This window comes from Felis catus, chromosome X, assembly GCF_018350175.1.
Source record: "Felis catus isolate Fca126 chromosome X, F.catus_Fca126_mat1.0, whole genome shotgun sequence".
In the NCBI taxonomy this organism is placed as follows: Eukaryota; Metazoa; Chordata; class Mammalia; order Carnivora; family Felidae; genus Felis; species Felis catus.
Window position 1 is genome coordinate 88902910 of NC_058386.1, and position 247976 is coordinate 89150885.

The 247976-nt window shown below is 41.3% G+C and overlaps 4 protein-coding genes and 2 pseudogenes across 9 annotated transcripts; 4 read left to right on the top strand and 2 right to left on the bottom strand.

Annotated features, from left to right (window-relative positions):
- Positions 1-16286: 16286 nt before the first annotated feature.
- GUCY2F (guanylate cyclase 2F, retinal) lies at positions 16287-128823 on the bottom strand. 3 transcript variants are annotated; one of them, XM_006943916.4, is made up of 20 exons: positions 128597-128823; positions 117647-118462; positions 107036-107337; positions 92865-93219; positions 91386-91470; positions 87407-87503; positions 81873-82004; positions 74865-74954; positions 59464-59640; positions 57083-57239; positions 51542-51691; positions 48443-48591; positions 46034-46197; positions 45059-45251; positions 41633-41807; positions 37204-37302; positions 34234-34328; positions 28598-28686; positions 28421-28509; positions 16287-16590 (listed from the first exon to the last, which is right to left on the bottom strand). In XM_006943916.4, exons 2-19 carry the CDS (start codon positions 118374-118376, stop codon positions 28422-28424), a joined length of 3327 nt encoding a protein of 1108 aa, XP_006943978.1. In that variant the 5' UTR covers positions 118377-118462; positions 128597-128823; the 3' UTR covers positions 16287-16590; position 28421. The 3 variants fall into 3 exon arrangements, with proteins under 3 accessions (XP_006943978.1, XP_019679712.1, XP_019679711.1); XM_019824153.3 differs by lacking the exon at positions 16287-16590 and adding an exon at positions 20107-25486; XM_019824152.3 differs by lacking the exon at positions 16287-16590 and having other exon boundaries at positions 20107-28509.
- On the top strand, positions 85602-85696 carry LOC111558885 (annotated as a pseudogene).
- Positions 128824-136395: 7572 nt separating the features above from the next.
- Positions 136396-137302, top strand: LOC101094244 (mitochondrial intermembrane space import and assembly protein 40-like). Its single transcript, XM_045050867.1, has one exon. The coding sequence runs from the start codon at positions 136543-136545 to the stop codon at positions 136984-136986; it is 444 nt and encodes a 147-aa protein (XP_044906802.1). The 5' UTR covers positions 136396-136542; the 3' UTR covers positions 136987-137302.
- A 22346-nt stretch (positions 137303-159648) lies between these two features.
- Positions 159649-166467, top strand: NXT2 (nuclear transport factor 2 like export factor 2). 4 transcript variants are annotated; one of them, XM_004000788.6, is made up of 5 exons: positions 159649-159828; positions 160817-160901; positions 161852-161938; positions 163477-163621; positions 164305-166467. In XM_004000788.6, exons 1-5 carry the CDS (start codon positions 159731-159733, stop codon positions 164484-164486), a joined length of 597 nt encoding a protein of 198 aa, XP_004000837.1. In that variant the 5' UTR covers positions 159649-159730; the 3' UTR covers positions 164487-166467. The 4 variants fall into 4 exon arrangements, with proteins under 4 accessions (XP_004000837.1, XP_019679713.1, XP_044906863.1 ...); XM_019824154.3 differs by lacking the exon at positions 159649-159828 and adding an exon at positions 160522-160663; XM_045050928.1 differs by lacking the exon at positions 159649-159828 and adding an exon at positions 160678-160696.
- Positions 166468-218502: 52035 nt separating this feature from the next.
- On the top strand, positions 218503-224496 carry LOC101094486 (annotated as a pseudogene).
- KCNE5 (potassium voltage-gated channel subfamily E regulatory subunit 5) lies at positions 223973-225432 on the bottom strand. The gene has a single exon (XM_023249332.1). The coding sequence runs from the start codon at positions 225294-225296 to the stop codon at positions 224883-224885; it is 414 nt and encodes a 137-aa protein (XP_023105100.1). The 5' UTR covers positions 225297-225432; the 3' UTR covers positions 223973-224882.
- Positions 225433-247976: the final 22544 nt, after the last annotated feature.

Consider the following 247976-nt stretch of genomic DNA (forward strand, 5'->3'; position numbering starts at 1 on the left):
CCCCTTAGTGGGGACAGAGTAAGAGATACAGAATATCTCAGAGTAAGACTAAGGAGTGCTTGGAAGAATGAATTATTCTGCTTCAACTGCATTTTTTCTTCCTCTGCTCCAACTCCAGTTTAAACTCCCTCTTTCTCCACTTTTCTTTGTCTTGATAGCACAGCTCCAGCAATTACTAATGTAGAGAGCAACTTGGTTTAGAAGAAGTCTCCAGACCATAGGGATATCCACCAGAAAGGGGTTTTGGACCAAAGGTAATTTTGTCTATCATAAATGAACAAATTAGTTTATTTGAGAAATAGCATATAGCTAGAGAGCCATGGGCAATTAGTGAAGTGACTTTCAGTTGTCAGCTAGCAGACCCCATCAGGGAAATGTAGGGGAAATGCAGTCCTGAGTTGACCTTGCCAAACTTGTAAAGGGGCAGAAGAGTAAGAAAAGGATAAGGAAGTTTCTGCCACCAATCCGGAGGCGACCAGATAGGAAACTTGCTGGTAAACAAGAAGTGAGCTACCAGGGAAGTCTCCATTGGCTCCACATGAAGCCAGGGAATGAACTGAAGCCAGTTTGGGTGAGGGATGGAGTAGTGTAGGGAGGATGTCAAAATTACAGGAGCCTGCACTTATGTCTAGTCTAACTCCCTCATTATCCCAGTGAAGAAACCATGGCTTAAAGGGAAGGGGTGGGGGACTTGCCAGAAATCACACAGCTGACTAGTGTCAGAACCAGGACTAAAACTTGGGTGTTTGGACTCTAACTAAAAGGCCCTTTCACCCTGCCAATACATATTGCAAGCAACCAGTATTGGAAAAGATGGGTCATCCTAAGCGCACATTCAGAAAGGTAGGAAAGAGATTATACTTTTGGAGGACTACTTGTGCTAGCTTGCTTTGCACAGGGACTGTACCAGATTATTTCTGGAAAACCTGCTATTTTTCTGCCCATTGAACATCCCTGCTTTTAGCATACCCTCATGCCTCAGAAGGATAATGGGAAGAACCATCCTTCCATCTTCTTACCCTCTTGCTCTAGAACTTTCTCACTCTTGCTCTGGAACTACATCCTCACTCTTGACTGTTCTTCTGGAAAACTAACCAGTGTCACCCAGACCAGTCAGTAAATTGCCTCCAAAAGGCTGAGATTGTTCGCTTTCATATAGACCAGAATTTTCCAAAAGCCATTATGTGGACAAGTTCCAGTCTGTGACCATGTTTCCAGCAGCCTGTGTTGAAATTAGATGAATCAGAACAAAGCAGTGAGGTTTTTTTATGAATTAAATTTACTCTAAATTTATTCTGTCCTTCCTACCTTTTTGGCATTAAAGTATCATTTTTATTTTTAAATCAAATAATAGAAATTTTTGCTTGTAGAGGTTTTTGTTTGACAAAATAAAAAACAACCAACTTATGCCATTCCAAAATAAATGATTTCTACTCATCTACAAAATTCTGCATGCTGAGGAGCACTGATGCAAGCTACCCAGTCTGTTTCCAACAACACATATTTCCCCTCTGGCCCTTTTCTCTGCTTTCTGCTTATTTTCTCAACTTTGTTTCCTGCTCTGAAAAGTAAATCTTCAGATGCAAGGAACACAGCCAGCATCAGGTATTAGTGATGCTAATGCTAATCACTGCTGTATCAAATGCTTAATAAGATGCCTAGGGAAAGGCATACATGTCATGCCTGTTTGTTAATGGAACTGAGGGTAGCCACAGAATTATTAATATATTAATTGCCCCATGATGTGAACCTCACACACCCCTCAGGCTCATCCTCTTAGCTATTGGCAAGATTAAAAGAAATAATTTGTTCTACGGAGGACATCTAAAAAGGAAATTTGATAATGGCAAATGGTGGGATTAGAAAGTTGCTTAGGGTTCTTATGACCATTGTCATATTCCCACCTCAGTGTTCTAGTCTGTCTAAAAGTAATTTCTTCTCATGGTTAGAGCTGGGAAGCAAGACAAATATAAAGCCAATAGAGGAGTAGAAACACAAAAGCTGCAAGGCAAAAAGACACTTTCTCATAACCCAAAGCCATCTGATCTCTAATAGACCATTGGTAACCATAGAAGAGGATGAATGTCATGCCCATGGTCTGATGAGACTACGTGCACTGGTGTTCCTTGGTGTTCCCAGGGCTAGAGCAGAATTAGGGAGATCGACTATACGATTTGTTACCCATCCCAGTTCTGCCATTCTGTGGGCCTATACATTATAGGCTGCCAACTACAGTGATCTTTAGACCTGATTAGACTAGTAACTCCTTGAACAAGGCAACATATTTATTAAACCAGTGAGTTTTGTAATCTTCTAAATTGTACAAACCCTAAGCACAACCCTACTGGGCTGCTTGGTGGTTATCCACTTTGGAGACAGAGGTGTAATTCCCATTCTGTGGCAGTTTTAAAGTAGGATAGAACAGCTGAGATTCTTAACTCCCTTAAGTTCTTGGTAAAATGAGGTGAGGAATGAGTAAGTAAATGTTTGCAAGCAGGCTAAAAATCTGACTCTGTTGAACCTGTTTCTGAAAAGCAGACATCAGGGTGCAACTTGGCTTCCACTAGTTTTTTGGTTCTTTTTCCCATTGCTGGAGTTTCCATAATCCTTATTCCACTCCAAATATATGACTTCCATCTTGCACTGCTTCTTCACTGGTGATCCAAGAAGGACAATAGTTTATAAAATCTGCGAGTGGATGGAAAGAAAGATACTTGAATTTGCAAGACTGGAGGGTTCTCGAATGAAGAACTAAATGTAAGGATGTTCTCTGTTCCAAAATTTTCTGACTCCCAGATCATCCCTTCCAAAGCAAACTGGCTTGCATCAAAATCTTCGAGGAGAAAGCAAGCAAAAACCTCTTTGACCTTGGCTGCAGTAACTTTTTACTCCACACGTCTCCAGAGGCAAGGGAAACAAAAGCAAAAATGAACTATTGAGACCTCATCAAAATGAAAACCTTCTGCACAGTAAAGGAAACAATCAACAAAACTAAAAGGCAACTGACGGAATGGGAGAAGGTATTTGCAAACGACATATCAGGTAAAGGGTTAGCATCCAAAATCTATAAAGAACTTATCAAACTCAACACCCAAAAAAACAAATAATCCAGTGAAGAAATGGGCAAAAGACATGAACAGACACTTCTCTGAAGAAGACACCCAAATGGCCAACAGACACATGAAAAAAAATGCTCAACATTACTCATTATCAGGGAAATACAAATCAAAACCACAATGTGATACCACCTCACACCTGCCAGAATGGCTAACATTAATAACTTCAGGCAACAACAGATATTGGCGAGGATGCAGAGAAAGAGGATCTCTTTTGCACTGCTGGTGGCAATGCAAACTTATGCAGCCACTCTGGAAAACAGAATGGAAGTTCCTCAAAAAATTAAAAATAGAACTACCCTATGACCCAGCAATTGCACTACTAAGTATTTATCCAAGGGATAAAGGTATGCTGTTTTGAAGGGGCACATGCACCCCAATGTTTGAGGCAGTGCTATCAACAATAGCCAAAGTATGGAAAGAGCCCAAATGTCCATTGATGGATGAATGGATAAAGAAGATGTGGTATACATATACAATGGAGTATTACTCAGCAATCAAAAATAATGAAATCTTGCCGTTTGCAACTACATGGATAGAACTAGAGAGTATTGTGCTAAGCAAAATTAGTCAGAGAAAGACAAATATCATATGACTTCACTCATATGAGGACTTTAAGATACAAAACAGATGAACATAAGAGAAGGGAAGCAAAAATAAAATAGGGAGGGGGACAAAACATAAGAGACTCTTAAATATGGAGAACAAACAGAGGGTTACTGGAGGGGTTGTTTGAGTGGGGATGGGCTAAATGGGTAAGGGGCATTAAGGAATCTACTCCTGAAATCATTGTTGCACTATATGCCAACTAACTTGGATGTAAATTAAAAAAAAATTAATTAGGATCCACATAAGAGTGAAAACATATGGTATCTGTCTTTGTCTGTATGACTTACTTCACTTAGCATAACACTCTCCAGTTCCATCTACGATGCTACAGAAGGCCGTATTTCATTCTTTCTCATTGCCACGTAGTATTCTATTGTGTATACAAACCACAATTCCTTTACCCATTCATCAGTTGATGGACATTTAGGCTCTTTCCATAGTTTGGCTATTGTTGAAAGTGCTGCTATAAACATTGGGGTACAAGTGCCCCTATGCATCAATACTCCTGTATCCCTTGAGTAAATTCCTAGCAGTGCTATTGCTGGGTCATAGGGGAGACTATAGATGCTGGAGAGGATGTGGAGAAACGGGAACCCTCTTGCACTGTTGGTGGGAATGCAAACTGGTGCAGCCACTCTGGAAAGCAGTGTGGAAGTTCCTCAAAAATTAAAAATAGATCTACCCTAGGACTCAGCAATAGCACTGCTAGGAATTTACCCAAGGGATACAGGAGTGCTGATCCATAGGGGCACTTGTACCCCAATGTTTATAGCAGCACTCTCAACAATAGCCAAATTGTGGAAAGAGCCTAAATGTCCATCAACTGATGAATGGATAAAGAAATTGTGGTTTATATACACAATGGAATACTACGTGGCAATGAGAAAGAATGAAATACGGCCTTCTGTAGCAATGTGGATGGAACTGGAGAGTGTTATGCTAAGTGAAATAAGTCATACAGAGAAAGACAGATACAATATGTTTTCACTCTTATGTGGATTCTGAGAAACTTAACAGAAGACCATGAGGGAGGGGAAGGAAAAAAAAAAAAGGTTAGAGATGGAGGGAGCCAAAACATAAGAGACTCTTAAAAACTGAGAACTGAGGGTTGATGGGGGTTGGGAGGGAGGGGAGGGTGGGTGATGGGTATTGAGGAGGGCACCTTTTGGGATAAGCACTGGGTGTTGTATGGAAACCAATTTGACAATAACTTTCATATTTAAAAAAAATAAAAATAAAAAATATGTCCAGTGAAAAAAATTAATTAAATAAAAATGCAAAAAATAAAAACACACACACAAAAAAGTAAACTGGCTCGGATATCCCCTAACCATGAGCCCACCATATATGTATGTCACTTTTCTCAGGTGCATCTGGGGCTCATCCACTAAGAGCTTTTTTTTTTTTTAATTGAAGTAGAGTTGACACACAATACTACATTATTTTCAAGTGTACAACATTGTGATTCAACAACTCTATATGTTATTCTATGTTCACTACAAGTGTAGCTACCATCTGTCACAATACAATTCCATTATAATTCTATTGACTATATTTCCTATTCTGTACCTCTTGTCTTCATGATACATACATTCCATAATTGGAAGCCTGTATCTCCTACTCCCCTGTACCCATTTTGCCCATCTCCCCACCCCCACACCCCCAGCAGCCATCAGTTTATCTTTTGTATTTTATTTTATATTTTATTTTATTTTATTTTATTTTATTTTATTTTATTTATTTTATTTCCTCTGGATTTATAGGTCTTTTTCTGCTTTACTTGGTTGTTCATTTGTTTTGCTTTTTAGATTCCATATGCATATGAAATCATATGGTATTTGTCTTTCTCTGTCTTTCTTTGTCTCTACATCATTTGATATAATACTAGGTCCACCATATTGTTGCAAATGACAAGATCTCATTTTTTTACGGCTCATTAATATTCCATTGTGTATATATACTACATCCTCTTTATTTATCTATCAGTGGACACTTAGGTTGCTTCCATATCTTGGCTGTTGTAAATAAGGCTGCAATAAGCATGGGTTGCACATAACTTTTTGGATTAGTGTCTTAATTTTGTTTGTAGATACCCAGTGGTGGAATTATTTGATCATTTGGTATTTCTATTTTTAATTTTTTGAGGAATCTCCACACTGTTTTTCACACTGACTGCACCAATTTACATTTTCACCAACAGTGCACAAAGAAAGGTTGGTTTTTCTCCACATCCTTGCCAACACTTGTTATTTTTTGTGTTTTTTATTTTAGCCATTCCAACAGGTGTAAAGTAATATCTCACTGTGGTTTGGATTTGCATCTCCCTAGTGATTAGTGATGTTGAGCATCTTTTCATGTGTCTCTTGGACATCTGTATATCTTTTTAGGGAAAATGTCTATTCAAGTCCTCTGACCATTTTTAATCATATTTTTGTGTGTGTTTAGCTGCATAAGTTTTTTAAAATATATTTTGGATATTAACCCCTTATTGTATATATCATTTGTAAATATCTTCTCCAATTCAGGAGGTTGCCTTTTCATTTTGTAGTTTCCTTCACCTTGCAAAAGCTTGTTATTTTGCTTTAGTCCCAATACTTTACTTTTGCTTTTGTTTCTTTTGCCTATAGATACATACCTAAAAGAATGTTGCTAAGGTCAATGTCAAACAAGTTACTGCGGGGGCATCTGGGTGGCTCAGTCAGTTAAGTGTCCGACTTCAACGTTGGCTTAGGTCATGATCTCACGGTTCATAAGTTTGAGCCCCACACTGGGCTCTATGCTGGTGACTGGGAGCCTGGAGCCTGCTTTGGATTCTGTCTCCCTCTCTCTCTGCCCCTCCCCTGCTCATGCTCTGTCCTTCTCTCTCAAAAATAAACATTTTTTAAAAAGAGGTTACTGCTATGTTTTTTCTAGGAGCTTTGTGGTTCCTCGTCTCACATTTAGGTCTTTAATTCATTTTAAGCTTATTTTTATGTATGGTGAAAGAGAGTGATCTACTTTAATTCTTTTGCATGTAGCTGTGCAATTATTGAAGAGACTGTCTTTTCCCTATTGTATATATTTTTGCCTTCTTTGTCATAGATTAATTGAAGATCTAAGCATGGGTTTATTTCTGGGTTCTCTATGTTGTTCTATTGATCTATGTGCTTATTTTTTTAAGTTTATTTATTTATTTAGAGGGGGGAGGGGGCAGAGAGAGAGACAGAGAGAAAATCCCAAGCAGGCTCTGCACTGTCAGCACAGAGCCTGATGCAAGACTTGAACCCAAGAACTGTGAGATCATAACCTGAGCCAATATCAAGAGCCAAATGCTTACCAGACTGAGCCCCCCCAGGCATCCCTCTATATGTCTATTTTTGTACCAGTATCATGCTGTTTTGATTATTTTAGCTTTGTAGTGTATCTTGAAATCTGGAATTGTGATACCTCCAGCTTTGTTCTTCTTTCTCAAGATTGCTTTGGCTATTCAGGATCTTTTGTAGTACCATACAAATTCTAGTATTATTTGTTCTAGTTCTGTGAAAACTGCTATTGGTATTTGATAAGGATTGTGTTGAATATGCCAATTGCTTTAGGTAGTATGGACATTTTAACAATATTCTTCCAGTCCATAAGCATGGAATATCTTCATTTGTATCATCTTCAGTTTCTTCCATCAATGTTTTATAGTCCTCAGAGCATAAGTCTTTCATCTTCTTGGTTAAGTTTATTTCTAGGTATTTTATTCTTTTTGGTACAATTGTAAGTGGAATTGTTTTCTTCTTTTCTCTTTCTGCTACTTCATTATTAGTGTATAGAAATGCAAGAGATTTCTTCTTTTCAAATACTAACACTTACTTTACAAATATTTCTTTTTGAGAGAGAGAGAGTGCATGAGTGGGGGGAGGGCAGAGAGAAAGAGTAACAGAGGATCTGAAGCAGCCTCTGTGCTGACAGCATCAAGCCCAATGTGGGGCTCAAACTCATGAACCATGAGTTCATGACCTGAGCTGAAGTTGGATACTCAACCGACTGAGACACCCAGGTGCCCTGCAAGATATTTCTGTATATTAATTTAGTATCCTGCAACTTTACTGACTTTATTTATTATTTCAAATATTTTCTATGGTGGAGTCCTTAGGGTTTTCTATGTATAGTATCATGTCTTATGCAAATAGTGACAGTTTTATTTCTTCCTTACCAATTTGAATGCCTTTTATTTATTTTCCTTGTCTGATTGATACAGCTAAGACTTCTAGATTATGTTGAATAAAGGTGGCAAGAGTAGACACCCTTATCTTGTTCCTGATCTTAGAGGAAAAGCTCTCGGTTTTTCACCATTGAGTATGATAGCAGCTGTGGGTTTTCAATATAAGGCCTTTATTATGTTGATGTATGTTCCCTCTAAACCCATTTTGTTGAGAGTTTTTATTACAAATGGATGTTGAATTTTGTTGAATGCTTTTTCTGCATCTATGGAGATGATCATTTGATTTTTATTCTTCATTTTGTTTATGTGGTGCATCACAGTGATTGATTTATGGAGATTGAACCATTCTTGCATTCCCAGAATGAGTCCCATTGATTATGGTGAATGATACTTTTAATGTATTGTTCAATGCAATTTGCTAATATTTTGTTGAGGGTTTTTACATCTATGGTCATCAGGGATATTCACCTGTAGTTTTCTATTTTTATAGTGTGTTAGATTTGAGTAGTAGGGTAATGTTGGCCTTAAAGAATGCTTTGGAAGCTTTCCTTCCTCTTCTACATTTTTGGAATAATTTGAGGAGAATCAGTGTTAACTCTTCCTTGTATGTTTCATAGAATCCACCTGCAAATCCTTCTGGTCCTGGGCTTTTGTTTGTTGAGAGTTTTTTGATTACCAATTTTGTTACCAGCAATCAGTCTGTTCAAATTTTCTATTTCTTCCTTATTAGGTTTTAAAAGATTCTATGTTTCTAGAAATTTATCCATTTCTTCTAGGTTGTCCAATTTGTTGGCATGTAATTTTTCATAGTACTTTCATAATCTTTTGTATTTCTGTGGTGTCTGTCGGTTGTTACTTCTCTTTCATTTCTGATTGTATTTATTTGGGTTCACTCTAACTAAGCTTTCCATTGACTAAATTAACTAATTTGACTAAGGATTTTTGTTTTGGGAAGAGAGACCAGAGCAGAGCAAGTAGAAACATGTAAAGTCACCCACAAAAAGTCATGTCACCAAAGATGTTGGCCTTTTACCTTCACCAAGACATCTATCAAGCTGGCATGGATGTTTGGCTTTAGCCACAACCCATGTAAGCTAAAAATATTCAGCCTGTGTTCTAGCCTGCATCAGTAACTACTTGCTGACATATAAGGGTCCCAAATATGTCTCATCAAGCATCTTATTAATGGACATCCAACCAGTTATCCAGCACATGCATTGCCATCAAACAGCAGTGGTCTCAAAGTGCCATGCCATACTAGCCAAGGCTTTTTTAGCTTTCCTAATTGTCCTGTTGTCTGTAGCACCTGGCATTACCAGAATTCAAAACTGAATTTCCCTGGTTCAATTGCCTGAACTTACAATACATAGAAATATTTCTGGAGCTATAAATACCAAACTGCTTATAGTATTATCTCATGAGGTAGAGATTGGGAGCTTAAAAGGGATCTTTCCCATTTTAGTTTATACTATGTTTGTACTGTTGAAAATTTGACAACAAGTATGCATGTCTTTTGTAATTTAAAATAACTTACTCTGTGAATGTAGATTTGGTTCCAGTTTAAACTGTTGAAGAAGGAAGATAGGCTTAGGCCATAAGACATCTGAGAGGGAGAGCTGCCAAGAGCACTTAAATTTCTGAACTAGGGATTCGTGTGGTCAGCCTGAAGCAAAGCAATGAGGACTCCTCCCAGGTTGGGCTGGGTCTAGGAGTTGCAGCTGACTCCTAGGAGCACTGATGGACTTGTTTCACCATCTGTTTCACCATCACCAACATACTCCCACCATCTCCAGAAACAAGAAAATCAAAGTAATGAGTGGTTGAGACAGAGTTGCAATGGGTTGAACTGTAAGCAAAGAGAATGAGGAAATCTATCTCCCGCCCCTTTTCCCCTAGCTCAAAACCTACACTTAAAGCTATTTTATACTCAGAGGACTTAAGGGGCAGAGGACTCTTTAAATGTTCTTTTTTTCTCTCTTATTTATTCAAAAGGCAGCCTCAGCTACTACCCACCACCCACCCTCTCTGCCACCCACTCCCCACTGCCTTTAAAAGCTCAGGATCCTTCTGGCAGCATGGACTGGTCAGTCTCATCTGAAGCATTAGCCAATGACTGTGCAGTCAATTCATTTGAAACTTTGGGGGAAAGCAGATTTGTTTTCATATTTCACCAAAGTAACCATGCCAGCTTGCGATCCCTAAAGGCATGCCCAGGTGATGAATGGAAAATGAATAAGAATCTTTGTATATACAGACTATAGCACCTTTCACATAAATTTAATTCAGGGACTTCATCAACAGCTTGTTGTTTAGCTGTATTGGATTTGGGTTTGGGTGGGTAGACACCCACCTGGAGGACACTGAGATATCTAGTGACTTCTGATGACTTGTTCAGTGTATGCCCATGGCAAGCCACAGGAGGGTGGAACAAGATGCCAGGAAAGAGTTGAACTGCTTACTTCCTTGAGTCTAGTCATTATAGGCCATCTAAAAGACTGATGACTGACCAAATTCCGAAGGATTAAGGGGTGTCTAGCCTGGTTCATGAGATGGCTGAACTGAATATGTCCTTGCTTTCAATACCTGTTTCAAATATGCAACTCACTCTAAGGGCCAGTGAAAGTTTTGGCAAAGAGAATCAATTTGGATTCTGACTTCAGTTAGACTGGTCTTTTGGCCTTTGGGCATGCTCTTCTAAGGATTAAGGCCAACTAGCCCCATTAACTAGTAGCTTATTTGCCCCAGGGGCTTATCTTCATTTAGAAATATGAGAAGACAACATGATGTTTGCATGAGATTGAACCAGTGAAAATGGCTTCTGCTGTAGAATACCTGACCTCGATAGTCTGGAAAGAACATTATGCACATATCTCATAGCTTCTATTTTTCCAAGGACTTCCATATATATTATTTCTTTTGAATCTCATAACATCTCCATTAATGAGATAAAGAAGAAACAAATAATCTCATTTGTCTAGTGAGTAAACTAAAGTCCAGAAAGGTAACATGATTTGTCCCAGACTGCAACAAGCTAATAACAGAGTTTAGACTAAATCTGAAGTTTTCTAAGTCTAGAGTTATATTCTTTGGACTGTGCCATATTATCTTACGTAATGTTTCCTTTTTTTCCAAATATTTATTAAACACCTACCACATGCCAGGCACTATATTAAGAACTAGGGATAAGGCAGTGAGCAAAACAGTCTTTGCTCTCATGGAACTGACATTCCAGTGGGGGAAAACAATCAGTAAACAATTAAACAAAGGTATAACTTGTCAAATGGTGTTGGACGTTATAAAAATTTTAAAAGATGTTTAAAGTGTTATGGGTGATGTTTTTGATAAGATAATCATGGAAAACATTCTCCATTAAGGTGATATTTGAGCAGACACCTGAAAAAGGGAAGAGCAAATTATGTGAAGGCAATGTATTCCAGGCAGAGGGAATGGCATGTGTCATAGCTAAAACTGAGGCAAGAATATACATGGTGTGTTTGAAGAACAGTAAGAAGGTCAGTGCATATTTTATAATAACATCCATAGACATTCTATTGTGTATGAAAGCAGACAACAGTCTTCCACCTTAGTCTATTGCTTATGCTCTCAGAATTTGGGTGGGTTTATGGGTAATATGACCCAGGAAGCAACACAGGAGTTACTCAGTTAAGACAAAGCTGAGCTCTCCAAACAGAGCAGGGCTCTAACTCTGGAAGCTCAGTGGCATCATCAATCAAGAACGGAAATTGACTGGACTACAAATATATCAATTCAATTCAAATTTAATATTAAGATTATTTTGAAGTTCTGTGTTATTTTGGGTTAAATCACTTTAGAAAATGCCCAACATTGGGTCTAGTTGGAATCAATTCATCATATGTTAGGAAAACAACAATAACACAGTTTGTTTTTTTAAGTTTTAATTTTTACTCCAATTAGTTAACATACCATGCTATATTAGTTTCAGGTACCATATAGTAATTTAACACTTCTATTCATCACCTTGTACTCATTGCAACAATTGCACTCCTTAATCCCTGTCACCTATTTAACCCATCCCCCCACCCACTTCCCTTCTGGTAACCATAAGTTTGTTCTCTATAGTTGAGTCTGTTTCTTGGTTTGACTCTTTTTTTTCACCCATGTTCATTTGTTTAGTTTCTTAAATTCCACATATAAGTGAAATGATATGGTATTTGTCTTTTGCTGACTTATTTCGCTTAGCATAATACTCTCTAGCTCCATCTACGTCATTGCAAATGGCAAAAATTCATTCTTTTTGATGCTGAGTAATATTCCATTGCATATCTCTATATACCACATCTTCCTTATCCATTCATCAGTCAATGGACACTTAGGTTGTTTCCATAGTTGGGCTATTGTAGATAATGTTACTATAAAGATCAGGGTGGATGCACCCCTTTGAATTTGTATTTTTGTATTCTTTGGGTAGATACCTAGCAGTGCAATTGCTAGATCATAGGGTAGTTCTATTTTTAACTTTTTGAGGAACCTCCATACTGTTTTCTAGAGTGGCTACACCAGTTAGCATTCCCAATGACAGTGCAAGAGGATTCCCCTTTCTCCACATCCTTGCCAACACCTGTTGTTTCTTGTGCTGTTGATTTTAGCCATTGTGACTGGTGTGAGGTGATATCTCGTAGTTTTTATTTGTATTTCCCTACTGATCAGTGATGTTGAGAATTTTTTCATGTGTTTATTGGCCACCTGTATGTCTTCTTTGGAAAAAAGTCTATTGATGTCTTCTTCCCATTTTTTAATTGGATCATTCATTTTTTGGGTGTTGAGTTTTATAAGTTCTTTATAGATTTTGCATACTAACCCTTTGTCAGATATGTCATTTGCAAATATCTTCTCCCATTCAGTAGGTTACCTTTTACTTTTGTTGATTGTTTCCTTCTCTGTGCAGCAGCTTTTTATTTTGATGAAGTCTAGTAGTTTATTTTTGCTTTTATTTCCCTTGTCTAAAGAGACATATATAGATAGAAGCTGCTATAGCCTATGTCAAAGAGATTACTGCCTATGCTCTTCTCTAGGGTTTTGATGGTTTAGGTCTTTAATCCATTTTGAATTTATTTTTGTGTTTGGTGTAAGAAAGTGGTCCAGTTTCATTCTTTTGGATAAACAACACACCTCAGTTCAGATTACAGTTCAGTGAGAATATTTGGCTTCAATTGGTAAAGTGCAGCTTAGCAAATGGGTATGGCTAGTCCTAGCATTTTGTTTTTGGTTTGGTTCCGTCCAAATTCCAGTATTCAATATCCATCAGAGACCCCTTCTGTAAGCAGAGGTAGAGCTTCTTGAAGCTTCTTGAAGCTTCTATACCCAACATGGGGCTCACAACCCCAAGATCAAAGAGCACATGCTTTACTGTCTGAGCTAGCCAGGCACCTCTATATGACAGGGTTTTTTTTAATGGTTCAGTAAACAGTTTTTCCTAGGTTAAATGTTTTGAAACAATACATTTACAAGGCTGGAACTTCAGTTAACAACAATGTGATTTAATGGTTTGTATTTGCCTTTTTCATTTCACACTTTGGGGAAAATTATTTGCACTTACCTGGCCAGACAGAACCCAGGGAGCACACACTCTGACTCTGGTTTGCCTAATATACTTGCTCCCCCCCCCCCAATGTTCTCCAGTATCTGCCTCATCCATCAAGTGTCTGTTGAATTAAGCCTCAAAGCTAGGAAACTGTTCCCTCAAGTGGGGGTAAAAATTCCCAGAATTTAGAATTCCGAGTAGTTTAGTGCCTTGCAAAGTCTGCAGTGAAAATGTTATTTTGGTCTCCTTGGATAATTTCACATCATGTGAGTACAATAGAATGTGAATGGGCTTTGGAATCCAGATGAACTGGTTTTGATTTTGCTTGCCACTTATGTTTGTGGCCTTGGGTAATATGCTTAACACTTCTGAGCCTCAGTTTCTTCATTTGTAAATAATAGTTAATTTGTTAATAATAGTACCTGCTTCCCAGGACCATTGTGAGGACCAGAAAAGATCATGTGTATACAGTTTCTAGCACACAGTAGGTACATAGTGATAGTGCTAATGACAGTGATAAGATTTTCTGCTAAAAGGAATAGATTAGCAATTTCTGGATTTGAAAATGGTATGTTGTTAACTGGCTCTTCAGTAAACTAATGATGCCTGGAATTAATAGCCACAGTTGATGTTTACTCCAAGGATGATGAGCTTGAAAATTCCATAGTGACTCTATTTCTCATAAATAGACAGCCCAGATCATTTCAGCATACCTACCATAAACAAAAATCCACTTTGGAGACCATTTATCTGGTTTGGCTGCTTCTGTGGTTCTGATTAAAAGGTTATTTGCCAGATTTATTTTCCATATTTGTCAAGCGTACCTTGATTCTTTGGCTCAGAAATGGATTGGAAGAGAAGCAGAAAAGACACTACAACTATTACCCTTTTGGCACTACCTCTTTGACACTGTAATAAAAAATGACTAGAGGAACTTCCAAGCACATGCCCAGGATTGCCAGGCTGTATGAATACCCAGCTGATGTCACAAGATGTAGATTAACCAATGAGTTACTTTAATGAAGACGACCTTGGACAGACTCTAGAAGACAGCTTATTCCAAATTGTTCCATGGTAATCAGGTATATGGATAGTATATGAGACTTCTCAGTAATAGTCTGTTTCACTAGTTAACATTCAACATATTAAATTGTCCTTTGGAAACTAAGTTTATCTCTATGTCACTGACCAGAGAGAGGGACAGGGAGGACAAGCCAGAATTGCAGTTCCACTGAACTTAATGTTACCACTGCCTACAACTGATTTTGAATAAATTCAATTCTCTTTTTCCCAAAATAGAGAATATCACTCTAGTGAGTGTCATAAATAGCTGAATTAGCATTCACTAGCATACGTACAAGACAGAATTTTAAAATCAGTTAACTTACCATCACGAAAGCATTATTTTAAGAAGTTAGTCTGAAAAACTGTTACCTAGATCTGGCAGTTAGCAGATTCTTATTCTAGTTGTATCTTTTCACAGAAGATTTGGGTGAGAGGACTTGGAAACTAACCAGTTGACATGTGATCCTAAATTGATCCATAGATTGGCAATTTCAAATCTTTCTCCCATGGTGGAGAAAAAAGCTGAATAAATGTATTATTCACATAAGCATGATTTACTTCCTTGTAAAGTCTAAAGACTAAGTCCATTTAGAAAGTATAAGTCAGGAAATTCTTACGAGTGTAGACTAAATAATCAAAAGTTGAGGCTTTTCCTTTCTACTGATGTGATATAACTAACCAACTGAGCTCGTCCAAAAAATAGTTTGTGTAGCTTTTTCAGTCAGTGCCAAAGAGGAAGACAGAAAATGCAAGATCATGGAGCATACTAGAAATTATATTGTAACACAAAGACCTAATCAATTGCTAATGATTCATTGGTTTCATAATGAAAGGGATCAGAATTAATTTATTTTTAAATATAATTTATTGTCAAATTGGTTTCCATACAACACCCTGTACTCATCCCAACAAGTGCCCTCCTCAATGCCCATCACCCACTTTCACCTCTCCCCCACCCCCCATCTACCCTTAGTTTACTGCCAGTCCTTAAGAGTCTCTTATGGCTTGCTTCCCTCCCTCTGTGTAACCATTTTTCCCCCTTACCCTCTCCCATGGTCTTCTGTTAAGTTTCTCAAGATCCACGTGTGAATGAAAACATATGGTATTTGTCTTTCTCTGACTGACTTATTTCACTTAGCATAATCCCCCCCAGTTCCATCCACGTTGCTGCAAATGGCATGATTTCATTCTTTCTCGTTGCCAAGTAGTATTCCATTGTTTATATAAACCACATCTTCTTTATCCATTCATCAGTTGATGGACATTTAGGCTCTTTCCATAATTTGGCTATTGTTGAAAATGCTGCTATAAACATTGGGGTACAAGTGCCCATATGCATCAGCCCTCCTGTATCCCTTGAGTAAATTCCTAGCAGTACTATTGCTGGGTTGTAGGGTAGTTCTATTTTTAATTTTCTGAGGAATCTCCACTCTGTTTTTCAGAGTGGCTGTACCAGTTTGCGTTCCCACCAGCAGTCCAAGAGGTTCCCGTTTCTCCACATCCTCCCAGCATCTATAGTCTCCTGATTTGTTCATTTTAGCCACTCTGACCGGCGTGAGGTGGTATCTCATTGTGGTTTTGATTTGTATTTCCCTGATGATGAGTGACGCTGAGCATCTTTTCATGTGTCTGTTGGCCATCTGGATGTCTTCTTTGGAAAAGTGTCTATTCATGTCTTCTGCCCATTTCTTCACTGGATTATTTGCTTTTCTGGTGTGGAGTTTGGTGAGTTCTTTATAGATTTTGGATACTAGTCCTTTATCCTATATGTCTTTTGCAAATATCTTTTCCCATTACATCGGTTGCCTTTCAGTTTTGTTGCTGTTTCCTTTGCAGTGCAGAAGCTCAGAATTTATTGAACTGAAGCACAGAAGTTATTATGGACACTTAGTGCCTTTCAATAGCATATACTCTGCTGATAGCCAATGTTTGAATTTAATAGTAACTATGCACCTGAAGCAGAAAGGAAGTTCTAGTCCCAGCTTTGCCACTAACCAGCTGTGCAAATTTGGAGAAGATAATTTCTTCTCTGGAATTAGTTTTCCAGTCTGTGAAATAAGAAAGTTGAACTAAATGATATTTGAGGTCCCTTTACAGCTTTAAAATTCTATAAATCTATTTATTGGGAACACAAAAAGGAATAAGAAGATGCAAAAACTGTCTATTTGGGGTCCTGTAGGTGGTATATTTAGGTAGATGATAAAGAATGTATATCATTGTCACCAACCATCAAGCTTGACCTGCATTTTTATTAATGCATGTGAAAGCCTTTGCTAGGCTCTTGAGACATTGTGTCAACACTGCCATGAATCATTGAGTTATTCTTGTTGCTATGTTTATGCCAACTACTACTCTTCATATGTATAATCAGACTGCAAATCCTATCTGGTATCAAAATCCCATGACTTACATGAGATAGTAAGGTTAGAAAGACCACTGAAATGATTTACCTTGTTAATCTGTGAGAATCTTGGAGAGATCTAGAAATTTAGACACACTAAATTTAGCCTTTACCTTTTCTATAATCTATAGAAACTGGCATTTCTTTTTTTAAGCTTATTTATTTTGAGAGAGACAGATAGGGCGAGTGGGGGAGGGGCAGAGAGAGAGGGAGAGAAAGAATTCAATGCAGGCTCCATGCTGCCAGCACAGAGCCTGATGTGGGGCTTGAACTCACAAACTGTGAGATCATGACCTGAGCCAAAACCAAGAGTCAGATGCTCAACCAACTGAGCCACCCAAGCACCCCAGAAGCTGACATTTCTTTACTTCTACAGCTGGTGTTAGGGCCATAAATGAGAGGATAAAGATGTTTTCTTCATGCCTTTAAAGTGTTTTTATTTCAATTTTCTATCTCTTAGCCAAAATTTGTGTCAATAGAGAAGAATGGTAAGATTGGTTACTGAAATATTTACATTTGGCTTTAGAATTTGGGGTTGGATTTTGTTTTAAGAGATATTCCTCATGCTTAGGGACTTCATACCACAAGCCAAATATTGAAGCTGCATTGCAAAGGGCAGATGTAGAAAGCACTGGGAAGTTTAGCCAGCCCCTCTTTGCTCCTATGTATGCTGAAGATGGCATCTCTCAGAATGATGTATAGAACTAGTCCAAGAAGGGCTTCAGCCTTTCTGCCAGCCTTACTGCCTTTCCTGACCACATCCACCAGCAGGTTTTGCTATAACTATTGTTTCCAAATGTTGTTTTCCAACTCTTGTGGGAAAGTCTATTCTATAAGTTGGAGTAGAAAGGAGAGAGATTGGCTTAATAACAAAAGGGAGTGAAATTGAGTGATTCTGGTAATCTATTTGTCTGTAATGGAGAATTGACTAAACTTCCATATCATGGTGTAATGGGATGAAAATATTGACTTAAAAAATTAAGGAAAATTAATTAGTTAATTAGTTAATAATTATATATGTTAACAACTTTCTCCATGTCTCAGTGCATCAAGGAGAGGTTGGTTTTTGTTTTCTTAGATTTTTACCACTCCAAACTCTTCTTCCTGTGTTTGGAAAATTGATTTTTGGCCTTTTGTGATGAAGAATCAAGAAGAGAGACAGCAGGAATACAGGAGAGCCAGGAGGAAAGGATTTAGGCTGACTTCTAAGTCAATGTACGGAATAAAGTGCTTGGAGGAAGGGGAATATTGAGAAAAGATAATTGTTCTGCCTGAAGGTCCAGAAAAAGTTGGAGGGGGTGATGAATTAAAGAGAAAGACCCTAGATACCTGTGGAATATGATGGAAAAAAAAACACAGGAGAAAAAGTGGGATTTCAATGAGTTTCTCTGAATCCCCTTCGTGGTTTTTGATTAGTGTGAGAATATGAATTATTCTGAAATTACTGTTGTTTGCTAGACTCTGTCTTTGACCAAGACACTACTCTGACACTGATCAACAAGGGTCTTTACTCCATAAAAGTTTCATTAATTTCATAAAATCATCTTTCTCTGACGTTGAATGCCTTGCCCCTGTAGATATGCAATGACACTTCATAGCAGATCTGACAAATTGGCTTTTCCCAGTAGGTAACCATCAAAGCCCTCCCTGAGGCCTAGGCCCTCGTGAGATGCAGTCTGATAGCAATAGCATTATCCCTCATCCCTGACATTTGGTTAGAAATTGTAACTTTCCACAGTGCTTTGACATCAATTTTCTCTTCTTCCATCTTCACGGCATCCCTATGAGGTAGGTAGGACCAGGATGCATATCTCTACTGTCCTTTGCCAGCAAGTAACTGGCAGAGACCACAAATCCTTAGGCTCCTAGTCTCTATTTTTTTTATACCTTCCTCAGGGAATTTAACAATAAATTGTCTGCAATCCAAAGGATAACTTGATACAGGAGATACTTGAGAGCAGATAATGATCATGTTAACTGTCCATTCTTTTAGGTTCTCTGTGCCAGGTCTCTATATTAAGCCTAATCAACAGAAAGCAATTTATCTTAACTATAACATCTTAGCTTTCTGAGGGAAAAAGACTCCTACTGGCTTAAGAAGTGACATTTTACGGTCTTTTTTTTCCTTTTTCTTTTTTTTTTTTTTTTTTGAAGGGGAAGGAAAGACATTTTCATTTGAAGATTATACCTATATCTTTTGTAAAACCACATTGCCCATTATAATAAACACTACCTATTATACAAGGAATTACATGATAAATTCCTTCTAGAATTCAGTGGCAGGGAAAAAATCTGTCTAGGCAGATGAACTCATAGGTGATTTTCTTTTTTGCTTAATAGGCAATCATGTGACTCAATTTTGTTGTTTTCCTCCCTTTTTACCTTAACTGCCAAGAAACTCAGGAGTAAAATTTCATGGTCAAATACAGTGATTTATCATGGGGCTATCTCAAGCTTCTAATTCTGTTTTTTTTTAAGTTTATTTATTTATTTTGAGAGAGAGACAGTGTGCATGCACGAGCGGGTGAGGGGCAGACAGAGGAGGGAGAGAATCCCAAGGAGGCTCCACACTGTAGCCCAATGCCGAGCTCAATCCCACGACCATGAAATCATGACCTAAGCTGATATCAAGAGTCAGATACTTAACTGACTGAGTCACCCAGGCGCCCCTCTAATTCTGTTTATTATAACTCCTTGTCTACTTTTAACTTGAATTAATCTGATCTGTTTTTATGTGTTCTTAACATTTGAAAATTGCTTAAGTCTATCTTAAGGAGGCATGTTACAAAATCATAGAACCAAAGACTTGAGTGGGAAGGAATCTCAAAAGATAATTTATCCCAATCCTCCATACAATGGTAGAAATATCAGCTACTCTTCCCCAGAACATGACCATTCAGCCTCTGTTTGAATACCCCCAGTAACAGAGAACTCACTATCTTTGAGATCCAAACATTCATTTTTGAACATTTCTGATTACTAGAGAGTTGTTCCTTATGTTGACCTTAGGCTTCCAGCTTCCATCACTTGATCCAGATTCTATCTCCGGAGGCCACATAAAACAAAGTGAAACCCTGCTCCCCATGGTATCTTTTCACAGATATCAAGAAAACGATCATGGCCCCTCTTAGTCCCTTAGTCTTAGTATGCAGAGAGGCATAGAAACATTCATTTATTTATTCAACAAATATTGAGTGCCTTCTATATGTGTCAAGCATTTTTCAGGGTACAAAGATGACTCAAACATGATTCCTGCTCTCAAGAGGCTTGTAACATGTATTATTTTCTCTAGACCAAAGTATAACAGAGACAAGTACACAAACGGCTATAAAACAAATTAATATTATATAAACATTAAAGAAGTATAGGTAAAATTATTATAGAAATTCAGAAATATGGACATATCACTAGAGAGAACAAGGAAATCTTTATGGAAGAAGCAGTATTTGACTAGAGTTTCAAGGAAGGGTTGAATTTGGGCCTCTGGTGGTGGGAAGCAGGGGAGCAATTTCAGGTAGAGGGAAAAGTACAAAAAAGGCATGGCATCAGGAAAGGTCAGGAGAAAGAACAAATAATAGGCTTGGGCTAGAGCATAAACTGTAAGAAGGATAGAGAAAGTTAGATTGGAACCTAACTAAGGAATTTATAAAAGTGTAGAAACATTAAAACTTTTAGAACAGGAAAATTATAAGTCCTGAACTTTAATCACAGAAAAGTGCACTGCAATACAGAGATACAAACAGGGGGAAAAATTACTTCCCAGAAGTAACAAAACCATCTTATCACACTCTTTTGGAATACTATCACTATAAACCATTCAAATAATATTGTATGTTCAAATTATAGGCATAAATGAGGATATTCCATATTAATGTTTGTCCTGTGAGGTCAGTACCTAAGCCAACCCAAATCTGACCAATGGGGCAGGTTCTACAGACTCACAATCATCTCAAGAAATTGACTCTAGATTGCTCCTGACCAAGGAATACCCAAAAGAACAAGTATGTCTTGCTTCTTAACCACACTAAAAATGTCCCCATGAAGTTAATATACTGCCATTTATAAAGAACTTAACTCCATCAGCTAGCCCCCTATACGGCTCCCAGAAATTGCTTGGAGCAACTGCTTTTCCTTTGATTTCTCATTCCCGGAAGGCATGGTCATGGGAAGTTTACCTTGGACTATTCCACATGATGGGCTCAGTCACCCCTGAAAACAGCTGAAGTCAGTGAACACAGGAGCAAAGTACCTATCTAGCTATCCTATACTCACTGGGTATACAACTGTCCCCACAACTCAGATTTCATGGCTCTGGAGGATAAAGGTGGTGTCAACAATAGTAATCTGAATTAGTTCTAAATTCTAATCTTGCTTTGAAGTTTGTGAGCTTAGTTCTCCTCTGACTTCTCTCACTATATACTGGAGCTCTTATTTGGATGATGGGCAACAGTGAAAATATTCTTAAGATATCCTCTGAAGTTAGGCCTCTTCTCAGGTATTTCTGAGACTAAATTGATAAATGGAACTAAGACCATGTGTTATAAACTATAAGTGAATCCATAAGCCTGGGAATAATTGGAGGTTTGTTTTCCATACATTTGGGCTAAATCAACTTGGGAATATTTATAGCTATGGATAAGATCCTGTTTAGTAGAGGTGATCTAGTGACCAAGGAACCTGCAATCTTTTCTCTCTCTCTCTCTGGATTGTGATGTCACAGAGTCACAAACTCAAAACACTGTAAACCAAAATATGCCTGCCAAGCTTGTGCCCACATGCATGGTTAGAGGTCTTATCCCAGGATCTCTAAGAAGTGTTCCAAAGTGTCAGGGGTTGTCCTTGATAACTCAGATCTCTTTTTGACTTTGGTAAGAGCAGTTCCTCTTCTAACTAGATGGTGATCATAAGAAGATGACTTCTCTTCTCTGGACCCCAATACCCTACCTTTCAACAGGGTTGATGATTTCCAAGCCCTTCCAGCTCTATGATTCTATGTGCAGATTTATTTGCTTGGAATTAGATCACCTTTGAAAAATTCTTAATGGCATCTGGAGCCACTCTAATTTGCAGTGAGGCAAAGTGAGAATATAAATTAATGGCCACCTCTATTCTCAATGCCACTTTGGAAAAGGTCCACTACTGCTTGCTTGCAGTAAATCTGAACTGGAAAAGAGGTGAGATAGCAGGGTTTTTTACAAACCACTCCAGAGAAACCCAAGCAATACACAAACAACAGATATATGATGTATTATTTAAGGTAACTTATGTCTGTGTCTGTGGTCTACTTATGAATTTTCTTGACCTGAAAAGATGGCACAGACCAGAGAAGGGGTAAGAGAGAATTCTATTACAGAGTTTCCACTATTTTAATGGGCCAGAAGCAACCAACCAGATGGGAAATGTGCTTGATTAGGTCAACCAGCTTTAACTGGAAAATAAAATGGTCAATCCATTGTGGCCTTTCATCTAATTAATGCTTACTTGATTCAACCAGGTTTTTAAGTTACATCCAATTGTTTGATGTCACAAAGATGTGACCTCCCAGTGCACGAAGTATTACCATTTGGCTGTTTGCCACATCCCACAACTTGCAAGTTGATTCCACTTGGATTAGAGACAGGAATGTGGTGAGATGAGTAGCTTGGTAATAAAGTTGTTTGTACTAAGACTAAGACAAGGTAGACAGAATGGGAGTCCTTGGAACAACACTTTTTGGTAGAGTAGCTTTATGTAGTAAACCAAGTTATGGCTCTCTGATGAGGTATAACCATCTGCTATCTCCTCCTACTTACCTATGCCAAGTGAAATCAGGAACAAGTGGATCACTGAAAGCTGCCCAAATTTGAAACTGATTCAGCCTCTACACCAAAAGTATGGATTAACAAGGCCAGCAATAAAAGTATAATGGACTAATTTGAGAATCAGCTGACTTAAGGTATCATTTGGCTGAGTGGATGTTATAACATGCAGTAATGTATGAAGTTGAGCCCAAACAAGGAAAAATTAGAATAAAAGATCTAAAGAGAATTTGAGCAATTTAAATTTCCTATAAACCTTTCTGTGTTTTCTAAATTTTCTACAATGAACCTGTATTGCCATTGAGATCAGGAAGAAAAAAATCTAAAGGGACTTAAACAATGCCTCATGGGATGATCAAATTGTTAAATTACATGGTAAAGTACAGAAAAACCTCAAATAAGCACAACCCAGTTTGCAATTCATTAACATTTGTCTTTCTTTTTCCAATAATCTATTTTGAAAAGCGGAAAATCACAAGAAAACAAGGAGATATAATGAAACAAATTCAAATCTGTTTCAAAAAATACATTGTTTAAATTGTTTTCTAAATATTTTGTTTTGTACAAGGAATATAAGCTAGAAAAGAGCTGTGAGGGAAAAAATCATTTAGGTCCCTCTTAACCACCAACTCAAGCCATTGTGCTAGTAGCAACAGGTGAAAAGAGAAATAATCAGTAGTATATAAGAAGTAGGCTTGACTCCACTAAGTCAAATGGATCATGGGAGTAGAGAGTGTTTATCTTCTCCACAGATAATTAAAATGCTAAGGCAGATTAAAGGAAGCTTAGTTTTGGTCAATGCAGAAGGCTTTAATGAAACAGAATCTGGGAAAGGATGGAGTGGTTTTAGATAGGGGTTCATGACAGAATCAAACAAAGGAAGACGTGATTGTGCATGAGACAGGATTAGTAGGCTATAAAAGGTAGGTTTGGTTGACACACTGGACTTGTGAAATACCAAAGAGGGAAATAGGGGACAGGATCAGACAGAGAGCTAATGGATCACCTTCAGTGGGTCTTGTTGCTCAATATTTTGCAGGCCTAGGCCTGGGACTATAGTTCCTGGGCTAAAGGATTGGACTGTGGGAGAATCCTGATCCTTGAAGCCTATAGGTGCAGCCCCATTCCCCTCCCTCATCCTCAATGATCCTTCTATTCATACTAGAGGGCAGTGCCACCTCCTCTAAGAGAAGTGAAGTCCTGTTTTTGACTTGGTATTTTTCTTGGAAACTTCCCTTAGACCTTGTCTCTCTAAAATCCTTAAATGCTCAGCTTTTGACTGAGACCTTTGCCACAGGTAGAGGATGATATTTCATGTCTCCCTCTGCCATATCTAGAAAAAGGAATTAGAAACTCTGATCAAGGAAGCTGAAAGGCACCTTCAGCCTTTTCTGCATCCTTTTGAACAGCTTTAGCATAGTAAATAGACTACCTTAGGGTGAGAGAGGTTAAGCTCCTGTGAAGAGTCCAAGGGTGCTTTGACTGAAAGTGGAGGGAAAACTGCTGGGAAGAACTTTTGACTTTAAGCCTAGATTCAGGGTGAGTTGATAATGGAAAAAATTAAATATGAGTGAGAAAGGTATCAAATTATACCTGAGGCATTTCTTAAAAAAAGGCTTGTTCTAAAAGAATTAACTGCTTTACTGGCTGATATGTTTGAGTTCAGCTGTTTTAATAGATTATTTTTTACAATAAAAGGGAGGAAAAGTTTGCTTAACTATTTTAAACATGCCTGTGACTTAAGTCTTATTGCTTTGGTCCATGTGATTGTGGCAAGCCATTGCCAATAACCCCTTGAAAGTAGAATTTGGAAAACTAAAAGCACAAAGTAAAAACAAATGTTCAAAGGGATTTATTTTAGGGGCCAGCGTAGGGGCTTGAAAGGCAGGGTGGACAGGGGAAGGGAGAAAAAGAACAAAACAAACGGAATTGCTCAGTTCAATCCACTACTTCTATATCTTTCATCCTGACAATATCTCCTACATCTCTTCCTTTCACGTTCAGAATATAACCCTGAGGCCCAGTAAGATGCTCACCTATCTAGCAAGGACAATTCAATTATGTTCCTTAAACTTCCCTTACTTAGACAGGAAAAGAGACCATGACAATTGTGGAAAGAGTTTGAATAATAAGCAATAAGAAAACAAAAGAACTTCTTCTTAGCCCTGAATTATTCAAACAACACAATTAACCAGACTCTTCTCCTCCCCCCTATTCCCTAGGCATTCCAGTCAACTGAGGTCACAGTAGACTGTGGATTCAGATGTATGTTTGCTGGAAGATTTTTTTTCCTGGCACTAATCTCATAGTATCCGAGTTATAAATTATGCTCATTAAATACTTTCTAGAGATTCAAATGAAATGAAAAAGAAAACAAAGTGCCTCCTACTTTTTTCTGTGAAAATAGAGACCTTCTTATCTTAGTCCAAGTTGGGCCTGTTATTTTGGAATTACTAAACTTGGAGGTAGGTGGTTCTCTCCCCTTCCTTAAGGTTCACATCCATTGCAGTTTACATTCAAGTGGCCTTTTTGGTGATTAGCTGTGTAATGAACAAAACTTATTAAATTTACTTCCCAGGAGCCCCCCTCACACTGGAATTAGGCTTAAATAACCCTGTAGACTGGTCATCCTCAGAGATATAGTCATTCACTAATTTCTTGCCCAGGAAGAACAATTTGTTGAACTGGAGTGAGCTCTTCCATTGCCTCACCAAGAGAAGATTCTAATCTTGCAGCCCTTCACTTCTGGGTGGGAGAAAGAGAAAACAGTAAGTATACCTTCTCCATCCTAGGCCTTTCACAGGATTTCAATATGAATGATTCTAAGCCACACAACGCCACTCTACAAGAAGAGCTTACAAATTGCTAAAATTTCCTGGATCACTGAAAAAATAAACATTATTATATTTGTCAGGTTTGCCTAACTAGATGTTGCTATTTATAAGGGTTTTTTTTTTTTTACAAATTTAACAAAAAAAGGGGGCATGTTAATATATAAGTAATCTTCAACTTACTGATGAGATGTGTCCTGAACATTTATAAGTCAATGATTTGGAACTTGGAATGCCTTGCTCCATAGAAACTGTGTTATATATGTGGTGGTCAAGTTTCTGGGCCAGTCTACAAAGGCTGATTTAACCCACATGGAGCAGTTACATTAGAGCTCTGGCAGAGGTCCTAGGTCCTGAGAGCAGAAGGAAAAGCATGCTTTCTTCCTATTATTTGGGTCCAAAGAAAACCCAGAGCAAAGGTTTAAAAGTGGGGTAATCTAAACTGACTTTTCCACTCTCATACTTGTTTTCACTCTTCTCCCATCTCCCAGGGATCCATTGCTCTTGTCCCAAAACCTCCACTATGACCTTCCTTCTTTTTTTCATAACTGCCAAACTTCCTCATTTCTCCTGGTCCCAACCAAAATGAAAGTTACAAGTTCTCCTGAACATCCAGCTCAGTTCACTTCCACTCTGATATGAGTGATTAGTCCTCCCTTGCCCTCCAAAAGGTACATCTATGATTGAAAGGCTCATTAACCCCAAATGAAGCCCAGTTGGTGAAATTTTAGGGAAAGTAACCAGATGAAGTGATAACCTTTAGGAAGGTTTGGAAAGTGGTGGATATTTGGGGACATGAGGAAGGAGATACTGGGTAGACATCAGGGCCTTGCCTGAGAGGCAGCCACTGCAGTCAGTTCACCAAAGCTGTGTCCCTGTCACAGCATCTCTTTTTCCTTCCTGTATGACCCCAGAGGGCTCTCTAAAGGTTTCAAATTTTCCCCTAACAGCTCCCATGACAGCAACAGCATATGAGAGATAGTCATTGGTGTTGTGGGTCTTTTGCAAGTTGGATCTGTCTCATTATGAGTCAGCCTAAAAATTCATAGAACATTAGCAACATTGTGGAATAGGTGATGTTACTGGATGACATCAACATAGGACATTTAATGAGAGATGTGAGATGTCTGAGAGCTCTTGGAATTAGGGCAAGCCTTCTGATATTTGTCAAGGGTACTCTTCTTGAGGATTTTTGTGATTTGCAAAGCCTGCCAAGGCCACTGTGGTCAATTAATATGTTGATTAAAGTATAAGTGCTAATGAGGCTAAGACCAGAGGTCAAATCCACTTTGGGGCCAATTGGCTTCAATCTGTTCCATATACTCACAGTCCACAGAAGCTTGCCCTCTGTCAAGGGGGTCCAGATGAGTGTGTATAAATTGCCTAAGTCACATCCATCTGCAGTGCTGGGGAATCATTAGAAAGCACACAGCCAATGATGGTGAGTCAGCTGCAGTGTCTTCTGCAAATTCCAACACATTCTTAGGAATGGATAGGTTCTTACACAGTACTTGCAATACTTATGCCACCCTACCAAAGGGGAAACCCTTCAAGAGCTTCCAAAAACTCGCCTGCTGTGAGAGAAAGATAGAGAGACAGAGAAAGAGACTGTGTGTCTATGTGTATTTGTGTGTTTCCTTCCCTACAGGAAAGAACGTTCCTGGAAATTAGGTGAATGTGTGTCCCAGCTGCCTATCTACTTGTATTTACCAATAGGAAAAAACAGAGCCAAGCTCCAGGATTGCAGGATTGCAGGATCCTCCATTTTGCAGGATTGCAAGGGGTGTTACAGGGAGCTTCAGGGAGCTTCAGGGGAGCCACAAACTCAGTACAGAAGCCTTTATGGAGCATTATGACTTATAGAGGGTACCTGTGATAGTTGCAGAAATGAAGATGCACTGGGTTTCCTTGGGAGAGAAAGAGTTATAGAGATCTGACAAAGTCAATAGAGGCTAATGGGAAAATAGGAGGTATGTGGATGCATTTGGTAGTTGCTGCTACAATTGTGATTATTCTGAAACATGCTAAGAAACAAGGGAGCAGGAATGTGTGGAGGTGCCTTAATGTTTACTTTAGAAGCTTGTGATTTCCAAAAATATGTGGAGGGAGAAATGAGTACTAGGGTCAAAGTCTCCATAAAAGAGAAAATAAGAAAGAACGATAGAGAAGGGATGCTGATAGGAGCCCCAGAAGGCAACAGATTCCTCAAAGATAAATATATGGGGATAATTCTTGATAATTAGTCTGTTGTTGCTACTGGAATCATACCGTTCTAGTAGGGGAGGAGGGATGGGGGAAATGGTCCTGAATTCAAGCCAGGCAGTCAAGGTGTAACCAGTCTTATTTTGGTTGGCAATGCCAACCTCAGAAGCGCTCAAGCATGCCACCAGAGGAAATGACATAACATCCCCTCAAAGATGGTCTCGCCAATGGATCCTGGGGAAATAAGATCATCATAATATTGCTGTGTTGCTTAGATAGATGTGAATCTACAAAGACCTGAAGTGGCTCATCATGTGGTCCAGGTACTCAACAATGAAACAGACAGGTGCACCTGCCTGATTAACTGGATAACGAGGCCAGCCTTGTTTGACATTCAAATATGTTATCAGTGCGGGAGGCAAAGGTCTCTCTCAGGAACAGGGCAGCTGACCTCCCTCAGATGCAGCTTGCTCTGCAACAGGCCTCCCGAGTAGGTTTTTGCTCAACTCAGTGGAGCTTGGAAATTCACCAACTCCATCACACTCTGCCAATCGAGTGTAGGCTGAGACTGGCACCCATGCCAAAGGGAGCCCCAGCATTGAAAATTTGGCAAGCTCCCGTGCTCTGTTTTCCTGCTGGCCATTACCTTATGGCTTGTTTCTCACCAGCTGCCTTTCTGCTTTTCTTCTTTGGAAGGCTGCAATCTCCACTGGTTGCAGGCCATGGCCTACTTGCCTGTGGGGCAGGAAAGACACAAAAATAGTGAAGAGAGTGAAGCAGAGCCAACATGGGAAGACTCTAATTAAGCCAAAACTCTACTTACCCATCTTTGCCTACTGGTGGGGGCACAGGAAGAGGTTTTGTGAAGCCTTTTTTTCCAACCAGCCAGAAGGTCTCTTCTGTGCCTTTGCCCTTATTATAGAAAATACACAAAATCTTAAACACACTATAACTGATTTTCCTAAAGATGTCCTTATGGTCAATGGGGTAGAAGCACTTAGTTTGGTTCAGAAATTGCCTCTGCTTTCCCCTGTCACCACTCCCTGGAGTCTTCCTTCCTACACAGCTTCCTTGCTATTTATACCTGAGGCTCAGGCATGCTCCATAAGCTGACAGAGCATGCAGGTGAAAAGTGAACACCACTACAAGCTGCCATCCAGATGTTTTGTCTACCCACTGCCACATAGCTTCATCTTTGGGATGTGTGGCTCTTTGGCTTCATAGTAACCAAACTTCTGAATGCTGAATTCACGATTTTGTTTCTCATTTCTGCCATTATGTTTTAGCATTAGTCATCCTGTTGTCTTTCATATCTAGAGTACATATATTCAGAGTCTACCTCCCCAAAGTACTCGCCATCCAAAGGCTCTCACAATACCCTAAAAATGGAATAGAAATGGAAAGCAGGATGTGCAACTTTAAAGACCAGGGCATCCTGGCTGCTATGAGATGTCTACATTTCTGTAGTGTTCTTTTCTTCTTGCGAAGGCATTCTTACAGGTAGAGAGAGACCCCAGGGAGGCTTCCATCTACAGCCCAATTCCTTGGTTGTCAAGAACCATGGGTCTGAGAAGAGAAAGAGGGTGTAAACTCCAGCTGATCACCCGAGAGCCTATGTGATGACCTCAGAGGAGCCAAATTTTCTGCCTCTGCTTTGCCCTCTCCTCTTTCCAATAAACCCTCCTCTCTGTGTTTCACTCTCCTCCTTTCAGTTCTCTTTTGTCTTTTTTCTCATTGCCTCCAATCCATAAGAAAAAAAATGTGTTTACTAAGACTGAGAAAAGTAATGGGATGTGTTTCCAACTCATTAATCTGAAATATGGTCTCACTCTTGGCTGATCTCATTTGGCACAGTTCTAAATTATTTAACTTAGAAATTCCAATTAAGTTTTCCCCCCTTTAAATATCAAATCCATTGTTTTCTATTTTACATCACATATATTCATTCCTTAACAATAATGACAACAACCATAATAATAATAAGCATGTTTAATGGGAGACTCTCAAAGCATTTTGGAGATATTTGGTTCAAGGCTCTGAACAAGGTCAGTATAGGAAAGTAGGAAGAGAATACCACAACAGTCCAAGTTGGCAACCAACTCACCCTAAACCTCAAACAATTGGGCTGTTTGGAGCCACTCTGTTTTCAGAAGAAGTGAACAACTTTAAAATATACTCATATCACTCATTCTTACATTTATTCCATCCTTACTGTACCAGGTCTGGAAATACAGAGATGGGTCTGTCCTTCAGGAGCTCACAGTATAGTTAAAAACACTGTCAGGTCATGCTGTGGGCTCTAAATACAAGCCCAACTCTTCTGCCTCCTAAGCTGTCTTCCTCACAGTACCTAGTACAGTGTCTCATACAGAATAGTTGCTCAGTAAATAGACTGTTCAATTAACTAAAAAACTCAACCCTTGAGCACTTGGAATACTCAAGGTGTCATTTGACCTCTTTGAGCTAAAGCATGCTTTTAAAGCTCAAACTTGAGGATCCCAACCCCCAGGCATATTTGGCTGTTTTTCTTGAGATCTAGAGGCTATCAGGACAGCATGCCAATCCCCAAGGGAGCTTTGTAGATGCCAGGATCGTCCAGATATTTGGGTGAGTCCTGCGACACACTGGGATGCCAAAACTAATGCTTGCAAAAGAGAATGGGAGTGTTATGGACTCAGGCAAGCTTCCAAATGAAAGAGTATGCAGTGGAGCCCCAGGGGATCTCTGAGGTTTTGGAGCCCATCCAGGAAAATTCTTAGAATCCTAGCTCTGTTTACCCACCCTACTTCCAAAATTCTGCTGAAGAGAGAGAAAGGTGGGGGACAGGGGACAAGTATGCAACAACCAAAACCTAAAGAAAACCCTTTGATTTGGTATCAATCCCTAGGCAGTCACAGAGACCCTCTCTCCTAAATAATAGCATCTTATTTTTGGCCTGACACCTTTAAGACACTGTGACATCTCCTGTGTTTTTTTAATTCTCACAAAAACTCTGGAAGGTGGGTTTATTATTAACCTCATTCTGCAAATAAGGACACTAAGTTTTGTGGAAATTGAATGACTTGTCAATAAGTAAACATAGGTAGAACTTGAAACCAATTTTACTAGACTCCAAGTTTTATTTATTTTCTTTTTACTATTACTTAGCTATTTTTTATTGAGGTATAAATGACACATAACATTATTTTAGTTTCAGGTGCACAATATGATTCAATATTATAAAATGATCATCGCAGTAAGTCTAGTTAACGTCTTAGACTCCAAATTTTAAGTGCTCTTCCTTCTATACCATAGAGCTTTTCCAACACACTGGAGTCAAGGGACAGGTCTAGAGGCCAAAAAGCAACCGTTAGGAATTTTAAACCTTGTGATTAATGAGCTTCCTGATAATCACACACAAAAAAGAGGCCTCTATGTGAAGAAATGAAAGCACAGAGAAGATAAAGTCCAATGTCACACATTGAGTCATTGATGGGACAAGAATTACAGCCCAGACCTTCTGACCTTTGTGACTATGTCAATACAATCTCATTACTTCTTAGCTTGATGGCTGGTGTGTGTGTGTGTGTGTGTGTGTGTGTGTACGTATATGTGTGCATGTGCTTACACATGTGTATACTTGTGTATGTGTGTGTAAGGGGTTGAGGGTAGGGGTGAAAGAGGTTGGGGGAAAAAAAGAAATCACAAGTAAAACAAGACTACTGCTTAGGGGTCTGCGAATCAAATACTATTTAGCCCCAGAATTCGGAGACAAGGTCACAGGTGTCCACCTCCAGCAAGGACAAACTGGCTGAGAACAACCATTTGGGAAAGTCTTTTTAGAATGTAAATCTACTTAAGAAGCCCTAGTAAAAACATCTGATAAGTCTAGATATATACAAGGTCTCAGCAAGAAGCTTCCAACTTGTCAGAAAAATGGTAACTGAAACAGGAATCATGTAAGAAAAGAGGTAATAAGATGACATATCACCAGGCCATTAGGAGAGAAATACTGAAAAAGCAGAATTGGCCAGTTAAGCACTCATGATTTGTTGCCAGTACAGGACTAGAGGGAGTTGGAGTGGGCAGTAAGACAACTCCCCAGAGAGGCTGAGCTTGTCACCTCTAAATGAGTCCTCCCCCAATCTACCTCAGTTTCCTCATTCTGACAGCTTTCTTTGTAACCCCCACCCACCGAATTGCTCAACTATACTATGTTTTCTTCTCTCACCCAATCCAATCTACACCTTTGATTCTACTAAGGGAAACAACTTAAAGTGTCATCACTCCAATGAAGGAGATGGAATGGGAAAAGAGTGTTGTTGATCCAATCCTTGAGCCCAAGAGAAGAGGCTCTGATGGAAGAATTTCAAACTTCAACCAGCTGGAAGGAGAGGATGCTTTCAGCCATCATCTTTGCCATCACACCTGGTGGTCTATCAAGTGTGGTCCTTCTGACCCATGTACTAAAGCATTCCTTGCTTTCCAGCAACACAGACTGAATGAGGGATGGAAATATTGGCTCAGAATTTGGGAAGTGTGCTGGTGATATGGTCTTATTGTGGATATATTGCATGCCCCCAAGGGACAAGGAATCTCCTGTCCCCCAGTCCCTACTATGTAATGTCCAATACCCGCCTCTGGTGGGGGACCGGGGTACAGAGGCAGAAAGGAGCTCCCATTTTCTCCCTTCCTTCTTTGGGTCTTACTTCCTATTCTCTTCCTTCTTCTCATTGTTCCTTCCTTTCCCCTGGGGCCCTCTCTCTTCTCTCTTAGTATCTCCCTCTCAATCAGGAAGCCTCTACCACCTTAATAAGCAAGACCTGACATGGCCTTAGGGGAAGTCTCTCCCTGCCTCTTCCTCCAACTTGCTGTGTAGTACATTCCCAAATTCCCTGGGCTAAGGGAAAATGTGAAGCTAGAAAGGGCCCTTTTGACGTAGTCTTGGTTTTGTACTCAAAACACCCAGTGATGCAATTATTTCTGACTGGAATTTGGGGTACAATAAAAACCATAAAGGTGGGGGTATATTTTTTTCTTTTCAGTTGCAAAAGTGTTACCTCTTCAGCTCTTCAGCTTTTAAATGAGGGAATCTGTTCCCAGCAATACAGAGAGGAAAGTGCCACAGGAGATAAAGCTGCCTTTGTCCTCCTCTACTGAGAAATGACAATATATAGAGGGATCACAAAAGCCTTGGGTGATTTGATTCACTGTTCAAGTAATATTGCCACTCCTATCCTCTCACTGAGTTCTCTGCAGAAGTGGGAAAGGAACCTCTGTCCCCTCATAAATGACCTGCTAGAAGATATTAGGATCTATTGGAGGAGACAAACTAGAACTAGCCAGAAAAGGAATTGATCAACTAGAATCAAGCCTTCCAACCTTTAACTTCTGAAATCCTTTCACATGTAAATCGCTGCCATTTGAGGAAGGCATGCCAATGACAGAAACAAATTGTGCCCAAATATAATCACTGAGAAAATAATTTTCCTGTGCAGAGGTATCATAGAAAGGGTACTGAGTGGGAATTCAGGCTTCCTGGGTTTTGGCCTGATTCTGCCATCAAATGACTGTGTGACCCTGATCAAATTACTTCACCTCTCTGGGCCTTGATTCTTCAGCTCAAAATGAAGAAGTTAGATGATCAGATATATAGAGTCTCTTATAAATGGGGCAGCCAGGGGCTCCGGGGTTATCCAGAGGAAGATGAAAAGAATCCAGTGGAGATGGGATGGGAAAGAAAGAAAGAAAGAAAGAAAGAAAGAAAGAAAGAAAGAGGAAGGAAGGAAGGAAGGAAGGAAGGAAGGAAGGAAGGAAGGAAGGAAAATGGAGGGAGGGAGGGAAGGAAAATGGGAGGGAAGGTGGATGGAAGAAAGGGAGGAAGGAGGGGGGAAATTATTCTAATCCTGAATCCCAGATCAATTGATAGTCCTAACAGAGAGAAAATGTGCTACAAAATGTTTGTCTTTCATAGGAACTGACTTTATTCCTCCTGGTCCTTGGGGAAAGTCATAAAGCCTCTCTGTAAATGGAAGGTTAATGGTGTGAATGAAAAATTAGAAAGGGTGGCCACTGAGAAGGCAAATAGAAAGCCCAAACTCACTAATAACTTTAGCTTATTGAACAGTGTCTAGAACTGCCAAAGAATAAACAAAATGGAAGTTAGAAAATGTAAATAATAGTGCAGATCATTGAAAAACCAAATTCAGGGCAATTCTTTAAGAGAGAAAGATACAGCTCATAGTCTGAAAAATTCAGGAGTCTTAATCCCCATTATTGTAGCCATACTTAAAGAGAAGAAAACCGAGGAAAAAAGGAACAATCTCTTGGGAACTGAAAATAGGGCTGGATATTCTACCCAAATTATAGCTCTAAGTCTCAGACATCCAGGTAAACTCTTTCAGCAGACCATGACCTCTCCAGAAGCAGGTGTGTCCAAGTGGTTTGATTTAAAAAAAAAAAAACAAAAGGACATTATACCCTGAGCTCTGTCCTTCCTCGAAGCTCCACTTCATAGCCCTCACTTAGAGCTTGAAGAATTGTCACGGTGCTGTGACTGACATGAATGCGATAAGCTGTAAAAAGAAAGACAGAAATGACTCTGGATCCTTTCAGGTAAAATCAATGAAAAAAATATTAATGTAATAAATACCCCTGCTTCTAAATGAATGAGACCCTAAGAAAAGTGCCTGAGAGAGAGCTTCAGTTAGGGTTTCACAGGAGGAGGAACAAGGAGTGATGGCCTTCCTCAACAGACCCAAATAAGGTGTTAGGTGTAGCACCTATCAGCTTCCTGGACACTATCTGAGATGAAAGGTCATGCAATAGAAAGGTGTTAATTTAATTCGAGGGTTGTGATTGAGAAACCAGTTACCACTACTGTGCTCCCAGCTGAAACGTGATCTCCTCAGAGGGAAGTTCGGCTTCAGCAGCTTCTTTCACAGGCTGCTGCTAAAGCAGAGCTCCCAAGGTCTACATATCCTACTTAAGAGACAAAAAGGTGTCTTTCTTCATACACATCTATACAACTATCTTTCAGTATTGCTGCACTTAAAATAAAACATCACTGAAAAATGTCCCAAGACCTCTGTCAACATTCTGTGGCAATTGTGCATTTATAGCTTTCCTTTGGATGGATACATCTAGCTGTGTATACACACAAATGTATTATTTTCCAATTAATGAGTCCAACCTGGGATAAGAGTGTTCTACATGGAGAATTACAACTAAAAATTTTATGTAGAAACCAAGTATAATTCTTTGGTGATGAACAATCATTTATAAACTGAGGTAGAATCCTTGACTTTCCTGAAAACTATTATCCTATGAAGTAAAACCTTGTTCAAGTTGGGTCTTAAATAAAAGTTCAAGACATTCACAAACACACTTGAGAAAATAATTCATTTAGAAGCTGAGAGCAATCAAAGCCGGAAGGCATGGCTAGAAAGAACTGCAAGAAATTTCTGCTTTGTGTACTTAAAATAATTTTCCTTCTTTTGACAGTTCAGTATTGTTTGTGTCTTCCTCACTAACTCATGGTCACCCAAAATCTCTGCTCAAAAAGGGTCCCTAAAAGCCACATGTTCATCTGGGTGTCCCTAGCCAGTACTATGTGTGCCATTCAACTAGCATCTGGTCGTCAGTCATAATCCTACTAGTGGGGAATACCCAGGTCAAAAGAGAGAGATAGCTCATTCCAACAAGCATCCAGTTGTGTGGCAAGGAGAATCACGCCATGACTGGGTCACTAGTTACTTCCATTCCAGAACCAGTTAATTCAACTGGGCATAAAGGAGACGTTGATGAAATTAATTTTTCAATAGATCTATGACATGTCCTGATCTCATATCCAACATGAAGCTACCTCTTTATAAATCTTCAATCAGGTGTGGAGCTTACTGCCATATTTCACAGCTCCTTTAATGCTGTGACTACATGTGTATGTTTCTTTGTATCCCTCACAATGTCTTCCTTGCACAGTCAGTGCTTAATAAACACCTGCTGTGCATGATTCACTCCATTTTCTTCTTTCTAGCTGATCACTGGACAAGGTGCTGCTTAAATCTGAAAATTCAATTTCTTCTCTCAGCTCTGTATTTCCCATGTGTAATGAGTGGAGTCTCCCTGGTGCAGACCAGAATATGACTTCAGTCTTCTAGAAGCTTACATCAGTCCAGAATACCGTGCCAAATCTGCATTGAGGTTCCATGATCAATTTCACTTCATCTTGGGTTGCACTTCAAGAACAAAGTCATATGCATGCTGCGTTTCCTGGATGACTACTTCCATGGCTCCTGCCATGTCTGTGGAGTTCGAAGACTTTCCCAGATGCCAGAAAATTTATTCTGACAACAGCTTCTAAGTTCCGTGCTGCCTCCTTAATCATGGCCGCACAGACTAGATTGACTAAGACTGGACCCATTGTGCAAACCTGTTTCTGAACATGAGTGATGAGGAGTGGGGTCAGACAGGGCACCACCCACTGTGATATAGGCCACCATATCATCAGGGACTAGTTTGTGTATACTGCTGGAGTTTGGGAAGAGCTTGTCTTGCCCAGTAGCAGCCAGAGCCAGGGTTGCTAAGAGCTTAAGTGTTTTTAAAACATATAATCCATGTAAACTGTATATAGAACCTATTATTGTTTTCTACACTTTTCCTATATTAGCATAAACAAATTGCTTTGCTCAACCATGATAAAGTTAAAAGCACATTGTGATTCTGACATTGCCTTAGTAGTGGCAGTAAATAACCAATAAAGAGGCACCAGCAACAGACAGATGACATAATGGTTTGTACAGTTTTATTCCCAAAGAAGGGGGGAAGAAATGGTATCTTTGATACCATGCCTGTTTTAATAGAAACTAAAGGTTTCATATATAGGCAAATTGGAATTAATTATTTCAGATTTCCATGCTCCTTAGGTTGAGGGATTATTGCTAGCTCAATTCAAGGGGGGGGGGGCGCTATTTGATAAAATCAGAACTCCTGGGATCTTGACTAGTTCAGAAAGAGGACTAGAGCAGCAAACAACGGCACTGTAGGAGGCAGCTTACTCTGGGTATGTCTCCACAAACTAGTTGAAAAACTAAACATCCCAGTCCCTTACTTATTTCTCTTTTCAACATGACTTCCCCAAACCCACCCGGCTGGCCAATTTTTTTCTTTACCCAAAGGACACTTTTAGTTGCTTTGAGAAAATTGACTATTTCAGTGTCACTTAGCTACAGCTTCATTTCTAGAACAAGAAAGGTACATGTTTAATCCAACATCACCCCCTACTGGCTTGCGATTAGAGACCAGGAAATATGTGTATAGAATCTCCTTAATCTTCTCAAATTATGTTTTATTAAAAAAAAAAAAACATTAAAATCCCAAGTACCCTGCTCTCCTTCCCCCTCTCAAAGAATACTCACTTTTCCAATCCGATCCCATCACTTAGGTACTCACGTAACCCTGTTGATTCCATCCGAGAAGCTGTGTTCACAGTGTCTCCAAACAGGCAGTATCTGGGCATGGTGAGACCCACCACTCCTGCAACAACGGGCCCTGTAGAGTAGCAGTCGGTTGGGGTTACAGTCAACAGGTATACATCCAGTGTTAATAGAGGAACACCGCCAAGGGAAGGAATGCTGCTGCATAAAAGAACAAAGTTGCTGCCAAATAGCTCTGGGAATCTGAAGGAAGTGCTATAATGAGTACTAAACCCTTTGCCCTACAAGAAAGCACATTTATAATGATGCAAACATGACTAGCTTTCTGATTTACGCTCTTGTTCCAAATAACAGTTACACCCAAGGTGCTTGTATCTGTCAACAGGGACAAAAAAGCATAAAACCCAAGCCAGAAAGGCCTGGGCAGGGACTTGGGATCCAAGCATGTTTGTTACAATGAAAAAATGTAACCCTTTCATATGTCTTAGGATTAGAAGGAGGGATCTCATGGGGCTTATTTCCCAAGAGAATTATTGTTAAGACAATTGGAAAATCTAAAAAGAAGTAGAATTGACTTTCAGTCATTTGTATTAGGGGCATAGACAAGCAGTATATATAGATAATCTAAGAATATTTTCTATTTGTCCTTAGAATTTTTTTATTTTTACCTCTCAATATACCCATATTAGGTGTTCAGATAGTGAACATTACGTGAAAAAAAGCCCAGCCACCATACTGAAGTCCTAATTCAGGAGTATCTAAAAAGTTCTCCACACTTACTTTTCGGGCCTATGCTCTGTTTCTATTTAAAATTGTTCAGTATAGGGGTGCCTGGGTGCCTGAGTTGTTGGGTGACCAACTGTTGGTTTTGGCTCATGTCATGATCTCATGGTTTGTGAGATCAAGCCCTGTGTTGGGCTCAGCACTGACAGCACAGAGTCTGCTTGGGATTCTCTCTCTCTCTCTCTCTCTCCCTCTCTCCCTCAAAATAAATAAATAAATAAACTTTAAAAATAAAATAAAATTATTCAGCATTACCTTTTTGCTATTTCCTTAATTAAATAAAGTAATTGTTTTTGCTTCAAAGAGTTCTTTCTTTAATTTATAAGGATAAAAATCAGTAAGAACTACAAGACTTACATCTTTCATTTTAATTCATTTCTCACCCATTCATATACATTCACTGAGCACTGAGCTAGGCACCAAGGGGAATAAAAAAATAAATGTTAACACATGGTCTCTGTTCTTTAGGAGTTTATATCTAATTGAAGAGAAAAAGCTACTGAACAGGAAGGAATTAAGCAACAACCCAAAACAATGTATGGTTGAGGTAAGATAAATGGTACAGGCAAAAATACTATAATAGTTTATAAAATGGGAGGGGGGATGCTTTGGGGGACATGGTTCAGTCAAGAAGGGTCTAATGGAGAAGGTAGGATTTTATTTGGCTCTTGATGGGTAGGTAGGATTTGAATAGGAAAAAAGGGACATGAATCACTGGTCTGTGGTTTGGATTGAGCATGGAATTTTGGGAAGTTCTTTGAGAAAACAATCTGCCTAGTTCAGGGGGTAGGGAAAAATTGGAGACAAGATTGAATATTGGGTTGTTCAAGATGGAGGAACTTGAACCACTAGAAAATTTTGAGCAGAGTATTACATGATGAAAATGATTTTTCTTTTTTCTTCTCAGATCAGTGTACAGAATGCACTGAAAGGGGAAAAATCATGAAAACCTGTTAGGCTGCTATTGCTGTAATGCAAGCAAAAGGTTATGAGTACTGGAAAGGAGGACATGATGGGGAGGCAGAAAGGGGAGATAAAAGAGAGACGTTATGAAAGGAGAACCAACAGATTTGCTGGCTGTCTGACAACCATGAGGAAATTGGCATGGGCTTATGGTTTGTGGAAAAAGATAACTTGAGGGGCGCCTGGGTGGCTCAGTCGGTTAAGCATCAACTTTGGCTCAGGTCATGATCTCGTGGTTCATGAGTTCAAGCTCCATGTCAGGCTTTGTGCTGTCAGCTCGGAGCCTGGAGCCTGCTTCGGATTCTGTGTCTCCCTCTCCCTCTGCCCTTCCCCCACTTGCACTCTGTCTCTCTCTTAAAAATGAATAAAACAGTAAAAAATTTTTAAAAAAATAAAAAAAGATGACTTAAAGCTTTAGATATGTTGAATTCAAAATAATGGTGAATCATCTAAGAAGAGATGTGCTAAGGAGGGTTGGAGATATGAAACTGAAGCACAGATGAGAGATGAGGGCTTTTCTTTAAAAGAAAAATACTGAACACTTGCTGTGTGCTAAGCATTCAGGATGCAAACATGAGTAAGATATGGTTCCTGCCATCAAAAAGCTTATAGCGTAGGGGCACCTGGTTGGCTCCATCAGTAGAGCATGTGATCTCAGGGTCATGAGTTCAGGCCCCATATTGGGTGTAGAGATTAATGTAAAAATATTTTTTAAAGAAATGAATAGTCTAATGGAAGGTGAGACAAGTCAACACAGATTATGCTGATGACTACGAGAAGGATGGATAGAAAGAAGCAAGAGTACAAGCAAGGAAATGTTACTGCAGTGACCCAGATAAGAGATGCTTGTGGCCTAGACTTGAGCAGTGAGAGTTGAGTAGAGACAAGACAGATTCAAGAAATATTTAAAAGGTAAATTGCACTAGTAGGTATTTATCCAAGGGATACAGGTATGCTGTTTCAAAGGGGCACATGCACCCCAATGTCTATAGCAGCACTAACTACAATAACCAAAGTATGGAAAGAGCCCAAATGTCCATCAGTGGATGAATGAATAAAGAATATGTGGCATATATATACAATGGAGTATTACTCGGCAATCAAAAAGGATGAAATCTTGCCATTTGCAATTATATGGATGGAACTAGAGGGTATCATGCTAACCTTAATCAGCCAGAGAAAGACAAATATCATATGACTTCACTCATATGAGGACTTTAAGAGACAAAACAGATGAACATAAGGGAAGGGAAACAAAAATAATATAAAAACAGGGAGGGGGACAAAGCATAAGAGACTCTTAATTTTTTTTTTAACGTTTATTTATTTTTGGGACAGAGAGAGACAGAGCATGAACGGGGGAGGGGCAGAGAGAGAGAGAGGGAGACACAGAATCGGAAACAGGCTCCAGGCTCCGAGCCATGAGCCCAGAGCCTGATGCGGGGCTCAAACTCCCGGACCGCGAGATCGTGACCTGGCTGAAGTCGGACGCTTAACTGACTGCGCCACCCAGGCGCCCCTGCATAAGAGACTCTTAAATATGGAGAACAGAGGGTTACTGGAGGGGTTGTGGGAGGGGGGATGGGTAAGAGGCATTAAGGAATCTACTCCTGAAATCATTGTTGCACTATATGCTAACTAACTTGGATGTAAATTTAAAAATAAATTAAATAAAAATTTTTTAATACACACACACACACACACACACACACACATACATAAAAATAAAAGGTAAACTGCCCAAGACTTGGTAAATGGTTGAATGGTGAAAGTCAGGGTGAGGGAGGAGTCAAGGAGGATCACTCCCAAGGCTAACTGGAATAACTAGGTGAGTGATAGTACCACCAACTGAAATAGAGAATAAATACCAGAAGAGGAGGAAGCTTATGTAGGAAGAAAGCAATTCTGTTTTGGATTTGAGTCTAATGTCCGTGGAAAGGATTTCCATGGGACATTCAGGAGGAGATTTCAGCAGCAAGCTTGAAAGACAAAACTGAAGCTTAAGAGGGAACACTTGTGCTGAAGGTGTGGGGCCAGAAGCCATCAGTGTACAAGTGGTAAAGTCATAGACATGAATGAGAGAAGAGTACGTGAGGAGAGAAAAACAGTGGATGAAAGACCGAACCTTGAGGAATATCAACATTTAAGGAACAGAAAGAGACAGAAGAGATTATCAGACAATGGTAGGAAATGAAAGCCAGGTTGGAGTGGGTTGCAAAACCGAAATCAAGATGTTCAGAGAGCAAGGAGACCGCAACTCAGAACACTGCAGAAAATGGGGGAGCAGCCACAATTAGAGAGCAGGAATTCCTAAAAGAACCAGTAAATCACAAGGAGAAAAGGCATTCAGAGAGTGAGGAGTATGTCATAAAAGTGAGTTGAGGGAAGTGTTAGGCATAAAGTAATCAGGGGTGTACTACCCTTTTTCTAATCTTCCCTTGTGGTACATAGGAAATGTTGGCTCTAACAAGAAAGGTAGACTGAAAGGGTTTGGGACCTAGGACAAGGACTGCTGCCCACTGGGGTAGTGCAGGTGCTGGCGAGAGAGTAAAATTTGGGTAGGCATAAAGAAACTACGCAGCGCTAGATACATGGGTAAACCAGCTGCTAGTAATCAAGGAAGCAATACCCTCCCCCACCTTTCTACCCTTCTCTTGAAGCACATGGGAATGTCTTTTCTTACTTTAGCTGGCTGTTACCTGAATGCAGGCCTATTCGAATCCGGACTGGGACCTCTGGCATGTGTCGCATCTTGAAGGTACCAACGGAGCTCAGGATATCTAGGGACATGTTTGCAATCTCAGCTGCATGCCTACTGCCATTCCTCTTTGGGAGGCCTGAGGCCACCATGTAAGCATCTCCAATGGTCTCTACCTGGGAATTATGAGAAATAGAATTAGCAGGTAAATAACGTGTGTGTTGTATGCATGTGTGTGTGCACACATGTGGATGTGTCTATGTTTCACAGAGCTTAAGGAATATGATGGAGGCCTACTTCTTGTAAAGGGAGGAAGACAGAGCAAGGCTCTCAGTGGTTCAAGGTCTGGCTGCACATTAGAATCATTTAAGGAGCTTTATGGAAAAAAAGTACTAATGTATAGGTCCCACACCCAGAGATTCTAAAATAGGTGCAGCTACTTTGCAGATTCCTGCCATTCCTAGAGAACTATCAGTCTTCAGGTAATTCCTGGAGAAAGGGGAAGGGAAGATTTCTGGGACCTCCCATGGGTTTCCATGGAAGAGCCCCCTAGCTGCAAGTGAATATGGCACTCTTCTAACAAAGCATTTCTCTAGATGATTTCAGGTAAATGAGCTGGGGCAGCCTTAAGGCAAATATAGAGAAAGGGAGAGGAAGGAGGTAGAAGAGATTGTCCCTTCTGCTTTGCCTTGGGTCTGAGAACTGGGTCTTTTTCCACCAGCTACCTCCTCCTCTCCTGGTGCTACCTATCTAAGGAGGAGCAGTACGTGCCCTCAACTGCTTTGCAGGGGGCAGTTAGAGCTGGATACTTGTAAAGAAAGGCAATCTATGTTCCTCATCTTCCCAACAGAACTGTCCTCACTCTTAGGTGACTAGTAAATTGAAGCTTTTCAAGTAAATCCAAAAGATAAGTAAGCTGAAAGGATTTCCATGAAATGTGCCAGTCAGGCTCTGCTAGGATAAGTTTGGATCAAGTTAAAATCCATGTTATTCTAGACAACTGCACTCACAGAGTGCAATAGTTAAGACCATGAAATTCTGATGTCATACCACCTTGGTTAGAATCCCAGATACACCATTTACAGACTGCATGGCTTTGGGAAGCCACTTAACTTCTCTGTGCTTTAGTATCCTTATTTGTAAAATAGGATAATGACAGTACCTACCTTATAGAGTTTTCTAAGGACTAAATAACTTAATATATGCCAAAGCACTTAAAACCTGTCTGGTAGATGATAAGGGCAAGCTATCAGCAGCAGCAGCCATCATCATCATCATCATCATCACCAAACTGATATGTCTTGACATAAACCATGGGATGGTGGCTATGACTCAGCTTCAGAGAAAGTTTAGTAATCAGCAATAGGCCCCTCATCATGCCTTTCTATATAGCCAATAACAATAATGCTTTGAATCCATGGGACTTTGTACCTCACCATCCAGGGCCTCCCTTACCTGGTGCAATTTGAGAAGAGGATCCCTGCCCTCAAATATGTATGCCTGCCTGCACAGAGGAAGGCAATGGTTATGATGCAAATGTTACATGGGAGGGAGAGACTCACTGGCTGGCCATTATCAAAGAATAGTGGTTGACTCTTCCCCCAAATGATTCAGTCACCCAGGGGTCCCCACCAGTATGGATGAAGATATTAGAAGGCAGGGAGCATGGGCACTGCCTAGTCTTGGTGTGAGACTGCTGTGGGGAATTGTGGGTGGCGTATGCCAGCATAAGGACACAAAAAAAGCAGAGGATGTATAGAAGGAGGTCTGGTTGAGATTGGGTGGTGGCAGGATAATTGAAACTGTAAACAAAGCACCAACTTCATAATTCTGAAGTAACCTTCTTACTTTCATTTCAGATTATCAAGTGCCAGGGGAGGTGATTCCAATTTTATAGGTAAAGAAAATGAAAACACAAACAGGTTTGGTGAGTCACTTCTGGTTTAATTTTTATTTCCTTCGCACTGTTGCTTTTAATAAACAGCAGTGAAAAGTTAGATTTCATTTTTGTATTTGTATAGCCCTGTTTTTTCCTGGAAACAGCCTACTAACTCCCTTCTGCAGCCATAAAGTACCAAAAGATCTTATGGCCTCAGCCCTAAGACTTCCAACAATTGTCTGAACAGTATCAGCTTCATTGATTAAACCAGTGGCTGTGTTACTGCCCATGCTGAATTATCTTTGATTTTAGTTTCAATTGAATTAGCTTTTGGTGATTTGGTTTTCTCTTCAAGCTGCTTGAACTGAACAAGTTAAGACAGGTAGTCTGATTCCATGGATTTTTCCTACACTGTGGTTTCCATGTGTGCTTCTTGATTAGTTTGTACTCCTGCTGATTGACAGGTATGATGTCTATTTCTGAGCCCTATTTAGGTAGATTGGCCTACCCCTCAGGCTCCGTACCTGACCTGAAAGGGCCCTGCCTAATCTGAGATAAACACACTGCCCTGTGTGTGATTTGAGAGTTGGAACATTTCAGACTAATGTGAAGGATCCAATGAATGGAGGTACTCATTCCACAGCTCTACCTTGGTTCCTGGGACAGAGGAGCTGTCTGAAGTTTGGGATGCCTGGGGCATATTTCTCCAATAAGACAAGTATCCATGTTGCAGACAACATGGAAATGGCATTGCACAGCTGTAAGATTTTTAGTCATTTTCTGCCTCAATAAAGACAACACATAAAATCAAGGGTAAGGAAGCATGGCACCTGAAATGAGTGAATGTAGTCATCTGTTCTCTGCTCATCTTCTGAAACCTTGATAGGAAGAGTGGAAATTGACAGCTGGAGGGGCGGGGGGAAGGTGGGGGCAGGTGTTTGCAACCTCACAATTAATGACTTCCCTAGACCTCAGACTACTAAATAGGCTCTTGGTTACCCAGTAGCAATCCCAAAGAGCCTCACGTCTAATAGTTCTTTGACATATGTAATGCCAGAGTTCCCCCCTGTATAAAAACATTACCTAAGGGAGGAAACCAAATTTTAGCAGCATGTATTAGATCTACACAAGCTTTACCAAGAGGAACTCTGTAGCAGTCATCAACTAGGGGCAAAACATCAATGCTTCTTCCCCTTCCCCTTCAGTACCTAGCATGATAGTGCCTACAGTGTGGTTACTTAGCCACTGAAACACAATAAGCCTTTTTTGCTCTTCTTAGTCTCAGTTCTAGAAAACAGCTCAAAGGAAATCTAACTAGCAATCTCTTGCTGGGTTCATACTGTTACTTTGTAAAGTGTGAAATTGTATGCATTCTATCCGGCCTTCATTTCTAATAAGGTACCAATGGAAGTGGTATACTATTTAAATTTTACTTCCTAACTAACCACATTCAGTAAAATCCTACCTTTTAGTTTTGGAATGCATACCAATAAGCCTCATACAAAAATTTTCTCTCTAGAATATATATGTCTCTGCTAAGTAACTTACCTTGTAGACATCATGACTGCCAATGATGGCATCAAAGAGTGTGTACAGGTCATTGAGAAGATCCACCACCTCAATGGGCTCACTCATGGCAGAAATGGTGGTGAAGCCCACAATGTCACTGAAGTACAAGGTGACCAAGTCAAAGCCCTCAGGTTCAACCGTGCAGCCCTTTTTGAGGGATTCAGCAACTGACCTGTAAAGCAGACACAACTATTCCTCAGAGAATATAGGCCTCCCTGCATGTCACACACACATCTGCTAGAGCACAGTTTCTCCAAAAATCACTGCCAAGTAAATGATGAGTAAGTAGATGTCATCTGGATGAAAACATTAATTATTTAATTTATTCTATAAATATATATTGAGTGTTTATGATGTGCCAGGCACTGTTCCAGATGCTGGAATACAGCACTGAACAGACAGCCTTTGTCTGTGTTTTTGTGGAGTTTTTTCAGCAAGCTATCCTTCTTCCTCAGCTGTCCCTTCACTCGGGGAATGTTCCTAGGTGGCTGCTTTGCATGAGACTAGTTTCCCCTATTGTCTCCTAGAAGATTACCTTATGACATGATAAGGTGCCTTGGAAATTTTGGAAACTGTATCAACAGATAAGGCTTTGAACTAAGGAAGAAAAAAACCTAGAAGAACAACTCTGCTACTTTCTTCTAGGAGCTCAAAGAACTGCCTCCTTTTAATTGGTCAACTTCCAGGCAAAGTCATGAAGTGACACATAGAAAAACTGAAGCACCAAAAACTTAAATGACCAGCATGATCCACAGGTAGTGGGAAATTAGGAAGTGTGCTCTTCTCCCTTGGTTTCCAATTCATCTTTGATTTGAAGGTGTGACTCAAACCTACTGGGAGTAAAGAGGGTACAGGACAGGGGGAGGGAGCAGTTAGTTGATGGGTAATTTTTTTTCTATTTTTAATAGAACACACTGTTACAAGGATTTACACTCCTCAGGTGTTCACACATACGGTGGTAGCATCTGTGTTAGAAGCTTTTCCGTTTTCTGTTTTTCAATTTCCAGCTCTTCAGTCCGTTCCCGGATCAAATCTTCCAAGTTGCTAGAATATTGTTCCAACATCCGAAGCATGGAATCAATGATATTGGTCTTCTTCCCTTTATTGAAAGTTTTAAACTGGAGGTAAAACAGAAAAAGGAGCCAGGGAATTCTTAACCCACAAACTCAGAGATGATGGCTAGGACACCTCATCAAAAATCCCTTCCTCCAAAATGCCAGGGCATGAGAAGTAAACCTAGGTATAAGTAGGAAAAGTCACCACTCAACTTCATTGTTACCTGGCCCATTCACAAGACTCTTTTCCCCTGAGCACTTCTTCCCCTACCCTTCTGGTTCTTTGAAATCTGAGCAAAGGTGTTCTGGGAAGGATTCTTCAGTTCCCAGATGCTGTCACATGAATAGTAGCCACTTCAAAGACAATAGGATCTGGTCTTGAGCTCTGGCCATTTGTGAGTGGGATAAGAGGAAAGAGAGAAGGAAGCACAGTTTTACCCTTCTAGATAATCAGCCTATGAAATCATCCTTACTTCTAATGCCACTGTGTTATCAGTTCTTGGACAGAGGGAGGTTCCTTGACCTCTTAAATATGACCCAAGAGCTACATGGTAAAATCTACCCCTATTTCTTACCATGGGGTCCAGGAATAATGATGTGCCCTACCACCTGCCCTTCATGTCAGTCAGGGTCATGTAGAAATTCAACTGGTCTTGAGCCATTCTATGCCCTGATCCTTTAGAGGTGGGTGCATGCCGCAGCTTTTTCATGAGCCCTCCTGAGACTCTGTCCATCTACAGAGACAGGGAGAACGGCATAGCATTGGAATCACAAGAGTGTAGCCCCTCCTTGCTGGTGTGGTCAGCATGCACAAGGCTGTGTTTACAATAAAAGACTGGTGGTAGTTTTGCTGAGCAGACGTCTAGGAACCTATCCCAATGAGCCCTTTTTATGCAGCTGGGCCACACATGCTCCCCTTAGCACTCAGTGTCCCAAGGCTGATACTAGGAGTCCCTTTCTGAGCCTGGTCCACGTCTACATGTCTACCAAAGTCCTACAGGTAATCTCAGTAGCCAGTTCAATTGTTTAAGCCCCCCCCCCCATTGCCTAACCCAGGGAGCCTCCCTCTCTTCCTCTTTCCATTTAAGTTTTATTAGCTGCAGGAAGTTGGCAGGCTATCCTTGTCTTTCAGTACCGAAGCATTTCAGTAAAGGCAGTCCCACCAATGTCTTGTTTGAAGGCCGTATGATGTGCACTCCTTCTGTCTATCACCAGCTTCTCTGCTGCCTTCTGAAATAACATCTGTAGCATCAACACAAGAGCAAATGCTTTTCTCTTGCCTCATGGTAAGTTTTCAGAAATGTGACCTTCATGGTCCTTTGCCTTTTCCATACTATTGAACACATGTTTGAGTGTCCTCAAGAAACCCAGCCAGGCTAATGGAGGCACTGTTAGCTGGGGACATGGATGACTTCATATGCAGGGCCCCTCAGGCTTTCCATCCAACTCTTTCTTTTTTCTGCCTCAGATACCTGCCACTCACAAAGCATCTCAGTGCTGTACTCCAGCCAGGCTCAAAAGCTTCTCCACCAGAGCTGACACAGCACTCACAGAAAGCACCCTCAGTTTCGGTATCCTGTAGTTTCAACAAAGCCCTAAGCAGCATGTTCCTACATAGGAACTGCACTTTAGCTCCCTTAGCAGGGCTCTCTCTGTCCTTACCTCATTTCCCCTTTTTCATCCCCAACTATAGGGAAAGAATCAAACTCTTTAGAAATTCAATATCTTAAGGAGAGAAGTTATCATTTTCCGTGCACTCTATTGCCTCAAGGAGTTCCCTAGGAACCTAAAAAGGCTTTACTACTCCCCATTTGCACTTTCTTCCATCATGAGCACACTTTCAAACACCATTTATCTTTCCTGACCCTCCAAAACCATCTGGCATCACTTAAATGGTATACTCAGCAGAGTTCTCTGGGATCTCCAAAGCAAACATAGCTCTATGAAGGTCCACATCTCTTCCATGATACCCATCTTTTAACAGTCTCAATGCCATTGCCTTGCAAATGCCCAGTGGTTCAATTTTATTTCTGAAAGCTTGGTTAGGTCAGATTGTGGATGGTCTGGAACAGAGGTTCATATACCAAAGAACATTAAAACCAACCATTGCTCTCTTGGAGGATGTGCTAGGAATGCTCCAGGATTAAAAGCCTCCAACTAGCCACCCCATGCTACTTCCCCAAGAGGAGTGATTTTCTCTCTTGCAAGAGATTCCTTTCACAATATCATGAGAACCCAAATACTTAGTTTTGGGTAGGCCAGCTTTGGGATGACTTCTGGGCAATGCTAAGATTCAGAGAGTACTTACCTGATTAAATATTTCATCAAAAGTTGGTCGCTGTTCTGCAGCTTCAGCCCAGCACTGCTTCATTAGCTGGAGACATTCTGCAGGGGCATACTCAGGAGGAACCACTGGTCTGTACACAGGAGGAGGCTTCTTAAGTCTGTCTATGATTTCTGTCCAGAAACAAGAACAAAAAGTCTTAGAAATCGTAGAAAAAGCACTAGGATTTGGCAAAGATCATAGAGTTTTAGCCAAGAAAGAGGTTAATCAGGAAAAATCACAGAAAGCCATCTCCTTTGCTTTCTCCTTAGGTGGCTTGAATATAAATTGTATCTGAGCAAAGGATGTGTCATTCAATTGATGAGGGGACAAGAAAATAACCAGTTGGGCTATTAGTATCATTTAGGTACAGCTTTATCCTGCTTCTACTAGGTTTTAGATGTGGCCTATCTGACATTGATTCTAACACTACACACCTCCAATGATCTGGCTCCCTTCACTGACCACCAAATCATCTAAACTTTTCAGTCTCCACAGTAGACCCACTTAGCCCTCCCTGAAGGCCCAGGCCCAGCCCAGATCCATGCTGTGAGCCCTGCCTGGCCCCTAGGGAAAGAGGATTAAGAACTCCAGTCAATAGTTCAAGACCTCATCTGGATCCTTCTGACTGCTTGTCCTTAAACTTCACTTTCAGTGGAAAATTTACTACGTATCAGACTATGGACTAACCACACTGAATGCATTCTTTCATTAGATTCTGACTACAAACAGATGAGGTAGGAATCCTTATTTTTATTTTACAGAAGGAGAAAATGAGGGACAGAAAGAAATTGCTCAAAGTCACAAGGCTAGTAAGTAACAGAATTTGAATTTGACCCCAGGCAGTCTTGCTTCCAAATGCCTCAGACTTCAAGTAGGAGTTCCAAAACTCCCTGTTCAAGACCCAAAAACCATTAGTGAGCAAAGATCTAGATCAGGGAGACTGAGAGAACTCCCTGGAAGTAGGAGAAAATAGTTAGCCTCCAATGTCCTCAGCAACCCACACTCAAACTGGACCAGCCTAGCCTTCTGCCAAACATTCTTAAAACACGAATCTGGCCATGTCACTTTCTTGCTTAAAACCCTTTCACGACTTCTCATAACGTAGAGGGTAAAATCCAAGCCCTATCTCTTGAGCTCATTTCTTATCCCTAAACACCTCCCAACACCCCCAACTCCAATTCTTATCATGAACCAAACCTTGCTTGCCCCACCAGTGTGCCCTCCCCACCCTTACATTGGCTATAACACTCCAACAGTGTCCCCTTGTTTCTATGAAAGAATTTCAGCTGTTGCCTCTGACTTCTCAGTGCCTTGTCACATCACACTTCTGCTCCTTTAGCCCAGGTTGGCCTATACCAGGAATAGTTTCTCTACTGCAGCACCCTGCCCTCAGTGTAATAGATTCCATGTGAACCAATCCCTTGGGGTGTGACTGCCCTCATCTGCTCTCTGGTAAAGGGAGTCCTTATCCTTTTACCAGAATACCACTGAGTTGAATGGGTTACCTCTCTGCTGAGGTTCAGCATAATTCATACCCTTCAGGACTTAATAGTCCAATTGAGGAAATAAACAATGACCAACAATATAAGCCTTCTAGCAGACATATACACAGGGATGCACAGAGGGGGCACCTCGCCCACGCGAAAGAAGTTATAAAAGGTTTTCCAGGGCAGATGGTAAAAATTGGATGATGCAAAGTGGGGAGGTGAGGGCATTCCAGGAACTGTGAACAGCACTCTTGAAGGCACAAAGATAAGAGACCAAGGTGCATCCAGTCATGTGGTTTCGCTGGTGTGCAGGGGGTGACAGAAGACAAGCTTAGATACGTGGCTAGGGGCCAGATTATGAAGAGCCTTGTATGTCATGTGAGGAATCTGGGCTTCATTTGACAAATGATGGGAAATACTTAGAGAGTTTTGAGTAGAGGAATGATATGGGACTCTGAGTAGGGCAAAGGATAGTTAAGTACTTAGGGCTTCTTTGTTTTGTTTTATTTGCATTTTTTAATTTTTATCTTGAAATGAATTTAGACTTCCAGGAAAGTTGTAAAAGTAGTATAATAATTCCCTGTATACCCTTCACTCAGCTTCCCTAATGTTAATAGCTTATATAACCATAGTACAAAGGAAATGAACATTTGGTACAATACTAATACTACTGTTCTAGTTTTATTTGAATTTCATCGATTTTATTCCTAATATCCCTTCTCTATCCCACAATCTTGAATCCAATTCAAGATCCCAATCTGCAGTTAATTATTGTGTCTCAGTCTCCTTCAATCCATGATGGTTCCTTATTCTGTCACTGTGTTTCATGACTTTTGATGAGTATTGGACAGTTATTTTGCAGAATGTCTCTCACTTAGGGGTGTGTCTGATGTTTTCTCATGGTTAGATTCAGGTTATGCATTTTTTGCAAAAATTCCACAAGGGTGATATTGTGCCCTTCTTGGTGTATCACTTCAAGGGGTACATGAGGTTAACATGCCTTGATCACTTGGTTAAGGTAGTGTCTGCAGGATCCTCTGTTAGTAAACGTATTATTTTTCCACCTGTAATTAGTAAGTATCTAGAGGGTTTACACTCTTAGAATATGCAAATATCCTGTTTCCCCTCAAACTTTTGCCCACTGATTTTACCATTCATTGATGGATTGTGCCAGGTAGTCAAACATTTTCATGAAAGATGAGGATGAAAGCCTATGGTATGAAAATATGGAAGGACCTTGCCATTCACCAGCATCTTGAGGGGTACTGAAATACCTGGCATGGAGTGTCTCAAAGTAGAGGAGGCTCCTAAAAAGAAAGAAAAAAAAAAGGACCAACATAGGTCCTGTAGGTCCTTGGCTTGCATCACAGTTTGGGAAAAGCCAGCTTCTTGGGTTACGGAATTTCTTCCAAATGCCTAAATCTGTTTGGCTCCAAGTCCCACCTGTACACAACTCGAGTTATTTGCAGACTAGCAGGCAGTTAGCACAGACAGATAAGAGTGTTCACTCTTGTGGCAAATTACAACAGCCTGGGTTAGGCTGATGATCTGGGTCATGGTGGCCCCCAGTGCCCTTTTCTCACCTCCTGCTTACCTTTGGCAGGCAGATCCACCATGCAGAATGGGGTGCCCCGGACCATCACTTCTTGCATGATGATGGCAAAGCTATAGACATCTCCTGCAAAAGAACCTAACCTGCTGCCCTTTGGAGCTCTCAACAGTTCAGGGGCCGTCCATAGCAACTCTGAAAAGAAAGCATTGTGTAATAAATGCAGGAAGGATTAACTGACAGCATCTGCAATGCCCTCAAGGGTTCCAAGGGTGCTGTTTCATTGACTGCTTTATATTTTTATTAGATAGAATGGCATGCTAGTGCCCCCCAGGGTCCAAATCTATGAATCTAAGAAATAACGCACAGAGAAAGCATACTACTCTCCCCACTCCAGGACCATGCAGGCAGACACAGCATAGGTGTGGGGAAGGGCAGAGAAGCTCAAAGTAGCAAAACTATCTGGCACTTTCTTTCTTGCTCTCTTGAACCTGCAAGTAGCAATTGGCAGGCTGCCAGGGAAAGGCAAGTGCACAACCACTCTAGTTGCCATGGATTTGCTGTTTGCTGAGATCTATATGTGCCTGGTAATTTGATTGTGTTGGAGCTCAGGGATTCACAAGTTGCTTTCTCCAGGTCTTCTCTAAGAGGATTAGAGGATCTCCAGGCTCCCTCTATTCCTCACAGAGCAAAAAGGTGCAACAGTCCCTTCAAGTCAGTTCTACAACTATTTATTAAGGGTCTACTATGTACGAGGCACTATGCTAGGTACAGGGATGGTGCCAGAGATGAATTTGACCTTGCCTCTGCCCTCGTAGAGTTCACAGACCAGTGGGCAAGACAGACCTGTGAACCCCTGACTGCAATACACGGCAGGGCCACTTAAGTAATGTAGAAAGAAATACACATTAATAATATAAATGGACTAGTCAAAAGCTGGAGGCAGCCTTTTACATTGAATCATATGAAATTGCCATTTCTGTGGGTCAAAAATGGTTGAATATTGGCAATTCCATGAAGTTCAAACTAGAAAAAGAGAAAACAGCTGGTCAAATTAATCCAGGAAGGCTTCCTGGAAAAAGTTAAATCTTAAAGGAGTTTGTTCAAAAGGTCAAGGATGCAGTTTCCTAGAGCTGAGAGGGTAAGGGCTTTGCAGGGAGAAAGAACAGTACGTGCAAAAGAACGAGAAGTAGAAAGGAGCAAATTGCAGATGGGGGTGGTGGTAAGCAGATTAGCTTGGCTGAAGAGAAGGGCTCTGTTAAGGAATAATGAGAAATGAGAAATGGGCTTGATGAAGTGGGGGAGGGAGAGTGGCTGGAAGAATGAGGGCAGAAGGTGAGAGGCCCTGAGAGCCAAATGAAGGCATTTGGAGTGAATACAAAAGGCAGTAGGGGTGCGGGAGCTGGAAAGGGATTTGATGAAAGCTGTGTTTGGAAGATTAATCTGGCAACCTGCACAAACTGGATTGAAGAAGGAGAGAGGCTGGAGTCAGGGAGACCAGCTAGGAAGTTATTACAGTAAGAGCCGGAGGCGGAGGCGAGGGGAAGGGGGCCAGAATGGGGGATGGGGGATGGGGGCAGCAGCAGCAGGACAGGGAACCAGATACACAGGAAGGCTATAATGAAGGTAGTGACTGGGCTGGGGATGGGATTCATGTGCTCCTTGGAGGGGAGATGTTTGGAGTAAACAAGGGGTTGAAGTCCAGGAAGGCAGTCTGGAGAAGAGTGTCTGCTGAGGGTGAGGGTGAGTGCAGGGGGAAAGTGCTGGCTAACTTTTCATCTCTATAAATTTGGGGTATTGAGAAGGGATCCCACGGGACTAGCCCATGGGAAGCAGGCCGGAGGATGGAAAGGTCAGAGGTTATTTTGATTTGTTAGTGAAACTTGGGAAAGAGAAACTCGCCCTGGAAATTCCTATTTTGAGCCAATCCTGATCAAAATGGTGGAACAAGGAATTCTAGCCTCACCCCCCAATCATGTACTCACTTTCTCCCTTTGTCTCCCAGATGTCCCCAGCCTTTGTCCCACACCCCTACATTCTCCCACCCTCATGACATTCTCTGATATTTTTACTATAATGATTTTGCCATTATATCTTCTTGTCTAGGAGGATTTGTATTTGCAAATAACCAAAAGATTGAACATTACTTTGGTGAAAAGAATACATTTCTGACTGTGGGATTTCAGGAATACATTTCTGATATGGTTTGGAGGGGCGGGGGGGTGTATCTTGGAGCAAGAAAAACGCAGCTGCTTCTTCTGTTACCCTCTCTCCTGCACATTTAAAAGCACAAGAAGGGAAAAGAGGGCAAAACTCTCTGGTAAAAAGCGAGGTGATTAAATACAATCATTACCAAATAGTATTTTCAAAGAGCACTTACATGTATGTTGTTAATGGCTAAAATGAGGCTTTATCTGCACTATACTTACATAATTGAAAGTGGACAGTAATGAATACACTTACAACCTACCCCCATTTCCCCATCCCCACTCCAGAGCCAAGTAAGAGCCACTACCTGCCATTAGACTTGAACTCTCAGGAAAACTAGAAAAATTACTTTGGCTTGTTTTGTATCTGCTGATGCCAGTACTAACTCTGAGCCTTGCTATGGTGATAAAAATCAACTGTGGAGAGCCAGCGTGGTGAAGTGCAAAAGAAAGTAGAGCTGAAAGTCAAGAGACAGGGGTTCACAATCTTAGCTTGGTCACCTTACCAAACCTCAGCTTCCTCATCTGTAAAATGGAAGTTGAGCCAGATGATTTGCAAGGGCCTCCTAATTATAAGATTCTATTAGCCCTGTCATCTAAGAGGGAAGCAGTAAGGTTCATTATTTCATTTTATTCGATCAATTCACTGATTCAACAAACATTTGTTTTGCCAGATGCTGTGAAAGGCACTGAGGGAGGCAAGCCTGTTTCTTGCCTTTGCAGAGCTTATAGGTTGGGAAGGGAGAGAAGACAGCATGCCATATCAACAAAGTATGATATTACAACTGGAGCGCCTGGGTGGCTCAGTCAGTTGAGCGTCCGACTTTGGCTCAGGTCAGGATCTCACAGTTTGTGAGTTCGAGCCCCGTGTTGGGTTCTGTGCTGACAGCTCAGAGCCTGGAGCCTGTTTCAGATTCTGTGTCTCCCTCTCTCTGCCCCTTCCCTGCTCATGCTGTGTCTCTCAAAAATGAATAAACATTTTTAAAAAATGTTTTTAAAGTATGGTATTACAACAAAGTTCAGGGGCACCTGCTTGGTTCAGGGTTAAGCATCTGACTTCGGTTCAGGTCATGATCTCACGGTTCACAAGTTGGAGCCCCACGATGGACTCTATACTGACAGCTCAGAGCCTGGAGCCTGCTTCAGATTGAGTGTCTCCCTCTCTCTTTGCTCCTCCCCTGCTTGCGTTCTGTCTCTCTCCCTCTCAAAAAATAAATAAACATTTTTAAATGTTTAATATAAAAAAACAACAAAGTTTAAAGCCCTAAGGATCATAAAGAGAGGAGCTTAGCTGAGCAAAGGGGGTCATGGAAAGTCTCTTAAATCAGTGGTATTAAAGTTAAGCCCTGAAGAAAGAGTAGAATTTAGCCAGACTCAGAGGAGTGTATAACAGACTGGGAAGGGAAGAGTATCCCAAGGAATGGGCACAGCATGTGTGAAGACCTGCAAGTAAGAGAGAGCCTGGGGTAAACAACTGGAAGGAGCTCAGTACTGCTAGAGCACAGATGTGGAGAGGGAGTGATTAAGCACGAGAGGTCCACAAGGCCCAAACCACACAGGGCTCATAAGCCATGTAAAGGAATTTGAACTTTATCCTAGGAGCAATGGGAAGCCATTCAGTGAGTTTTGGCACAGCTGTAACATGATCAGATTTGCAGTTGAGAAAACTCCCCTCTGGCTGCAGTGCGTGAAGAGTGGATTTGAGCATCCAGACTGCCATTGCAATTTGGAGAGTGAAATGAAGCAGTAAGAGGGAGAGACAGCAAGAGACAGGCCAGATCCATACACACACACACACACACACACACGCACTATCTTTTCCCCACTCTAATACCAGAGCTTCTTAAGTTTGCAAGTTGCCAACCTGTGAATTAAGTGGAACTCTGGGTGGCTGGTCATTGTGTTTTATCTTTTATAGATGACTCATAGTGACAGGAAGCTAAGTACTTGCCAATCTACAGCCGTTGTCCTCAACATCCTCAGCATTAACACCAGGCAACTATTCAAGATTTCAAATTGGAATTAGCCAAACAATAACCATAAGACTAAGTTGGCAACAAGAACAGGTCCACAGAAAGGGGGTGGGGGGCGGAGAGAGAAAGAGAGAATATCACATGGTTTTTACTGTGATTACCAGGAGCTTCAAGTCCTCCAAAGTATGGATGGGCAGAGAAAGGAAAATGTTATTATAAGCCATAATTTAGCTAGATGTAGGGGCCAGTCTTCCAAAAACCTGAATTGAATTCCTGGCACTGCTGCTATGTAGCTGCAGGACTTGGGCAAACCTTGAGTCTCAGTGATCTCATCTGTAAAATGAGAAAGTTGGACTAGATGCCTCCCTAAAGTTCAGTATTCCATAAGTTTTATAGAGCACGAAGATGATGCCACTGATGGCTGAGCTGTCTGTCTGTCTGTATGCATGTGTCCTCCCTGTGTCTTTCAGTTTTCGTTTCTCTTATGTAGTAAAGTCTGCAGTGTGAAAAGTTCCAATGCCACAGACTCTTAAGAATATGAGTATATGTTGCTATCTTGATATGTCCCTCTGTCTGCCTTTTTGGGGTTGTCGGTTTCTCTGTGTTTTTATGTCACTCTCTTCTTCACCCTTGCAGTGCTGGTCAAAACCTTTAATGCCCAAGTTTCCTATATGTATTTAACTCAGTTCATTCTCTCCTTCTCTACTCTTTCTCTTTCTTCCTTCTTCTCTTCCATCAGTACATTCCCTCCTATTTTTCACTCACCCACTCCCAATTCCCCATCTCAGATTTCTCCTTTTTCTTTGATCTGTTATGACCCCTACAGGCATTGTTTGGTGCTGCCACCGGGGCCCTAAACAGAAGACAAAAACACAAAACGGGAGTTTACAGGCATGCCTACTTATTTACTAGAAGGCCATACTTCTGTCTGAAGCCATCCCACACAACCCACAGAGTATTTACTTGTTAGGAGCCCCCTCCTTGCTTCTTTCTCTCAGACTGAGAGAGTGAGGGTAGGCTCTAGTGACATCCCATTCCAGCATGTGCTTCGTGGGGGTCCAGCTACCAAATTACCTTCCATTCAACTTGACAGGTATTTATTGAGCACCTACTGTGTGCCTATAGCTCAGCAAGTTCCTCCAGAGACTCCTGGGGTCTCCAAACAATACCGCCTAATCCTGCCACAGCAGGAACTCAACATTATTGCACTGGCTTTGTTCTGAAGGGTAGGCTGTGCTGAGATTACAGCCTGCAGACTTCATTCAACTCCTTTGGCTTGGAAATGAGGCTGAATTTTCAACAAAAGTAGGTAGTTGAATCGGCCTGAGGCTTTAATTCAGTGCGTATTCTCATTTGAATTTTGGAGTTACCTTGTATGCATCAGAAGGGCATAATACATTGCTTACCTTCTGCAGAAGGTTCCTCTTGGGAGAGTCTTAGTGTTTCCAAGATATCATTAAAGCCGTAATCTGTCACTTTTAGTACAAAACGCCCATCAACCACACAGTTCCGAGACTTCAGCCTCCCATGAGCAAACTCTCTGTGGTGTAAGTACTTCATGCCCTGCAGATGATACAAACAGGATTTATTTAGTAACTAATTTAACTATTTTGTGCTTTTAGAAGCCAGTGTCTGAGCTTGTTAATGGTATGAGCTATTATAGTCAAGAATTCAGCCCTTTTTTCTTATATGCAGGCAAAGCAAAATTTTGACAAGAATTATTTCCAGGTCCCTTCCAGCTCTAAAATTTTATGCTTTGATGAATAAATGTATCTTGTATGTATAGAGAAGTGTCTGTTATTGGGAGATTTATTGACATTTCAAACATAGGATAGATCCATGCATACATAATTTCCAAGAATTGAAAGATTCTGATTTCCCCCCAAAAGGTCTAGCCCAACTTTCATCCACCATTGGCAGGAATGAAAATTGGTTCACCTTTTTGGTGGGCAATTTGGCAACAGGTATCAAAATTGAAAGCATGCATACCCTGTGACCTAAGGATTCTGCTTCTCCTCTAAAGAAATGCTTGTACATCTGCACAAGGAGACATACACCAGAATGCTCAAGGCAGCTCTGCTTTATAATATTATATCATTAAAACTATAGTAAGTATGTATCAAGAAGGAACTGTCCAAATTGTGGTGCATCCCAACTGTGGAATATTCTCCAGCAGTTAACAGCAATAAAATAGATCTGTATGTATGAACAGGGAATCATCTCTAAGCCATAAAGTAAGTGAAAAATACTAAGATGCAAAACTATGTGACAGCATATATTTTTAAAAACAACCAAATCTATAATGTATGTAAATACACATGAAATGAATTGCAAGGTTAATCATCAAATTGTCATCAGTGGTTAACTTTGGGGGAAGATGTGAAAGAGGGTTGAGTAAATGTCAATGTATTCCCATATATATTTATATCATGTGATTTTAAATTTCATTTAATACGGTATTTTTGTAATTAAAAATAGAACATGAAAGCTGAATACTGCTGATCTTTGCAGCTTGCTGGGCAACTTTATATGACATTCAAATGTAATCCACCAGGACTCTATCAGATGGGTTTATTCATTCACATATAAATGCAATTCATATTCTAGTGCAATCATCTCAGAACTGTTTATGCTGAGCCCTTTTAAGTACATTGCTCTATTTTGTGGCCTGACACTCCTTTGTATTTGTATGCTTTACATCCTGTGCCCTCAGAAAATCTGCAGTCCCCAGTACTTCCAAGCCAAGTCTGCAGTGGGTGAGATTTCCCCCAGGGTTGTCTAATGCTTGGCTTTCATTTATCATGGGCCTGAGAGGACTGTCATTTAGAAGATTCTCCCTTAACTCACGGGACCTTGCTTATAGGATGAGTGGAAAGAGTACTAGAATTGAAATCAGGAGATTTGGATTCTATTATCAGCTCTGCCACTTAATAGTAGGCTGATAAATATTTATTGAGCACTTACTATGTATGGCAGACACTATATAACAAAGTATACCTCATTTAGCTTCTCTGAACCTCCGTAAAAGGAGGCTAATCACACTTATTTTATGGACAATTGGAATGCGATAATGTCTATAAAACTACCTTGAAAAAGGTTAGGCCACAATAGAAAGGTCAAGACTGGTCAATATGCAGGAAGCTCAACAAATCATTGATTAAGCAGTTCAGCTCCATAAAAATGCATGTAGATAAAATTTGCATATTATTCCAAGGAGTTCAAGGACTGCACTAAAGCCAATGCATAGACCCATCCATGAACCCCCTTAGCTGTCAATAGTCCTTGCCTCAGAGAATGGAGTTGCTGCCCAATAGACCCTATGGTCTTTTGGCTTTCTGGTCATGCTGAGTTTTATATTTACACCAATGGTATGTAAAGACCTGTCACCTACTTCTAGACTGAAGCACCTTTTAGAAGGCGAACCAGGAGATGAAGCTAAGCAGCACCAAAGGATCTGGGAATGAGTACTTTTCCACATCCAGAACGCAGAGAAACAGGATGGAAGAAAGTATTGCTTAAGGTAAAGAGTGCTCAATGGCAACAGGAAGTAAAGACAAATCTGGCCCTCAAATTGAGGAACAGGGGTGGGAAGAGTAAACCTTTTCTATATCAGTACCTTATAATAGATATGGACAAAGGGACTATGAGAAGGGATGGGGGTAGACCATGGGTAGGAAGGTGGAAGAGTGAGATCATCACAATGACCCAAGGAAAATAAAACATCCCAAAAACATTTAAATTCTAATCTCTAGGGAAAATCTAAAATTTCCTCAGTCTTTCCATTAACCTTGATGAGATCCAACAGAAGTGATGATTTAAACATCCAGTCAAGTTTCACATCCTGATTTGTCAATATGTCTTCTAGGCTCCTTCTGGAACAGAATTCTGTCACAATGGCAAACATTCCTGAATCATAGAAGAAGCCCAATAAAGGGTTAATATTTTCATGACGTAGGTCCTTCATCTGGAAACAGAGGGAGAGAGAAAAGTCACAACTGTCCTGTCACAACTGGGGACTAGAGTTTAGAGCACATACCCTTCTCTTCATTCTTCCTATGACTGGTTGCTGTGATAAGCTGAATTTTGGCCCCCATTATCTCCAATCTCTGATTTTAGTCCTGTGATTGTTATGTTATATTGCAAAAAGTAGGCCTAATCTGATTATATGAGTCCTTCAAACCAAAAGAGGAGGGAGGAGCAAGAGTCAGAGAGATTCAAAGTGTGAGAACTCAACACTCCATTGTTGACTTTGAAAATGGAGGAAGGAGGCTACAAGTCAGGGAATATGGGCAGCCTCTGGAAGCTGCAGACAGCTCTCAGCTGACACCCAGCAAGGAAATAGGGACTTCAGTCTTACAACTGTACAGAACTAAATTCTGCTGACAATCTGACTGAGCCTAGAAGTGATTTACCCCCAGAGACTCCAAATAAGGGTCCAGCGTGACTGACACCTTAACTTCAGCCTTGTGTGATACTAAGTGGAGCACCCAGCTGAGTACACATAGACTTCTGATCTACAGAACACTGAGATAATAAATGGGTGTTGTATTAAGCCACAAAGTCTGTGCTATTTTGGTATGGCCATAAAGGTTCTGCTCGCCAATTCCACTGTGTCTGTTGGGGAAAGGGGCTTCCCATATAACCAAGCAATTATTCAACACCAGCTGGGTGTCCTATAATTCAATTCTGACAATACCTGCCTGGAGATAGCATCAGATACCACAAGCTAAGGGTTCAGTTCTACAAGATTGCTCCCATACACACACACTTCAGACACCAGTGACAAATCCAGGTCACCTGGGCTGCTGACAAACCAGGAATAGATTGGAGGTTCCAATAATTTGCTAGAGTGATTCGCAAAATTCACAGAAACATTTTACTTACTAGGTTACCAGTTTATTATAAAAGGATATAATTCAGGAACAGCTAGATGGAAGAGATGCATAGGGCAAGGTATAGGGGAAAGGTGTGGAACTTTCATGCCCTCTCCAAGCATGTGCCACTCTCCCCAAATCTGCACATGTTCACCAACCTAGAAGCTCTCCAAACCCTGTCCCTTGAAGTTTTTATGAAGGCTTCATTACATAGACATGATTGATTAAATCATGGGCCATTCATGATTCATTCAACCTTCAGCCCCTCTCCCTTCCCCAATTGTCAAGGGGGTGGGACTGAAAGCCTCAACCTTCTAATCACGTGGTTGGTTCCCCTGGCAACCAGCTACCATCTTTAGATGTACTCCAAACATCTCGTTAACATAATAAAATACACCTTTACCATTCTCCTCACTTAGGGAATTCCAAATGTTTTAGGAGCTGTGTGCTAGAAATAAGGATGAAAACAATATATATATATTATAAATATATATATATACAGTATCATAGGCAGTGATAGAAAATTAACGCAATGGTCAGAGGGAGATTTTAGAGAGAGATCTATCTTAGCATATTCTAAGTGAATATTAGGTCTGTGGCCTTCTTCCTGATTCGTTGAGGACTCTGGAATGGAGCTCAGTGAGCCAGGAGAACTAAAGAAGTTTAATACAATAACAGATTGTCTATTTGTGGATATTCATCTCTCCAGTGTCTATTAAAATAGATAGCCTACATAAACATCAGGCCAAACTCTATAAAACTTGTTTCAGAAGAAACATCTAGAATTTTTACCACATTTTCCCTTTGCATCATTAATTTTTTCACTAATGCAAAAAGCATTCAGTGTGTGCCCACATGTCCAAGGCACTGGACTACATACATGCTAGAGATGCAGAGATACACAAAATGAAAAGAGCTCACATTCAAAGAGGGGTGATAGACAAATAAGCTGACAGCTGTATTTTACTGTGAAATGTATTCTTACGGAAGGTTGCATGGCATGCTGGGGGAGCTCAGATGTTAATTCAGCCTGAAGGATCAGAGAAGCCTTCCGTGAGGAGGTAATGTCTTGACTGCCAGGAAGGACAAATACGGGTTGACCAGATGAAGGTGACAGGGTGGGAGGGGCTGAGAGTAGGAGCATGTTATGTTGAGGAAATTGAAACAGGTTTAGGGTGGCCAGAACAGAGTGTAAGGGAAAGAATATGAGACAAAAGACTGGAAAGAGAGAGACAGGAACAACATTCCATGGGTCTTTGACAACCTTGATACGGTATTTGAAATTTATATTATGGGCACTCAATAATTGCTATCTACTATTCTTACTATTTAAAGGGGATGAGAGGGAAAAGGGCTCCATGATCACTTCCAGATTTCTACCTGGATTCCTGGGCAGATAGCAGTTCTATATATTGATATAGGAGACTCAGGGATGGTGTAGTAATGGATATGTTGGTGTCCCACCCATTTCCCCTTTACTGTGCATCACTCAGCTGCTGTGAATGTTGGCTGATAACTCACAGCTGTTCATTCTCAGGAAAATTGTCCTAGGGTCCAAGCCAAATGGAAGCCAACTTACCTTAAAGGTTTTGTCCCACCCACAGACCTTAGCCAATGATTGACTCCCTGGGAATGGTACAAAAGTCCAACTCCCTGGCCTCAAGGTGGGACTCCTGATATAACTTGCAATCCAGCATTTTCCCCATGAGATCACACTGAAGCTAGTCTCCAGCTGAGATCACATACTTGCTGAACTATTACTTCTGCCCTATGCTGCTTCCCTCACTCCCTTTCTCTTGAAGCAATGAGTAATTTGAACAAGAATCTCCTCTCAGGCTCAACTTTTAGAGAATCTGACCTAAAATAGATGCAAAAACAAAATTTTGGTGATGAGGAAGGCCAATTAATTCAGCTTGGGAATTGTTAAGAATGAGGTGCCTGTGGGACATCAAGGTGGAACTATTCCAAAGACAGTTGGATATTCAGGGTTTGGAGCTCAGGAAAGAAGTCTGATCTAGATGGATAAATAAACTCAGGAACTGTAAACATGCAAAGCATGGTATACAAAATTAATGGGAGTGGCTAAGATAGCCCAAGGAAAGCCTACAGAACAAAAAGAGAACAGGAAAATATCAACATTTAAAAAATGGTAAAAGGAAGAACATCCTACATAGACTTAGAAATAAGGCCAGGGAAGTGGAGAAAAGACTGTTTAGAACAATATTATGAACACCACAGAAAGAGTTTCAGGAAACTGAGGTAAATGACAGAAAGAATTTCAGAAAAATGTTATCAATACCAGAGAAGTCAGATGAAGATGAAGACAGAAAAGTAGCTGATGAATTTGACCATCAATAAATTATTAATAATAGAAACTTACCCTATTAATATGTTTACACAGATATACAAAGATATATATATTCTACATATATTTCACAAATTGTACCTACATTTCATGTGGGAAATAAGGAAAAGGATTAAATCACAAATTATTCTATGTTGAGCATTGAGACTACAGTGGGACATTTATTGAGATGGAGTACACTGGCTTAGAATACGAGTCTACTTCTCCAACAGGGTGATGTAAGCTGAGGTTAAATTATCCCTAGTGGAATTGGCAGCTATTAACCATTAAAGGTGCCTTTTAAGCATAAAAGCCTGGCACCCATGACAAGTCATTTAGTACAAATGCAGCTTAAACCAGCTAAGACAGACATGGAAATTCAGCCCACACTAGTAAAGTGGGCACTTTCTATTAAAGTTTTATTGTACCATCTCTTATGGAGCAAGCAGCCAATACTATAGGTTCTAAACCTCTTTTAGAAGACAGAATACAAAGTGTCTGTGTCTGCCAGCTATTCAACACAAATCTATTTCCTTTTCTTATTCAAAAAACATCTAGTCCACATTTTATAGCCTCCCCTGGAGCCAACTGTAGCCATATGACTGAATTCTAAGGAGTGAAATGTAAGAGGAAGTGACATGTGCCATTTCTAGGCTAAGGCTTTTAAGAAGTAAATATATGCCTTTCATGTTATTTTTCACTTGTATAGATGAATGCAGATGATGGCAGTGTCCTAGAAGAAGACAGAGGCATAAGATGGTCATATCTTATGATATGGGTCCTCAAATCCCTATATTGGAAAGAAGTCACCTGCCAACAAAGAACACCTGCATTGTACTGTTATTTGGATGAGAATTAAACTTCTTCTATGTTTGAGACATTAAATATTTGGGGGTCTATTTGTCACAGCATCTAGCTTTACACTAGGAGCCTTAGCATGGAAAAAGTTTAGGCCTGGGTTTTCCCTAGATCTTTACAGTCATATGTCCTCAGCTACAACCAATAGAGAAGAGCCCACATAGGAACCAGGTAGATACTTACATGCAGTCATGTCCTACTGATATTCTGGACAGCCCAAGGAAGCAAAGAATCTTTGGAACACCTTTTTTTTTAGCAAGATGGTCATCTCAACATTTCCTGGGCAATCATGTACTTCACCCCTTCAATAATATGTCCCTAAGTGGTTGCCATCAAATGTTCAAGACTTCAATTGTCCTGTCTCCCAAGATGTTTGTTAGTACTGCACCTACATAAAAACTTTAAGCATTCAATCACCAGAAAAAAACTGGTCCTGAGTCAAGCATTAGCTTAAGTGGTCTTAAAGATAGCTTTAACTGCTTGAAAATGTTTCTGGGACATAGTAACATCAGCATAATTCCTACTTGCACTGCAGCTGCAATACCACATCAGTACCTGCCATTGCTATATCAGCCATTGCTACATGTTTTGGCAATAAGGTTTTCTACCTCCATGGACTAAATGGCTGCTTATGTCTGTTTCCTCTATTTCATTTTGCTTTGTTTTGATGTAGAGAGCTATTGTTCAAGACCTCCTACCCTTGTACCAACCTATTCACTCTTTACCAGCTAGAGGTCAATGGTTGTGTAGAACATATTAACCAGGTATTAGTAGATTTCTGATGCTATGTTTCCTGCTGGTAACACTTTATTAATTTAAAAAGCATGTGTTGAGTACCTTATTATATGCTAGGCACTGAGTTAGCCAGCTTAGGGATGGTGACAAATGGTGAACAAAATATTATATGGCCCCTGACCTCTTAATTAAATAGTTACATGAATAAATGTAAATGTGCAACTCTGACAAGTCCTATAAAGGGGAGATACATAATGTAAGTGTGCATAATTGGGGCTTTGACTAATCAGAGAGGTTGAGGGAGGGTTCCTGGAAAGTGACGATTGAGTTGGGAGTTAAAAGATCAGTGGAATTAACCAGACAAAGAAAAGAGAGAAAAGTGTTCCAGAGACTGAAATAGCATGTGAAAAGGCTCTGTGCTAGGAGCATATCAATCCAGGGACTGAAAAAAAGTCAGTGTGGCTGACACAGAGAGGACAAGGGAAATATTGTGGTATGAGATAAGGATGAAGAGGCAAGGCAGAACCAGACCATGGAGGATCTAATAGACCATTTTAAATAGCTTTTTCTTTATATTAATAGCAATTAGAGGGACTTCTATACCATGTAGGATGTAGTAAGTCATGTCAGACTACCATTCTTGATACCATAACATTAAAAAGCCAGATAAATTGCAAAAATATCATATTTTAAAAGACCATGAGGATATGTAGAAGCAAAAAAAAATAGGACCTAAAATTGAGGGGGGGCAGGAGCCCTTCTGAGATAAGGAGACTGCTGCCAGCCATTTTCTTCCTTGGGGACATTTGCTAATCCTTAACACAGGCTGAAGATCAGGTTTAGCCTACCAGAAGGGTTTTTCTGAGAAAAAGAAAATCAGCAAAGTTTCAGCAATTGTGGAGTACTGGCATGACAATTAATAAACTTCAGGACACCTAAATGTGAGCTGGCTCCCCCGCACACACAGTATATATTCTGAGTTTGGAGGCTATATAGAAGACTAGGAAGCTTCTATAAGGTGGGCTGAAACCTCCTTTAGTCTCCTAATATTTAAGACACAAAGTTGCCACAAAAACATGGCTGGTGTTTTCCTCAAGATATTTGCCAAACGTAGAAGCATCATGGGGTAAGGGTAGAGGCCAAAGAGTAAAGACCAAAGGATACGAAGCATAGTCTGAACATACTAATCTTTCAAAGTGAAGAATACAGAGCTCTGCAGGCTTTTCAAGGGACAGGCTTGGGGAACATAACAGGACTAGAGGTGTATTGAGTCTAATTAAAACTACAACACACCTTCAATTCAGCTCAGTCTCTGATTAAATTAATGTGATTACTCCCTCACCCTACCCACCTAACAGATGAAAAGAAAAAACCCTCATTGGTAGAACATATTACCTGGAGCCTCTACAGTGTCTTTATATAAAATATCTACCCACATAATAAAAAAAATTACTAGATATTTGAAGAGACAGCAACAATGGAAGACAGAAGACAATGGAACATGTCTTTAAATAATTCATAGACAAGAAAAACCTGATAAAATATGGAACAGTATTTTTAAAACCATGAAAGCAGTAGAGAGTGAACAAGAGCATAAATGGAGGTAAAATTAAACCTGAAAAGCACACTAAAATAGGTAAAATTGTGTTTGCATTTGTGTTTGTTTTGTTTTGTTTTGTTTTGTTTTTATGATTTTACATGCACCTCAAACTGCACATGAGTTAAGGGCAGAAACTGCATCCTGGCAGGTTTGAGGTGTAAGAAGGCAAAGTTTTGAGCCAACAGGACACCTAGAAAGTCAGGGAAGAATACCTGGAAGGTGATGTGCTGTAGAGCAAGTTCAATCCCAAAATATACATGTAAAATTTATTCAAAACTACATTTATCATTGTGAGCATTTAATAAAGTATATAATTGTGAATCTTTATGTTGTACACCTGAAATTAATATAATATTGTATGTCAACTCTACTTCAATGCAAGTTTTTTTTTTTAATCTTCCCAAATCTTTGGCTGAATGTTAATCTTTGCATGCTTAGGGAAAGTCCCAGGGACCCTATAAAAAGGCAACAACTGAACCTGCAAGTATGGACCAGAGATTTTAGTTACTGCATACCACATGGGAGAAGAAGTTGAAAACTGAGTCTAGCCAAGATAACTGCCTGCAAAAAAAAAAAAAAATCATTCTTCAGAGCAATATAACAGAATCCAGAGTTTCTAAAATGTATCATTCATTATATTCAGCCATCAACCAACAAGTCTTAGATATGCAAAGAAGCAGGGAAATGTGACCTATACTCAAAAAAATAAAAGCAATCAGTAGAAATCAACCCTGAGATGATAGAGATGTTGCAACTAGCATAAAAAAACTTTAAAGCAGATATTACAAAAATAGTTGAGGACTTAAAAGACAACATATGCAAAATAAATATATAGATAGGGAACATCACAGAGAAACAGAAACTATAAATATGAATCAAATGGAAATTCTATAGCTGGAAAATATAATAACTGAGGTTAAAAAAATTCACTAGATTGGCTTAGGAGATGACAGAAAAGTCAATAAACTTGAAGAGAGATCAATCAAAAATACACTAATCTGAAAAACAGAGAAAAAAGGATTGGGGATAAAATGAATAGAGTCGCAGGGATCTGTGTGATAATATCAAGCAGCCTAGCACATACGTAACTTCAGTTTCAGATGAATACAAGAGAGAATGAAAAAGAAAAGAAAAAAGAAATAGTAGCCCCAAATTTCTTGAATTTGTTGAAAGACTTCCATTTAAATATCCAAGAATATATCTTCATTGAACCCCAAACAGAAGAAATACAACCTAGGAACATCACACTCAAACTCCTGCCATTTGAAAATCAACTTAAACATCTAAGAAGCTCAGTGAACCCTAAACAGATTAAACACAAAGAAAACTACACGTATACCCATCATAGTCAAACTCTTGAAATCTAAAAATAAACTTTTAAAGACAGAGAATATATTTTTTAAAAATCTTCATGATTAAAAAAAAATTTCACAGAAAATCAGAAATAGGGACATGTGTGAAAAAACCTTCAGGTAACATCAAACCCAAGAGTAAAACATTAAATCATTTTCCTCTCGGGCAAAGACCAAGGCATGGATGTCTTTCTTCATCATTTCTACTCAATACAGTGTGAAAACATCAAAACACTGATGAGAAAAATTAAAGAAAATGTAAATAAATGAAGATCTATACCACGTTAATGGACTGGAAAATTCAATATTGTTAAGATGTCCATCATTCCTAAGTTGATTTACAGATTCATACACTTCCTATCAAAAGTTCCAGAAGGTTTTGCTTAAGTAATAGAAGCTGATTCTAGGATTTATTGAAAATTAAAATGAACTACACTATCCAAACAATCTTGAAAAAGAACAAGTTGGAGGAGTTTACACCACTTGACTTTAGGACTTACTCTAGAGCTCTGGTAATTAAGTAGTGTGATATTGGCAGTAGAGTACATTAATGAGTTAATATAACAGAGTAGAGAGTCCAAAAATATACCTACACATATATAGTCAGTTAATTTTTACCAAATTGAAAAGTTAACTCAATGGAGAAAGGAAAGCTTTTTTAAAGCAGTTGTTAAGGAACATTGGATATCTCTATGGAAAAGCAATGAACCTTGATCATTTTCTCAGTCCATACACAAAAAAGTAATTCAAGATGGGTCATTGTCCTAAATCTAGACTCTTGGAATAGGCAAGGATTTCTGGGCAATAAAATAAAATAATAAACTGAACTTCTTCAAAATTGAAAATTTTGCTCATCAAGAAATGCCACTAAGAAAACAAATAAGCCACAGACTTAGAAAAAATAGTGTAAAACATATATCTGACCAAAGGTTTATATCTAGGATACATGAAGAATGTCTCTGAATCAAAAATTAAAAGACCAAAAAAAAAAAAAAAAAAAACCCAGCAATTTTGTATTAAATGGCAAAAAGTTGAATGGGCAATTCACAAAAGAAGATACACAAATAAATTATAAACATATGAAAAGGTGTTTCACAACTTTAGCCACCAACAAAATGCAAATTAAAACCACAATAAGATACCACTTCACACACACCAGAAAGGCAAATATCAAAGACAGGTGCTGCTGAGAATTTAGAGCAAATGGAACATCCATATGCTTCTGCAAGGAGTGTAAAATATTATAACCAATTAATTAGAAGAACTGTTTGGATGTTTCATATAAAGTTACATTTGTCTCTGCTCTACAACTCATCTAGTCTATTTTTTTTAAGATTTTATTTTCATAAGTGATCTCTACCCCCAACATAGGGCTCACAGTCACAACCCTGAGATCAAGAGTCACATGCTCTACAGACTCAGCCAGGTGCCCCTCAGTTAGTCCATTCTTAAGTATTTACCCAAGAGGAATGAAAACATATGTTAACAAAAATACTTATAAAATATTTATAGTTGCCTATTAAAAGATGTTCAGTATCACTAATCATCAGAGAAGCAGAAATCAAAACAACAATGATATATCATATCAGGCCCACTAGGGTGGCTACTATTAAAAAAAAAGCAAAAAACAAACAAACAAACAAACAAACCAGAAAATAACAAGCATTGGCAAGGCAATGGAGAAATTGGAAGCCTTGTGTACTATTGATAGGATTGTAACTAAATGGTGCAACCACTATGGAAAATTGTATGAAGATTCCTCAAAAAATTAAAAATAGAGCTGCTATATGAATCAGTAATCCTACTTCTGGGTATATATCCAAAGAATTGAAAGCAGGGTGTCAGAGAGATATTTGTACACCCATATTCAGAGCAGCACTATTCACAGTAGCCAAGAAGGGGAGCCAACCAAAGTGTCCACCAAGAAATGAGTGAATAACATACAATGGTGTATTATTCAGCCCTAAGAAGGAAGGAAATCCAGTCACATATTACCACAAGGATGAATCTCGAACACATTATGCTGCATGGAATAAACCAGTCACAAAAAGACAAATGCTATGTGATTCCTCTTATATAAGGTTTCTAGAGTAGTCAGATTCACAGAAACAGAAAACAGAATGGTGGTCAGCAGGATTTGGGGGGAGGGGAAAAAGAGAGTTGTTGCTTAATGGGTACAGAGTTTCAGATTTGCAAGATTAAAAAGTTCTGGAGATCTATTTCACAACAATGTGAAAATACACTTAACAGGCCTGAACTGTGTATTTAAAAATATTTAAGGAGGCACTTGTAATGAGCACTGGGTGTTTTATGTAAGTGATGAATCACTAAATTCTATACCTGAAACTGAAACTAAAGTTGATTCATCATGAAAAAAGTTAAAATGGTAATTTTGCGTTTTTTCACAATTAAAAAGAGTATAGTTGCCTTATACATTACACCAAAAAAACTAGAAAGTAGCCAAATGTTCATCAACAGGAGAATGATAAACTGTGATACATTTATAAAATGAAATACTACTCAGCAATTTTAGAAAATGAACTACTATTACCTTCAAAAACATGAATTAATCTTAAAAGCCACTATGTTGAGAGAGAAAAACCAGGCACATAATAGTACGTGCTGTATTATCCTATTTATATGAAATCAAAGAACAGAAAAAAATACTAATTTATGATGATAGAAATCAGAAAAGTGGTTGCCTTTTCTGACAACCACTAGGTTGAGTAGGGGTAGGAGCAATGACTGACAAGGGAAACAAGGAAACTTTCTAGGATGATGGACACTCTACATTTTGTTTTGGGGAGTGGTTGCACAGATATATGCAACTGTCAAAATTCATTGAGTAGAACATCTAATTAAACCTGAATAAAAAATATATTTTAAAAACACAATGATACTATGTGAAATGAGCTGGCCACAAAAAGACAAAGGCTGTATGAATCCACTTACATGAGATAGCTAAATTCACAGAGACAGAAAATAGAATAGTGGTTACAAGGAGTTACAAGGAGGGAGTGGGTAAGGGAAGTTGTTTAATGGATACAGAGTTTCAGATTTGTGAGGTGAAAAAGTTGTGATAATCTGTTGCAAAGTAACGTAAACATACTTAACACTACTGAACTATATACTTAGAAATGGTACGCTGTGTTATGTTTTTATCATAATTAAAAATAAATATTAAAAAACAAAACAATGAGGGGGCACCTGGCTGGCTCAGTTGGTAGAACATGTTGACTCTTGATCTCAGGGTCATGAGCTTATAGCCCTACCTTCCACATAGAGATTACTTAATAAAATAAAATTAAAAAAAACAACATTGAGATACCCCTATAAATCCAGTAGAATGGCTAAAACTATGAAGACTGACAGTAACAAATATTGCTGATGATGTAGAGCAAAGGGAACTCTTACAACTTGCATGCAGGAAATCAAAATGGGAAAAGGTTTGATAGTGTCTTATAAACTTAACTGTACACTATACGTTAACATAGAAATTCCACTCCTAGGTGTTTAACCAAGAGAAATTAAAATGTGTCCATAAAAAGACTTGTAAAATAAAAGAGAGACGTGCGTAAAGCATATTTATAGCAGCTACATTCACAATAGTCAGAATTGGAATGTGCCAAAATGTCCACCAATAGGAAAATGCATAATTAAATTGTGCTATAATCATACAATTGAATACTACTCATCAATGAGAGGAACAAGCTATTTATACACACACAATAACGTTGTTAATATCAGTTGGTATGTTGTATGATACTACTTCTATGAGGTTACAGAATAAGCAAAATTAATGTAAGATAGGAAAAATACCTGGTCCCTCTTTGGGGGGGGGGTGGCACAAATTTACTGAAGAACACAAAGGAAATTTCTAGAGAAAAAAGAAATGTTTTTAAACTTTTTTTAAGTTTTATTTATTTATTTTTTAAAGAGAGAGAGACAGAGAGAGATTACTAAGTAGCCAGGGTATTAGATGGTACAGAGAATATGTCAATGGGGAAGAACATGAGCCTGGGAGACATGGCCTGATTTTTCTACATATACTTCTGCAGAAATCAGGGCCCTAAAAGGTGTTGAAAGTCATCAGTCCTTTGGCCTTCTGACTCCAGCTGTTTGTCTTTCAAGAACATCTGTCTCATTGTACATGACTCTTTTCTATAGCTGGCTCCCCAAGATCTGCTTTCAAGTCTGGTTCCTGGTATCCAGTCCCAAAATTTTAAGATCATGAAGGCACATAAGTAGTCAAGGTAGTGTTGGATGCATAGTGATAGCACAGTCAGATCTGCCTCCTGCCCCATAGAAGCACTAGAAAGTAATTAGGGCCTCTCACATGGTAAATTCTGGAAAACTGTGGCCTTCTCCCTAGAACTGAGTTGCTATCTGTACCTGACATGGCCACACAAGTCAGTAAGGGCACACATAAAAAGACGTCATGAGAATAATAGGAACCAGTTTTCTCATTATTAAAGAACAGAGTTACAATATGGAAAGGGGAAAGGACAAAATAAACTCTGTGGCATTCAATAATAATTAGAAGTATAAATATGAACTCATGGTTTTAGATAAATGATACATAGATAGGAATACAATTAAAACCCATACATGCACACTGATATAAATATATGAATAAATAAGTAAATGGTAGAGAAGGTAAGGCTCTTTCTTACAATACAATACCAACCAATAAACATAAAAAGAACATAGGAAACTAGTGGGCAAAAGTTTGAAGAAAAACAAGATATTTACACAAACTTAAAGTATCTGTTTACAGATTATGTATGAATTACAGTGGGGAAAAAAACCCAGTAACTCTATAGTGGAGAAATCTAGTAGATTTTGAAACCACCTAAACTAAGTAATCAAAATTAACATCACCAATAATGGGACAACTGATATTGTGTGCCTCCTAATAAAAAGCACTTTGAAAAGGACAATGCATCACTTCTGTAGTCTTCTGGTTGAAGATGCATAACCTAAATCAAACCATGAGGAACACGAGATAAACCCAAATTGAGGGACCACCTATCAAATAACTGACCTGAAGTCTTCAAAAATATCAAGGTGAAGGGGCACCTGGGTGGCTCAGTAGGTTAAGCATACAACTTTGGCTCAGGTCATCATCTCACAGTTTAGGAGGTTGAGCCCTGCAATGGGTGAGCTTGAGCCCCATTATGGGCTCTGTACTCTCTCTCTCTCCGTCTCAGAACCTCGTGGGATTCTCTCTGTCTCCCTTTCTCTCTCCCCTTCAGTCACTCGTGTGCTCTCTCTCAAAAATAAATAAAATGAAATAAATAATAAATATATATATATATATATTTTTTTTAAATAAAAAATATCAGGAGCCTGGGTGGCTCAGTCGGTTGAGCATCTGACTTTGGCCCAGGTCATGATCTCACGATCTGTGAGTTCGAGCCCCACATTGGGCTCTGTGCTGACAGCTCAGATCCTAGAGCCTGCTTCAGATTCTGTGTCTCCCTCTCTCTTGGCCCCTCTCCCACTAATGCTCTGTCTCTCTCTCTGTCAAAAATAAATAAACATTAAAAAAAATTAATAAAAATAGAATAAAAAATATCAAGGTGTAGACAAAAACAGAGAAAGGCTGAGAAACTGTTCCAGATAAAAGGCAACTAAAGAGGCATGACAACTAACCACAATATGTGAACCTGGATTGGAAACTGGTCTGGGAAAAATTAGCTATAATGTATTTATGACCATTGATAAAATTAAAATATGGATACTAGTTACATAACATTATTGTATCAATATTCAATTTTCTAATTTTGATAATTATACCATAGTTATGTACAAGAATGCCTTTTTTAAGGAAATACACACTGATATATTTACAAGTAGAAGGGCAGATGTCTACACCTTACTCTCAAATGATTCAGAAAAAATAATACATAAAAATATAAGTAGAGAATGAAAAACAATTAGGCAAAATGTAAACACTTGCTTAATCTGGATAGGGTATACAGGAATTCCTTTAATTATTCTTGCACCTTTTCTGTAGATTTGAAATTATATCAAAAGTAAAAATTACCCAAAAATCACAGACACACTGTACCTTGGGCCAATACCTATTGTTTTCTTTCCATACTTCTAGTTAATCAGCTCCCCCAAGTTTGGCCCTGTTTGGCTCCAGACTTTGAATGTAGCTCTCTATTTAGCATCCTGGATCATCAAATGAGTGTGGAATTTCCTATTCTAGCCTGACTTTGGTCCCCCTTCTAGATTTATCTCTCATTATTTTACCTTCAGCTCCAGACATCAAAACCACATGTAAGAGAAATACCAAACCATAACATCTCATCTGACCCCTGGGGTTCATTCCATCTACCATGGGCCACATATCTTCTATTTCCCCATTTTCTTTGTTTTTTTCACTTGTACAGTATTCTGGATGTGTATCATTCATACCTCTTGGATTGATTTGAACTTGCCTGCTTCATAAATGTGAAGAAATCTATCATTACTTTCTAAAACTCCCACTCTCATAAGTCTGAAGGAACCAGAAACAGTCTCTGTAAATCTTTATGGACTCACAGTTCAAGGAGGTGCCAAGATTTTAAATGGTTTGGGAGGAGCTGGGGTGCCTGGGTGGCTCAGTTGGTTGAGCATTGGACTCTTGATTTTGGCTCACATCATGATCCCAGGGTCATGAGATCAAGCCCCAAGTTGAGCTCCATGTTGAGTACAGAGCCTGCTTCAGATTCTCTCTCTTTCTGTCTCTCTCTTTCCCTCCTCCTCTCTCTCTCTCTCTCAAATAAATTTTTAAAAAATGTTTGGGAGGAATCATCATCACCCCTGATGTAGCTACACACTGCTTCCTTAAACAAACCATCTAAGGACTCTTTAAACATAATTAGTGGGACTGGGGAAATCATTTTTCTTATGCAAGAAATAATCACAAAATGACTTTTCCAGGCCTGGCAACTGAAGATTTTGAATAATTGTGGGTTGTCTACTTAATCATAATAGCTACTATCTTACAAAGAAGCTATATGTCAGGAAATGTGCAAGATTCTTTATGTGTATTCTCCCTTTTAATCCTCACGCCAACCCTTGGGAAGTAAACATTAATATATATATATATATATATATATATATATATATATTTTTTTTTTTTTTTTTTTTTTTTTTTTTTTTTACAAACAAGGAAAGTAAGGCCCAGGGAATGTAGGTGACTTGCCCAAGTTAAAACAGCTCTGAACTGGTAGAGCTGAGAATTGAATCCTTCATGTCCCTTTGACTTCAGAGTCCATACATTCTTCCTTCACAGCATCACCCAGTCATATCAAGCCAATAGCAATCCTGCAGTTTCCCTGCACTGATTTGTTAAGGGGACTTCCTAACAGCTGGTGTTTGTTGCTCTGGAAAAAGGATTGGTTTGAGTAGGTAAATGAGGGTTTCTCATACCATTTCAAACATATTACTTGCACGTGCTTTGATGGACTTAATGTCTCCAAAACCTCCAGAGGGGAACTTCTTCAGCCACACCCAATCACCCTGGAAAGAAAAGGAAGAGGGGGTGATAAGACTTAGTTGCCAACACCTTCAGAGCAAAGGCTCTTCCATACACAGGGTTTTTAATCTGACCATCAACTCAAACATGCTTTGTTCCTCCCCCATTACCCTCCACCACACGGACACTCTGTGTTTGAGGTAAAAATGAGGCCATGCAGAGAAGTTAAATGTAAGCTCCAACTAACTAAAGACAGGGAAACCACTGCAGGTATGCAGACCCCAGAAAAGCAATGATACCTCTCTCCACAATGCCTCCCTTCAATAACTGCAGGAAGCGCTAGGTCATTTCCTTTACTCATAGCTAAGTGATGTAGCACCAGGTTCTCTGCGATTAATGGTGATGGTTGTGATTCTTACTGCCTCGAGGCATCTGTGTTGGGAGATGTAGGGCAGGAGACAGAATGCAGCGAATGTTGTCTGCATTTACCTTGATCCATTTTTCTCTCATGGGACAGGCCATTTTGGGGGAACTCTCATGCTTCAATCATAAACCAGTTGGCTTAAATGTACCCTAAACATTTCTTATCTGGATGCACACATGTACCACCGTGGTAATAGGAGTAATCTAGACTCTTCCAGAAGTCCTTTTGACTTTTGAACCACAAAGCAGCTATTGCTAAGGCTGGGGTCAAGTCAAAAACCAACAATTATCTTATTGTCTTCACTTTAACACCAGGGCCTGATAGATAACTTTCCTCTACGTGCATAGCCTCAAGGATTCATCAGTCATCAAGCCCTATTTAGTTTCTGTCCGACCCAAATTTTTTGAAAAAGCAATACAAATATAGATCCCTTTTTCTCCATAATAATAATAATGCCTTACATTTGCACAGCGCTCTTTACTCTTCGAAGGGCTTTCACATCTATTACCTATAGCCTGGAGATTCCATTTCAGGCTGCACCAATTTGTCATCGAGTAGAGATAATAAAGCAGAGAGCTCTGTGCAGTCAAATTCCAAGAATAAGAGAGTGTAACCACTCTCTTATTAAGGAATATATCCAGCTGTGGTACTGCATCTGGAGACCTGCCAGAGGCAAAGGCTAATAATGGGAGCTGCAGGCATCTGAGTTACTCGCCCGCACTTTGTGTTACAGGGCATCTTTTAGCCAAGGAGCTTGAAACCCTTTAACTAGAGGCCTTCAGCCACTGGGCAAAACTGTGCCAGCCAGGCTCAGCACCCACAGAGTCTAGCAAGGCAGTCCAGGATCAGTGTCTGTCTGCGGCAGAATGGTCGAGCACGAAAGGCAGCCTTCCTAGACTCTTGCTCAGAAATTCCGTGAGTGCGGCCCCAGACCAGCTGCCTCGTGATCACCTGGAAACCGGTTAGAAAGGCCAATTCTCAAGCTCCACCCCACACTTAAAGTTTATTTATTTATTTTGAGAGAGAGAGAAAGAGAGTGCACAAGCAGGGGAAAGGCAGAGAGAGAGAATCCCAAGCAGGCTCTGCACCACCAGTGCAGAGCCCGACACAGGGTTCAAACTCACAAACCCTGAGATCATGACCTGAGCCGAAGTTGGATGCCTAACTGACTGAGCCACTCAGCACCACCATACTTACTTATTTAATCATAGAAGTCATGAGGGCCGACATGAGCTCTAAGTTGTAGCCTTCAGAGGACTTTGCCCTTTAGAAGGATCAAAGCCAAAGTTTAAGCTGAAAGAAAAAAATTCTAAGCTGAAAGAAAAAAAATTCTAATTGGGAATTCACAAAATCAGCAAATGTGTAGGATATACCAGTGGACAATAAAGCTTCCCACCATCTTTGCAACTATATTACTTGGGCCATGGTCACTATTAGTTGTTATTGCACCTTTGTGCTAATTAGAAAGGGTGCTTTCGGGGCACCTGGGTGACTCAGTCAGTTAAGTGTCTGACTTTGGCTCAGGTCATGATCTCACGGTTCATTGGTTCGAGCCCCACATCAGGCCTGTACGGACAGCTCTGAACCTGGAGCCTGCTTAGCTCAGAGTCTGCTTCGGATTCTGTCTCCCTCTCTCTCTCTGCCTCTCCCCCACTCACGCTCTGTCTCTCTTTCTCTCTCAAAAATAAAGATAAACAGTAAAAAAAAACAAAAAAGAAAGAAAGAAAGGGTGCTTTCCCTCAAGTAAAAAAATAGATATGTGAGAATATTCTTTTACAGCCTGTGGCAGCCCTGTGATGTTGGGCAGGAGCCCTGGCTGTATACATACATGCACGTGCCACACTCTTGTTTACTCATACATTCTCCAGATACCAGGCAACACATTCCACTAGCAGCATGGATACTCTGCATACCACCAAGCCCCAGAGCCTCTTTGTCAGGTTTGGAGTCAAGCTGTAAGGGTGGAGGTGAGAAGCTGAAATTGGACTTCCAAAGCTATTGGGCAGGAGACAGGAATGACCTCAAGAAACTCCTAGGGAATAGTCAAGATAGCATATAATCAGGTGCACATATGTTTACCAGTGATTACGTATGTTCATAGTCAAGTGTGCTAGTATAAATGTAGGTATAAGAAGTTCCCACCCCCCACCCACCTCGTTCCAGAGCTAGGCTAGGAGACCAGGGCCTCTTTGCCCATTCCTTCACCACTCTCATATAACTTAGTATACATCTATAATGTGAATAGCACCCTCTTAGACATGGTGCCCTTGTTCAGTGCACAACCTGAACATCAGTACTGAGACTCTGCCAAAACCCAGTACCTGATACCTTCTTCCTGGAGTCAGCCATATTATGACATGGGTTAGCCTTCTCTCTGACTTATTAGCTTTTAGAGAGAGTTAAGTAGAGCTTTTTTCCCAGCCAAATTACCAAATTTGAGAGCTGGAAAGGGTCTTGGATATCCCTATTCTAATCCATCCATATTTTGATAAAGAAACTAAAGTCCAAAGAGATTAAATGACTTGCCCAAGGTCAGAAGGCTAGGTAGTAACAGGACCAAGGTCTTCCACTTTCCACTTGATTGCTCTTTTCTCTCATGGGCTTTCTTTGGTTTGGGGGATTTGTGTGTGTTTGTTTTAAGATTTAAATAATTCTCACAAACTTTATAAGCAAATTTTTATTGAGACTCTGTGTGTCCTACCTCATGAATAATGAGGAAATGGAAGAAAATGGGCAGGTTTTATCTTCACCACACATACACTATTTGTTTTGTTTTGTTTTTGTTTTAAGAGAAAGAATGATAAAATAGTTCATTCATCATTCACTTTTTAATTAAGAAGAAGAAACATCAAACTCTACCCACTAAAGTTTTTAGAAGTAATTTAAAGTCCATCAGTTTTGCACTAAGGCCTTGGAGCATTAACTAAGAGTCAAGAGAACAAGGTCCTGGGACACCTGTGTGCTCAGTCGGTTAAGCACCTGACTTCAGCTCAGGTCATGATCTCATAGTTCATGGGTTTGAGCCTCGCATCAGGCTTTATGCTGACACCTGGAGCCTAGAACCTGTATCAGATTCTGTGTCTCCCTCTCTCTCTGCCCCTCCCCTGCTCGTGCTCTCTCTCCGTCTCTCAAAAATGAATAAATGTTAATAAAGAAAAAAGTTAAAAAAGAGAATGAGGTCCTAGACCTGGCTCTGCCTCAAACTCAGGGGTGACCTTAGGGCAGCCACTTAATCAGCCTGAGCCCCAGTTTTCTTATTGAAAGAGCTGGACAATTCTGTGATGAGAGAGATGGTTGGTGGAAAGGAGAGGGAGGTGGGAGAGAGAGGTATAAGCGATATAGAAGAAAGTGGGAAGGCCTCCTGGGTGGCTCAGTTGGTTAAGCATCCAGCTCTTGATTTAGGCTCAAGTCATGACCTCACAGTTTGTGGATTCAAGCCCCGAGTTGGGCTCTGTGCTAACAGTGTGGAGCCTGCTTGGGATTCTCTCTCTCTCTCTCTCTCTCTCTCTCTCTCTCTCTCTCTCTCTGCTTTCCTCTGATCTCTCTCTCTCTCTCTCTCTCAAAATGAATAAACTTTTAAAAGAAGGTGGGAAAATAGAAGAAAAGAGGCTCTGGGAAAGGAAGATGCATGGGGAGGGTATGCAGTGGAGAGACAGAAATGAGACAAGGAGAAAAACACAGGGAGAGGCTGAGAGGCAGAACGAGTTGGAGATGAACGGGGAGGATAAGTTCAATAGGTTCTCGCCTAGTGTATCAGGGTTGCATTAATGCCTGCCTCACCCCTCTCCCCTACACTGTGGGGGATATTAGAGCGGATCAGGACATGTTCCCACTGTATCTGCGATTCACATTCTCTCTCCCCAGCAGGCTGCTCATCTGGCTTTCCTCTCTTATCTCAAAGAGGATCTATGAAATAAGGGCTGATTTTCTGGTGCAGTTCCTAAGATTGTGCATCTCTGTGCGTAATCCAAGTGCAAATTTGTGTCAGTGTCGCACAGTGTTATGGCACATCCTAGAGAAGGCTGCCCTTTGCTAGTATTAGTTGTCTGCTACTCCAGGCACGTTATCCGGAATGTGCAGATCTTCCAATAATAATTCTTTTGAAAACCTGATTTATTTTAAATAGAAACTAGGTAACGAATCTTCTTTAAAATACTCCTAATAGAGAACCGTTTCAGAAGACACACTGAACCGCTTTGTTTGATCTGTTGATTCAATTAACTTACACTCCCTCCCAGAGTCCTCTTCAGCCTTTGCCAGGCAGTTTTCCAGCTTCCGCTGTCTTCCTTCGCACCCTGCCATCAGCCTAATCTTGACTGCATGGTGTGGTATTATTCTCACTAACAACCTCCTTTTGTGCAGATAAAGGCCCCCTTTGGCCTATACAGTTCAGAAATACTCATGATCTGACCGACCAACAGTCATTTATGGGAACTAACTCAACTTTCTGCCTCTTTCCGAAATGGGGAAATATCTGACAGATTCTTAAAGGCCAGTTACCTCCAGAGGTTTATTTTTTCCCTTCTCAATTCTACACTATAACCTTCCATCTCCACTAAATAAAACATACCACAATTCAACACATAAATTCTTCTACAGAATCAGGGAATCATAGCATATCTGAGCCAGAAGAGGCCTTAGAGATCTCTTAGTCCAGCAATTCCCAGCCCTGGCTGCACACAGGGAACCTTTAAAAATATACCAATGCCAGAGGTGCCTGGATGGCTCAGTTGGTTAAGCTTCCAACTTCTGCTCAGGTCATGATCTCACGGCTTGTGAGTTCAAGCCCCACATAAGACTTTGTGTTGACAGCTCAGAGCCTGGAGCCTGCTTTGGATTCTGTGTTTCCCTCTTTCTCTCCGCCCCTCCCCTGCTTGCACTCTGTCTCTCTCTCTCTCTCTCTCTCTCTCTCTCTCTCTCTCAAAAATAAACATTAAAGATTTTTAAAAAGAAAGAAAGAAAGAAAAATATACCAATGACTGAGCTTACCCCATAGAATCAGAGTCACTAAAGATGAAGCCTAGGCACAGGTACATTTTTCAGTTTCACATGGAGATTCTAATGAGTAGCCAAGATTAAGAATTTAGTTCCATCCCTCATTTTACAGATGAAAAACCTAGATACCACTTTAGATTATTGAGCATTATTTCAGAATGTTAGAGGTGTCAATATCTTCATAAAGCCATCAGCTCACTGAATTTGACATTCAAAAGCTATGTAGGGGTGCCAGGATGGCTCAGTCAGTTAGGCATCTGACTCTTGATTTTGGCTCAGGTCATGGTCTCATGGTTTATGAGATTGAGCCCGGCATCAGGCTCTGCACTGACAGCACGGAGCCTACTTGGTATTCTCCCTCTCCCTCTCTCTGCCTCTCTCTTTTTCTTTCTCTCTCTCTTTCTCTCTCTCAAAATAAATAAACATTTTTTTTAAATCTATGTAATTATCTTGGTTTTGGTCTTTGAGAGAGTAGAGCTATCAATTCCATAATACCGTAAGCTTACATCTGAAGCAAATCTCCTCTTTGATTAAATTAGCTTCAAGGCCAGATCCAGAGGATTCCTGCTACAAATTTAAGTCAAAGTACTCAGGTACACTGAGCAAATATACATCATGCCGATCTTGGTGTTTTAGGCCTCTGTCAATTATTTAGCCAATGGAGGGGAGCAGTCACTTGGAAATTTCAATATGTTGGACTATCTAAAAACTAATTCTGTCCTGTTTTGGACTTTCTTTGTAATTACTATTGAAGTTGAAAGTGTTTGCTGCTTTTGGGAGTATCTTCAAACAAAACAAGGAAACCACACTGGGAAGGCATCACTTAGGAGGGACTAGTTTCCCTTTTACCCCCTGCTTAACTCTTTCCTGCTGAGAAGAAACAGTTCATCTCTCCAACTGATGCAAGATATGTTCTGGTTGCCAAATTCCAGTATCTTAGAACAAGGGGTCAGGGGTGGCCTCTTAAAGCTTGAAAGACAGAAACTTAAGTGAAAATTTTCAAAAAAGATTTCCATTTCACACAGCAGAAGGTAACTCATTACTCCAGAAGGCAGCACAGGCTGAGAAAAATAAATAAATAAATGATTTTTAAAAGATTTCAGTAATAGCCAAAGATGACAGGCATCAGAAGAACAACTAGAATTTGAAGCGTAGGGTTTGCCCAAAACTCTACTCTACACAAACATGTTTCTAGACACTCTATTGCAAACCATTGACTGAGGAAGCCATTTCTTCTATTATTACACCCATATCTCCTAGAATGAGTGACATGGTTACGCATTTAAATCCACCATTTTTTCACACGCACAGTAAATAGATGGACTCGAAAGATTGATGAAGCTATATAAGTAACTAGATTAGTTGCTGAGGAAAATTGTTGTCCAAAATGTAAGCCAAACAAGTCCAAAAGTGGATAACAAACCAAACACTGGAAAGACTTACCAAAAGCCTCAATATTTTCACCCAAAGACTAAGTCGTAAATCACTGTCTCATTTTAAAACCGAAGAAGGCAGCAGATTAGATAGCTCTTGGATATCCTACCTCATAAATTGCTATGTTGGAGTTTTCATAGGTAGCTGGAGTTAGACTCCCTGAAGAAAAGGAGAGCCTTGGGGACCACCCACTTTGGACTTCTGAGGTGACCTGGAAGCTTACACTGGCACGACTTCCTCTCTGTGAAAGGAGTAGGAAAAAAAGGTTATATGATTTAGGACAAAACATTAAGCTATGGTATAGATACTGTGCTTATCTGGCATTTCCTTTTCTTTTTTATTCCTCAGAAAGTAACTATATGAGTTGAACTCTGTAAACATAAGATTAATTTTTCCTATCCCCCACACAAATTTTTTTTGGCTAGGATTGCTACCATGTTCACCTCCATATACCACAAAAGAAAGGTAAATGTTTACAGGCACTTCCATCTCCTAGAGAGGATTAGAATCATAGATTTAGGGGGCAAGAAAGAGTGGCAGACACAATTTAATCTGGGACCCTCATTTTATAGACAAAAATAAGAAGAAGATAAACATCTCACATTTTGAAAAAAAATCAGTAGCAGAACTAGGACATAATCCCATCCTTCTGGCTCTTAGGCCTGGCTCTTTTTGCTACACCATCTTGAATGGCATCCTTCTTTGTACAGGCAAGATTAATGGCAGAAGGTATCCCAGAAGGCAATAAGATGGTAGAGAGTGAGTAGATCATCTGCCCATGATTTATAAGTCTGATGCCTAAAGAGACCAGATTCCTTATTCCTTGATTTGTTAACTTGTCCGCATAAGTCTGGTAAGAGAGGACTAGGAAGTACACAGTCGAATGACATGAGGAAGAGTTATCTGCAATCTGTGTTAACCTTTAAAATTGAACATCTTTGTCCTCACCTAAACTGGCAGACTTATTTCACATGAAGAAATAATAAATTAACAGGTTCCTCCTTTTCTCCATGTGTCCAAATGTGCCTTCCTTAGAATGACAGCAATTCAGAGATAGCAGTTATATTTGGTATTGTCTAGGCTAGTGACCGCCTCCAACTCTAATACCCTCATTCTGCAAGGAAACAGAGACCTAGTGAGGGATATAGGGACTGGAAGAAGAATGTGATGTTATAATTCCTGATCTCGTGTTTTTTTCTAACACATCGTGCTTCACATCTAACACTCTTGCTTGCCAATACAAATTAATCTTAAGTACTTTCACATACTCTGCTCCTAATGGTCTTTGATTAACTGAAGATCACCGGTTGATTTAGCCCTGGTTTAAGTTAGTTCTATCAAGATGGGACTATCACAAAGGTCCAAGGTAATAGCAAACTATACCCAGCCCCTAATGTGTTGAAATCCCAACAGCTTGCGATTTAGACAAGATGTAAAACTTGACTCTTCACATAACCCTTGCATAGACCTGAACTCTCCTCAACAGAGCAAGGCCAGGGAGGAATCTACTTCTCTTTCATTCTTTATTTTCATATCTCAGCAGGAGCACCTAGATCTGTATATTGAGACGTAGACCTCTCCATGAAGGGGCAAAGGAGAAAGCAAGAGTATCTGCCAAAATCCACATACATTTGGGCTTCAGCGTTACTTTCTTCTAAAAACTTCCTTTCCTGACCTGACTTCTACTGACCTGCCAATTTTTCTAGACTGAATTAATTTTTTTTTAATTTTTTTTTCAACGTTTATTTATTTTTGGGACAGAGAGAGACAGAGCATGAACAGGGGAGGGGCAGAGAGAGAGGGAGACACAGAATCGGAAACAGGCTCCAGGCTCTGAGCCATCAACCCAGAGCCCGACGCGGGGCTCGAACTCACGGACTGCGAGATCGTGACCTGGCTGAAGTCGGACGCTTAACCGACTGCGCCACCCAGGCGCCCCTAGACTTAATTAATTTTATATTCACCAAGAGTTTACACTTTCAGACATTCCATTTGGATGGAATTTTTGGCTTGGCTTTGTGACTGATTAGACACAGCCAGCTGCAAGTTTGTGACTACACAGCAATTAAGGAAAATGTATGCTTCCCCTACCTTTTCCCACCAGAAACTCTGATACAAGCCAAATGCCAAAAGGGATCTGGAGGCCAAGAGCTGTGTTCTAGGATAATGCCATCCTTTTCCACTTGGACCAAAATAGTGTAAAATAAAAGAAGCATTCCCAGAGTGCCTGGGTGGCTCAGTCAGTCAAGCATCCGACTTCAGTTCAGGTCATAATCTCTTGGTTCCTGGGTTCAAACCCCTCCTCAGGCTCTGTGCTGACAGTGCAGAACCTTGTTGAGATTCTTTCTTTCTCCCTCTCTCTGTCTGCCCTCCCCCACTTGTGCTTTTTCTCTCTCAAAGTAAATAAATAAAACTTTTTAAAAAAGAATCTCTTAAAAAAAAGAAGAAGAAGCATTCCCTATGAGGCTATCAACCCCTGTTGCTATTCATTTTTCTCACTCATATGGTGAAAAGTGGTGATGATTGGGTGTGGGTTTTTTTTTACTCTCATTATATCAAAATTTATGCACAAGTAGAAAGAAAAGATCTATCATAATGAACAAAATTTTTAAAACTTAAGCATTTTGTTCATCTGAAGGTAGTACTATTCTGTTAATTATGGTGATTTTGTGAGAACCGGCATGAAACCCAAATATGTTTTGTGTCTCAGTAGGAAAGAGAGAAGGCACAAGTGGAGGTTTTATAGACTTTGCTGGACTACTGAAAGGCCTATACAAAGAGGAGGCTAATTCAGCCCAATTGATTTGTGTTTGTTTGTTCTAACACTTGAAAGCCAAAACATGTAGGCAATTGACATGAACTGTCATTCTGACATGGATACCACCAAAGAAGGAGGAATTTTAAAAATAGGTTTATTGCTTTTGACCATAACTTTGGTACATTGGCTACATTTGAACAATGACTTCTCATCATCTGCTTTTACTACTGATTTCCCACTTCTGGACAAAATATTTTGTCTTAGAATTGAATACTTGTTTCCTTAGTATGGGGCTATCTATTGGGATTGCTTCAGAACTGGCACTTTTGGCATCTACCCTTTCTAATTAAGGTGGGAAATTTCATACAAGGCATATTGAGAATGGCACATCCAGACAAATTTGAGTGTCATGAGTCCCAGGGTCCTCTGGTGGCTTCAAAAATAGAAACTAACATCAATGCATTTTTATGACATGAGGATGGAATATAGCTTTCAGCCACAGTGATAATGTTGGCTTTCAGTAATACATTTCCAGGAACATGATATCAACCTTACAAAAAAATTGGATGATTTAAACAAGTAAGAGTTAGGGTTGTAATTGAGAATTAAACTAAACAGCTGAATGTTTCATCTGATCCCAGCTACACAGCCAACTAGTTAGAGCACACCCTTCAGTGTCACATTTAGGCAAATGATCAGTTTGGTCACAGAAATAATTATTCTCTTATCTGGTACACTGGTTTAGCTAAAGTTAATAAATAGCACATGGGGACAATATGATGTGTTCACATTCTCTCCTCACATCCTGCTACCACAATACTAGAATTTGAGAAAACTAATGTCTTCATTTTAGCCACATAGACTGGGCACAAAGAGGCATACTCTACCATCACTAGATATAGTTGACAAAATTCTTCCCTACACATTCTCTTTTTCCAAGCTTTGGTTGATGCTGTTTTCTCTGCCTAGGATGCCTACAGGGGCCAGGAAGGTAACTATAAATTGATGAAATAGGCTGAGTAGAAGATCATAGACAGTGATGGGAACTGTGACAAGCTGCAGAGAGCATGCTTCTTCCAAAAAGGTCACTGGGCCTTTTGGCTAAGGTCAAGTGTAGTATCTGTTCTTATCAATTTAATGTCTGATACGTCTTCTAGTGAAAAAGGGCAACTACTACTGAGTTCCAGCTAATTGTCACAATGATACCCAAGGTTAACAGATCTTCCAACCTTTAAAACCACCCAGGGGCGCCTCGGAGGCTCAGTCAGTTGAGTGTCTGACTTCGGCTCAGATCATGATCTCACGGTTTGTGAGTTCAAGTCCTGCATCTAGCTCTGTGCTGACAGCTTGGAGCCTGGAGTCTGCTTCAGATCTGTGTCTCCCTCTCTCTCTGCTCCTACCACCCCCCTTCTCAAAAATAAATAAACATTTAAAAAACACCCAGAAATCCAGATTTTTATTCCTAATCCCACAATATCAAGATACTGGCTACTATTGTTTATGACTATAAGGGTCAAACAAAACTGGTTACTCATTTGTGACCTGTGACTTAGACAAGTCCTATCCATCCTTGTTGAAGATCCAGCACCAAAGCTGGTCTCTAAAACAACCTTCATCCATTGATATGTCTCCTCTGAAGTTTGCCATATTTCTAGTGTCTTTTTGTGCAATATGGCAGCTATCAACTCTCTTGTGAGGTGTAATTTGTCTCTCACTTAACAGTAATTTCTTTGAAGGCAGGGACCACATGCCATCTCTCACAAAGCCTAGCCCAGGGCCAGAACATAGTAATGGACATTCAGTGAAGAGGGCTAGTTAGAACACAATCCCGAACATAACAGAACCCTCCACGATTCTCCATTGTCTTTCGCTAGTTGATTCATTCACCAGACTTTTACAAGTACCTATTATACTATCAGCATATATGTCGGGTGCTATGGATGAACATTAAGAAAACATGTACCTCTGCCCTTGAGGAACTAGCAATCAAATGTTGAGCTCAGATATACAAAGAAGGGCTATACGAAATCAAAACTACACTATTGCTCAAAGTGCACTGCATCACTTCCACAAAACTGTTCTAAGATAGCACTATCCAGTAGAAATGTAACCTGAGCCACATATATAATTTTAAGCTTTCCAGTAGTCACATTTAAAAACATGGCAACGTGGGGCACCTGGGTGGCTCAATTGGTTAAGCATCCAACTTCAGCTCAGGTCATGATCTCATGGTTCGTAGGTTCGAGCCCTGTGTAGGGCTCAGTGCTGACGGTGCAGAGCCTGCTTAATATTCTCACTCTCTCCTCTCTCTCTTCCCCTCCCCCACTCACACTTTCTCTGTTTTTCATAATAAATAAAATAAACTTAAAAAAAGTAAAACAAGGGGCGCCTGGGTGGCGCAGTCGGTTGAGCGTCCGACTTCAGCCAGGTCACAATCTCGCGGTCCGTGAGTTCGAGCCCCGCGTCAGGCTCTGGGCTGATGGCTCGGAGCCTGGAGCCTGTTTCCGATTCTGTGTCTGCCTCTCTCTCTGCCCCTCCCCCATTCATGCTCTGTTTCTCTCTGTCCCAAAAATAAATGAAAACGTTGAAAAAAAAAATTAAAAAAAAAAAAAAAGAAAAAAGAAAAAAAAGTAAAACAAAACAGGTGAGATTAATTTTAATGATATGCTTTATTTAACCCAATATATCCTAAAGTATTATCATTCTGATGTGTAATTAATATATGCTTTTCATTTAATGAGATATTTCACAGGTTTTTGTACTAACTCTTCTAAATCCTCTTATAGCACATCTCAATTCAGACTAGCCACACATTCAGTGCTCCATAGTCATTTGTGGCTTGTGGATACCACATTAGTGCATCAAGAGAAAGGGATGCTCCTTACCTTACTGCCAAAGTGGGGATTGATAAATGTCACATCCTCCAAAGTCAGTAGAATTCTGTTGGGTCCTTTAATCAACTGGATTTTATTTATACGACGCCTGAAATAAGCATAAAATCAGAGGGTCAGAGGGGGCTGAATATTTTTTTGAAAACCCAGGATAAATTTGCCCCATGATAGAAATTTTAGAAATATACAAGATCATGGAGAGAATAACCACACGTAGATCTCTCCCTTACTACCCACAGGAAAGAGAAACTGCAACCCTGTTTCTCACAACTTGCGGAGTTACAAAGAGCGAAAGAGAGAAACGAAAATGGTATTGAAAAGGCATCAAAAGGGGAGGGTGAGGATGCTGCATGGAGATGGTAGGTCAGACTAATAAAATGGTGATCCCTCATCAAGAGCATATTCAAAACAATACCTCGTAATACTTGTATAGAGCCCAATACCCTTTCTCATCTGCCATAGTATATATCCTAATAATACCCAATCCAAGAAACATTCATCTCCATTTTATAGACGCAAAAACACATTAAGGAAACAAAACAAAATTAGGCAAATTGTGAGATCCCCTAGCCTGAGGCAGCACTGGGACTCACTCAAGTCCTTGGTCCCTGGCTGTGGGCCCAGATTTCTGCCCACAAGACCACTTGTCTTGCAAAGTTGCATCTATGCGTTGCCAAAGCAACAGGTTGAAAAGTGGAAAAATGCAATCAGTTGGTTGCTTTGTCTACATGATTCCAAACAAGTGGGCTGACTGGGTTTTTTTTCTCTTTTACTGAACTGGTCTCTTGTCTGAGCATTACACAGACACAGTTTAAACCTGATTCTCTTCAAACATGCCCATTAATTTGCAGCAAATGTAATCATTTCCTACAAATCAATTACTAGACACATAAGAGTTTATGATGCCTTACTCACACATCCAGGTAGGTCATCTCAGTTGAGCTGACCCGGCAACTCAAGGACCCAGAGGGTACCTTGGATTTAGTCTGTGTGGTTGTTTTCTTCTGTTTTGTCTTGGGGGCTCTGACAGCAACAGTTTGGCTTCGCTTTTTCCGCAACCCCTTAATGGTCACCCTGTGGAATGTTTTAAAGCTAGCTCCAGAGTGGGGAAAACAACCACTGAATCAAAATGCTTTGTCAAGTTGCTCTAAAGAACTCTGCAATGTCACTGTAGCTGTAAGCACCAGCAACGCGGTTTTTCTCAGCAATTCCACTGGTTTGTAAACAAACAATTAATGTGTTTCTAATTGCCTGCCAACAAATATGTCCCTTATCACTCTGGGAGCTTCTACCCTGCAGAGAAAATTAAAAGAGCCCTGTAGTGAATTCTTGGGTACAGCACATGAATCTTTTGGCAAAGTAAAACATCGCTCCCTAACTTATCTATTTCATATGTGTAGTGAATTGTCTTAAGGCAGGCACACCTGTAAAAATAACCATGCTCCAGAGCACACTCCAGTAGAAAGAGAACTGGACTCCCAGTCCACAGACCTGGTGTGTAGTGCAGATTCTGTCATTAATAAGCCAGATGACCTTAGATAAATAATTTAACCTCTTCATGCCCCTGTGTCTTCATCTGTCTAGCAGGATAATAGTTCTGCATTACCCGCTTTATAGAGTTGTTTTGAAAATCAAATGAGATAATGTATGTGAAAGTGCTCTGAAAAGCATGAAGCACCATGAAAGTAGAAGAGCTCATTATTATCATTATCATCATTAGTATTACAAAGCACTGGAGAGCTTTATAGAAAGGCGAGGCAATCTGGTTCAGAGCAGGGAGAAAGGAGAAGTTCAAAGAATGCTTTGTTTTGGGGTGGTTGGGTTCTTTGCATGTCTTTCCTTCTGAAAAAGAAAAAAACTTAAACAATCAAAACACACAGAAAGGGAAGGAACAGAGAGTCACTCTCCTGCAAGTAATCACCATCTATTACAGAAACTCATCAGACGCTCAGCTCTTCTGATTGCAGCCGTGGTGGGCAGAGAGAGGGAGGAAGGCAGCAAAGAGAGGGCATCTTTTGTCCTTTGTTAGCTGAAGAACCACCGACCAAGTGGCTCTGGCAAATGATGTGTCTCTCTCCCATCTCTGAGTTTTCTGTGACCACTTGAAGTACCAATTGTCTCAAACTCATTTTCCTCTCCAATCATGTCCCTCTCCAATCATGTCCCTCTCCAATCATTTTCCACTCTAGTCTTCTTGGCCCTTCAGCCCACAAGCTCCAAACAACACCCCTCATGGTTTTTAGACTTGTTTTTCTTGCTTTCCAAAGAATTGCAGATTGAGCTCATTATTCTAAGCCCAAAGAACCAGTTCATTCCATGGGAAAGACCAGGGAGACCAGTCATGGAGGGTAAGGTGGTAGGTTGACTGACAACATAAGCAACTGAGTGACTCCATTTTCCACCTTGCCATGGGATGTTTTGGCATTAGGTAACCAGAGCCCATTACTCTTCAAATCTCCCTAGAGAGAGGAGCTTTTAGATTGGGTGGCATTTATTTTCACTAAGCATCTAAGGATGTTCATTCAATCCTTTAGTCTTTGGCAGCAGCTAAATTCAATACATTAAATTTCTGTTCTGAGCAGGGATATTTCACAGTCACAGAAATTAAAAGAAAAACTTCCTTTGAACTAATGTCTTTATCAAATATGTTTTAACAATTCATAAGCTACATACCACTCTGTATGGTTTTATCGAGTTTCTAATATGAGGAGATTGAATAATGGTTTTTCACAGTGGTGCCAACATACTAAACACTAAGAGTTAACACCTGTTAGAGTTTCAGTCCAGGATTTCACAGAGTCATTAGAACATCAGAGCTGGAAGGGCTCTTAAAGATCACTTAATCCAATCCCTTCATTTTACAAATGAGAAAATTCTGGCCAAGAAAGGTTTAGTGTCTTGTCCAAATTTCCACAGCTTCTTAGTACACTCTAGACATTTTTTTTTTCTTGGAACCTGCTAAAATAGCTCCACTCTGTTCCCTACCAAATTCATGTCATATTTTTGTCAGGACCACTCTTGCAAAGAAAGACATAACAAAGGTGTGGTTAGTAGGATGGAAAGGGTAAAATGGGAGAGTTGTGGTTGATTTCATTTTTTACTTTCCCCAAATCATCTTAATATGGGGAGGGTTCATCTGTTAAAATGTGAAGGTTATAAGAAAGGAGTGATGTATGAAGCCATCTTCAACCATTTACCCCTGATCCAGAATTAGTTCATCAGAGTAGTTGCTCGCCTATCACGGGATCTCAGGGAGGAAGACAAAGACTTGATAATGATGGTGTTGATGATCCGCTAGGATAGCTTTTGTCCAAGGAAAAAGGACAGTACAAACCTGGAATGTGACACCCTGAGCAAAAGGCATGAGTGGCAAGGTGAGGATTCTGGGCTCCCAACAATCAGCAGGAGAATCCATGCACCTGGGAAGGAGGGGAGACTTGACCACTTGCTGAGCATCCACTATGAGTGAGGTATTATTCCAGGTGTTTTACTTGGGTTTATTGAATCTCTGCTACGATCCTGGGAGTTAGGACCATTATTCTGAACTCCTGGATTCTAGCCAAAGTCTGAGCAATTCTTAGAGCTGGTTAAAACATCCCAATTCTGTTTTCTATTTGTCCATACATTTGGGGGAAGGAGATGGGTATAGGAGACTCTGCCAGTGGAAAAGGAAGCACAGCTAGGTAGTAAACCAGCTCTAAAATACTAATTCTCTTATTTCACAATAGTGTTGAGAATTAGATCTCCTCACAGGCAACAACACTGACAACACAGCTGAGGAAGTTATTCTTGGCACCATGAAAACACTTCACTCTAAATGGGGCCAATAGGGATGGTAAATCACCATGGAGAAAAGGAAAATCAGTGGGTCATGTAATGAGGAAATTGTACTGAAACATGAATTCCAGGAAATAAATATTACCAAAGCCATTATGGTCTTGTACTTTCATATACAAAAAGAACAAAAATGTACCTTATAAAGTAAGCAAATCCATTAATAGACAACAGGGCTATAAGCAAAGCGAGACAGACCATCACGGCAAAGGCAGGGTCGATGCCTGTAGAGAACAAGAGGAAGAATGGCATTATCACAGAAAGGCTGTAAATAAAGGGCACCACGAAGCAACTCCTCATGCTTTCTGGTGACTCTAAAATCAAACCACATCTACCTAACTTAATTCCATTTTTCTACAGCACAGTATGTCTTGTTGACTTCATGGACACAGAAAGCAATTTCACTGTTCTGGAGCAAAACCACTCACCACTCTGACAATAAAAAATCACATGAATTAAGCCTGACCCGGGTGTTTCTTTGGAGGAAAAAGTCCACGAATGGAAAACTTTGAGTACCTTAATTTAAGTTGGATGGCAATAGAGTTATTGAGAATAAATATGTTATCTCACCTGTGAAGGGTAAGTATTATGTTGTCTTCATAAAATAAAAGAACTTTTAAATTCACGGGAGCCCATAGACCTCGTGAGTTATAGATGAAAAACGTAATAGCACTTGTCCTTCAAAGGTGAGTCTGTTTTCGATAATTAGTGTTTCATTGAGATGTAAATTGGCCTCTAGAAAACCTAAACATTTGGGAGGATTACTAAGATTTCAGAAGGAACTAGATGATGATGCTAATGAAAAGGTATTTGGGTGTGTCATGCTCAAGCAAAAGACAAATTGAAGCCCATTTCAAATAGATGCATTTGGTTTTAGAAGAGTGTGGTGTACACTCACATAGGAATAATATGGGTCCTTCTAAAGTTCCCCCCTGGCTCTCAGAGATTTGATGGACTTTCCACTCTTCCTCAAGCTAGAGGAGTTCCAACAGTCAATCAAAGTGCAAGTATTTATTGGATGCCGACTGTGTTGAGTGGTGGGAGAGGCTAAGAATTATTAGCTATGCCCTCCAGGAGCAGTATGTTTGGGAGGGGGAGACACAATCAATACACAAGAAACAATTGAAAAGCAATTTTGTGCTAAGCTGTGAGGTACAGACTTTTAGTTCAATGAGAGTTCAGAGAGGAGAGGGTATAGAAATAGGATTTCTGTGGAGGGACTTGACTGACAGGATTTGGATGCATCAGGGAAAGGGTAGATAATCTTTCTGGCAGTGGAAACAATCACAGGTCATAGTCAACAACAGACCAAGGAGAAGACTCATGCCTTCCTCCTATTAGAGTAACCTCTTTGGGAGTGCCGATCCTTTGAAAAGGAGTTGGGGGTGGGGTGGGGTGAGATTTTTAAATCGTGCATGATTATTTGAGGCTACAAAGTACCTCTCATTGTCCTCATTATTTTAAATTGACTACCTGGAATGCCAAGATGTTTATCTGACCTGAATACAAATGACTGATTCTATGAGTGTTCCAATATTAAAATGTGCCTTCACTTAAAGAGGTTCCCTGGTAACCCAAGCTGAGCCAAATTGACTATCAGTGATTTTCCATTCCTTACCTCCTTGACAGATCTTCCCTTCTGCAAACCAGCATTTTGCATCTGCTTGAGGGGGCCTGCCACCAGGGAAGTGAATGGGGGTCCCTCTGAACCGTAGCAGCTCCGTTTCCATGTCCACAGTGTAAGTGCTATACAGTTCCCATTCTTTCCAGTTGGTGTCCAGGATTACATATTCTGCAATTCCATTTCCGTTTGAATCTGTCCTTATCAACTGGTTGAATCCATAGAACTGCATGTTTCTGGAATGCTGAACCAGGCTGGCAGCACTAGCCTGTCCATTTTCTTTCATAGCATTATTCATGGCTTGTGCGATAAAGTAAATTGAATTGTAGATGGTTCCAAACAACGGTGAAACCTATTTTTAAAAATTACAATTATCTTGAGCTCTGGTCGCCCTAGAGCAATCTCAGAGTGTATTCCAAGCCTGTGTTCATTATTATGGGCTGCACATCTGAATGTAGAACTATGAAGACCCAGAGGAAAAAAAACAATTGTTTCAGAGGACTTGCTTGGTTTCTCCCCTGAATTTTTCTGTTATTTTCCCCCAGGCCTTTACATCTTTAAATATATCAAATATGACAATTTTATGAGCAAACCAAGTAATACACAATGTATTTTTATGCTCCTAAACTAAGAAAGTGATATAGAGTTATAAAGGGCACTTAAAAAAAAAAAAGAATGGAATCAGCAAGAGGCATGCACAGGAAATTTACCACATTAATTACCGGTGCATTATGCATGGTGAAATCATTTTACTGACACTACTAGAGTGGTAGGTGTGTGTGGGAAGACTGTAAATAATGTGTCTCCACAGTCCATGTCTGTGTCCTGTCTTAGTCCAAAGTGGCTATTCTCCTAGACACATGCTCCCCAAAGGAAGTGAACACTAGAATACAGTTTTAAGCACATACCCCCACACATACACATGCAAACATGCATCCTGACACATATGCACCCACAAACACAGAGCCAAATGTTGCAACATATGGAGAATGCGGGTTTTAATCAAGCAACCTTTTCTTCATGTTGGTGTCCAAAGTGGCAAAGCTTTGGTGAGAAGCCACTGTAAAGCATTAAGGCTTCCAAGGTGGACAACATGACTTTGCCTGCTATATAAACATAGTAAATGCAACAATACTCATGTACTATGCTCAATGCACTGATAATTAACCTAGTAAAAATTTTTTGGAACAAACTTGTATTTTTATTCCAAAAAGATAGGGAGAAAGAGAGAACAATCCCTCCCTCCTTCCTCCCCCCACCCCACCAGAACATGGATTCATGGTTTTCCATAACATTTCATTTCTAGGATGGAGTTCAATAAAGCTATGGTCATGCCATTTTACCAAGCTTCAGAGAAAGCTGATACTTGCTACTTTGGTTTCACAAGATCTAGAAAGCTATCCTCCTATAACAACCTTCATCTGAATAAAAGGGTTTAAAATTGAGTGAATCATTTTCATGTTGGAAATACAAGTCAAGATGCAGAGAGGTACAGCAACTAGCGAGACACTGCCGTGCCTCGTTAGTGTAGAGCAGAGGGTTTTCAGTTACCCAAGTAGTGTCAAAAACACCAATGCCAGACCCAACCCAGATCAACAAAATGAGACACGTTAGGTTTGGGACCCAGTAATCACTATTACTAAAAGCTCCGCAGGTATTCTAATATACACAAAGGACTTAAAACAACATAGAAGAAGACACACTGGCCTGTGGTTTCTTCCTAATGCCAGAATGTTGGGCAAGTCACTTATTATCCACTCTCTCTGGGCTTCAGTTTCTTCCTCCCTGAAATATCTAGAAGCATGAATGTCTAAACCTTGGACATCATTTGGTCTAGCTGTCTTTCTTTTTAGACAGGAAAGGGAGACCCAAGGTAGTTTAGTGATTTGTCCAAGTCACTCACCTGGACATGAAATCAGGACTAGAACCCAGGTTTTCTGTTTCTTAGTTTAGCATTTTTGATTGAAATAGGTGTTACCTGTGTTCTTTTATCGGCATGAACTTCTGTGAAATTTCCTAATACCTGGTCTAGTACAGGGACCAAATTTAGCTTGCAGACATTTTTGTTTGGACTGTACATGTTCTTTTTTTCTTCATCTTCTGATCTTTTAACATTAGAATGTTAAACAGTTCCGTCTTTAGTCCTCTTCCCTATCAACACTCATTCCTTTGGTGATCTCTTCTGGTCTCCTTGCTTTAAGTACCACATCTATACCATATATCTCAAATTTATACTTCCATCTCAGACCTGTTTCCTAAATTCCACACTCAAAAGTCAACTGCTTGCTCTGGTATTTCTACCTGGATGTCAAATTTCAATGTACCCACAATTGAGCTCCTGATTTTCACCTCAAATCTTCCTGCTTCCTCTAGGAGTCTTCCCCCATCTTTGTTAAAAGCTACTCCATTCTGGGGCACCTGGGTGGCTCAGTTGGTTAAGAGTCCGACTTCATTTCAGGTCATGATCTCATGGCTCATGGGTTTGAGCCCCGCATCAGGCTCTGTGCTGACAGCTCAGAGCTTGGAGCCTGCTTCAGATTCTGTCTGTCTCTCTCTCTCTCTCTCTCTCTCTCTGCCACTCCCCCACTCGTGTTCTGTCTCTCTCTCTCTCTCTCTCTGTCAAAAAACATTACAAAAAAATTTTTTAAATAAATAGGCATGGGAAATGGATGGCATGTGCTGCCACCAAGGAATCCACATTTAGTTGCCTAGCACACACTGAGGTCTCTTGAGGGGTTTCCACTAACTCTCCCTTTGACATTCTCAGATGCTCCATTTAATTGTCTTTAGGATTTCTGCAAGACCCACCTGTTTTCTAGGGCTTTGGTAGGTTATGACAATAAGTTCAAGTTGGAAGGTGGGGTATAAAATCAATACTAGTAAAATAAATGAGTAAAATACCACAGGGCAACAAGCCCCTGAAAGCAGAGAAAATGCTAGTATTCTGTTTTGAAAGGCACAGAACCTTCTGGGAAGGAGAGTGCATCTACCTACAGCCAAAAGCAAAGATTAAAACTATTAAAAATAACACCCTCACCTCTGAGTTGACCCATCTTACAGGATTTTGAGCTGGCCAGGCTATGCTGCCCTTTGTGTTCTTGGATTGACCCCTGTTAGAGCTGACTGACGTCAACTCTCCAAGATGACTGAAACCTGAAGCCTGTTTTTCAGGAGACTCTAGCCTCCATCATATCTCTCTCTCTCTCTCTCTCTCTCTCTCTCACACACACACACACACACACACACACATGCCCACACACCCACAGCCACAAAAGTATGGTAGAGGGAGCTGAAGCTAAAGGAAAGGGCATAGGTTAACAATAGCATAACAACAGCATTCAGTTGCAAAAGAACTGTCATGGGCGCCTGGGCGGCTCAGTGGGTTGAGCATCTGTCCGACTTGATTTCAGCTCAGGTCATGATCTCATGGTTCATGAGATCAAGCCCCAGGTCAGGTTCTGCACTGACAGTGTAGAGCTTGCTTGGGATTCCCTCTCTCCTTGTCTCTCTGGCCCTCTCTTGCTTTCTTGGCCCCTCTCTCCCTGCTTGTGTGCGCTCTCACTCTTTCTCTCTCTCTCAAAATAAATAAATAAAAACTTAAAAAAAAAAGAACAGTCACAATGGCCCACTCTCACTGTGAGGGCTTAGATTTGTGTTCCAGCTGGTCTGTGTTGCTGTTTGACCCACTGAGCCCTTCGGCAGTAGAAATGGCCCCTTCCCGTAAGTCAGACTCACAGTCTGTTAGCATTGGTCACAAAAGGTCTCCAGCTGCAGCTGCTGCAAATAATGAGAAAAAGAAGAGGTAGAAGGTGGGACAGGGGAAGAAAGGACACTACCCACAACCTCTGTCCTGGCTTCTGACTACAGCGCCAAAGAAGCAAGACAGGATTGACAGGAGCTTCTGTCAGGCACATGGCCTTGTTGACATCACAGCCCAGAATGGTGAAACAATTCATGACTCGGTCTATTGGTTTTGCCTGTTGTATGGACCTGAACCTGATTGAATTATGAATAAATGAAAGACAATAGAAACTTACCCTTGACTGTTTTTCACTGACATTAGCTAGCTCTACCCTAGGCTTTTTGGAGTGTAGTATCCCAGAGAACAAGGTCTGGGTCAGGAGCAGTGATTTTCAAATTTGTTCAATTTGTTCAATGCTGTTGTTGACTATCATCAGTTCAGATTTACTGTGCTTGAAAGACACAAAACTGGCTTCCAAGGCATTTTGTCCTTAGAAGCATACACTGAAACATACCTGGGTTGGAAAATATCATTTGAAGGACAAAATGGCAACATCACTTTTTTTTCTACATCACTTTTGAACAAAAATCCAGGCACATGCAGAGAGCAAGGAACAAAATGGTAATTGAGTTCCTGTTATTAAAGGTAGTACCTCCAACAATGAATGATTTCAATCCTTGGACTTTGCCAAGAGATGGCAAATAACCCAATCTGTTTGCTATGATACTCATGAACACATTACCTTTATTTTTTATTGAATGATGCACAAAGACGATTGTAGCCAATGTAAGCTGCAGGCAACAGTTTCTGACAGCTGTCTCGTGGGCCCTATCCTGGAATGCTTCATTCAGTCCTAACCACATCACCTTCAGCCAACCATCCCCATGCCAGGCACCTTTATTTAAGGTAATAGAAAACAATCAGTGCAGGAGTGTAAGGTCCCCCCCTGGGCTTGCTGAGAAATCCAGAGGATTTCCTTTGCTTAGTCAAATGAGGCCACATTTGGAAAAATTATCCAAAATGTGTGTTCCAGCAATATGTATTTATAGCCAATAGAAGTTTACTGAACACAAGCATGCAGCAAAATAAAGGATGCAGGCACTAAAACTATACTTCAGAAGTCTATTTTGTGCCGAAGCTTAAAGGTACAAAGTGACAATCCTTGCCCAATCATCCTGAGACTAATTTAGGAAATTTGTCACTGGCTTCCCACCCTCAATCTCTCCATTCTGATTTATTGTTCTGTTTCCATGAGTCCTGGTAGAGCCCTATCACCTCCTATGTTAGAGGAAAAGAATCTTAAAACCCCATTCAAATCAAAGTATTAGTCACTTAGTAATATTACTGTGAGTAAATCATTAGACATGGGACACGGTGAAAGGCTAACGTGTGGTTAAATGGTCAGGTTCCAGTAGCAGATTATTGTCGAAATCCCAGCTCTGCCACTTGCCAGTTGTATGACCTTGAGCAGGTTACCCTGAGCCTCAGTTTCATCATCCATAAAATAGAGATAATAATACCTAATTTGAAGGCTTGATCTGAGGATTTGATGAGACCTTTTTTGTTAACTAGCGGGTGCAGAGCAAGCATTGAATGCATGATCGCTGCTATTGTTTGCATTTCAGAAGAGGAGCACAGAACTCTGGTAATACCCCGGAAATGCAGTGTTCAAGTACGTCATCCCACTCTTGAATTGTGACCAATAAGTAAATGTCCCAATTTTATTTTTTTTTTAAGATTTTTTATTTGTAAGTAATCTCAATACCCAACGCAGGGCTCAAACGACCAAGATCAAGAGTCACATGCTTCACTGACAGAGCCAGCGAGGTGCACCTAAAAGTACCAATTTTATTTATTTTTTAAGTTAATTTATTTATTTTGAGAGAGAGAGAGAGTGCTTAAGCAGGGGAGGGAAGAGAGAGAGAGAGAGAGAGAGAGAGAGAGAATCCCAAGCAGGCTCTGCACTGTCAGTGTGGAGCCCAATGTGGGACTCGAACTCATGAACCATGAGACCATGATGGGAGCTCAAATCAAGAGTCTGACACTTAACCAACTGAGCCCCCCAGGCACCCCTAAAAATCCCAAATTTAGACCCAGTGTTCTTAGCAACCTGAAATGATAAAACTGTTCCCCTTTATTGGGGGAAGACCTTATTTCTGTTTTGTTCTCTATGATATCACCTGCAGAGTGCCTAGCCCACAATAATAATAAAAAGAGCAACATTCATACCGGTAATAATAAACACATTTATTGAGAGATTACTAGGTGCCAGGCAAGCTCTTTGTGTGTATTAACTCATTTAATCCTCACAACTCTATGAGGTAGCTACTATTATTATTTCCAATCTGAAATAATGAAAAGGTGGGCGCCTGGGTGGCTCAGTCGGTTGGGTGTCCAATTTCAGCTCAGGTCATGATGTCACAGTCCATGGGTTCGAGCCCCACATCAGGCTCTGTGCTAATAGCTTAGAGCCTGGAGCTTGCTTCGGATTCTGTGTCTCCCTCTCTCTTTGCCTTTCTTCTGCTCTCACTCTGTCTCTCAAAAATAAATAAATGTTAAAAAAAGAAATAAAATAAAATTATGAAAAAAAAATATAGAGAACTTATGTAAATGTACAGCACTCTGCCTTCAAAGCCCATGCTCCTAACTACCATGGCATATCTGAGCTTAATAAATACTTGCTAAATTAATGAATTGACTGTGGTAGATCCACCAGTAACGTTTTTGGGACTTCTTTTATCTTTCATGACTTCCTGATTACAGATACTGAAATCAAGATTTTTTTTCTTCACTCTCTTCCTCCTCCCAAATATCACTCCCAAACAAGGAGGACAAGGAACAGAAACAGTAACCCTCCATATTTGTTAGTAATAGGAGTCATCAGTAACTCCAAACCACAGAATATGAAGACAGAAAGTGGTAACTGATTTAGCAGAGTAGAGGGCGATTAAACCTGAGTACCTGAAGAGGGCAATATCGGTAAGCAACAAGCAGATTTTCCCCCTGAGAGTCCCAGAAAGGCTTAGGAATTAGAGGCACCAAGTACTATAGAATTGGGAGTGAGGCAGAACTCTAAAGGAGGGATAGCTGTGTGAATAGCTGTATAAGAAGTAGTTCGACATCCACCATCCCCACTTCTATTGAGGAAAGCCAGATTCCTGCAGAAAACATGTTAAATTGATTCAGAGCAGCTCCAGAACTGGGACATTTATTCCAAAGGAAGGTAGACATTACATGGGCCACCAAAAGGAATGATAAAGTTATGTCTTTATACTTAATAATGAGAGTCCCAGTCTCCTTCCCCTAACATGACTCCTAGAATAGAGACAGCCAGGATTATGACTCCCAAGGTGACTGGAGTATTCTTCTGTGAAAAAAAGTGTACCCCAAGAGGCAAGATCTACATATATTGACAAACAACCCCAGCTGGGTAGCCAATTTCCCTACGCTGAAGCCCATTGGCCAACAAACATGTAATGTACATACAACTTCAAATCTGTTGTTTAGAGCTTCAATATTTTTTTAATCTTTTTCAATGTTTATTAATTTTTGAGAGGGAGAGAGAGAGAAACAGAGCTTGAGCAGGGGAGGGTCAGAGAGAGAGGGAAACACAGAATCTGAAGCAGACTCCAGGCTCTGAGCTGTCAGCACAGAGCCCAACGTGGGGCTCAAACTCATGAAGCAAGATCATGACCTGAGCCGAAGTTGAACACTCGACCGACTGAGCCACCCAGGTGCCCCGAGCATGTTTTTAAAATATAAAAATTTAAGTATCACTGCTTTTAAAAATAATTATAAAAATCATTGCTTATTAAGAGTTTTGAAGATCTGAAGTGCTTCTGGAATTCTAAAGGATAATGTGACATTCAGGAGAAGTAGAGATCTCTTTCCAAGAACTGCCACCATGTGGAAAATAAGGATGAAGAGGCTAGAAGTAGACTCCATATCTTTGCTTAGAATTTGTTAAGAAGGCACTTAGCTTCATAACCAGATAAAGAGACTACTGTACTCCTGTTAGAGTTTTCTCCCAGTCTTCCATTTGTTGGTTTTTAGGTGGCAAAAAGCAAGCATTCAAGTAGAAATTTGTTGTCTTTCCCCTGCAGTGTTTGGAACACAATGTTACCCATCATATGGCCCAAAGGAAGCCCTTTCTGGTGCTAAAGCCTACTTGGGTAGGAAGGCTGAGTTTGACACTGGCAGTTTGCCTGCTGTCTGAGAGCACAACCCAGGCGCCCCTAGAGCTTCATTCTTAAATATGGACAGCCAAGATCGCCAGAGAATTAAGGAAAGCTTCCAACATGAAATAGAAAGACCAAAACAAAGAAGCATGAAAAATTAGAAGTGAAGAAAAACACAGAAAACAGGAAAAAAAAACTTCAAAGAAAGTACAATGAGTATCTGACAAGAAATAAGACAAAATACTATATTTACAAAACAAAAGCAGGATGCCATGAAAATAGAATAATCAATCAACAAGGATCAACGCTTGCAAATTAACAGTTTGATAGCAAAAAGTTTTTTTTTTAATCAGCAAAAGAGAACGCAAAGTTGAGGCACTCTTTTAAGAAGCATAACTAACAACAAAACAATGGATGATACAAGAGAAATAATCAGACAATTAAAAAATCAACCCAGACAATCTTATAAACAACTAATAGTGTTTCCAGAGAGAACAAAGACAATGTTGTTAAGGAAATTATCAAATAAATAATATACAAAAATTTCTCATGTGGAATGAGATTTAAAGGCCTCACAATAGATATTGCATAATATATGTCAAAGATCCAAATATCATCATGAAATTTCATAACATCAGGAATAAAGAGATAATCTTTAAAGCTTCTGGGGGAGATGAGGAGGAGCAAAAACAGGTTGCATCAAAGATTCAGTAATAACAATGGCATTGGAGTTATCAATGCCAACAACGGAAATTAGAAGACAAAGTGCCATGTCTTTAAAGTGCTAAGGAATAATGATTTATTTGATTTTATGTATTTATTTAAAGTAATCTCTACACCCAATGAGAGGCTCAAACTCATGACCCCAAGATCAAGAGTCACATGTTTCTCCAACTGAGCCAGCCAGGCACCCCAGGGAAAATGATTTTTTAACTAAATTTATATACTCAAACTATCAATCAATAATGAGGTTGGAATAATGACTTTCAGACATGCAAAATTTCAAAAATTTACCTTCTGTGTACCTTCCTCACTAGAGAATGTGCTCCACCAAAACAAGAGAGTAAACAAAAAAAAAAAAAAAAGGGAGTCCCGAGATTCATGAAATAGTGGTGCAGTACAGAAAAAAAAGGAGAAAGGGACCTTCCAGGGTGATGAAAAGGGAGATCTTAGCATAATAGTTGTGCAGAAGCTTTAGGGAACAGTAAGTTTAGATCGGAACAGGAAGACAGAGAGCCTCAGAAAAAAACAAATGAAATTGATAAGGGGTTTTACGATATATAAAATTTGTTCTGCAAGAATTCTACAGCTTTATCAGCCAGTGTGGAAAGACTTTCAAATTCAAATTAAGGTAAACAAATTTAAGAATAAAGCAATTATTGGGGCACCTGGGTGGCTCAGTCGGTTAAGCGTCGGACTTCGGCCCAGGTCATGATCTCATGTCCGTGAGTTCGAGCCCCGCGTCAGGTTCTGTGCTGACAGTGCAGAGCCTGGAGCCTGTTTCAGATTCTGTGTCTCCCTCTCTCTCTCTGACCCTCCCGCATTCATGCTCTGTGTCTCTCTGTCTCAAAAATAAATAAACGTTAAAAAAAATTAAAAAAAAAAGAATAAAGCAATTATTAACCTCAGTAAAAATCAAAAGTTACATGTGAAATGAATGGTTACCTAGCATACTACATGGATCAGCAACGAATGATACTTCGATAGGTATAATATTAGAAATACCAAATATGAATTTAACTAAAAATTGTGACAGAATTATATTGAAAGTTCGAAGGAGGGTAAGGAAGTATATAAGAGCTAAAACTCCTCAACTGTAACAGAAAGTCAACAACCCAGAGGTAAATACCAGAATAAAGAGCAAAAAGACAAGAAAGTGGTTGTTCCTGATGAAAGGTGGGAGGGAGGCCTAGGGACTGCTTCGTTGTTGACACAAACTTTTTAGGATTTCTTGACCTTTAAAACTATGTGCACATACCACTTTGACAGTCTTTGTTTTTACTTTTTAAAGAAGTAAGGGCATAAATTAAAGAGATTGCAAACCTGCTATAGGCAATATAGTCCATCCATAGAAATTTCAGTTCCACTGGAAGTTATTGGCAAGAGAGAAATACAGCCATGTTTTTCATATATTTGTTTATTCATTTCCTAACTGTCTTTTTCACAAGAATTTAAGCCCCCTAAGATCAGGAATAAGTGATGGACTAGTAAATGTTTAACTCTATGAGAAGTAAAAAAATATTCTTTTATCATTTACCTATTTCTGTGGTGTAAATATTCCCAGTGCCTGATTTCTAGCTATCAACATGATGTCACTTAAAAGAGAATTGGGAAAAGATGCACAAAGTCAGCTTTTGTAAACTGGCTCCAACACACCACGAACAAAAATCTTGCTTACTATTCTATCTCGGAGTTCAACATAGTGCATGACATGGCAGGTGCACAGTAAATAATTGTTGATCTGTTGAGTGAACACAGGAAAAATAACAGGAGCCAGGGACAAGCAAACAATGAACTACATAATTTGATCTAAGAAAATTGAAAGCAAAAATCATCTCGAAAGCTGAGAATATTGAGAAGGAGCTCAAGTCAGATTATAACTTGGATAATAAATCACCATGAATTAATAAGGTCATTCTGGCCCCAGGGAAGAAAAAGTGGAAAGGAAGGTAGCTGTGAGCCAGACATTTAGATAGTTACTTTACAAGTGTGACTTTGTTTAATCTTTGCAATAATCTTAGAAGATGTAGATCACTAACCCATTTTACAGATGGGAAAACTGAGACTCAAAAAAGTGTAAGTAATTTGCCCAAGGACACACAGCTAGCAGGAGTGAGAGCTGGGATTCAAACCCATGTTTGTCTAACTCCTTATCATATGCTCTTTCTGCTATACCAGCTGCCTTCAAAAATTTAGGAAAATAATTTAAGGAAAAGGAGATTTTGTTTATCAGAAATGTGAAGATAATTGTCTCATCCTTCTATCAATCTTTGGTTATGAAGGTATAGCATAGGCACCTGCAAGGTGGGGGTGGAAACGCATCCAAAACAATCTGTTAGATAAGATCTAGATTCAAAACAAGCTGTTTTGTAAGATCTAGATTCTTTGTTCTAGCTCTCTTTATTTTCTTGTCTAAAGCAGAGTAGAGGCTGCCTAGCAACCAAGATAATGGTGTCTCTTTTTTTTTTTGCCTTAATTATCTTATGCTTTCCACAACCCCAAAGATATTGGATCAAATATTAAGAGAAGAAGATCTGAGTTTTTGTATCAAAATATCTGTTCATATACATGTACAATGCACACACACACACACACACACACACCTTTCGCCTTCCCTCAATTTTGTGATTAAATTAAAAAGACAGTCTGTATCTATGTGGTGCCATACCATTGGTTAAAAAGTATAAAAATTCACCATTTCAGGGCACCTGGATGGCTCAGTCGGTTAAGCATCTGACTTTGGCCTAGGTCATGATCTCATAGTTCTTGAGTTCAAGCCCCACGTTGGGGTCTGTGCTGACAGCTCGGAGCCTGGAGCCTACTTCAGATTCTGTGTCTCCCTCTCTCTGCCCCCCTGCTTGCTCTCTCTCTCTCTCTCTCTCTCTTCTCTCTCAAACATATAGTCAGAGAAAGAAAAATATCATATGACTTCACTCATATGAGGACTTTAAGAAACAAAACAGATGAACATAAGGGAAGGGATACAAAAATAATATAAAAACAGGGAGGGGGACAAAACGTAAGAGACTCTTAAATATGGAGAACAAACAGAGGGTTACTGGAGGGGTTGTGGGAGGGGGAATGGGCTAAATAGGTAAGGGGCATTAAGGAATCTACTCCTGAAATCATTGTTGCACTATATGCTAACTAACTTGGATGTAAATTTTAAAAAAATAAAATTTTTAAAAAATGGGAATAAATAAATAAATAAATAAATAAATAAAACATTTTTAAAAATTAAGAAAAAAATTCACCATCTCGTTGCTTGTTGATAAATATACCAAACAAATGGTTTGGGCAACCATTCTTAGCAATTTGAGGGATTCTTGCAATTCTTGACCAAACTGACCATTTGTTTTTAAATACATGTGTCTCCTAAAAGAAATATTTATTATAAACATATCAGTAGCAATAAAGTTGAAAATCAGTACTGTTAATATCTCCACTACTTTATTTTATTAGAACAAAAATTGGCAACATCTTCGTTATCAATACTTAAACTAAACCTAAATTTTATCTAAATCATTTGTTCAGAGAGACAAGCAGTCCACAGGATAAAGAAAAGGGGTGGATAAAAAGGAGAATATCATGGAGAATGTGAGTGTTAGACACAATCAGATGCCTACCTGACAGCCTTCTTCCCTACTAACAGAATCTCAATTCTGTTCACATTTTTCTGGCAGCCATAGGGTCAATCATGATGGTCTTGTTCCTCTTTCTAAATTATTGACTTAGGTATGCATATGAGGCACGAATATGATCAGGAAAGTATGGAGAGGAGTCTGCATGAGGAGCTTCTGGGAAAGATTTCCTCACTCTTAGAGGCACAAGAAAGGAACATTCCCCATTTTTATCTGTAGACAGTTCCACCTATAATAAGTGATGCCTGGAACTGTGGCAGCCATCATGGGACCATGAGACCAACCAAATCATGGTGTCAAGATAGCACTCTATAGCTCATAAAGAGGAAGGATGAGTAGAGCCTGGTTCATTGATAACATCATTGAACTGATGAATTAACTGACTCTTGAGCTCCCATAGCTTCAAATTTTGAAAAAAAATATTACTGGCCATTTTGTGTTGAACAGTCTATTTCTTGCAGCCAGAAGCTTTGTAACTGATACAGTATACTAGCCAATGCTAGAACTTTTAATCCTACTTATGTTTTCTTCTAAATACTTCTGAAAATAACTACCTTCTCTTACATCTGGCCTCCAACCTATAACAACCCTCTGTATTTTTTCAAATCTAAGTGATAGCTTTGGCCTCCCCATCTTCTCATATTCCTTGTCTTCTTTGTATGTTTCTTCTTTGCTTTTGTTTTTGCTCCCCATTCCTTTCGCTTTCTTCCCCTGTGCACTTCCTTTTTTTTTTTTGAGATTTTAAGTTTATTTATTTATTTTGAGAGAGAGATCACACACAAGCAGTGGAGGGGCCGAGAGAGAGGGAGAGAGAGAGGGAGAGAGAGAGTATCTCAAGCAGGCTCTGTGCTGTCAGAACCCAATGAGGGGCTTGAGATCATGACCTGAGCCAAAAGCAAGAGTCGGATGCTTAACTGACTGAGCCACCCAGGCACCCCAGTCCCCTCTCCACTTCTTTACCTTCTTCTAGCTCTTAAGTGTTTGTGATTTGAACATGAAATATTTTTATACATATATTCATTTATACATGTGTAAATATTATGCCTTGCATATTAGAAAGGATGAATTCTTCCCCAATCCAAATAATTCCTTTCATACAGAGATAGCTCTGCTAGAAAAAAGAAAAAAAGAAAAAAAGAAAAAAAACACCTGACCTCTCTTTAACCCTTACTCATTCCTTCCCACAAAGGAGGAGTGACTTAATCTGACTGGTTAATTTGAAAGGAGAACTAAGCATGTGTAGCCCAGCCTGTCCTAGTTTCTGTCTCTTGGGAGCCAGCTACCTATAGGAAACACTCACCATGCTCCTCCAGGCTGTACATTTTACAGAAAGCATGCCCTCGTGGTGCAGGAATATGTGGTGGTCCTGCAATGCTGGTGACTAGATGGAAAAGTCTGGGTAATCCTCAGATTCTGTATTGGGAAGCTCAAATTCTTCCAAGAAGACAGAAGCCACATTCTCAAATACCAGTTCTATCAGTAATAAACTTAGTAGAGTCTGATTATACCAGCTGTCTTGTCTTACTTTGAATAGATTCAAAACTATTCAAAATAGTTGAACTTGGGTCAGAAATAAGACTTCTTCTCTCTAGCCCCCTTGAACAGCACTAGTATATATGAAAGCTTTGTTTCCCTGTTTTGAAGTATATTTTCTTTATTCTTCATAGTTGCATGCTGTCATTGTGGGCGGTGTGACAATAAAAAATATTCTCCAGCATTGTGTCTTTGTTTTATAAATGTTTTCTGCAAACAAAAGATGTTTTTACTTTGTGTGTGGCTGCTTGTTCTTGATGGAGCTTCCTATGGAATAGAGGCTCTTGATAGAAACAATATTTACCTTCCCGATTTTTAAGGGCCTCTGCTTATAACTTGTGAATCTGCACTTACTTGATCTGAGTCCAGCTTCTCAGGAACTTCATGTGTAGCTGCTGCCTCAGTATAGGCTTGGTAGAAGGTTTTTTCTTGGGACTCCACTGTAATGGTCAACACAGCATCATAGGCTTCCCGGAGTTTTGGGTTGTTCCTCAGGACCTGGTAGGGTGTATGCTTATAAGGTAAACTGTAGAGCAGGGCATCATAAGGAACAAAGACATAGGTTCCATCAGTCATTTTCAGATCATGAGCCCATTCCAAGAGATGCATCTGAGTCTCTCCCCCAATCAAGGCCGAATGCATACACATGATGATTACTGAAACCAACAAAGCAGGGAGGTTATGGCAGTAATAGGTTAGTAAAATACACTTCCAAAAACCACAGACCAGGGGAAATAAATAAATGTGTTACAACCAATTGCTAAATTATTTTTATCGTATGCCTCTAAGATGATCAAGATGTTGAAGCCCTGAGCTAAGGCTTTGTTCAGGGACTCTGGATTAGGCATAGGGACAATACAGATATGTCTACAGCCTGCAGAGCCCAATACTAGACAGGAACAAGAACAACTATAGCAAATGAGAGGTAGCATAATGAAGAGGCTATGGGATCGGAAGACTCAGGCTTATACCTTAACATCACTAGTTATTGTTAGCTGTCTACCCTTAGCTAAATCGCTTTACCTCTCTCCCTGCCTCATTTATAAAATGGAGATCAAAAATATGTACTTTATGGGGTGGTAGTGATGATTGAAGGGCAATTCGTATAATAGGCTTGGCACATGACACTCAAAAAATCGCAGCTATTATTATACCTAAGAATAAGAAGGCTAGAGGGAGAGGATAGGAGAGACTCTCATAGCCACTGTTGCTGTTTATTGCCCAGCTCTGGCAAACATACATTCCAATAGATTTCGCACAACTGTTTCCACCCTTACTATGACCAGTATAGGCAGTGAATGGCACTAACTCACACTCTCCTGTAAATGATAATAATATTGTGGGTGATAGGCTCAAGTTTTAAAAATCTAACTTCCCTATAATTGGAATTACTTTGCACTCTTCTTTAATTCTCCCCTGACTTATGAAGCTATGTTGTTTGGCAGAGCTATGCTAGAATAGAGTGGATTAGAGGCAGCCACGGTTGAAGAATGGCAAGCAAGATCATGAGACTGAAAGCCTTCTATCCAATTTCGCCCTTGGCATGCTAAATGAGTTTAGTTTAAGCCCACTTGTGCTTCAGTGCGCACATCTTTAAAATGCAGAGTCCAAAGCATTTCACAGGTGCGTTGAGTAGTTTAATTAGATAATGCCTGGCAAGTATTCAGAGCTCTTTGCAGAAAGGGCCAAGGTCCTATTGCTATTGGTAAATATTAATTATACGTGCTTACACGGAACCTTTAATCTCAGGAACTGAGTATGCTTAACTACATTCAGTGACTGGTTTTTGCATTTATATGTTTCATCATCTATTTTCAGAAATCTTTTTTACACTGGTTAAATACCCCCAGAAATTTTCCCATTTGACCTACAGCTGATACCTTTCAGTGTTTTAAGGTGTAACTAGCAAGTTCTGAAGATGATTTAAATCACACACACACACACACACACACACACACACACACACAGTAACCTGAGTTTTCAAATGAGCATTAGTTCCCTCAATACAATGTCCCTAAGAGGTTTTACATGTATTATGATGCTCACATCTTCCTTCCAATACTCTGGGATATCTTTGGAGCGAGTTCATGAGCCACACTAGGAATTCAGCCTCCTTCGTTCATAACCACACGTTGCATAATGGGGAAATGGAGTGCGAAAGAGGCTTGACAAGGCAAGAGCTGGATTTAGAAGGACAAACTAGAACCAAAGACATCTAACTCCCTAAATTTGGCTACACCGTTAAATGTGAATCCGTTTGGTCAGATTAGTCCACTAACAAACTCATTGAGGGGGGAAAATGAGTTAAGTGAGGCCCTTTAAGTAGTTGGCCAATTCATCCACCAGTATCCTTAGCAAGTTACTCAGTATTAGCATCTTTCTTCTACAAAAACAGAGATTAGGTGACTTGGCCAAGATTACCAAAAGAGATAAAATTTCATTTGCTGTATTTCAAAGAATAGTAGCATTACTTCACTAGATGGAATGTGTTAAATGGAATTAAGTGACTTGTTTTGGTTGAAATACAGCAAATACTATAACATACATCATGTGCATTGGGTGCTGTGGTGTACCACCCAGATGCACCCTTCATGACTGAAGCACTGGTTCTCCTAGCTGCTGGGGGTGGGGGTTAGAAGATGATAGCTAACATCTCTCTGAGAATTGCCCTTAGCTGATGAGAGCCACCTCTCACAAGGTCACACCTTCTCAGAAGTGTGCTAGAGCTGGCTTGTGCTAGTTCCCAAGAGCCTGTGGTTAAATTTTGGGGGGTTTTGTGCACCAGTTCGTTTCAGACTGGTAGCTTGAAATTGAGCATGGTGGGAGTGATTATTGAAATCACTCCATGGAAATCAGCAAATGTTACCAATCAGGACTACTTTCCCCCTGACAAGCTGGCTGTCAAACTATTATTATCACATTGTACCCCTCTCCCTGCATCAGCCTGTATCCAATAACTGGTCAACATGGGGGCATAGAGGCTAAAACTCCTTCCTCATCTCAATTCTGGACAACTCTGAAGGGCCATTCCAGCTCCAGAGTTCCCACTGGGACTGGCTGAGGCCTTTGTTGTGATGACATGACCATTCAGTTCCTCTCTCTGCCTCATTCTACTGCTTTCTCTCCCTCACAAATGTTGGTCTTGAAAGCATTCCCACAATAAGCTTCCTGCACACAAATCTCCATCTGACAGAATTTTTTTCCAGGACACTGACTTCTCACACTGGTGGAGAGCCCCGTCATACCCTGAACTGACTTCTACCATGGCACTTACAAGATTTATTGCCCTTATTTATTTATGTCAACCTCTACTATGAAACTGTGAGCTCCTTGAGGTCAAGGACTGTGTCTTATTTATCTCTGTATCCCGGTACATATGATGAACCCAAAGAACATTGTTTAAACGAACGCCTGAAAAATTCAGAAAGTTTGTACCCTTGGATATCATTTGTGGGTTCCTTGAGGTGTGAGGCATGGACATATTTGGATTGTTAGTATGGAGGAAGGATTTGAAGTGATATTTGCTGGGCAAGTAAATTCTACCATACTTGTCCTTAATGCTTAGAGTCATTAACTATGCTCAAGACCTTACCCTCTACCTTAATCTCTTGTTGTGATTTTTTTTTCCATTGGCACACTAAGGACACTTCAGACAAAGAGTCAGAATTTTTATAGCTGGAAAGACTCTTTGAGACCTACTACTTCCTCTTATTCCCCCATTATTCTCCAGAGGAGAAAATGGAATCCTTGAGAAGGTATGATCACAGACTCCTCCATTTGTTGCATGGCAAGACCTTGCCATTGAACATGACTAAAGTAGAAAGCATCAATACTGAATTCAAACAACAGCAATTTAATTTAATGGATTGAGTGCTTTGTGAAAGGGATTTGTGGATGCATCTGTTCTACATGATGGTTTTACTAAATAGTTTTATTATCTCAAAATTATATTCATTAAAATGGGGTTTTACCTGTAAGTTGTTGTCAGGAAAGGATTAGTAGACAGAAACCTTAAATCCTAGACAAGGCCTGGGCCAATGAGTGATCACTGAATAATGCTAATTTGTAAGTTTCCATCCTGATTGTTAACAGTCAGCCACTCGATAGCCAACACAAGGACCAGGAGATACATCCACCTGAGATACCATCTCACTAAGATATAATCTTAGCACTTTCTCTGAGCTTCCTGAGCCCCACTCAAGCCATCTAGCAGCTATGGGGCCCCTGTGTGGCTCAATTGGTTAAGCATCCAACTCTTGATTTTGGCTCAGGTCCTGATCTCACAACTTGTGAGATCAAGCCCTGCATCGGGCTCTGCACTGACAGCATGGAGCCTGCATGACATTTTCTCTCTCCCTGTCTCTCTGCCCCTCCCTCCCCCCCCCCGCCGTGTGAACATGCACTTGCTCTCTCGCTCTCTCTCCCTCTCTCCATCTCTGTCTTTGTCCCTCTCAAAATAAATACATAAACATTTTTTAGAAAGACATCCAGCAGCTATGTCTTCATACAGTAGTATCCATTATGGCAGGCTGTCCAGGATCAATCATCTCTTTCACCTTCAACAATAGCAGAAAGAAACATTATGAAACTCCAGGAAAAGCCAATTACTAAGTTGCTCAACTCTTCCTTTTGAGGAAGGAAATTGAAATTCTCATATTGAAATATTCTGTCTGATATTTCCTTGAGATAGAGGATCTATGTTTCTCAAAAGGCAACGTTCACTTTTTTTCTTTCTCACAGATTACTGGCTATAGAGTCCTTAGTGGAGGAAACTGGGTGCACTCTCATACCTTGTGAAATGGAAATAGTTCTACTAGCTAGCGTTGAAGAAGTCCTTAGGAGTCATATTCACATTGTGACCCTGCAGTATTGCTCCCAATCCACAGAAACACCCCACCACTTCAACGGTTCTTTATCTTCATTTTAGTCCTTTTGTGACATTTCCCATTACTGACATTTATTTTAACCTATTTCGTTTTAACAAATGTTGAGAGAGGGGGAAGCATACTCTGCAATTTATCCCAAGTCTCATATTCCCCCAGGAGTCAGCCATCTGGCCATACAGTGAGAGAAGTACATTCAGACCCTCTTCCTCTCCACTTTCTTCCAAGGCCAGTCTATAAAATGGATCCATAAGAAGAGCATAGGAGGCTCTGGAATCTGCAGGTTTCCCAGTTCTGCCCCCTCACCCAATGTGATTCAGTGCAGAAGGCCTTGAAAGCACAACTTAAGAACACTGCACTAGGCGATGTGTGACCGTTTGTATCAGCTGAGGACACCCACCGACACGCATTTTTGTCTCTAAGTCCACAGACCACTTAAGTACCTGCCACCAGTGTTGAACCAGTGCAAGAAGCTCTGCATGATGGGAGACACACATTACCTTTAATGGCCATTCCACCCACAACAGACCGTGTTTTCTCACACCCAATAAAACCCTGCAAATGGTCGCCCAGCTTGAGATAAGTTGTTATTTTTCCACACCTTGCAACATATGTTTTCTTCAACGTTTTCAAACTGCTGTCCAGATAAGGCCTCTTAAATGTTGGAAACCTCTTTAGAGATTTCCTCTTATACTGGGTCTTCAATCATTTTATCTGATATTAGGCCCATTCATGAAAGCAAGTTGTCCTTTTACCATTTACATTTACTTACATTTATCTATACCAAATCCTATACCAAATTCCCTAACAACAGTAAGGTTCTTGGCCATAGTATTATCAGCATCACTGTTGTTATTAGTGTAGGAAAATCAGGCCAACACCTGCTACCTTTGAGGCACTTTAAGGAATTTCATCAGTGAGCCCAAAAATTAAGAAAGAAAAATGGAAGAGCTGAATTATACACCCTCCATGGCACCCAGGATCTCAAGTGAGTATGCTTTAGGGACATACCTCAAGGAGACAGGAGGCAATAGAGTGTAAGTCTTTCATGAGACCAGTGTTTCTCAAAGAATGATCCCTGGACCAACAGCACCAGCACCACTGTGAACTGGCTAAAAATGCAAATTCTGGGGCCCTTCCCGAGCTCTCCTTCCTGAATCAGCAGCTCTGGAGAAGGAATCCTGCAATCCATGTTTTAACAAGCCCTCCAGGGGATTCTGGTAAACACCAAGGTTTGAGAGGTCTGCTTTAGACCAACCTGCTTGTATGTGGCCTGGCTTTCCCATTCACTAGCTGTGTGACATTAGGCAAGTTACTTAACCTCTTTTGCCCTCTGAAGAGTCATCCATAAAGAGTGTTCAATAATAGTTAGCCTTACTATATAGGGATGTTGCAAGAATTGAACGAGATGGTCTATACAAAGCTCTTGCAAAATGACTAGCACACAAGAAACTCTCAGTAAATATTAACTATTACCAAAGTTGCTATTCTTTTTTTGTCTTTTTTATGTACAATAATCTTCAATAGATGGGAAAAGGCTAGCCAGATCCCTGGCAGTAACATAGTAACAAGGTATTTCATTTTGGACAAAAAAAGGGAAGACCACTGGGTGTCCTATTTACTAAATATCATATTGTAATGAAGCATTCCCAATTTGAAAGGATTTAAATGAATCCCCAAGGGCTCGACAACCTGGTAAACCCAAATTGAAAGGATTTCACAATCAACCAGGCATTGATAGGCAAAAAGGTGAGGAGAGGAGAGGAGGGCTTGAAATAGCCATTTGAAAAGTTCTCTAAAGAGCTTTTTAGCGAGGCCTCCTGCTAGCCTTTGTGAGAATTAGCAAAAGCACCTCTTCTGGGAAATTGCCATCCAACAGGTGCTGTGCCCTGTTGAGTGAGTGGACGCTCTTTTATGCCATTGGATCAAAACTTCCACCAGGGCTCGTGGTTTCAGTAGAGAAGGAACTGGATTTGGGCCCTCATGCCCACTCAGCTAGATCTTCTTGTGCAGGGCACAACCTACCTAACCGCGTACAGAGCCCTGACTGTAAATCGAGGACTTAGTCTTTGATTACGATCGATCTCTCCTTTTTGACTTCGTCAGAAACAAAGGTTATTGGTAATTGCTTTTGAAGCTTAAAGGAAATGAGCTGAGAATCTGGGAGAGGCTGAATCCCCCCTTCCCTGGGCCTTCATTTACCCCATTCTTTGTTGTTAATAATGCCTACATCTACCTACTTGTTATGTGAGACCCACAGGTGTTGTAAAACTTGAAAGGAAATACCTATCTTCTGGGTAATCCTGAGGATGGAATGAGATTATCTATATGCAAATACCTTGTAAACTGTAGAGAGCTGTTCACATGTAAAGTAGTATTATGATTGCTTTCATTGTCTCTATGGCAGCATCTAATAACACCCCTGCTGTTTCTCCTCCAAAGGGCCCCTCAACTTTCATTATTGTTATTATCATCTTTACTAGTAAATTTTATCATTATCTCAGTCTTGTGTAAGCACAATTTAGACCTGTTTCTGAGAAAGACATTTCTTCTGACTCCAGTAAGGTGCCAGCAATACTTCTTAATTGGAAACATAAATTTACAAAAAACGAGAAGTGACATGCCAGCCAGTAGTAGACTAGCTTTCTCTCCCCTTCCACACACCTCCCCCCCCCCCCCAGCACAATTCCTCACTACCACCCCCACATGGGGTTGTGGTCACTGTTACTGTGAGCAGATCAGACAAAACCCACCTCTCAACTATTTTTTTTATCCCTGCCACCGTATTTTGTACATCACAAAAGGTCCTCTTCTGAAGGTTCACCAGGGGTCCACAGTGTAAGAAGTAGCCTCGTGTCCAGCAGAATAGGGAAGAGGTTCAGCTGAGGTCACACAAGAAAGCTCAGTGCCTTTCCAATCAAGACGGATCACAGCTACAAATACTTTAGCAGTCTCAGTCCGACCAGATGAGAGGGGCTAGAGAATCAGCCAGAGATTTGATCTGGTGTATTCTGTGCTTGGTGTGCTGTAAACTTCCTCACTGCCCTGCTGTCCCAGTCCATACTCACTGGCCTCTGGCTTGGTTTCTCACCAGATCTCCCACTTTTTTTGAGAGAGAGAGAGAAAGAGAGGGGGCACAAGTGACAGAGGGCAGAGAGAGAGAGACAATCCCACAAGGGGCAGAGAAAGAGAGAAGTGGGGCTCACCTGGACCCCGTGCTCACCCAATGTGGGACTCAAACTCACAAATTGTGAGATCACAACCTGAGCCGAAGTCAGATGCTTAACGACTGAGCCACCCAGGTGCCCCAGCTCTCCCACTTTCTGATGGGACAGGAGAGGTGCCCTGTACCCCAGGCAGCTTGCTTCAAGTCCTGATAGTCCATTTATGTTCATACCCTGGATCCTGCTTCTCATGTTTCTGCTGGCTGAGACACTTCTCTCACCAGGCAACAAGACTACCTTACTTTGAGTCACTGCCCTTCTGCAACTCCTGCTGTCATACCCCACCCGCTGCTGTGGCATGCCTCAGATGCCAACAGCTGGCTATACCAAACGTGAGTGCCACACACATCTTTGAATACTCCACACTGTCAGAGGTCATATGCAGCAGGCTCAGTTGCCGGGCCCTCCTCCCCCACTCGCATTCGGTCTCTTGTCACTGAGGTCCCAGCATGCCCCCTCTGAGTCTGCCCCTGTTTGCCCGAAACCAGAAGCAAAATCCTGCTGTGCAGAGCTTTGTCTTTGCTCCCTTTTATCTCCCTTTCTGAGTCCCTACTTCACTTCCTGTTGCTGTCCTGTCAGCCCAGGGTGGGCCTCTGCTCCACAACCACAAACCTTCCTCTCTAGGCTTCCCTGCCCACCACCCCCCCAACCCAGCAATCTTAAAATTTCCATTCCTTCAGTAGGCTGATCCATACTGTTACAAAGAAAACAATCTGATTAAACATAGCTATATTAAGACAAAAATGGCAATCTAAAGTAAGGAACATTTATTTGCAGTTTCATTAACTTAAAGCAGGTGGTTCTTAACCCTGGCTGCATTTTCCATGCATCTGGGAAGCTACTGAAAATGCCTTTACTGGTGCCCCACTGCAGACCTCCAGAACCTCTGGAAGTGGCTTTCTGGCACCAGTCATTTTGAAAAGACATCCAGGTAATTCTGGTGTGCAGTCAGAGTAAGAACCATCGACCTAAAGGAACACATCTCAAATAGCAGGGCAAGACGATGTACATTTGCTACCTCTCCACCTCAAAGGACTTGTGGGTGGTGAGCACTCAGTCCTAACTTCTCTCAGTCTGACAGCCTGAAGAGCTTCAGCGCCTGGATTTATTTAACATTTCATGGTAGAGGCCAAAATGTCATTTCAAAGAGCATACTATTTAGAAATGGGTGGGATGTGAAACACTCATGGAATGTAAACTTGCAGGAGACACTGGGCTTCCGTGAAGATTTGTAACATATTATAAAGTTATGATACTAAATATGTCAGCCTGTTACTGGCATGACTCCTCCCTGGAAATGGTTTTAGATCTTTAAAAAATAACTCTGTGCTCTGCTTTGAAAGTATCAAGCTCTATTATGAAGTAATCGGAGCCACGCTGATTGCTTAACATTATAGGATCTTGTAGAAGGGAGCTGGAGACAGACTACTGTAGTTCCTGGAACGAAAACTTCTTGCCCCTATCTTCCCATAATGACCATAATTACGGTCCAATCCAGGGGGACACTTAGAACTTAAAATGGGCTTCTGTTTACAGGCCGGGCTAATCTGGACCATTCTCTAACAAACCCATTGTTATGGTAAGGAAATGCCTGGGACTAGGACTAATCCTAGCAGTAATCAATTTAACAAGTAGTTGCTGAACTGTCCAATTTAAAGTGGCGGAGTGGCCGCAATAGAGAAATGAGCAGTATTCCCACAAATCGCTGCCACTTTCCAGAGAAAGGTAAAGTGGAGATTGGCAAGTTGGAATAGAAGAGCACCTGGCTGGCTCTGTCAGTGGAGCATGCGACTCTTGATCTGGGGGTTGTGTGTTTGAGCCACACACAGGTTGGGTGTAGAGATTACTTAAAAATAAAATCTTCAAGGGGCGCCTGGGTGGCTCAGTCGGTTAAGCGTTCAACTTTGGCTCAGGTCATGATCTCAGGGCTCGTTAGTTCAAGCTCTGCATCGGGGCTCCGTGCTGACAGCTCACACAGCTGGGAACCTGGAGCCTGTTTCAGATTCTGTCTCTGTCTCTCTGCCCCTCCAGTGCTCTTTCTCTCTCAAATATAAATAAGCATTAAAAAAATAAAATAATCTGCAAAAAAAGTTGGAATAGAAAATATCAAAACCAAGTGTCACAAGGGCTTGCCATCAGTATCAGTAAGAGACATCTGATTCAAGAGGACTAGGAAGGACTCCTCTTCCCCCAAATCTACCCAACTCGCTCTGCTGATGGCAGCTTCACTGGGTCATTCCTTTGCTTGACACTTTGTCCATTACCTCTGCAAGAATCACCTTTGAACATAAACCTTCTCTTGGAAGAGGAAAGGTGAAAATGTAGGCAGTCTCCTCATTTTAATATGTTCCTATTTATCAGCTAGGTCCCTCCAAATCAGCTAGTTGGGTGCTGCAAAGAGATAAGCCCTGGTTTTTTTTTTGGGGGGGGGGAAGCAGAGGATAGAAGGAAGATGCATATGTGAAATGTGATGAAATAGGTAACAAGATCAGACAAAAATGGAGCCATAAGAGCAACCCTCTTTGGCTGATCTGAAACTACTGGGGTTCTAAGGGCATAGAGGGTGTGCAGCTACAGTCACTCTTACAGTCTTCCCCCTACCCAGGTGCTGAGAGTAGGCACTGGAACCCAAGGGCATCTTAACCACCAAGTTCTCTGCACCTTTATTTAGTTCATAAGATGGACTCTGTTGAAACGGGACGGTCTTTGAGCCTGAGTGTGAGTAAAAGAGGGCAAATGCATGAAAAACTGGGGAGTGATGTGCTATCCCGGGGCGCGAGGGTAGAAAACCTTTTGGAGATGGTCGTATTTTTTTTCCTGGAGCCACGTTTAAACGTCAGCCAGGAGAAAGCACTCACTGCGAATTCTGTCAGCCTGGCGAATCTGCTGGAGAGCTTCCCGAATGCTTTGGCTGTCTCGTCCTGTGCTCAGGACGACCCCTACAGGTAGGCCCCGGCTCTGAAGAGCACTTGCTACTCGATTGGCTGTGTGCACCCAAATGTCTTCATCTGAGGAAATGACTCCAGCGTGAGCCAACTGGAAATATTTCATGACGGTTACCAGCACACGGATGGGAGAAGGGAGTGTCCGAGAAAAGGTCGGATAGCTATTTTTATTGTCTAATTCATAATTCACACAGGCCCAAGAGAAAATCCCTTTGTCCCAGCTGTTTCCCAAGAGCGAGGCTGCCTCGCAGTAGCCGGGATTGGCAGGTCCAATAAATCCTGAGGCCATCTGGTGGTGAGAAATGAAACTGGCAAGGGCTCCGGAAGTCTGGCAGTCTTCATTGAGAATCACGTATTCAAAAGAGTAACCCAGGTCAAATGATGGGTCCCTGTTGATCCGCTCAGTGGCTAATCGAGCAGCAACCTCAGGCAGAGCTTTTGAGAACAACGGATCACAAGCCCAAGGGCCCACCACCCCTATCTTGTAAGGGGGTCCGCACACCTGTTGCGGGATGGACGTGAGGGCCAGGAGGCACACACACCGCAGGAGCTTGAAAGTTACAAGGCCATGGTGTCTTCGCTGTCTTCTGGGAGCTGCAAACCAGAGCATAAGGTGAAAGAAAGGCCAAGGTCCCAAGAACATAGCCGCCCCGCTTCTAGCAAAGATAGTGAAGAGATGTTGGGAGGTTAGTCTGCTTTCCTGAGATGGACAGTGGTGTTCCCAAATGCCTGTCAATCAGAAAAAAAAATCATTGCATTATTCCTAAAGCTTCTGGAAATATTTGTTATAAAAGAATGGCAAAGGAATGGCAGTCCCCAAACTGAAAGGTTCTTTCCCCTACCCTGACCCAAACTCTTCTTCCAATACATCCTATATTCCTTATCTCAGTAGATGGCACCTCCATCCACTGTTTGCCCACTTGCTCCAATCAGAAACCTGGTAATCAGCTGTTATTCTTCCTTCTTCTCTGTCCTCACATTCAATCTATCACCGAGTCCCATTGATTGAACTTCAGCAATAGCTGCCCACCTCACAGTGTTGCAAGGATTGATTACATGGATTAACATCCAGCAAGTGCCTATAACAGGGTCTGGCATGTGGTTAGCATTATATTAGTGATATTATTACGATTATTATAGGTTTAAATATGCCCATTTTTCTCCATCATACTGCCTCTTGGAGAGAGACACAGAGGTAAACAAATAATGGCAACACAGAGTAAAAAAAAAAAAAAAGTATGATTGGAGTAGTTCAGCAGGGGAAGATAGAGAGGATCATCCTCCAAACTCAGATTTCATGGGAGGTGAGGAGGGAGGAGAAGGGACTGTGTCTCTCACTCAAGTATTAAAAGAAAAGTTAGCCAGGTAAATAGGGTTATGAGGGAATTGGTGCTAAGTGCCTTCCAGGCAGGAGGAACAACGTACAGTAAGACCCAGAGGTTTTTTTTCTTTTTTAATGTTGTTCAAGAAAAGGATATGTTAGATTCTCAGAATTCCAAGGCATTTGTTCTGCTTAGATCTATGATATCAGCCAAGGCAAGAGCCAGATCACCAACAGTCCTATATGCCATTCATAGGTTTTTAGATTTAATCCCGTAGACAATAGTTTTAATCAGAGAAATGGTATAATCAGATTTCCATTTTTAAAAGATTGCTCAAGTAGCCGTGTGGTGAGCAGGTTGGAAGGGGGTAAGGTAAGACTGGAAGTAGGGAAACCAGGTTGGAATCTGTTGTAGTAATTCCACCTGAGAAATGATGATAGACCAAGAGAGTGGTTGTGAAGTTGTAGAAGAATGGAGATGAAATCCACCAAGCTTTAAAAAAAAATCAAAGAGATTAAGAAAGTAGAGCCAACAACAACTTGGTGACTGACAAGATGGAGAAGGTAAGGAAAAAAAGGACTCCAAGATGATTTTGAGGCTTTCAGACCTAGGCAACTGGTTGGAAAATGATATAAGTCTCTTGAGATAGGGAACACGGAAGGAAGGGGTGGGCAATATAATGCATTCTATTAGACATGTTGAACTGGCAACGCCTGTAGAATATACAAGTGGCAATAACCAGTGGACAATTTGATACACTGGATCTCATAACAGAAAGCTGAGCCAAAGATATAAATTTGAGTGTAATCAATTGATACAGGATAATTGAAGACACGTGGAAGACTGACAAAAGAGAGTTGTGAAGTAACGAAAGAAGACAGAGGACAAAACCCTGAAAATCCACTTCACTTAAAGGTCAGGCAGAGGGAAAGGAGGTCATAATGAAAACTTACATGAGAAGTCCAGAGAAACAGCAAAATCCAAGAGATGGCATGATATCTTACAATCCAAGGAAGATGAAGCTTTGAGGATGAAATGTGTTTATCACATCTTACACTCCACTGAGAAGTCAAGTAAGCTAAACAGAGAAAAGAATCTGCCCATTGGGTTTGGACCCAGAGTAAAGCTGCAAGTTAAGGGACTACAGTGAGTCAAACATGAATGGGAACTATTGAAATGGAGTCAGTAAATGTAGAGAACTCTCAAGATGATGCATGCAAAGCCTTTCTCCATCTAGCCCTTGCCTTTATACCCCCATGTCCCACTATTTTCACCTGATGCTATAGTAAATTTCTTGCAGTTCTACAGACTTATATCATATAGCCTATCAAGCATAGGATTTGGAAAATGCCATTCCTTCTGCCTGGAATTCCCTCCTCCCACACTCTACTTCTGGCTTCTGATGAACTTTACCTTCAAGACCCAACTGAAGTGTTCCCTACTCTGTGCAGTCTTGATTAACACCCTCAGACCGAGTTTATTGGTTTTTCCATCTGTGTCTCATATTCATACTTCTACCCATTAGAGAAGGTGTCACTCTGATTTATAAACTATCCCTATTTTGGGTCTATATTATGACACAGATATTGTTCTATATCTCTTATATTTATAGGACCCCATACTTTCAACCACAAGGGATGAGCAACAATGAAAGCAACTCCATATGGGAAACAGAGCCCACTGGATTGGGAGCTCCTAGCGGTCTTCTTCATAGTTCTAATGCCTAAGCAAGTTCCCAGCATAGTAGCTATGAGATAAATGTTTGTGAAATGAATTAATAAAACATTAAGTTTGATCCAAGGTCAGAAATAACCTCAGCAGCCATAAGAAGAATCATTTCCTTGGGGGAGATATTAATGAGGAAATTTCTTAGCAAATTTTAATTCCATCCAAAGATCAAAACAATGGCATGGCTTTCTTCAGGGCTGATAATCAGTGCTGGTGTGTACCAGTCAAGCTCAACTGGTTGCTTGTTACCAGCAACAATTCTGCCTGTGCCAGGCCTGTTGGTTATGATTCTTGAGTCTCATTCCTAATTTTATGAGAAAGCCTGACTCCGTAAGAGACTGTCAGGGACACACTTGCAGGATCTTAAAGACCTACTGCAATAGTATACCCCAAAATTTGTAAATAGGTGAAAGTGCGTTAAAATGAGGGTCAAGAAAGACTTAGGAAGGAAATGTCTCCCCAAACACCATGAGCCAGAGATGAAAGGCATATATGATGGAGAGGCAAAACTTCCAACTTTGCTTCCAGGGTGGTGGAAAGGTTCTGGGCTGATTATATCCATAAGGACCTCAAATCTATTCCCTAGACCTTCAAAATAATCTAGCCCAATCTCCATCCCGCAAACAGATTTATTCTGTGTGCTATGTGGAAGGCATGAGGGTGAGATTCACAATGGACGGGGTATGAAATGTAGACTTGGCCTTCAAAGAACTCCCAGCCTGGCATGACAAGCTGGGCAATACTGTTCCCACCCTCCCTCAACTCCAATCTTTTATCTATCATGGCAAACCTTGGGAGCCAGGGCACTCTCTGGATAGCATGGGAGAGGTTGATATTTCTGGTCTGTATTGTGACAAGGATATTGAACTAGATGGTATCTTTGTCCTTAGAGCACCTCACTCTTTCAACCACTAGGAGTGGACAACAGAGAACGTAACTCTATATGGGGAAGAGAGTCCTGTTCACAGCAACAGAGCAACGAGGCCCAACCAACTGCCTCTTCTTCCCCAGACACACCCAGTTTGGTGAGTTCTCTCCCAGAAGTGGTACCTTTGAGCCAGAAATTAGCAACTGGATAGCAAAGCCTAAGATTTACTGAGTTCTTGCTATGTATCCAGCACTGGGCTAAACTCATATATTATCTTATTGTAAAAACTCAATCAAAAAAAAAAAATCACTACAGCCCTTTGAGGCAGGTATGATGATTGCATTTACAGATGATGAGAAAGAGGCTCAGAAATGGTAACTTTCCTGAGGGCACACTGCTGTAGAATGGGGATTTGCAACCCAGTTGATTAAGCACTACAGTAGAGAGACTGTTGACAGCCCCTCATCTGTGGAATCACTGAGACCACTATTATTATACCTTCTATGCTACCCATACTGAGTTTGAATAATTCCTTTGTGGTGTTAAAAAATTCCCTTGGTCCCCCATTACATAATGTGGGGCAGAGGCAGAGTAAACTGGAAGGAGAAAACACATTCATTATCCAGCCAGAAGGAATTTACCTGTACTGTTCAAGCCCAGTCTTGGGACAGCTCTCTTACCCCTCAGTCAGGGTTCAGTGTTGCACCACTGGGGGTGGAAGGCACCGGCCACACTGTATTGTATATATAGCTAATCTTAGTGTTTGAGAATGGAGGTCTTGGGAGTACAACCTTTGGAATGTTAGTTCTGATTCTCAATTTCCTCATCTGGAAAATGGAGGTAAATTTAATTTAATGCTTTTGAAGTAAAGGATTAAATAAGGTAGAATGCTGAGCACACAATTGTCTTTCTTTTTTTAAATTATTTTTGAGAGAGAGAGTGCAAGCAGGGGAGGGGCAGGAAGAGGGGGACAGAGGATCTGAAGTAGGCTCCAGGCTATGAGCTGACAGCAGCGAGCCTGATGCGGGTTGAGACTCACTAACTGTGAGATCATGACCTGAGCCAAACTGGGACACTCAACTGACCAAGCCACCCAGGCGCCCCACCAATTGTCTTTCAATACATACTAGTTCTTCCTTGCTGTTTAAAGACAGGACTGCACTGGGAATCAGAAGGCCTGGGTCCTGACCCCAGTTCTGCTACTGACTTGCCATGTGATATTGAACATATCATTCCTCCTTTCTAGATCTCTCTTTTTTCCCCTCAGCTGGACTAGAGGATCTGCAAGTCCCTTTCTTCTTAGATATACACTGATCCTGGGACTCTGTACTTCCAGGCAGTGACTTTATTAAACCTCTGCACTGTTAACCTACTTTGTGAATTCACTCAACATTCTCTAGCCTTTGCTGTACTAATTAGTTTTTTACTAGTGTCATATTCCCACAAGTGGTTTGTACTTACTTCTATCTGGCAGATCCAGTTCCTGATTGTTTTATAACTCTGGTCTAGAATCCTCTATCAAAATACCTACAATATGAAGTGTGACTGCCCCCTCCTCAATGTTGGAGTTATGCTACACTGAAAATCTGGGTTCCTAAAGCCATTCATTATCTTATTGTCATTATTAACAAGTGTACATCACGAACCTGGTTTGTGCCAAGCCTGAAACCACAAAATTGGGAAAATATATGGCCTGAAATTTCACTAAGAAATGCAACTGGGGGTGTTGCATTGGGGGGGGGGGGTGCCTGGGTGGCTCAGTCGGTTGAGTGTCCAACTTCAGCTCAGGTCATGATCTCGCGGTTTGTGAGTTTGAGTCCTGCATCAGGCTCTGTGCTGACAGCTCAAAGCCTAAAGCCTGCTTCAGATTCTGTGTCTCCCTCTCTCTCTGCACCTCCCTTGCTCATGCTCTGTCTTTCTCTGTCTCTCAAAAATGAATAAATGTTAAAAAAAAATTTAAGAAATACAGCTAGGTAGGTACATCAGAAGTAAGGGGGCAATAATGTTCACCAATGTGGCTCTCTCTCAAAAATAATTAAATCTTAAAAAAAAGAAAGACAACTGTGTGCTCAGAATTCTACCTTATTTAATCCCTTACTTCAAAAGCATTAAATTAAATTTACCCCCATTTTCCTGGTGAGGAAGAGAAATAGATTACAAATGAAATGTTTTATGTTCTTGAATAGGTTCTAATTTAGGCCTTGGTCAGGAACCACCTTTGGGAAAATTATCTAGTAGGTAAATTTTGTCTTCAGACTCCTAGTCCACCTCTCCAACCTGTCTATTAATGGAAAGAAAAATAACTCTGGAAAAAGAAGCTCTTTACATAATTTCTGCTAATATGTAAAAGATTAATAATATGTGAAAATTTCCCATATTCCTCCCCAACCAATGGTGTTTCTTTTTTTTTAAGTTTATTTATTTATTTTGAGACAGAGAAAGAGAGTGCGAGTAGGGGAGTGGCAGAAAGAAGGGAGAAAGAATCCCAAGCAGTCTCTATGCTGTCGGCACAGAGCCTGGTATGGGGCCTGAACCCATGAACTGTGAGATCATTACCTGAGCTAACATCAAGAGTCAGATACTTAACTGACTGAGCCACCCTGGTGCCCTGGTGTTTCTTTTTTAGTGGGGGAGTCAAGAAAAGTTTATGCCAAAGGAATTAATCTCTAATGTTATAACTTCAATTTCAAGCATCAGTTGCAGTTAGGCAAAGGGGAGAGACCACTCTGAGTAGAAAAATGAAGGGACTTTGGTGCTCCTCAGATCAAAGCGACTAGCCATCTATTCTAGGTGTAAGACTGGCATTTTTATGTTATAATCTAGGTCATTCCTCCTAAGCACAATGCCTACCCATCTCCAGTTCGAAAAAGTTTGATTTTCAACACCACATTAAAAGGATCATACACCATGATCAAGGGACATTTATCCCTGGGATGCAGGGATGGTTCAAAATACATAAATCAATAAATGTGACACACTACATTAATGATAAAAATGAATGAATGATAAAAATCACATGATCATCTCAATAGATTCAGAAAAGTCATTTGACAAAATTCAAAATCCTTTAATGATTAAAAACTCTCAACAAACTAGGTGTAGAAGGAATGTACTCAATATGATAAAGGCCATATATGACAAGCCCACAGCTAACAACAGACACAATCGTAAAAAACTGAAAGCTTTCCCTCTAAGATCAGGAACAAGACAGTGATGCCTGTCTTCACCCCTCCTATCCAACATAGTACTGGAACTCCTAGCCAGAGAGGTCAGGCAAGAAAAAGAAATAAAAGGCATCCAAATTGGAAAAGAAGAATTAAAATTATGTTGGCTTCGAGATTGTCTGACCTTATACGTAGAAAACTTGTAAAGACTTATAAAGACTACACACATACACACACACACACACTAGAACTGATCAGCAAACTTAATAAAGTTGCAGGAAAAAAATCAACATACAAAAATCAGTTGTATTTCTATATACTAATGATGAAATCCAAAATGAAATTAAGAAAATCCCATTTACAAAGCATCAAAAATAAAATACTTAGGAACAAATTTAACCAAAGAGGCAAAAGACTCATACACTGAAAGCCACAAAATTCCAATGAAAGAAAATAAGAAGACACAAATAAATGGAAAGACATCCCCAGCTCATGGATTTAAAGACTTAATATTGTCAAAATGTCCATCATGCTACCCGAAGAAATCTGTAGATTTGGTATTATCCTCATCAAAATCTCAATGGCATTTTTTTTACAGAAATAGAAAAAAATACTGAAATTCATATGGAACCACAGAAGACCCTGAATAGACAAACATCCCTGAGGAAGAAGGACAAGCTGGAGGTATCATACTTCCTGGTATCAAAGTATATCACAAAGCTACAGTAATCAAAAACACTCTGGTACTGGCATTAGAACAGACATATAAACCAATGGAACAGAATAAAGGACATAGAAATAAACACACACACCTACAGTCAACTGATCTTCAACAAGGGAGCCAAGAATACACAGTGGGGAAAAGACAGTCTCATCAAAAAATGGTGTTGGGAAAACTGGACATCCACAAGAAAAAGGATGAAATTGGACCTTTATCTTACACTATAAACAAAAATTAACTCAAAATGGATCAAAGATCTAAATGGGTAAGAGCTAAGACTATAAAATTCCTAGAAGACAATAGGGAAAAATCTTCTTGGCATTAGTCTTGGCAATGATTTCTTGGATACAACACCAAAAATGTAATTAACAAGGCAAAAATAAACAAATGGGACTACATCAAACTAAAAAGCTCTGCAAGGCAAAAGAAACAATCAACAGAGTGAAAAGACACCCTGCAGAATGGGAGAAAATATTTCCAAGCCCTACATGAGGTAAGGGGTTAATATTCAAAATATATATGAAAATTCTACAACTCGGGCACCTGGGTGTCTCAGTCGGTTGAACATCTGACTTTGGCTCAGGACATGATCTCATGGTTTGTGGGTTTGAGCCCCACGTTGAGCTCTTTGCTGACAGCTCAGAGCCTGGAGCCTGCTACGGATTCTGTGTCTCCCTCTCTATCTCTGTTCCTCCCCTGCTCATGCTCTGTCTCCTCTCAAAAATAAACATTAAAAAAATAAACATTAAGAAAAAGAAATTTCTACAACTCCATAGCAATAAAAAAAATAACCCAATTAAAAAATTGGCAAAGGACTTGAATAGATGTTTCTCTGGGGAAGACATACAAATGGCCAGTAAGTATAAGAAAAAGTGCTCAACATCAGTAATTGTCAGGGAAACGCAACTCAAAACCACAGTGGGATAGCACCTCACACCTCTTAGGATGGCTATTATCAAAAAACAAAAAGAAATCAAGTGTTGGCAAGGATGTAGAGGAACCGGAAACTTTTGCACACTGTTGGTGGGAATGTAAAATGATACAATAGTTGTGGAAAATAGTGTGGATATTCCTCAAAGTATTCAAAGTAGAATTACCATATAATCCAGTAATCCAACTTCTGGGTATATATCCAAAAGAACTGGAATCAGCATCTCAAAGAGATGTGTGCACATTTATGTGTTTTTGTTGAAGTTTTTATTTTAATTCCAGTTAGTTAACATACAGCTTTTGTGTTAGTTTCAGGTGTGCAATTTAGTGATTCAACACTTCCATACACCACCCTGTGCTCATCATGACAAGTGCCCTTTTTAATCCCCATCACTTACTTCACCCCCCACCCCCCCTCTGGTAACCATCAGTTTGTTCTCTCTCTCTCTCTCTCTCTCTCTCTCTCTCTGTCTGTCTCTCTCTCTCTCATTTTTCCCTTTGCTTGTGTGCACGTTTACGTTTATTGCAGCACTATTCACAATAGCCAAGATAAGAAAACAACCCAAATGTACACCGATGGATGAATGGAGAAAGAAAATATGGTAATACATCAAATAGAATAGTATTAAGCCTCAAAAAGAAGGAAACCCTGCCATAGGCAACAACATGGATGAACCTGGAGGACATTATGCAAAGTGAAATAAGCCAGTCACAGAAGGACAAATACTGCACCATTCCACTTAAACGAGATATCTAAAATAGCCAAACTCACAGAAGCAGAGAGAATAGTGGTTGCCAAGGGCTATGGAGAGGAAATAGGAAGTTGTTCAATGGGTTTCAGTCAAGCAAGATGACTAGATTCTAGAGATCTGCTGTACAACATAGTGCAGATAGTTAACAATGCTGTATTGTGCACTCAAACATTTGTTGAGGGTAGACATCATGTTGAGTCTTCCTACCAAAATAAAAAAATAAATAAATAAAAATTGTGCTGTTTAAAATAACATTTTCCAAGTTAACACATTTATAACATGGGTTTTTCCTCAAGTCACATACTTTCTAACACATGACTTTTTGTTCTCGGTTTGCTGACAGTTTGTCCCTCCATTTTTTTCTGGGCTCTATTTCATGCATTGGGTGGTATTTCCAATTCTGGTAGGACTCCCTGTAGAACCAGAAAGTTCTATATCGCTCTAGGATTTAGTCATGTTCCTGATCCCAAGATTTTGCAGAAGGAAACTTATTGTTTAAAAAAAAAATAGGAAACAGAGAAGAAAGGAAGACAGAGAAAGAAGACAGAGAAAAAAGGAAGAATGGAAGGAAGGGAAGGTATGAGGAAGAAAGGGAGGAAGGAAGGAAGGGAGGAAGGAAGGGAGGAAGGAGAGAGATAGATGCCCTGTGCATTCACCTGCTGATTTGAACTTAAAATTATAAAGCTCTTTGTAAAAGACACTGTTTTCAAAACCAGCAGGCTGAAGCCTCCCCTGGGGCTAATGGGAAATGTGGACTTAAGTAAAAGCTTGGAGGTACGAAAATGTGGAGATAGCATACTACTGACCCACAGCTCTTCCGGGGCTGTTGCCTAGGTAACGCAGATTCAACACCTGCATGGAATCAGGCTTCCATGGAAAGTAGCTAGAGCATAGGGATACATCATTTCATTTCAGGTGGCTTTCAAAATCTGGTGGGAAAGCTGATTTCACAAAGCTGTTCTTTAAACATATACAAAGAAAGACTATGAAAAATAGCTCTGAGGAAAATGGTTCCTCAGCCTAGCTTGTCAAGCCAAGGACTTCTATGGATGATTGATCTTTACCGTGACAGCCTGAATCAGGTTAACAGCTCGTGTAAGATAACATCAGGAAGAAATAAAAAAGAATCATGAGTGAATCTAAATGAAACCTTGAGTGAGAACCTTTGAGCCCAAATCTTGATTTAAAGTGCTGAAAGTTCTTCCCCCCTTTCTTTCCTTCTTTCTTTTTCTCTTTTATTCTTTCTTTTGCTTCATTTATTTTTATAACATATTGCAGTAAAACTGATATATCTCAGTCAAAAGTCTGAGCTCCCACATGGGCTGTGTTTCTTCCCCATTATGATTTTTCTAATAAACAAGAGCTGTCAACTACTCACCATGTAAGTCACCACTCAAATGTCTTCAATTTCCCTTCTGCACATGCAAATCTCTGGCATGGCTACCCAGTGTGTTCATTTCAGTGCATCCTCTGTTCGCTCATAATCCTGCCAAGGACTCCAGGCTGTTGATAAATTCCATTAATGGGGTAAATAATTGAGAGGGGTAGTAAACCTTCTTGTAAATCACTCTTCAGCATCCCCAGACCAAGACCGGGATTAGGATTTAGACAGACACTTCTAATCCTTTAAATTGATCCCACCTGTAGCAGAGTTAGTGCTGACCTAAATCCATTGACCCAGAGATTAACAAACAATTAGAGTCCTCTAGATAAACTCATTCTCCACGGACTACTGCCTTTTCTGCCTTTCAAAATGAGACTTACGTACCCTCGGATTTGCCTCTGTTTTCTTCCTTTTTCCCTTCTGTGGAATAGCCACACGTCGCCCCTTCTCCAGGACAGCTTAAATGCCAGAACATTCATCAGCTGTAATTTCAGCCCAGGATATGAAAGATGATCCAGGCAGGCTCCCTGAAAAATTCAAAGTAGGTGAAGTTTGTCTCCTTCTAGTTCCTTCAAATGTCTTCACTGCCTTTCCTTCCAATTTACCCCATACCTCGGCGAACTTCCCATACTTTAGATCTATCCTTTCTTCCTGAGCATTCCTTCTGTTGAGGGTACCATTCATTCAGGGCCCTGTTCTAGATTCCTAAGGCAAGAGCTGAGGGATTGGTAGCTGAAAACTACTTGTATTAAATTAGGGCTGCTATATGGCAGACACCTTATTTTTTTAATGTTTATTTATTTATTTTGAGAGAGAGAGAGAAAGAGAGAGAGCAGGGGAGGGGCAGAGAGAGTGGGAGAGAGAGAGAATCCCAAGCAGGCTCTGCGCTGTCACTGCAGAGCCTGATGTGGGATTCAAACTCACAAGCCATGAGATCATGACCTGAGCTGAAATCAAGAGTCTGATGCTTAACCGACTGAGTCACACAGGCATCCTGCAAACATTAAAAAAATAAAAGTAATAGCTTAATTGAGATGTAATTCACATACCACAAAATTTACTCTTTTAAAGTATACCATTCAGTGTTGTAAAATATATTCACAAGGCTGTACAACTGTCACCAACTATCCAGTTCCAGAACATTTTTATTACCCCCACAAAGAAATCCTGTAACCATTCTCCCCTCCCCACAGCTACTTGGCACCCACTGATCTAATTTTTGTCTCTATGAATTTGTCTATTATGGGCATTTTATATAAATGTAAACACAATATGTGGTCATTTATCACTGGTTTCTTTCACTTAGCATGTTTTTTTAACGTTTATTCATTTTTGAGAGACAGAGAGAGAGTGAGAATTGGGGAGGGGCTGAGAGGGACACACACAGAATCCAAAGCAGGCTCCAGGCTCTGAGCTGTCAGCACAGAGCCTGACTGGGGCTCAAACCCACGGACCACGATATCATGACCTGAGCCGAAGTCGGATGCTTAACAAGCTGAGCCACCCAGGCGCCCCTCACTTACAGCATGTTTTCAAGGGTCATGTGTGTTGCAGCACGTGTCAGTACACCATTCCTTTTTATGGCTGAATAATATTCCATTTTATGGGATACACCATTTTTTTTCATTTGTTTCTCAATGGATGGACATCTGGGTGGTTTGCGCTTTTCATCTATTATGGATAATGCTTCTGTGAACATTGTGTATACATTTTTGTGCAGGCATATGTTTTCAATTCTCCTAGGTATCTGCCTAAAACTGGAATTGCTAGGTTATATGATAACTCTGTTGAACTTTTTGATGAACTACCAAATTGTTTGCTAAAGAGGCTGTACCATCCTACACTCCCACTAGCAATAAACGTGAGGGTTCTTCGTTCTCCACGTCCTTGCCAACATTCACTGTTTTCTTTTCTTTATTTTTTAGTATGGTCAGCATTTTTACATGTACATCACCTCATTTTCTGTTCACAACAACCATGAAGATAGATATAATTTTCCCCATTTTGTAAATGAAGATACCAAGACCCAGATAAATAAGGCAATGATATTTATTGAATGCTGATGATGTGACAGGCATTCTTAGAAGCCCTATCTCCTTTAATCTGCACAATGATCCCATGAGGTGGATGCTATGTGAATTCCAGATGTGCAGAGAGGTTAAAGTAACTTACCTAAAGTCACATAGCCACCAATCAGTGGAGCCAGTATTTAAGCCCAGACAGTCTGATTCGGGGTCCGTGGTGTAGTCATAATTCAAACCCAAGGCCATTTGGCTCCAACGAAGCCCATGCTTATCCTTGCTACATTCCACTAATGCAGCTCTTATACTAATTCTCCAAGGCTGCTTGCTCTTTAGCAAGGGCTCCAGGAAAACAAGGTGACCACCCAAAGTAAATAATCCCTAATTGTAGAATTTGGGGTGACCTGATCAAAAATGTTCATGGAAGTGAGGGGCCGTCTAGCCTTCTTCATCTATCAATGCCATGAATAGCCCCCAGAAGACACTCCACAGGAGAGAGTTCTGATGGGGATCCAGATGTTCAAGGAACCATCATTCAAGGAATGCTCCCAAATCCTGAACAGACATGAAATTCCAAATTTACAGGTAGAAGTAGCTGTGAATTCGCACATAAAAAATTTCTGAAGTGGTTTTTGTAAAATTAAGAGTTCCATCAACACTTGTGTCTCTCTGTAAATATTAATAGCTAACACCTATTGAGCGTTCACTGTGTGCTAGGCAATGCTCTATGCACTCTACATATACTAAATAATTGAATCATTACAATAGTCCCGTAGGGTTCGTATTATTATCATTCATGTTTTATAGATGAGGAAACTGAAACACAGAGAGTTCAAGTAACTTTCCAAGGACACACAGCTAGTATGTGGTGGAGCCAGATTGTGAAAAAAAAAAAAAAATAAGTGGTTTAGATTTAGAGTCAAGACCCTTAACCACTGCCTCATAAAAGAAATCACAGGGTGGGCCCATTGGGTTTAGCTATAGGCTCAAAAATACCCATTGGATCTCTAGACTTCAGTGACAGTATAATTAATGACAATTTTAGAACAACTGCTTGGGTTCCTTGTGAGTCTAAAAATATGCAATAACTCCAAATGCATGAGTACAATCAGGGATCATTCCTACAGAACTTTTAAAACCACTGTGTCAGAAACCTCAGGTACACTGTCTGGTTACATACTGCCCCATGGGGGGTCTTGTTGACCTAAAGCACCAGAATGTTAATAGGATCCTACTGGATTTTATGGAAACATATCCGTTCCTGTTCTACATTCCCAATATTGAAGCCTAACAATTTACAGAATTCAGTTATCTCTGAATGATCTTCCTAAGAAGCCATCGAATGAAAGCATCCAAATGACACACTCTCTTGCCCCACAAGACTAATTGTGAAATCAGACACATCTCTCTAGTTTCCCTCTTAACTTTAGTTGCAGAGACAAAAACATAGTCCCTTCACATTTAATGGGTTATTTTTTTTTTTACTGCTAAACACTACAGGGAACCCCCAATTATATACATCATGGGAAAGTGGCTTTCTGGGGCATTAGCCTGGGATCTATGTATTCCTTTTGAGACTGAGACACAAATTGAATAGCTCTGCAGGGCTGGGGCATGGACTATAAAAAAAATAGGTCCAGAATGATGTATTCCTAGTTAATCATCCAGAACAAGGCTTGGACAAGTAGCTCCTTGCAGTCAGGAAGTCATGTGAGAACCTGGGGAGCAAGGGAGGTGGGGGAAGACGAATGACAGTAGGAGAAGGAAAACTACAAGAAAGGATGTTAGACAAATGTCCACACTTTGCCACAAGGGCTTCCGTGTCACATATAACCCCCCTGGGGATAAGGAGGGAAACAAAAGCTGTGAGGTCTACATGCCAATCATGGTGTACCAGCATGAAAGGCACCCTCTCATGTCAATCGTCACAAAAAACTATGATGCATGTAATAGTATTTTCCTCATTTTAGATAAATGAGGCTTAGGCAGAGTCAGTAACCTGCCCAGGCCAGATTCAAAGTCGGATCTGCATGATTCCAGTGAAGGCTCTGAACTGCAATCCTCAACCTCTCTTTAAAATGTTGCATATAAACCCTACCCCACTGAAAGTTCTTTGGTGAATTCAACAGTAATAACAAATTTTTCTCTCTGCTTATGGTGCTCAACAAAATACGTATATATTGGTTCTTAAAAGAAAGATAGTTGGGGATAGGAAGCAATATAATGACTGCCAATTATTTCCTCTCAAGTGGAGCTATCAGTATATTTTTTTTCATTTATTTCTCATAACACCCCTAAACGGTGAGGACGATTCTTACTCTCACTTTAGGTGTGGAGAAAAAGATAACATCCAGAGAGGTTATAGAACTTGGGCAAGTTCACACAGCTAGTAAATGGTGGAGTCAGGGATCAAATTTAGGCAGCATGGTGCCAGGGCTCAGAGCTTCATAACTTCGCTATATTATTGCTTCAGAGTGCAAAGAAGCTATTTGAGAGTATTTCGTTTATCGATCGATCTATTTATCTATAGATTTATTATGGCAGTTTTGAGGGGAGAGGTGGAACCTTGACCCAACTTTCTGCCACATTCAGCCCAGAAAACTTGACCAGAACAAAGCCCAGTGCTGCCCTCTAGTAGTCACTTCCAGAATTGAAATTACATTAATTTAACGACTACTTCTGTAATGATCCCTTGTAGCCACGGGATGTCACTATTATACAAGCATTCGCAAACCCCAATTTTTAAAAAGTTAATGTTACACGACTTTTGTAAAAATATTTTTAGAAAATGCCAAACAGTAAAAGTCAGAAAAAATATTTTATTTTCAACGAACACTGTGTTATTTCTAACATTGTAATTAAGCCATGTCAACAATTTTGTAAGCTTTTTTTGTTTTGTTTTGTTTTCATTTCTGTTTTTACTTTGATGCTATAACATATGTCTGTCAGGGCTCAGGGCTCAATCCTAAGGGCTCAGGATTTGGAGTCAAAACCACTTGCCTACAAACAAACTCCAGCTCCACCCTTCCCAGACATGTGACCTTGGGCCAGTTGCTTAAGTTTGCTGACACCTAAGTTTCTTCTTATATAAAAAAAAATTATAATAAGCAGAACTAACCCTGTCCTGTTATAGGGATTAAAGAAGATGGTGCAAGGCACCTTGATGGCTTAGTAGGTAAAGCATGTGACTCTCAATCTTGGGTTTGCAAGTATGAGCGCTCACAATGGGTGCAGAGATTACTTTAAAAAAAATAAAGAAGATAGTGCATATTAACAATCTGGCACAGGGGTACCAGGGTGGCTCAGTTGGGGTTAAATGTCCGACTTTAGCTCAGGTCATGATCTCACTGCTTGTGAGTTTGAGCCCCACGTCAGACTCTGCACTGACAGTATGGAGTCTGCTTAGAATTCGCTCTCTCCCTCTCTGGCACATAGTAGGTGCTCAAAACATGCAAGATATTTTAAGACCATGCTAAACCCTAAGCACCCTTGCTTTTGGAGATGTCACCCTGCATCTTACCATATATACTTTAAGGTGTACCCATATCCTACATTAAATACAACTTTTGCTAAAAATTTGAAGTAAATTTTAAATTTTGTTTTTGACGGTGTAGAAGTTCCTCAAAAAATTAAAAACAGGCCTACCCTGAGATCCAGCAATTGCACTACTAGGTACTCACCCAAAGGATCTAAAAATACTGATTCAAAGGGATACATGCACCCTGGTGTTTATAGCAGCATTATGAACAATAGCCACATTATTGAAAGAGCCCAAATTTCCATCGACTGATGAATGGATAAAGAATATGTAGTTTTTCTAGATATAAAACATAATAATTTATAAAAATGTTACATTTTTCGACATTTACTTGAACATTTGTTGACTTTTTTTTTTTAACGTTTATTTATTTTTGAGACAGAGAGAGAGACACGGAGCATGAACGGGGGAGGGGCAGAGAGAGAGGGAGACACAGAATCGGAAGCAGGCTCCAGGCTCCGAGCCGTCAGCCCAGAGCCTGACGCGGGGCTCAAACTCACGGACCTGAGATCGTGACCTGAGCCGAAGTCGGACGCCCAACCGACTGAGCCACCCAGGCGCCCCAGAACATTTGTTGACTTTAATTTTGCAGTTATCTTTATGTTTTCAAGCCAGCAATTTTCGTCAAACTTCAGCTACCTTTGTAGGTCCTTGAAAAGTTCATATGACTTAGGCATTGTGCCCATATTGATCAGTGGATTAAAATAAATGTCTCTGGGAGCATCTGGGCAGCTTCGTCAGTTAAGCATCTGACTTCAGCTCATGTTATGATCTCACGGTTCATGGGTTCAAGCCTCGCATCGGGCTCTGACAGTTCAGAGCTTGGAGGCTGCTTTGGATTCTGTGTCTCCCTCTCTCTTTCTGCCCCTCCCCCACATGTGCTCTCTCTCCCTCTCTCTCTCTGCCTCTCTCAAAAATAAATAAATTAACTTAAAGAGAAGAAAAGTCTCTGGTAACATGATCATTTCACTTATGCATTATTTTATGGCTGCAAAACATTTAATTTTGTATCTGTTCCAAAATTTACTTAACCATTCCCTTATTATTATATATATTTAGGTTGTTTCCAACTTTCCCCACTATAAATGATGCTACAATAAATATCTTTGAATGCAAACCTCCTTTCAGTATATTAGGAATATTACCTTAGGATAGTTTCCCCAAACTGGAATTACTGGGACACAGTATATGAATATCAGTAATGACTCTTCACATATATGGTCTCTTTATTTTCCAAAATATTTGGACAGCTTTATGCTGTCTCCAACAGTAAATAAAAGTGTCCATTTTATTACTCTGTCACTAGTTTTAAGTTGTGTCTAACTTATATTAATTAATTTTATAAGCCAAAAAGGAGATAACCTGATTTTACTACTGATTTTGAATCACCGATGAGTTGTTTAAAAATTCTTCTCCCCTAATTTTGTAAGTCATATGCATTTCCTGTCTTGTGAATTGCTTCTTTGTCTTTTCCCTCACTTCTAAAGTCCAGTGGTAGGCAGTGAATACCGGAACTTAGTGTCTTATCCAGCCTTATGCAGAAGCGGGTAGTCAGTAAAACTACATAATAATCACAGACTGTGCTAATACTATGGATAGGTTTACTCCACTTCCATCCCACTTCTCAATCCCATGGAGCTTGGGTTTTGCATGTAAATTCGAGATCACCAAGTAGATGCACTTAAGTGATGTCTGGCAGGTGGAAGGAAGTGAGCTCACAAGCTAGAAAGAACAGTCCTGTTTGTATACATGAGGTTTTTCTGCAGTGTTTCTCTTCCAGCTTCCTGGGCATCAAAAAAAAAAAAAAAATGAGGGGTTACCCATAGCAAAGGCAGCAACAGCAGTTTCTTGATCTGGCTTATAATTGCTGGATCGCGGCGACAGATGCTGTTCATCTATCTCCCTGAGTATTTAGAGGTGGCTGCAGCAGGTACAGAGGCGACAATGGCAGGTTCTTGACTCTTGGCAGAGCTCTAGGGGTGACATCAAAGGTAGTAGCTCCCTTGGGTTTTCAGTTCTGTATTTTACTGGACCTGTTCTTTTAAATCTAGCCTATACCCTGCTCTTTTAGAACTTCCAGCAATTTGGTAAGACTTAAATTCTCTGTTTTAAATCTCTTCCCATAAATTGTTATAAACTTTTTGGAACATAATCTAATTCTGTCTGTTACAGTTTAAAAATATTGAGGCAGAGGGGGAACAGGATTTGGGGCTGGGAGGGCGAGCAGGCAGGCGCGGGGCGGGGCAGACCTCGAGGGGCGGGTCCGTGTAGGCCTCGGAGCCTCCCGCCCAGCCTGGGGGAGAGGTCACAGCAGGAGCCTGCCACCGCCTGGGCCGCCGCCACCGCTCTCGCCGCCAGGTCTGAGTGCCGACGCTGCAGCCATGGCCTATTGCTGGCAGGAAGGGAAGGATCGAATCATATTTGTGACCAAAGAAGACCATGAAACTCCAAGCAATGCAGAGCTGGTGGCTGATGACCCCAACGATCCGTACGAGGAGCATGGATTGATCCTGCCAAATGGAGACATTAACTGGAACTGCCGGTGCCTTGGGGGAATGGCCAGTGGCCCCTGTGGGGAACAGTTCAAGTCGGCCTTTTCCTGCTTCCACCATAGCACAGAGGATGTTAAGGGGTCAGACTGTGTAGACCAGTTCCTGGCCATGCAGGAATGCATGCAGAAATACCCGGACCTGTATCCCCAGGAGGATGAGGACGAGAAGGAGGAGGAGGAGGAGGAGGAGGAGGAGGAGAAGCCAGCAGAATGTTTAGAAGAGACAGCTCCTACTGAAGCCACTGCAACCAAAGAAAAGGAGAGGTCAAGCTAATGAAGACCATAAGGCACTGGGCTCCAGTCCTTCTCCTTCAGAGTAATATGAACCTTTTGTAAGATGCCTTTTGGTCATTCTCCGAGAAAGTGTCTTTCCCTCTGTTGTTCTGTGCACTATAATGTACAAAATAACTTATTTTGATGATCAGGGGTCTTGGTCCTTTGACATACACACTGGAAAAAATGTATGTGTGCCTCACATAAACCTATCAGCAAATGTAGCTGTCACTTTTGAATTCTCAGATTATCCTGAATTTTTCCTCTTTGAAATAATGTACTGACTATGCTCAGCAACTAAAAATCATTATCTGGGAGTGTCTTGTGAGTGAGCTGATTTATTCTGATTGATTATATGCCCTTGTAGATTTTATACCCCTGTGGGAAACGAAACAAAACCATCTTCCTTTAAAAATGCTGGAGTGGGGCCATTCCCAATACAAGGCCACATGATCACTTATTTCTCATGAACCATCTTGACCTTGAGTATGTGAGGAGTACTATATTTCATTTCTGATGCATTTTGGTTTCCATTTTCACTTTGAGCTCCAGGTTTTCCGTGCTTGGAAATTGGAACTTTGGACCCTCTGATTCACAGTTCCTTTCTAAATGAAGAGAAAGGCTGGTTTTGCTGTTGTTGTTCTTCCACAAGCCCTGGTTTGGGGCCTGTGTTCACACTGGCTCTGTGTCAGCCTGTTCAGTGCAATGTTCTTGAGAGGTGGGGACCTAATTGTTACCAAGGTACAGCCAAGAGAAGAAACGGTGTGAATTAAGTAGTCAATTAAAAAGAAAATATTATTATAAATAAATAAATAAATAAATAAATAAATAAATATTGAGGCACCTGGGTGGCTCAATCAGTTGAACGTCCAACTCTTGATTTCAGCTCAGGTCATGATCCCAGGGTAGTGGGATCGAGCTCCGAGTCAGGCTCTGTCCTGAGTGTGGAGCCTGCTAAAGATGTGTGTGTGTGTGTGTGTGTGTGTGTGTGTGTGTGACCCAGCAATCTCACTTAGAAACTTCCACTGCACAGAAATAAAAGTACCAGGACTCACTGTAACAGAGGTATAATGACATTTACTGTAGTGTTAATTTTAGTGGCAAAAACCCTGGAGACAACATGAGTGTCCATCAATAAGGGAATGGTTAAATTTATTACAAGACATCCACACTATGGAATATTATAGATCAAACTGAAGAATAAGGCTGCATATGTATTGCCCTGAAAGTATGCCATAATACAAGATATATTTAATGAAACAAGTTGTATAATTCCATTTTGAAAAAAAAAAAAGAGGTAAGGGGCATCACTTCTTAAATTTCTTTTTTTTTAATTTTTTCAATGTTTGTTTACTTTTGAGAGAGAGTGTGAATAGGGGGAGGGGCAGAAAGAGGGAGACACAGAATCCGAAGCAGGTCCAAGCTCCGAGCTTTCAGCACACAGCCAGACGCGGGGCTTGAACTCACAAACCATGAGATCATGACCTGAGCCCAAAGCAGACGTTCAACTGACTGAGCCCCCCAGGGGCCCCTCACTTTTTAAATTTCTTAGAGTGGTTTCTGTTTCCTGCACTTAATTCTGATACACACAGTGTCATACTGTCATCATCATAACTAAAAATTATATATCTAAGGTATTGCAAATATCTGGTTTCCTATCCAGTTAAGGACCTCATAAATGAGAGAAATATACAAGAAAATTCTTGGAGGCCCAATACTTATTAAAGTATTATATGTATACAATGGAATATAAACCATAAAAAGAATGAAATCTTGCCATTCACAACAACATGGTTGGATCCAGAGGGTATTATGCTAAGTGAAATAAGTCAGACAGAAAAAATACAAATACCGTATGGTGTCACTGATATGTGGAATCTAGAAAAGAAAACAAATGAACAAACGAAAACAGAAATAGACTCATGAATACAGGGATCAAACTGGTGGTTGCCAGAGTGGAGGAGGGTGGGAAGATGAGCAAAACAGGTGAAGGGGACTAACTTCCAGTTATAAAATAAATAACAGGAATGAAAAGTACAACATAGGGAATATAGTCAATGATATTATAATAACTTTGTATGGTGACGGTAACTACAGTTATCATGGTGAACACTCATAATATATAGAATCATCTATGCTGTACACCTGAAACTAATATAATATTGTATGTCACCTATACTTCAATTAAAAAATATATTGTAGCACTCAAGGGATTTCTGCTTCAAGATGGAGTAACTTGGTGGCAACCTGCTGGCTCAGTCAGTAGAGCATGTGACTCTGGATCTTGCGGTTGTAAGTTCAAGCCCCGCGGGTATAAAGATTAATTTTAAAAATAAAATATTTTTTAAAGTAGATGAAAAAAAAATTTTAAAAAGGGGGCATCTGGGTGGCTTAGTCAGTTGAGTGCAGACTTTGGCTCAAGTCATGATTTCCTAGTTCGTGGGTTCGAGCCCCGCGTTGGGCTCTGTGCTGACAGCTCGGAGCCTGGAGCCTGCTTCAGATTCTGTGTCTCCCTCTCTCTCTTCCCCTCCCTTGATCACGCTCTGTCTCTTTCATCTCAAAAATAAAATAAACATAAAAAAAAATTTTTAAAGATGGAGTAACTTATAACCAACGAATGCTGTTCTGAGAGCAACTAGAAAAATCAGGTAAAATATGAAAAAGAATTTTCTTTTCTGAAGGCATCAGAGAGCTAGGACTTCAGAGGTGAGATCCCAGAAAGAAGGGAAACTCATCAAAGTAAGACCAACTTCTTGCATGTTGCTTTTTTCCCTTAGAATAACTGCCAATTCTTGGACCAGACACTGAGTAGAAAGTGTCTCTCAAGAGGCAGAGAAGCCACCAGGGCTTTAGGTAATACCACAGAACCCAGGGGACAAAAAATGGAGTTTAAGGTCTGCAAGGCCAGCTAGAATTTGAATGTCCAAGATCTAGAGAGTGGAGAAGCACAGGAAAGTGAACCTGACACTCAGCACAGGTTTTCCCCTCCGGGAAACTGCTGATTAAGTTGCACAGAGTAACAAATTAGAAGTCAAGGAGAGTGGTCAAAAGTAGAGAGGAGTGTTTGGAAGTTTCACAGAGCTGAAGAGACAAAAATTGGAGTTCAGTACTTCCCAAGGAGGAAAATCCTTAGAAAACATCTACCTCCTGGCTCTCATTTGGGACCTCTTAGAGAGCTATATCCTAGCAATCAGGTCAACTGAGGATATGATGAGTCTAGCAAATGCTATAAATCAGCCTCAAGTCACCGCCGTGGTTGATTGGATTAAGGTAACTTGTGCTTCTGCTGCCTTGGGGAAAACAGGGTGAATCCTCTCTGAAGGGATATAAGGTCATCTAGAGCCTATATGCCTTTTCAGACACAAAGTCTGGTGGTCAATAAAAAAATAACTGATGTGCCAAGAAACAAGTCCAAGAAGAAAAAAAAAAAAAACAATAGAAACAGACTCATAGTGGGGCGCCTGGGTGGCTCAGTCGGTTGGGCGTCCGACTTCAGCTCAGGTCGTGATCTTACGGTTTCTGGGTTCGAGCCCCTCATTGGGCTCTGTGCTGACAGCTCAGAGCCTGGAGCCTGCTTCAGATTCTGTGTCTCCCCCTCTCTCTGTCCCTCCTCTGCTCATGCTCTGTCTCTATCTCTCAATAATGAATAAACATTTAAAAAATTAACAAAAAAAGAAACAGACTCATAGTGACCCAGTTATTGCAGTTATATGACATAGACTACAAACATTCAAGAAAATAAGGGACAACATGATCACTTTCACCAGAATGCTAGAATCTATAAAAAAGAATCAAATGAAAATTCTAGAATTGAAAGTACAATAACTGAAATTAAGAATTCAATAGATGGACCACATAAAGCCCAGGATTTACTGCTCCTTTGCTGGACATATCAAGTGCCAGCTATGTCATCCCCTTTGGAAGACTCCCCACCCTCACTGTATGCAGCATTTGGGGACTGCCAGTCGATATTCCCTGCATTCCTCTGGTCAAAAGGTGGGCACAGGTTCTAAGCCAAGTCAATTAGTTTCTCCTAGGAATTTGAATCTTGAGCTGAGCGATGCAAAGATGGAAAACAATTAGAGCTGATTGACAGTGCCACTGGTGCCCTGGAAAAGTGATCCATTAGTTCTCTCTATCTAGATCCCAGAAGATGCCTTGTTTCTGAGACCTGGTTGTTTAGTTTTTCCCTCTGTGAGCTAACCCATTGCCTTCCAAATAAATTCCTTTAGCCAGTGTAATAATTTGGGTAAGAAATAAACAAACTGAAATATTAGTGGCTCAAAAAATGTTTATTTCTCATTCATGCCCTATCCAAAGTGAGTCAGCAGAAGGACTATGTTCCATAGTTACTCAGGGACCCAGTCTCCTTTCATTCTTTGGCTCTTCTCTCCTCTAGATCTTAGGAGTAGTTATGAATTGGATGTTCCTGTGTCCTCAAAATTTATGTGTAGAAGCTCTAATCCCCAGTGTGATGGTATTTGGAGGTGGGGTCTCTGGGAGGTAATTAAGTCATCAGTGGGGAGCATTCATGAATGGGATCAGTACCCTTATAATAATAGACAAGAGAGATGATTTGTCTCTCCACCATGCAAGAATACAGAAATAAAGTGTCCATCTTCACACCAGGAAGAGAATCCTCACCAGGAAGTGAATTGGCTGACACTTTGATCTTGGACTTCCAAGCTCCAGAACCATGAGAAATAAATTTCTGCTGTTTAAGTCACTCCGTTTATAGGAGTTTGTCACAGCAGCTTGAACTAACTACAACAGGCAACCTCTGCATTCAGCTGGCAGGATCAGATGTGGGAGGTTTTTATGGAAAAATGGCACATATCACTTTTGTTCATATTCCATTGGCCAGAACTCAGTTACGTGGCCACACTTCACTGCAAGGTGGGGTGGAAAATGTAATCTAGGTGGGCGTCCAGAAAAAAAGAACACTGATATTCATGAGCCCCTGCTGTCTATACTACAGCCAAAATCAGTTTTGTTGCTTACAAAGGACCCTAATCAATACACATACATAGGGTTGTAATAGACAGAGCTTGAAGAGGAGGGCAATTCAGATAAAAGAATGAGTGTAAACGAAGAGCATCATATGGTTTGGCTGGAGTGTTTGAATGGGTGATTGATGTTAGAGGAGGTCATCAAGAGGACATGACCACCGGTTGGCTTACAAGTTGGACCTAGGCACTTGGAGGCTCCTCGTCCCCTCCCCTGTCCTTGGAATGTGTGTTCCACTTGCCTCATCCAGGCTAGAAGCTGCCCCAAGGACATAGCCCTGAGATAGTAATGTGTTGAAACCATCTAGATGGTATACATGACTGAACCCAGTCAAGGCCTTTGTAAAAACTTAAAATTCTGGTGGGCAGGTATGGAAATCTACTTGTCTTGTGGCCATCCAAGACAAACCTTGTAAGTAAGCTCCTTGGCTTATTAAACTTGCCATTTACCAATCTGCAGTGGCCTGCCTATTTCTTTGATCTCTCCTCTCCCTCCATGTACAGTTTGTGAACCAACAGTTGGAAGCAGTAGGAGGCAAGACTGTAAGAGGCAGATAGAGTCCTGATGCCAAACTTAATTCTGTAGGCCAGGAGTTGACAAAATATGGCCTGTGAGCCAAATCCAGCCTTTTCCATGGTTGACTTGGTAAGTTTTATTGGAACACATCTGGATGTGTTTGCTCTACAATGGCAGGAATGAGTAGTAGCAACAGAGAACACATGGCCCACAAAGCCTAAAAATATTTACTATCTGGTCTTTTACATAAAACGTTGGCCTATCACTGCCATAGGCAATTGGGAACCACCAAAGATTTTGAGCAGGTGACCAGTATGTAAGATCACAATGACACCACTGCATAGCGGTAAATTGGACTATGTGAGCCAGTTGTTCAGTCTGGGTTGGAGGTGCAGCTGGAGAGGGAGGAGTCATGTAGGCCAGTTAGGAAATTGTTACACTAGCCTAAGAAGTAATAATAGCAGCTTCCATCTACCAAGTGGCTACTACTTGACAGACACTGTGATATGTACTTTGCAAGCAGTATAAAATTGTATCTTCACAACAGCCCTGTGAAGTACACTATTTTTATTTCCACTTCATGGATGGAAAAACTGAGGCCATGGACATTATATTACTTCTCGGTCTCTTACTAACCCTTCCTCCTCTCTCTCTTCTTGGAGGACAGTTTTCTTCATGGAAGCTAAGAACATGGACTCCAAAACAAGGCTGCTTAAGTACAAATCCCAGTTGTACCGCTTACTATCTAGATGACATTTGGTGAGTTACTTAACCTCCCTGTGCCTCAATTTCCTCATCAGTAAAATGATGATAAAGGTCCAAGTGATACCTGTTAGGGTTATAGCAAGGATCGAGGGAATTATTGTATGCAATACACTTAGCACAATATCCGGCACTTAGTAAAAGCCATAAATACATTTGCTATTATTTTTCCCAACTTCTAAATTTTATCATGTCCCAGAGCATGGCCCAGGACTCTCTTCTCCTCTCTAGCCACACTTCCCTATGATTCTAAGATTTCCTCCTCCCATGACACTTATTTCCCATTACCCCATTTTGTTTTCTTCTCGGCACAATCTGAAATTATTTATTGTTTTGTTCATGTATTTAGAACCTGTGTCCCCATTGGAATGTAAGCCTCATGAAGACAGGGATTTCGTGTTTTTCATTGCTGAATCCTCGGGGCCTAGAACAGTACCTGGCATGAAGCCGATGCTCAATAAATATTCATTGAACGGAGGGATGAACTTATTCAAGTGAGCAGTAGATAATGGAATTCAAGCCTATGTCTGACTGAGGCCAATGCCCATGCTCTTCATCACCATGCCGTATGGCATAGTAGCCATGGAACTAGAAAGGACAGGGTGGATGGAAGTGGAGGTGAGAGTGGGAGAAGGTTATGAGTCAAATATGATTTTGAGATTTAGGCCTGTATGCCAGCAAACAGATTCAGGAGTTATCTGCTTAGAGGTCATAGTTGAAATCCTAGTAAATACCTACAGTATTTACAGAAGGGAATTAGAGGAGAAAAGGGATAAAACAGAGAGGAAACAAGAAGGAACATATTGGAGTCCCCAGAGGAGACAGATGACATATTTGAAATAGGAAAATTCAAGGAGGGTTTAAAACAGAATGGTCTACACGGTATGGGCAGGGTGTAGCAAAACCACATGGGATAACGCTAGGCAATGAGCTGTTAAAACTCCTCTAAGCTAGAAGGAATGAGGGAATGAAGTGATTTTCATAAATCAAAGACTCATGTAGAATGAACTCTGAAAACAATTGTGACTTTTGGTCTATGGACACAACCAGCTCTAGGTGACCCTACAAGGGCAGAGCTGGGGGTAATAAATAGCCCAATTTTACTCTCTTACCTCTTTATGATATCCTGCCATAGACTCCCAATGGGCAAACCTGACTAGAAACTAAAGGACAAGGAAGCTTATTGATGTAATCCATAAAGGCCAGGCTCCCAGGGATGAAAGCAGGGTGAAACAAAATAGAGGAGTGGATCTGGGGGATCCAAGTCCAAAGGCAGTATGTTGGGAAAATCCTTTCTTGCTTGGGGCAGGTCAGTCTTTTTCTACTTCAGCCTTCCACTGATTAGATGAGGCCCATCAATGTTACATTGGGCAATCTGCTTTATTCAAACTCCACCAATTTAAATGTTAATCTCATTCAGAAAACACTTTCAACAGAAATATCCAGAATAATGTTTGACCAAATGTCTGGGCACAGTCAAGTTGACACATTAAAATGAACCATCACAGTGTGTTGGTTCTGGCACAGATAGATCATTCTCTAAATCTTTTAATGATGGCAGTTGGGAAGAAACTTTGTGAACAGGATGGGTAACTCTATATCAGGGTATGTGTCTATCCCTGTGGGCACAGGGATGGTGGGAGAAATCTAATGTAATCAACCAGCCACCAGGAAACCGACTGGTCTTCCCAGGGGATGGTGCCATATCAGAGGCTCAGCACTGGCCTATGCTATTGGCAGGTTGGACTTCCAGCAGGAGCAGTAGCCAGAATCAACGTTACTAAGCTTTACAATGTCAGGCTCAGGCTGAACCTCTAACCCTGCTTGCATGTCCTTTCTAGTCGTGAGTCAATCAGGCAAGCACCGGGGTGTCTGAGGAGAGAATCCAGTTGATATCCACAAGCTCAGTCTTCTTTCTCACCTGATCACTGAGAACCTCCTGTGGACAAATGCCCTCTGGCAGGCATTTATGTAGGGCATAACCATCTTCACACTCTGTGCCCATTCTGAGAGGTCCATCTACATTTCTTGTCCCTAAATCTTGTGTCGTCAGTTGTCCAGTTATGGTCTTTCCACATCCCTGACCAGCAAGTACATACTTCCGGCCATTTCTCCTTCCACACCAAGGGGATAACTTGGTGTTTCACTGTATTTCAAGGCCACTCAGAGTGGGCTTATAGTGCAGTGATATCCACTTCTGGCTGGTGATGTCCTACTGTGCCGATCCATGCATAAATCAGGCTTGTACTTCCTCTTTGACCTTTACCTGTTCGTAGGGAGCTCCCCATGAGGCCATAGGAAGGGCTTGAAGGGACGTGGTGAAGGAGTGAAAGCAAGTACCATAGGATTATTGGATCACCTGCTCAAGCAGTTGCCTTTCAGACCTGATTGTGTTCAGTCCTGTATATAGCGCATCAATTTTATGGTGGAATACTGATGCCTATATTCATTTTATGATCCAGTGAATCAGTTAAATATGATCCAGTGAGTCAGTTAAAATATCCAGTTCATGATGGGAAATTTCAAGTCACATGATCTCCGTGTGCTGCATCATCAGGACTTCAGTCCCTCCAGGGCTTAGTAATGAGCCAGGAGCTCCCTTTCAAACGGGGAATTTTTGTCAGTCAGGGAGATCATGGCCTTACTCCAAACCCTTATGGTCTGTGATGTGATTGTATTTTTTTTTTCAAAAAAAGTTTTATTGATTGACATATAAGCATTATATATATTTAAGGCATGCAATGTGATTTTTATATGTATGCATTGTGAAATGATCACCACAATCAAGCTAATTCATATATCTATTACCTCCTCATAGTTACAATTCTCTGTGTGTGTGTGTGTGTGTGTGTGTGTGTGTGTGTGTGTGTGGTGGGACCACTTAAGATCTACTTTGTTAGCAATAGATAATACAGTATTGTTAATTATAGTCACTGCTGCATATTAAATCTTAAGAACTTCTCGTCTTGCGGTTCATGGCTTCGAGCCCCCCATTGGGCTCGGTGCTAACAGCTCAGAACCTGGAATCTGCTTCAGATTCTGTGTCTCCCTCTGTCTCTGCCCCTCCCCTGCTTGCACTCTGTCTCTCTCCCTCTCAAAAATAAATAAACATTACAAAATTTTTAAATTAAAAAAGAACATATTCATCTTGCATTACTAAAACTTTGTGCTTTTTGACCAACACCACCCACTTCTCCCTCCCCACCCCCCAGCACCAGCACCTGGCACCCACCATTCTACTCTCTGCTTTTTATGCGATGTGATTTTCTCTTTTTCTAATGTTTATTTATTTTGGGAGAGAGAGAGAGCACATGTGGGGGAGGAGCAGAGAGAGAGGGAGACAGAGGATCTAAAGCAGATTCTGCACTGACAGCAGAGAGTCTGATGAGGGGCTCAAACCCACAAACTGCGAAATCATGACCTGAGCCAAAGTCAGACACTTAAATGACCAAGCCACCCAGGTGCCCCTGAGATGTGATTTTCTTATTGGTACTCGCCAGAGGCTTCATTCAGAAATTACATTTTCCACAGCCCTTCCTTATGACCCTCTATTTGTCATAAGGCCAAAGTGGTGGACAGCTTACCCCACACTCTGGACCCTTTTCTGTTCTGGGACCTACCTCCAAATAGGCAAGAATATCATACTCAAATATAGTTGGTGTATATTGCCTTCAAAATCCAAACGGGCCCACCAAGCATTGAGCCTCTTCCTTTAACATGGACATTGGGAAGTACATCAACTTTTCTCTTCTTTTAGAAGGATCCCTCAAGATGCACCAGATTGGATCCCTAGAAACATCACCTATTTGGCAGGATCCTGAGCCATCTCCCACCCTATGTATGGATATGTCTTCCCTAGGTATTTATGTTTCTTTCTATCTAGCGATCATCACATCTAATAGGTATAATATTGGCAATTTAATGGAACCGCGTGATCTTCTGTGAGATATAAAGATGATCAACCTCTCCCCCCCAAAAAAAAACTATATTGTGACCAAGAACAGGAAAATTAGTTTCACTCTGGGGTTAAGGTAGTAAAAATGCATAATCATACCTACTTCTGATTTTCATCACTGAGAGGATGGGAGGAGGAAGCATTTTCCGGGTCAATGGCTGGATACAAAGGGCCCAGAGTTGTGTTCATTTGCCTTGGCAAAAACACTACATGCAGAACTACACCTGTGGTTGATATGACCAGTAGATTAAGTTTGTAATCATTTGTTGTCATTCCCCTGAACCTATCTGACTTTTGTACTGGTCAAGCAGATAAGTTAAATGGTGATGCAGTAGACATCACCACAGCTGCTTCTCTGTAGCCTTATCTCTGCAAATCCTTCAGGGATGCAGTATTGCTTTTGGTTTAGCCTGGATGTGGGATGGAGGAAACTTCCAGGGGCTTTTACTTGGCTACTTCCTAGCATAAGAGCGCTCATCCCTCAGGTCAGTGAACTAATGTGTGGATTCTATCAGCTACTAGGTATATCTAGTCATACTCTACATTCTGTGGCTATGGGAGAGAAAAAAAAAACACACAGAATGGATCTCTCGTCCCACTGTAGCAAAGCCAGTATTTAATAGACAATCCAAACGTCGGGCATTTTCCCTCTCCCACTGCACAGTCACTTCCCCCCTGGGGAAGGCTTAGGTAAACACTGACAGTATATAACTGTGGTCATGTTGTGGGGTACCTTTTCAAATGGGTCCAACAGCCTCCTTGGTTGAGAAGCCCTAGGTCTATTAACAAGTGTAAAAACTGAGTAAGAGGTTGTGATTCCCCACTTTGGTGACTCGTGTTACATTTTTTTCCAACAGATCTAAAATTTGTACACCTATATAGAACAAGAAGCACTATAGTAAACTCTCCATATATTTCATTTTGAGGGATCCTATTATCAATTAGCCACCACCACATTTCCCTCCATTCCAAAACACTCCAGTTGCCATTCCATCCCTGTGGTTCTCTGTAATGATCTGTTTCTGGTGGTTGTTACCATTAGGGATCTATCACGCTGGAAATCCATTATTCCCAATGTGATCAGGGAATCCAGCTGCACACCAACGTGGACTCCTTCCTCTATAGTGCATCAAGGAAGTTCAAATGTTTCTACCTTAATAATTAGGCCATCATTGAGACATTGAGACCAAGGTTTGATTAGTAGACTACTAGTGCCAGTCCCCAGTACTTGAGTCCCATTCAATCTTGAATCCTGGGAGAGTGCACTTCCATCGATATATTTCCCTCAACCAATCTTAGGTTTCCTCCTCTTTGATCTAACACATTTGGCAAGTGGTAAAGGGGTGCCTGGGTGGCTCAGTTGGTTAAGTGTCTGGCTTCGGCTCAGGTCATGATCTCACATTTTGTGAGTTCGAGCGCTGTGTCTGGCTCTGTGCTGACAGCTCAGAGCCCGGAGCCTGCTTCGGATTCTATGTCTCCCTCTCTCTCTGCCCGCCCCCTGCTAATGCTTTGTCTCACTCTGTCTCTCTCTCTCAAAAATAAATAAACATTTAAAAAAGGTAAATATGTGAGTAAGCCAAAATAAACATGGACTCCATAAAACAATAATAATGTCTGATTTGTGGTATCAAAAAATGATAGATAATAAATATATACAAATAAGAACAGAGTGATCAGAGTTATAGTGTTCTATGCTCCTTGGGAGGATGGCAAATATATTGATTTATTTAAACTTTATTAAATAAGCATGCTAATATTTCTAGGATAAGCATTAAAAGAATAGAAACATGGCATTTAACTTCTAAAGAGAAAAAGAAAAAGTGAGACAAACAGACACATATTTTTAAATATCAATACAAATGGAAGCAAAAAGTGAGGTAGAGGAAGAGAAACAAGAGAAGTAAGATAATGAGAAAGATCAAAATTAGATGTTATAACGTAGAAGTAAATCCAAATATACTAGTAACCACACTAAACATAATAGACTAACCTCTTCAGTGAAAGCCAAAGACTGGATGTGAGAAAAGACTTCCAATTCCAGGTGTAAAGGAGTAGCATTTAGCAGACTAATTCTCCCCCTGAAAAAAGTTATAAAAATTACACAAAATATATACTTTAAAAAGTGTCTGGAGATACTAATAAGCAACCAACAAGAAAGTGTCAGCAGTTCTGGGATAAAGAGACAGACGAAGAGTTCAGGGCTACCCAAGTCTCTGAAAGTTGGGGAGCAAAAATCACAGAAAGAAAGGAATCACAGAGAAATGAGTTCCAAAATATGCATACGAATTCCCCTCAAATTGTTGGGAGACTCCTAAGCTACACATGTGCAGAGGGAGACTCCAAGAAACAAGCGATATTTTGGAGCCAATTCTCACCAGATGTGTGATTGTGCACATATCTTCCCAATTTCGCATTCCACTATGTCACATTGGTAACTTCACATTACCCATGGTGGGTGTATGTATGCCATGTAAATCAGAAAATACTACAAATCAAGGTTTCTTCAACCCCTGGAGAGCTGACTTCTCAGAACACAAAGGCATCCAACAATATATAGCCCTCTGGTAAAGATAAATATGTGGACAGGGGCGCCTGGGTGGCTCGGTCGGTTAAGCGTCCGACTTCGGCTCAGGTCATGATCTCATGGTCCGTGAGTTCAAGCCCCACGTTGGGCTCTGTGCTGACAGCTCAGAGCCTGGAGCCTGTTTCAGATTCTGTGTCTCCCTCTCTCTCTGCCCCTCCCCTGTTCATGCTCTGTCTCTCTGTCTCAAAAATAAACGTTAAAAAAAAAAAGATAAATATGTGGACAAATACAGAATCCTGTAATACTGCAATCATAGTGCAAAAATAACCTTTAACTCAGGTATGGAATTTAAAAGATAAAACTATAAAACATAACTATAATTATAAAACTATGTTAATGGATACAAAAAATAAAAAGATATATTTTATGACATCAACCATAACACAATAAAACTAGAAACACTACCAGGAGGAAAACTGAAAAATACACACGTATGTGGAGATTCAACAACACATTCTTGAACAACCAATGGATCAAAGAAGAAATCACAAGCAGAGTTAGAAAATATCTTGAGACAAAGGAAAATAAAAACAAAACATATCAAAACTCATGGGATGCAGCAAAAGCAGTGCTAAGAAGAAAATTTATAGCATTAAATGTGTACATTAACGACGAAGAAATATCTGGTCAATATCATAACTTTACACCATAAGGAATTAGAAAAAGAAGAACAAACTAAACCCACAGCCAGCAGAATAAAGGAAATTGCAAAAATTAGAGTAAAAATAAATGAAAGAGAAAAATTAGATCCAAAGAAAGCTCCAGGCTCTGAGCTGTCAGCACAGAGCCCGACATGGGGCTCAAACTCAAGAACTGCAAGATCATGACCTGAGCCGAAGTCAGAGGCTTAACCTACTGAGCCACCCAGGCACCCCAATAAGGGGAATTAATAAACTAAAAAGTTGTCTCCTTGAAAAGAGTGATAAAATTGGCAAATCTTTAGCTAGACTGACAATGAAAAAAGAAAGAACAAAGGTCTACTCTCATAGCAACTTTCAAGTATACAATACAGTATTGTTAACCAGAGTCACCATACTGTTCACTTTTAAAATGGTTAATTTTGTGTATGTGAATTTCAACTCAATTGAAAAAGATATTTTCTTTTTTATAATTTTAGAGAGAGAGAGAGCACATGTGGAGGAGAGGTGCAGAGGGAGAGAGAGAATCTTAAGCAGGCTCCATGCTGAGCAGGGAGCCCGACATGGGGCTCAATCCCAAGACCCTGGGATCATGACCTGAGCTGAAATCAAAAGTCAGACGCTCAACCAGCTGAGGCATCCAGGTGCCCTGCAAAAAGAGATATTTTCAAATAAATGGGCTTTTGCTTGTTTTGGTTTGGTTTTGCCAGCAGATGTGCACTACAAGAAACATGAAGGGGGACAACTTTAGGCTGAAGAAAATGATCCAGATGGAAGCAGGAAACTGCAGGAAGGAACACAGAGCACTATTTACAACAACGATAATAATATCCTGTAGGGTTCTTTTATTGTAATATAATATACATAACATAAAAACCAACTCCCATACAAATGTAAACACACATAGAAATACAATATATAATAATAGCACAAAAGTTGAGAGATCAGAAAATGGAGTGAAATTGTTATATGGTTCTTACATGTTCGGGAAATGGTGAAAGTATGAATTTAAGATGAGCTGGAATAAGTCAAAGACACATATAATAATCTGTGGGATAACCACAAAAGGAATTTTAAAAGAATGAATAACTAAGAAGTTATACGTGATAAAATGGGGTAATAAAAATACTTGAATAATAAAAAGAAGGCAAGAATGGAAAAATAAAGGATATGGCAAATGAACAAGTAGCAAGATGGTAGCTAGAAACCCAACTGTATTCAAGAGTTACTTAAAACGTAAATGGACTAAGCACTTCAACTAAAATACAGAGACTAGGGGTCCCTGGGTGACTCAGTCTGTGCTATCAGCACAGTGCCTACTAGAGATTCTCTCTCTCCCTCTCTCTCTGCTCCTCCCCCTCTATCTCTAAATAAATAAACTTAAAAAATAACTAAATAAAATAAGGGTGACTGGGTGGCTCAATGAGTTAAGCACCTGACTCAATTTCAGCTCAGGTCATGATCCCACAGTTTGTAGAATTGAGCCCCATGTCCGGATCTCTGCTGACAGTGAGGAGCCTGCTTGGGATTCTCTCTCCCCGTCTCTCTCTGACCCCCTCTGCCACTCACATTCTCTCTGTGTCTCTCAAAAATAAATAAACATTAAAATAGATAGATAGATGATAGATAGATAGATAGATAGATAGATAAAATACAAAGATTATCAGACTAGTTTTTCTTTTTTTATTTTAGAGAAAGAGAGAGAACATGACTGGGGGAGAGGGGCAGAGGGAGAGAGCAAGAGAAAGAGAATCTCAAGCAGGCTCCATGCTCAATGTGGAGCCTGACTTGGGGCTCAGTCCCATGACGGTGGGATCATGACCCAAACTGAAATCAAGAGTCGGATGCTTAACCAACTGTGCCACCCAGGAACCCCTCCTTTCTTTTTTTTTTTTTTTAATGTTTATTTATTTTGAGGGGGTGGGGCAGAGAGATATGGAGAGAGAGAAACCCATGCAGGTTCCATGCTGTCAGTGTAGAGCCCAATATAGGGCTCGATATCACAAACCGTGAGATCATGACCTACGCCCACATCAAGAGTCTGACGCTTAACTGATTGAGCCACCCAGGCACTCCCTGCCATTTTACTTTTATAGAAAACAAGATGCAACTACATACTGCTTAAAACTCAAATTATGGGCACCTGGGTGGCTCAGTTGGTTAAGCATCCGACTTTGGCTCAGGTCATGATCTCACAGTTTGTGGGTTCCAGCCCCATATCAGGCTCTCTGCTGTCGGCACAGAGCCTGCTCGGGATCCTCAGTCCCCTCAGTCTCTGCCCCTCCCCTGCTGTTCTCTCTTTCTCTGTCAAACAAATAAATACACTTTAAAAAACCTCAGATTAGGGGCTCCTGAGTGGCTCAGTCGACTAAATATCTGACTCTAGATTGTGGCTCTGGTCATTATCTGATGGTTTGTGAGTTCTAGCCCCGCATCGGGCTCTGCAATGGCAGTGTGAAGCCTGCTTGGGATTCTCTCTCCCTTTCTCTCTACCCCTCCCAGCTCGTGCTCTCTCTCAAAAAAAAGTAAATAAAAATAAACTTAAAATTTTGTTTAACTCAGATTAAATAAAAGGATACAGAAAAGTTGAAAGTAAAAAGGGTATTACTATATTGTATATATTATATGTATATACTATATATTACTATATACAATGCAAATAGTAAAAAAGAAAGCAGTGCAGTTATATTCAAAGAGGCCAGCAGAACCCTAATACCAAAACCTAACAAGGATATACCAAGAAAGTAAAATTGCAGGTCAATGTCTGTCCTGAACATAGATGCAAAAATCTTAAACCAAACACTAAGAAATGAATCCAGCAATGTATAAAATGAATTATGACTAAGTGAGGTTTAGCCCAGTAATGGAATCTTCATTAAATATTTGAAAGTCATCCAATGTAATTTATTATATTGGCTGAATAAAGGAGAAAGCTGCCAATAGATGCATAAAGGACATTTGATAAAATTTGACACCTGTTCATGATTTAAAAAAAAATACACATCAAACTAGGAATCGAAAAGAACTCCTCTAATCTAATAAGGGATTTTTTTTAAAGCTAGGATCATACTTAATGGGGAAATAGTGAATTATTTTCCCCTGAGATCAATTTATTTGTCCATTATCCCATTGATTGACATGTGCATTGTTTCCAGTTTGCAGCTATTATAAATAAAAAATGCTTAAAATGCTTAAGCCAGGGGCGCCTGGGTGGCTCAGTCAGTTAAGTGTCTGATTCTTGGTTTTGGCTCAGGTCATGATCTCTCAGCTTCATGGGTTCGAGCCCCACATAGGGCTCTGTGCTGACAGTATGGAACCTACTTGGGATTCTCTCTCTCTCTCCTCTCTCTCTGCCCCTTCCCCACTTGTGCTATCTCCATCTCTCTCAAAATAAATAAATAAACTTAAAAAATAAAAAAAAATGCTTAAAGCCAGTGCTACAATGCAACAATATGGGTGACTCTCACACTATTTTTGAGTGAATGAAGGCAGATGTTAACGAGTACATACTCTATGAATCCTTTTATATGAAGTTATATAACTGACACAAACTATCCATGATCTTAAAAGTCATTATAGTGGCTACCTTTTGGGAGTACTGACCGGGAGAGAATAGGAAGGAGCCCTCTGGCACAGGAAATAGTCTCTGTTGCGATGCAGTTAATGGTTATATGGGTGTATACTTTTTGAAATCCATCATGCAGTACACTTAAACTTTTTGGACATTAGGTAAATTATATACCATTAAAAAAAATAGATATCAGGGGCACCTGAGTGGCTCAGTTGGTGAAGCGTCTGACCCTTGACTTCAGCTCAGGTCACGATCTCACAGTTCATGAGATCAAGCCCTGCATCGGGCTCTGCTCTGACAGCACGAAGCTTGCTTGGGATTCTCTCTCTCCCTTCCTCTCCCCTGAACTCTCTCTCATTCTCTCTAAATAGACATTTTTAAAATAAAATACAAATACAAATATTAAAAAAACAGATACCAGGCCAAAAAAAAAAATCCACCTACATACAATTTACAAAAGACACAGCTCAGCATAAGAACTCAAAACATTGAAAGTAAAATGATGGAAGGGCACCTGGGTGGCTCAGTCGGTTAAGTGTCCAACTTCGGCTCAGATCATCATCTCACGGTTTGTGGGTTCGAGCCCGGCATCCAGCTCTGTGCTGACAGCTCAGAGCCTGGAGCCTACTTCAGATTCTGTCTCTCCCTCTCTTTCCCTGCCCCTCCTCCACTCACGCTCTGTCTCTCTGTCTCTCTGTCTCTCTCAAAAGTAAATAAACATTAAAAAAAGGAAGTAAAATGATGGAGTAAAAGTTTCACAAAGCAAATACTAGCAAAAAATTGTGGAGATCTATATTAATATCAGGATAACATATACATAAAGGTAAAAAGAATAGAGAAAAACTAAATGACTACAGGAAGCCCCTAACATTTTCCTTCTTTTTTTTTTTTTGGAGGGGGCACTTTTTGGTTTGCTTATTTTGCTTATTATGGTGGGAGCAGGAAGAAGGTTGGAACTAGATGGGAGGGAGAAGTTAAGGAAGAAATAGATGTTTAGTATGAAGGTGACTTCTCAGATAGAGCCAAGTAAGACAAGGAGATTTTCAGATTTTAGTTTCTCATCTTGCTAATTAAATGTATGCCCCTGTCTGAACCTTACATTATGATGTTCTGACAATGATAACTCACATTTGTCTAAGAAATTTGCCGAGTGGTTGAGCCAGGGTCTTAGTGGAACTTCCCCAAACCTGAGAGTTCAACCAATACAAAAGCCTTATTGTACGTTTTGCTTCTGGAAATAATTACTTAAAGAAAAAGAAGTTTCCAGCCGAGTTGAAAGAATTGTTCTCCCCTGAATATAAGACTTGTGAATACCCCATAGAGGAGGCAATTGAAAAGTAATGAGGTGAAAATGGATTATTTTCTCACTTCTTTCCTGAAAGGAAGAAAAAGTTCCCTTCATAAGAAATTAGTTCACACTTTCACTTCCTTCAGAACTGATTCAGAATGGGGATAAAAGCAAGCTAAAAGGAGGAGAAATTTTCATTTGGTCATTCTCTTTTGACCACTTACTTTGCGTAAGTTTTTTTTACTCAGTGCCAGTGGTATGAGTAAATGTTTAATATATGAGAAGCACATAAAGTTAGCCCCTTAAAAATCCAGTAAATATATAAATAATAAAAGGCATACCATAACAGTGTCTTTCAAAATGTATACCAGAGTGGTATCTAGACAGAGCTCTGGAATGGCAGAGTTGAGGACCTCTGTAAATTCACTCCTCCATAAAAGCAACGAAAACACTGGCAAACATTGACAAAATTAAGTTTTTCAGAACTCTGGAAATTAAGCAAACACTTGCAAAAGTGTAAGGAGCATGTATTCAAGAAGGACATCAGGGTTTGTAGTGTTGTAACTGGACCTACGCACCCTCTCCACCGCTCTATGGTAGTGAAAAGACAAACCACAGAATGAGACAACATATTTGCAAATCACATGTCTGATCAGGGACTTGTATCTAGAATATATAAAGAATAACTAAAGCACAATAATAAAAACACCAGTTAATTTTTTAAATAAACAAAGGATCTGAATAGACATTGCTCCAAAGAAAATAAACAAATGGCCAATAAGCTCAGGAAAAGATGCTCTAGATCATCAGGCATCAGGGAGATACAAATTGAAAGCACAGTGAGCTATCACTTCACACCGACCAGGATGGCTATAATAAAAAAGATAAGCAATGGCAAGTACTGGTGAGGAAGTGGAGAAATTAAAACCCTGACACATTGCTGGTGGTGTAAAATGGTGCAGCCACTGTAGAAAACAGTCTGGCAGTTCTCTAAAACATTAAACAGGTTTAAAACAAGACAACAGGCCCCAAATGAGTTGTTTATCCTAAGCCCCACATCATCAAACCAAGACTTAATTATGCTTTTGGCTCTCCCGGAACTGGAGTCTCAAGCTAGTCACCAGGAATCGCCTGATCAACTCTAGCTAGGGAACCAGCACCAGGAATCGCCTGATGAGTTACTACTAGCAAGTAACCTTGGAATAACGAACCTGCTTTTTTGCCTAGTAGAACTTCCTGGTTCCTTTCCCTTTCTGCCTATGAAAGTCTTTCATTTTGCACGGCTCCTCAAAGCTCCTTTCTATCTGCTAGATGGGATGCTGCCCAATTCATGAATTGTTGAATAAAACCAATAAGATCTTCAAAATTTCCTCTGCTGAATTTTATTTTTTTAACATATAAGTTACCATATGACCCAGAAATTCCACTCCAAGACTCTCTATCGAAGAGAACTGAGGACATATATCCACACAAAAAGTCGTACACAAATGTTTATAGAAACATTATTTATAATATCCAAAAACTGGAAACCACCTAAATACCCATTAATGGATGAATGGAAAAATAAAATGCGGTAGATCCATACAACAGAACATTACTCTGCAATTAAAAGAATTGGAGTATGGATAGATGCTACAGCATGGATGAACTTTGAAAACATTATGCTAAGACACATATTGTCTGATTCTATTTATATGAAATGTCCAGAATAAGCAAATCTATAGAAACAAGAAGTACACTGGTGGTTCCAGGAGGTGGGGGGCAAGAGGAGAGGTAACTGACTGCTAATGAGAAGGAAAGGGGTTAGGGGTGCCTGGGTGGCTCAGTCAGTTGAGGGTCCGACTTCAGCTCAGGTCATAGTCTCACGGTTCATGGGTTTGAGTCCCGCATCAGGCTCTGTGCTGACAGCTCAGAGCCAGGAGCCTGCTTCGGATTCTGTGTCTCCCACTCTCTCTGCCCCTCCCCCACTCACGCTCTGTCTCTCTCTGTCTCAAAAATAAATAAACATTAAAAAAAATTTTAATGAATAACCATTATATAAAAAAAAGAAGGGAGGGAGTTCTTTCCAGGGCATTGAAAATGTTTTCAAATTTCATGGTGGTGCTTATGTGACTCTGTGAATATACTAAAAACCACTGACCTGTTCACATTGAATGGGTAAAATGTAAGGTATGTTATTTGTATCTCAATCAAGCTGTTTTTAGAAGCACTCTCTGATGTGAACAGGACAAGGGTGACTAGCCAACTTAGTTGGTAGGGCATGAGACTTAATGCGAACAGTCTGGTTGCCAGAGACCCAAGAGGAAGGCCCTGACTGCTCGGATCACTTCCCTGATTGTTCTAAACTAGCCCATCTCAAACTCAGAGCAAAGTGAAGATTCAGATAGGGATGGTAGTAATTCCAAAAGGCCTTAATTCCATTAGGTCTGTGGCTGGCCAGGAAAAATGGCTGCACAGCATAGCCATAAACAATCCAAATCAACCCAGCATATTGTTACTAAAGAGCACCCAACCTTCTCCCAGACTGTACAGGTGCCTCTCAATACACCAAGGCTATCTAATATGTCCCAACTTCATACTCTCGAATAGATGGCTGCATAATCCCTGCTGAGGGTAGAGGAAAATTATATTCCTCGAGCAGGGACTGTATACCCATAACAACAATGTTATGAAGTATGTGTTGATATTATTATTTTTATTTTACAGATTGGTAGACTGAGGCATGGAATGGTTAGGTAATTTGGCCAAGGTCACAGAGCTCCTCAGTGGCATGGCAAGCATTTGAACCCATGCTGGTACCAAGAACAGTATGCTTAACCAGGATGCCATTCTGTGTCCCAAGAAAAGCCTTTTCATACCCTTCCTAGTCAATCTCCCTGCTTTTTACACGTGTGCAATTATCTAGTGAAGAGCTATTCCATGTCTTGTTTGCCTGGTTCCCATTTGTCCCCCTAAACATAGTTTTCATTTGGTTTAAATTCACGGTTTTGAGCAACCAGAACCCAACATTGTTTCCTATGATGTTTGCCCAGCGTCCTGCCCTTGTAACACATCAATAAAAGTGCACACAATTCTGTGCAAACATTCAGGGCAAATCTCTGACCCTTACCACCACCTCTAGCTCAGCTTTCCCCTTTCAGTACTCCCAACACTCTAGTTCCCAGCACTATTGTTCCCCCACCAATAGACAACATGGCCATAGAACAGGCCACAGCCTTTGGTGTTCTGGGGACATGAAATGAAGGAAGGCTTCACGGAGAAGGTTGCATCTTCTCTGGTCCCTGAAGGGCAGGTAGAAATGTAGGGAACAAACATTTTAAAAGAAGCATAGTTTAAGCAAATGCATGACTAGCAGAGTGTTCTGAGAGCAAAGAGTTTGGGATCAGACAGCTGTGGGTTGAAAGCTGGGCCATCTTAACCAACTTACTTAACCTCTTTGAACTTCACTTTAAATTCTTAAAAACCTAGATAACAATATGTCTCTTTCCAGGGGTGAGGATTGAATGAACTTATAATAAACACTAGACACATTCTAAGCTCTCAGTTAAGAAATACAATCACCTATAAAGCAGTAAACATGACATTTTTGGCAAGCAGTGGCAGTTAACTTTGCCAATGTTGGTAAATAATGGCAGAGAAGTCTGGAAAGGCAAATTGAGACCAGATCTTTAAAGATTAGGAAAATCTTGGAAAAACGAAAAGAGTTATAAAGTTTGTATATAAAAGAGAGAAAGAAAGAGAGGAGAGAAGAAGAGACGGGAGGGGAAGGGAAGGGGGGAGGGGAGGGGAGTGGAGAGAGAGAGGTTGCTTGAAAAAAATGACCAGAATCGAGCAAGTTACTTGGAATTCCTCTGCAGTTCATTAATGTTTTATTGTGTAGCCTTCCCATTATATTGTGAACTATATGAGGATACGAATCATGTCTATTTTGTTTACCACTCTATTCCCAGAACCGTGCACAGTGTCTAATCGATAGTATGTGCTCAATATTTGTTGAATGAACAAATGAATTATGATGATGGGGGTGGTAAAAATAAAGATTACAAGAATTTAAGCACAGATCACTAAACGAATGCATAAGATTGGAAGTGCAGAGGAAATAATGAGTTGAAATTTTGGACTCAAGCAGTTCAAGAAGCCTGTAGTGCATTTTGGTGTTCATACCTAGCGAAATTCCGTATGTGGCCCTGGAGATCAGAGAAGAGGTGGGGTCTGGAGATGTGTTACTATGTATGATTCATTAGCATACGAGTAGCAATTGACATCACGCGAGAAGAGAGAAGTTTTAAAACGAGACATCCCCCGGAAGTGACGCCACTAAGCGGGGGGGTGAGGGGGGTGCGCAATAGAAGGAAGCTGGTGCGCTGGCAGTTGAAGCTAGTCTGAAGAGGGGAGAGCCGCGGGGGAAAAAAACACGTTCAAGTATGAGAAGATACAGAAGAGACTGGTCTCGTGAAGATTCACGAAGATACCAAGGAAGGAGGGACTATTATGATGAGGAGCCACAAACCAGTTATGGGTGGTAAGGCTATAGAGATATCTAACTGATTTGATGACCCAGAAGTTGTTGGTGTCTTTGAGGTGAACGGTTTTAAAGGATGCCGGAGAGTGTAGGCAGTTTGTAGTGGTAGTTAAACTGTTTGAACTTGAACCCCAACTAGTTTGTGACCCTGAACAGGTTACTTAATCACACTGTGCCTTAACCATAAAACGGAGATGACTGTCTCATATTGTTATTGAAGTAATAAGTGAAGTAATATGGATTAAAATGCTTAGAAAAGTAACTTTGCTCGTGGTCACCACTCAGTAAAATTTTAGCTGTTAAGAGAGTAGGTTGCAGAAGGCGGGTAAGTGGCGATGTATACTAATCTTCATTTGAGGTCTGAGAGACAAAAAAAAAAAAAAAAAGCCTCCCAGAATGAAGGAACTTGATAAGCCTTTCCTTATGAATAGCGCAAAATCAAACTGTGAATAATTTCACAAACGCTACAGAGACAGGTAGGATTCAATTCAGTGAGGCTAGATTCTTCCAGAATGTTCCAGAACTTTAAATCTGTCTCCACCAGTCATGCGCAGTGTGATTTCCATCCTTTCCCCAAGCTCCACCCCTTTTTCCTATAGGCTACTGATACAGGTCTCTCCGGGCGTTTCTCGTTGGTCTTCGGCCAGCGTTGGCCCCGCCTTCTGAAGCAAAGAAGTCCTCCTATTGGGCCATTCAGATATTTTTAGCTTGTCCCACGTCCTTGGGAAAATGGATACTTTCTGTCAGAGTATCCAATTAACGAAAGCTGAGTGATTTTTCTTCCCGACGAAGTAGAGAAATATCAAACAAGCGAATACAGGAGACGGATGGGAGGGTACGGTCGGAACTGAAGGGAACTGTACTTAAGGTTGGAACGTCGGGCTGCTTTTAACAACGGACCGAGCTACTTCCGGGAGAGAATGGGCGGGTGGAGAATTCGGCGTTTGGCCGGTTTAGCTGTCTCCCTAAATATTTGATCCTCCCGCAGCCGAGGGAGACGGACACGTGAGGAGGCAGTGACGCCGCCACCGCCGGAAAAACCAGCTTCGAGCTCCCTGATGGCCGCGTCTGTGGTGAGTGCCCGGGCCGCGGCAGGGTGCCGTGGCGCCGCGACTCGGCCGGCTGAGGGGAGGGGCACTGGGCCGGGCTGGCTGGTGGTCACGTGGTCCAGTGGCGAATCAGGGCCTGGCCCGCTGGGCCTCGGGGCGGGGCCCGCTCTCCGTAACCCCCTTGGGTCCCTATTCCCCCACTCCTCCCAACCACCCCCGACTCCCGGAGTCTGTGCAGTTGCTTTGAGTTGCTGGAAATGACCCCGAGATGGGAATTGGTGGGAGGCAGGAATGTTGGGGTTTGTTTATGGCTTGCGATCTTTTTTCTCCATTATCTTTCCATCACCTGGTAGAGAAATGAAACTTAAATCTTAATGCAAATAATAGGGTGGGTTCAGTGAATGGCTGGGGGAAAAGGTACTTAATCTCCCGGCAGGAGAAAACCCCCGACAACATCTCTCTTCGTTTTTACAGTTGTTTACAAATGCCAGTGAATTTTTACGTAATATGAGGAAGTTTCCTGTCTTGTTTTCAAGTATTTTATTGAACTGTATTTGTACCCTGTTTTTTTCCCCACTGAACAACTCCTTGTGGTAACTTCTGGCTTAGAGAACTCAATGCTCCCCCCCTCCTTTGTAAAGGTTCAGACCACATCATTTTTATTAAAGTGAATGTTTTGTAAAATACTGGAAGCCTAAAAAGCCTTAACAGTACCAGTTACAAAGCAAAGATTGTAAATTCATATTTGAGAAAAACATTCACTAATGAGGGATGAGATGCCCTTAATATATGTATCTTAAAATGGTGAAAAATGCAAAAACTGGAAACTTTTGAGCCCTGAACTTTGCAATGTCCAAATTTATATGGAAAAATGTGAGCTGTGTATAGAGCTACAATCATCAGCTTCTGTTGGTTTTCTGTTTGTTAGGAGTTGGAGGCGGTGGTAATGTACACTTACGAATTTTTTCTTGTAGGATTTTAAAACTCATGTAGATCAGGCATGTAGAGCTGCTGAGGAATTTGTCAATATTTACTATGAGACAATGGACAAAAGAAGACGGGTGAGTGTTAGACTCTATTACTCTTTATTAAGTACCAGGTTTTTTGGTCTTTTCTCAGTCAGTTATTCATCTGACTTGCATAAGCGATGATTGTAGACTTGCTCTTTAATAAAGTGCATTGTTTAGGGAGGGATTGGTGTGATATCATGGAAGTGTGGGCTCTGGAATCCTAACTCAGCTTTGAGTTGAGTTTACCTAATTGAGTGACCTTGGGCAAATTGCCAACGTTTCTTAACTTCATTTTACTTTTATGGTGGTAAAGGGGAACTAACTTACTGCACTTGACATGGCACCTGACATATTTACTTAAATATGTTACCTTTTTTAATCCCATCATTCAGCCAAGATGGTTAAAATAGTATTATAGTGCTAGTGAAGGAGCTTGGCACTACAGGGACTATTCTTTGATTTGCCCATTTAATTTCGTATATTAATAATTTCTGATTAAAGCTCATGGCTATAGTTGGTACTCAGAAATAGGATCCACATGGTTTGGATACTTTTAGTATCCAACAGTGCAAGTTATCACTTCGTCAGCTTTTTTGTTGTGATTTATCCCTGAGCGGTATCTTCTCAGTGATTTTTTCAGTGTGTGCTCCAGCCTTGCCTAGGTCTTTTATCCACACAGGATTGCCTTAGAGAATGTTCTTTATGCTGCAGATACAGAAGTTAATATCTTATCTCTAAAAATGTCTTTTTTTTTTAAACAGAAGATAAAAGAAGTTTCTGGTACTTGATGTTTGATGACATGGACAGGGGCAAGGGACCTGACAATGGATGTTTTTTGTGTCTTGCTGCTTTCAAAAACAAAGTAGCAAAAAAAAAAAAAAAAAAAAGGCAACATAGTTTATTACCAGAGTCAAGATAATGGGCTTGTGTTTTAATCCAAGTGAAGTTGTAGAATTAAGCAAATAATGTGTCCTGTGAGACACTAAACTCCTGTGACCAGGGAGTTAACTGTTGGATTTTGCCTTATTTCAGCCTTAACTACTTGACTTATCGAGGACTCTGCTTTACCAAGTACTCGTGATTCCTTTGAACAAAATATGCTGTTTGCATAGTAGTAAAAGGAATTCTTCCTAACCTACAACAATAAATGGTTCAAACATTAAATGACTCACACTTACAGGAACCCTAGGGTTGGAATGTATGGGTAGGACCTGATTGGCAACTTTGTTAATTCTCAGAACTAGAAAACTGAGGGAGACTAAAGCTGGTTTGGGGCTGCGTTTGCTTGAAATTTGTGATCGTTTACTTCATTTTAACACAGAAAGCAAAACTTTACATTTAAAACTTTCTTCCAGTTGGGAGGCCAAGTTTTTTTTGTGGCTAAAGTGAAGTATCTATTCAGGCCAAGAGTCTATAGAAGGCAGCCACCTTGCTCACAGTGTCTTCCAGCAACAGGGGGCGAGGGGAGTAGAGGTGGAAGTAGCACTGTGGAAATGTTTATCTGCCACCTGTAACCCTTCAACCCATTTCTGTAAAATGCTTCCCCAGAAACAATAATCCTCATCTTTTTTTCTTTTCTTTCTCTTTAGGCACTAACCAGGCTGTATCTGGACAAGGCCACTTTAATATGGAATGGAAATGTTGTTACAGGGCTAGAAGCCCTAACCAATTTCTTTGATATGTTGCCTTCTAGTGAGTTCCAGGTCAATATGTTAGATTGCCAACCAGTTCATGGTAAGATCATGGTCTTTCTGTGTCTTTTGTCTTCCTCTAGCGAGCACTGAGCTTTAACACCAAAAGCAAATGTGCAACTCTTAGCCACAGAAGTAATTACTTTTTTGAGCAAGTTAAAAATGAAAAATTCAGGGGTACCTGAGTGGCTCAGTCAGTTAAGCATCCAACTCTTGGTTTTGGCTCAGGTCATGATTTCATGGTTTGTGAGTTCGAGCCCTGCGTCAGGCTCTATGCTGACAGCTCAGAGCCTGGAGCCTGCTTCAGATTCTGCATCGCCCTCTTTGCCCCTCCCCTGCTCATGCTATGTCTGTCTCTCTCAAAAATAAATAAACATTAAAAAATTTTTAAAAAGGAAGCAAACTAAGAAACAGCTCTGTTAGAAACCCAATGAAGTATGGATAAATGCAGGAACCAAAGGGTCCTGTGCTAGATATAAGCTCTTCACTTAGAAACTTTAGTGTACCCCAAATCTTTCTGGACGGCAAATAATTTTAATCTGCTTTGAAATGATTATTTAGTTTTCTGCTTTTTGAGAGCACAGTTTCAAGATTGTGCTCAAGGTCGAGAAAGTTGATGAAACTCTTGCTGTGTCAAATTATAAGCATTGTAGTTTAAGCCTGAAAATCTGTTTATTGAGAGAAACTGTGACCTCTTCTCTTTTTTTTTCCTTAATGTGGGTGAAGAGCAAGCTACTCAGGCCCAGACCACAGTTCTCGTTGTGACCAGTGGAACTGTGAAGTTTGATGGAAACAAACAACACTACTTCAACCAGAACTTCCTGCTGACCGCCCAGTCTAATCCTCAAAACACCGTGTGGAAGATTGCAAGCGATTGCTTTCGTTTCCAAGATTGGGCTAGTACTTAAAGTCCATTCTTCTTTGGTCCATTAGTTCCAGCAACAGAAATTTATGTGAAGTAATTCATTTCATTGTGGAAGCACTAGAAACTAGTATGTGCCGAAACTGTGTTTCTTTAATACTTTTTTTATTCATAGCAGCGCCTTTTCTAGCAGCTGCCAGTTTGGATCGTTGCCCTTAAGAGCTTTAATGCTAGTTTTTTACATGCCTTATATGCATTTCACTCATGACATTCTTACAGTTATATTGTACACATGGTCTCTGTATTAACATACTCACTGTGAGCCCAGCCTATTGCAAAAATGAAATTCTTTTATACTATTATCTATGGGATATCAGCACAACATAACTCTCTGGGAGAAAGCGGAGTTTTTCATTGTTATTAGATTAAGTTTTTAGTAAGACATAGAGCTATTGCCAGTAAATGCTGGTAATGCAGTTTTAACCTAAGGCTTTTCCAAATGAGTTCAGTGAAAGTATTACTAATATAGGTTTGCATAGCTGCCCTGATGTACTAGCATATAGAGATGTTCAGTCGTCTTTTTTTCATGTTAAGTATTTGTTTTATGTCGGCATGTTTCCCTATGGAGTGAATTTATTTACTAAAATGTTCCCAGTTGATACTTGAGCATTAGATATACTCAGTGGTTTTCAAAGTAAAACTACTTAAAAAGATTTTTTGTGGCAGCTCCAAGTTTATAACGTTAGGTACCGAATGGTATAGTAGGACTAATATAGCTTTATTGGGAGAATGGGGAGTGAAAAATGGAGAGATCCAAGGTTGGCCAAAAGTTAAGAAGGGTGGCCAAATGGTACATTTTTGGTACTTGTTTTCTACCTCCTGAAAATATCACCTGTTTTTAGGGTTTAAGTCATAAATTGTGCTTGCCAAATGGTCCCGAATGTCACTTTTGTTCTAAGAATGATTTTGAAAGGTTCTTCCAGTTCGCCTCATACTTCCCACCAATATTTATCTCAAATGTTTTCAAGAACTTATGGGGGTTAAATGTCAGCAATAAGCCTGACCCTGCAGGGTCTGACAGGAAAGTGGGAAACAAAGCCATTGCTATATATTTGGGACACTCTTACCTGCTAAGTCTTCCATGTGAACTTCAGGCCAAACGTCTCCTGTGTATTACCCACCCCCAAAGTAAGTGATTTGTTCTCTGTTGTTTACACTGTCGTCTGCATTTTTTTTATTACTTATTTAAAGTTAAAGTTATTTAATTTGATGCGCTGTTCTTCTGTGAAGCAAATGGAACTATTTTTAAACATGTTCCTGTTATGTGGCTAGGTCTCTGTCTTTTTTAAAGAGAGAAAAGAGGAAGGCAGGTTTTCATCAACCCCTAGGCTTCAAAAGAACAGACTGATTCATGTTGCATCTCGACATCTAAAGAGAAAAGGCTAGCGTTGGTTTTTTGTTACACTTTAACATTTTTTCCATTCTTGTGTTTATTGTTTCAGTGTTTTTAAGCTAAACGTGCCAGCTTCATTTCTCCATTGCAACTCAGAGTCCCTGTTTCTCACCACTTACTTTGAAAACAAGCAGTTCATTTACTGTTGCCCCAAACTACACATTTTACTTCTGATAATAGAACCAACTAGGAGGAGGAGGTGGAACAGAAATTTAGACCACACTCTGTTGTGGTACTGAGCAAAGCTTACATGGTATATTCTACTCAAAGTGAGCTTATTCTAATCTGGGGTTGGCCATTTAACGCCTGTATCAGCAAAAGCCAGTGCCCAAACACTGCCCTTTCCCTTGTAGAGAACAGTCTCAAGTAAAAGCTGCATATAACTAGCAATAACTGAATTGAGCAGTTATACTGTATTGTTTTACGATTCCTATATACATTGATTTTTCCTTCTGTATAACTTTTAAATGGCTGGAACTACTCTTCTGTGGACTAAGACTGTATTTTTGACATGCACATATTTTTGTAACTTGAAAAAATAAAATAAAATTTTCCTTGTGACAGGTTTTCTCAAGCTTGTTTTAAGGTCTTTTGGTTTTTCTTTTGAAGACTCCAGAAATGACTACCTGTATAATACAAAGTTTCTGTATGATGAAAAGTTTTCAAATTAAACATACACACATACACACACACACACACACACACACACACACACATTAGAGTGTTGAAAACAATGGTTGACAACCTGGATTTTGTCTCTTCTCTAACCTGTGTTCTTTTCCTACCAAATGTTCACATCCTGATATCACCTGTTTGAGGTAGCAGGATTCTGGCGAGATGTTGAAAATTTTAACCCTGAGAAACTAGCCAAAATGCTGGATTCCATAGGCAGTTAAACCAAAAGAGTTGGTTTCCAAAAAGAATGGTCTCCTTAAATTCAATTCTACATTAAAAATATGTCAACAGAGGGGCGCCTGAGTGGCTCAGTCAAGTGACTCTTGATTATGGCTCATGTCATTGTCCCAGGGTCATGGGATCAAGCCCCGTGTTGGGCTCCACAATGAGCGTGGAGCCTGCTTGGGATTCTCCCTCTCTTGCCTCTCCCCCTACTCACGCCTGCACTTGCTGTCTCTCTAAAAAATGAAAAAACAATTTAATGTCAACAGACACTTGGAGAGGAGGGAGAAGATGCAACACCCCTTGAAACCAACTACCATTTTTCATCTTCAAAGATGCACATATTTTTCACAAGTTAATATCCCTGAAATTGGTATGGATCATAAACATGTCAAATCATAGTTTAATCACCTTTTTTCCTTTTCTCAGTAGTACACAAAATACTGCTGAGTCTCAAATTGATGGCATCTTAGATTAGACTGATGAAGTCCAGTAAGGAGTTGCCTAGATAAAAAATGGTTAGGAATCTAATCTACTTAGGTCTAAATTTGTAGGCAGTGGAAGTAATCAGCTATCAGCCTAGGAGGCCTGTAACTCAAGACTCAAATTCTGCCAAGTTACTTGTGTTTCTATATGGCTAGAAGAGCCACAGACCTTATTTAAACGTACTTGAGCCTTGGAGAATTGGAGTCATAACATTTTCCTGATTTTTGAAAGTCACCTAGTGATATAAGATGTGTCTAAAAAGATAGTACCAGTGAGATTAAAGGGCACATGTGTTTGGGGAAGGAGCAAGCAGGCAACAAAAGGCAAGAAGATAGCATGTGTTTTATTGTGGAATGTTTCTGGATTAACTTGCTTGAAACTAGTGAGGCAGGAAATTGGTAGAAGGGGACTTCACTTGCTGATTCTTGTTATAATATGATTTAATACACGGTATAAAGGATAAGGCTGGTATAAAGGATAACCTGTCTAGGGGGGAAATGATAGGGCAGATTTGGCTTTTTGGTTTAAGAGTTGGCTTGATACAATGAAAACATTTCATCAAAACACTTGCCTCCCAAACTTCTGTATTCTATTTTTTCCCAGAGCACCTGGGTGGCTCACTCTGTTAAGCGTCAGAGTCTTGATTTCAGCACAGGTTGTGCTCTCATGGCTCGTGAGTCCGAGCCCTGCATCCTGCTGTATGCTGACAGCAGGGAGCCTGCTTGGGATTCATTCTCTCCCTCTCTCTGCCCTTCCCCCGCACTCTCTCTCTCTCTCTCTCTCTCTCTCAAGAATAAGTAAAGAAATATAAATTAGTTAATAAATATTTGCCCTTCTTTGCCAAATGCAGGTTTCTGTACAAAAGAGTTCTCAGTGACTATCAGTGGCCTATATAGATCAGTCTTGCTTCCTAGAGAAGCACTAAAAGGAGGAAATATGTTGTTGGAGGGTCTTAGGATACAGCCTGCATCTCAAATTGAGGTGTATATATCCTCTAGATCAGTGGTTTCCAAAGGTTTTGCTCTAACGCACAATAAGTACAAAATAGCACAATCCAGCACGCAGATGCATAAATGTAACAAACTAATTCAAATGTTATGTCCAAAATAAAACTCATGTTTCCTACTTTCAGGTTGTTTCCGGTACTTTCCATTTCATTGTATTGATTTTATTTTATTTTTATTTTTTTGAAAATTCTGTTCACAGCCACTGAATAGACTTTTTCCAGCTTCTTAATGGATTATATCAGCAGTTTGGAAAACACAAAAATAGAGCAAATATATTATTTTCACTATCACTTTCTAGTGTAGGCTGGGGTCGTGTCGGCTTCCAGAAAGTGGTACCGTGGGTCAACAATGTCACCCTGACTTAGAAATGATCAAAAACTTCCTCCTCCCGGGTGTGTCATATTTGTGGAGGGCAAAGAAGGGGAGCACTGTTTTCCTCCTATTCCTTATCTTGCACCCAAAGTCCAGAGCTAAGAAAGCAACTGTTTAGGCAGAATCTGAGAATAGCATGTGTGGTGATGAAAAGGATTCGAAATGGGGAAGCTGTCCTATTTCAGGTGTCCAAGAAGAGAATGGAGTAGGCATTCCAGCAGAAACACTTTTGAACATGGTTTGAGACTGCATAAACTGTATTTTGGTCTATTTCAAGTCAATTTCGTGTGGGTTTTTTTTTCCTTTCCCTCTCTTCTTGGCCATTCCAGACATTTACATTATCAACTCTCTGGGTTAACAAAGGCTATGGTGTTCCTGGCTGTGTAAATCCTGGTCCCAGACCCAAGGAGACCCGTATACTACGGCTGTTCTGCCCCTGCTGTGCTTTGTGGCCTTTGGTAATTCACTTAGTCTGGGCTTCTGTCTTCAGATGTTGAGAATGGACATTTGCCCTATCTGGCCCACCAGGCAGTTGTGAGGTTCAAATAAGACAACAAATGAGAAAACACTGCACAAAACGGTATGTTTTTGGCTTGGTGATTGGCTTCTCCCTCTCCCCAAATTCTGTTTCTTTTGCAGTAAAATCAGTTGATAGAGACTGCCATCCACAATCACAACTTGCCGCTGCCTGTGCAAGACTTCTTCCAGCTCCACAAAAAGGCTAACGTTAGATCCAGATAACGATGACCAATTTACTGTATATTAAAAAAAGGGATTTAAGGGGTGCTGGGGTGGCTCAGCGGGTTAAGCATCCAGACTCTTGATTTCAGCCGAGGTCACGATCTCATGGTTTCATGAGTTTGAGCCCTGCGTCAGGCTCTGCACTGACAGTGCGGAGCCTGCTTGGGATTCTCTCTCTCTCCCTCTCTCTGCCTCTCTCTATCTCCTCTCAAATAGGTGAGACAGATGATAGATAGATTTAGGCCCTTAAAGGGAAGCAAGAATAGCAATTCGCAAATGTATTTTTGAGAGGTCTGTCTGCACAAGGGAAAAAATGGACTGGAACATTATTGATTCCAATTCTCTTACTCAAAGGCAGGAAATCATCGAGAGGTGTCTGCAACACTAACTGCAGGTGCTTCCAGCCCCCCCTTCCTCGTTCCCCACCCCTGCCCCCTGCAGCCCTCAGCTTCTGGAGTGGCCCACATGAACTTTGTTCCCCTTCCCTTTTTGTGCTGTTTCTAAGACAAATCTTTGGGAGACCAGTGACAAAACTAGGAACTAGGGGGCCTCCTACCTCCACACCCCTTCCTCCCATCCTTCTGGGGCTGTACCTCGTTTTGTGTTCCAAGGTCCCCACAGTTGCAGACTCTGAAGTCTCCTGCCCTCTCCTCAAACACCCCTCCCCATCCCATGGGGACATCTTTGCCCTAAGACTCATTCTCTCAGGCCCCACCCTCCATTTTCAAGTTAAGCTTGTTAACTCCTAAACTCAACAGGGAAGTGACTAGCTTCCGTCTCCTGGGGTTTCTGCATTTTGTCTGGAAGCAACTGGAATGATACTATACCTCAAAGATATGGCCCCTCATCGTGGCTCTTGGGACATATGTTTCGTGTGTGAGGGATGAGAGTGATGTGATTGGTGCCCCTCAAACTATACCTTGCAGAAGGCCAACTTCTATATACTATTTATCGTGGGATATAAATGAGCCCAGCATATAACCTCCAACGTATCCTATTGATTAGGCATTCTTTTGACTTCCGTTCACTGTGAGAAATGTCTTCTATTCCACTGCTGCTCTCATCCAGTTGTTAGTGGGCCGAGAACCCTCCCAAACCCCGTTTCTGCCCCATGCTGTTTATCAGCCTGCAGAACCCCTTTGGCACCAGCCTCAGAAAACTCTAGAACATAGCGTGGTGTGAGCTAATGGGCCGGCTTGGAATCAAAGAGACACAGAGGTGGATTGTGGGCTTGCCAATTGCTGACTGCGTGATCCTTTGGCATGTTATTAATCCTCTACCAGAGCCTCCGCTTCCTCATCTATAAAAGGGAGATAATAATTACCTTGTGGGGCGCCTGGGTGGCTCAGTTAAGCGCCCCACTTCAGCTCAGGTCATGATTTCATGGTTCATGCGTTCAAATCCCACATTGGGCTCTCCACCCTCAGTGAGGAGCCTGCTATAGATCTTCTGTCTCCCTCTCTCGCTCTGCCCCTCCCCCACTGGCTCTCACTCTCTCTCGAAAATAAACATTAAAAAAATGTTTTGGGGGCACCTGGGTAGCTCAGTCGGTTGAGCGTCCGACTTCGGCTCAGGTCATGATCTCATGGTTTGTGGGTTCGAGCCCCGCGTCATACACTGTGCTGACAGCTCAGAGCCTGGAGGCTGCTGCAGATTCTGGGTCTCCCTTTCTCTCTGCCCCTGCCCTGCTCATGCTCCATCTCTCTCAAAAATAAATAAAACATTAAAAAAAACGTAAAAAATTTTAAATACTAATACTTACCTTGCAAGGTTACTGTGACACTTGAATGAGGAAATAGCTGTACCAAACCTGGCACACGGTAATGACATAGCTAACCGTCATTAAGCACTTACACGTGCCGAGCAACACTAAGCACCTCTCACATTATTATCTCATTTGACCTCACCGTAACCCTAGGAAATAGGTGCCATTTTCATGACCAGTTTGAAAATTAGGAAACTGAGGTTCAGAGAAAGAGTCACTAGTCCAAAACTACCCTGTGGCAGAAGCAGGGTTCAACAGCAGGCCCTTATGACTCTTAACCATTACAGTAGAATTACAGGCATGTCATGAATGGCAGTGATGGCCATAACTGCTGTGTTGTACATTCTTGGAGCCAAGCCTGAAGGAGATTCCACTGCCCAGACGCCCAGTGTATCTATGTGCACGCTCATTGTCTTCGGCAGAATCTTCTTTACTTCCCTGGCCGGAAGGCTCCTAGAGCTGAGGGTTAAACGTGGAGAAGCATCAGAGGCTGGAACCTGCTTCAGATTCTGTTACTCCTTCTCTCTCTGCTCCTCCCCCACTCATGCTCTGTCTCTCTCTGTCTCTCAAAAGTGAATAAAGGTTAAAAAATATATTAAACGTGGAGAAGCATATTCAGTACATAAGTCACAAGTCGGGGGGAATCTTGAGCTCATGTCTGGAGGGAAAAATACAATAGAACAGGGTGGGAGCCACTCTCACCCCCAACTCTTTATAAGGCAGGGAGCCAGCCCAAAGCTGCAAACCCTGTCTTGGGAGTATCACCGGGTGCTACCTTGCATTAGCACTGATCTGCCTTGACGCAGGGGTGTTGGCCATTTTCTTGGTGGTTAGAAATGGTTAAAGGTGTGGCAGCTTAGGGACACTGTTCAATTTACCTTTCTGGAAAGAACTCACCTTTCGGCTGTGAGGACAGCCGAGAACCTCTATATAGTTGCAGTGGGCTGCAACATCTGAGCCGAGGCCATGCTCCTTTGGGGCAGCCTTGAGCCAGTGACTGAACACAGGAAGGTACTAAAGCCTGGCCATTTCAGTCCCCTGCTTCACTAAAGATCTATCTTTTCTCTGCAGCTGCCTCCTGGAGCGGTCCAGGCTTCCAGATCCATATCACAGCCTACCTAACTCTGTTTGTGTCCTTCTATCCTCTCACCAATGTTGGATATACAGCAATGTCTGGAGATTTACTTGCCCAATCCCGCTTCCTTCTTCTTCATCTTTCACAAATGTCAACCCCCAATCAACCTTTCTCCCCTAACTCCATCTTGATGTCTGCTTCCTAGAGACTCCAAGCTGACCCAGGAGTTTCTGTCACCTGTCGTTTGTTGAATTGAAGCACGGATCAATATTGACAGTATCTGGTGGTTTCTCCAGCAGGTATCCTAGTAGCTTGCTTGACATGGAACCTTCCACGAGCAAGGAAAAAAAAAGAACAGGAGACAAAGACTCATTGCAAAGCCCTATACCCAGGCTATGGGAGAGGCATCCCAGGCACTTGGGCATAAGATTAGAGTCCTGGCTGACTGCATTTGGTCTAGGGAGGGTTGGAGTCGAAGAGGGGATGGAGAGATACTTGGGCTGTCCAGGCCTGGCAGGCAGGGAAAAAGATGGGTGACGGGGAGGGGAAAGTTGGGGAATGGGAGTGCATGGCCCAGATAACACTGTTAATATTCACCAAGGGACCCCAGCATCCTGGTATGTTAGCATCCTGGCAGCAAAATCTACACCTAACCAGTACTTTCCAAATACAAACTAGCCTGCCAGTCAACATTGTTGATCTGTATACCTTGGCCTTCTGTCCCATCCCACCTCCCACTCTTGCCTTCTGTGTCATCTTGCCCAAGAACAGAGATTCTGAACCTGATCTGGGGTCCACAGAACTCCTGGAGTTTGGGGAGAGTGGGCTGTGATTTCCCAAGCAAATGAATATTTATCTAAGGACAGAGGTTATAGGTTTCACTAGCATCTCAAAGGACAGGAGAACTGAGTGCTAAAGAGATTAAAAACTATTGGTCCAGAGTAAGTGAGTCTATTTTTATGGATTTTGTAGAGAAAACTGGCACAAGGTAGGTGCCCCAAAGTAATTGCTACGTGAATGCATGCCTAGAGAAAGGAAATGACCATGGGTAACAAAAATTCACTCAGAGATAAAACCTAAAACACTTGGCATGGTACCTGATACACAGTAGGGCTTCAGTAAAAAAATATTATATAATTATCACCATCATCACATGGTCAATCTTTTGAACAGGAATCTGGACTCCAGGCTGACTGAACAATAACGTATTTAACCATTTTCTGTTGCTGGGTATACCAATTGTCTCCACTTATTTTCCATCACACACAGTGCAACACTGAACACCTTATATACATACAGTAAAACCTTGGTTTGCAAGGATAATTCATTCCAGAAACATGCTTGTCATCCAAAGCACTTGTATATCAAAGCAAATTTCCCCATAAGAAATAATGGAAACTCAGATGATTTGTTCCACAACCCAAAAAATGTTCATATAAAAATGATTACAATACTGTAATAGAATACAAATAATAAAGAAAATACAAAATATAAAGAAAAATAAACAAATTAACCTACACTTACCTTTGAAAACCTTCATGGCTAGTGTGAGGGAGACAAGAGACAGGAGGGGTATTGTGTAGGACGACTTTCACTATCACTAACAGAATCACTGCTATCTATTGGCTGAGAGGAATCTTTTTCTGCATGGGACCATTAAATACACTCACATCAATGTTGACTAAAGTATAGTATTAATAATCTCTTGTCTTATACTGTATTTAATGTAACTGGCAATAAGGCAGAAGAGGAAAGGGTCTATATCTGCAGGCAGCCTGACCTAGAATGAAGTGCAGCATGCCTAAGCTTCCTCTTGTATGGAAAAGCAAAGGACTTTCCATAGGTGCTTTGGAGTGACAACAAATACACTAGTGCCAGTTGTGGGCACCTTCCAACATTCTGAAAAATCGCTGATTTCTGCCGAACACTGCAGCCTGAGACTAAGCATCTGGGCATGGGAGATGATCACCCACAATCCTGCAGCAAAAGAGAGAGAAAGAGAGAGAAGAAGAACAAGAAGAAGAAGAAGAAGAAGAAGAAGAAGAAGAAATAAAAGAAGGAAGAAGAAGAAGAAGAAGAAGAAGAAGAAGAAGAAGAAATAAAAGAAGGAAGAAGAAGAAGAAGAAGAAGAAGAAGAAGAAGAAGAAGAAGAAGGAAGAGGAGGAGGAGAAGGAGAAGAAAAGAAGAAAAGAGAAGAACCACCATTAGCTCAGTTGTGATCATGTGACATTCAGCGTTATGTACTACTCATATTGCAAGACATCACTCATTTATCAAGTTAAAATTTATTGGAACTGTTTGCTCATATTGTGGAACAGTCGCAGGGCAAGTTACTCAGAATCCAAGGTTTTACTGTATTTTTGTACACACCTGTGAGTATATCTAGAAGATTGAATTCTAGAAGTGCAATTGTTGGGCTAAAGGATATGCACATTTTAAATCTTGATTAAAACTACCAAATTTCCCTCCAAGAAGCTTTATCAATTTATACTCTCATAACATGTATATGAATTCTCATTTTCCCATACCTTTAGCCACATTGGACACTATTAATTTTTAAAAATTTGCCCAAGTTATTAGTGTGAAAACGGTGTTGTACTTCAGTTTGTAATTCTTCAATTGTTAGCTAATTTGGTAACTCCTAAACTGATACCTCTAGTCATGACCTCCAATGCTGTACTTAAAACCAACAGCCTATTCCAATGTCTAATGGACAACTCTAACATAATTTAGCATGTCCATAATCAAAATCCTAATTTGGAAAATTTTCTTAAATGTAAAACTAAAGTATAGACAACAAAACATTTAAGATGGGAAGGAGTTAACATGTGTAAATTAAACTCCCCATCTTATCCTCCAACCTGCTGTATCTACACAATGTCCCATCTCTGAAAATGGCAACTCCATTCTTCCAACACTCAGGCCAAAACCCTGAAGCTATCCTTACCTCCTCCCTGTATCTCAAATCCCACAAAGTCTGACAACATCTCACTACTCCACCAATACCATCCTGGTCTATACCAAGATTATTGTTTAAACCTCCAACCTCATTTTCCTGATCCCATCCCAGTCTATTCTCAACACAACAGCAAGAGTGGTCCTTTATTTTTTTACTGTTTATTTATTTTTAGGGGGGTGGGGCAGAGAGAGAGGGGGAGAGAGAATCCCAAGCAGGCTCCATGATCAGCGCAGAGCCCAACATGACTGTGAGATCATGACCCAAGTCAAAATCAAGAGTTGGATGCTCAACCAACTGATCCACCTGGACATCCCAAGAGTGGTCCTTTAAAAAACACAAGTCAGGTCATGTTACTCCTCTGCTCAAACCCCCCGCCCCCAGTGCCTTCCTAAGTAATTCGCAGTAGGAGCCAAAGTCCTATTCAATGGCCTTCAAGGGCCTTATGGTCTGACTCCTGCTCATCACAGTCAAGGTCTCTCTGATCTCATCTGCCTTGTGCTCCCTCCATTCCAGCCACTGGGCCTCTTTGCTAAATGTGGACCACTCTAGGTAAGACTCCTTATGGTTACAGCCTTTGCCCCTGCCCACAACATTGTTTGACCAGATACCTTTGTGCCTCATCCTCATAGTTGAGGTCTCTTCTGTTAAAATGTCATCTACTCAAGAGATCTTCCTTACCCATATGTATTAGTCAGGGTTCTCCAGAGAAACAGAACCAATGTAGAGAGATATAGATACACATATAAACTAGATCTACCTATTTATCATCTATCTATCTATCACCTATCTATCTATCATCTATCTATCAAGGGACAGAGAAGGAGAAAAGGAAGACAGGAAGAGGGAAGCGAGAAGCAAAGCAAAAGAGATGAATAAAATGAGAGAGAGAGAGACAGAGAGAGAGAGAGGAAGAGAGAGAGATACTATAATTGGCTCAGAGGCTGAGAAGTTCCAATATCTCCAGTCAGCAAGCTGAAGACCCAGGAAAGCTGATGATGTCAGTTCCAGTCTGAAAGCCAACAAGCTCGAGACCCAAGAAGAACTGATGTTTCAGTTAGGGTTAAAATGCTGGAAAAGACCAATGTCCAGCTCAAACAGTCAAGCAGGAGGAGTCCCCTCTTTCTCAGGCCTTTTGTTCTATGTAGGCCTTCAACTGATTGGATGATGCCCACCCACATTGGGGAGGGCAATCTGCTTTACTCAGTCTACCAATTCAAATGTTAATCTCATCCAAAAACATCCTCACAGATACCCCCAGGATAATGTTTGAACAAATATATGAGCACCCGTGGCCTGGTCAAGCTGACACATAACCATCACACCATCCTTTCTACAAAAGCACTTTCCGCATCACAGTCTATCCCCTACTCTGTTCCAGAGCATTTTTAACCACTAATATATCATATATCTCAGTTTTTACTATTTGTCTCCCTCCACTGTCCCTAGCACCTATTACAATACTTGGAACATAGTAGCCACTCACAAAATATTTGTTCAATAAATGAGTGTTTGAGGTTGAGCATTAGTGAGTATGACCACTTATAGTGCTTTGTCTGTGAACTGCCGCTTCATGTCCTTTGCCAAGTTTCCCGCTGAAGTTTCTTTTTCTTTTTCTTTTTGTTGTTGATTTTTATAAGAGTCTTTTGGAGAAAGTGTATATCAACCCTTTTTTATACACTTTGTTACATGTGTTACAGATATTTTCCTGTCACTTACCTTTTGACTTTCTTTTTTTAAGTTTATTTATTTTGAGAGAGAGAGAGAGAGAGAGAGAGAGAGAGAGAGAGAGAGCACAAGCTGGGGGGAGGAGCAGAGAGAGAGGGAGAGAGAATTCCAGGCAGGTTCCATGCTGACCCAGTACAGAGCCCAAAACAGGGCTTGAACCCATGAACTGTGAGATCATGACCTGAGCCAAAATCAAGATTCAGACACTTAACTGACTGAGCCACTTAGGCGCCCTTTGACTTTCTTCATACCTTTGGCCATGCAGATATTTTATGATTTTTATCCAGTCAAACATGGCACTCTTTTCTTAATTTCTGATGTTCATGGTAAGTTTAAGGCAGTATTCCCTACCCCCAAATTATAAATACTTCCTTTCATATTTTCCTCAAGAACTGATAGAGGTTTGGGGATATTTTATTTTCATGGGCTTTTATAAAGTTTAGATTCATCTGAGTTTTTTCAATAGTTATAAACTGTAAGACAGAGTTCTGACTTTATTTTTGCATTCCTATTTTAGGAAAATGTATGTCAAGTTCACTGATAGAACTGGCCAGCATGCACTGAGTTCGTGATTCCCACAATGGAACCTCCTGCCAATCTGTGCAATGGAGAGAAGGGAGATATTCTCATCTACCACCACTCCCTTCTATAATCAGATGAGAAACCAAGGGGTTATGGAGAAAAGCTTTGAAATATAACCCTGGACAGAGGAGGGGGCAAGTGCTTTATTACATAATATATGCTGTTTATTCCCAAGAGACTGTCCTTAGACCTGTCCTCTGACTTCCAGTCTCATGTATCCAACTGTCTGGATGGATTTCTTGGACGGATAATCACCATCTCTAACTTATGTTCAAAATTTATCTCACCATCTCCCCTATACCCCTGTTCCTCTCAGTGTATGACACCATTGTTGACTTAGTGGCCTTATTCAGAAACCTGGCAGTGCACCTGAACACCTTCACCCTCACTTCCCACATTTAATCCATCATGAAATTCTGTCAGTTTCCATATGCAGACCATATAAAACATCTACAGTCAATCCTTACTGTTCACAGATTCCATACCTGTGGATTTTTCTACTTGCTAAAATGTAACCCCAAAATCAATACTTGCATAGAGTGGTGAAAAATAAAAGTCAAGCAATGTGCACATTCCCAACTGAGGTCAAATGAGGCAATGCTCTGCCTTCTTTTTTCTGTTCTCATACTGTAAATAAATGTCCTTTTCACGGTCTACTTAGTGAAATGTTTTTCACATTTCTGTGCCTTTTGTTGACAATCTCACTGTTTGAAATGGCCCCCAAGTGTAGTGCTGAAGTGCTTTCTAGTGTTGCTAAGTACAAGAAGGCTATGATGTGCCTTTCAGAAAAAAACACATGTGTTACATAAGCTTTGTTTGGGTATGAATTATAGTGCTGTTGGCCATGAGTTCAATGTGAATGAATCAATATTATATATTAAATAAGCTCTCTTTAAACAAAACATACATATGAGGTGATTGGGTGGCTCAGTTGGTTAAGCGTCCGAATCTTGAAATCAGCTCAGGTCTTGATCTCAGGGTCGTGAGTTCAAGCCCTGCATGGGGCACCCAGTGCAGAGCCTACCTAAAAAAAAAAAAAAAAACACTTAAATAAAACATAATCAACTGATATTCATCAGTTGATGAAAATGTTATGTCCAGAGGCTTGCAGAAACCAAATCCTGTATTTCCCCTAGGAGCAATGTTTCAATCTTCATTAATGCAGTGTTCATGGTGACTTTATAGAACATAACTACCACTAATAATGAGAATCAACTGTACTTTACTCAATTTCCAGTCTTCACCCTAGACCAAGCCACTATGCCATCATCTCTTGGGTATGATGCTGTAATATCTTCTTGCATATCTTTGCTTCTATTCTCGCCTCACTAGAGCCCATTCTCTACCACACAGCAGCCAAAGTGAACTTCTGAAACAGTAAATCAGGTGATGTTACATCCCTCATAAAACCACTGGGGGATTTTCTTCTAAGTTTCTGCTCACAACCTGGAAGCTTTTCACCTCTACAAATCAGTTGTGCCCAGGCCCTGGAGCAATGTGTCATAAACTAGTTGTCTCTCAATATATATTCTTCACTTTTTCTTTTAATAATAGAAACTCCAAGTTTTAGCTGGGTATTGACCTCCCAGCTGAAGACAACATTTCCTAATCTCCCTTGCAGCTAGGTTGAGGTCATGTGACTGGAAAAAAGCAGAAGTGATATGTGCAATCTTCTGAAAAATATCTTTAAAGGGAAAGGACATATAGATATGATGGTAAGAGCTGCAGAAACCATCTTGGATCATGAGATGGAAGTTGTGTATTAGAACACTCTACCTCCATTTCCCTTTCTTCTGATCTGTTACTATCATCAAGTACTTTAATAGATTGTGCATATTATTTTGAATCCACGAGATATTACTTTTATTATTTTTTAAGTGGATATTCATTTAGATTTATCCTTTCCATTGCTATTCATTCTTTCTTGCACTTTTGTGTTTTCATCTGGGATCATTTGGCTTCTACCAAAGGATGGCCTTTATTATTTCTTTTAGCATGGATCTGTTGATTTCTCAGGTTTTGTTTGTTTGTAAATGTATTTTGCCTTCCTGACTGAAGATATTTTTACCATACATAGAATTCACTATTGGACATTAATCTCTTTTAGCACTAAAGCCAGCACTTTTTCTTCTCGCTTCCATTATTTCTATTGAGAAGTCAGCTAATATCTTATTATTGCTCCTTCAAACATAATGTGTCTTATTTTTCCTTTTGGCTACTTTGGAGATTTTCTCTTTAATTTAGTTTTCAGAAATTTGAATATGATGTACCTAGGTGTGGGTTTCTATGTATGCTTGGTGCTTGTGGTACTCTTGAGTCTGCAAACAAGTTGTGTTCATTCATCTTCTTTATGTCCAATCTGCTGTTAACCCATCTGTTGATTTGTTTTTATATAATGTACGTTTTAGTTCTAAAATAGTCATTTGGCTTTTTTGGAGATTCCAGTCATCTGGTGATGCTCTCCACACTGTCACCTATTTTCTCAGACATATTAATCACATTTATTTTAAAGTCTGTGTCAGATAACTCCAAGGTCTGGGTCACTGAGCTTGTTTCTAGTTCCTGCTTTTTTTTTTTTTTTTCTTTTGGTCTTGTTTCTTTGTATGCCTGGTCATTTCTCATTGAAAGGCCAGAAATTGTGTATGAAAAGTAGTAGAAACTCTGAATTATGCTATCTTCCTCTAGAGAGGGTAACCTTATCCTGTAATAGTCACTGAGGGGGGGGACAGAATTCACCTTAACTAGATCGAGGACTAAGCTGACTTGAAGCTGAGTCTCAGTCTTTGTAAGGTTTAGTCTACCCCTGGTTTGCTGCCATTCCCAAGGTGTTGCCCCTTGGTAACTGAGAGTCTGAGGGGTCTTACTAGGGGCTCTCTGTCCATCACAAGTACTGAACTCAAAGGTTTTCCCCTTCAGTATTATAGGGCTTCTGAAAACTCCAGACTACTTCTCAGTGGCTTTCTACTTGGTTCCTTAGCCTCTCGCCCTCAGGTTAAGAAGTTAACAATTGTCTTAAGTACAAAAAGCACTGAGGGGCACCTGGGTGGCTCAGTCAGTTAAGCATCCAATTCGTGGTTTCGGCTCGGGTCATGATCTCACAGTTTGTGAGTTCAAGCTCCGCATTGGGCTCTGTGCTGGTAGCATATAGCCTCTTGGGATTCTCTGTCTCCCTCTCTCTCTCTGCCCCTCCCCCGCTCGTGCTGTCTCTCTGTCTGTCTCTGTCTCTCTAAATAAATAAATACACTTTTTAAAAAAGCACTGAATGCCTGGCTACCTTCTTTATGTTTCACCTCTGTTTGGGTTGTTAGCCCTTTGGCAGCTCCAAACTCCAATTTTTATCTCCTCAGCTCCGTGAGATTTCTGAAAGTTCTGGTGATTTCTTTGCTTCTTGACAGAGAACTGGGTCCAGACTCTCAGTTTCTTGTCCTGCACCAAGAGTCAACAAATGCCCGGAGGCTTAAGCCAGTTCTCTCTGGGATCTTGGACGCTCTGACCTTGACTTTATTGGCAGTTCTTGATGCCTTCAAAGAGCCTTTTCTAAGTTGTTTTCATGCATTGTTCTGCAACAATGCACTCTATCATAGGTAGAAGCAGATATCCCTAATGAATACATGCATTTATAAAGCCATTAATAAAATATTCTCTAATAGGTTTCTGATGTATGGTCTTTTTTTATGTTTATTTATCTTTCAGACGGTGGGGGGGGGGTGTGGTGGGAGCGGCAGAGAGAGGGAGACAGAGGATCCAAAGCAGGCTCTGCATTAGCAGATCTCCCCCCCCCTCAAATACATAAATAAACTTTAAAAAACATTTAATTTTACACTTTGCTCAGGTAAATAGTCATGCAAAAATTACTAGCCACTAAAAAAATCAGAACTAGCCACTAAAAAATCAGAAATAGAGTATAAATTCCAAACCAATAGAGGAAAAACAATATAATCTTTAAAATAAATAGACATAACAGTAAAATCAATCCTTTCCAAAAAGGTGAGAGGAGAAAAGACAGGACATAAGATGATAGACATAAGCTCAGAATAATCTGAATATCACAATAATGTAAACGGACCTAACCAACTAGGTAAAAGAGATTGTCAAATTGAATTTAATTTTTTAAATGTATTTATATGCTACTTGTGAAAGACCCATCTAAAACAACACAGAAAAGTTGAAAATAAAAGGTCAGGAAAGCAGGGGTGCCTGGCTGGCTCAGTCAGTGGAGCATATGACTCTTGATCCTGGGGTCATGAGTTCAAGCCCCCCATCGGGTATAGAGGATACTTAAAATAAAAAATTTTTTACAAGGTTAGGAAGATATATAAAAAACAAATACTAACATTTTCTCTTTCTATATTAATATCAGACAAATTAGGCATCAGAGCAAGAAGCACTATTAGGGGTACAGATTGTCACTACATAATTATAATTTTTTTAAATGTTTATTTATTTTGAGAGAGAGAGTGCGAGAGGAGCAGGGGAGGAGCAGAGAGGGAGGAGAAAGAGAATCCCAAGCAGGCTCCACACTGTCAGTGCAGAGCCTGATGTGAGTCTTGAAGTCATGAAACTGTGAGATCATGACCTGGGCCAAGATCAAGTGTCGGATGCTTTAAAAAAAAAAAAAAAAAAGTTGGATGCTTAGTCAACCGAGCCACCCAGGCACTCTGGTCACTACGTAATTATAAAAGATTAACTTCCCCAGGAAGACACAGCAATCCTAAACTTGTATATACAAAATTAAGTAGCCTTGAAATATATGAAACAAAAGTTGATAAAATTACAGAAAGAAATAGACATATCCACTATCAAAGTGGAAATTTTCATTCCACCCTTCTTAATTATTGATAGGTCAAGAAGACAAAGAATGAAGATATAGGACATTTGAAGAATAAAATTAACATGTATTAAGTACATGGAATGTTAAAAAAAATAATCACGTTCTAGGCATTTTTTTTTTAATTTTTTTTTTCAACGTTTATTTATTTTTCAGAGAGAGAGAGACAGAGCACGAACGGGGGAGGGGCAGAGAGAGAGGGAGACACAGAATCGGAAACAGGCTCCAGGCTCTGAGCCATCAGCCCAGAGCCCGACGCGGGGCTCAAACTCACGGACCGTGAGATCGTGACCTGGCTGAAGTTGGACGCTTAACCGACTGCGCCACCCAGGCACCCCTAGGCATTTTTAACAACCCCCCAAAATAACTATCATATAAATCACATTTCTTGACCAGCATGCAATTAGTTTTGAAATCAATAACAACAAGAATGGAAAAAAACCTTCCTGCACATGAAAAATTTTTTAAAAGAACACTTCAAAAGAACATCTTCATAGATCAGTGTTGCCTGGATGGCTCAGTTTGGCATTGGACTTCAGCTCAGGTCATGATCTCACAGTTCAGGAGTTTGAGCCCTGTGTCGGGCTGTGTGCTGACAGCTCAGAACTTGGAGCCTGCTTCGGATTCTGTGTGTGTCTCTCTCTCTGCCCCTCCCCTGCTCACAGTCCCTCTCTCAAAAATAAGTAAACATTAAAAAAGTTTTTTAAATCATTAGATATTAGGGGAATACATAACAAAATCATAATGGGATACACTTTATACCCCCTAGGATGGCTATAATAAGAAGCACTGACAATAACATATGTTATAGAAGATAGAGAGCAAGTGGAACTCTCATACATTGCTGTTGGTGCAGCCACTTTGGAAAACAATTTGGTCATTCCTCAAAATGTCAGCATAAAGTTATCATACGATTCAGCAATTCCAGTCCTAGGTATATACCCACAAAAATGGAAAACATGTCCACACAAAAATTTGTGAACAAATAACAGCATTATTCACAATAGCAAAGGTTCGAAATAACCCATGTCCATCAACTGATGAATGGACAAATAAAATGTGTATCTATTCAGTGGAATATTACTCACCTATAAGAAAGAATGAAATCATGACTCCAAGTTCTATTTTGGGCCACCTTATCAGTACCAATCTGTTAGAGCTGCCCATATCTCATGCAGACATGAGATCTACCCTATCAGGGTTAGTCTATTAGAATTATCTAATTTGTGTATATGTAAAATTCACAACCACTTGGGGGAGGAAAGGGCAGAGCCATTGTGTACACTAAATCATATTTAGAACCAATATATTCAGGGGCTCCTGGATGGCGCAGTCTGCTAAGCATCTGACTTTGGCTCGGGTCATGATCTCACGGTTCATGAGTTTGAGCCCTGTGTTAGGCTCTGTGCTGACAGCTCAGAGCCTGGAGCCTGCTTCAGATTCTGTGTCTCCCTCCCTCTCTGCCCCTCCCCTGCTCTTTTAATTTAAGAAAATTTAAAAAAAAAGAAACAACATTTTCAGATTCAGTAACCATTAAAACCCTGAGCTTTCACATGACACTTGCACCCACTGCAGGGATACATGCTGTCCTTCTGCTGTCCTCACACTATGAAGGCAATTGTCTGGACAGACACTGTAGACTCCTTTCTAAGGACAGCCCTCAGGGTGGGTTACATCCACAAAGAAGGCCTATGCAGCAACTGGGGAGAGATAGAGACAGCATATACCATACCTGCAAGGGAACTCAGGTTATGTGGCCTTCTACCCAGATCCCAAACAATGTGTTTGCATGATGTACAAATTAATAGAAAATTCTCATTTAAGAAGATTATATAATTTTATGTTGGAAAATATTCGGGTTACACTGAATAATTTTATAATACCTGCAATTTGAAAAGTTTACCTCTGGTGAATTTCAACTTGATTACATCGAATCTAATGGAATGAATATAATGGGTTTCGCTCAAGGTATCAAGACCTTCCATAACTTGAAAAGCTGGCTACACAAGTGTGTTTACTTTGCAAAAAAATTCCTAAAGTTGTACCCTTTTGATTTGTGCACTCTTTGCTTTTCCTTTGATTTTTGTATCTATGTTATACTTTAACAAAATTATACACACACACACACACACACACACACACACACACACACATAGTTACCCACACATGGAAAGATAGATCTCCATGTTCCAAACGAGACAACAGGACTAGATGATTTTAAATGTTACTTATGCCAAAATTTCAAGGAACAGGCTACTCTAACTTCACACGAAGTCTTCCAGAAAATAGAAAAAGGGAGGATCCTCCCCAGCTCATTCTGAGGTAGGTATAACCTTGCTATCAAAGCTGAATAAACACTTTTATTTAAGTGATGAATCACGAGAATCTACTCCTGAAGCCAAGAGCAAACCGTATACACTGTATGTTAGCCAACTTAACAGTAAATTATATTTAAAAAATAAACTAAAAAAAATCAATTAAAACAAACTGAATAAACACTGTATGAGAAGAACAATATAAGCCACTCTTATTCATGGATATACATGAAAACATTATAAGCAAAAATATTAGCAAACTGAGCTCAGCAGTTGGTAAAAAAGAGAATATACCATAAACAAATTGGGTTTATTACAGGAATGCAAGAGTAGTTTAACATCAAAAATCTACATGAACGCAATCCCTATCAAAGTAACACCAGCATTCTTCACAGAGCTAGAACAAATAATCCTAAAATGTGTATGGAACCAGAAAAGACCCTGAATAGCCAAAGCAATCTTGAAAAAGAAAACCAAAGCAGGAGGCATCACAATCCCAGACTTCAAGCTATACTACAAAGCTGTAATCATCAAGACAGTATGGTACTGGCACAAGAACAGACAGTCAGATCAATGGAATAGAATAGAGAACCCAGAAATGGACCCACAAACGTATGGGCAACTGATTTTTGACAAAGCAAGAAAGAATATCCAATGGAATAAAGACAGTCTCTTCAGCAAGTGGTGCTGGGAAAACTGGACAGCAACATGCAGAAGAACGAACCTGGACCACTTTCTTACACCATACACAAAAATAAACTCAAAATGGATGAAAGACTTCAATGTAAGACAGGAAGCCATCAAAATCCTCGAGGAGAAAGCAGGCAAAAACCTCTCTGATCTTGCCTGCAGCAATTTCTTACTCAACGCGTCTTCGGAGGCAAGGGAAACAAAAGCAAAAATGAACTACTGGGACCTCATCAAAATAAAAAGCTTCTGCACAGCAAAGGAAACAATCATCAAAACTAAAAGGCAACCAACAGAATGGGAGAAGATATTTGCAAATGATATATCAGATAAAGGGTTAGTATCAAAAATCTACAAAGAACTTACCAAACTCAACACCCAAAAAACAAATAATCCAGTGAAGAAATGGGCAAAAGACATGAATAGACACTTCTCCAAAGAAGACATCCAGATGGTCAACCAACACATGAAAAAATGCTCTTCACTCATCATCAGGGAAATACAAATCAAAACCACAACGAGATACCACCTTACACCTGTCAGAATGGCTAACATTAACAGCTCAGGCAAGAACAGATGTTGGCGAGGGTATGGAGAAAGAGGATCTCTTTTGCATTGTTGGTGGGAATGTAAGCTGGTGCAGCCACTCTGGAAAACAGTATGGAGGTTTCTAAAAAAAACTAAAAATAGAACTACCCTATGACCCACCAATTGCACTACTAGGCATTTATCCACGGGATACAGGTGTGCTGTTTCGAAGGGACACATGCACCCCCATGTTTATAGCAGCACTATCAACAATAGCCAAAGTATGGAAAGAGCCCAAATGTCCATCGATGGAGGAATGGATAAAGAAGATGTGGTATAGGGGCGCCTGGGTGGCTCAGTCGGTTAAGCATCCGACTGAGCATCGGCTCAGGTCACAATCTCACTGTCCATGAGTTCGAGCCCCACGTCGAGTCTGTGCTGACTGCTCAGAGCCTGGAGACTGTTTCAGATTCTGTGTCTCCCTCTCTCTCTGACCCTCCCCCATTCATGCTCTGTCTCTCCCTGTCTCAAAAACAAATAAAAAAAAAAGTTAAAAAAATTAAAAAAAAAAAGAAGATGTGGTATATATATAAAGTGGAGTATTACTTGGCAATCAAAAATAATGAAATCTTGCCATTTACAACTACGTGGATGGAACTGGAGGGTATTATGCTAAGTGAAATTAGTCAGTCAGAAAAAGACAAAAATCATATGAGTTCACTCATATGAGGACTTTAAGAGACAAAACAGATGAACACAAGGGAAGGGAAACAAAAATAATATAAAAACAGGGAGTGGGACAAAACAAAAGAGACTCATAAATATGGAGAACAAACTGAGGGTTGCTAGAGGGGTTGTCGGAGGGGGTGTGGGGCTAAATGGGTAAGGGCCATTAAGGAATCTACTCCTGAAATCATTGTTTCACTATATACTAACTAATTTGGATGTAAATTTTAAAAAATAAAAAATAAAGTTAAATTATAAACAAAAAAATTTTAAAAATTAAAAAATTTAAATATCAATCGCCAAAATATGCAACAAAAATAATTCTTAAAAATATTTTAAAAAATCTACATATGTCTCGAGCACCTGGGTGGCTCAGTTGGTTAAGTGTCTGACTTCAGCTCACATCATGATCTCGAAGTTTGTGGGTTTGAGCCCCTCATCGGGCTCTGTGTTGACTGCTCAGAGCCTGGAGCCTGCTTCGGATTCTGTATCTGCCTTTCCTCTGCTCTCTCTCTCTCTCCGCCCCCTTTCTCTTTCAAAACTAAATAAACATTAAAAAAGATTTTAGGGGCACCTGGATGGCTCCATTGGTTAAGCGTCTGACTCTTGGTTTCAGCTCAGGTCATGATCTCACGGTTCCTGAGTTCAAGCCCTGCATCGTGCTCTATGCTGACAGCGCAGAGCCTGCTTGGCATTCTATCTCCCTCTCTCTCTGCTCCTCCCCTGCTTGCTCTCTCTCTCACACACACACAATAAATAAATAAGCTTAAAATTTTTTTTAATTTAATCTACATATGTCATTCACTATAAAACTGACTCAAGGAAAAATAAAACATTACTAATTCAACAAATAGAGAAAAAAGCATTTAATAAAATTCAGTGTATACTCACGATAAAAATACTTAGCAAGCTGGGAAGAGAGCTTCCTTAATATGATAAAGGTAATCTTCTAAAGACACAACAAAACAAGACCAATAGGGGCACCTGGGTGGCTCAGTTGGATAAGCATCCAACTTCGGCTCAGGTCATGATCTCACAGTTCATGAGTTCGAGGCCTGCATCGGGCTCTGTGCTGACAGCTCGGGACCTGGAGCCTGCTTCAGATTCTGTGTCTCCCTCTCTCTCTGCCCTTCACCCACTCTCTCTCTCTCTCTCAAAAATATATAAACATTAAAAAAATTAAAAAAAAAAAACAAAACAAGACCAATAGTGAATATGATTTTTGAAAGGAAAATGTTGGGAATATTTGGTTAAAATCAGAAACAGGACATGGATGTCTACTATCACTGCTTCTATTCATTATTGTACTGAAGAACTAAGTCAGAAAAGTAAAATAAGAAAAATAAATTAACAGTGTATGAATTAGAAAGGAAGAACCTAAGACATCATTATTTGCAGGTGATACAATCATCTTCATTAAAACACCTTTAAAAATCTACAAATGATAAATTATAAGAGATTTAGCAAGGTAACCTGCTAAAAGATCAATATTCAAAAATCATTTGCATCTCTATGTTAGCAACAAAGAGGTAGACAATTCAGTGATTTTAAAAAACACGATTTATGGGGCGCCTGGGTGACTCGGTCGGTTAGGTGTCCAACTTCAGCTCAGGTCATGATCTCGTGGGTCATGAGTTTGGGCTCTGTGAGCTTGGAGCCTGGATCCTGCTTCGGATTTTGTCTCCTTCTCTCTCTGCCCCTCATCCGCTCATGCTCTGTCTCTCTTCCTCTAAAAAATAAATAGAAATTTTTTTAAAAAACACCATTTACAACAGCAATGAAAATATAAGGTACCCAGAACAAAGTAGAGCAAAAGAATGCAAGACCTAATCGAGAAAATTATACCACTTTTCAAAAAGACATTAAAGAGGCTTTAAATAAATGGAACAAAGTACAATGCTCATAAATAGGCACACTCAGTAACCATCAAAACACCATTTCTTCCCAAATTTATTTCTAGAGCCACTGAAATTCCAATCAAAATCCCTACAGGATTTTTCACTGAATTTGGGAACCGAGTGTAAAACTTATATGGGGTAACAAAGTACCAAGAACTTCCAAGAATCCTAGAGAAGAATAAAAATGTGGGGAGATTTGCCTGAACAGATATTAAGACTTATTATAAAGTTATAGTAATTTAGACAGTATGCTACCAATGCAGGAATTGACAAGTTAACCAATGGAAGTAAATGAGGACTCAGAAATAGACCAAGACATATATGGAAGTGTGATATATGAGAGAGGTAGCACTGCACACCATTCAAGAAGCAGCGGTTACTTAATAACTGGTCTGGATCAAGTGGTTCTTCACATGCCAAAAAAGAAACTAGATCCTTGTTATACACCATACACAAAATAAAGTCCAGATGCATTAAAGACCTAGATGTGAAAGGTTAAACTTTTAAAACATAACAGAATGTCTCTGTGACTTTAAGGTAGTAATGGATTTCTTTTTCTTTCTTTCTGTTTCTTTTTATTTAAAAAAAATTTTACATTTATTTATTCTTGAGAGACAGACAGAGACAGAGCACAAGTGGGGGAGGGGCAGGGAGAGAAGGAGACACAGAATCTGAAGCAGGCTCCGGGCTCCCAGCTGTCAGCACAGAGCCCGACCGGGGCTCAAACTCACAAACTGTGAGATCACGACATGAGCCGAAGTCAGACGCTTAACTGACTGAACCACCCAGGTGCTCCGTTATTTTCTTTCTTTCTTTGTTTTATTGAGGTATAGCTGACACACGATGTACCATTAGTTTCACGTGTACACCATAGTGATTTGACAACTTTATATGCCATGCTATACTCCCCGCAAGTATAGGGGGGTAGTAATGGTTTCTTGAAAAAAACACAGAAGAACACTAACCATAAAAAAAAAAGACTGATGAGGAGCGCCTGAGTGATTTTGGCTCAGGTATTGACCTCACAGTTTGTGAGATCAAGCCCAGTGTCTGCTGAGGCCGCAGAGCTGTGAGCACAGAACCTGCTTGGGATTCTCTCTCTCCCTTTTTCTCTTCCCCTCCTCGGCTCATGCACACATGCACCCCCTCTCTCAAAACAAATAAATAAGCTTTTAAAAAATGACAAATTAGATTATATTAACACTGAGAACTTCTAGTTGTCAAAATAGACCATAAAGAAAATGAAAACTTAAGCAACAAATTTGGAGATATTTATAATATATACAACCAAAAAAGGGTTCTTAACGAGAAATATAAAGAAATATAGAATTGTTGAATCCCGATATTGTATGCCTGAAACTAATATAACACTGTATGTTAATTACATTAGCAATACATACATACATACATACATACATGTGTACATAAAACAGATATAAAGATGGGCTAAGGCCATGAACGGTCATTTGACTGAAGAAACACAAATGGTTGACAAGCCTAGGAAAAGAGGCTAAACTTCATTAACAATAAGGACAATGCAAATTAAGGCCACAGTGAAACAATATTTTAAGCTCATGGCAAAAATTAAGATGTCTGATACTACCAACTGTTGAAGAAGATGTGGGTCAATAAGAACTTTTATACATTTCTTGTGTGATTGTCAATGGTCCAACCACTTTGGGAAACTATTTGGCATTACTTTGTATTTGCATACTCTACAATCCAGCAATTCCACTTTTTGGTCTACTCTCTTGCACACGTGTATCAGGAGTCAAAAATAGAAATGCTCGGGGGCACCTGGGAGGCTCAGTGTGTTAAGCATCAGACTTCGGCTCAGGTCCTGATCTCATGGTTCATGAGTTCAAGCCCTGCATCAGGTGAGCCCCAGTTCTCTATGTCTCCCTCTCTGCCCCTGGTGGGATTCTCTCTCCCTCTCTCTCTGCCCCTCACTCATTTGTGCCTTATCAAAAAAATTGTTTTAATTAAATAAATAAAATTAAAAAAAATTTCATAGAAGTACTGTTGAGGAAAGCAAATATTTGGTAGCAACCCAAAGATTTATGAACAAGGAAATGGGTAAATATATTACGGAATATCATGCAGAGTAAGAATGAATGAAATATAGTTACACTAAACAACACGGATGGATCTTAGTAACATTATGTTCAGGAAGAAAGAAAGTCCAAGAAAAAGACCATATCCAGGAGGATATAATTTATATACCTCAAGATATATTCTTTAGGCATGCATAAATATGTAACAAAACTATTCTTTAAAGCAAAGTATGAAAACACAAAATTCAGGATACTGATTACCTCTAGATTTGAGAAGAGAGTAGGATGGCATAGATAGGTATAAACCATTAATAATCTTCTATTTCTTGAGTGGTGAATTCGTGGGCACTTTCTATATTATTATGAATTTTTTAATGTTTATTTATTTATTTTTGATAGAGATAGGGTGCGAGCAGAGGAAGGGCAGACAGAGGAAGAGAGAGAATCCCAAGCAGGCTCCTCGCCCTCAGCGCAGAGCCTGATGCGGGGCTGGAACTCACAAACTGTGAGATCATGACCTGAGCTGAAACCACGAGCTTGACTGACTGAGCCACCCAGGGGCCCATTATGAATTTTAATATACATGTGTGTTGTGTTTATAGCTATATGTATCAAATAATACACTGAAAGCAATAAAGAAAAATTAATTGTGAGAAATAAAATAATTCATGCTTCAATATGTACATACTTGGTTATGATTTCACTAAAGAAATACTGAAGTACTCAGTTATTTGCACTTTTATGTCAAAGCAACCATGACTGCAACAGACACAAGTGTAGACTGATAAAAGATTTGTGGTATTTTCAACTCAAATACCAGGACTGATCAGTGTCGTGGTTTTCCAAAATGGCAAATAATTCTTGGTAACGTTTCAAACAAAATGTAGCACAATTTTCTCTCAAATTACATAGTAGTTACATTCTTGGAAAATTCAATACATATCGAACCCTTTTAAAACTTCATTTGTATTTGTATTTAACACAGAATTAAGTTCTGTACTCAGATAATCAGATTTTGCACCCACTTAATTATCCAGCAGAACATTAGAAAGTCTTACAGGACAACCTTTCGTTGTGTGGGAAGATTCTGAGTGTTACTGAAGTTGAGTATCCTCAGCCCCCATCCACTTAATATTGATAATGTCTCCCAATCATTGTGACAACCAACAGCGCCCTTATAGATTTCTTGATTGTTCCCTAGAAGAAACAGTATCACCAGGACCACTGCCCTAGTGGAAAAGGGGTAAAGGAGGGAAACTAGCAGCTTTTCTGCTATTCAGGTTCTTATTTGAATAAACCAATGGGCTCATCAGAGAAGCTTCCACACCTGACCATTGAGGACTGAAGCAGGTGGTGGGGTAAGAGAGAGAGAGAGAGAATTTGGAACGATAAAACGGGCAGGGAACAGAGGCAGAAAATGGCAGAGAAGAAACATAAGCCTGAATGCCAGGTCCCCAAACTGGTAAAGTTATCCAAGAGAGCACGCTGCAAATCTTTGGTCTAACACTGTAAAACTCCTCCATAAGGGGCCTATCTACCAGGACCACTTTAAGACTCAAGGGGACTTTGCGGCACCTGATAGGGTGAGGGGGAAGAATCTATACCTGTCTTTGGAGTGGGAGGGGTGGAATTGGATCCCAAATATGAGAGTACGCCGATCTGGGTTAGTGGAAAATGGACCTCACAGTTACATAACTTTGGTAAATGTGTGGGGATGTTGTGCCCTGAGCAAAAGGGGCAATGAAGTCAGCATGTGGCTTTCCTGGCAGTGCCCACAAATGACATCAGGAAGGACTCCACACCACCAGCTTTACTCACCCTTTACTGATATTTGCGCAGAAGCCCCAGCTGTCCATTGACCTCAGCTTCGGGGTAGGGGGCAGGGTGAAGAAGAACACAGGCTTAACAGATATGCAATTGAGCCAAAGGATAAGGTGGCCCAGAATAACCTAGCAAGACAAATAAAGCACTTGATATACAGGTGCGGTGCCAGGAGTCAAGGACCGGAGATTGGGTCCAGTTGCGGAAACTGGGCATCCTGAGTCTAAGATAGCTAAGCGTTGGAAGGGCACACGGTATGTGGTAGGGAACAACAAGAATGACTGCCAACATATCAAGTCCAGCCTGGGGGAAGCCAGGAATGGGGGGGAAGCAGCTGTCGAGGTAATATGTTGTAATAATCATCTGCCCCTTAGGCAGCTGGAAAGGAAGGGTCAGGTGAATGCACTGTGAGGCCACAGTTATTGGCTCACAAGAAATAAGTTATAAATTATGTTAAGAGAAGAAATATGAATCTTTCTTACAAACCAGAGTGGGGGAGGGGAGTTGAGAAGAAAACGTATCCTTGTAGAATACACACTCTAGAGTGGAAGGCTTCCTATCCACACATCAGAGTGCATTCAACCCCGCCACTCACAGGATCAAAAGACAATGAACTGGCATATTGTTTGGAGGGGCAAGTTGCAGAGTAATGCATTGGCTATAATCTCATTTAAATATTTTTATCCACCATGGGGAGAACAAACACATGCCCACTTACATACTTGTAAGGAAGTAGAGAAAGATGTGAAATGATATGTGCTAAGCTCTCAGCACTGGTTACTTTAGGGGGAGTGATTTAGTAATGGGGGTGGACAAAGAAGTCGATATTTTTCTTTATATACCTTGATGTCACTTTACTTGTTCAACTAGCATGTGAACATTTTTTTAAAAAACGAAATCCGATAGAAAGACTTGGGCTCACCCATCCTCTCTGCAGATGCAGCAGACGTTGGGCTGGGGATGGAAATTCATTGACACTGGAGGCAGCAAAAGACAAGAGACATGATCACTTCTGTAGGGAGGGGTGAGTTAGGTTCTCAAAAAAAAACAAAAAGGAGAGGTAGGGACGTGGGAGAAGAAATGGGGAAAAAGAAGAGGACTTAAGAAAGGGATAAAGAAGGGGGCAAATCAGAAGGATGGCCAACCTCTGGAGGCCCGGGGAACTTCTCCAGGTGATGCTCCCATCGACCAAGGCAGTGAGGGCTTGTGCCTTTGTGCAGAAATGAGGCAGCTAGGCTAAGGGCACAATGCTTACCCTCACCCTCAGCCTAATGTGACTTTGGATCAGTCATCTGAGCGCTGATGAGTCCGAGGTACATGGTATACTTTAGAGAAAGGCAAATGTGGCAGCAGAACAGGGAACAGAAGAGGGAAATGGCTGCCTCACTCCCTCTATGGATATCAACAATACTCTTACTGTGGACTATGGGGAAGCAAGGAATGCCTACCTGCCAACGACTGTGGGTGATAGGGTTTCAAAGATTATCCACCTGTGGATGGCGATCCAGCTGGACAAACAGTAAGGTACATTTCCCCTCTTCCCCCCACCAGTGGTAGCTAGAGACTCACCCTGAGGGTCAAAAAAAATAGAAGAGACCATCACCCCCAGGCAGCTGTGTTTGGAAGCCAACTAGATCCCTAAGTGACCTCTGCCTCATCAAAGAAAAGATTATCTGTTTTAGCACATTCCCAATGACTTTTTTAATTTAATTTTTTGAAAATTATGAGTGTGATGTATCAGCACAGTCACTCTCCTCGAGTACAGGGTGTACAGAATTATCTGAGCGTGGGAGTGAGGGCTTTTTGAAACCAAGTATCCTGGGGACGCCTGGGTGGCTCAGTCAGTTAAGCGTCCATCTTTGGCTCAGGTCATGATCTCATGGCTTGTGGATTCAAGCCCCACGTCAGGCTCTGTGCTGACAGCTCAGAACCTGGAGCCTGATTCAGATTCTGTGTCTCCCTCTCTCTGTGCTTCTCCCCTGCGCGCACGTTCTCTCTCTCTCTCAAAAATAAATAAACGTGAACAAAATTTTTTAAATAATAAAAAAATAAAACCAGATATCCTAGTCCCCAACCCTAGGTGGGAATCTTTACCTTTGAGAGTCAGCTCTGAGCAGAAATGTGTCACAGCACTCAGATGTGTTGGAACAGAAATGAACAAACAAAAAGGCAAGAACCACTCGACTAGTTCAGTAGTTTTCAAAGTATGGTTCCCAGACCAGCAACATCAATATTACCTGGCAACTTGGAAAAATGTGTATTATTTTCGCCCTTCCCCAGACCTTACCAAATCAAAAACTCTGGGTTGAGACCCAGCGATCTGTCTTTAACAAACCCTCCAGGGGATTCTGATGCATGCTCAAGTTTGAGAATCATTGCTTTAGCCAAATGCCAAGCCTTAAAAATTTATCAACTCCTTGCACACCATCCACCTCTACACTCCCCCGTAATAATTGAGCCCATTAGACCACCTCCTTTTGCTTAAATACCTTATCCTTGAGTTTTCCTAATTCCTCCTTTTTTTAAAAAAAAGTTTATTTTTGAGAGAGAGAGCGAGTGAGCACGCAAGAGCTGGGGTAGGGCAGAGAGAGGGAGACAGAGGATCCAAAACAGGAACTATGAGATCATGACCTGAGTCAAAGTCAGACGCTTAACCCACTGAACCACCCAGGCACCCCTCCTCCTATCTTTTATTTCACCCTTGATGTCTCCCTTTCCCCTTCCCTTTTCCAAAATGTGAATGTATGCCCAATGCTCAGTCATCTACCCCATATGCCTTCTTCTCCATTCTTCTCCCTTAACCCACCATCACGATTTCAATGATCATTTCTTTAAATATTTTTTAACATTTATTTACTTTCGAGATACATTTAACATTTATTTACTTTCATGCTCTACAGAGCACGAGTGGGGGAGGGGCAGAGAGAGACACACGGAATCTGAAGCAGGCTCAAGGCTCTGAGCTGGCAGCACAGAGCCCAACACAGGGCTTGGACCCAAGAACTGTGAGATCATGACCTGAGCCAAAGCCGGACGCTTAACCAACTGAGCCGCCCAGGTGCCCCTCAAAGATCATTTCTATGTTGATGTAGCTTGACCTCTAAGCCTTCAGTGACCAAACACATACAGGTTACTATCACATATTTCCCACCAAGCAAATATCCAGTCATCGCTTCAAATCCAACATGTTCAAACTTCCCCATTCTCCACCGTAGCCTCTCCAAACTAAAAAAGCTCATGTTTACCTTCTATAGCCCCTTCTTTCTTCTCACCTAATCTATCCAAACATCCTACTGAATGTTTCTTCACCGAGTGTTCTGGCTATGTCACTCTCTATTCCTTGGCACCACCCACGTCTAAATTCTCACCATCTCTGAGGCAAACTTCTTAAATGATCTTTGAGATCATTTTCAGACTCTCCACCTTCAAACTCTTCCAAACTGTCAGACATCTTATTCACAATAACATTGTTTGCAGCATGTTAACTCCCTGGTTTAAAAGTCTACTGAGGGTCGCCTGAGTGGCTCAGTTGGTTAAGCATCCAACTCTTGGTTTCGGCTCAAGTCACGATCTCACAGTTCATGAGTTTGAGCCCCATGTCGGGCTCTGCACTGACAGCACAGAGCGTGCTTGGGATTGATTCTCTGTCTCCCTCTCTCTCTTCTTCTCCCCAGCTTGTGGTCTCTCTCTCTCTCTCTCTCCAACATAAATAAGTAAACCTTAAAAAAAGATAAAAAAATTAGTCTACTAATAGGTTCCTATTATTCACTGCTTCAAATCTAAATTGCTTGGCCCGATTTTAGAGATCCAGCGCAATTTGGCCTTTTTCTTCTCTTCTCACCTACCCATCCCTCATCCAGTGAGCATGTCCCTATTGTAGGTGCCATATTGTAGCAGACACTTAAATGTTAGCCGTAACAATGACAAGTAGTCTCCCTGAACTATTCCTGATTTCTCTTAAGCAGCTGCTTCTTTTCTTTCTGGATCTCCAATCCCTGACCCTTGCTCTCAGTATTTTTTTTTTAGCCCCTTGGCTTTGATGAATTGGTCCAAATCTCTCTGCTTTACTGGACTCAGCTCCCTACTTGACCCTTGTGTGTGCATACTGGTCTGGCTTCAACATCATACTCCTTCAGCTTCAGGAAAGAAGTCTGTTGCACCACCATTGGTCCTAAAGAATCCTTTCAGCTATACAGCTCATCCTCCACCCCCCACTCTTTCTCCATCAGAGGAACTTTTTTTGGACATTGCCTCTACATTAAACCTGCCATTCAAGTAAAGCTGGCTACTCACTGATAGCACCCCACACACATACACGGTTATAAATAAGCTGTTGAGTTTTTAAATCGGATTGTTACATGCTGGAAGTAATAGCAGGCCAGAAAAAAATAAAGAAATATCTTGGAGCCAGAAGAAGGTGGAAATATTTTCCAGGAACAGTGTTGGACATCCATGGCTTACTTTACAGGATGACAGAAGGGTGAGGATGACAAATGGGTTTAAAGTTTCAAGGTTGAAACAGATATCAATTCCACCTCCTTCTTGACTTCCAGGTTATGGCACAGCACTTGTTTTTTCCTGCTCCTGTTGAAGTCTCCCTCTGTATGTTCTTTTATTCCTACGATCTGTTTAATCATCACTGCCTTTTTCAGTTCTGTCCCTCTCTCTAAATATCACTCCATTTTTTCCAGTCTTCGTAACTTTTTTGGGTTTTATTATAAATTTAATGATAAATGCAATTCATATGTATTAGATTTAATTTGAAGACATAGAAGAAGGGTCCCTGGAGGTCACAATAAAATGACTGCCAAATTCAAAACTTTAGGAGAGACATGGTCACCACTGAAAAAAAAATTGGCTTTCCAGAGAATGAACTAGAGAACTAGCCCACAGAGTTAGAGCAAAAGCACAGGGAAATTGAAATTATGACTGAAAATATAAGAGATATAGATCTAGCCTGACAGCCTGACATGAAAATAAAATAATAAGAGTTCAGGACTGAGAAAAAATAAACAGGTGTAAAAATGATAATCAAGGAAACGATTGAAGAAAACTTCCTTGCATTTACAAATTCCACAAATAAAGGAGAAAAACCATACAAACCTTCAAAGAATAGGGTGTTTTCCATTTGGTTTTGCATTTACTAAGGAAAGCAGCAGACTGGAATCAGAATTCCCATCTTCCTCAGTGAAAGCAAGAAAATGATGAAATAATACCTATACACAACTGAGTCAACTATCATTCAATAATTGTATATCAGCCAACATATCACCGGTCTGCCTGAGAAAAAGCCATTTTCAGACACCCACTGACTCATAAAATTACAGAATAAGCAACTCTAATCAGATATTAAAGTGAAATCAAAAAGAAGATTTCAAGATAAGTAAAGATTTAGGGCCCAAGAAACAATGGTTGTAATATTTACAGCTAACTCTAAAAGGATAATAAGGTGACAGTTGACTGTAGCGTGTGATAAGAGTACAAACAAAAGATAGCTAGATAGACGATAGATAGAAAGATAGATAGATAGATAGTTATACTTGAAGAGAAAACTTCTTATCTGAGCTAGAGTAAATTACTGTGCCATTGGTCTCCCCATCTCCTGTTGAATCCTCTCTAATCAATTCACCTTGCAATAGCCACTGATCTTTGTCAAATGTGTGGCAGAATGGGGCGGGGAGGCATGCTCATATTTAATGTTGACATCTAAGAGAACATAGCATAAATACGGTTGTTAAAAATAAGCATGTAACCACCAGCAAAAATAGAGCTATATTTATAAAACTTCTCAATTCCTTGGGGAGAGGAAGATGGCAAATAAAACGTTTTACAACTTGATACATCTAGCAAAAGGAAGGAAACAAGAAAAAGAGAAACCAGTTTGATGAACAAAACATGAGGGAAGTAATAAGATGAAACACATTTGTTATCAAAGCAAGTGAGGTTGGGTTAAACTATGCTTTCCTCAAGAAAATAAAAAATAAAAGGGACTCTCTCAGTTTGGGTTTTAGAAAAAAAAACCCAACTATATGGTATTTCTAATGAATACTCCTGAAACAAAATAACAAAGGAAGAATTGACAATAAGGCTATAGAAAGACTGTGTCAGTGCAAGCAAAACTAAAGCTATATTAAAATTAGATAAAGTAAAATTCAAGGCCAAGAGAATTAATCAGAACAAGGATACATTCTTGTAAGGATAAAAGGCACATTCGCAGAGAATTTATAAGTGAATCTTATGCACTAAACAATATAGTAGTTAATATGTAAGGGAAAACTAAAAGCACAAACACAAACACAATAGAAAACTGTAATTTCAATGGGAAAAGTTTTTTTACCTCTAAATATTTAACAAAACACAAAAATTAACCAAGGGTATAAAGAATCTAAATATTGTAATTAATGAGTACAATTTAATATTACATTGAACTTTAACAGAAAAGACACATTCTTTTTTTTTTAATTTTTTTTAACGTTTATTTATTTTTGAGACAGAGAGAGACAGAGCATGAACGGGGGAGGGTCAGAGAGAGAGGGAGACACAGAATCGGAAGCAGGCTCCAGGCTCTGAGCCATCAGCCCAGAGCCCGACGCGGGGCTCGAACTCACGGACCGCGAGATCGTGACCTGGCTGAAGTCGGACGCTTAACCGACTGCGCCACCCAGGCGCCCCAAAAGACACATTCTTAACCTATATCCATATAACATTTCTAAAAATCAGTCATGCACTTGGCCCTAAAGCGATCCTAATAATTTCCAAGAGGGAGAAATTGATAGTCTGCATTTTCTGACTAAAAGAAAATAAAACAAAAATTAACAAAAAGATAACTCCCCAAAATTTAATATTTGGAAATGAAGAAAGACTCTTCTGAACAGGTACTGGATCAAACAGGATAGCAAAACTGAAGTTACAAACTATCTAGAAATAAATCCAAGAAGCACATTTCATAAAAGAAAATCTATGAGATATAGCTTAAGAAACTTTAAGGAAAATGTATAGCCTCAAATATATTTGTTTTTACAAAAAAGAGTGAAAATAAATGAATGAAGAATTTAACTTAAAAATTAAAGGGAGGGGTACCTGGGTGGCTCAGTCGGTTAAGTGTCGGACTTCAGCTCAGGTCACGATCTCACCGTTGGTGGATTCGAGCCCCGTGTCGGGCTCTGTGCTGACAGCTCAGAGCCTGGAGCCTACTTCGGATTCTGTGTCTGCCTCTCCACCTCTCACTCTCGCTCTCTCTCTGTCAAGAATAAATAAACATTAATTTTGTTTTTAATTAGAGAAGGGGGCACCTCGCTGGTTCCGTCAGTGGAGCATGTGACTCTTGATCTCAGGGTTGTTGGTTCAAGCCTCATCTTGGGTGTAGAGATCAGTTAAAAATAAAATCTTTAAAAATTAAAGAAAACGTGATAACTTAAAGAAAGTAGAGAGAATAATAAAGATAGAATCTAAAATTAAAGAAATAGAAACTACAGCTACCACACAGCACCCCCTCCACACACCTCACAAACACAGACACACATGGATATGTGTGTGGATAAATAAAATCAAAACCAACAGCTCTATAAAATAAACCACCTCTTTCAGCAGCCTATTGTTTCCAAAAGAGATTAAAATGTATACTACTAGGAATGAAAAATGCAGTATAGCCACTTAAGTAAAACACTGAAGTCACTATGAGACAAAATTATAAGCAACTCTGTCAACAACTTTGAAAATGTAAAGAAAATGAACGAATTTCTACCAAGACACAGAATATCCTAATGAGCACAAGACATGGTAGGAAAGATGAACAGAAGGGTAAACACAGGGGAAAAAATATTGGAAATTGTTGAGTTCTATTTATCCTTAAAAAAAAAAAGAATTTGCATTGCTCAAACTGTCCTAGATTTATATAAAGCACCCTAATATATTCTGCACATAAGTTTTTTAAAATGTGATGAAAGAATGCCAGAAAGAAAAAACTACAGACCACTTTTACTTATGAATATACATGCAAAATGTTTTTATAAAATATCAGCAAATAGATTCCAGCGGTAGTATTAAAAACATTATTCACTCTGATGAAGCAGGGTTTATTTGAGGCATGTAAATAAGGCTAATTAAGCCATTGAACAGAATAATTCATTACATCCCCAATTTTTTTAAAGATTCTGCATTAAAATGTTTTTTAATGTTTATTTGTTCCTGAGAGAAAGAGAGAGACAGTGTGAGCAGGGGAGGGGCAGAGAGACAGAGAGAGGGAAACATAAAATCTGAGCTGTCTGCACAGAGCCCGACTCAGGGCTTGAACTCATGAACCCTGAGATCATGACCTGAGCCGAAGCTGGACGCTTAACCAACTGAACCAACCAGGAGCCCTGATTCTGTATTTTTTTTTAAATTTTTTTTTTAACGTTTATTTATTTTTGAGACAGAGAGAGACAGAGCATGAACGGGGGAGGGTCAGAGAGAGAGGGAGACACAGAATCGGAAACAGGCTCCAGGCTCTGAGCTGTCAGCACAGAGCCCGACGCGGGGCTCGAACTCACGGACCGGGAGATCATGACCTGAGCCGAAGTCGGCCGCTTAACCGACTGAGCCACCCAGGCGCCCCCTGTATTTTTTTTTTTAACGTAACTTCCACACCCAATGTGGGGCTTAAACTCACAACCCAGAGACCAAGACTCATAGGCTCTACCAACTGACCCAGCTAGGAGACCCTCATTAGGCCCACAAATTAAAGGAGATGAATGTTATCTAATTGTATCAAAAGGCAACAAAGAAGTATTTGATACAACCCAGCAGGCATGGATAATAATAAAACTGTTAAAAAAAAAAAAGGAACTTAGAAACAAACCATCTCAATCTGATAGACTGTTTAGCAAAATCCAATGAACGTTATGAGAAATAACTCAGAAATAACACAAGAGAAGTACATCAGACCTATGCTGCTTCAGGCCTGCTTGAGAACCACGTGGGTCTCTCCTAGTGCTTAACAGAAGAGTTAAGATAAAGGAGAAATGTTGTGTCTGTTGTGGTAGTTGAATGGAACATTCCCACCCCCCAACTCCCATTTTGGCTAGATTAACTGGGAGCAAACTGTTAAGACTGCTACCTTGCTGCCACACATGAAACAAATTCCAGATGGATTAAAGATTTCAATTTTCACATGAAAACCTTGGAAAACAAAGAAAAAGAACAGTTTTAGAACCAGAGTGAGAGGAGCCTTCAAAAGCAAGATAGGAGGCTCAGAAGCCATCAACGGACAAATTGGACAACATAATCTAAAACTTTCTGTTAGAGCAAAAGACTCTGTAAAGATCCCACTGAGAGAAAATGGCTACAATAAAAGAAAACAGATGGGTAGCCTTATACTAGAAACAATTCCTAAAACTTTCTGTGAAAAGGACAACAATCCAAAGATTATGGCAAACAAATCATAGAAGTGAAAATACAGATAAGCATATGAGAAATAGATGATAGATAGATAGATACGCATAGGAGAAGTTTCAAACCTCATAGGTTGTCAAGCATAAGTGATGGGATGGGACTTCTTTTTACCCTTCAGAACATTTAAAAATATCGATAATAGGGGTGCCTGCGTGGCTCAGTCGGTTGAGCATCCGACTTCAGCTTAGGCCATGATCTCGAGGTTCATGGGTTCAAGCGCTGTTTCGGGCTCTGTGCTGACAGTTCAGAGCCTGGAGCCTGCTTCAGATTCTGTGTCTCTCTCTCTCTCTCTCTCTCTGCCCCTCCCCTGCTTACTCTCTCTCTCTCTCCCTCTAAAAATAAACACTAAAAATTTTTTTTTTAAATATATTGATAATATTCAGTCCTGACAAAACTATGGGGAAACAGCAACACTCTTAGCCTACCTCTAAGTAGAAGACTGAGTTGCTACAACCATTTTGGAAGGTCATCAGGTGGTAACTACCAAAAATCTAAGTACAAGCCTTTGATCTGGCAAGATCTCTTCTAGCAATGTATCCTAACATGTTATTTTTACCAGTGAGCAGAGGCCTATGCCTAAGAAGTTTCGCTACAGTTGGCAGTGTTAAAATAAATAGAGGAAAACAATCTGAAGGTCCATCAGAAGGGGAATAGTTGAGTGAGTTACAGGGCAGCCATATACTGGAATAATGAAACGCTGGAAGAAAGCATCAGTTATAGCTCTGTATCTGTTGGCCAGGAAAGTTGTTCTTGATGGATTATTGTTGTTGTTTTAAAAAGAGGCAGATGTATGGGGCTCCAGAGTGGCTCAGTTGGTTAAGTGTCCGACTTCAGCTCAGGTCATGATCTTGCAGTTCACGAGTTTGAGCCCCACGTCGGACTCTGTGCCAACAGCTGGGAGCCTGGAACCTATTTCAAGTTCTGTGTCTCCCTCCTTCTCTGCCCCTCCTCTTCTTGTTCTCTCCCTCTCTCTCAAAAAATAAATTAAAATATTAAAAAATAATTTAAAAAAGAGGTAGATTATTAGGGCACGTGGGTGGCTCAGTCAGTTGAACATCTGACTTCGGCTCAGGTCATGATCTCGCAATCCTTGAGTTTGAGCCCCGTATCGGGCCCTGTGCTGACAGCTCAGAGCCTGGAACCTGCTTCGGGTTCTGTGTCTCCCTCTCTCTCTGCCCCTCCCCCACTCACACTCTGTCTCTGTCTCTCTCAAAAATAAATAAAGATAAAAAATAATCTTTAAATAGGTGGGGGAAAGGGCCATACACCCACGTGCATAAATAACTACATTGAATAGAGCTCAGGGACGATCTGTCCACCCTCACAGATACTAGTCCCAGATCTTCCTCTGAATTCTACTCATTGCAGTTCATGAAATGTGTTTGAATAACAAGCTACAGTGGGATATTTATATGGTAAATGTGCCCTTGTCTCTCCAAGCAAAATGCTACCCTTCTGTCACAAGATTGTGATATCATGGCTATGCCGACATATTTATTAAAGGGATATGTGACAAGGCAGAAGTTTGCAAATAATCGAGAACAGTCTGCAGTTTAGGTGAGGTCTTCAAAGCTGAAGAAAGCCTGAATCAAAAAAACTTAGCCCGTGTGTGTGTGTGTGTGTGTGTGTGTGTGTGTGTGTGTGCGCGCGCGTGCGCGCAGGGCAGGGGGCTTAGTATATTCCTGGAGAAGACAACAAACTATTAACACTGGTTGTACTCCAGCAATTACAGAAGAAGGGGAAGCTTTTTGCCCAAGCAGATCTTTTAATTGATTGATGATCTAAAATAGCACAGAGTAACATGAAATTGAGAAAGGTGAGAAAGGAAGAGAACGCAAGGCAGAAACCAGCCAGAAAGAAAGAAGGGGTGGGGGCGAAAGAGAGAGAAGGAGATAGAGAAAGAGAAAGAAGGAAGGAAGGAAGGAAGGAAGGAAGGAAGGAAGGAAGGAAGGAAGGAAAAAAAAACAGGCAGGCAGTGCATGGGAGAGGGGGATGGGTTGCGGGAAGAGCTAGGCGCTGGGAGCTCATCGAAGCCCGGGGGGGGGGGGGGGGGGGGGTTCTAATCCCCATGCACCTGCGGCCAGCTGCCTGCAGTGACCTGGAGCGACCAGGGCTCCGCTAACGTGGAAGAAGCAGGAGCTCACGGAGTCATTTTCGGAAGCCGTACCTGAGGCGAGAAGAGCAAGCCTCTGGACACATGCAGATGGGAGTGGCTGCTGCAGAAAGCAAAGCAAAACAGCAGGCGGGGGAAGCCCTCTGAGACACCCCGCTGAAAGCTCGGGCTGTACCACATCCTGCTTCTGCACAGGCAAGGGCCACCCACCCTTTAAGCCATTAAGCTCAGATGCAGCAAGTACCTCTTGTCACAAGAAGGTGAGAATCTGGAGGAGGTGAGGAAGCACAGATGATCACAGAGCACAGGGCAGGAGCAGGGACCAGACAGGCCAGTTATCGCCATCCTGCAGCCAGCTGCACGCTGCCCTTTTTTCTTTTTCTTTTTTTTTTTTTTTTTTGGTAATTGAATGATAATTGACATACAATATTATATTCGTTTCAGGAGCACAACAGAGAGATTCGATATTTTCATCCATTATGAAATGATGACCAAGATACATCTAGTTACCATCGACACTATACAAAGTTAGTGCAATATTATTAACTGTATTCCTTATGCCTAACATTGAATCCCTGTGACTCATTGGTTGTATAACTTCAAGTTTGTACCTCTTAATCTCCTTTGCCTATTTCAGCCATTCCCCACCCCCCGCCCCGGCCCTCTCCACTGGCCATCACCAGTTTGTTCTGGTGTCTATGCCTTTGAAGGGGACTCGGTGGAAGGTTCCTCTCTCCACACCCTGTGGATGGACAGGCCAGGGAGCTGGGGATGGAAGGACCGCTACTGGGGAGAGGTAGAGGCCCACCTCTGGGAAGGAAAAGCGTGGAGCTGGAGACAGCCGGGAGCTGAGCCCTCTTATCCTGCCAGCCCTGACCATCCATGTTGAGGCCCTTCACCTAAGGAAAGAAGGGGAGCACCCAGGCTCCACACTCAAACCCCCAGCTCTGCCACTTGCTAATCGTGACCTTGGGCAAGCTACCTGACCTCTCTGGGATTCAGTGTCTTATTGGTAAATATTATCACCCCTCCCCCAGGGTATTGAAGAAGCAGGGAAGCAAAGAGAGAGAAAAAAAGAGATTGAAGATGATCATGTACATGAAGTATAGCGCCCGGGAAAACTTGAGTTCTCAATAAATCTTAGTTATTATTAGAACATTAATTAATGTGTCATTTGTGTACAGAGCCTTAGACCAGGTGCTGAGCTTTAATAGCTGCAGAGGCTCCTAGATTCCATCTCCTTCCACCATCTCCAACCCCTCCCCATTTCTCCTTCCTGCCCCCACCAGTGCCGGAACTAAAATTCTATCTTGCCTTGGAGTGTCTCCAGCTGTTTGCTCATTTTTCCACCAGCCCGCTGTGGGCCCCCCCACACACATTTCCTTGGGGGCGCACCTTCCCTTGGAGAGTTAAGCACCCGCTCACACACACCCCCCTCCAAGCCTCCTGTCTTCCAAGTTGCTAGGGAACCTAGGGAGAGTGGAAGGATTTTAGGTGGGGGGAGTCTTCAGCCCCAGACAGACACTCGGAGAGAACCGAGCAAGGACACACGGGGTCCTGCTTGGGAGGCCTTTTGAGGTGCTCTGCTGGAGGCAGCCAGCAAATAGCAAATGTTTAAGGTTGGGTTGTTTTTTTTTTTTTTCCGTCGAGGATCTGCAGTTGCTGGGTGTAACCCTAGCCTCCTTCCTCTGTGAAATGTGTGAATGTGCCATCGTCAAGCATTCCACATATCGATTCGCTCACATTTCACTGACTTGATCCCTCTCTGCCCCCATTAACCCCGTATAATGGGCACTTGCTGTTTCAAATCCAGGTCGACCCCCACAGATGGCCAAGTGTTGTAATGGTTAACCAGCCAGCCCAGCACTCTCCGTCTCTGTTCCCGAACCAGCTACTCTGTAGACGAAAATGTGGGGTGTAAGGAGGAAGCCAAGGATTATTTCTTTGAACCTTCACTTGTTTTGCCAAAGTATAAATATGATGCTGCAGAATATGTCCAAATGTTCCTAAAATAGACCCAGTGCTGAGGCTATGTTCATGCTGGGCCATTCCCAGAACTGGTCTCACTGTCCAACTTGAAGTCACTATCTGCGCAGAAGGTGGTGAGGAATTCTCACTTGATGTGGTGCTGAATAGTCAATCCTTCAAGATTAGGAAAGCTTCTTGATTTAGGAGACATTTGTTTCGGAAAGATCTCAGTTCCCTTTGGGGAATCTCTCCCCTCATATATCCTACCCTACTTCTCAGGCAGATTATAGCCATGGCAAGGATGTGTCTGCCCACGGACAGCCTGGACCACCCTGGGCAACCATAACTTTCCATATTTTCATTTGTTATCTCCAGGTTTCTCAAAGTGGACATGCTTCTTTAAATTACATTTAAAATAAAATAAAATAAAATAAAATAAAATAAAATAAATGAGATATTTAAAACAAAAAACAAAAAACAAAAAAAAGCTTATCAGCCACCCCGCTTGCCCTCATCAGCACCCACCATTGTGCCTTTAAATATTTTTATCTTTATGGGGTGCCTGGGTGGCTCAGTCGATTAAGCGTCTGACGCTTGATTTTGGCTCAGGTCATGATCTCATGGCTTGTGGGATGGAGCCCTGAGTCGGGCTATATGCTGACAGTGTGGAGCCTGCTTGGGATTCTCTCTCTCCCTCCCTGTATCTTTCAAACTAAATACATAAACATTGAAAATCTATCTATCTATCTATCTATATCTTTATTAAGTATGACTACAAAAGTTAAACACAATTGTTATAAATATGGAAAAGTTACGGAACCTAACCAATGAGAAACACAAGAGCCACACCTAAACTGAAGGACATTGCAAAAAATACCTGACAGGTACTCCTCAAAACTGCCAAAGCTATCAAAAACCAAGAAAGCTTGAGAAACTGTTACAGCCCAGAGGAGCCAAAAGACATATGATAACTAAATATAATGTGGAATCCTGGATGGCACCTTTAAACAGACAAACTAGTGGAAAAATTAGGGAAAGACTCATGAAATCTGAATAAAATGTGGACTTCAGTTAATAATAATGTGTCAATATCAGTTCATTAGTTGTGACAAATACACGATAGTGATGTAAGATGTTAACAATGGGTAGGGGTGGGGTGCCTGGGTGGCTCAGTCAGTTGGGTGTCCGACTCTAGATTTCTACTCAGGTCATGATCTCACTGTTTGTGGATTCGAGACCCATGTCGACTGGCACTGCGGAGTATCACTGACACTGTCACTGACAGTACAGAGCCTGCTTGGGATTGTCTCTCTCTCTCTCTCTCTCTTTGCCCCTCTCCCCCTTGTGTGTTCTCTCTCTCTCTGAAAATAAGTAAATAAAATTTTAAAAATAAATAAAATCTTTAAAAACATATATATATATATATATATGCATATATTCCAAAATAAAAGTTTATTTAAATCTTTTCAGAGTGACAAAAGGGGGTGGAGTGGTGATTGACCAGAATGGGCACAAGGGAACTTTCTGTGGCTATGCTAATGTTTGATGTCTTGAGAGAGACTTGGGTCATGCGGGTGTATGCATTTGTCACAGCCTGTTGAATCAGGCACTTAAGATTTGCTCAATTCATTGCATATAAATTTTATCACAGAAAGGAAAAAACTGTAAAGAAATATTGAAATCCAGTAAGTAATATGCATGCTGAAGTGTTTTTGGGAAAAGAGTACTGATATCAGCAACTTTTTTTGAGGTTAAAGTTAATATAAAATTCTTTAAAATATAAGCCGGATGGAAGGGTCGGAGAGAGGGATAGATAGTTGGAGAGATACGTGATAAAGCAAGTAAAGTAAAATGACAGAACCAAGGTGGTGAGAATATTGGTCTTTCTCTTTTTCTGTATGTTTAAATTTTTGTCATGATGAAATGTGGAGAAAAAATTGCAGACAGATATAAAGGAAAATTCTTATAATCCCCCATCCCAAGAATAACCACTGTTAATGCTCTTGTGTATTTCTCCACATATTTGTCTACTAAACTCATCTAATTGTTATATGGGATGCAACTGGACACATACAATTCTGCACTCATCTCCATTCAATCATTTCTCTTTTTTTAATTTTTTAATGTTTTAATTTGAGAAAGAGAGAGAGCACGAGCGGGGGAGGGGCAGAGAGAGAGGGAGACACAGGATCTGAAGCAGGCTCCAGGCTCTGAGCTGTCAGCACAGAACCTGACATGGGGCTCAAACTCATGAACCTTGAGATCATAACCTGAAGCGAAGTCAGATGCTTAACTGACAGAGCCACCCAGGCGCCCTTCTGTTCAATCATTTCTCTTGGGTGTTTTCCCATGGCATTCTCTTTAATATGACTGCATAATATTCTGTCTGGTGTTTATAGAATAATTAATTTTCTTTCCAAGGAAATTTGAGTTGGGCACAAGGGTTTTTTGTGTGGAGGTTTGTTTTTTACTATGACAAACTTTGAAGCGGTGGCTATCATCACACATATATCTGTGTAACTGTGTGATTATACCCGTGGTATAATTTGCTAGAAATGGAATTCCTGGGTGAAAAATATTGTGCCAATCTGCACTCCCACCACCATGGTATGAGAATGTTTAGGTCCCCACACCTTGACCAAGACTCATTATTCCTGATTTGTTTTAATTTTTGTAAATCTGAGAGGTGGAAATATATACATAATTGTTGTCTGTTTCGATTTTAATTTCTGCATTAGTGAGATGAACATCTTTTCTGTCTTTATGGCTCTTTGTAGTTCTGTTATTGCCTGCTCATTTTTTTGCCCATTTTCCTACTTTTTTTTAATTTCTGAGCACTGTTTATAGTATATATTGCAGATGTTTTATTTGTAACTTTCCCACAATATAGCTTTCAAAGTGTTTATGGTGGAAGTGTTTTTGCGTTTTCTTTGGTTTTGCCATCTTCCTGCTTTGTGTGTGGCTTTTGTCATCCTCCATGCCCTTTCTTTCACATTACAGCAGCCTTTTGAGGTAGGTAAGACAAGAGATGTGAAAAAGTCACAGTTGTCTCAGGGTCACACAGATAATGATGAAACACGGGACTTGAACCCGGTCTCTTCAGCCCTCGTCCAGTACCTTTTCCATTACCAAGAAAGGGCAGGGATGGTTACTTCCAGTTAAGAGAAGAGAGAACTTCTTTCTGCATATGCCTGTTGCCAATCCCTGCTGGCAGACAGTTCCATACTACAGTCATGGCTGCCAATCTCAACTGGGCCTTCCTGCTGCCCCGTGATCCTTTTGGTTTCCTGATTAGTTTGCTCAGAACCTCTTCTGCAACAAAAATTTCAAACATTCTTCACTTTTCTCGAACCTCTGGTCACCATCCCTCGCCTTCCCACTGTCTCATTTCACAGACAGAATAGAAATTATCAGCTGGGAATGCTCAACTGCCTGCCTAAATCATCTAACCAGGTACGTCCTGTCCAGTGCTCCCTCTCTCCTCCGGTCATGAAGGGAAGGGGAGGGGGTCCCATCCTTTGCCATTCATCCCAGGACCTGGCTCCAGCTATTAGCCCCTTCACTTTTCTGCATCCTCACCTTTTCCCTGCCTATTGACCCTCAGCATTGAAACATGCTCAAGCCTCTCCCTTCTTAAGAAGTAGAAACATACGGGGTACCTGGGTGGCTCAGTCGGTTAAGCTTCTGACAGGTCATGATCGCACAGTTCATGAGTTCAAGTCCTGCATCAGACTCTCTGCTGTCAGTGCAGAGCCCTCTTTGGATCCTCTGTCTCCCTCTGTCTCTGCCTCTCCCCCTCCCTCTCAAAAATAATTTTAAAACATTAAAAGAAATAGAAACAAACACAAACACCTGTCTTTGACCACAGGTCCTCCTCCGAGTTACTTCTTCTAACTATGCAACCAGAAAAGCCAAGACTCTGCCTTCGAATGGAAATCTCTGAGATGCTATGTGTGTGGTGCAAGGCCACTACAAACCTGCCTTGAAGGTAAGAGAAAAAAGATTGCTTGCAGTAGGGGAGACAAGGCTGGTCTGGGGGGAAATGGGGTTTTAGCTGAGCAGAGAGGAGACCGACTTGGGAGACTAGCCTGGCTAGTGGTCCCCTTCTGGCCCACTGGGCTAGGTCGAAGCTCCTCTGGTGAAAAGACTGGACAGAAAGCAACAGACTTGGAAACTACTTGCTGAGCGCCAAGGTTCAGGGGCTGATGGAACAATTCACCAGTGACTTTATGAGACTCTAGCCATAGGCGGGCCTAGCTTTGGGCCCCGATAACCCAGTGTGGAAGAGAATTAGAGAAAGGATGGTTACTCCAGCCTCAGCCCACAGCTCAGCTCTCCAGTGGCTCCTAGAGGAACACAGGTTCCTAGGACACCAACATGTTCCCAATGGCCACCCTCACCAACAATAGCAGATAAAGACAATGGGACCTGGAATAGAAAGAAAAGAACAGAGTAGTGAGTACAGCCAGCAGACTAGTTTATAGGCACACGGAAGGCATCACTTTGGGGGGATTCTCAGAAATAAGTAGGGAACTCTCCGAGGAGGCCAAATTCTGACCGGGAGCAGCTGAAGGATGGGGAAGTATACAAACCTTGAGCATAACTCTAAATGTGACTCAGAGTCACAGGTTGAAGGGGTTGGGAGGCCTTTGGGTCACAGGGCAGGGCCCAATCACCCAGAGAGTCGCCAAAGGCAGAACCCACATTACATTCAGAGGCTAGGGCTCTACCTCTCTGAAACATCTCTCTTCTTTCCCAAAGGATGACCAGCACATATTGAAGACAGGGCTCCAGCGGCCAGTGGATGGGGCCTCTCTGCTCCCTGAAGGAGTGAACACTAGAAGTACGCTCTGTCAGTGTATTTGGATTGGGTCTGGGCTTGGAGGAGAAACGCTGCTTTTCTATCGATAGGTAAGAGCAGGCTTGTTTCACCAAAGCTTGGGACTCCCTTCTGATCAGCCGACAGGGCTACATGGGAGACTTCCCTGAATCTCCAGAAACTGCTGGTCCCCACATCTCCCCCTCCAGGCATTGTGCTTGGATTCCAATTCTCTGCCAAAACGGTCTTCACTTAGGAAAGCTCTGGTCAGTGTCACCGGATGTGCACAGGCAGCAACTTCAGCCATAGGAAGAAGTCTTTCCAACTGGCAATCAGCTCTGACCCTGACCTAGATGAGAGAGCAGGAAAGGTTGTCACTGCAGCTGGACTCAAGGGAAAGGAGCAGAAGAACAAAGGCAAGGTAGATAAAGAACCAGGGGTGGGGTACAGAGGGAAAATGTAGAGGAGAAGCATAACATCCCTTCACGTGTTGGTTGCTTTTTGATAAAAGCCCCTAGAAGCCTACAGGTTGCTCAGACAGCACTTGTTCTCAGTGGCTCTATAAGATGGGCACTGACGTTAGTTTTGAGCCCAGCGTCTGGGCTTCATGAATGCCACTGTAGGCCTTGAGCACGAGCAGAATTTTCCATGGGGAAAGCATGTCTCTGATAAACTCCTGATCATGAACTAGAAGATCTCAACCACAAGTCTGCCTTTAGGTCACTATGCATCAAAATTTGAGGAGAAGAAGATGGTGGGAGAGATTTTTTTTTAATAAAAGCAACTTTCAAGGAATGATGTGAAGTCAACACAGATTTTAGAAAATTTTCTACAGCTCCTAGAGATACCAACCTGAACAACAAATACTTCTGACCTCTGAGTTCTTGCAAGATCATTAAACATATTCAGGAACCTGAAAGGAAAATTCACTAACATTTAGAATTTTAGCATTGCATGCATTCTTCCATATTCTCACTTAAAAATTTTTTGTTTAGGTTTATTTATTTATTTTGAGAGAGAGAGAGAATCCCCAGCAGGCTCAGCACTGTCAGCACAGAGCCCAAGGCGGGGCTCAAACTCACGAACTGGGAGATCATGTCCTGGGCCGAAACCAAGAGTTGGATGCTTAACCGACTGAGCCACCCAGATGCCCCCATATTCTCTTTTAAAAGGACATGATATTTGTGTGGGGTTTATGGAGGAGAGAGAGAGAGAGAGTTTCCCATCTTGCAAGTGGGCAAATCTCCCTGAACACCTAATGCCAAGATGTCTTCGGATTTCTTTGCTCCTTTGGGTGCTCAGAAAAACCAGGCCAGAGGATGGTCTGCAATAAGTCATTCATTTCCCCTCCAAAGTTCTGGTTTTCTACCCAGTCACTCACAGACAGAATTCACACAAGCTGTACCCATTTCACTGTACAAGAAGTAATGGGTTGAAGAGCCATCTATTTCAAACTGCTATAATTTGAGTTTAACCCCCACGACTTGACTCCAGTCTGAGGTGACCCCCAAAGGGCCTTCTACTGACAGCAGTTAGCAACTCCAGTCTGGTCATCCCTGATCTCAAAGACCCTGACAAGGCCGGATAGCAGAATTTCCTAGATACTCAAGATCACTGAACTAGGTTCATTGGCCTTTATTGAGCAACTAGTAACAATCGCTAATCGATGTGCCTTTTTACATGCATCTTCTCACTTATCTTACCCAGTTATTACCGGTAGGCCCTGTTATTACCATGAGGAAACTGAGGCTCCAGGAAGCTAAATCACTTACTCAAGGTCCCTCAGCAAGTAAGTGGCAGGACAGGAGTCTGATCTGTCTGCATGATCCAAGATGCTGCACCGACTCCTTCCAAAGCTTTATCATTCACTTTATTTCCAAGACTCTCAAAAGAAGTGTGTACCCTAGCTGCCTTCTGTTCCTACCGCCAAATCACTCCTTAACACTGTTCCCCACTGACCAGCCATCTGGAATGTGATCAGTGACAATCGTCAGCAAATCCAATGGCTCTTTCACAGCCCTTCAGTTGCAATATATCTGCAGGATCAGACACTCCCTCCTTAAAACTCTCCTCTCCTTTGGCCTCTGAGATTTCCCCCCATTTTCCTGTTACCTACCTGATCTCTTCTTCTCTGTCTCCTTCAGTGGATTCCTCTTACACCTTCCCCTTCCCCCCATAGATGCAGGTTTTCCTTAAGGCTCTGTCCTCAGCCTTGCCCCTACCCTCCTGGATTCAAGTATTATCCCTCTGTAGATGGAATGGCCTCTGAGAGAGGCAGCACAGCAGAATGGCGCCGACCCTAAAGTCAGTGTGCATGAGTTCCAATCTCCTCTCTGTCACATGCTAATAATTCTGTAGCCCTGTGTGCTCCTCTGTAAAATGAAGATTACTTGAGATCCGGTACGCAGTGCACTAGTCCAGTGCCTGACAAGTAGTAAGCCTCATGCAAATGTTTGCTATTATATAGTCTGGGCCCCCAGGCTCTAACTCCCACCTGTACTCCGGATCCACTGCAACTGGGTGCATTATATCTCCACCCTGAAGGTCGCTAAGAAACTCACCATGTCCACAATTGCCTCCATGTCTCCTTCATTTCTACCCGTGCAAGATCCCACTTTTTATTTAGTCATCTCTGTTGGGGATCGCCACTGTCCCAATCAGTATGCCATCCAAACCATCCTTTCCATTTCCCCATCGATATTCCATTGATTACACAGCTCTGCCAGTTCTTCCTTTTCAGATTCTCCCATCTGGGCTATGTAAATGTTCTGAAATTGATCATAGTGATGGTTGAACACCATGAAGGGAATAAATGCTGCTGAATTGCACACTTTAAAACAGATGAAATGGTAGATTCTCTTTCATGTGTATTTTACCACAGTAAATATATATATATATATATATATATATATATATATATATATCCACTTCCACAGCTACCACCATAGTCCGGGCCACTGGAATACCACTCGAGCCTCCTAAGTGGTCTTGGATGTTTCTACTTTTGCCTACCTCCAAAGGCACTGATCCCGTAGATATGAGGGTGGATCCTCGGAACATGCGCTATTAAGAAGCACCCCGCGGTGTGCTTCCTTAAGGTTTAGGAATCTCTGCCCACAGGAGGAAAATCATACTGCTTAGTCTGGCAAGATCTTTCATGTTTTCCTATAGTTGCTGTATATTGTGACCGAGGGTGCTAATAGGCCATGAACTACAGAGTAGGGATTAAGAAAACCCCCTGAACTTCAAGGAAAAAAAAAGCAAGAGGGAGAGAGAGAGGAAAGAAGGAAAGAGATAGCTCTGGATTTCGATCTTAGTTCAAATCCCAGTTCCCCCATTTACTAGCCATATGACCCAAAGGAAGTTGCTTAATGTGTCTGTTCACCAGTCTCCTTCTCTGCTGTTTTTGTAAAAACTAGTACTATGCTACTGTGAACTATGCTACTATGGCTGTGGAGATTGAATTAGGCAACATATGCCAAGTGCTTAGTGTTTGCAATACTTTAGTGTAAAAAAAAAAGTAATGGGTTTTCAGCTTAGGAAAAAAAAAGAAATGATGCATGTTAAAGACATAGTTTTTCAATAATAATTAAAGTTTTTTTCTCGGTGCTTAGCCCAGTGTGTGGTCCATATCGAGAGCTGAGTACATTTTTTGGGGTGTTGTTGTAATTGTTAAAATGATTATAGTTGGGGCTAGGATCAAGCACATGGTCAGAGAGCTTAACCTTGGCAAGGTGAAGGAGCATGTCTTCCTGAGAGTCGGAAGAGCTTGAGATGGCTGTGTGCAGATGGGTCAGATGGAAGCTGAAGAAGCTTCTGTCATTTGGCCTCAATCTTTTCAGTAATGAAGGAGGTGAAGTCATCTCCTGAGAATGAGGGGGAGGGCTGGGGCTGGGGGCTTGAGGAGAGGGCAGGAAGTTTGGAGCAGCTGCTGTAGGGAATGTGATAGGGAGTCAGCAAGCGAGGAATGAACGGATTGTTGAACAGCCAGAGGGGCCAGCTTAGGGTAGAGAGCATGCATTGGCAGTGAACCCAATGAGTAGAGTTTCTCCAACAAGCCAACCATGGAAACAGTCACCTTCAAGGGGTCACCCAGGGCTGCAGATTGGAAAGGCAGGAATCAGACAAAAGTCAGGGTGGTGAAAGATTCTAGGGTGGGCACAGAAGTAGTGGAAATGTCCATGAACCTGGGCTGAAAAAGAAGGCTCACTTATTCATTCAACAGATATTTAACTACCACATAATATGTAAATATCATGCAAGTCTCTGGCATGGGAGATGTTGTAAAAACCAGACACAAAATCCCTGCATTCAGCATATATCCACACAAAGACTTGCACACAAATGTTCATAGAAGCTTAGTTCATTCATTTCAAAAAACTGGAAAGAACCTGATATCCTTCAACAGGTGAATGGAAAAACAAACTTTGCCCTACAATTACTGAGTAATAATGAGAAACAAACTATTAATACATGCAACAACATAAGTGAGTGTATAAATCAGGAAGCTGAGTAAAGGAAATGCATACTGCATGATTACATTCATATAAAATTCTAGAAAATGCAAATTAGTCAATAGTGACAAAAAGCAGTTCATTGATTGGCTGGACCAGTAGGAAGAAGGCACAAAGAATCAAGGGAAGTTTTTGGTGGTGATGGATAGGTTCTGTTCGTTAACTTGATTTTGGTGATGATTTTACCGGTGTATATGTATGTCAAAATCAATCACATTATATATTTTAAGTGTGTGCACTTTTTAATGTTAGTTATACTCCCTCCAAAGTTATAAAAATACTCAAAAAATTTTATAATTGGCCTGAAAAAAATCCCTGCCTTCATGTAACCTACAGCCTAAATGGGAGAGACTGATAATAAACTAGTAAGTAAACAAACATGGTATTTTTAGACAGTGCTTCATACTGTGAGGTTAAAATAAACAAGGTAATGGGATAGAGAATAGGGTGGGGGCTGGGAGAAAGGAGCAACTATACATAGGATGGTCAAGGAAGGCCTCTGGGGAAATGGCATTTGAGCTGAGACTTGAATGATGAGAAGGAAACAGCCATGAGAAGATGTGGAGGAAGAACATTCCGTGCAGAGACACAGCACATGCAGAGGCTCCGAGGCAGGAATGAGCTTGATGTGTCCAAGGAACAGCAAAAAGATTACTGTAACTTGAGTTTAGTGAGCAAGACGGAAGGGTATCAGGAGATAAGGTTTAGAGAAGTCTTGTATACTATGGGAAGGAGTTGGGATTGTATTCTAATTGTGTGGGTAGGCCAATGGAGGGCCTTAGGTAGAGATGAGACACGATCCGCTTTGTGCTTTAACACTACTCTGGCTGTTGAGTGAAGAACTAACTGCAGGGGGTCAAGGGTAAAGGCAACAAGACCACTTAGAAAGTGTTATACTAATCCAGGTAAGAAACAATGTGGGTGTAGACTAGGGTGGTAGAAGTGGAGATCATGAGAAGTGGTTACATGCAGAATTCCTTTGGGAAGTACAGATGAAAGGACTTAGATCCTAAATTGAATGTGGAAGGGTGAGGGAAAATACAGAATCAGTATGACTCCTGTTTTAACCTAAGCAACTGGATAAATAATGGTAGTACCATTTACCAAAGCAAAACAAAACAAAACAAAACAAAAAAACAATGGGGAAGATTAATACAGCAAAGCCATAGACCACCAGGAACAAATCTGTAGTTGAACAAATTTGGTTTATGACTCATGGCAACAAGGGAGGTTTCATACCACAGGGAACCCTGGGTGTCTCAGTAAGAGGTGTTAGAAAACACTTATTATTGGATTGGAGCTTATCTTAGGTGACTTGGGGGAAGGTCCAAGGAAGTGAGGGTTTTCTCTGGATTGGATGCTATTCGGAAGGGACGGTAATTCTGTGACTGGGTATCTTGATAATACTTATCTAGAATGAAGGAAGACTGAAGCTATAAGGGGGAGAGAAGTATCAGCCACTCAAATTAGGTGGGAAAGGAGGATGTTTGGTATTTTTGAGTTTCACCACAACCTTGTTTTTGTCCGTACCTAGATAACACTACACAGTGGTCTTGTTTTGTCTCACTTCATCATGATCGCAGAGACATGTCTTGTCATTAAACTAATCTGATGTTGGCATTCTGGGAGATGTTTCATGTCTAACATGAGAATAACATGGCCAACCTATGAGCATCAGGCTAGCTTCTAAGCAATGACCAGTTACCAACAAATTTGGGTGGGGGGAGGGATTCAAAAAAACTCTGATTTGGATATGTTAACTTTGAGACAAGTTTGGACGCCCAAGTAGAGATGTTAAGTAGGCAGTCTGATATGCAAGTCCAGAGCTCAGAGTAGGGGATTCAGGAGTTAAAAAAATATATATTTGGGGATCAGCACTGTTAAGATGGTATTTATATACGAAGAAGATGTTTTGCATGTTGGAACTAGTCAACATCACCAAGGGAGAGAGAATAGATGGAGAAGAGAAGAGGTCCCAGGATAGAGCCCCGGGCAATTCAACAGCAGCAGGAAGCGGCAAAAGAGACTAAGAAGAAAACGACTGGTGAAGAAGGAGGGAAACCAAGAGATTGAGGAGTTAAGAAGTCAAAAGAAAGGTTCAAGAAATGAGCATTAAATGCTGCTGAGTAGGGGCACCTGGGTGGCTCAGCTGGTTCAGCCTCCGACTCTGGATCTCAGCTCAGGTTTGATCTCTGGGTCATGAGTTCAAGCTACGAATTGGGCTCCATACTGGGTGTGGCATCTACTTTAAAAAAATGCTGCTGAGTAGTCATAGAAATAAGAACTGGGAATTGGCAACATGCCGGTCATTAGTGACCATGACAAAGCCGTTTCGTTGCTGCAGTGTACGTGACAACCTGCTGCAGTGGATTGGGGCAAGATTGGAAGCTACCATTACCGAACCTTTACCATGAACCAGACACTATGTAAGCTACACAATCTCCACCACAACCCCAGGAGGTAGGTGCTATTTCTTACATCCATTTTACAGAGGGGGGAAAGGAGGCTCAGAGAAGGTTAAGCAACGTTCCTCACGCTACCCAGGTAGTCTGGCTCTAGAGCCCATGTCGTATGCACTACACTATTCTGCATTAGTGGATGATGGAGAATGTGAAAAGGTGGGAGCTCTTGAACTGACCAGTCCTTGAACTTGCTACAGGGAAAGCCCATACTTCTGAGGGATGGTGCCAATTACTTAGGGCATGAGATGGAGACTAACCCAGCTGATTCCAGAGCAACCTGCTCCAAGTAGGACTTCTCATTTGTCTATGGCCAGAGTTGGGGACAGATGTATAGAAAAGATGGCATGAAAATGATAGGAATTCCATCCTTACAAGCCCTCAGGGACTCTGTCCTACTATTTCTTCCATCATTCTTTTCAAACATTCCTTTCCAGTGTCCTGTTTGTTAAGTTAGCCTTCCAATAGACAGAGGTCTAACTTGGGAGCAGGCCAAGGGCTTCTCTCCCTTTCTGCCCATCCCAGTTACTCCTATCCCCATCCCACCCTCCACCCTAGGAAATTCCCATGGAAATTCAGGTGCCCTTCTAGATGGCTGAAGGTTGAATCTTCCAAATACCTCCAGAAGTAGTGGGGATAAATTAAAAAAAGCCAAAGTGCTGTTCTTGAGCTTACGACAATTGTGGGACTGCCAGAGAGGCCTTACCTATCTCAGATTTGGGAGTCTAGGACAAGCCCCTTTTCATACCTTTCACCCTCACAAGTGTCTGAAAGCCACCATTAATGATGCATTTCCCCCTTTTTTCATGGCAACTTGGAAATGGTCAGCTGCTTCAAGATGAAGTTGAACATCCCTTTCCCAGACCCTGGCTGCCAGGAACTCAAGTTGACAATGAACACAAACTTCCTACATTGTATGAGAAGTGCATGCCCGCTGACAATCTGGGTGGAGAATGGAAGGGTTACATGGTCCTAATCAGTGGTAGGGATGACAAACGAGGTTTCCCCATAAAGCAGGGTGTCTAACCCCATGGCCATGTCCATCCGCTACTGGGAAAAGGGCATCCCTGTTACACACCAAGGAGGACTGGAGGAAGAAGGCACAAATCTACGTGGGGTTGAATCGTGGGTGCTAATCTCAGCATTCTCATCTTGGTTATTATAAAAATAAAAGGAGGAGACGGATATTCCTGGACTCACTGATACTACTGTGCCTCATTGCCAGGGGCTCCACAAATCTAGCAGAATCCACAAACTTTTAAATCTAAAGAAGATAATGGTCCACCAATATGTTGTAAGAAAGCCCCTAAACAAAGAAGCTATGAACCCTAGGACTGAAATGTGCAAAATGTGCAAGATTTAACGTTTTGGGACCTCACATGTCCTACAACACAGATGTCACTATACTACTCTGAAGAGACAGCATACTTAGCAGGGGAAGGAAGAGGCTACAGAATATACTAAGCTTTTGGCCAAGGGAATGAAAGAGGCTAAAGAAAAATGACAGGAACAGATTGCCAAGAGATGGGGGCTATCCTCTTGGAGAGCTCCTTCCCCTGAGATTGGGGCCAGTCGAAATGGAGATTTTCTAAGAGTAACAAATAAGATCGGACCTCAAAACAGATGATTCTTGGGGCACTTGGGTGGCTCAGTTGGTTAGGTGTCTGGCTCTTGATTTTGACTCAGGTCATGATCTCATGGTGATTTGTGGGTTCGAGCCCCACGTCAGGCTCTGTGCTGACAGCACAGAGCCTACGTGGGGTTTTCTCTTTCTCCCTCTCATTCTCTCTCTCTGCCCCTCCCCACCTTGTGCTCTCTCTCTCTCTTTCTCTCTCTCAAAATAAATAAGCATTTAAAAATAGATGATTCTTTGGATCATCACTGAGATGAATAGCAGATTAGACGTAAATGAATATCATTAGCCCTTGGCAGCAGGGAAGGAACAGTTTTGGAGGATTGGCATGGCAAGTGATGATGACACTTGGAACAGGAAGGGACAATATAAGATAAATACCAGTCCCATAGTTTTGCCAAGGGCTGGTCCTGACCACAGTGCCCCCAGAGGAGCTGTGCGTGAGAAAAGGAGTGAAATTAGCATGCCTCTTGTCTCCATTCTTTCTCTTCCAGGCCTGCTGGAGCTGCAACCCCTCCCTGCTAGATCACACTGAGATCCTAGAAGAGCCAAAGGGAGGCCCCCTGTTTCCTCAGGGACCTGAGGTATTTTCATGAATGGACATCTTGTGGGTCAGGTATGTGGGAATTCAGCAAATTCACAGTGGAAGCCACCTAGTGGCTCCCTACTGACCACCCTAGTCTTCCCCAGGGTTCTGAGAGCATCTGGCAGTAAGAGGAGGATGTGACTTGAGACGCCGTGGGAAGTACCGTATAGCCCTCCCCCAAGCACCTTCTGCAACACACATAAACATTTCAAGATATTGCCCTTTTCCGATTTCACCAAAATCCACAACTAGGGATTCTTTCCTTGGGCTTCACCTTTATCTTGTCCTGAGTGATCTATTATAAAATCTTTTTTTAATGTCTACTTATTTTGAGAGAGACGCAGAGAGAGTGCAAGAGCAGGGGAGGGACAGAGAGAAGAGAGAGAGAGAATCCCAAGCAGGCTCTGCACTGTCAGCATGGAGCCTGATGGGGGCTCGAACCCATGAACTGGGAAATAATGACCTGAGCCGAAGTCGGACGCTTACTGGACTGAGCCACTCAGGTGCCCCTACCTTATGTATATTTTACCACAATTTTTAAAAAATGTAACTGAGGTATCTCCCTGTCTGCTGTGAGTGTATTCTCTTCAGAGGAAGAGGCCCAGGCCACAGTTTTTACCAAGACCCTGCCCTCCATCAAAACACAGCTGATTGAGGGACTGGTGGGGTCACCTAGGACCTAAGTGTGCAAAGTTCAGTGTCTCGGTATGCCATGTGTCCTGCAACATGAATATGGGTGTACTATTCTGAAGAAACAGTGTACTAAGAAAAATAAGGAAGAGGCTAAAGAAAGAATATGCCAAACATTTGGCCAAGAGAAAGAGGTCATAGACAAACACCAGGGACAAATTGCCAAAACACAGAGGCTGCCTTCTCTGAGAGTTTGGTATGCCTCATGTACTATGCTCTGAGGTCTAGCACAGAAGGAAGAGTTGCTTTAATCACTTTGTCTTCCTGCATAGGCTGTAGGTTTTGGTAAGTAACAATAGGGGTTGAAAAGTGACTTCTCATCCAGCTTCTTCTCCCAAAGCCACTTTGATAGGTGATTCAAGTTCACCTAGGGTTGGCCATTGACCACCATAACCCATTCACCCTGGTGGTCCTCAGTCATGCTCCCTTACCTTCATAGAACATTCTAGATTGCTCTTCCTCCTAGCTCCCTCATGAAGCCTGTGATTCCTTCCCCTCCTTCTCTTCTCTTCTGCCCTCTCTCAGTCCTTGACCTGTTGTCTTCGAAGTCTACATTCCAGTCTTGGTGGAACCCTGAAAACACACAGTATTAATTGTCGAATTTTTTTTAAAGAGGGCACTGTGGGCCTATGAGTAAAGGGAATGAATAGGATGGGGAGACAGTTATGCACAGATCCCTAGTCATCCAAGATTCTGAGAATGGGGGAGATCAGCTCAGAAATCTAGGAACCAGTGGCCAAGTCCCTACAATCCTCTTCTTTAAGCAATAAGAGCAGACTGTACATGGTGGAGCATTTTCTCTCCCCTGCCCCACCTTCCACCCACACAACTATCCAAAGGCACTGCCCCAAGGAAGGAAAGGGAAAATATAAACTTAACACCTTATGCTTCGATAGCTGTTATAGGTCTAGCTTTTTCCCATACATGATCTTACTTGATCCTCAAATCCCCACAGCTGTGGAGACAAGCCCAGGAAGGTTAAGCAGCTCTTTCTGAGAAACGAAGCCATCTAATTGGCAAAGACAGGGCTGGACCTCAGTCCTTCTGATTCTGGTCCTGTGCTCTCCACCACACTGTGGGGCATTTGCTTTAGCCGTCAGGCAAGATAGTTTGGAAAGCTGCCCAGTCCCTTTTCTCTTTGCTGGTACAAATCATGTGCAGATGCTTGCTTTCCAAAAGAGATGGCAAATTGAAAAGGAGAAGATGGTAACTACAAACTAATGAAAGACCCCATTTATATCCCTGTAGAAAAGTCAATCAGTAGACAACACAGAACTATGTGCATAATGGAAGAAAAGTTTCTGTTTATTTTTGCGCTGTCAATGAGCACTTCCAGACATTGGAACTCAAAACATCTCCTAGTCGTGCTCTGTTGGAAGCCTCGAGCTACAATTAAGAAAGCATGGGTCTTTTTCTTCATTATTGTTATGGAGCAACGATCTGACCTGACCTAAAACAGGATCTGCTTACACAGAAGAAATAGACTTGCCGGGTGGGTTGATAAAAGAACTCACTCCAATTTATTAGAATCACATTCAGGAGAAGGCTAACATTTTCCCAACTTGTACAGTCAGCTCAGGCTATTCAGGTTGTCCTTTCTGCCAAGCCCTGGCTGTCCTTTCTTCTATCTTTTGCCGACCACAATATGATCCCTTCCATGCTGTTGACACCCCCATTAGCCGGTAGAGATTCGAGTGCCCAGGCTTCTGGGAAACTTTACTCTCTGGGACACAGTCTCAACCCTGAATGTATTTGGAAAAAGTGACTGGACAGTAGAGCAAATCGCTCTCCCCGGGCCAGGTCACTTTTCTCACTGGGAGAGTTCTGTCACTCCTCTTGCTACGTGTTCTTCACAGGTACTGTAATCATCATTTAAAAAAATAATATTTTTAAAAACAGAAATATTTTTGCAGTGGGATTTGTTTGCCCACAGCTGGCAATTAATGTTAATTATGGGCATCGGCCCAGTGGTTCCCAGCTTCCTTTATATATAAATCTTGGCAAGATGTTTAATGTCTATGAAAAATGGTACCGATTTGTCAACACCTAGCCAGTGATTACGCTGCATTGTCAGAACAACCTTGTGTCCCCATTTATGCAAGAAAAATGACGGTCATGGTTGTACTTGAAATATATGGCTGGGGATTGTTCCTCTCACATGCCCCTAGCATAGCTGGGTATCTGTGCCCTCCCTGTACATCCCACCCTGGCCGCCATGATGGCTCTCACAGCATCCCCTCTCTTCTTGTCATTGTCTTGGACTTCTGCCTAACCCCTGGCCCCCACCTGCACAGCCTTAACGCTGAAACAAAACTAGAGATCAGCCAATTGGGCAACGCCAATCTATCTTCAAGGAGTGGATCCTGAAAATGAAAGTAAGTTCATTTAACTTATTAATAGCTCCAGTAAAATACCAGATGGGCTACAAGGTCAAAACCAATGCCTTGAATGAGGTTTATGTACTATCAACTCATTTAAGTGCCCCATAATATGCGTGCCTTGCTGTCACAGAAACCAGCTGTGTTTAAACAAGTTGGCTTGATGCTAAAAGGTGATTTTTATCTGTGATGAAACCCAAACAGCCACCATCAGTATAAGCATTTAAGCCCTAAGCAGGCAAGTTCTGATCACTTCTTGAGACAAGGAGAATAAACCAATAAACATGCACCTGTAGCTTTACCCATCATTGGCTAAGATGGTTTAGTTGAAGCATTGTCCCTCTGACTTGAGATGTACACCATTTGATGGATTTTTCTCTTTTAATAAGCCACATGATTAAGACTTACAAAGGTGGAAGGGCACCTGGGTGGCTGAGTCGGTTAAGTTCCCGACTTCGGCTCAGGTCATGATCTCACGGTCTGTGAGTTCAAGCCCCGCGTTGGGCTCTGTGCTGACAGCTCGGAGCCTGGAACCTGCTTCAGATTCTGTCTCCCTCTCTCTCTGCCCATCCCCTGTTCATGCTCTGTCTCAAAAATAAATAAACATTACATTTTTTTAAAAAAGACTTACAAAGGTGGCTTCTAAAACTTACCTTTGATAATAGTTAATAGGGATGGGTATGAAAAGACTTTTTTAAGTGTATCCTGAAAAACTACTTAAGTGGGAAACCCTTAGCACCGTGATATTTCAAAGTGGTTCAGAATTAAAGGGGGGGGGGGGGAAAGAAGAAAGCAGTTACAACTTTTGAAATAGCTGAAAAAAAAAATAAAACCCATTTAACCATATCAACCTTTTCTTCACCCACAATCACATCTGTGGTATTGGAATTGAATATATAGATCTAAATATTGCAACAATCCAACCCTCAAATCTAAACATCATTTTCAAAAGCATAAAAGATTCCTTTTCTGTATAGTACTGGGTCTCAAGGCTGGGATCGTTGAGAGAAGAGTCTTAGGCTATTGCTTAAACAACCTTTATTACCTGCCTCTGATATTCCCCAGGTTACAGGGGCGGGAAACGTCTGAGCCTCCTGTTCCATACATGAAGCAGGACAGCTGCCATGGCAACTGAATCGATACAGGGGAGGCATTTGGAGGTATGGAGGTGACACACCCAGGGACGGTTACCCACACCAGAAGATGGCCACGCTGCTAAAAATCAGGCCAGTTACTTTTGGGATGACAGCGGGATGCAAGAAAGGCATACAGTTGGGGTCATAGATCTTCCCCTCCCCTTGCAGCTTCCCTCCCCCCTTCAGTCCCCATGAAGTCCATTCTAGCCCACAGACTGGTCCTAGTGTCCTGCTAGCTCCCTGCTGCAAGAGGGAGGGAGGGGAAAGATGTCTGGGGTCTCTTCATTTTTCTTTGTCTCGGTCCCTAAGGCAACAGGAAGCTGGAACCGCCGCGGCCCGCCTGGCAGCGAGGGCAAGCCCGCTGGCTCCGTGGAGTGAGCAGTCCCTGGCAGCCGCTGGAGAAGCTTAGACGGCCCAGAGTTCTGATAGACTTCACTGCTTCACTTCAATGCCAAGTGCTGGACGTGTTGGATTCAGTTCCCAGGGGGCTGGAGCATGGTGTCAGGGCTGTCTGAAGACAAGAGAGCAGAGGCAGTTTAGTGCAGTTGGGTGTGCGGGGTAGGGGTGTAGGCATGGGGTGGCCGGGTGGGAGGGTTAAGAGGGAAAAAGCGGTCTGGAGGGTGGGTAGGGTGATGCTCCTTCCAGGGCCTGTCAGACGAGGTCTGCGGGCCTCTCCCCGTCTGGGCCTCAGGTGAGGCGGCGCCTGGAAGGGGAGGAAAGGAGAAGGCGGGCGCCGCGCCCGGGGACGCGGGAGACCAGGAGGGCGCGCGCGCGCGAGCAAGCGGGGCCGCGCTTCTAGACCCCCTCGGCGCCCTGGGCCGGGGCGGGCGGCGCCCCGGGGGCAAGCTGGCGGCGGCCCTGGGCCGGCGAGCCGGCCGCAGTCTCGGCGTCGGCGGCGGCCCACTCGTGCGCCGCGCAGGCCTGGGCCGGCTCGTCCTTGGCCTCGACGAGCTTGCGGGAGCGGGTGTAGGCCAGGATGAGGCCCCCGGCCAGGCAGGCGTAGAAGATCATGATGAGCAGGATGTAGAGATAGGCGTCGTCGCCCTTGGCGCTGGTCGCCTCGCGGCCCACGAACGGGTCGGGCCCGACCCCCATACCCATGCTCGGGCCGGGGCCGGCGCCCAGGCCGCTGGCGTTGCCCCGGTGGTGCAGCTCGAGCAGCAGGCGGCTGAGGAGGGTGCGCAGCCGCTGGCTCTCGCTGCAGTTCATGGCTGTCGGGGAGTGACACGGCGGCTCCAGGACGCTGCTGACCTTTCCCCCCTGGGCGAGGGGAAGCGAGCGGGAGGCGGCGGCACCCGGGCTCCCGGGCGGGCAGTGGCTGGGGGCGCGGGCCGCGCGGGCCTCCTTATCCCCTCACCCCCGCCCTCCTCCCCTTCCCCACCACGCCCCCTCCGGCCCGAGGCCGCCTCTTCCCAGGCTCCGGCTGTCTCGGCGCTCTGGGGAAAGGGGACAGCTGGTGGGGGGAGGAGAAGGGGACAAGGGAGGGGGCGAGGCCCGGAGAAGCGCGGAGGGGCGGGGGCGCGGAATTCGCGAGGCCCCATGTGGCAGAGGCTGGCGGGGCGGCTTGCTGGGGCCAAGCTTGGACCCTGGGCTGCGGAAGAGAATTCCTTCCAAGTTCTGGCCACCTGCCCTGCAGGCCCGGCTTTGGCCCAGAGACAGCATCTGGCCCCCCAAGGCAAGCCATGCCCCAGGGTTCCGTCAGCTCTGCCGCAACGGGGGCAGGCCAGACGGCTCCCGCGCATCTGATGGCGCCTGCTCCCATAGACCAGGACCTTGGCCTATCTTTCCAGCCCTAATTCCGTCCCCCGCGCCCGGAGGAGAGAGCGTGTTATTCTGAAGATGCTCAGGATGGATTTGGTGACTGAAGCAGAGGACGACCCCTTGGCCTTCCAGAAAGGTTTCTGACAATATAGGAGCCTCCTTGGAAGTATCCCTGCTCTGACCTCCTATCACGTGTTTAGAGAGGCCTATACATCTTAGCATGTGACTATACGATCCATGATATGACCCTGTTTCCCTCTGGCAAGCCCTCTTCCCAGAAATGAAACCAAGCTCTTCCATTAAAAGGAACACAGACCCTAAGAAGGCCCATTGACTAAACTCTCTAGACGTCTCAGGATCTGAAAAGTGCAAGTTCTAGAAAATATGTGCACCTGCCGCCTCTACATCCAGTTAGGTCGGCACCCAGCCCCATGCCTCCCCAGGGCTTGGTAACAGGTCTAGGCCCTGCGGGCTTGTGGGGCAGCCATATTTTCCCCAGAGGGTATTTTCTTTTAGGGGAAAACAAGGCACTAAGACGAATGATCAGACCACAGTATGTTAAACTACAAAAGGTCTGGGCTTCACAAAAGAAGCATGCTCAAAGGATTAATTTGTAGGCAGTGAGTAGAAAAACACAGGAGGTAGTGCTGATCAGATCTGGTTGTCCAGTGAGAATAGAATGAATGAAAAAAAGGATATGCCCTTATGCACACCTTGAAAATCAAGCTGCCCACTCAAGACCTTTCGGTCCAGGGACCATTCAGTCTGCAGGAGCCACGGGTTTAAAAAGGAAGGTTTAAAAGAGAGAGAGAGAGTGAGAGTTTTCGTGTGCCTCTGCCCCAGCCACCCTTCAGGGATTGCAGTCTTCTGTGTGTTGGGGTGAGGTTGGCACCCAGGGCACTACATCCAGGGTCTCAAACAGAGCCGTTCTTACCAGCTTCTGCAGGACTCAGAAACATTCCATGTGGCCCTGACCACTGACTCCCTCCTAACCACCTTGCCTCAGTGTCCTCACCTCAGAGTGGCTGAGGGAACAATTGTTAAAGGGATTTGGCATGACTAATGCCAGAGGACATACCTAGCAAATTCTCAAAACAGTATCAACCTAGGGACAGGACTGATAAGCTGACAGACTCCTCTTATCTGTTACATCATGCCCAGAAATGTCTAGGGTTGGGGGGTAGGGTGAGGGGAGGTAAGGAAGAAGCCCCTTCACTGTAGCATAAAAATAATCGTTAAATTTGTATTGTACTTTCAACAGCCTTATGAGCTAATAGAATTATTCCCGTTTTCAGAAAAGGAAACAAGTTCAGTTAAGAAGCAGGACTGGAATGAGCAAGTTTGACCTTGTTCTTCTCAGTCCTAACACATTACTCTTGTCACACGGATGGTATCCATGAGCTGCTTCCATTTCTCCACCTCTCTCTTCCCTGGAATCTTCTAAAATCCAGGACATTTTGCCAAACCACTCTCTGTAAGTTCACCAATGACCTCCTGACCAAATTCAAGGGTCTCTGCTCAGTTTAAGTCTTTGACCTCGAGGATGAATTTGATACCATCAACCACCCACTCTTTCCTGTAAGTGTCCTACCCTTGGCTCTCATGGCATTGCATTCTCAAGTTTCGCTTCTTATCTCTCTGACCCATCATTCTCAGTCTCCTTTGCTGGCTCCTCTTCTTTCCTCCTCTCATTAACTATTGGAATCCCTGAAGACTCAGGCCTCAGCTTTTCTCTCTTAACATCCATTTCCTTCGAAAGTGTCTCCTTACATGGTTTCGCCGACCACTTGCCATATAGTTAGCCAAATTTGAATCTCTGGCTCTGATGCTTTCTCAGATCCATCAGCCCCTTCCTTTCTGGTTTTATTGCCACAAGCTTAATCCAATCTCTCATTACCTCAAGTCAAATATGCAAACGGCAGAGTCTCCTGGCAGATCTCCCTGCCTATAATCCAATCCACCCTGCTCTGGCTGGAATACAGCTCTTCCTCGACTTACAATGGAGTTATGTCCCCATAAACCCATGACAAGTTGAAAATATCTTAAATCAAAAATGCGTTTAATACCCAACCTACATCACAGCTTAGCCTATAGCCTACCTTCGAAGTGATCATAACTCTTACATTAGCCTACTGTTGGGCAAAATCATCTAACACAAAGCCTATTTGATAATAAAGTGTTGGATGTCTCATGTAATTTACTGAATACTGTACTGAAATCAGAATGGCTGTTACACAGAGCATATTGGTTATTTACTCCAGTGACGCAACTCACTGCCACTACCCAGCGTCATGAGAGCGAATCGTATACCACATACAGCTAGCCCAGGAAAAGATCCAAATTCAAAACTGGAAGTACAGTTTCTAAGAATGTGGGTCAGTTTTGCACTATCGTAATGTCAAAGAATTTTAAGTCAAGCCATCCTAAGTCAGAGATGGTGTGTAATTCTTCAATACCACTTCCATCAATTCAGCCCTATGTTCAGAAACTCAGTGATGTTCCCCATTGCTTCTTTCATGAAGTCCAATCTTTGGTAGGCCTGAGGTCCTCACCACCAATGGGCGCCATTTCTTCCCTCTTGAATCTGAAAAACCGCATTTTCCCTGAGTTCCTCTCCAATGCTCTGTGCCTTTCACCTTCCTCAAAATTCACTGACTGAAGGAAGCCTTGTCTGATACCCCTGTTCGCACTTTCAGAGTCTTTACCATGCAGCCCTCCTCGTGGTACCTTAACTCGGACTCCAGCATTCAATACAGAAAATCTAGAAAATAGAAAAACGCCCAGAAAAAAATTACCAATAGCATGAACATGTGTGTGCACACATCATTGTTTGGTAACCTATCTGTTCACTTAACATCTTGTGGGGTGCCTGGGTGGCTCACTTGGTTAAGCATCTGACTTCAGCTCAGGTCATGATCTCGAGGTTGGTGAATTCGAGCCCCACGTCGGGCTCCGTACTGACAGCTGAGGGCCTGGAACCTGCTTTGGATTCTCTCTCTCTCTCTCTCTCTCTCTCTCTCTCTCTCAAAAATAAATAAATAAGCATTTAAGGAAAACATCTTGTGAATTTTTCCTATATCAATTACTATTTTTATAACATCATGGTACTATCCGCACAGTATTTAAGACCATAGATCTTCCATTATATATGTAAATTAGCTCTTATTGTTAGATCTCTGGTTATCTCTAGGCTTTTGCTATTCAAAATAATGTTTCAATGGATACATACAAAGCTAATTCTAATTCCGTTAAATGAAATAATTGCTAGAGGGAAGGCACATCACTAACTTACAGAAGACTGGCAATGGGGAGTGGGAGATGTGTAGAAGGGGGTGGAGACAGGAATGGAGACTACTCATAAAATTTAAAAAGGCCCAACCCTCAGAAAAAAACAACAGGTGTGTGTGTGGGGGGGGGGGGGGGATCTGGCTTTCTTTTCACTCAAGGGGCTGCTGTGCATCCCTTCAGATCCCAGTTCCAGGCCAGCCCTGAATGGCTGAGATGCCAACCCCATTTCCCCACCACACTTAATGAAACTGCATATCCATCAGATGAAGATTAGATCTCATTCCTCCCTACTCTTCCACCCCCCCCCCTTTCTAAACCTACCCCATACCTGTCAAATAATCATCTGTTTATCTATCATCCAGAACTCACTTATTTCCTGGATGGCAATCGAGTGTGTTGACAGAGGGAAGTAACTTTGCCAAAGGACGGGCACAGATGGTAAGCCCTGTTAGAGTCCAGAGGCCGGCAAACCCATAATGGGCCCTGAGGAAGGGGAAGAAAGAAGTCTTCATGAAGCCTGAAGTACAGACTGAGAAAGAATCATTCATTCATTCATGCGTTCAAGAAATATTTATCACATGTATTTATCACATGTTCCACTGGGCAAGGTACTGTGCTGAGCCTGAGACACACGGATGAACGAGTCACATTGGTGAACTATCTGTGGCTTCATAACACAGCCGCTTTGTGAACTGCAAAAAAGCAGGGGGCACAAGGATCTGGAGTGAAATGAGCAGTGGGCTTGAAGTCTCATCAGAATTCTGGCTTGGAGAGAATTCTGACTCTGGACCCAAACTTTAATCACTAGAGCCCAAAGCCTTGTTTGAGAAAGGAAAAGCCCAGGGGCTCCTGGGTGGCTCAGTCAGTTAAGTGTCCAATTTCAGCTCAGGTCATGATCTCAACGGTTCATGAGTTCGAGCCCCGCATCAGGCTCTCTGCTGCAGAGACTGCTTCAGATCCTCTGTCTCCCTCTCTCTCTCCCTCGCTCCGAACTCACATACGCACATACACTCTCTCTCTCATAAATAAATAAACATTTTTTTAAAAAAGGAAGATCTCAGGTGGTCTGAGGTCACCTTTTTGGCAACCCGCCCTACGTGCTCCTGGTGGCACCATCTTGAGGGTGTGGCCTGCCAGCCGCCACAGCAGATCCATTCTCAAAAGACAGAGGAGAATAAATGAGAGACTGACTGGGTCCAACTGGGGCTTCTCAGTTGTTCCATAGGAATATGCATGGTATTTGGGTGGGGGGTGGGGTGGAGATGGTTTGATAAAGATCACAATATGTGTGAGTTGGAATGGGCCCTCAGGGGCTTCAAGTGCCTTCTTTAGAGACTATTGGGGGTCTTGGTGGGCTTGTGCTGAGGTCACCCTACATCCAAGCCACAAACTGGAGCATCAGATATGGTTTCCTGACCTCATTTATTGAAGACTTAGCATGTGCTGGGCAGATTACGTACATTATATTAATTAACCTTGCAGCAACCCTATGAGGTGGGTAGGAGTGATGTTAAAAATATTTAACAGCAGGGAGCCTGGGTGGCTCAGTCGGTTAAGTGTGCAACTTCAGCTCAGGTCATGATCTCATCGTTCGTGGGTTCTAGCCCCACATGGGGCTCTGTGCTGACAGCTCAGAGCCTGGACCCTGCTTCAGATTCTGTGTCTCCTCTATCTGCCCCTGCCCCGCTCGCACTCTTTCTCTCTCTCTCTCAAAAATAAACAAACATTAAAAATTTAAAAAAAAAATGTTTAACATCATTATGTCTTGAGCACTGACCATTCAGAGTAGACTAACAATCAGAATAGATGCTGGCCAGGGGCGCCTGGCTGGCTCAGTCAGAAAAGCAGAAAACTTTTTTTTTTTTTTTAAATCTCTAGTTCACATACAGTGTAGTCTTGACTTCAGGAATAGAAACCAGTGATTCATCTCTTACAACACCCAGTGCTCATCCCGAAAAATGCCCTCCTTAATGCCCAGTCACCCATTTAACCCACCCCCATCAACCCTCAGTTTGTTCTCTGTATTTAAGAGTCTCTTATGGTTTGCCTCCGTCTCTGTTTTTATCTTATTTTTCCTTCTTTTCCCCTATATTCATCTGTTGTGTTTCTCAAATTCTACATGAGTGAAATCATATGATATCTGACTTTCTCTGACTGACTTTTTTCCCTTAGCATAATACCCTCCAGTTCCATCCACGTTGTTGCACATGGCAAGATTTCGTCCTTTTTCATCACTGAGTAATATTCCATTGTGTATATATACACCACATCTTCTTTATCCATTCATCAGTCAGTGGACATTTGTGCTCTTTCCATAATTTGGCTATTGTTCATAGCACTGCTATAAGCATTTGGGTGCATGTGCCCCTTCCAATCAGCATTTTTTAATCCTTTGGATAAATTTCTAGTAGTGCAATTGCTGGATTGTAGGGTAGTTCTATTTTTAATTTTTTGAGGAACCCCCATGCTGTTTTCCAGAGCGGCTGCACCAGTTTGCATTCCCACTAACAGGAGCATGAAACTCTTGATCTCAGGGTTGTGAGTTGGAGCCCCACATTATATATGTAGAGATTACTTAAGTAAATAAAAACTTAAAAGAAAAAAAGAATAGATGCGAGCTGTAAATAACCATAATAGCCTTACAGAGCCACAACATCACGGAGCAAAGAAGGAAGAGAGGGGCATAGACTAAACAGCTGCCTGTTTCCATGAAGGTGAAACCAGAATCTCATCCCTTTGTGCCCTGGGTCATTCTGAACTGCCCTCCTCCCCATGGGAGCTTCCATCAGTTCCCTCTGCTCATCGAAGGTACAAGAAAAACTCCCTTGCCCGCCAACCCCTCTAAAGCAAAGATATCTATTGCAGCTGCCCCCTTTCTCCCAGCAATTTTCCAAGGATGTTACTTGTTGGCTTAAAATTCTTGAATGGGCCCCACTGGATCACCAAATTATCACCTTAGTGTGGCCTTCGAGAGACTCTCTGTGGGTTCTGGCTTGGAAATGCCTTCCAATCATATTTGCAGCAATAACTACCCACATGTCTTCAATGCCAGGCACTTTTCCTTTTTTAGTTACTATTTTTTAATTGAGATATAATTGACATATAACCTTATGTAAGTTCAGGGTATATAGTGTGTTGATTCGATATATTTATATATTGCAATATGATTGCCACTGTCGTGTTAGTTAACACGTCAATCACGTTCCATACTTATCACTTCTTTTTTGTGGTAAGAACAATTAAGACGCTTTTTCTACTAGATGAAATTTCACTCGCCTTAGCATCTCCACAGTGTAGGATGACAGTGACATGTGTGTTTGTCAGATGGTCCCTACAGACCCTTCAAGGGCAAGTGCTGTGTTCTTCCTCTTTGTAGCCTTGGCCTAGTCTGGCACGGTGCCTGGTGTATCACAGGTGCTCAGGAAATATTTACCTAGGTTTGTGGTCTGCCTTCCTCCAATGAAGCCTTTTTACATTTGTAAAAAAAAAAAAAAAAATCACTCCATGCAGGATACAAAACCTTGTGGTTACATTTTTTTTTCCAAAAAGAAAAACTTCATTAAGAGAAACTTGAAACACACAGCAAAGTTGGAAGAATTTTCCAGTGGGTACCTTGTTACTTACTGGCTAGATTCCACCACTCATGTTTTCCTATCCTAGCCTTTATTCATCCATCAGCTATCCATCTCTCCGTTTGTCCATTGTCTTTTTGTCTTTTTGAAACTGCAGACACCAGTACACGTCCCCACTCCTAAGCACTTTCCACATGCCTATCCTTAACTTCAATTCAATATTCGCTTATTCTTGTTTTCCTTTTGAGGTAAAATATACATAAGATGAAATGCACAAGCATTAATTGTACCTTTGCTGAGTTTTGACAAATGTAACGGTGTAACTTAACCACCTACTAAGATATAGAACACTATCATCTCTCAAGAAGTCTTCCTCTTATCCCTTCTCAGATTTTCCCTTCCCTTCACCCCCAGAGGCAACTGCTTTTCTGATTTTTTTCCCATCATTAGTTGGTTTGGCCTGTTACAGACCTTCATATAAATGGAAACATATAGTATGAATTCTTTTGTATAAGACTTCTTTCACTCAGTCTGATGTTTTTGAGAATCATTCCTGTCATTGTATATACAGTATTTAGCCCCTTTCATTGATTTGTTTGTTTATTTCTTTATTTTGAGGGCGAGAGAGCACAAGGGGGAGAGGGACAAAGGGAGAGGGAGAGAATCCCAAGCAGGCTCCGTGCTATCAGCGTAGAGCCCAAGATGGGGCTCGATCTCACGAACTGTGAGATCATGAACTGAGCCAAAATCAACAGTCAGATGCTTAACCGACTGAGCCCTCCAGGCACCCCAGTGGTTTACTCCTTTTGATTGCCAAGTGGTACTCCATGTTGTGATCATAGCTCAGTTTGCTTATCCATTCTCCCTTCTCCTGCTGATGGATGTCCAGTTTTTGCTATTAAAAGTAAATCTGTGGGGTACCTGGCTGGCTCAGCTTATAGTGTATGTGATTCTCAATCTCGGGGTTGTGAATTTGAGCACCCATGCTGGGTGTAGAGAGTGCTTAAAAATAAAATCTTTTTTTAAAAAAGTAAAGCTGCTAAGAATGTTTTCTTACAAGTGTTTTTGTGGACATGTTTTCCTTTTTCTTGAGTAAATACCTAGGGGTAGAAATGCTGGGTCATAGGAAAAAGAGTTTTGGAAGACACAGCCAGACTGTTTCCCAAAGTGTTTGTATCTTGTATACTCCTACCAACAATGTATGAGGATTCCAATTGATTGTGGTTACTTTTAGCCTTGCTTTGTACTCACGAAACGCACTTGCCCTTACACTTCTGAAAGGGCCAAGCCTGACTATGGTTTATTACTTAAAGCCTTCCCCCTATTTTGCTGATTACTAAATGCACATCCAAACTAAGTGTAGATAGAGTTGCTAAAACGCGAGAGTCAGTTCTGTGTGACAATAGTTTTCACTGAAAGCTATTCAGTGAATAGCTGTGTGCCAAGCACTGGGATAAGACTTTATACCTCACTCAGTCCTTGCAAGAACCCTGTGAGGGACGTACAGGACCATTCCCATTATACAGATGAGGAAACTGAGGCCCGGAGAGGTTAAGTAACTTGCCCCAAACCCCAGAGCTTGTAGGTGGCCAAGCTGAAACTTGAACCAGAGTCCTTAATCTTTATTACTGCCATGCTATAATGCTGCTGTATAATGTCCTTTGTACAGAGGCTGGTAGGGTGGGGGGGTGGAGGGGTGGAAAACTTCTGTGTTAGAAGCCTCATCTCATCTCCTTATTTTTCAGCTGAGGATATGGAGGTCCAGAGAGAAGGGACTTGCCTCGAGTCCCCCATTAGTTCATGGCAGAGTCATCTGAATCCAGCCAGGGAGACTTTCTACTCCACAGCACAGCCTTCTTCAATGATTTGTGCAATTCAGATTTTATTTCTGACTTTTCGTTGGTGACAAGAGTCTGCAAACCACTTTGAGGTCTTTCAAAGAAGTGCATAAATCTGAAAGGGTGGAGTAGAATCAACCTTCCCTTTGGGGCCAAAGCATAAGGTCATAAATTAAATTGTCAGATATGTGTCAATACATGCCTGAACATTATCTCAAAACTGTTTCTCCCACCAACTCGCTTTTCTCTGGAAAGGGAAAGAAAACAGTGAGAATGCTTGGGATATTCTGTGGGAAAGGAGTGGGAAAGGAAGAGTCCTGAGGGCACGTTTCTCTTGGACTCCCACGCCGCCACCTGGTGGAAGCCTAGGGTTTTGTTGTCTCTTTGTGCAGAATGTTTTTCAACTGGAGCGTTTAATGCCAGTTTCTGTGCCAGGACCTGCTTTATTTAGATGGTTAGGCAGGGGGGATCTACAGGAGATCTGCTTCCTCCCATGATAGAGCTAACTTTCTAGGGTTCAGGGGTTACCTAGACCATTGCAGCAGGGTGTTGGTAAAGACCCTATTAGAGGCAAATAGTAAAGCACAGTATTTAAGAGCAGCAGATCCAACAAATAAACTTTATTTTTTTTTTTTAATTTTTTTTTCAACGTTTATTTATTTTTGGGACAGAGAGAGACAGAGCATGAAGGGGGGAGGGGCAGAGAGAGAGGGAGACACAGAATTGGAAACAGGCTCCAGGCTCTGAGCCATCAGCCCAGAGCCCGACGCGGGGCTCGAACTCACAGACCGCGAGATCGTGACCTGGCTGAAGTCGGACGCTTAACCGACTGCGCCACCCAGGCGCCCCCCAACAAATAAACTTTAAAAAGCAGGGGCCGGGCACCTGGGTGGGCCAGTTGGTTGTCTGCCTTTAGCTCAGGTCATGATCTCACCATTCGTAAGTTCAAGCCCCACATTGGGCTCTGCACTGACAGCACAGAGTCTGCTTAGGATTCTCTCTCTCTCTCTCTCTCTCTCTCTGCCACTCCCCCACTCACGCTTTCTCTCTCTCTCTCTCTCTCTCTCTCTCTCTCTCTTTCTCTCTCAAAATAAATAAATAAACTAGAAAAGAAAAGAAAAGAAAAGAGCAAGAACTCCAGCCTCAGATAAATTGGCATTTTAGTCCTGGCTTGGCCACCTACCAGCTGTTACCTTGAGCTGTCCCTCAGTTTCCTCTTCTGTAAAATGGCAATAATAATAAAAGTGCTTATTATAGGAGTGCCTGGGTGGCTCAGTAGGTTGAGCGTCCGAATCTTGATTTGTGCTCAGGTCATGATCTCACTGTTGGTGAGATGGAGCCCCAAACCTGGCTCTGCGCTGACAGCTCAGAGCCTTCTTGGGATTTTCTCTCTCCTCTTTCTCTCTGCTCCTCCCCGACTCGTGCTCTCGCACTGTTACAAAATAAGTAAATAAATAAATACACTTAAAAATATCTTTTAAAAAGTGCTTACTATAGAGCTGCCTGGGTGGCTCAGTCGGCTAAGCGTCCGACTTGGGATCAGGTCATGACCTCACGGTTCGTGAGTTTGAGCCCTGTGTCAAGCTCTGTGCTGATAACTCAGAGCCTGGAGCCTGCTTCGGATTTTGTGCCTCCCTCTCTCTGCCCCTTCCCCACTCGCACTCTGTCTCTCTCTCTCAAAAATAAATAAACATTAAAAAATTTTTTTAAAGTGCTTACTATAGGATTTTGTGGCAAAGGTTGAATAAGATAACGCATGTAAAACACTTAGCCTAGTGCCATGAACATATTAGATGCTCAATAATGTCAGCTGGGCTTATTTCCTCATTAACAATAAGCATGTGGTGTGTGGAACCCATAAGAGGAGCATTCAACTCAACCTTAGAGAGCTCACGGCAAATGTCCCTGAGGGTGCGACACTTGAGATGTCTTGAGTAGGAAATAACTACTTGAACCCTTTCTCCAAGTGGGAAGCAATATCCACAATATATGGGCAAGCAAAACGACAGGACTCACCTCCCTTCACCCCTCCATCCTGAGGGATTTCAGGGCGGGCCTCTGAGCTGGAAGATGATCTGGGAACATTTAGGAATCAGTGGAATCGGGCCCCAGTGAGTAGGAGCAGCTTGACTTATAATTAGATGCTAGGAGAAAAATCAAGACCAGTTGTATCAACTACCATGTGTTTGTTTTCATTTTGGCTTCGTTTTGGGGCAATAATGCTTCAGTGGCTCTTCATTCATCCAGCATTATGCTAAATAGGCATGATGGGGCTTGCTAATTTCCCACTGCCTCAAAACACAGTTCTGGGCCCCTCAGCTGATTTTCCAAATTGCGCCTGGCACACACCATGACCGGGTGGGACTTTTTCTGTCGTTCTTCCCTGCAAACTTTTTTTTTAATGTTTATTTATTTTTGAGAGAGAGAGAGAGAGACAGAGACAGAGACAGAGAGAGAGAGACAGAGCATGAGTGGGGGAGGGGCAGAGAGAAAGGGAGACACAGAATCCGAAGCAGGCCCCAGGCTCTGAACTGTCAGCACAGAGCCCGACATGGGGCTCAAACCCATGGACTGCAAGTTAGTTCATGACCTGAGCTGAAGTGGGATGATTAACCGACTGAGCCATCCAGGTGCCCCTTCCTTGTAAACTTTTAACTCTTCCATATTATCCAAATTTTACTCGTTCTCCAAGGTCTAGACTTTTTCAGTCATCCATTCATGAAATGTTTTCTTTTTTTTTTAAATTGAAACAGAATTGACATATTAGTTTCAGATTTACACCATAATGATTCAATATTTGTATATATTGGGTGGCTCAGTCAGTTAACTATCCAGCTTTGGCTCAGGTCATGGTCTCATGGTTCATGAGTTCAAGCCCTACATCAGGCTCTGTGCTGACAGCTCAGAGCCTTGAGCCTGCCTCAGATTCTGTGTCTCCGTCTCTCCGTGGCCCTTCCCTGCTCTCACTCTGTCTCTGTCTCTGTCTCTGTCTCTCTTTCTGTCAAAAATAAACATTGGGGCACCTGGGTGGCTCAGTCTGCCTGGGACCGCATGCGTGAAAGCAAAGAATTGTGACCCCGTGTTTCCAATGCCTTCCAGGAAGAGGGATATATCCAGAAGAGTATTTCCACGAGCTTTCACCACATAGCACACATCAGTAACACGCAGGATGCCCCGGGATCAATGAATAAGAAAGCAACCACCTGAAGGGCAGAGGGCATCGCTATCTCAGGCACACCTGGAATCTCTGAGAGATCTCTGGTCTAGAATGTCAAGCTATGAGATCGCTGTTGCTCTCACCCCACTTTGTTCTTGCAGGTTGATGGGCACAGGAGGGATGCTGCTACAGATGAATATGCCCTCTTTGTTATTAGCTAGAAGCCGGTGAGAGTCACTCTGGCCTCCTCAGCATCAGGCTCAGACTGGAGGTTCCAAGGAAGCCTTCCCAGACAACTGAGGCCTGAAAGGATCTCTCCCTTTTCCAAATTCCTATACACTTAGTCTTCAGCTCACAGTTCAGCTTCTAATTCACCCCCATAGGCTGATATTGTGCACTGATGGCACAAGACCTTCCTCATGCCTGTCCTGTAGCCACGTAGCAATACTAAACAGGACAGGGCTCAAAAGTATGGCAGATTAAGTGACGTGCTTTAAGACAGAAGAAACTTCATTGGAACTTAAGAGGGCCTTGCCACAGAAATGTCTACTATCCAAGAAGAGTCCAGTGCCCAATCCATGTTTTAAAACTTAAAAAAAAAAAAGTTACAGAGAGGGAGGGAGGCAAACCATAAGAGACTCTTATATACAGAGAACAAACTGAGGGTTGATGGGGGCTGGGGGAGAGGGGAAAGTGGGTGATGGGCATTGAGGAGGACACCTGTTGGGATGAGCACTGGGTGCTGTATGGAAGCCAATTTGACAATAAATTATATTAAAAAATAAATTAATTAAAATTAAATTAAATTAAATTAAATTAAATTAAAAAAACGTTAAAGAGAGGGGCGCCTGGGTGGCTCAGTTGGTTAAGCATCTGACTTCAGCTCAGGTCATGATCTCACAGTTTGTGAGTTCAAGTCCTGCGTCGGGCTCTGTGCTGACAGCTCAGAGCCTGGAGCCTGCTTCGAATTCTGTGTCTCCCTCTCTCTCTGCCCCTCCCCGCCCCCCGCACTCTGTCTCTCTCAAAAATAAATAAACATTAAAAAAAATGTTTAAAAAGAAGTAAAAACTTAGAGAAAGTTACAAAGTTTTAAGAGGATAAAGTCACAGCCTTCTTCCTGGAGACACGATGCTGAATCCCCATAGCTCCAGGCCAGTTTGGAGTTTTTCTTCTCTGAGCAAAACCAAAGGCCAACTGAGACCTCCCACAACCCTGGGAGATGGGATCGAGGGAGCTCTTATTTCCATCATAAGCACAAGGGAAGAATCCAGAAGCAAAGAGCACCCAAGGGACCTCTTGCAGACCAAGCAGAGGCTCCTGCTGAAATGAAACAGAAGACTCCTTTCCTTCACTCAGACTCCCTGTGAGAGGTTAATTCTCTCACCTTCAGGAATCCTGATGGCTAATGAAAGGCAGATCTGGATTAGAATTCCTTCCCAGAGGAAGGCTGGGGATCCAACTGGACAGCTCTTAACTCCTTCAAGTTGTTCTTGCTTCCAACAGTCACTGGGCAGAAAGCCTTCCTGACTTCCCTATCTGGCCCTGTCCCCTAGCCCCTTCTTGGGGAGCTACGTTACTACTGCCCTGGGTTGATGTGTACCATTCACCATCCCACACAGAATGTGGGCGTTAGAGTGCCCGATCCCAAGGAACATTGAAGTCACAGCTAAGGTAGGACTGTTGGCCATAAAGAAGAAAGTATACTTGGACACATCTGTACTAAATATAGGTGTATATGTATATCTGCTTCTGAGCCTCCTGTAATACCATGGGCTGGCAAAGAGCTGGGCACATGAAGAAATACCTGACTTTGAAAGAAATCGTTTTCAGATTTCTGCTGCAGAAGTCTCTCTGGAGAGATACAAGATACAGGAGTCTCTTGACCTTTGTTGTTTGATTGATCCTTTACCACCCCAAAGCAAAAATACAAATTAGGTTGAGCTGAGTTGATGTTGAGTGGCCCCACCACTGGAGCCTGTTTCTGATCCTTGCCACCCTTCAGGAATGTCTCCCAAGAAACATCCTGCTTGCAGGTCTCATTCTCTCGGGAATCTCTCAGGGTTTCAAGTGTCAAAGGAAATAGTCTGCCAAAGCAAAAGAAATACCAATCTCAGACAAATAAGAGTGGGTTATGGGAGTCAACGTTTAACCAGGAGCCTCCTTCCTTGGTAACCTATGAAGATTGTCCTTTCTTATGTGGATTCATTTTTGGTTTAGTCCGAAAAAGAGGTGCTTTCTGTTTGTTTGGGTTTTTGTTGTTGATATTGTTAATCTTCCCATATGATTATTTAAAAAAATGTTTATTTTTGAAAGAGAGCATGTAAACGGGAGAGGAGCGGACAGAGAGGGAGACAGAGAATCCCAGCAGGCTCTGTGCAGAGCTGGAACTCACAGACCATGAGATCATGACCTGAGCTGAAATCAAGAGTCGGATTCTTAACCGACTGAGCCACCCAGGCACCCCCTTCCCATGTGATTCTTAAGTGCAGCCAGGGTGAAGAACCACCTGAAGGGATGAGCTCGACATACTGGAGAACACAGAAGTGAATTGAATGGAGGATCCCTGCTGGAGAAATGAGGTAAGATAGGTAGAGAGATCTCTCCAGGGACTTGAATACCAAGATGACATTTTGATTTAAATAAGAATAGCATCAACAAGGCAGTATCTTAGCAAAGTCAGTCTGGCGGGTTTATATACAAGATGGAGTAAACTGATGGAAGGAATAGATAGACTTGCCACGAAACTAGTTAGGAGGTCAGTGTAGTAATTCTAGGTGAAAAAGAGTGAGGGTCTGATCTGGGGTAATAGCGGGAAGAGAGAATTGCCCAAAAACTAAGCCCAAGTGAAACTACAAGTGGGTGCAAACATTGAAATGTAGCTAATCTGGGGCACCTGGGTGGCTCAGTCAGTTAAGCGTCCAACTCTGGCTCAGGTCACGATCTCGCGGTTCGTGGGTTCGAGCCCTGCATCAGGCTTTGTGCTGACCGCTCAGAGCCTGGAGTCTCCTTCGAATTCTGTGTCTCCCTCTCTCTCTGCCCTTCCGCTATCTTCTCTCTCTCTCTCTCTCTCTCTCTCAAATAAACATAAAAAAAGAACTATAGCTAATCTGCATTTAGTGTTTAAATTTACGCACGTTGTCTTGGCCCTTTACATCACAGCTGTCTAAGCCTGCTTCTTTCCAATCAGGCCTGCAAAGATGTTCCTCATCACACGAGCCTTGGACCCTCCTGCACCATTAATTACACACACTTGTTCCAAAGAGTGAGCAGTTGGAGGATTAGCACATTTCAGATGGAATATGATGAACCGAGTTGGTTCATCCTTTTCTCCCTCAATGTATGCAAATACACCCACCCTTCAACTTCTTCACTATAGCACCCATCTTTCCTGCCCGGGCCAGGCACATCCAACTCTACACAGGATGCTCCTATAAAAAAGATACAGGATGCAGCTCCTGGGTGGCTCAGTCGGTTAAGCATCCGACTGCGGCTCAGGTCATAATCTCACAGTTCGTGGGTTCGAGCCCCGCATCGGGTTCTGTGCTGACAACTCAGAGCCTGGAGCCTGTTTTGGATTCTGTGTGTGTCTCTCTCTCTGCCCCTCCCCTGCTCATGCTCTGCCTCTCTCTGTCTCTCAAAAAAAAACCCCAGAAACAAATGTTAGGAAACAAAGATACAGGACATTTCCAGCAGGCCTGAAGATTCTTTCATGCTGCTTTCCAGGCAATAACACCACCCCCTTCAGAGAAAAACCATTATTCTGGATTCCATCACCATAGGTCTGTTTTGCCTGCTCCTGAACTTCATATAAACGGAATCATAAAGTACTCTTTTGTGACTAGCTCCTTTCATACAACATCATTATTTGTGAGATTTATCTATCTGTATGCATGTAGCAGTAGTTAATTTTTTTTTATCTGCTCTGTAGTATTTCCTTGTATGGATATATCTACCACAATTTCTCCAAATAATGGATATTTTAGTTGTTTCCAGTTTTAGGTCATTATGAATAGTGCTGCTACAAATCATTCTTGTATGTGGACAAAAGTACTTATTTCTCTTGGGTACATCCCTAGGAGTGGGATGGCTGGGTCATCGGTTAAATGTATATTTAGTTTTATGGTCAAATAGCTTTCCAAAACGGTTGTACCAATTTCTACTCCCTCCAGCAATGTATGAGAATTCAGATACTTTATTGCACATTTTCACCATCCCTTAGTATTGTCAGTTTTTCTAAGTGTAGCTATTCTGGTGTGTAGCTAAGAACTTCTTCATAACTTAGATATAGACTTCATCATATTTGATAAACTTTGGGGTGATTTCTGGGTAAACAACAAAGGAATTCCAGAAAGAAAACCCACTAAAACTACTGTAAATAAAATCTGGTAAAGGTGCAAACCCGTGAGGACAGGGAAAATAGAAATGACAACAATAACAATGTTTTGGAAGCCAGAGGCTGATGGAAAGTCAAATCTTAACAGAATCCTAAGTGGGTAGTAGGGAAAACAGAACCAATCTAATTTATATATCATAAAATGTCCAAAAGGTTCCAGAAATGGCAGCACTGGGTGCTTCTAAAAGTGGAGGTAGGAGCGCCTGGGTGACTCCGTCAGCTAAGCATCTGTCTTGGGCTCAGATCATGATCTCGCGGTTCGTTGAGTTCAAGCCCCACGTGGAGCTCTGTGCTGACAGCTCGGAGTCTGCCTCAGATCCTCTGTCTCCCTCTTTCTCTGCCCCTCTCCCACTTGCGCCCTCTGTCTCTCAAAAATAAACATTTAAAAATAAATCAGTAAATAAAAATAAAAGTGGAGGTAAAGAGGGTGGAGCCAAAATAAGGACTGGGTAAAAGCTGCTGTTACGGACTAAACGTTTGTGTCTTCCTTGCCAAATTTATATGTTGAAATCCTAACCCCCAATGTGATGGTATTAGGAGATGGGGCCTTTGGGAGGTGAAGAGGTCGTGAGAATGCAGCCATCATGAATACGATTAGCGCCCTTATAAGAAGACACAGACATTGCTTTCTCTGCTGTCTGCCTCATGGGGACATAGCAAGAGGCCGGCTGTCTGTAAATCAGGAAGGGGGCCCTCACCAAGAACCCGACACTATGGGCCCCCTGATCTCAGACCTCTAACCGCCAGAACTGTGATAAATGTTTGTTTACACCACATAGCCTACAGTATTCTGTTATAGCGGGCCAAAGCCTGGGGCAGCTGTTTTGTTTTGTTTTTGTTTTTTTTAAAGAAATGAAACAAAATAAAACCACATCCATCAACCACTTGCCTCATCCATACCACAGGGCTGATGGCTGTCCCTCATCTCACCACAGCAGAATACTGAAGCAGAAAAAACAGCAGACATTAGGCACAGCACAGGGGAACTGTGCAGAAAACAGGGTAATTAAGCAATGGTATGTGTGATGAATGTAGAAACCACCGACCCCCAACCTCCTTGTACATGTTCCCCCAGAACACTGGTCGTTCAAGGTTAACCCTCCATACAAGAGATTGGAAGAGACTTCTCTGAAGGGGGCTGGCCCTAGAGGGGAACTCCGAAGATACTGACATGGGGTTTGCCAAATGGCACGGCCAAAATCACCTGATAGCAAAACTCTTTTCATAAGCTCCACCCACACTTTCAGACCTTCCAGTCAGCTTTCTAGTACTTTCTTTTTTTTTTTTAAATTTTTTAAAAAATGTTTATTTATTTTGGAGACAGAGACAGAGACAAAGTGCGAGCAGGGGAGGGAGAGCAGAGAGTAAGTCGAGATAGAGGGAGACCCAGAATCCGAAGGAGGCTCCAGGCTCTGAGCTGTCAGCACACAGCCCAGCATGGGGCTGGAACCCACAGACTGTGAGATCATGGCCTGAGCCGAAGTCAGACGCTTAACTGACTGAGCCACCCAGGCGCCCCTCTAGTACTTTCTTCTTAAATGAACAGGCAAGAATTGTCAAACCTTTAAAGAACAGAGAAAAAATCAAGCATCAAGCAGGAAAAAGCAAGTAGTTGTAAACTGGCTCTGCAGAATACAGAAAGCTTAAAAACTTAAAAAAAAAAAACCCTACCACTCACTAACAGAAAGCTTCAAAAAAGGAACGTATAAAAAACAAACAAAAAACTCCAGCTCTTAGAAATTGTTAACATGCTATTTTTTATTCCCTTCCTCTATGTTCATCTGTTTTGTTTCTTAAATTCCATATATGAGTGAGATCATATATTTGTCTTTCTCTGACTTATTTCACTTAGCATAATACACTCTAGTTCCATCCATGTTGTTGCAAACAGCAAGATTTCATTCTTTTTTTCCACTGAGTAGGATAAAAAATGACAGGGAGGCAAACCATAAGAGACTCTTTCTAAAAAAATGTTTTGATGTTTCTTTATTTTTGAAGAAGAGAGAGATAGCACAAGTGGTGAAGGTGCAGAGAGAGAGGGAGACACAGAATCTGAAGCAGGCTCCCGGCTCTGGGCTGTCAGCACTGGGCCTGACACGGGGCTCAAACTCACAATCTGTGAGATCATGACCTGAGTGAAGTCAGATGCCCAACCGACTGAGCCACAAGAGACCCTTATATACAGAGAACAAACTGAGGGGTGCTGGAGGGGAGGTGTGTGGGGAGATGGGCTAAATGGGTGATGGGCATTTAAGGAGGGCACTTGTGATGAACACTGGGTGTTGTATGTAAATGATGAATCACTAAATTCGACTCTTGAAACCGTTACTACACTATATGTTAACTAACTTGGATTTAAATAAAATAAAAAAAAAACGAAAACCAAAACCAAAAGAATAGCCATTTACTGATAGTGAACTGTGTTTATCATTAAATATGTCTTTGTTTGAAAAAAAAAAAGAAATCATAAACACAATAGCAGAAATAAAAAAAAAAATCAGGAGTTTGAAAGAGCCAGGAGAGGAAATCTCCCAGACAGAATTTTTTAAAAGATGAAAAATAGGAACACAAAGAATATTAAAGGATCAGCCCAAGTGATTCACCATTTGAACAACAGACGTGAGAGAGAGACCAATGAAAATGGAAAGAAAGAAGTCAATGAAATAACTCGGGAAAATTTCCCAGAACAGATGTACATGAGTTTCTGGGTTGAAATGGCCCTAGCACAATGGATGAAAACATACAGCAAAGCTCAGTCATGAGATTACAGAGAACATGGAGATTTTATGAGCTTCTGGGGGGAAAAAAATCAAGTTCTAGGGAAGGGGTGGGAGAAATCAGAATGCCCTTGAACTGCCACAGTAATACTGGAAGCTTAATGTCAGTGGAATGTTTTCAACAGGGAGGGGACATGTTCTATCTAGAATTCTACACCCAAGCAAATGATCAATTGAAGGTCTCAAATGTACCTCCCATATATCCCTTCTCAGTAAGCTACTGTGGGATGTGTTCCATCAAAAAGAGGAAATAATCCAAAGAAAAAGACATGGGATACAGGAAACAGGAGGTGCAACCTGTGATTAAAGGTGATGGGAACTCTCAGGATGATAGTGAAGTTAGATTCTAAGTTAATGGAGGGATAGTCTTAAGGTAAAGGAAGGTGAACGATCTAGCTTGAAATTGGTCAGAAGGTTCTAGGAGATACTTCTTCCAGGGATGAAGAATTGTTCGAATTCTTATCTGCAAACATTGAAAGGAGATATATGGACACTTGGTGGAGAGACTGGGGTTAAATCCTTAGAAAACCAAGCAAACGCATGAGAGACTTCTTATGAGCACTATGGGGTTCAAAGTGCAGGAAAGGAGAATTCATCATAGCTCTCCTCCACACGTTTCAGCCTTGACTAGCATAGTTATTCTAACTGAAACTTACTGATTTGATTACACTTCTATACTGACAGGATGGGAAGTGTGCCCCTGTATCGCGAGAGGTCAATGGATAAGGACAAAGCAGAGAGGTAGCAACACACGCACGTTATTTAGATACAAGTCAGTAAATACCAAAACAATCCACTAAGAGTCAAAAGTGGATGGGCCGCCTGGGTGCCTCGGTTGATTGAGCTTCCGACTCTTGATTTCGGCTCAGGTCATAATCCCAGAGTCGTGGGATCAAGTCCCAAGTTGGGCTCCATGCTGAGTGTGAAGCCTGCTTAAGATTCTGTCTCCCTCCCTCCCTCTTTCCCTAAAATGACATCATTTTTTAAAAAGTGGTTGCCTCTGAGGTAGAGGAAGCAGGAGGAATGAGGGCAGGGGATGGCTTTCTTTCACAAACTTGGTAGGGTAGTGAGCTTTAAACCTATGCTTTCCAAAAGTGGCTTGCAAATTCCCTAGAGGTGTGCTAACAGGAGAATGAAATTAGAGATTCAGTTCCTCAGTCACACTAACCCCTTTCAAATGCTCAGCAGCCACACGTGGCTAGTGGCTACTGTAAGGGATAGGAGAGATCCAGGACATTGCCAACTTCACAGAAAGTGCTGTTGGACCGCAGTATTTTACAGGGTTGTGAAATCAATAGGGGGGATCACAACCAGAATTTAAATAAATGAAATAGAATAGAAAGTTGGTGAGCAAGTCATTAATACTATTTTTTCACATAAACAGTTTCACAGAATATCGCTTTACGTACATGTCAGTGGGTGTGCACAAGTTTGTGAATCACGGTAAAAAAAAAAGTTTGAAAACCCTTCTTTAAATTATGTGTACAGAATGCGGATTTTTTTTTTTTAAACAAGAGAGTGGCAGACTCCTTGTACCTAGCAGAATCCTCACTTCTTGTGATGGCATCATCCACAGCCTCATTTCCTTGAAGGAAACTTTGGGACCTAGGGCATCATTAAAAAAAAAAAAAACAAAAAAAAACAGGGGCATCTGGGTGGTTCAGCCGGTCAAGCATCTGACTCTTGATTTCAGTTGGTCATGATCCCAGGGTCGTGGGATCAAGCCCTGTGTCCGGCTCCATGCTGAGCAGGAAGGCTGCTTCAGGTCCTTTCTCTCTCTCTTTCTCTCTCCCCTTCTGCCCCTCCCCATGCTCACACTAAAATAAAATAAAAAAACAAAGGGTATCTTTTTTGAAGTTTGGCCTTTGTATTTATTTTTTTAATATAGGAAGAAAGTAAGGCTAAGAGGGTATTTTGGGATTTGCCCATAGTTACAAAGCCAGTGATAGAATGAGCCAGGTCTCCCTCACCTCTATATCCAGAACTCTCCACAGTCTTCAGGGACTGGCGATCCTTTTGGGCCGGAGTATGTTGATATGTTAAATAACCTGACTGACAAAGATTGGCTATAATGATGATGACGATGATGATGATGATGATGATAACTAACAAAATCTTACTATGTTTCAAACATTTTACCTGGACTAACACGTTTTAGCCCTCACAACCCCCCTGTGAGGTAGATCCTATTATCAACCAACCCCATTTGTTCAGATGGAAGAATGCAGGGGAGGGGTGTAGATTAACCTGCTCACAGTCACCCAGCTAGTGACCAGACTGAGGCAGCCTGGTTCCAGGGCGCTAACACTATATGACAGACACCCTCATAGAGGTGCCTGGTTGGTTCAGTCCATGGAGTATGTGGCTCTTGACCTCGGGGTTGTGAGTTCGAGCCCCCATTGGGTGTGGAGATTACTTAAAATCTTGTGGTGCCTGGGTAGTTCAGTCAGTTAAGCGTCTGACTCTTGATTATGGCTCAAATCATGATCTTAGGGTTGTGAGATCGAGCCCCGTGTCGGGCTCTGTGTTGACAGTGGAGCCTGGTTGGGATTCTCTCTCTCCCTTTCTCTCTGCCCTTCCCATTGCTCACGCTCGTGCTCTCTAAATAAACGTTTAAAAAATAATAGTAATAACATACACCCTCATATAACTCAGATAAACTGACTTCCTAAATTTTGAGTAGCCTAAAGATAACAGTTATCATTTATTAGCACCTACTAAGAATCCACACTGACAGGACTGTGTTTTGTTCCACAATTAGCAGTGTTACAAAGGAGGTCTACTCTATGAACTGTATCATCAATGTAACAGCTTTGGGTTCCAGCTGTCCAAACTAATGGATGGGATTTACACAGGCCAGGTTAGCTGCTTAATGCAATTCCATAAACCTACATTTGAGTAATTTTTATTTTTTTTAATGTTTATTTGTGTGACAGAGAGAGAGACAGGGCGTGAGCGGGATAGGGGCAGAGAGAGAGGGAGACACAGAATCCAAAGCAGGCTCCAGGCTCTGAGCTGGCAGCACAGGGCCGGACGAGGGGCTCGAACCCACGAACCGCAAGATCATGACCTGAGCTGAAGTCAGTTGCTCAATGGACTGAGC

Bases quoted from the DNA above. Each gene is read 5' to 3' on its own strand.
- GUCY2F (XM_006943916.4), bottom strand. From the start codon at position 118,376: ATGTTCTTGGGACCTTGGCCTTTCTTTCACCTTATGCTCTGGTTTGCA. The intron at 91,471-92,864 runs GTAAGGAATGGA...TGTTCTCTACAG, and splicing joins AGGGAAGATCTGTCAAGGAG to GCATCGACCCTGCCTTTGCC. The intron at 82,005-87,406 runs GTAAGGAGCATC...CTCCTTTCACAG, and splicing joins ATCCCCACTTTGGCAGTAAG to AGAGGAAGTCGTGCCAGTGT.
- LOC101094244 (XM_045050867.1), top strand. From the start codon at position 136,543: ATGGCCTATTGCTGGCAGGAAGGGAAGGATCGAATCATATTTGTGACC.
- NXT2 (XM_004000788.6), top strand. From the start codon at position 159,731: ATGAGAAGATACAGAAGAGACTGGTCTCGTGAAGATTCACGAAGATAC. The intron at 161,939-163,476 runs GTGAGTGTTAGA...CTTTCTCTTTAG, and splicing joins CAATGGACAAAAGAAGACGG to GCACTAACCAGGCTGTATCT. The intron at 163,622-164,304 runs GTAAGATCATGG...ATGTGGGTGAAG, and splicing joins AGATTGCCAACCAGTTCATG to AGCAAGCTACTCAGGCCCAG.
- KCNE5 (XM_023249332.1), bottom strand. From the start codon at position 225,296: ATGAACTGCAGCGAGAGCCAGCGGCTGCGCACCCTCCTCAGCCGCCTG.